Raw genomic sequence first — 282,123 nt, 5'->3', positions numbered from 1 at the left:
TCAGGATGTTCTCATGCTCGAGAAACTCTCCAACACACAACCGACGTTTCCGTTTGCTTCTTTTTCTCTGTGGCAGCCACCGGCTCAACCCAGTGAAGCCCAGCTCCAGATAAACCTGGTGTGTGTGGCATCATCTGGTTTATTTTGGCACAAATTTATGCAAGACATAACTGTGAAATGTTATTTTTCAGTGGACAGAAGGATGGAGAAGGGAAAGGGGAACACTCGAAGGCAGTGGCGGACTCAGGGTGTTTGAGGATCAGGGGAGATAAAGTACAAAGGGGCACCTTAGAGGGCAATTTATCCTGTTTAATCTCTATTTCTAACATGACTCCCTTTGTCCACAACTAAAGGCAGGGGTGCCTAAACTTTTTCCCCTTGGAGGGCTGAAACATAATAGTGGGCTTCATGTCAAAAACAGGCACATATTATGTCATAGTGTCATCTAGGCACTGGAATTTCTAACTTTGATACAATACCTTGAAAAATATAAATATTCAAATTGACAAAACACCTATAATTTTAGATTTTTACGAAAGGATAAAGAAAAAAAGGCTATAACTTTTCCTTTCCTGGTTAAAGGCTGAGAACAGAAAAAAGATTAAAATATCACACGTTTTTTCATATTGGGTCTCTGAAAATCTCTCGTTGACTGATTGAGAAAAGCGTCGCTGGAAAAAGAGATCTGAACCCATTCTATTCAGAATCGATATGTACTGATAGATAACCCTATTAAGAGGATCTGAAGTCCTCTTAATTGACCGACTTCTTGCACAAAGCATCACTCTGGTCAGAGAACTGATATATATTTGGATTTCCTGCACATTCAAGGAGTCTTTTTACCTCACAAAATAAAACAGCGTAGACATTATGATAATTCTTCATCCGTCATCTTTAACTTCTTTTGCCGTAAACATCTGGCGGGCCAAACTGAACCTTACAGTGGACCAACTTTGGCCTGCCATGACTGTGTTATGGAGTCAATGTTGTCTCCAACCTTCAGACTGAATCATCATGTACCTGTCTTCTTCTTATTTAGGCACAATTATGGTGAATCTTTGAACCTGGGCTTTCCAAACCAGGCCACCTTTCCATTCCTTAACCAGTTTCTTCCATACTATGAGACAGCTTGCCAACTGTGTCAAGACACTAAGACGCTAAGACACTTCCAATGTTCCGACCTTGTTTCTCATTCGTTGTTCCGTCGTGTCTCCTGAGGTTGCAGTGTGCTGGGCTCGCAGTGTTAGCTTGCATCACACTCTGCTGTTTCTCTCTCTGTCTCCGCCAACAGAAAAAGGCTTCCTCCTTCGAAAATGTGTATTAGCTGGCCTCTTGCAGCGCAAAGAGCTGAGGATCCGTGCCCGCGTTCATTGTCAGTCGTAGCAGTAATTAAACTAATAATGACAGAGTTTTATTGATTAATGTGTAAAAGTGTCAAATGATAACTCCTGGTGTGTGTTTGGGAAACCTCCCCGGTGTTTGCAGAGAAAGCGGAGCCCCAGCCCGAGAGAGAGAGAGCTGCTGCTGTAATGAAAGAGCAAAGCGGATCCGGCCAAACACTGTCCATTCCCCCCCCCCCCCCCCCCCCCCCCCCCCCCTCCCATCCTACTGACACTCACACACACATCCACGCAAACACACACCACCCAGCGACAGACGAGGGAGGGGGGGGGGCTTACCAATCGTGCTTTCATAAGCTGCCAAAGCGGCTTCATTGGCTTTAAATGGAGCCTCATTACCACTGTGCTTCAAAGCTCAACGACGGTATTTTCCAGCATGGGGTCTCTGCGTGTGTGTGTGTCTGTAGATCTGTTTCCTAAATCTTCTCTTTTCCCATAATGTACTTCTTTTTTTGACCGTTCGCCACATTCACAACTTTCCATTCTAATGATGACTTATTTCCCTTTTTTTTTTTCATTTCTTTTTTTTCCCCCCATCTCGTACCCCCTCAGAGACACTGAACGCATGTGTGAATATCTGAATGTATCTGCGAACACTCATACGCTTGTCTGTGAGCCTTTAGAGTGTGTGTGGGTCACCAAGTACCAAACCCCCCCCTCCCTCCCTCCCTCCACACTCCTGAAAACCGCAAAAAATGTGGCGAGAAATCTGTGTGGACCGAGATCATAAATATTCAGAGGTGAAGGTCTGATCTCTTTTTCTCTCCCTCCTCTCTCCGCTGCATGTCTTTTTCTCTCTGAGTGAAACCAGCTGTCGTCTGAGGAGACACCACTCCCTCTGGAGCTGACAACATGCGTGACAATGACCACACCTCCGCTCCCAACATCTGTCATCCTTCAATCTCTCCGCCGTTCCATCTTTCCAGTTTTCCATTGAACTTTAAAAAACAAAAAAAAACAAAACCTTGTTTCACCTCTCCAAAGGAAACGTCTTCTTCTCGGTTTGCTTCAACCTGTCAAACATTTAAAGCTGCACTATGTAGTTTTGGAGAAGGAATTCAAACTCATTGGTTCCATATTCTCAGTATTAACGGGGTAATGATACAAATTTGTTTCCATAAAAGAATTAACAAGCTGTTCTCAGAGAAAAACAAGGTCCCCAGAACAGTGTTTGAAGCTATGGAAGGTGGCAGGGTACGCCACATATAAACAAAGCAAAACAGTATTTAAGGCATGAAAACAAAGAGATTGTTTATTTATTTATTTTTTTAAATCAGTGAATGAATATCAATGAATATCTTTCTCATCAGATTAAAAAGGTCTTCCCCAAACCTACATAGCGCACCTTTAAGTCCCCAAACGGGGCCAATCACGTCCATGACACTCAATTTTCCGGACACAAACACACAGTGTCGAGGATTGTGGGGGACTGCTGTTGCACAAAACCTGGATTCAGTGTTCCTTTGTTGCCCTTTTTTATTGGAGAAACAAACTTTATTGGGCCAGTGAGTGATTGAAAACGAGCGAGGAATAAGGGGGTAATTTAACACCGGTGTGGTCCCTGATAGGAGCATTGTGCAGCACAAGCCGGCTCCTAATCCGCCCCTCAGCTTTGTGTTTGATTGGGTACTGTTGAAAATGGGGATGAGTCTGCCTCTTCAAAGCCTGTAACATAAGAGGAATGCGCGCAGCCGTGTGTGTGCGTGCGTGTGTGTGTGTGTGTGTGCGCCGCCCATGTCTTAAGGTGATCACAAAAAGCGGATTGTGTGCAGATGGACAAACAGAAATTACACCGATGCGTTTTGCGTAAGCCCTATGTGAGTTGTCTTTTAATAGCTTTGCGTCAAGAATTACAATCCTGGCTTTTTCTTCAGGCCGAGGAACCATTAAACTTTCACTTCAACGTAAGCGCAAACACTTTTAATGATGTATATAAAGGAGCACTTTGATTTTTGTTGCAGTGCTGGCGGAGGAACGCTACATCAGGAAGCCTGCGGCAGGCATTTGTAGTTTGGGGATAAAGGCTGGATGCAGGAATCTCGAGACATCTTGGCTTCAGGTGAAAGATAAGTCTTCTTGCAGTTGGACTGGATGATAGATGGAGAGGACTCTGCGCTGGCTGCTTAGATCCGGTGAAAAAGGGGGTCGATAAATCATCTCTACAGAACGCACAGTTCATCGAACCAGATTAACTGGAATATAATCATGAGAAAAAAACGCTCCCAGAACAGTGTTTGATGGGTCTCTACGTTTTACAGAATTGTATCCTGAATTATTAGATTTCCAAGAGCATTAGTCATTCATATTTTACAAGTGATGACAGACTGATTGCTGAAAATGTGCCATTTGAGGAGTATCCACCATGAACTGGCTTTAGGTTGCATCGGACGTCCAAGCCAGACATTTGATTATATATGCATTCAGTGGTGAACTAGGGGGCAAAAAATAAAAAATAAAAAATAAAAAATCTGACTCATTTCCTGGAATACATATGCACAGCTTCTTTATACATGGACATGGAGAAACATCTTCTGGAGCCAGGGAGGACTAGTGTCGACCACATATACATCTTAAAGACATTGAAACAAAATCTGCTTCTGCACAGAATTTAAAGGTTAACTGTGTAGTTTTTGGGAAGACAAGAGAAAATTGACTGATTTTGTTTTGACAATTTCATACTGTTTTACTTTGTTTATATGTGGCGGACCCTGCCACCTTTCTAGCTAGCAAACGGTGTTGTGGGGGCCTGATTTCCCTCTGAGAACAGCTTGTTTATTCAGTTATGGAAAAAAAAAAATATTTCTGACATAGTATTATTACCTCGTTATTATTGTAGTACTTGATTTTTTTATTTTTATATTCCATTTTTCTTTTTTTTTTTTTACTTGGAATTTCTTCTACAGAACTTTACTTGACCCTTTAATCTCAGCTAAAACACAATTTTCTTGCCTTTCTGGAGTTAAAACTATCTTAAAATCTGTCATCTTCTCTCGCTACATCTTTCCACGCTCTGGAGTCCAATAAAAAAATACTAGATTTAGGAAGAATGCTCCTCTTTCCTCTAGGCTCAGGCCGCTCTCTCAGCTCAACACCCTCGGGCTGTACTGTACCGTACTGCGTCAGGCTGGGCCGATCCACTTCAGGCCCCATCTGTTGGCATTTAGCACCAGCTTCCCCGCCTCTGCACTGATCTCCGGTCTACATTAACTGCCCTAATTTGTCTGCCAAAGCCCACTCTGATTGCTACCATGTGATGTTATGTGAAAGGTGAGGGATGCCTACTTATCTGTGAAGACGGACAGAGAGAAAGAGGCAAGGGAGGGGGATCAAAACAAGAGAGGGCAAGCAGGGTTAGAGGAGAGAGAGAAAAAAAAGAGGTTGAGGGAGGAAAGGAAAGTGATTAGAGAATGACATGAGGAATAGAGACCACATGACAGGATGGTGACGAGATGGGAAGAACGGGGCAGCAGTTGAGACGGCTCATGAAATGTGTAAAAAAGTTACCCATGTGGTTTTGATGGTTTCGTGAAGACAGGGGCCCTTCCCTCAAGAGATAACTAAGACAGTCCAGACTGAGTGTCATCAAGCTCCAGTGTCCATTAGGGGCTTTCTCAGTCATGCTCCAACGTCCACATCAACTTTTTCCTTTTAGAAGTTTTTAAATCCAATTTCCATTCTGAGACGTGTTCTCCTCCTCCGTCTCCGTGCCTCAGGGAAAACAACCCTGAGGCTTTTAATGCAAGTGAGAATTATGATCTTTGTGTTTGTGGCAGTTGGACAAGAGGAGTTTTTTTTTGTGCTAAGAAGAGCCAGTCATGTTGTTGTACTTGGTTGTTCACAGAAAGCGACTGAAGTAGTCCGGTGTCTACAGCCATGTACTCGGCCATGAGCGCCTGAGATCCACACCACTAGCATGGCTCAACAGATTTGAGCTGGTGGAAAAAGTTCAAATCCAGCAAATTTGAGCTGGTGGAGAAGTTCAAATCCTCCACAACTGGCTAGTTACTGTGTGAAAAAAAGTAATTTTTGTAGCTCAGAGAGTGATCAAGATTGTCAGATTCCTTCATCAGTGAGGTGCGAAGGGGCAACCAATGCTCACACCCAGTGCGTCGAATACAGCAGCCATGTTTGACGCTGTAGGTATCCCTTTAGCATCACTTCTTGAAGTATAATGATATAGAATAGTATAGTCTAGTATAGCATAAGGAGCAAGAAGAGGCCAAGTGAGGGGGTGGGCTGGGTGGGTCATTTGTAGGACTTTCCTCCTGGAGACCAGGTTTAGGTCCAGTCTGTGACCAAGAGTCAGAACTGTTTTGTTTTTAATTGATTTAAGCTGTATAAGTTAATGGACATGAATCACTGACATTAGTGTGTGAGTGTAAATTACGTTACTTACGTTACGGGACTGAATTTAGTTATTTTAACCAAAAGTATGATTCAAGTAGTTTTGGTGCGTGAACTGAACCAAACCTCAACTGTTTCATGATGCTAATAATAATCTAAAAGTCAAAATCTGTCTCACTATGTGAGCTGTTTGTCAGAAAGCTTTATTTGAAAAGTCTTACTGGATTTTGTATATTACGTGTTATCTTGTAACTTGACTGCAGAGCTTATACTTTGAAAGTATTTTGAAAGAGCTTCGAGACACTGTTCAAGAATCTGAAATAATGTATGCCAACACAGTATTTCTCCACGTGTTACATAGGCAACAGTTCACATCTGACCACGGATCGACATCAGCAGGTATGTGATGGACTCTCCCCCACCATCTCCAGCGCTGTAGGATGATACAAAGACACAGCCAAGCTCCCCACAGGCAGCAGCCTGCGCTCCGTTCCCCCCACGAAGCCTCAGCCCAGCTGTGGTAGGGCGCCTGGCTCTACTGGACCGCAGCTGCTCACCAGGACGCGGTTCTGCCAGGAGGACTCTCTACCCAGAGACCCATCACAGCTAATGAGCATTATTGGACCATTACTCCCTCAACCATGGATATTCAAACTTGAATCATGATGTAATTCGAAAAACAGTCAGAGAGCAAAGGACTTGATCCATGCTGCTTTTTCTGCTGCTTTCTGACAGCCTTGACATTCAATCACTCACTGGCCCAATAAAGTCCTGTCGTTTACAGACCTGGTAACTATTAAAAAACCAATGTCCAACTGCGCTGCATCTGACAGAATGAGCAGCATCAGAGTGTCGGTATCCATCCATTCAAAATAACACTTCTCGGTAACGTGAATCATGATCATTTACAGATACACAAACACAACCCCAAATGACCGATTCAGAGAGATAGGGTGGTGAGATTTGCGAGAGGAGAATGTGAACGGGAAGGTTTCCTCTGGGAGCGTACGGGCACCCTTCCTCCCCCTGTCTGCCAGAGGAAGTTCTCGACAACTGGGGCCTTGTGTCCGCCAGGGAAAGCAGGAATCAGGCTCTTGGTTCAACAACACAGGCACCTGTGAAAATATGGGCAGCGCACCACGTATCAAACCAAATAAACTCACCTTGGCGTGGAGCGAGGGCACGCTCTGATGACAGATGCCACTCGGCAGCCGCGCCCGCAGGCCAATAAAACACCTCGCTGGCGTGATGGTAGAGCTGTGGACTAGATCTGGTTTTCATGGCATGGAGGCTTCATTTGTGTAATATCGTCTGTGTTCAGATTCTGCGTGAGGCACAAATAGACGCCAAAAAACTGTTCTGGGCTCCGGACTGCCGCCTGTGACAGAAATAACAACCTCAGCAGATGCAAAACACCAAACTACACATACAATGAGCGATTGAGGCTTGCAATCAGTCATTTTTAATAAAAGCAAATTCCTATGAGTGTATGTCACAGTTCAGTGGCTAGCAGGACCCAAGGCCTGACATGGTGCTGTAAAACCAGAGGAAACCACACTTCCTGTCCTCTACTCCTGTTTCTTGAGCGGTAAAGGCTGAAGCCAATAAGCTATGGCCAGGGCTAACACAAGCAGCGGCTGCATGTAGTACAAGCAGGCCACAAAATAAGAAAGCCGTCACAATTTACTTTGGCACCCAAACCTCAGTCCGGCGTTACCACCGCCAACGGAGACCGCCAGTCTCACACGACATGCTAAGCGGGAATCCAGACACGGGCAAGAACCATCCTGGCACGATCCCTCCCCGTTTCCTTTTCCTCCTGACAGGCATAATGAAAGAGTCATGCTTGGCAAAATGTGGACGAGCTTTGGAGTGGTGCGGCGTGTTGGTAAATTGTTACTTTTCGAGTGCCCGTTGCAGAAGGGAAGAAAAGGTACCTCATTGTGCAAACATGAGTGACTGGAAAAACAATCCATACCAGCGCCATAGACCAGAAACTCATAACCACTGGCTTCCCTCTTTTAAATACAGGAGACTTCAGCCTTGTATCCGGGAAGCTTGACTGCAAGGCATTACACAAATTATTTCCATCATAATGTTCAGTGAACCTGTTTAAATCGCTTTTTACACCAACCCTGGCACTAAATGTAGTTAATGATTGTGCTTGCCTCATGGTTTTCCACTGTCTAAAGAATATCATATTTGGATAATTTTACTGTCGTGGGGAAGTTTAGCTTGGAATGTGATACCTTCGGCGTTTGGCCTCACTGGAGCAATTCATAAGAGACATGAAGATGCAATGAAAGTGTTCGCTTTGAAGTGACGGACCAAAGGGGCGAGCAAAATGCACTTCGCGCTGGGGAAGAAGATGAAATGCAGGTGTGCGAAGCTCACCTCACAATAAGAGAGCAATGATATTCTGAGATATGGGACTGTCAGTAAGGAGCAATAGAGAGGATCTTTGAGCAGTGCTCCACCTGAATGTGCACCTGTCCTGGCTATCCCAGAAACTCGAGACAGGGGTGGGGGGCAGGGAAAACCCCTTGGAAGTGATTGTGAAGGACCCAGATGTGCTATTTGGGCTGTTTTTACAAGAATTTCAACAGACTAAAGGAGACCATCTTATATGCTATTGGGGAAACACTTTATGTGCAGGTCCTTGTAATAAGAATCAGTTAAAAGGAAATGGGACTGCCATAGGTCCTTATTAAATATTATTAACATTGTTATACTGCATGTTGATAAGACTATCAGTCTAACAGTCAAGCCTGAAGTAAATTCAAAGCTGTTGTTGAATCATTTTAAGTACAGGCCTGGTTTAGCGCCCTTTTTTAAAGGTTATAAGGTGAATTTCCTTTCCCCATGCTTCTATTTCACCTGAATTTTCTTCAGCAGATGACCCATAATTGCCCCCTTAATCTGCAAAATTCAATGGGTCCACATCGTATAGTCTTGCATAGTGGTCCAAATTCATATTAGATTTACATTTACACATTTTTCTAAGGATATATTCGGGCAAAATATCCATGCTTGAGAGTAACAGGCCCAAAAACTCATTATAGTTCTTTATTTCCTTATTTACACTAACTGTGTGCATATGAAAGAGTCAAAAACCAAAGTGCTTATGTGGAAAAACATCCCATTCAAAGAGCATCAAAGCACATTGAAGTACATAAACTTGCAAAATGTCCAAGTTTAGAGCTTTAAAAACTGATATAAACTATATTTGGCTGGATTTTAAATCTCACTGGCTACATGATGCATCAGTCATCCAGAGAAAGGTGTGTAGGTGCCTCAATGGAGAGGAGAAAGAGTGCTGTTGTAGGCTATAGGGTGGGCATAGATGCTCCTTTGTACTCAAATGGGGTGTCAATGAAATGTCTGCCATCTCAGGATCTGGCTGGTGTGAAGGGATAATGGGAATGAGAAAGCATCCACAATCTCAGTTTGCTGCTGTTTCATCGCCACTGTATTGTGTTTGGGCATGAAAGAAAAGAGCTTTTGCTAGATTTTGATGCACTACTGAACCACCCAGACCCTCCATCGGTGAGTTGCCAAAACTTTCTCAGCGAGTGTGTTTGTTTTCCTCTAGATTGTACCTGCCTGTGTTGGTTTTGTGTTGAAAATTGTTTGCATGAACTGAATCAGGAAGAATCCAAGCTTTCTAACAATGTATGGCATGACTTTATGCATTAATCGAGGCGTTCACTTGGCTGCGGTTGTATCATGCGAACGAGCCAGACGGCTGGAGCTTGTTAAAGTTAAAGCGCATAATAAATTATTTATTAACCTTAATAAGGCATTTTTCTAGCTTTAGATTCAAGGACCTTAATATGAAACGTTACTGCTATAGGACATCAGTATTCCACATTTCCCTGCATCACTTTCTTGAAGATGCCTCTCTTAATGTTTGACAATCCTCCTGTCTCCCTGAACCTGCATGCACTCTCATGTGACCTAAGGGTTCTATATACATTTTCTCTCATGCCTTTGCTTTGAAAAGTCAACACTGATGTTCATATATGAAGGCTCGGGTGTTTACATAGCCCACATAGACACCAGCAGGCCATTTCGCAGAGAGATGAAGCAGCTTTGCCCATAATCAAAAACACGGCAGAACTGAACAAGGCATCATGAAGAAGCACTTAACTCCTGAATCCGTCTATATCCCCTCTGCTGCGGCGCAAGAAGCCTACAAATGACAGTCATCTTTGGGGTCCAAGCTCGCGGGCCTCCCCGGTCAGGGCTGTGTGTGCCAGCGTGCCATGACAAAGTTATGATTATTATTTCAAGGTTGAGGTGAGGAGAGGGTTATTGGGGGAAAGGGAGTGGGGGGCAGCCGCACTGGCCAAAAAGCATGCGTAATAACAACCAGGTGAAAGGGATTCATGAGCTCGCTGGAATGCAACAGACTACTGAAGCGTCCGTCTGATTACAAAAATAAGAATTTGAAATGAGAGAGAATAAGAATAAGGCTACACAGCCGAGCGTACAGGGACTTTTATTTATGTTCTCCTCATCTAAAACACCGTACTTGACCTTCACAAATTGTTAAGCTTGTAATCACAGTAGAGTTAAGTGCAGGCAGCGCGAGCCAAACTAGCTTTCATAATAAAAAATCTTGTTTGATTTATGCCAGAAACACCGTAACTGTCTGGCAGCTCTCGCCCCTTTTCCTCTTTTCCAACCAGAACTCCTCTTCCTTCCTTATTTATCTTTCATCGAATCTAACTGCTCAGTCAGCCGGTCAAGGCTGCGACATTCAAGTGGGAGTCAATTACAAGACACCTTTTGAAAAGTCCCCAAAGACCTGTTGGTTTGCGGTGTGAACAGCGGTATCGCGTTACACATCTTAAGTGAGCTGCAATAGGCTGGCGGTCATTAGAAGGTGTTGAGCTACAATATGGCTAACACCAGCCCTACAATAACCACTGTGGTTATGACTTTTCAGAGGCGGTGAGCACGGCCTACTGTGGAGTTTGATCCACTCAAGCGCTCCGGAGTGAATTAATGTTGACTTGTAGCCATTAGCGTTGCGCCCCAGAAATTCATGGACCTGGATATTTATTTGTGGGGAAGGCAATTTGAAGCAGGTTTGTGAAGTGTGTCACCGGACAAATTCTCTCTGACAGGGGTGTTGTTGCTGGAACAAGAGTTCAGTAAGAAGGCAAAAAATGTATGTTTGAGAATTGATATTGTTACTTTAATCATTCTTTTTCAGGCAAAATGTATTTATTTATTAAACCTTAGTGTGAAATAGTTCAATACTGAGAATAAATCAAATCTGAATTACCTTAAAGGTGCCCTACATAGTCTGGGGGAAAAGACATTGTAATGGCTGAGTAAACTGAAGAAACAAACAGACCTTTAAATTGAATTTTTTTGATATGTTAAACTTGTTTTAAACTTCTTCCTGCATTTTATTGGTCCCAGAATGCATCATCACATGCCATCACATAAGTGACAAACTTTATATTTCTGTGTGTAATACACGCATCCTTTCATTTTTTTCTCATTCTTTTTTTAACTGCCACCATCTGGTTTTAATTAAGGGGCCATCTGGATACCCCTCCTGCATACACCCCAACCCCACCTCCCACACCCCCCCTTAAAAAAAGATGGAAAGTTACACATGTGTGCGCCCCTCACTTTTATACCTGAGAGGTGAGCTCTTTCCAAAGAGAACAATGGCGAAACAGTAAAGCAGAGAGCTGTTACAGCTGAGAGGTGTGCAGTGGAAGGCGAGAGTCTGTAGTGGCTGAGGAGAAAATATAGATGATGCGGATCATTAATCAATTGGAATGTATAACACATATGGACTTGTGGAAAGTGATATGTAAGACAGTGTTGTTGAAGTAATTCAGGGTCAAGTTTTTATCCTTCACAGTGTTTGTATCATTCATGCCTGTTGACAGTAGATATGAGTTCTGACTCAATCATAGTGTTGAACCCAGATGCCATTCAGTGGGGGGAAAGCAACATTGAAATACGTCAATATATGGGACTGTCATTCACAAATCAGCAATTACAATGCTACGTTAGCTAGCAAACTAGCAGCTTGTTGTAAAGTACAGGCCCATTAATATATTAAAACGACAGGATATTCTAAAAACCCTCGGGTTGAGGCGTGTGTGCCTCTGAAAAACCTCTGCTTAGCCCGAACACTTCACCCTACCCCTTTATCCCAACAGGAATCGGGACACGTGCAAAATGGAGGGGAGTGTTATGGACAAATAAGTGATCAAGGTCCTGATGTGAACAGGGATTTCTCAAGATCTAGGTCACAGGTATTTAGAAGCTATTAGGTGCACCTGTGATGGTCTCCCTCAGCTGGCTGCAGTCAGTCAGCTGGGAGACTATATAAGGAGGCTGCAGTTATCCTGCTCAGCTGGTTGTGTGTCTTCAGGGTGTCGACACCTTCAGTTGGCTCTGTGCGTTTTCTGTTTGGATGAAAATCTGAGTTGAGTGTTTGAGATTTCTTTCTTTTGGCCAGTTTCGATACATTTTGTTTCCCCCCCGATCAGTGACTCCCACTTCACTTTTGCTTTTTGGGACCAATGTCCATCATTTTGATAGAATCAGTGTGTGGCTGTGGGTTTTATTATTCCCACCACCAAGGGACCAATTTGCTTTGACCCTTTTGTGATTTGTGCCGTGCTTTGTTAGTTTCCCAACATGCGACTCCTGTCCTTCAGGTTTTGTTTGCTAGAGAAATGTAACAAGAGGCAAAAAAGATCTGTTTATATCCATCACATGACAATGTGAAAACAATGTTATAATGTAAAAGATGTCCATTATTGTGGTAGATCTAAAAATAATAATTATTATAATTCTGTAGCTCCCGCGATGTTAGAGAACTTTTATAGTGAGTTCCAGCTGATTCTTCAGCTGTCCAGCCCACAACTATACTGTTCGGTTTCACTGCTTTAATTTCCAAATTCAACAATATGGAAGCACTTCCGTTACTGTTCACGCACCAAACTTGAGCCATTTAGGGCATTTCAACCAACAATGATGGTTCAGAGCCTGAAAAGTTGGTTCCCAAGATTTTACCCACCAGTAACCAACTTCACCACCTCACAGTTAAATTGTACATTTGTGAATTTCCCCTCCAGTCATCACTTGTGCAGATGACAGTTTTAGCGTTACTGTCAATGCCAAAAGTCTGTCATTAACTCCTCTGAGTGTAAGCAAATTCTTAACTCCAGTCTGCATCCCGACGGCAGCCTCCCCACCTCTATCCCCTCAGCCTCGGTCCAGCTACACAAGGATTCCCCTCACTCTCTCCCCGTGTCTATTTGTCTTAACATCTTTTACCACCCTGCTAGCCGCTCCGTGTCTATCCTTCGGCTTTTTCTCCCACGGTGGGGAGCGCAGTCGGGCTGCAGATGGCATGGACCTCCACCCATTCTGAGTATTCCACCTCACAGCCTCGCGCATACCTGTGGCCAAGCCCAGCTGCAGCCGTACAAACATACAGAGAGACTTACATTCCTATACACCCTGTGCCTGCTGCTGCTCAGTCTGCTTAGCATCAACCACTGACTGTTAAATTGCTACTATGCTGTTGTTGTGGCACTGTTAGAATAATGTTAGATGATGTTGAAGTGAAGAGTGCTAAGCAGCCGCGGGCGAGGCGGCAACCACCGTCATACATCATGCAGAGAGTCAGTTGATCGCTCGGTTACATACTCCTGATAATATTTTTTAATTTATTTTTTTTTTATGTTTTGTACTAATTGTAGGAAAAAGCTGCAATATGTTTCAGGGCAGAGAACCACTAAAGAGACCCTGTGGTGAGACTGTTTTGTTAGCCGTAAAGTTAGATTTTGTTGAAGGTTAGAAAAAGGTTTTTGTGATAGTTTGGCTTTCTATGCTTATAAAACTGCTACTGTTCAGTCCGCAGATTTATCTCATTTTAAAACAAAAAAATCATAAGTTTTTCTGTGCGGTTGACCCCTCAAACGGACTACAAACTAGCAAACTGATGTCCGTGTGTGTCACATCCTGCGCTGCCAGAGGTCATTTGCCAAACAAGTGAAACCGCACCCTTTCATTGTATGCCCAGCGACTGGCAACAACCCTGACTCCCACCATCAACACTACAGACACACAACAAATACTTTAGCATACATCTGTTCTACACTCACGTCAAATAGTCTGGATGATTTTAATTTATGTGACACATTCTAAAAATGTCAAAAAATGGAGGTAATTTGTCAGATTTAGCCAGAAATGTGGTTTAAAACATTAAACAATTGAACTGACATGTGAGTGTGAAGATACAACAGCGTAGAAGTTATGCCAGAGAATTATAGCCTACTGTGTTGCAGAGATATCTACTGGAGTTGGCATGCTAACTCCCAATACCACTCTGTACCGCAAGAGGTGATAGTCCAACAGCTTCCAAAGTTTTAGCTGGGAGATATTTGTAATCATTAAACAAAATGTCAAGAACGGTAATATCAAAGATTTCCATTTACAGGCCGACAGAAGGCAACAAAGGCCCCTAACTGTACATATTTGTCTTTTCAGAGCCGACTTTAATCAGTTCCAGCTGAGAGGCAGCTGTGATATTCACAATAGGCGCATCATTAACGCATGCAACGATGTCAATGAAACATATTAAGACCTCAAAGTTTTTGGTATACGAGTTGACTACTAAATACTACACTGAAGAGAAACTTCATTAGATACAAACTAACTCACTGCGCAACAAAGTAAAGACGTTTCTCTGAGCTTTTCTATCGGACCTTTTTCTCTGACTCAACCTGTAAACCGGGGTTCATTTAATTAAGCAGTAAGCGAATGTTGGATCCGTTTAACAAACAAAGCTCTGCGTGGCATTCCTAATTCGCTCAAATCGAAAACATCAGGGATGGACGCCATCCAGGTAAAATAAAACACGCTTGCTGTGGAAACGCTGCTCATGTTGAAGAGTGAACTCGTCGTTTTAATTTGCTATTGCAGAGATGTACAACCCTTTTATCAGTATCAATATTTATCATATCTGCACCTATGTCCTTCATACCGCTGTTATTGTGCTATCTCACCAATGATTAGGTTAATAAGTCAGGGTGTCAGGCTTGAACAGTGAATTAAGTACCGTATTTGCTTTTAGTTAAAATAGTTTGTTATTTCACGAAGCTTAGGCCCAGTTGTATAGTTATCTTGCATAGTTTCCATGTTTTGCAATGGCTGGATCATTAACAGCAGGTTTTCTACACAAGTGAGGAGCAAAATGTGCTAAAAGCATTTCAGCTTGAACACGTTAAATGTCCACACTCTAACAAAGATGGTTTCGGAGTCTTATTGACTAGACCTATCAGCGTGATTTTAAGTTAAAGACAATGTCATGAGATAGTTTTTAAAAACTGTGAAATACTTGCTTCCATTGTGAGAGTAACTAGAAGACGTGTATCTGTATCCTGAGTGGGGCTTAGTGGTCAGGGCTGAAACTGGATGAGGGCAGGGGACTAATCTGATGTTGCTCAGCCATATTTGTTACTTCAGGCCTCAGAAATGAGCTTCAGTTCAAAGTTTTTGATCACATAAGAAAGATAACTACTTTTTACAGAGCACGTTTTCCGTAAACTTGAATGAATAAACTTCAGTCGCCAGCCCGATGAGGATTTTCTCCTCCACGAGTACAGATATACACATTTTGCTCGGTTAAAATTTGAGTTCAAAAAGTACATTATCTGTGCTGGATATTGGTTTCAGCTGAGAACTTGTTTGGTCCTAACTGATACCATTCTCATGTCAGTATGTTTGCTCAGCACAAACACTGGAACATATTCAAGTTCGTCTCTGATTTCATTGTGCTAAAAGCAGCGGATTTAGAAAAGCATCTTATTCTAATGTTTGAATGATTCTAAGTTGCTAACAATATGTAGAATCGTAGGTTTTCATTCACAAAATGAGTAAATATGTGGTTGTGATGACTCGTCCGTGAATTTTGTCATTTGTTTTGACTTAATCAATTGTTTAGCTGCTCGAATTAAAAAAGGTTATTGTTTGGTATGTCTGTGCGTCTGCGTGAGTGTGCTGGTGCATATGTCGGACCCCGTCACACTCATTAAATGCATCCTCGAGCTTGTAAAGGCCCTTCGGAGAGGCACACCTGAGCCGGCTCGTAAAGCGTCCTGTGCAGCTGTCTGCCCGTCTTGCTCGCCGGATGGCTCCTACACGTCCATCACTTTTATCACACGGCCGTGTACACTCGCCCGTGTGCTTCCTACCTTCTTTACTTTTTAATCACCCACTACCGTCTTGCTTTCGATGTGTTCTGTTACCCGATGAACACGGTGAGTCAGTTTCCAGTTGTACGTTCGTTTCAGTACAACTACAGCCCCCCCGGTCACCTTTCACCACCACACACACCTGCACAGTCACTTAAATACCTGTTGTGGTTCACAACCCCTCATTCACTTTCCCCTCCGAGAGCTTTTCCTTCCATCCACACTGGATAAGTGCATGTTTGCCCACAGCTTAACATTCTGAACAACCTGTGCTCACATAAACACACATGCGAACACACAATTTACGCACATAGAAAACACACACACACTCACTTCCCTTCCTGTAGGTATGCATCCATATGAATATCGAGCTTATGGCCAGCAGGGTGGAAGGTGAGCTTTTCCCATTGGGAGCTCTGCCAGTTTTCTTTTCATTACTCTACCGGGGGGTTGGACCCCCACTATCAAAATAAGCTTTATTTTTATCGACATGTCCAGACGGAAGAGGCATTCCAGGGAATTAGGCTCAATTTAACTTGGCCTCCAGTGTTTTTAGGGAATACCGTGTTCCCACAATTGCACCCTCCTTCCCCACCATTTTTTTTTTTTTTTTTTTGCATATGGAACAAGCTTCTCTCTGAATATCATATCTCCACTGATATTGCATATTGTTATTCCAAAACTGTACGGATTAACTCAATTTGTTTTCACTGAGGCGGCCATTTTTCAGTCAATCGAAACACTCAGCCCGCCAACATCATCCTGGTTTCTATCTGAACCTGCCAAAAGGTACATGTCAGAGACTTCTTTATCAGATTATCAGCAAGACCTGCCTGGAAAATACGTCTCAGGTGTTGTCCAGTAACACAGTAAGACATCTCACGTGACAGCATGTACAGCAACTGCTAAGTGAAATGTCCTATCTATCATATTTTGCGTACCGACACATATTTGTCTTGTATTCCATGTTAGTATAAACTAGATCAGCGGTATTTTGAGGAATGGGAGCAGTTGTTGAGTTGAGCAGTCATCTGTAAATCAGCTTACAGAGACAAGAGAGATGCATTATCAATCACACTGTTAGTGTTTTATACAAATTCTGAGTACTGTTTATACATATTCATGTGTCAGATTGTACTGAATGCTGAGCTGAAACCAACATACAACATTCTGATGTAGCTGGTCTTACCGTCCAGGCCTGTGGAGACTGAGTGGAGGGCAGAAGATATGGCATCCTCTTAATGAAGTCCACTTCAGTTGAGCTGTAACGTTAGCTAGCTTTGTTAGCCTCTCGTCTACGAGTAGATTGTTATCGTGTGTAGAAAGAGAATTGTTACTCATTGAAACTGCTCACAGTAAGGGATTGATTGAATCTGGAAAGAGACATTGGTGTTGAGTTTTTCAAAAGTAGTTTTTCAGTGCTTTTTCTTTTAGGCTGATATCAACTCACATAAAAACTTGATGGATAAAAACTCAAATCTAAAAATGAATCTTGATGGATAAATAGCAGAGGGAGGGAAGAGGGAAAACTTTTGATTTTGGGATGAACTGTGAGATTAACTGTTAAGACAACCAGTGCTGGGCAGGTCTTCTCCACAGAAACGCCTCTTCCATGATGTCATTTACTCCATATATTTGGCCACAGGAACAGAGCAGAATAACAACTCAATAACCAGTTTATCCAGTGGTAACCCACACACAGAAAGCAGAGCCCCACCTACAGAAAGTAAAATTTGACACGACTCAAAATGATTCCCCAAAAGACATTTCTGAATGTCATCTATGACGGAGTATCAGTGACTAGCGTAGTGACCTTCTTTTCGTGTGGTAACATTGTGAAACGAGGCAATTATGCTACTTGGTTTGGTTTTGAAAAAGATCATGGTTTGTGTTTAAAGAAGTATGCTAATTTTAGTTACTTTATGTAACTGATATAATTAATGTAAGTACATTTTGCAATTTTTAAAATAAGTCAAAGTACATTTTTAGCATCACTAAGGTTACAGGCTGAAGTCTGGGTGTGTTGTAGCCGCTGTTCCACCCCATTGTGTGCATATGTGCACGTCATTACATCATCTGTTTTTCCTTATCCGCTCTGGTTGTTATTATTACTATATAGGCTGGAGACTGCTACCTGACAATATATGAGTCTTAATAAGCCGCTTGTGGTAATGTTTGGTGCAGACAAACTACATTTGCACTTTGGTAAATGTTACAACAGTTTAAATGCCTACACACACACACACACACACACACACACACACTAAAACAAAACAAGCTCTCTTTCACATTTCTGAACTGCTCAAAATCTAAAGTCAATAATTAAACTGGCCTGTATTCCTCATTTTGATCAACTTGGCCAAATAAACACACATTCCATATTAATTAGTTAAACAACGTAACCTTTTTCCCTTTAATTATCGGGCGACTGTGTTGTTTCATGCGGGATGGTTTGTAATTCTAGCCGTGACCATGTCAGCATGTCTGGTATGAGAGAGTGAAGGAGAAACACTACCATTAGTGGACGAGGTTAAACCACCGGCTGTGGAAACTGTATCTGCAGCTTCTGGGTCAAACCGCAAGCATCAAGTCATCAGTGAAGCCTTTTCATAACCCCAAATCCTGCAAAATAAATCAAACTGTTGAGTTCTGTCCAATCTACATCGCCTGTCCGGGTGCTCGGACTGAATCTGCACTTTGTTAAGATGATGTTTAATCAGAAACAGTTGGTGAAAACACTTAAAATCCACCTGTTAAGGCTTAGTTTCTACCACCATAGTAAGGAAATAAACTGCTGCCAATAGCATGTGTTAGCCTCAGCCTATTAGTGTTTTATCATCCATGCTTTGAGGTAGGGTGGTTTGGTTGACCTTGGGTAGTGGTGCCCCCCCCTCAGTCTGAGTCTGTACATAGAGCACCCCACCTGTAATTATCTGGGGATTACCCCTTTATATGAGCAAGCTTTATAGCGTCCGAAGGGACTTCCTGTCCCCCCCCGCCCCCCAAAAAAAACCTCCAATAAAGCGCCACCTCTGAAGCATCACAGCAGGGCACCAACCAATCAGAACACCATGTTCAGCAAATGGATTTTTAAAGGCCGTTCAGTTCAAGTGGACTCATGTTCATGTTAAAAGAAAATAAGAGAGAATCCATACACGTGTAGGGCCTGTCACATTACTCACACCAGTATTCATAGATGGTGGTGCAGTCCGTTTAAATGGAGCAGTTGGCGTGTTTCAACCACCTGCTCTCACGATATAGATGTTTTCACGAGCAGTGTGCCCACAGCTGGAACACATCTCATTTTTGAATCGCAAGGCTCATTTGCCAACAGGTTACTGGAACAATTTTGCTATTGGTCAATCTCTTCTTTTTTCAGTGTCGCTGTTCAGATCAATAGACGAGTCAGGATGCGGTCCAGCTCAAACCCTATAGGCCAAGGCACCCCTCCTAATCCACATTCTGTCGAAGGGAAAAAGGAAAAGGAAAGAACTGTAAAATCAGGCAGGAATTCTGTTTATGGGGCGCCAGAACACAGCTGCCTGGCGATGGAAGTCGGTGTCACAGGCGAAGCTGCGATCCGTTTGAGCTATAGTGGCATTTGCCAGATGGTTAAGTCTTTCAAGCACACATATGTACAATATATAGACTGACAGATTTAAAAACACTCTAGCTTAATACAGGTGCATCCACTGTCTCAGCAACGCAGTAAAATTACACACACAGATACACACCTCTGCATCGCACCAGCTACGTTATTGCTTCTGGACTGCGCCTTTACAGCCTGTTGCACCACTGTCGCACGCAATGTGCCGACTGAAAGCTCCCCAAGTCACAGAGAGAGGGGGGAAGCCAAAGTGGGAGGGAGAGACAGAGGGAGCATGCAAAGGATTTAGACATAAGGGCATGAGAGTATGAAAAAAGAAAAGTCCATTAAGTGACTCGCCTAGCTTTGCCAAACACAGTCACACCCAACTCGAAGGATCAACTAAGTTCCACCACTTGTTCACGGCCAACTGTGGACAATTAATTTCATGGATCAAAACTGAAATCTCCATTTAAGTGAGTGATTGGGGGAAATCCAAGTGCGTTCTCTTTTGGTCAGAAATCACTCGGCTTAGATTTCACAGAGCGAATGGATTTAAACAAAGCCAGTGTGCACAGGTGGCTTAGAGAGAGAAAATGCAATGAACACCCGTTTTTTTACAAGCCTCAAAAACCCCTAGGTGTATGTTGTGTGCCTCATTCTGGGTTGTGTTTGGACTGTTTTCCTAAGCCCGTAAAAACAGGCATATTTCAAGAAAAATGTGTGAAGCACAGGGCTTTTAAAGGCCCTGCAGTACTTTTGAGAAATTAAACTCCACGATGGTTTCCTCAATTTCAAGTGAGAACAACTTGGGTCGTCTTCTTTACGATGATCATTGTTGACCTTTTTAGTCAAATGAACAGTGACAGAATTGTAAGCACACGAGGAGTGAGTTCTGAGTTGAAGCTTAAACCTGCCGTTAATGATGTTTTTGGGGGGGCTACTCGGGGGGAGCAGAAACAAGCTGGGAGCACAAAACCAACGTGTTATGTTTTAAGTCACCTTCTTTGCTAACAGCTAGCAAGTAGCTGTTTATTTTCAAGTCCAGCAGATTTGGAGCGCCATTGGCATTCATTTGTAAGCTTTGTGTCCGCCTGCTGAAATAAAGTTCAACACTCACTCACCTATTAATTCTTATTTGGCTTCTACCCACCCCTGAAGAAAACGTGCGGCTGTTTAGTTGCTTAATTCTTGGTTCACCACCTGGTCGCTAACTTTATCTGTCTGCTGTCTGCTACGGCAGGTAGGGTTAGCATACAGGGAATTTTATTAGCTTTTAACAGCTGCCTGCTGCAGGTAAAGCTGTTTATGAGAGTGGTAAGAGTGAACCAACAATAGTTGAAAGCTGAAAACAAAAGAAGCTGAAAGAATCTATGATAGTCCTGTTTATCCTCAAACGGTACCGATGGCTTGCTTTCCAACCGTGTCGGAAATCAAAAGCGTTTGATTCTAATCCACAGGGTGAAAAGCCAACAACCATTAGGACTTTTCTCACCAGAATTAAGCAGAAAATACCACAGCGAGGGCTCGCCATTATATTGGCTTTGCTTTTACATGCTGAACCAAACAATGCCAGCATGATGCCGCCAAAGTGAGTGATTTTAGATAGCGTGCCATCATTGTGCAAGCAAAATAGACGTGTCAGTGTTGTTGTCTAGAGTGACGTGTGACGTACGATAGCGCCTGCGAGGGAAAGTAGCTCCCTGACTGTTTTCTGTTGTTCTTCATCTTTGAGTTAGCTGCTAAGTGCGGCACAGTTTGTCGCTGTGTCGTGGGATGAAATGATGATCCTGGAGCAACATTGATTACAGTGTTCCAGGAACAGGACCAACACAGGTCGCAAAGCCATGACAACAGACCAATGTGATTGGTCAGTTGCAGTGATGGTCCTGGAAAATGTTCATTATGATATTCTAGCGGTGTAAACAGACATCGATTCGACTCTGTCAGTAACTCTGCTGTTGGCTTGGGAGCAGAAATTGACAGAAAATTGTCCAAGCAACAAGTTTATGTGCTGTTTCTGATATTTTTGTGTCTTTAAATACTATATTTGACTCCAAAATATTGTTGCAATGATTGAACAAAGTGAATGATTGTAGCAGCTACAGTCCCCGTTCCCTTTTTCTGTGTCTGTACTTGGCAAGGTGCTTTCCCCAACAATTACAACCAGATGCAAAGTGGGGGTCAAGAGGGGTCAGTCCCTTTTTATTAAAGGGTTTTATTAAAAATAATACAGGGGGAGGAGTAAAATCGTACTTCATCATTCTTTTCGTGGCTATTTTTTCTTTGGCAGCACTCGCAGCCACGGCAGGTGCAGACATTCCTCCTCCACTTCTTCTCTCCGTTCCAACCCTCTCTCACTCTCTCCTCGCTTTATCCTCACTCCCTCTCTTCCCTCTTATTGTTCCCTTTTTAATTGCAGATATAAAAATGGCCAAATGCTGGCCTTTGATGGGACGGGACATTCCTGGCGTCTCTCAGATGTCTGCGCTGCTTTGCTGTAACCCAACCTCGGTTGAAAGCATTTTCCTGGGAAAAAGAGGCGGCTTGCGATCGACGGGGCACAGGGACACCTGCAGCTCCGGCGAAGCGGCGACTACAGATCAGCACTGGACGTGACTCAACACCGACCCGGGCGCACAAATGCGCACACACACCCCGACACTTGCATTCACAAGGAAAAAGTACTCCAGCCATCGCCTACGCTTCCCCACATTCCTCCCCGCGACTTCCCCCACCTTTCCGACTGCCTCTCCGGCTCGTTCGGTGATGTCCAGGCTGATGAGAGTAATACAGTGAAAATGAGGACAGCTGCTCCCATAAACCCTGTCATCAATTTGTCCCGGTCATTAAAATTGTCTGTAATTGGCCTAATTTTGGTCAATCATGCTTTCCAATGGTGCAGAAAAGTGTAGGGTATCCTCTTTCAAGTAGAGTGGATGATGTAGTCGGCGCGGGCCGCTCTGCTTCGGGACAATGATTGGTAAGTATGATCTTTGTCTAATCCTCACCGCAAATGGCCTGTTTGATCGAAAGGAGCACAGATGATGCATTAATGGCACACAGGTTGAAACGGTATGAGGCCATCTTTTTGAACGTCAGCAATTCCCTCTGATTCAATGTCTTATTTCTACTCTTTAATCCGCCTCTGTACCGCCGGGCTCTGTTTAAAGTCAACATATCATTTGATCAGTCGCGGCACCTCGCGACAGCGGCAGGATTACATTCTCAGACCTGCGCATGGCGAGGTCTGCCGAGACAAAACAGTTTCAGGTACCTGCGAAACTCGACTCCACCAGCGGGGCCGCCGACTGACACTCTCGGGCCTCGAGATGATTGACTCCCAGAATGCCTCTCTCTTCGAACATCGCATTTCTTATGCACACAAACACGGACACATCAAGCGTGAGGGGAATGTGACAGGCGGGCCCGTGAGTGACAGCTAAGCATGCTGGGAAGCTTGGCGGAGGGTGTGAGTTTCTAGGGGAGGTGTGCTGGGGCAGCTCAGGTCGGCCGGGACACATGGCTGCTCCAGGAGGAATTTGTATTAAATTCATCCCGCCCCCCTTTAAAATTGTTTCCAGCCCGAGGCCATCAAAAACGCTGTCAGATCACCGACGCTCTCAGTGTCTTCTCTCCCTCTTATTCTCCCATCTCACACACACACACACACACACACACACAAAACCCTTTCGTTCTCTCTCCACTTTGAGCTTTCACTTACACAAACAGTCAGAAGAAGAAAAAGGAGGGGCGCACGGGCAGTCTGGCTGTCTGAGCTCTGGTTCGTGTGTGTTCAAGCATGTGTGCCTCTGCCTGTATTGTTTATGTATGCATGAGCCATCAGGAAAGGCCTAACCGCTAAAACGCGGCGCTTGGAATAATTTAGGCGCAAATATGTCTCGTGATTTCATGCATGCTTGGCGGCGGTAATCAATCTCTTTTGAAGTGGTGGCCCGTCTCATTTGGAAACCAAATAAATGGCCAATTTCGCTGAGTTGTTTGACATCAGGTTAACTGATTGTGGAAAAATAGAAGCATGATTTTGAGTTTTGATGTCATATCACATCAAGTGGCTCTCCTTGTTTTCTGCGGTGTTATCTGAACTGTAAATGGGGAAGCCTTTCAGCACATTTCGACTACCACCAGTGGAAGCTCCGGTTCATGTTTGCCGCCACCGCTGCTGAGGCGCCTGACGTCACTCTGGAGGATGATTCCCTCGGAGTTCTGGGCCCAGGTCATGGTTCTGGGTCCCAGCTGTGAGCGGTTTGATGGTTGGCTGAGCTCAGACAGCAAAAACAACCTCTCTCCCTGCTTCTCAGGCCAAAGGTACAAGGCTGTGTGTGTGTGTGTGTGTGTGTGTGTGTGTGTGTGTGTGTGTGTGTGTGTGTTTCAGTGAAGGGAGAGGGAGCTCCTATTCACCGCTCCGGGATGTGGAGATGCTGCGTGGGGTTACTCGGGGCGACGGGCCACGCCTGACTGGGGGGCCCCTGTCAAGAGGGTGGAGGTCAATTAGAAGCAAATGTCCTCCATCATGATCTTTCCATTGTAGTACACAGCGGAGGACTTGATCTGACCCTGGCCATATCACTCTCACTCCATATCACTCTCAATAACCATCACATGTCCTGGATAAGCCCATAAAATTCAGAAAAACCTTTTAAAAAAGCGCCATAGCCCCTGTAACGCAATCCCATTGTTGATCCTGCGATACGGAGAGACGGGCTCCAGCGCAGCCCCCACCATTTTGCTTTTTAAAGATGGTTTGCGTTGGCTGTCAAAATTGAAAACACTTTCAGAAACTTTTTCATTGTTTCCCCTCCGGAGCCGTGGAAACATCCAGCATTACTGTAAACAGCAGCTCGAGACTCCAGCGGAGGGACGAAATAAGTTCCGTGAGGTGGACGGGTCAATAAAGACATCTCCTTTTCAGCCATCCCGCCTTTTATCATGCTAAAGCTCTCAGCACCAAGACACCACGTCTCCTTCACACTTGGACACAATTATGCTTATAAAACTGTCTCTTGGAAAGGCAATTTCTTGCCCCGTCGCCCACACACACACACACACACACACACACACACACACATACATGCACGCATGCCTTCAAAGCAAAGATCTACTCCAGATTTGAACTTTTTAAGCCCCCTGACAGTTATAAAAACATACAGTATGTTTCTCTGACCCCTGGTGGTTTAGGATACAACTCTTACCATCTACGTCCGCGGAGAGGGGAGATGTTTTTGGCATGACTCTCTCAAAGCAGTGGGGATGTGGGACGTAAGCAATACATCCTGCAGTGACACAGTTGCGATGCTCCTGTAGGAAAATATTTCAAAGATCCTACTCCTGAGTGGATGACAAGTACAGCGATATCTGATGTGCTCAGGGGAGACAAAAGGAAGAAAGGACTTCATCAAAAAGGTGAGACTGTATAGGAAAGATGTTGGCAGGGGACATGAAAAGGAAATGTGGATTGTGAGAGAAAGGAAGGCTGCTGTCAAAGGAGCAGGAATGGGGGCAAAGGCAGGGCTGATGGGATAGATGAGGAGACACGAGAGAAAGGGCTCGGGGTGAGACGGAGACGCAGATAGTGTAAAAGAGTCTGCCGTCCGCATATGGTGGATTAAAACCACATGTGTCTGCCTGAGGTGAGGACACGGCAACACCGCGCACACACGCGAGGAAGAATCACTCGGACCCGCCGGGGGCGCCGCACGCCTGTTTTCCAGAATTTTGTTTTTCTCCTGCCAACTTTCTGCTGCTCGCAAAAAAAATGTGTCGATTCCGCCGCGTCCTCCGTCACTTTCGCCTCGCAAAAACAGATAAATAAATACACTCTTTTGTTGCGAGGTCATCTTCCCTCTTACTCGGCCCGCTGGCAGAACAATACTTCGGAAAGCGTTGCCATGACAAGAAGCTCCCTGATGAAACCTATGCGGTCCGAGAAGTCATGGGAAGAGGGCAATGGGGGAAACCGGATGCCCGGGACGCACTGGAGGGCCTGGTAGTGCGAAGTATGCGTACCATGCTGTGAATGTCGCTTGCTCCGGATTTGTTTATGAATTTAGTCGTACGTACTTCATTTACCCGTCCCCTCCTGAAAATACATTTGTCAAAATTTGTCTTTCGAAGGACTGACTAATTCTTGGATCGAAGTAGTCCAGATTTTACATTTGAATACATTTAGCAACGCTTTAAATTTAATTAGCTACACATGTATTAACACGGACGTTCATAAATTATACCCCAAGATACCACGACTTTACACATATCATCTGCAGTAAGTGTGTATATAGGACAGTTGGAAGAGTGAAAGGGAGGGAGAGATGAGAGGGGTAGCTGGGAGAAAAGGGGGCGAGACGGCCATGCTATGGGAAAGTGTTTTGGGGAAACCAAATTAAGGGGAAGAAAGGCCGGACACAAAGGCCTTTGAAAGCAGCAGACAGTTCCCTTGACATGTGCCTTAAAAGAGATGCTGCCGGCGATGCCAAGACGGGGGGAAAGGACAGAGGAGAGGGAGAGAATGGAGAGAGAGCAAGGGAAAGATAGACCAAAAGTAAAAGGGCGACGGAAAGTGAGGGCAAGCAGCACAGAGGGGAGAGCGGAAGAAAGAGGTTGAGTTCATGATAGGTGTAATGAGTGAGAATAAAGGCATCAGTGCAGGCATAGCTGTAGATTTCGGGAGGGCGGGGTGGAGGGGACAGGTCCCCTTCAATATTTAAAGCACGTGCATTGTCTTCCTCAATAAAAGCATTAAAGAAGCAGACGACTTATATTCCCTCCTGCCTTACTGCGTTATTTTTCATTATGTTCTGAATCGTCACCTTGATTCTGTGTTTTTCCTTACATACATAAAGACAATTCCTCTCAAAAATGATGCAGCAAAGGCACAAATCTGTGTATTCAAAAATCACCAGAAAGAGAGAGAGAGAGAGAGACAGAGAGAGAGAGAGAACTTGATATCTTGGTAACATTTATCCAGGCCATGACTTCCTCTTCCCTATGCCAGTCATGATTTACAGTCCTATTAACAACTTAAGACACAGGGAGCAACATTTAGGCTAATCTCTTTAAAAAATAAGATATCTGCATATGAATGTAGACAAATTAAAATAAACCTAATAGAAAGATAAATCAACATCAGACAATAGCCGATGGTTTAATATCTGCCAATGTGTTCCACCTCTTTTGCTCTCCACACAGACTGGTATCATCCTCGGTGCCCTCATGTTTGAAAAAAAAAATGCAGCTAAAGTGCCCTCTTGGATGCCCTTTCAGTGCCCTTTCTCTGAGCGGGTGCCCTTTTTAATTCTTCTCGCCCTTGCCGCTCCAACATCCAGACTCCACCACTGGTTAACCTGCTTGCAACCAAAGCCTCAAACGGACACCGAAACTTTGTCCCGTGCCAACAGATTCTCCATTCATATGCAGATATCTGTCGATTATTCAAGGGTTAATAAAGATTTAAATCTAGATCAACTTCGGTTACATTTCATCGGCATGCATGGAAACACACGTATGAATTTTGGTTTAGTGTTCCACAAATCCCGTCTCGGAAACCGTCTGACACAGCGAGTGAGAATGATGGTTGTAATCTCATTGAAAATATACTTCAATGGACGTGTAGTTTAGGGAATCTGTGGAACAGAAATAATCAGCGAACAACAAACGACCCCTTTTTTTTGTGGCGCCGCCTGCTGCCGATGTCAACAGCGAAACGGCATCGTGCCTTTTTCTCATGCAGATCTGGCCTCTTTGATGCAGGTCAGCCCCTCTCTTCTTCTGCCTATCCTTCTCTGTCCTTTTGCCATTGTGTGCCCCTCAGAATTCACACTGGACTCTCTTCCTCACACACATACACACACACACACACACACACACACACACACACACACACATACATCCACAGACACACACACACACACACACACACACACACACACACACACACACACATATTATCCCTTCCTTGGGGCTGTGTCTGACTCCGGCATGAAATCAATTTCGGAGCCTGCACCCTCCCACCACCCTTCTCCAGCGCCCATTTTCTCTCACCATGAAGCGAGACCGTTGCTGTGCCAGCCTGAGAATTGAGTACACCCCCCCTCCTCTCGCCTTGATGCCCCCATCCCAGAATCCTTTAGTGCTGTTGCCCTCGTAGCGCCCGCCGTCGTCATCCAGTCTCCCTGCCTTCATTCCTCGCCGTCGCCCACTGTTCAAAGTGGCTCTAGGGCCCTCATCTGTCCACCATTTACCTCACACACGACTATATTTTACATTTTAACATAATAATGTAAGTCACACAGATAGCTGAGACCACACACTGTGAATCAGTAAAACTATGATTCATTTTCACCCTCAGCATGCTGTTTTACTACCAACTGTATGTGTTGAGTACCTGTATAAATCAAAGCCTTACTCAGCTATATAATAAAAAGCTTGCCTTTGATCATCAAAATGCACTAGCGGGACTAAATGGGAGCCCATTAAACTAGCTAGACATCAGAAAAGTATTGAAGCTTAACAACAGTTTGGCAGCGTGAACGCAGCATGAAAAGGTTCGGAATCCCAAAATTGGTATAAAGTGACAAAGAGTGAGTAGGTTGAAAGAGGGATGGACGTGCAGAGGTGCGGCGGCACGGCTTTTATCACCGTTGCTCCCTCCGCCGACGCACACCGCTCATTCCTAATCTGCACTGACAGAGTTTTCATCGTCTGAGGAGGTGGGGACGACGGAGGACTGGAGGGGATCGGGAGGAGGTGGGGGACTTTCCTCCGCTCTCTCCCCAGTGGCGTTGCGCCCCGAGCGGGCCGCAGCCGGGGCCACCAAGGCCCCCTTTGTGCCGGTTATCACCAAGTGGTGAGTGATGGCACCGCGGCCTCCCGCTCTCAAGAGAGGGAGCGGGTGGAAGGGAGGGGGGAGGGCAAGGAGGACAGGGGAGAGGAGGAGAGGGTGCACATGAGGAGCAGATTGGAATGTTCCCAGAAGAGACAGGGAGTGCGAACAAGAGGAAAAAGAAAGGAAAGAAAGAGGCTGCAGTTGTATCATCTGGGCTTGTCTCACAGGTGTGCCGCGGGAGGAATGTGCTTCGCTGTGATGACTCAATAGAGCTCGAACCATCAATGAAATAGTGAGGAACAAAAAAAAAAACTCCCAGCGGTGTGGGAATGGTCAGGACTTCACTCATTATCTTTCTAGTTCATCTCATAACCCTTGTTTTATTTGACAGGCTCCAATTTAACAGGCTGATGTCATCCGAGCGCTAACCAGACCCGCTGCGTGTTTCCTGCTATGATTTCATGTCTTGACTCAATTAAGCTTCGCCGAGACGCGGTTCGAGGGAGCAACGAGTGACGGACAAACGTCTAGACAAAGAGCAGACGCTGGGACACATCCGAGTCCGCTGCAGATGGATCTCGGGAGCTGCCCGGACGATGAAAAAGGGGTCAAAGGTCGGGTTATCCCCCCTCAACACTGCTCTTCTCTCCTTCCTCTTTTCCTGGCCTTCTCCCACACTCCCACCATCACCAACACACCTGTGTCCTCGCTCGCACCCAGGTCCCTCCCCCCCATCTCTGTCACACACACAGAAGCATGCATACACACAGATACCAGTGTCACATACATCTCCCTCCCTCTCTCTGTCGCTCTCTCTCTCTCACTCACACACACACACAAACACACATTCCTTGCCTTCCCAGCTGCCTGTGCACCTGGGCTGGCAGCTGTCATCGCCGTGGTAACTGGCATACAGCTGGCTGTGTCACTATCACCTGGCTCATCTGCTTCTGACAGAGAGAGTGAGAGAGAGAGAGAGAAGTGGGCAGAAATGGGGGAAAAGATTGAACAGGAGAGTGAAAATGGAGTGAGGGTGTTTGTGAGACAAAGGAGATGGGGAGGACAAATGGATTCTTACTCTGGACAGACAGCGAACAGGGAAACAGAGAGACACGGACACAGACAAACAAAAGTGAGAGATTATCTTAAAAGGCAAGAGAAAAACCGAAATTGACAACCGGGATACGTTGCTGCCGTCTACAGCCACTTTTACGTGCTCCTCTCTTCAGCCTCTCTGTCGTTTCTCCACCTGCCCACTAGCGGTCACTATTGAGTTTCACACCTCAACTCATCGCTTCAACCGGTCAACTGCTCACTCAGCTGCTCCGCGTTTGCTAAAAGCCACAAATGGACAGCTATCAATCACTTCCTGTCAGGTTGCCTGAGCTGGCTTCAGTTGTTATCTATCTTGTCCAACTGCCCTCTCTCACCTGACCTGAAAAATCTAAAAAGCATTGTTGCAGTAGTAGTTTTATACTAGACAATTCCCCGCCGGGAAATCGCGAGAGTGGGCTGTGCGCTTTGCCCCGTGACGAAAAAGCAAACATGGCATCAGCAAAGTTTCCTCACCATCAAGCGGGAAAGGCCTTAAGGAACACACACATCACATTTTGTGGTCCTAGCTTCAGAAATGTGGAAATGGCAGCGAGTTAAAAAAGGGTGCAGTTTTGAAATTTCTCCTCCCGATTTACATTGGAGTAAATGGAGCATTTGAGAGCTACTCTTGTCGGTTAGCGGTCGATAATTCAAAAACCGTAAATCCTACCGATAAAGTAGACACATTGGGAGAAAGAAGACAAGTGTGGCTAGAACTCTGGAAAACACTGTTTTTGAGCCTAATCTGTGGCCAGGATCGTCATGGAAAGAGAACATTTCTGAGCAAATTTTTGAATCCCTCTCACTCTGTCAGTTGGCCCTCTCCACTCTGCTGCACGAACATTCCGCCATACACAATCATTGAAAAGCCTGAATTTTTCCAAAATCACTCACCGTCATTCAAGGATCACGGTTCAAAAACTACACATCATAGGAAAAAAGTTCAAATACAACTTAAATACTCAGGACTTGTGCCTACATTTTAAAGCTGAAATGGTGTTTCTACGTGAACGTATGCCAGAGCAGGAGATGTTTGAAAAAAGTCGCAGATTTGCGACTTTTTTGACCTCGCCCCATTCATTCCTTATGGGAAATTTATCGCAGTTTTTCGCGACTTATGTCGCGAAAAATTAATATTTCGTAAAGCTGAATATTAGCAACCCGAGTCCGAATGAGCTGCACATTGAATGAGCAAAAAAATAATCATTAATGTAGTTTAAATGTTGGGAAATATACTGTGTGTGTGCGTTTGTGGGCATGTGAGTGCACGCTTAAGCATGGCTGTGTGTGTGTGTGTGTACATGTCTCTCTGTCTGTCTGTCTGTCTCATGTGTGTCTCCTGTCTGTCTGTCTGTCTGTCCGATGTGTGTCTCCTGTCTGTCTGACTGTCTGTCTGTCTGATGTATGTCTCCTGTCTGTATGTCTGTCACTCTCTCTCTTTGCCCAGCTGATTTCGGTTGCTAGGTGACAGTTGGCAGGGGCCGTAGCAACGGACTGTGAGGGAGTCAGTTGGCCCTCTCCACTCTGCTGCACGAACATTCCCCCATACACAATCATTGAAAACCCAGAATTTCTCCAAAATCACTCACCATCGTTCAAGGATCACAGTTCAAAAACTACACATCATAGGAAAAAAGTTCAAATACAACAAAAATACTCAAGACCTGTGCCTACATTTTAAAGCTGGAATGGTGTCTCCTGTGTGTCTGTGTGTCTGTCTGTCTGTCTGTCTGTCTGATGTGCGTTTCCTGTGTGTCTGTCTGTCTGTCTGTCTGTCTGATGTGTGTCTCCTGTGTGTCTGTCTGTCTGTCTGTCTGATGTGCGTCTCCTGTGTGTCTGTCTGTCTGTCTGTCTGTCTGATGTGTGTCTAGTGTCTGTCTGTCTGTCACTCTCTCTCTTGGCCCAGCTGTTTTTGGTTGCTAGGTGACCGTTGGCAAGGGCCGTAGCAACGGACTGTGAGGGAGCTGATTTGAGAGCAATTTCTGCCTCACATCTCGGACGTCAAACTAGTGCTATTTGGTCAAAATCATACATGATATCGACAATTTTTTTTCACGATCGAGCCAGAAAGGCCTTAAAGAACACACTCATTAAGTTTTGTGGTCCTAGCTTCAGAAATGTGGAAATGGCAGCAAGTTAAAAAAGAGTGCAGTTTTGGAAATCCTTCTCCCGATTTACATTGGAGTAAATGGAGCATTTGAGAGCTACTCTTGTCAGTTAGCGGTCGATAATTCAAAAACCGTGAATCCTACCGATAAAGTAGACACATTGGGAGAAAGAAGACAAGTGTGGCTACAACTCTGGAAAATATCACTGTTTTTTAGCCTAATTTGTGGCCAGGATCGTCATGGAAAGAGAAAATTCCTGAGTGAATATTTGAGTCTCTCTCACTCTGTCAGTTGGCCCTCTCCACTCTGCTGCACGAACATTCCGCCATACACAATCATTGAAAACCCTGAATTTTTCCAAAATCACTCACCGTAATTCAAGGGTCACAGTTCAAAAACTACACATCATAGGAAAAAAGTTCAAATACAACAAAAATACTCAGGAATTGTGCCTACATTTTAAAGCTGGGATGGTGTTTCTAGCTGAATGTATGCCAGAGCAGGAGATGTTTGAAAAACGTCGCAGATTTGCTACTTTTTTGACCTTGCCCCATTCATTGCTTATTGGAAATTTATCGCAGTTTTTCGCGACTTATGTCCGATCGAGCCGCACATTGAATGAGCGAAAAAATAATCATTTATGTAGTTTAAATGTTGGGAAATATACTGTGTGTGTGCGTTTGCATCTATGTGAGTGCAAGCTTAAGCATGGCTGTGTGTGTGTGTGTGTGTGTACATGTCTCTCTGTCTGTCTGTCTGTCTCATGTGTGTCTCCTGTCTGTCTGTCTGTCCGATGTGTGTCTCCTGTCTGTCTGTCTGTCTGTCTCATGTGTGTCTCCTGTCTGTCTGTCTGTCTGTCCAATGTGTGTCTCCTGTCTGTCTGTCTGTCTGTCTGATGTGTGTCTCCTGTCTGTATGTCTGTCACTCTCTCTCTTTGCCCAGCTGATTTCGGTTGCTAGGTGACAGTTGGCAGGGGCCGTAGCAACGGACTGTGAGGGAGTCAGTTGGCCCTCTCCACTCTGCTGCACGAACATTCCCCCATACACAATCATTGAAAACGAAGAATTTCTCCAAAATCACTCACCATCGTTCAAGGATCACAGTTCAAAAACTACACATCATAGGAAAAAAGTTCAAATACAACAAAAATACTCAAGACCTGTGCCTACATTTTAAAGCTGGAATAGTGTTTCTAGCTGAATGTATGCCAGAGCAGGAGATGTTTGAAAAACATCGCAGATTTGCGAGTTTTTTGACATCATCCCATTCATTCCTTATGGGAAGTGTCTCGCAGCTGTTCGCGTCTTACGACGCAAAAGATTAATATTCTAGAAAACTGAATTATAGCATACAGAGTCCGATCAAGCCGCACATTGAATGAGTGAAAAAATGATCGTTTAATGTAGTTTAAATGTTGGGAAAGATACTGTGTGTGTGCGTCTGTGTGTGTGCGTCTGTGTGCATGCGAGAGCACGCTTAAGCAGCTCTGTGTGTGTGTGTGTCTACATGTCGCTCTGTCTGTCTGTCCGTCTGTCTGTCTGATGTGTGTCTCCTGTCTGTCTTTCTGTCTGTCTGATGTGTGTCTCCTGTGTGTCTGTCTGTCTGTCTGTCTGTCTGATGTGTGTCTCCTGTGTGTCTGTCTGTCTGTCTGTCTGTCTGATGTGTGTCTCCTGTCTGTCTGTCTGTCTGATGTGTGTCTAGTGTCTGTCTGTCTGTCACTCTCTCTCTTGGCCCAGCTGTTTTTGGTTGCTAGGTGACCGTTGGCAAGGGCCGTAGCAACGGACTGTGAGGGAGCTGATTTGAGAGCAATTTCTGCCTCACATCTTGGACGTCAAACTAGTGCTATTTGGTCAAAATCATACATGATATCGACAATTTTTTTTCACGATCGAGCCAGAAAGGCCTTAAAGAACACACTCATTAAGTTTTGTGGTCCTAGCTTCAGAAATGTGGAAATGGCAGCGAGTTAAAAAGGGTTGCAGTTTTGGAAATCCTTCTCCCGATTTACATTGGAGTAAATGGAGCATTTGACAGCTACTCTTGTCGGTTAGCGGTCGATAATTCAAAAACCGTAAATCCTACCGATAAAGTGGACACATTGGGAGAAAGAAGACAAGTGTGGCTACAACTCTGGAAAATATCACTGTTTTTTAGCTTAATTTGTGGCCAGGATCGTCACGGAAAGAGAAAATTTCAGAGAGAATTTTTGAGTCTCTCTCACTCTGTCAGTTGGCCCTCTCCACGCTGCTGCACGAACATTCCGCCATACACAATCATTGAAAACCCTGAATTTTTCCAAAATCACTCACTGTCATTCAAGGATCACAGTTCAAAAACTACACATCATAGGAAAAACGTTCAAATACAACAAAAATACTCAGGACTTGTGCCTACATTTTAAAGCTGTAATGGTGTTTCTAGCTCAATGTATGCCAGAGCTGGAGATGTTTGAAAAACGTTGCAGATTTGCGATTTTTTTGACCGCGTCCCATTCATTCCTTATGGGAAATTTGTCGCAGTTTATCGCGAATCGCGTCGCGAAAAATTCATATTTTCCTGAGAAAAATAATAGCAGGACAAGTCCGCCCGAGCCGTACGTTTTGATATATTTTTTGTTTGTATGCGCTCAACGGTGCGGGGCGTGAAAACTGCCAAAATCGGAAGGAGGATGAATAATAACTAGACAATTCCCCGCCGGGAAATCGCGAGAGTGGGCTGTGCGCTTTGCCCCGTGACGAAAAAGCAAACATGGCATCAGCAAAGTTTCCTCACCATCAAGCGGGAAAGGCCTTAAGGAACACACACATCAAGTTTTGTGGTCCTAGCTTCAGAAATGTGGAAATGGCAGCGAGTTAAAAAAGGGTGCAGTTTTGAGATTCCTCCTCCCGATTTACATTGGAGTAAATGGAGCATTTGAGAGCTACTCTTGTTGGTTAGCGGTCGATAATTCAAAAACAGTAAATCCTACCGATAAAGTAGACACACTGGGAGAAAGAAGACAAGTGTGGCTACAACTCTGGAAAATATCACTGTTTTTGAGCCTAATTTGTGGCCAGGATCGTCACGGAAAGAGAAAATTTCTGAGCAAATGTTTTTGTCTCTCTCACTCTGTCAGTTTGCCCTCTCCACTCTGCTGCACGAACATTCCGCCATACACAATCATTGAAAACCCTGAATTTTTCCAAAATCACTCACTGTTATTCAAGGATCACAGTTCAAAAACTACACATCATAGGAAAAAAGTTCAAATACAACTTAAATACTCAGGACTTGTGCCTACATTTTAAAGCTGAAATGGTGTTTCTACGTGAACGTATGCCAGAGTAGGAGATGTTTGAAAACGTCGCAGATTTGCGAGTTTTTTGAACTCGCCCCATTCATTCCTTATGGGAAATTTATCGCAGTTTTTCGCGACTTATGTCGCGAAAGAGTAATATTTCGTAAAGCTGAATATTAGCAACCCGAGTCCGATCGAGCCGCACATTGAATGAGCGAAAAAATAATCATTAATGTAGTTTAAATGTTGGGAAATATACTGTGTGTGCGTTTGCATGTATGTGAGTGCAAGCTTAAGCATGGCTGTGTGTGTGTGTGTGTGTGTACATGTCTCTCTGTCTGTCTGTCTGTCTCATGTGTGTCTCCTGTCTGTCTGTCTGTCTGTCCGATGTGTGTCTCCTGTCTGTCTGTCTGTCTGTCTGATGTATGTCTGCCTGTCTGTATGTCTGTCATCTCTTCTTGCCCCAGCTGCTTTCGGTGCTCGGTGACGTTGGCAGGGGCGTAGCCCCGGCGTGTGCGGGAGTCTGTGGGCCCTCTCCCTCTGCTGCACGAACATTCCCCATACACAATCATTGAAAACCAGAATTTCTCCAAACTCCACGTAAGGACACTTCATACTCCTCTAGAGTTCATCACAGTTCCAAAAACTAAGGTGTCTCCGTTCGTGATCATATGGTTTCCGTGAATCAGCTGAGTCTCTGTCAGTCTCTCTTCTGGCCTTCTGCTCTTTCTGTTTTCTGTTGGTCTGCTCGTCTCCCAAGGCCGGTTCTAGTGACCGTGCAGCCGAGCACGACTTGAGGCAGCTTTTAACTTTCTGCCTCCATCTGGACGTCAAACTATGCTATTGTCAAAATCATACATGATATCACAATTTTTTTCACGATCGAGCCAGAAAGGCCTTAAGAACAAACTCATTAAGTTTTGTGGTCCTAGCTTCAGAATGTGGAAAATGGCAGCGAGTTAAAAAAGATGTGCAGTTTTGGAAATCCTTCTCCGATTACCTGGAGTAAATGGAGACATTTTCGAGAGCTACTCTTAGTCGGTATGAGCGGATCGATATTCAAAAAAACCTAAATCTACCGATAAAGTGGACACACTGGGAGAAAGAAGACAAGTGTGGCTACAACTCTGGAAAGTATCACTGTTTTTGAGCCTAATTGTGGCCAGGATCGTCACGGAAAGAGAAAATCTCTGAGCGAATTTTTGAGTCTCGCTCACTCTGTCAGTTGGTCCTCTCCACTGTGCTGCACGAACATTCCACCATACACACTCATTGAAAACCCTGAATTTCTCCAAAATCACTCACCGCCATTCAAGGGTCACAGTTCAAAAACTACATATCGTAGGAATAAAGTTCAAATACAACAAAAATACTCAGGACTTGTGCCTACATTTTAAAGCTGGGAATGGTGTTTCCACGTGAACGTATGCCCGAGCAGGAGATGTTTGAAAAAAGTCGCAGATTTGCGACTTTTTTGACCTCGTCCCATTCATTCCTTATGGGAAACTTTATCGCAGTTTTCGCGACTTATGTCGTGAAAAATTAACATTTCGTAAAGCTGAATAATAGCAACCTGAGTCCGATCGAGCCGCACATTGAATGAGCAAAAAAATAATCATTAAATGTAGTTTAAATGTTGGGAAATATACTGTGTGTGCGTTTGTGGGCATGTGAGTGCACGCTTAAGCATTGCTGTGTGTGTGTGTGTGTGTGTGTACATGTCTCTCTGTCTGTCTGTCTGTCTCATGTGTGTCTCCTGTCTGTCTGTCTGTCTGTCTGTCCGATGTGTGTCTCCTGTCTGTCTGTCTGTCTGTCTGATGTATGTCTCCTGTCTGTCTGTCGTCTGTCTGGCACTCTCTCTCTTTGCCCAGCTGATTTCGGTTGCTAGGTGACAGTTGGCAGGGGCCGTAGCAACGGACTGTGAGGGAGTCAGTTGGCCCTCTCCACTCTGCTGCACGAACATTCCCCCATACACAATCATTGAAAACCCAGAATTTCTCCAAAATCACTCACCATCGTTCAAGGATCACAGTTCAAAAACTACACATCATAGGAAAAAAGTTCAAATACAACAAAACTACTCAGACCTGTGCCTACATTTTAAAGCTGGAATGGTGTTTCTAGCTGAATGTATGCCAGAGCAGGAGATGTTTGAAAAACATTGCAGATTTGCGAGTTTTTTGACCTCATCCCATTCATTTCTTATGGGAAGTGTCTCGCAGCTGTTCGCGTCTTACGACACGAAAGATTAATATTCTAGAAAACTGAATTATTGCATACAGAGTCCGATCAAGCCGCACATTGAATGAGTGAAAAAATGATCGTTTAATGTAGTTTAAATGTTGGGAAATATACTGTGTGTGTGCTTCTGTGTGCATGTGAGAGCACGCTTAAGCAGCTCTGTTTGTGTGTGTCTACATGTCGCTCTGTCTGTCTGTCCGTCTGATGTGTGTCTCCTGTCTGTCTGTCTGTCTGTCTGATGTGTGTCTCCTGTCTGTCTGTCTGTCTGATGTGTGTCTCCTGTGTGTCTGTCTGTCTGTCTGATGTGCGTCTCCTGTGTGTCTGTCTGTCTGTCTGATGTGCGTCTCCTGTGTGTCTGTCTGTCTGTCTCTCTGTCTGTCTGATGTGTGTCTCCTGTGTGTCTGTCTGTCTGTCTGTCTGTCTGATGTGTGTCTCCTGTCTGTCTGTCTGTCTGTCTGTCTGATGTGTGTCTAGTGTCTGTCTGTCTGTCACTCTCTCTCTTGGCCCAGCTGTTTTTGGTTGCTAGGTGACCGTTGGCAAGGGCCGTAGCAACGGCCTGTGAGGGAGCTGATTTGAGAGCAATTTCTGCCTCACATCTAGGACGTCAAACTAGTGCTATTTGGTCAAAATCTTACATGATATCGACAATTTTTTTTCACGATCGAGCCAGAAAGGCCTTAAAGAACACACTCATTAAGTTTTGTGGTCCTAGCTTCAGAAATGTGGAAATGACAGCGAGTTAAAAAAGAGTGCAGTTTTGGAAATCCTTCTCCCGATTTACATTGGAGTAAATGGAGCATTTCAGAGCTACTCTTGTCGGTTAGCGGTCGATAATTCAAAAACCGTAAATCCTACCGATAAAGTGGACACATTGGGAGAAAGAAGACAAGTGTGGCTACAACTCTGGAAAGTATCACTGTTTTTGAGCCTAATTTGTGGCCAGGATCGTCACGGAAAGAGAAAATCTCTGAGCGAATTTTTGAATCTCGCTCACTGTGTCAGTTGGTCCTCTCCACTCTGCTGCACGAACATTCCGCCATACACACTCATTGAAAACCCTGAATTTCTCCAAAATCACTCACCGCCATTCAAGGGTCACAGTTCAAAAACTACACATCGTAGGAAAAAAGTTCAAATACAACAAAAATACTCAGGACTTGTGCCTACATTTTAAAGCTGGAATGGTGTTTCCACGTGAACGTATGCCCGAGCAGGAGATGTTTGAAAAACATCGCAGATTTGCGAGTTTTTTGACCTCATCCCATTCATTCCTTATGGGAAATTTGTCGCAGTTTTTCGCGACTCACGTCGCGAAAAATTCATATTTTCCTGAGAAAAATAATAGCATACCGAGTCCGCCCGAGCCGCACGTTTTGATGTATTTTTTGTTTGTATTCGCTCAACGGTGCGGGGCGTGAAAAGTGCCAAAAAAAGGACGGAAGAAGAAAAATAAAAAGAGGCGCGAGCAATAACAATAGTGGGCTGTGCTCTGCACAGCCCACTATGGACACCTATAGCTCTGCTATAGAGGTGTCCATAGTGGGCTGGCGAGCACAGCCCACTAAAAAGAGGCGCGAGCAATAACAATAGTGGGCTGTGCTCCGCACAGCCCACTATGGACACCTATAGCTCTGCTATAGAGGTGTCCATAGTGGGCTGGCGAGCACAGCCCACTAATAAAAAGAGGCGCGAGCAATAACAATAGTGGGCTGTGCTCCGCACAGCCCACTATGGACACCTATAGCTCTGCTATAGAGGTGTCCATAGTGGGCTGGCGAGCACAGCCCACTAACTAGACAATTCCCCGCCGGGAAATCGCGAGAGTGGGCTGTGCGCTTTGCCCCGTGACGAAAAAGCAAACATGGCATCAGCAAAGTTTCCTCACCATCAAGCGGGAAAGGCCTTAAGGACGCTTAAGCATGGATGTGTGTGTGTGTGTGTACATGTCTCTCTGTCTGTCTGTCTGTCTCATGTGTGTCTCCTGTCTGTCTGTCTGTCTGTCTGTCTGTCCGATGTGTGTCTCCTATCTGTCTGTCTGTCTGATGTATGTCTCCTGTCTGTCTGTCTGTCTGTCTGTCACTCTCTCTCTTTGCCCAGCTGATTTCGGTTGCTAGGTGACAGTTGGCAGGGGCCGTAGCAACGGACTGTGAGGGAGTCAGTTGGCCCTCTCCACTCTGCTGCACGAACATTCCCCCATACACGATCATTGAAAACCCTGAATTTCTCCAAAATCACTCACCATCGTTCAAGGATCACAGTTCAAAAACTACACATTATATGAAAAAAGTTCATATACAACAAAAATACTCAAGACCTGTGCCTACATTTTAAAGCTTGAATGGTGTTTCTAGCTGAATGTATGCCAGAGCAGGAGATGTTTGAAAAACTCGCAGCTCTGTGTGTGTGTGTCTACATGTCGCTCTGTCTGTCTGTCCGTCTGATGTGTGTCTCCTGTCTGTCTGTCTGTCTGTCTGATGTGTGTCTCCTGTCTGTCTGTCTGTCTGATGTGTGTCTCCTGTGTGTCTGTCTGTCTGTTTGTCTGATGTGCGTCTCATGTGTGTCTGTCTGTCTGTCTGTCTGTCTGTCTGATGCGTGTCTCCTGTGTGTCTGTCTGTCTGTCTGTCTGTCTGATGTGCGTCTCCTGTGTGTCTGTCTGTCTGTCTGTCTGTCTGATGTGTGTCTAGTGTCTGTCTGTCTGTCACTCTCTCTCTTGGCCCAGCTGTTTTTGGTTGCTAGGTGACCGTTGGCAAGGGCCGTAGCAACGGACTGCGAGGGAGCTGATTTGAGAGCATTTTCTGCCTCACATCTAGGACGTCAAACTAGTGCTATTTGGTCAAAATCATACATGATATCGACAATTTTTTTTCACGATCGAGCCAGAAAGGCCTTAAAGAACACACTCATTAAGTTTTGTGGTCCTAGCTTCAGAAATGTGGAAATGGCAGCGAGTTAAAAATGAGTGCAGTTTTGGAAATCCTTCTCCCGATTTACATTGGAGTAAATGGAGCATTTCAGAGCTACTCTTGTCGGTTAGCGGTCGATAATTCAAAAACCATAAATCCTACCGATAAAGTGGACACATTGGGAGAAAGAAGACAAGTGTGGCTACAACTCTGGAAAGTATCACTGTTTTTGAGCCTAATTTGTGGCCAGGATCGTCACGGAAAGAGAAAATCTCTGAGCGAATTTTTGAATCTCGCTCACTCTGTCAGTTGGTCCTCTCCACTGTGCTGCACGAACATTCCGCCATACACACTCATTGAAAACCCTGAATTTCTCCAAAATCACTCACCGCCATTCAAGGGTCACAGTTCAAAAACTACACATCATGGCAAAAAAGTTCAATTCAACTTAAATACTCAGGACTTGTGCCTACATTTTAAAGCTGAAATGGTGTTTCTACGTGAACGTTTGCCAGAGCAGGAGATGTTTGAAAAACGTCGCAGATTTGCGACTTTTTTGACCTCACCCCATTCATTCCTTATGGGACATTTATCGCAGTTTTTCGCGACTTATGTCGCGAAAAATTAATATTTCGTAAAGCTGAATAATTAGCAACCCGAGTCCGAATGAGCTGCACATTGAATGAGCGAAAAAATAATCATTAATGTAGTTTAAATGTTGGGAAATATACTGTGTGTGCGTTTGCATGTATGTGAGTGCAAGCTTAAGCATGGCTGTGTGTGTGTGTGTGTGTACATGTCTCTCTGTCTGTCTGTCTGTCTTATGTGTGTCTCCTGTCTGTCTGTCTGTCTGTCCGATGTGTGTCTCCTGTCTGTCTGTCTGACTGTCTGTCTGTCTGATGTATGTCTCCTGTCTGTATGTCTGTCACTCTCTCTCTTTGCCCAGCTGATTTCGGTTGCTAGGTGACAGTTGGCAGGGGCCGTAGCAACGGACTGTGAGGGAGTCAGTTGGCCCTCTCCACTCTGCTGCACGAACATTGCCCCATACACAATCATTGAAAACCCAGAATTTCTCCAAAATCACTCACCATCGTTCAAGGATCACAGTTCAAAAACTACACATCATAGGAAAAAAGTTCAAATGAAACAAAAATACTCAAGACCTGTGCCTACATTTTAAAGCTGGAATGGTGTTTCTACCTGAATGTATGCCAGAGCAGGAGATGTTTGAAAAACATCGCAGATTTGCGAGTTTTTTGACCTCATCCCATTCATTCCTTATGGGAAGTGTCTCGCAGCTGTTCGCGTCTTACGACGCAAAAGATTAATATTCTAGAGAACTGAATTATAGCATACAGAGTCCGATCAAGCCGCACATTGAATGAGTGAAAAAATGATCGTTTAATGTCGTTTAAATGCTGGGAAATATACTGTGTGTGTGTGTCTGTGTGCATGTGAGAGCACGCTTAAGCAGCTCTGTGTGTGTGTGTGTGTCTACATGTCGCTCTGTCTGTCTGTCCGTCTGTCTGTCTGATGTGTGTCTCCTGTCTGTCTTTCTGTCTGTCTGATGTGTGTCTCCTGTGTGTCTGTCTGTCTGTCTGTCTGATGTGTGTCTAGTGTCTGTCTGTCTGTCACTCTCTCTCTTGGCCCAGCTGTTTTTGGTTGCTAGGTGACCGTTGGCAAGGGCCGTAGCAACGGCCTGTGAGGGAGCTGATTTGAGAGCAATTTCTGCCTCACATCTAGGACGTCAAACTAGTGCTATTTGGTCAAAATCTTACATGATATCAACAATTTTTTTTCACGATCGAGCCAGAAAGGCCTTAAAGAACACACTCATTAAGTTTTGTGGTCCTAGCTTCAGAAATGTGGAAATGGCAGCGAGTTAAAAAAGCGTGCAGTTTTGGAAATCCTTCTCCCGATTTACATTGGAGTAAATGGAGCATTTCAGAGCTACTCTTGTCGGTTAGCGGTCGATAATTCAAAAACCGTAAATCCTACCGATAAAGTGGACACATTGGGAGAAAGAAGACAAGTGTGGCTACAACTCTGGAAAATATCACTGTTTTTCAGCTTAATTTGTGGCCAGGATCGTCACGGAAAGAGAAAATTTCAGAGAGAATTTTTGAGTCTCTCTCACTCTGTCAGTTGGCCCTCTCCACGCTGCTGCACGAACATTCCGCCATACACAATCATTGAAAACCCTGAATTTTTCCAAAATCACTCACTGTCATTCAAGGATCACAGTTCAAAAACTACACAACATAGGAAAAAAGTTCAAATACAACTTGAAAACTCAGGACTTGTGCCTACATTTTAAAGCTGGAATGGTGTTTCCACATGAACGTATGCCCGAGCAGGAGATGTTTGAAAAAAGTCGCAGATTTGCGACTTTTTTGACCTCGTCCCATTCATTCCTTATGGGAAATTTGTTGCAGTTTTTCGCGACTTACGTCGCGAAAAATTTATATTCTGGTGAGAAAAATAATAGCACACCCCATGCAATCAAGCCGCACGTTTTGATATATTTTTTGTTTGTGTGCGCTCAACAGTGCGGGGCGAGTTAGCGACAGAATAAATAATAAAAAGAGGCGCGAGCAATAATAATAGTGGGCTGTGCTCTGCACAGCCCACTATGGACACCTATAGCTCTGCTATAGAGGTGTCCATAGTGGGCTGGCGAGCACAGCCCACTAATAAGAAGAGACACGAGCAATAACAATAGTGAGCCCACTATGGACACCTATAGCTCTGCTATAGAGGTGTCCATAGTGGGCTGTGCTCGCCAGCCCACTAAAAATGGCGGAACTTTTTGAGGAAAGGCTATCAGTTGGTGAGAAGTTTTAAACATCTGCGTGATGTGACACAGAGACAAACAGCTACTATAAAATGTGAAGAGGACGGTGGTGAAGGAAAAGTGGTTGTTATACTTAACATCCGCACCAACGTTATCAGCTGAAATGGATGCATCTGTATTTGTACCTAAGTGGGGTGTGAAAGAGCCTTTAGGCGACACAGAGGCGGCAATGCCAACATTTGGCTAAATCCCAGGAAAAGACAGCTGCTCGCTTGTTTAGGCTGATATTGAAAGTTTGGCGGCTAAGCTAATTAAACGGCAATGTGGAAAATAAATGAGCTTGTTCTGTACAGTACAAACACTAGCCAAGCTGGTGCCCCTGCTGGCCTGGAGTGCAAATGCCTAGATATTACTTTAATCAATGAATTAAAACACCTATTGTCCTTGAATTTATGTTTTTATGACGTCCTGCCTCCTGCCTCTGCTTTTAAGATCTGTGATCTAGTGTTAACTGCAGTGTCAAAGTGAGAGATCAGATATCCATTGTTTCTGGAGTTGTTGTGTATTGTTACTGATGAATCTGGTCAGCGCCTGTCAAACACTTCATGGACATTCACTTTTAACATGAAAAAAACACATCACCACCCACAGTGCAACTCCAGCCTTTATCATTTTAACATATTCCACAGTGTTAGAAAAAAAATTGCCTCACCTGCTCCGTCTTTAAAAAGGTCAGGATCAGGGGGTGTTGCAAAACAAGACTTTTTAGAGACCCCCTGCATGGGCGGCTTTAATTACAGCTGAGGAAGTGGCGCAGCTTAACGCGAACCACCCTGCTTGGCTGTTACATCCCATGACTCTGAATGAAAGCAGGAAAGCAGTTTAATATATTTTAATGTGTGTGTGTGTGTGTGTGTTTGTGGGTGTGTGTGTGTGTTTCTGTGCGTGTGAGAGAGAGTCGCACGCCAGCAGTGTGTGGCAAAGGCACCGCGCAGCATATGGGCAGGCATGTCTGCACTGCCTGTTAACCGGAGGGGACATCAAAAGGTGGGTTTTAACACACACACACACACACACACACACACACACACACACACATTGCCACCCCTCACTATAAATCCCACCCCAAAAGGAGCCATTTATGGGACAATAAGAGCCTATTTATGGGCCCCCAGAAAATGAAGGCAATTCAGAGGTGTAGGATGAAAGATGACAAGGGCTTTCTCGGGGCTGGCTGGTAGCTCTGTGTTTCCTCACAGCTTTCTCCCGTGTAGCTTATGTGCTATGCAGGCTTTACTTCTAAAAATCAGGTCAGTTACTTAGGCACAAATGGAACCTGTAAGAAACCATGCGAGTATTTTGTACTGAAGCTTTTGCAGAATCTTTTTACGATTTTCTGAGATGATCACAGCTTCAGTAATCACATTTTACTCCCAATCTCGCATGACGTCACTCATTAGTTTTGGAGCGTCTGGTTTGGTGTTACGGCTGACGCCATCTTGGTGACTAAAGTTACTGATCTGATCCGATTGAGAACCCGAGAAAATGTGGTAGACACTTGTCAGTCACAAGGTAGCCATGCCCTTAAGCAAATTTACTAAATGAAAGTCATATTGTATTAAAGAAGGCTTGAAACTTTAAATTGAGACCTTAAATTCATCAGGAAACTGTTTACTTAAGTGAAAAAATCAAGGGAGAAGGATTGTCATTTTCTCATAGGCTTACATTCAATCTGACTTCTTTTTGAAACCAGTAGAGTTGCACCTTGTTCCCCAATAGAAGAAATGCAATTTTAATTTTAATTTTTGGCTTTACTTTTCAGACCTGGAAGCAGCATCCATATTTCAAACGTTCAGTAATTTTTATCTCGTGGCTGCCGCTGCTGGACGACCTCTCCTGTCCCCCCGGAGGTCACAAAACGCCTCCAGTTGAATACATACATAAAGACAATGGGATTAGCAGCAACCACACATGTGGAGGCACAGAGGAAGACACGGACACATCTGCCTCAGACTCACTCAGGTGTGGTGAGATTGCTGGGAAACTGACACGAGACGTTCGGGGGGGAAATAACGGAAAAAAAAGGCCCGTGCCATGCCCTGACTGCTCAAGCATATACAACCACTCTCTGGCCTGTAGTGTGTGTGTGTGTTGCTGATGGATGTAACAGCACATCAGGCGGAGCACCTCTGGCTATTTTATCTGTCTCTAGGCAGACACAAAAACACACTTTTTCACTCAACAAATAAAACCGACTTCCACATTGCTTTAAGGTTGCCCAACAATGAGTCAGCTACCTACATTACGTCTGGAAACAACTTCTTAAGGAATCACTGTTCGCTCCGCTCCCCCCCCCCCCCCCCCCCCCCCCCTCCCCTTCTCTCGCTCTCTCTCCTTTCCTCTTTTATTCATTTAGTTTAATAGTCTGTAATAGTTACCAAGTATCATTAAGGCCAACCTCTGTGGCTTCTAACAGCGCTGTAGGCAAGCCAAGTGTTTGTTGTCGGCACTTTATTGGCTTCCAGGGAGGAGGGTTGTTGTTGTTCAGTGTAATCTTGGCACGCCAATAACAGGTTTCAATAAAAGCAGCTGCTTTCTTATGGTAGTTAAGCCGCTGGCCTCCCTCCTCCCTTTGAGAAGAGCATTGGCTGGAATAAACGGAGAGCTACCTGTAGAGAATACTGGAAGTGTCTCCATTTGTCCTCACACATCTGCAGTACTTCCATTTCCCCTAATCCCTCTCTTGTCCGACATCCGAAAATCTCTTCTTTGGGGATATGTTTTATTTGGGCTGTGTTTTTTATCTCTGTTTCCTAAGCAGGTTGCTGAGGTTATATCTGGTATGCTGTGACTTCATTCAGTTTGACTTCAACTGGTTTAGCTTGACCACACTGCCCCCTTTAGGGAACTACCTGCTGTTGCAAGTCAACAAAGCCGGAGAGGCAAAGAGGCTGCTGAAGACAGGGTGATGCATAGGCCATACAACCTTTAAGTAAAGATGATTTGCCTTTTAGTTAGACCTGCCATTTTAAGAAATACATACGAAGGTGAGCTAATAAGTATGATGTAAAAAATGGAGGTTATCCAACAATATGCTGTAAGACAAACTAATACGTTTCTCACATTGGACAATGGCTGAAAGGAATTATTCACACCAAGACTATTTCTTCATCATGTTATCAATGTTTGAGTAATAAAAGAAAGATCAAGAGTGATACATCTTACACAATTTCATTCTGGATTACTACCAGGATAAGTTTAAATACTTTAATGTTCAAAAGATGTGTCTGTTTTCTCATGTCTGTCCAGTTCTGCAGCACTGTATTCCCCCTCTGTCTGGAACGCTCTGTTTTAGCTCTTGTCTCTTTAAGGCCCCACCGCCTGAAAACCCAGTCTCCTGTGGTTGGTCAGCTTCCACACGTCTGAGCCAGCACCGCTAACAACAACAGAGCAGCTTTGCTTAAATAATTCTTACCTGCCAAACTAGTTTCTTGGCATCGGTTATGCTAATTTTGAGGTTGTGTGATATCACAATGTCACAGAATTAAAGGCGTGACTGGGGATGAGGCATTTCAGGGGCAGAGTTCTCCGTGGGAGAGAGGAGATTCTGTTAGTGCTGGCTTTTGGGCTTTTAAACCTTAAGACCTTTTACATGCACACTGAAGGAAAGGAACAAAATGAAAATTGCATAATGGGTCTCCTTTAAGCCCAAGCTGTCTTGATCAGTGCCAGATCGTGTCAGCGTTGATTATAACGTGAGGACACGGCACGGATAAAGATGTAGTCAGAAAAGGGAGACGAGGGTGAGAGGAAAATGATGTGAAGAAAAGTGTTGCAGTAAGAAAAAAAGAAACAGGCAGCGGACCAAGTAAAACGAGGAAAAGAGGGGGCATTCGTTCAGTCTGAAGTGGTGTTTGACTGGACACGAGGAGAACATTGGAACACTTGAAGATCCAGTGTAAACAGTGTGATTGATAGTAAACACTCATGCAGATATAATACGGCAATAACCACAATTTTTGGTGATTGCAACATTTTCCAGTAACTCTCAGGAAGAAAAGGACGCGGGTGAATTATGTCTATAATATCCCTCTGATTATGTGACCTGAAGTTGATATAGGGGAATCATTTAGGAGTTAATGAAACTCTGTCCTGTTTATGCGTTTTGTCATCCTTTAGTCATTTATGTGAAATAACAATACCGTCTGAAAGAAACATAAATTGTTATCTCTACTCCTCTGCAGCGTGAGGCTTCTCTGAATACATTTTACCTGTCATATGAAACGACAGACCTGACATAGGTTGAAAGTTTGAATTTAAGTGAAACGCTCTCTGCATTGAGTTCGGCCATAAGATCTCTCATTTTTCTTGGCAGTGGAGTTTGATTTGCCACCGCATTCCACAGTTAAAAGCTATAGGAGTAAGAGTCCCTGTGTGGCTGAAAGAGTTCCTGTCTCTCACGTAAAATTAAAAAGCACTCAGACAAACATTATGGAACCTCTGCTGGAGCATGAACGTTCCATGATGTCTTGGCTGACCCCGACACAGGTTCACGTTTCCTCTCATGGTTTTCTCGGGGGTTTCTGTTTTTTTTCTCCTCCATCAATCATCCCTTATTTGCGAACCGTCCAATCGTTATTTCAATGCGCAGAGGTGGTATGGCGAGCGCGGCGTTCTGTATTTTTAGCCATGCTAGCAGCATGGCTCTATGGAGGGCGATGTCAGTCTGACGGTTGTCTATCACTTTTCTATCCCAGAGTGAAATATCTCTACAACAACTATAGGATCAAATCAAATCAAATCAAATCAACTTTATTTATATAGCACCTTTCATACATAAAAAAATGCAACCCAAAGTGCTTTACATTAAAAGAAAAGAAAATGAAACAAACCCCCGTAACATCCCCACTCCACGCACCCTCATTCATGTAACACATACACATGTACACACTCCCCATACACATGATACATACACCCCTCCACCCCGCCACCCCCCGCAAGATACAATGGAATATGGCTGAGCACTGATAGATCATGTGAGGAAACACAATCGTATGGGAGCCATCCCCACCGAGAGCCGTCCAAGCCCACGACCACAGGGGACACCGACAGAGACCGCCCCGACCCAGACAGATAGGGGCCAATACCACGGCCATAAAGCCGTGGGGCAAGACTCCCCAACCGTCTGGGCCGAGAGAAGCCCCAGGACGGTACCCCCGTAGGCAGGCCAGACAGAGCTCCGGGTGTTGATGGCCCCCATGAGGAGAACACTGGAGCTGGAAACTATGAAACAATAAATAAAATAAGTACTAAAAGAAATGAAAAACCTCCTAAGACAACATAAATGAGTGTTAATATAAATTACAAAGGGTAAAATATAACTTTTAGGCACTTAAAATTGTAAAAGCAGCCTTAAAATTAAATAAATAAATAAATAAATAAATACAAATAAATGAATGAATGAATAATAAAACCTTTAAGAGAAAATAAAAGGACAAAGGAAAAAATGACAGGACAGTATAAATGAGTGGAACTAGATGAGTAAAAGAGGACTCAGTTAAAAGCTAAATTAAAAAGGTGAGTCTTCAGCCTGCGTTTAAAAGCATCAACAGACTCAGTGGCCCTGAGGCCCTCCGGCAGGCTGTTCCACAGGCGAGGGCCGTAATGATAAAATGAGGCTTCACCAAAGGTTTTGGTTCTAACAGTGGGAACAGATAAAAGACCAGTACCGGAGGACCTCAGGGTCCTCGAGGGCCGATATGGTAAAAGCAGGTCAGACAGATAAGAAGGCCCAAGGCCGTTAAGACACTTAAAAACTAATAAAAGAACCTTAAAATCGATCCTGAAGCGCACAGGGAGCCAGTGCAGTGATTCCAAAACTGGTGTAATGTGAGCCCGCTTTCTGGTCTTCGTCAGCACCCGAGCAGCTGAGTTGAGATTACATTTAATACAAACACTGATGTCTTGCTTCACCAACAGGTCAACACAGACTCTAGTTTATGACTGAATTCCTGCATAACATATGTCATTCTTGTCAACTTTAGCTGTACTTCGCATTTTGTGCAACCTAGCATCTGTACGCATGCTAAAATGCTAGATTAAGAGGTTCAACACACTGCTAAAGGTCAGCATGTCGCCATGCTAACATTAGCTTTAGCCCAAAGCACAGTTGCTGCTAAGTACAGGCACACACAGATGATAGCAAAGTTATAAATCCTTTCTGTTAACCAAATTACAAGATGTTCATTAATATCTATCAAAGCAATAACTAGCTAGTTGATAAGACATTGCTACCTTTTCTAGGTGCTCCACTAGGAATCACCTATGACTAATTTATTAATGTGCTCTTTTATCTATCTATCTATCTATCTATCTATCTATCTATCTATCTATCTATCTATCTGTCTCACATTCTGTTCCATTCAGTATGATGTCATTGGTAATTGAGTGGAACATTAAAACCTTTGCCTGTCCACATTTACGCAGTGGCTCCGTATCCACTCCGTGCTGTTTTGGAAGCCTTAGTTTGAACCCTGTGCTATCAGCCCCCGGGGAGGTGCGTGACAGCTTTTATATGCCATAACACATGTAACTGATATGAATTACCAATGACTCATCCAGAAATGACACATCACTTTCCAAAAAATGTCAGCTTTCAGACACGTCCCTCTGCACTTTTATTTTCCTTTTATCCAAACAGCCTTTTGACATAAACACACGTTCATTTCCATTGTCTTTGGACCGCTCGGCTAATTTGACAGGGCCAAAGTGAATTCACCAGCATCCACCAAAAAGTCATCACGAAATGTTGTTTTCATGCACCGTTTCAGAGGCATTTACAAGTCAATCACGTTGTCAACCGGTCCTGTCGTCACAGCCCTGAGCGGCCAGATCCCTGAGTGACAATATGTTCTGGTGTATCCGGATGGAAAAAGGTCTCTAGTCCTGCCAGTTAACATTCACAAGTTTCCAGGAAAAGCCTCACATTGATCCAGTTCAAAGTAGAAGCTTGTTGCCATTGTTGGAGCCATCTTTGCTAACAGCTGCGCTTTGTAAGTCCAGCACCCCATCACTTACGACACTGATCGTGGGATGTAGTGTTTGGCCTTTAGGTGTAATCATTTGTTTCTTGCACAAGCTGTTTTGCAGGCAGGGATGATGGGATGAGCCTGTTTCACCAGTTGAGGCTTCTGAAAAGGAAAATTCAAGGCGTAAAAGCCTCTCGTGTGTGTGTCTCGTAGCTGGATCACTGTATTTAAAGCTTCCATGTTTGTTCATAAACATGTAAAATACACTTGGGGGGGAGGGGGGGCTCTAAGTATCTGTAGGTCAACAAGGCAGGCAAGGAATAATATTGAACTCAGGGTGAAATGAGTCATCTTTTTTTATCAAAATCATTTAAGATGTAATTTCCTCGTAAAATAACTCAAGAAAACATAATTAATCTTGCCTTCGGTGACTTTTTCCCACTCTAAATTACGCAAAATACGTGTTTGAAAGACAAACAATAGGGGTTTGACTGGGCTGGTGAGCTGAGGGGGGGTTTCCTAAGTCAAAGACGGTTGGGAACCAATGGTTTATATGACAGTATAATCATGGTCTTATGGCTGTGACCTCCCAAAGGCATCCAGAGGTTATCCATGATTCACTCAGATAATGAGCCTCATCACTTAGGCTGTCACGCGCTCTCCTCCGAGGCCTGGGCTAATATCTGAAGCCAGCAATGCATCGAGGGGGTTACATGAGCGGTAATCCCATGCAACGCTGACCAGTGTGATACATTACTGTGAGAGAATGAATGATTAGATACTTATTTAGCATAATATTGAAGTGCACTGTACTGTGTTCTGGAGCAAAGTGGAAGAAGTTGAACACCGAGGATTATATGGCTTAGGGGTGGTGCCGCTTCTCACTTATATTCATTTAAATACACCTTCTCCCTGAAGTGCATGTTTTTGCTTAAGGGATCAAGTAAAAGCTACAATAACAACAGCAACTTTACCCTGTTTTATGAGACAGCAGGCCTTGAATTCAACAGTTAAAGTACTTGTGAAACAACAATAATGAAGTTCTGGTTCCTGAGTAATAAAACAGTCTTATCGAAAACAACTGCACAAGACAAACCTAGCAAGTCGATCCAGACCGCCATATTTCACACGTTCCCTTTAAGTAAACACGGCGCAGCTACTCTATTGACTGATCCCTCAATAGTTGAATGTCCCCTTTAAGACGAACCCTTATCACTTTATGTGTTTGTGATGAATTAAAGCAATGTTATGCAACTTGTTTACCTTAAAATAAAAAATCTTCATGGTACACTGTCTTGTATCAGGGTGAATGTTGTGTAAGTAACTTCAGTGAGAGGGTAGGATCACAGCGTTACATACATGTTTACTTCAAGATTCAAGTTTTCAACACGTAACATTGTTTCAACATAACGATTCTTATTTGTCGTTAGCACCTACGTCATGTCTGACAAATTGTTACAGACCTGAGATTTTTATTACGATGCCGATGTTGCACTTGCACAGATTTAATGCAAGGAATGCTGACTGAAATTCTTCCCTGAGATTATTGGGGCACTAAAATCATTTTTGACTCATATCAATGTGCACATGATAATAAAATAGTGTAAATATTATTTCTCTCAAAGTTTGCTTAACATGGAGCCTAATATTCCAAATACGAACCCAAAGGAAAAAAAAATGCTCCTCAATCAGAACAATATTCACTTTTCACTGAATATGTACCTGTGTTCCTTCCTAAATCATCTTCCTGATGTAAATGGGTGGTGAAGTACGTTTCTCCAGTTACCAAAGACAATGGCTTCCAAGGTGAACTGGTCTACAAACTCTTGAAGAACTTACCATAATAGATGAAGGATGATCAAACACACGGCAGAAGAGACAACATCACTTTTGCATGTCACACAGCTATTCCCATGAAATTTGTTGCTGCACGTAAACACAAGACCCCATCAATTAATCCCATCCCATGTAAACAACTGACCCAAAACCTTCAGTTAGAATGAAGAAATACTGTCCATGTAAACATAGCTAGTGCGAGATCCACCAAAAGGACCACATGGATTTCAGTCACATTGGCAGGACAGTCTCTCTTTGGTCGAGATCAGTTCTATACTTGTACAGTATGCATTGCAGATTGGCTCTTTGGTGCTGTCTTCATCTTATTACCCTTTTCCCCTTCTCTTCTCTTCTCTTCTCCTCTCTTCTCTTTTTGCTATTTCCTGAGTTCTTTTGTGTTGTTTAGAGGCAGTCAGGGCAAAGTGCCACCTGACCTGGTAGGGGAGCTCTGCAGGGACACAGCCTGCGATGTGAAGGGTCGGAGCCGGCACAACTGAACAGCAGAGGCTCCTGCTGGAGGCCACAGTGTCGACCCCAAGGACTGTAGGAAGGGAACAGGTGGTTCACTTCCTGCTTCGTGCTGGAGCAGCCTATCCCAAGTCTAAAAAATGGGAAATGAAAGCACATTCATTTGTGTTTGACGGCGACCTACCTATGTCCAAAAAGTAGATGATTGCTGATTTCTCACCTGTTGAATGCAGCAGGATTGTTCAGGTGGGGAAACAGAGCGGGCTCACACACGTGGGAGGAGCGTCGACACACTTCTACACATGACTGACCCAGGGGACCCAGGTGCGCCCTTAGAGCACTTTCAGGTGGCCAAGTAGGGACGGATTTACTGCAGAAATTCTGGAGGGATTCAGGAAAAAGCGGAATGGAAAAGCCTTAAAGACGTCTGTCAGAAAATCTCCAGTTTTTTGGGTCTGACTACTGTGGACACATTAGCATCAAGGACTCCCAAAAACACAGTGCGACAGGTCTATCCTGCACGGCCTCGACTCTGTACCTGATGAGTGATATAAGCATGAACCCTCTCCAGCATTCCCTCACAGGTGAACTCTCGCGGAGTGAAAGGCTTCACCTGCAACAGCACACACACAGACTCTTATTTAGTGCTACTGTGACTGAAATCAGGCAATCACAATCATGATCACAAAAAGTTCATATGTACAACCTCTGTGTGCAGTATGGCTCTGACTGCCTCCCGTACATCAGTCTTGTTGTTTGCATCTACAGTCCACACATGGGGCTTGCCGATGAATGCCTCAGCGTACGGGTGTTGGGAGGAGATCTGTGATCCAAAGTCATTTATTACTACACTTGTGTTTAATTCAAGCTATCCTTTCTTTTCAGTTGAAGGAGTTGCCTACCTGTCTCGTGGTGGGCTTGCCCTTGTAGAAGTCGTTGTTGTCTGATGAGTGCGGTGGGTCAAATCGTGGCTGAAGGAACACACAGCCGAGAGCTATCGCCTCGATGGGAGCCGGACCCTCATAGGGAAACCCGAGGCCGACAAACACCTGAGAGGGAAGCAGCAGTGGGAAGACGTGTTGTTTTGCATCTTAATGAGGATCCATCATGGTTAAGCACATACAAAAGTTGCACCGGCCTGTATTCTTCACTCTGATATGAGCCCTTATCTGACCTTGGCCCGGCGGACAAGTCGTAGGAAGCGTTCCTGAGTCAGCAGGCCGTGGTTTGTGATGAAGCTGGGCAGGTTGGAGACGTGTCCTGGAGGCTGGTAGACTGTAGCGTGGGTCTCCAGCTCTTCACTGATCACCCCCACATACTCAGATTTACCCTGATACATATGTACACACACATACAGAAACACACACATGCAGGAACCAGAGTGTGCAGGCTTTAGTACAGCGAGAACAAAACCACAAGGCAATCTTGACTGACATGTAAAACGGTGCAGTGTCTGGTTTACTGATGCTTGACCGTGAGGGCCTTTTTACATGTGAACTCAAATGTTATCATGTGAAAAGAAAATAACGCCACGTTAAATGAACATTTGCACAGGTGACTGACTTTCTTTCACGTATGAATGGATGAAAATTTCAATCAAAACAACGGTTACATTTTCCACATCTGGAAACTAAACGTCACATGATATTCGCCTCACATGTAATTGGCTGTTTTTACATGTGCATCAAAATATTAACATATGTAAAACAAAGTGACACATGACTTTTTCCACATATGAAAAAAGATGCCTTCATATACTTATACATGTACATACATATCGGTCACTATACCTGCCACATGTAGTCCTGTTTGCCATAGACGACGGCTATCTTGTCTTTCTTGTAGGCGCCCGCCTCCAGCCCCTCCTCCCTTGCCTCCTCCCTCACTGCCTCCTCACTCACAAAGCCCAGGAAGGAGTTATCAGGAGTATGAGCTACAGATGACAGAACACAAAGCGATGATGTGTGAAGATTGCAGCACAGATATTGTTCTTAATGTGCATGGACCATTCTATTAGAAAGGTCAGGAGTCGGGGCTAGAAAGTCAATTTTATACAGAGTTTTGAGATGAATTGAATTGACTCTAAGCATGTGCATGTCCATGTTCAAGTTTTTGCGAAGCATAGAGTATATAGTATTATGAGAACATAAGCAAAAAATGTAACGGCTGAGATTAAGATTCCGTGCGAGGGGGAAAACACGCTATGTGGAATAAATCAGCAGTGAAAGGAAATGAGATGTAGAAGAGGTTAAACGTCTGGCTGTTTGGACAGGTAGCTGCCACCCTGGTGTCCACCGACACGCTGAGGAAAGTGTGAAAGACGAGTATTTACTTTGCAAGGAATGTGCCAGCAAAGGTGCGTGTGCAAGCATCTGCAACATTTGTGTGTGTGTGTGTGTGTGTGTGTGTGTGTCAATCTCCCCCATCTCGAGGTAGACAGACTTTTGCCAGATCTTCCCTCATGCATAGAATCTCCCAACGTGTCTCTTACACACTCATCTATCAGATGAGCAGCAGAGATATGCAACAGCACACTGATACGATCAAGAACGTGCAACATGCGGGGGTCGGATGAGAAGCTGTGAAGGAATGAAGTTTCTTGTTTGTTTGGGTGTCCCTCGCCGCCTGTTTACAGTTCGGCTTCGTCCAGTTGTCTGTTTAGTTCAGATCCTTCAATCGACTGTCTTCCTCCCCCCCAATTCAAAACAGAAGCATAAACAGCGGCCCTTCTCTCTTTCCGCTCTCCTTCCTGAGTCTTTGTTCCTCTTTTGCCATTTCATCCTCTTTTTTTCCCTTTTCTCCCCTGCCATCAGCTAACAGTCATTCCTCTCTCCCTCCTCCGCAGGACAAATAAACAGCTTTCCAGGCTGAGACATGAAGGGTGGCTCTCGGCCCAACGCGTCCAGCTTGTCTCCATCTCCCGGCAGGGTGGGAAAGATGACAGGGAGAGGTGTTGGAATGAAAGCGCTGTCTGGGCACTACGTTTATTTAACCTCGGACATTAATCCTCTCACCGGGAAGACACTCAGAGGGATGTACGTGAGGGATCAGTGTGTCGACAAGTACATTTCTGAATCAATCTACTGTAGTAAGTCAGCATTATCGACGTACACAGCTGTGTTCTCACATGTCACATGTTAACATGATTACAGATGTGCACAAACTTACGGAACATGGTCATGTACTGCAGGGGTTGCAGACCCCAGCTGCCCCACAGTGTTTTATATCCATGGCTGCGTGTGTAACTCCCCAAGTTAAAGGCCGGTTCTGTGCCAAAAGAGTCGAGGATTCTGAAGCAACACCTAGAATGATTCAAAGCAAAAAGGTATCTTACTATATAGTGTTGTATATAACAGACATGTGGCTCCAGACTGTCTCCTAGTGATATTGGGCTGTTCTAGTCCTCCCCTTTGCTTTACAACAAGCTCTCATGTTTGGTTTGATCATTGTAAAACGGGTCATTCTGAGAGAATGGAAGTCATTCTTCCCTCCCTGCTTTAAAAAATGGCTGAACGACATGGTTTCTTGTCCACACCTAGAGGAATTACGGTATACTCTGTCCAGCTCCCACACCAAGTTTATGAAGATCTGGGGCCCTTTCATTGAACATACTAAAAGGGAAAGGCCACAAGCCAGGAATTGATTGATTGTGCCTTTTTCCTATGTGGCTTTAGGGCATTGTACTGGTTTTGTTTTCCATCCATACCTGGGACACTGACATTCTTTTAACAGAGGGCCTGCCTCGGACCCCTTTGATCCCGCCCTCCTGGTCTTCAATCCTGACCCCTTCCTTTTTTAATTTTTGTATTTATTCTCTGCCTCTATGAGTGGACATTCTGGGGCATCTTGTTAAATGAAAGTGCTGGCTGTCTTTGTGTGTTTGTTTTTGCTTTGATTGTTTTTCTGTTTTGCCGTGCTTGTTTTGTTTGTTGTCTGGTATCTTCCTTTTTTTTTTTTACTAGTAACTGTTTGTTTTAACACTGTTGTATAAAAACTTCTATAAATAAAAATTAAAAAATAAAGAAAAAGAAAAAAAAGGTATCTTACAGTGACACACGTCGAACACAAAGAAAATATTTGTTTGGTCCTTGATAAGTTCACACAAAAATGAAAATTCAGTTACTTTACTCTACTTATCCCCGTGCCAATGAAAAGTAAGATGAAGTTTTGCCATCCACCAAACATTTCTGGAGCCTCAAATCAATTTGGGATCTGCTTGTGTTGCGGGCTGACTTATCTAATCTATCGGCATGGGGGTGAGTAGATAATGACAGGGTGAACTGTTCCTTAAAGTGTGCCCGCTAAATATCATGACAAAAGATATGAGAATTATATAAATATTTTGTTAAGTGGACATCTTTACTTTGGAAAAACGGAATCTTTCTTAATAGTGGTGGCTATTTTCTTGATAAGAATCTATGGTAAAAGTCAGGGGTGATACTGTTTAATCATTTAACATTGTACCTGATAAATTAAAGGTCTTAATCCCAGAGACAATGAAACACACTTGCATCTTTTACAAAACTGTGTAAATGTTACATAAAGATGTAATATAATTTAGAAAATAGATCATATGTAAATTGTGGCTTAACCGATAGTGCAAGAAAGCCAGTCCCATGGCGCCTTGAAGGTGAGCAAGGCCGTGGTAGTCAGTATAGATGAGGTCGAAGGTCAGGGGCCTCTGGATTGGACAACTGCCTTGGCCTGGAGCAGCGCCTATCAGGCTGGACCAATCACAATAAACACACATCACATGACTACTTTCTCAACGTGATTCAGCATTGATGTCTTGGTTCTCTGCAGCCACCCGTGAATACATCATATGTCAATTAAGTTCTACTCAATCAAATACAGTCGTACCTGTGAAGTTGGTGCTGTGAGGTGCTGAAGGTTAAGTTGTGGCCCAGAACTGTCAGACAGGCACTGAGGTCAGCCCACTGAACCAGCTCCCCTAGAGGACCCCCTCTCTTCAACATGGCTTCAAATCGCTGGCCGACGCTCCCAGCCAGGGCTCCGGGGTAAAGTAGCACCTGAAGGGTGGCAGATGGGGATGTTAAAAAGACCAACATTTTATATGAAACACTTAAACATGATCACACAGACAACATTTAACTTGAAATCTGAAAATTAACAAAATTGGGCTTGGCAGAGTTGACATGCTGGTTTTATACCTTCATCAGGGTCGGGACCGTCTTGTTGCTGCTCTGCCTCATCCTCAGACCGGCCTGTATCCACCGCTCAGACATCCTCTCCACTCTGGACCGGATGAAGTTCACGGCAGGACCGCTGCTGTTGCTGATGACCTCATACAGCGGCCTTAGAGTTGTACGGATCTCAGCCTGTGTGCAACAATTGTATGAAACAGGAAGGAAGTGCAAAGTGTGATAGGAATTATTGTTGGGTAGTGTTTTAGCAAAGTAGACTCAATCAGACAGTGGTATTTTGTAAACACATTTATTTTTACCTATTTTAATTTAAAAAATAGCTGTTAACGGTGCGATATGTACGAATTTTACATTAAAACATTAAAAATAAAATATCTACAGAATGTCAAGTAGTTATGACGTTACACGTTAAAGAGCCATTTATTAAAGTTGCAGCTAGCTAACCAGCTAATCTCAGCAGGCCACCCGTTCAAAGCTCCCACGTTAGCAGTGTAAGCATCAACACCCCTGTTGCTCCGGACCACAAGCTACACGGCTAACTAAGCTATCTAGCTAACGTCAGCTACAATAAGCAGCGGTTAGCGGTTTCTCTGGTGATATGCTGCCCCCTATTGACCAATTTTCTTACACATATTTAATTTAATTAACATTATTTAATTGATGAATCGCTTTATCACTGTTTGTGTGACACTTGTCCTCCGCTGGTGTGATCGTACCTTCTCAGTGTAAGCGTGAGGTTTCTGGTGCCACGGCGGAGAGGAGTGTTTTATTCCAGGACGAGGGGGACAAAAGTCCTCTATTTGGCTGAGATAGGTCAGTATGGAGCAGGTGGTGCCATCCACCCCGTAAAAGGCGTAACAGGGGTCGGACTGCCAGCGGGCCCGCAGGAACTGCCAGAGAGACAGATGTTATATCAAAATAACGATAAGTCAAAACAACAGCACATGTTTCTGGTTATGCACGGTAATTCCTCATGCAGATTAGCTTAGCCAGTCTATAATGGTCTTTTCATATCCAGCTCATATACTTGGAACTAAATATTACACTCTAAACTTTAAGTGGAGCCACACAGCTCATGCTACCACATACAGCATATTTCCACTTTCCCACCTCCACTTTCTCCGCACACACCGGATACACGGGATCTATTGGCACCTCACACTTCTCATTGGGCCCTGTGGGTGAGATATTAGCCGTCACACCATTTTTCTTGACGTGGACGTTTTGAATGCATCATTATCCCGCAGGCCTGGCCTTAGCAACAGAAAGAACATTGTGGAGTTAATGAAGAACAGTGGATAATAACTTTGATATACAACCTTCTCCGCTCACAATGAATAGCAGCCATCGGCGCGATGTATGGTGCGGCCATGCGTGTAAGAGGCATTAGTAGAGGCAGTGTGTTCTCGGAGGCCCCTTCCCGTAAGCCCCCCACCATCTCCAGCCAATGTCAATCAAGTGGAATGAACACACACGCTCACACACACCTGACCCACCTGCCTCCAACCAAACATACCCTTTTTTACAATGCTAGCCGTTGCCAAAATACACAGTGTTTAACTATGTAAAACAACCTAGTAAAAAGGAAAAGAGATGAAAAAAGATAAGAAAACCTGCAGCAGAAGTCGAGGTGTGAAAGCCAGAAAACAGTGATATGCTATAGGAGCGCGGCGAGAAAAAAAATATAAAGTGCTCCCTCTGCAAAAACAAGTGTACGAGTAGACAAGTTGGTGAAAGGACTCGTGGGTAATTCAGTCATATTTTATGGGTGTGAGGTAATGTGAGAGGAAGTGGGTGGGGGGGCGAACAGGCTAGCGATGGCGGTGTGTGTGTTTGCGTGCATGCGGGTGGCATGTGTGTGTGTGCATGTCGACAAGTGTGCCCCCCCTACATATGCACAGTGTGGTGTCTGTGTGGCCCGAGCTTTTTACAAATGTACTCTTTTTTCAGAAGGGGGGAGTTTAAGCATGTACCCACTCATCCCCACTGCCCCCACACACACACACACACACACACATACGTACAATCTCCTCGCGTGCCAACTGGGGTGCGTAACCCGACTTTCACCTGACACCTCTCGGGAGGGTCGTAGCGTAGACGTAAACTTTTTTTTTCCTCCCCACGGCCAGTTGACCGGTACTGGCTCTGTGGGACTTGTTAAACTTCTATTCAAGGACTTCATCCCCCATAACCACCTGCACCCACTGCCCTTTAACCCCCCCATTCACACCCTCCATTATCACAGCTTGTTAATTTCACTGTGTGGTTAACCTCTACTGAGGCTATGAACCGTGCGTTTGGCTCGGAGTATCGCACTACCACAGCAGTAAACCACAGAGAAGCTTGCAGTTGGCCAATTATTGAAGCTGGCAACATGGTGGGGGGAGGGAGCGTATTTATTTGGTGTAGCGAGAATGTAGAATCATATTATAACTGGAACAAATCCTAAAATCTCTGTTTTTGCTGCAGGACAATGGACTGCTTTGGCACAGTACACAGTAAAAATCAAATTTAAACCCAGCAGATCCTCCCCGTCTGCTTCAGTTACATTCTTCTGTTGGGTATGTGCAGCACTTGTACACGACAGGACATGACAAATCTAGTCTGAAGAGCCAAATAGAAGTTGTTTCCTTAAACTCAATCCAGAGAGAAGTGGGCGTGCAGACAGCAAATATTTTGCCTTTCTTATCTTTTCATTCATATCAAAGAGCACTAACGTCGGTACTCATGAGCAAGCTATGTACGCTTTCGGGAAATAATGTCATGTAGCACCAAATAATGTCAGTATCTACTGAAAAATGTAGCAAAAGTAATTGAAAATTGTGATTAAAAAATTTAATGTATGCCCAATTATGCAGTAAAATGTCTTGACCGATATTGTAATAACAATTTCACCAACAATGTAACAGCTTTCAGTTAGATCCTTTTTTCCCCAAAAACCTGATAATGTAATATTTCTGATGCTGATGCCTGCGGAAGAGGATGAGGGCCACATGTGAAATTTTTTTGTAGTTCTGACTTTAAAGTCAGAATTCTGAGATTAAAGTCAGAATTCTGAGAAGAAAGTCAGAATTCTGAGAAAAAAGTCAGAATTCTGAGAATAAAGTCAGAATTCTAAGAATAAAGTCAGAATTATGAGAAAAAAGTCAGAATTATGAGAATAAAGTCAGAATTCTGAGAAAAAAGTCAGAATTCTGACTTTAATCTCAGAATTCTGACTTTAAAGTCAGAACTACAAAAAAATTCACATGTGGCCCTAATCCTCTTCCATATTACGCTCACGTAAAGTGTGACGAAAAAGTAAAAACTGTGTAATACTCTTAGTCTCATGTTAGTCTCGTTTGCCTCTTATGAAATTCTTGCATTCAAAAAGGGGTTTTAAATCGTATTTCAAATCAGGAAAAAAGCAGATGTTAATACTTTTAATGAACAATAATGGAATTTACACCGCCGGGATTCTCTCTATCGAAACAAAATAAAAGGCACTTGCAGAGTGTTGTGTGGGGGGAGCCGCTGCTCAGCTGCTTAGAGCTTTTTTGAATGTGGTTGCAGAGCCAGATCACCGGGAGGAATAAACACCCGAGGTCCTGTCGGAGTCTTCTCTGATTAGTTTAGCGACTGGAGCTCGAACCGTTACCGGGACTGACTTGTGGATTCCTCTGGGTTTGTTAACTGTTGGAAGCCATTTGGGATAATGCAACAATTGAGACAGATTACATATGATATATAAGATAGGTATCTGCTGGGCTCTACCTGTGTGTAGTCTGAGTTCATCCTGCGGTGACGGTGTGTGAGACTGATGGTGATGGTGACGGCTGAGCTGGTCGAGCCTCTGAGACACTCTCTTCAGCTCCCTCTCTACCAGGTGGGCTAAGCCTTGCTGGTCCTGCCTGAAGCTGGAACAGAAATCTTCATGTAACGGCACTGAGTGACGAAATATAATAATAAGCTACATCTGTATTTTCATTATCTTCTGTTTGTATGTTAAGACTGTAGATGTTGCTGAATACCTCTGCAGTAACAGACTGAGATCTTCTCTGGTCAGCTGGGTGACGTCTCGCTCTCTGCTCAGCCTCTGCACCTGAGTATTCAAAGCCTCCAAGCGGAGAGCCAGCCTGCGAAAGCCCAGACCACGCTGACCTGTGATGTAAAGTGTAAACATTATGGCACAGTATGTCATGTATGTACAGTATCATATGCTACCGCCTATCATAATGTTTAAGTAGTAATCCTGAGTATTGCGTCATAGGAAATCTTGATCCGTCTCGTGAAATAGCAGGGTTATGTAATGCTATTTTCTTAACTTGATCTTCTGTAAATGAATCAGCGCTGATGACGGGGTGTTTTCCATATTCCATGCAGGGGGTAACGGCAACTAATAATTTTCACAGAGGAGACTTTCCCTGAATGACAATTTCATGACGGATAAAGATGGTGCTGAGTCACAATCTCTGACAGCCACATATTTCCTGGAGCTTTGCGGTCATCTCACATTACATTTTGTGGTTTCAGAGACAGCCCTCCCCACATACACTTGCATACACACCTATGAGGACACAGTGAATGCTAAGTTTTTGGGAATGTTTTCACACCTTTATGGTTAACGCATTGAGCTCAAATTGCTTACTTCATATGCTTTCAAGGTTATATTTCAGTATGTGCAATGACGTCAAGCTGTTCAGTGCATTGACATTTATTTTAGACAGGTGTTGTGCATCCATTAACCCAGCAGCTCTCAACGTTTTTGCGTTTTGACTCCGAGGTGTAAAATGTGACATTTCCCCATTTCAATGTCTAAAAACAACAAGACTTTGGGTTTATTATTTTGTTGAGTTGTACACTTACATTATCCTAAATTATTCCGAAAATGTCCAAACTTTGGGGAATATTATTCAAAGTAATCGTGCGTTTCATTTGGAGAGAGGTGAATTCACACCCCCTAGACAACCATCCTTATTTGACAAACAAATATCTATGATAAGAGAGAAACAATTTTTTGACCCCCATTTGAATTAAAATGGTTCAAGTATGACACTTTGAAAGTACATAATTAAAAAGACCACACATCCAACAGTTGTATAAGCGTTGTCTCACCAAAACCCATTACCAAACCCTTATAGACCCAGTCATGTATATTAGCTAGCTCACTAACCCGACTAACTTTTCTTTAGCGTGACTGCAGTTGTCAGTACAGCCAGACTCTTTGCCAATTTCCCCATTTTTTTCCAAGCCATGTTGGTGTTTGTGACATATATCGATCATTAATTATTTTATTCCCATTTAATAGAATATTAGGATTAATATTATATTGTTATACTGTGAACCTCTTGGACAGTTGAAAACAGCTCTCGGGAAAATCAACTCGCACTGTGTTTTCTCTATTCAGTGAGGCGGGGTGGCGTTGGTGGAGCTAGGGTTGAACTGAGGTAATAAGGATCTCCTTGGGAATTGAGATTTAACCTGCACAGTAAAATCCCGCAGACTGGTGATGTCACTTCATCTCTGTTTGCTCAGCTGACTGTCAGCGTATCACTACTAACTTACATCAACAGGGGCCCTTTGGGTATATGGGTGCAATGAAAGATGAATGACAGAGAAGAGGTGGGGCCCTGGAACAACTTAATGCCAGCTAGGTGAGATGACCATAGCCAAACAATTTCTAGACTCATAAAGGTGTGTGTGTGATGCTTAGAAAAGTGTGTGTGTGTGTGTGTGTGTGTGTGTGTGTGTGTGTGTTACAATATACTACAAGTTATGACATGGAACCTGAAAATGTGCCAAACAAAGCTCCTTATCCTGTGTTTTCAAAAGACAATAATGTGTTTTTATGTTAATGTATTAACACTAATATACATTCCTTCCTGTCAGTGCCAACATATTTATTTTTTCATTGACAATAAGGCACATTTGTAATTTTCTCATCACCCGCCACCCCGAGTGCTGGGAGGATTTTTAAATCAAAAATAACATAAACTGACTCGGTCAGACGGATGATTTTTCACAGAGATTGGTTGAAAACTGAGCATTTTTTTGTAATAAATTTGAGCTGTAATTAACTGTGTGAGCTGACCAACAGCTTCCCCCGTGTGGTGTATTTTCCAGCACAACCGTCGCCGGTTGGCTCTTTGTACACAAGTCGTGGTGGGTCCCTCAAAGCACATAGCATTTAGGGGTCTGTGGCCGAGATGCACCCGTGGGTTACACTGTCAGCTAAAAAACAATTTTCCTAGAATTTGAGAAGAAAAGGATCAGGATGTTTGGATAAAAAGTATTCCACCGGGATTACATTTTGAAACTGATGCAGTTGCCACACTGTCAACATCTTCCACAAAAATTGTTGAGAGTTTATTCTGTCTTAAATCACAGTTAAATCTGCGTATTATGATATTATATCCACGAAGCTATATTTACTGACAAAACATTCCTTTGAACTGAGAAAAACAATAAAACCCATCATGAATCACGGTCTGTGCTAGATTATCATTTTTCATTTGGGGTCTAGAGCAGAGCAAAATGTCATCAGCAGCTATTTAAAGGATTCAAACTTTCAATCACAATTCTAACAAAAGCAACAAACAACAAATGTGATGTTTATTTGAGACTTCCTGAACCCCTCAAAACACTGAGTGGAGTTTGTTGAGTCTATTTCCAAAATGCTAAGAATAACTGTCTGCGAGAGGCACAGCACCAGAATATTTCTTTTTTTTAATTTGGTGCTTTAGAAAAAATGCTGAATTTAGCAAAAACATACACTTTGGCGAAGATTGTTGACAACATTTGTTGCTTCCTTGAAACCACAAAGAAAGCTTTTGCCCGGACAAGCTTGTCTTAAATGCCTTGTTTAGCTACAGTTTAAAGAGTATTACATTGAACAGCAGTATCTATTTCCTTTCCCGCAAACCCACAACTATCGAACACACGGGAGGTCCCACTGCGATTGTGTACAAAGCTTTATCTAACATTGGTGTTGGTATACACTACCGTTGTCCTATTTCCCATTTAATGCCTACTAGGTTGCTTTTTGAAAGGGCGTCTGTTGTTCACCAAGGTCCTGTCCTAAGCTAAACCATGTGTCTAAGTTACCTTGTTCTTCAGGTGACCTTCCTGCAGGTTCATCATGGGTCATCTCAACTGGCACCCAGAGGCTCTGGAGCAGCAGGGTGAGCACAGACAGGCACAGGCAGAGCAGCAGGCAACCACTAGAGGGCACAATACACAGAGAAACCTCTCTCTTTGAAATGCTTTATGTCAAGCAGCATACAGAACATCAACTCAGGTAGTAGTGAGCTCAAGTAACCAATGACACCACCCGTCAAATGAGCCTGTTTGAACTGATAACTAGAGATGGGATTGATGGCTCTTTGAGGGGAGCCGGATCTTAGTGAGCTGTTCCTTTCAAAGAGCCGTTCAAAAAACTGGCTCATTTGACTGATTTTTATATTTATTAAGTTTTAAGAAGCCAGCCTGGTGGTAACTCATTTTATCTTGGAAATAATCACTGTGAGGTATGATGGGGTGAGATTTGGAACAAAATAATACAAAATTAGATATCTCACCAATATCTGAGTTTGAATTATTCTGAAATATTTATTATAACCTCATTTGACATGTGTGGACTAGATTTTAAAGTGTGATCTGGAGTCATTAAATATTCCACAAGGTTGCACCATATCACTCTGCTTTGACAGTGACATCACTATTTTGGATTTACCCTTTTTACAAATTGTTTGTATGTGTGTAAAGCTACCATGACTTGTTATTCATGCAACACCGTGACCTTAACACACAGTGATATAAACATTTTTTTTTAAAAAGAACAGTTCCCAGCTGCGACTCGGTTCCCATCGTTCATGTTAACGAGCCATTTGTTCGTGAACGTCACAACACTACTGATTACAAACTAGATGTTACACTATTTACAGGTGACTTTATATGTGGATCCGTGTAATTAAACTAACCTTTGGGTCAGTTTGGTCAACTTGCATTTTGTAGCCTACTTCTACCTGGTTTAGCATTTATCCATGAGGTTACTTTAGCTATTTTAAGGAATATCCATTACTTTTATGAGACTACTAGCTAACTGTTTCGTCATGCACCATCACTCATTTAGGAATTTATTTAAGGTGTTATCTATTATTATCTATCTGTTAACTATTTATCCATGTCATGGCTATTGTATTCCAATATGCATCCGTGTTTATAATACACATGTATACGTGTTTATAATACTGTTATAGTTTTATAATATACATTCCTTGCGTTATGTTTCAACTGTTTCATTATTAGAATTGTTCATCTATTCTGCTACTTTTAGCCATCTATTTAAACCTTTTTTCTTTTCTAGCTACTTCATTCATCCATTGATCACAGGGGCAGTTCTAGGGGGGGGCCAACAGGGGCCAGTGCCCCCGTAACTCTGAGTCTGGACCCCCCTGTGGCCCCCCCCGACAGGGAGTCTGCATCAATAATACAATGACAGATTTCTTGCAATGATTTTGTTTTGAGGGGAAAGGCAGATATAAAGTGTCTCAGCAGTTTACTACCCAATCAAAAATGCTGAAATTGTAAACACTGTTTTGTCAGAATGAGGGATTTATCTTTTTTTCCGGGTTGTATGTGCCCCCTAACAAAAAAGCCGGCCCCAACCTGGCCCCCCTATTAAAACTGGTCTAGAACTGCCACTCATTTATCAGTTTCTTTCAGCTTAGCCTTGCTAGGCTATCCAATTCAATCGTTTATTCATTTGAGCTATCTTTATACAAAACTCATAGTTATTTGTTTCAACTGTTTAACCATTAGCCTACCTTTAAGTCTATTTTTAAGTGATTAATTACTTACTTTTAGCTAGCTTTTTATATTCCTATTTCAGTCATTTGAGCTACTCCAAAATGTTTCATTACTTTTACCTAACTTGCCATTACCTGTTTCATTGAGGCTAGGCTACATGTTAGCCTACTTATAGCTATCTATTTTAACCATTTATGCATTAGCTATTAACCTGTTATCTAACCCATTTCAATACTTTTACTATACTATGTCAGCTGTTTATCATTACATTAAACATACCAAACTCTATATAGTCAACTGTTTGGCTTTAAGCTTCAGTCTTTTGTCCACCATTGTTGCTAACTAGCTTTAGGCTTTCCTGCTTGTTGGCTTCCTGACTTTCAGCACACTCTGTATTTCAGTTGTTAATTCTCAGTGCTGACTCAACATTTGGGAATCGCTTTATTCAAATCATTCTGTTTTCTCACTTGAGTTAACTTAGCTTGCCATGTTTCCACATAGAAACGCCCTCGCAATAGCACATGTTGCCCCCCGGAGAACCTGATGGAAGACCATGTCCAGTGCATCATACTTTTTCATGAGCGCAGGTTTATTGGCCACATATTGGACATGACATAAAAGGTCACTTTTAAATCATTTGTGTCATAACCAGCCAGTTATATCTCCTTTTAATTTAATAGATTTTATTCCAAGAGCTGATTTGAAGCAGTAAAAACATACCGCCTGACTTTGCCTTTCATCAAATACACTGAGAATGTGGAGAAATTGTTCCACGACTTCAAGCGAGAACCCTGGTGTGTCAAAACAAATATCTTGAGCATAATGTGCTATTATAGCGCGCCTCTGCTCAATGCTCTCATGGGCTCCCAGCTTCAGTTTAACTGGGGAAAAGAGAGCAATCACTTTGCTCTCACTTTCATCAGGCCAGTAAACCCACCACCCTTACCTGAAGAAACACGGCGTGGCCAAGCTCAAGTACATGCACAAACAGTTTCAAAGCTCTCATAATGCCTGTAAAGCTCCCCATTTAGATCCAGACAAAACTATGTCCATTTCATTCCATCAATCTGCATTTCATCGAGGTTGTCAGAGCACTCGTCACGACGTAGCATGTCTTCGGTTGAGGGCATTTACAGTATGGAAAAGTAGCACAACTATAAAACTGCACAGGAGGAATCATATTAAACCAGACCACGTTGTGATAGTTGGCCCGATATACTGTAGTGGACGTTACATGCAGGGGAGATCCAGCGCCACATAAAAGAAAGGCACGATTACAAAAATAATCAGTGACGTTATATTTATACGTTACATGCTTGGTCACAATGTGAGACCAGAGCTGTCAAAATGACAATGAGAATTGTAATTTATTGTAAAGTAAAGCCAAACATCACACTGCGGGGGAAAGACTGAGGTGAGGTGGATCAGTTACTTCTTACTATGCATTTACCTCCTGGCCACTAATTAGACACTAATCTAAAGATGCTGAGCCTTACCTGCGTGGCCGCAGTGCAACATGCATGGCCCTCTGTTCACAGGATGAATCTCACTGTCGAAACAAGGATTGCACACAATAGTAAGTGCAAAATGCTTATTAATTAATGCATAGTTACATGTTTGGCAGAGAAATACGTAATTGCACTGTTGTTACCCAATTACATTTTCCGTTCCCATATTCAGACTAAAGTCCATTTTTTTCTATAAATTGGAATTGATTGGTCACAATGTCCACATGAACTGCATCGATATAGCCTGTAGGCATAAATAAATTAAGTTCATGTGTGTTAAACATGTCCAATAAACTGTCCGAAACAGTGAACCTCCACCAGGCTGTTATGTATGAGACAGATACAGAGATGTCAGCAGTCAGCGTGCAAGACAAACCAGCAAATGCACAGCCACACACACACACACACACACACACACACACACACACACACACACACACACACACATCCTCACCTCCTCAGCTCTCCGTCCCAGCCCACTGGCAACCATCGGGCCTGTTTTCAAAACACACAAACTCAGAAAAAAAAGGGAAATAAAGTTGGGGCTGGGAAGTAGCTTGCCTCCTCTTTTTTTTTTGTCTCTTTTCGCTTTCTTTCCCTCCTTCTCTGGCCGTGCCTTTTCTCTGTCTAAGAGCCTATGGGTAGGCATCCTGCCGTTGCCAAGGTAACCTGACTCCCCTTTAAGGAAAACAATACCCAGAGTGCTGCTTAGGCCTTTCACGGGTACAATGGAGCCCACGCTATTGGGTGACACAGTTTCTTTCAGTCTCGCTGGCCAGAGTTAAGCCGTGGTTGTGAATTGATACTCAAGCAGGGAGCTCATTTAAATAGCTCAAATGGTGCAAACCTCTGGAGCTGAATGCACAATACAGACAAAAGACAGTACAAATTTAATGACGGTAACAATATAAAGCATAATAATGGACCCAAGAAAACACCCAGTTGAACCTTTTTAGATAACAATTAAAAGTTGTTAAGTTAAGTTGTAATTCTGACTTATTGTGCTGTAACATTATTGAATCCCATAACTTAATCAGACAAGAGTTAGCATTTATTTCCTTAGAGGTTTGATTTTGGTTCATGGCGCTAGAATGGGAATGGGTGAGAACGAAAACAGGCTATGTTCTTTCTAAAAGACATGTATGTTTCACCGAGCCTCAACAGTCCTTTATTTTAAGTCAAATCATTGGTAATCATGCATGACTGAAGTTTGCACTTGTGCACATGTGGACAAGACAATCTTCACAAACACGGTGATATATAACTCAAAATTACTAATAAAAGATTAACTGAAACCCACCGGAGTCCCTTATGTGATGTTAAAAAACAGAGCATTTTTAGGAACCTTGCCAATAATGTCCATATGAGGACATATTTGGCAAGGTTCCTAAAAATGCTCTGAAAGGATTAAAGTTTTGAGGTAAAACTTTAATCCTGTGTTTTTTTAAAATTGATATTTAGACAAGGTCAAGTGGATAATTCATAAGAAATTGAACCTGCAAGTTACACACGTAATCATCAAGAAACAAGTGGAGAAGCTACACAGATTGCAGGAGATGGGAGGCTCCCAGGTACCTGAAGAGGGCGCCACTATACCAAAATGTGCCAGTGCCAGAAGCTGAACCGGAATATGAAGAAGATCAGGAAACACAAATGTTTTGTCAAAGCACTGAGACAAAATGAAGAACCTGTGATGTTGGCTTAAAAGTTTAAACCTCTTATGTGAGTGAAAAGTGCATTAATTCCTGTCAGGAGGAGACAGACATCATTTTTGCAATTCTGGCATGATTCAAACCAGATTAACTCTACAAAAACTGAGGGGAAAGGATGGCGGAAACAATACTGGTATTGTGATCGCTTTGAATTTTGCCTCTGATCATGAGAACAAGCATGCAATAGTAATTAGGAGGACTTAGGATCACCCTGCCATTCAGCATGACAAAAGTGCCCACTCCACTTAACTAATTAACAACATCCCATTTAGACAGAAACAGACGGGAGACATACTCCTCAGTCAGCTGAAATATATACACATACAGTGATGCTACGAACAGGGAGCATAAGAAGTTCATACAGAGTGGGACGTGAACACTGCTGGCAGTCAACTTAAGGACCCAGATATCATACTCTCCTTCCAATAACAAGTGAGCAGTCACAACATCAAACCCTGATTGGCTGTCAGTTGTCAGTTGAGGTAAACCTCCGAAGGTTATCCAAACAGAACACCGGGTCAAACGCAATGCAGAAAATACCCCAATCAGAACATGTGTGATGCAGAGCGCTACAGGAAGTCATTGCTTGTAGTTGCAATTAGACCAGTTCACCTACCTTTTATGGAGACGGGACTTACAATAGAGATCCAACTAATGATTATTTTGATCATGTCATCTCTTGATAATGTTTTATAAATACACAAACCAATTTATTCAACATGTTTCACCATGTTTGTTCTCATTTCTTGCCTGTTTATATTCATTTTTCTGACCAACAGTATAGTTAGCATCCATTCAGTTTTTGTTGATAACCCCTTATTTATGCAGGACGCTGCACAACTTGAGCAGCTGCAGACTTAGTGCCATGTTCACTCTTCCTGCCCTTTAGGGTTGCAGCTATGTACCAGATTCAAGGCATACCATGGTATGAAAACTGACAGTTATCATACAATGCACATTTGTTTATCTGGAGTATTAGATTCTACCGTGTTAGCTTTTAAATTAAAACAAGAAAATATATACCCCAAAGGATACTAAAAGACGACACCCGCCCCAGCCACAATCTGTTCACCCTGCTGCATTATGGGAAAAGCTACATGAGCATCTGCTGCCGTACCCCCAGACTACAGAGCTGCTTCACTCCCCAGGCTCCTGAACTCATCCTCAACACCAACACTTAACATTCTCTTAAATAGATGTAGCAGGACTCATTTTTTAAAACGTAACCCTGCCCAAAACTTAAAGCACAAGTTGAGTCTGGTGTACACTGTATGTTTTAACAGTCTGGTTGAAGTTTTTTTCTCCAGGCGGTGGTGTGAAGTAAAACCATATCATAATACAATTACTCTCAACCAGGAGTACTTTTACTCTTTGTGAAATTGTAGATTACTTGCTCTGAACTTGCGTACATCCATTTCCATCTCCTTCCAACTTCTAATCCACTATATTATGTAGGAAAATACTTAAGTCCAAAAACATTTCAGGAGCTTCACAGCAAAACAGCATTGCAGCGTTTAGGGGTTATTGTAGCTGATAATAATAATTGTACAATGATGTAATACAGTTACATATCCCAGTCATAGCAATTTCCCAGAATTCGAGAGGGGGTTGTAGCTGTCTGTCCAGGGACCATGGTCTCTGGCACGGACCAGTGGTCACTACCACTAGGGGCGCTAGAAACACTGGTCGCGACCAGCTCCTCAGTGGTCGCGACCAGTTGCTCTGTGGCACAGACCAGTGGTCACTACCACTAGGGGCGCTAAAGATACTGGTCCTGACCAGCTCCTCAGTGATCTGCCCTGTGGTCCCTGTGGTCTGTGAAGCAGCTTTGGTATTTTCTCCTCTTTCCGGTCATTTGGCAGCACTGTTAGCTGGATAAATGTCAGAGATCTTAATCTTTTGTCTATAAAATACACTATATCAGAATTATTATGATTAATATTGTTATTATCATTGATTATGAAGATCTGTGTGGTCAGGACCAGCTGCTCTGTGGCAGGGACCAGTGGTCACTACCACTAGGGGCCCTAAAGATACTGGTCGTGACCAGCTCCTCAGTGATCGGCCCTGTGGTTTTTTGTGGTCTGTGAAGGGCTTTTATTATTTTCTCTTCTTTCCGGTCGTTTTGGCAGCACTGTTAGCTGGATAAATGTCAGAGATCATTATCCTTTGTCTATAAAATACACCATATCAGAGTTATTATGATTAATATTGTTATTATCATTGATTATGAAGATCTGTGTGGTCAGGACCAGCTGGTCTGTGGCAGGGACCAGTGGTCACTACCACTAGGGGCGCTAAAAACACTGGTCACGACCAGTCGCACAGTGGTCATGACCAGCTGCTCTGTGATCTATTCCGTTGTTTGGACCAGTTGAGTGATCTGTGGAGTGTTTGTTTGTTTGTATTTATTTTTAATACAACTTTTCCCTTTTCTCACTGTGTTAGCAGAATAGCCTAAATGTGAGAAGCCATAATCGTTTGTCTATCCAATGTTAATCTTAATTGTTTTACTGGGACTCAAAAACATATACTTATGCTAATATATATATACAGCTTCCCTCAAACTTTAAGTATGAATATGGCAGAATATAATAACCCTTTTGTGTATCTGTGGAAGGAACATTAGTATTCCTATTTAGGCTACATGCAGATAGATTTATAGATTTAATTATGTTGAATATTATTTTCTAAATTGGCTAAAATCTTTGTCCTGTGTTTTATTATTATCATAATCATGATCAACTAATTAAAGGCAAAAGTACAAAATCATTCAATGATCAGGAATTTTCAAGTGAAAAGTATCAGTATCAGTATCGGCAATACTGGCCCTGTAATTACTTGGATGATACCAAAATTAGCAGTATCACCCACCCCTACCTTTAAACCAATGAAATGAAGGAAACGGTTGGTGATTCAGTTCATGACAAATCAGGAGCAATTTCCAATTTTAAAGCCAGATGTGATCGTATTGATCATATACCTATGTTCATTCTAAATCCACAATTTCTCATCAACACTTGAGAATTCGCTCCCATGAGTCTTTGCGCCATCAGCGCTCACTGTCTGCAAACGGTACTCCTCTGGTCACTACACTTTTCGCTAGGATTCCCAGGCACATTCCGACAATCCGTCTTAATCTTTGCTTACGTTATTTTTTTTCCTACTAAAATGTTTTCTTTTATGCAGGCTACAATTGACATCCTGGTGAGATTAGGGTTTTTTCCAGATTTCATGCAGAGAAAATCCTTGGAACAATCATCGAGTGATCAGCTACATTTATTTGATATTAGTTTCTAGACCAAGATTTGATACAAAGGGTAATGTGACAAGCTTTTAAAATGCAACACATTGGTAAAGTTTAAACCAGTCAGGAAGACATGGACCTGCATAATCGATAGTTCTACTCATACAACTACAACTAATAATAATAATTTAATTATTGTTTCTCTGCTATCATAAAGAAGACTCCGAGTGCCAAAGTGCAAATCAAACAGACTGAAGTTATTGTTCATCCCAACTTCTATCAAGCTGTTGAACAACAGAACTAAAATTAAGCTGCCACATTGTCAGTGTTAAAATGTATAGTGTCTTCCATGTTTTGAGATGTTTTAATGTTGATTTTATAATTGTTTTTATGTCTGTCTGTTGTTGAGGTATGCTTGTTTCTGTGAAGCAACAAATTGTAGCACTGTGCACAAGGCAAATTTTCCTCAGGGAAAATAAAGCTATTTCTGTTCTATTCTATAATGATTTCCATTAATTGTAAAGATCAATAATATTTGACAGACAAAAGATAATTATTTGTATTTATTTATTTTTACATTTATTCAGCACAGTGTTGCCAACACAATGTGAAAAGGGAGAAGGTGTATTAAATGTACAATAACTACTCCAAAGACCACTCAGTAAGACAACAGGCAGATGACGAGGACCACAGGACAGACCAGTGTCTCTAGCGCCCCTAGTGGTAGTGACCACTGGTCTGTGCAAGAGACCATGGTCCCTGGACAGACCACGGAATCAGCTACAATGAAAGTACTACTCATACAACTACGACTAATAATAACAATTTAATCATTGTTATTATGATTATGAAATCCTATCTATTAATAGTGATCAATAACATTGGATAGACAAACGGCTTCTCACATTTAGGCTATTCTGCTAACACAGTGAGAAAAAGGGAAAAGTTGTGTTAAAAATAAATACAAACAAACAAACACTCCACAGATCACTCAACTGGTCCAAACAACGGAATAGATCACAGAGAAGCTGGTCATGACCATAGACATATGGTCATGACCACTGTGCCACTGGTCGTGACCAGTGTTTTTAGCGCCCCTAGTGGTAGTGACCACTGGTCCCTGCCGCAGACCAGCTGGTCCTGACCACACAGATCTTCATACTACTGATACCGATACAGATACAGATGCTTTTTACTTGAAAATTCCTGATCTTTGAATGATTTTGTACTTTTGCCTTTAATTAGTTGATCATGATTATGATAATAATAAAACACAGGACAAAGATTTTAGCCAATTTAGAAAATAATATTCAACATAATTAAATCTATAAATCTATCTGCATGTAGCCTAAATAGGAATACTAATGTTCCTTCCACAGATACACAAAAGGGTTATCATATTCTGCCATATTCATACTTAAGGTTTGAGGGAAGCTGTATATATATTAGCATAAGTATATGTTTTTGAGTTCCAGGAGGTTAACATTTGAGATTAAATGTGATAGACAATTAAATGTGATAGACAATTAAGATTAACATTGGATAGACAAACGATTATGGCTTCTCACATTTAGGCTATTCTGCTAACACAGTGAGAAAAGGGAAAAGTTGTATTAAAAATAAATACAAACAAACAAACACTCCACAGATCACTCAACTGGTCCAAACAACGGAATAGATCACAGAGCAGCTGGTCATGACCACTGTGCCACTGGTCGTGACCAGTGTGTCACTGGTCGTGACCAGTATTTTTAGCGCCCCAAGTGGTAGTGACCACTGGTCCGTGCCAGAGACCAGCTGGTCCTGACCACACAGATCTTCATAATCAATGATAATAACAATATTAATCATAATAATTCTGATATGGTGTATTTTATAGACAAAGGATAATGATCTCTGACATTTATCCAGCTAACAGTGCTGCCAAAACGACCGGAAAGAAGAGAAAATAATAAAAGCCCTTCACAGACCACAAAAAACCACAGAGCCGATCACTGAGGAGCTGGTCAGGACCAGTATCTTTAGCGCCCCTAGTGGTAGTGACCACTGGTCTGTGCCAGAGACCAGCTGGTCCTGACCCCACATATCTTCATAATCAATGATAATAACAATATTAATCATAATAATTCTGATATGGTGTATTTTACAGACAAAGGATTATGATCTCTGACATTTATCCAGCTAACAGTGCTGCCAAATGACCGGAAAGAGGAGAAAATACCAAAGCTGCTTTACAGACCACAGAAACCACAGGGCAGATCACTGAGGAGCTGGTCAGGACCAGTATCTTTAGCGCCCCTAGTGGTAGTGACCACTGGTCTGTGCCACAGAGCAGCTGATCATGACCACTGAGGAGCTGGTCATGACCACTGTGCCACTGGTCGTGACCAGTGTTTTTAGCGCCCCTAGTGGTAGTGACCACTGGTCCCTGCCACAGACCAGCTGGTCCTGACCACACAGATCTTCATAATCAATGATAATAACAATATTAATCATGATAATTCTGATATAGTGTATTTTATAGACAAAAGATTATGATCGTTGACATTTATCCAGCTAACAGTGCTGCCAAATGACCGGAAAGGGGAGAAAATACTAAAGCTGCTTCACAGACCACAGGGACCACAGGGCAGATTACTGAGGAGCTGGTCAGGACCAGTATCTTTAGCGCCCCTAGTGGTAGTGACCACTGGTCTGTGCCACAGAGCAGCTGGTCGCGACCACTGAGGAGCTGGTCGCGACCAGTGTTTCTAGCGCCCCTAGTGGTAGTGACCACTGGTCCGTGCCAGAGACCATGGTCCCTGGACAGACCACAGAATCAGCTACAACCTCTGCTGCAGAATTCTTTGATATCTCTTGGCTACAGAGGTGTATTTAATTCTGTTAATGTCACTGCACGTCTTCTCTGTTTACAGCCACCTCTCACAAGATGAACAGATCTCACAGTCGAGGTCTGATATGAAAGAACAGTTGTATGTAGAGTGTGTGTTCTTGCCCATGCATCTGTGCAGCAGTGTGTATGTGTGTGTGTGTATGTGAGACAGGAGGATGGGGTGGGGCTGGAGTGATGTCACGTCACGCAGTGTGTGGGAGTGAGGATTTGACGAGCATAAACCTGCATAAGCTAGGACCTAAAGGCTTACTGGCTTTGCACCCATCTCTCTCTCTCTCTCTCTCTCTCTCTCTCTCTCTCTCTCTCTCTCTCTCTCTCTCTCTCTCTCTCTCACTCACACACACACACACACACACGCTGACGACCATTCACACCCACATTTTTGGGTTGTTTTCCCCCTGTATCCTTAACAATCACACCTCGCCCACAGATACAGTACAACACTCACATGCCATCACATGCATGCAGACAAATGCACTCTTTGTCTCGGTTTGATCCAAATGTCGCAGGCTAAAATGAAATATTAAATCATCATAAAGATATGGAGTTCCCGCAGATTATACAGTGTATGATCTGCATACCTCTTGTGACACACTCAAAAGCCAAAGAGATCAGCACAAGCTAGTCAGAGGCTGCAGACGCCGCCTTGGCTATGAGGATGTTCCATATCTTCAAGAGCAAAAAAACACAATCAGTATCATTGAGAAACCTCATACTGCACAACGAGTGGTTGCTGAGATGTAGAAGGATTCATCATTTTAACTCAAGCTTCCACCCAAATGCTGCTAAATCCTTGGAATATACTCAAGGTTGCATTCTGTTGGATAAATGTACAGTAGTGGTTGAAAATCTGAACATTCAGACGTCTAAGTTTGCGACTTTCTTATAATACAGTCCTAAGAAGGTCAAGGCGACAGAGGCCATGAAAAACATCAGCCAGGAGGAATGAGACGAGGCCAAACAACATTTCACCCCGAGTTGTTGTACAAGGCAGTGATGGTTCCACAATTGAATTATCAGTAATAACTGTCATGTGTTGGCCAGTTGCTTTGAGTGCAGGACAAAGGCCGAGTTTGTTGCCCTTGTGAGGGTACTTCCTGTCCTGTCTCGTCCTGTCCTCCCCTAGTGTCATGGCTTATTTGACATAGCATGTCTGCAAATGAGCGAGACAAGCCAGATACTGTGATCTGTCATGCAACCCTCTGCACGGTCACAGAAAAGTGAAAGTTGGCTTCTGGACTTAAACCAAAAAGGAGTATGAAGATATCTGTGATGGGTTGCTATTCGATGCACAACAAGAAATTATGCTTATGATTGTTTTTCATATCTTCTGGCATTTCTATAGTCAATGGAAGTGCATGTCTATTTGAATGTGATTTAAGTGACTGATAATGGCATGTAGAGCACTATTGACTACATTATCTGATTAGCCAATAATTGAGTTGGTTTTCTTAATGTATCATTTAAATCCTCTAAGAGAAGCCCTGCCACTCCTGTGAACTGACCACATTGCACACAGAGGAGGCTGCAGCATGGAACCAGCCCACCTGAGCCCCTCTCATACGCACAGACGCGGACCGAGACGGATTGAAGGCACTGCGCATGCGCGAGGCAACTTAATGTGAATGCAGCCTCACGTCTCAAGACATCTCACATCCAGGTAAGGATAACGCCAGTTTTCTTGCTCTCAAGTCATGTATCATCTGCTTACCAGACTTCTGTCCTGTGCGGTGGAGCTGACTCTTCATCCCGTCGTCGCCTATGTGTTTTAAACGCATCGCTCTTCCACGAATTGAAGCCGAAATCTCCTCACATCAACAAACTCCAAGAAAGCCTGCGGGACCTAACGTTAATGAATTTGTGGTCGGTAACGTTCATGCTAGCTGCTGCAGCAACGTTAGCGAGCATACGTTGTTTTGTTGTCTGTCTCTATTTGCATGGCTTCGTATGTGCGTGTGCTGCGGGTTGTGTTTGTCAGGCTGCTATGGTCAGTTTTGTGTGAGTGTGTGGTTAAAGTCTCGTTAGCTGCTGACATGCACTGACAGGGGCAGCTCGCGGCTAGCTAACGTTAGCAATGCTAAGTTGGCAGCTGTGAATGGAAAAGGGTGTATCAGATTTACTCGGGCGGTAATGTTAAATACCCTGTGACCCGTGTGCCTGCTCTAACGTGTAAGCTACGTGTTATCGCCTCAGCTGGCTAGCTAACGTAAAATAGGTTATTCGGCTAAAAATACCACGCAGCTTTGCGTGCATTTGCAGCTGTCAGTCCAGTGTCTCTGTGCACACCTGTACTCGCAGATTCTGTAATGTAGCGTTCGCTATTCCTGTGGTCATGTCTTTGTTTGCTGAGCCGTCAAGATATAGATTGAAATCCCGGATCCCCCTGCAGCAACGTTACCTAACCCTGTCTGCTCAGGTTTGCAGAGGCACAGTTCAAGTCCTGGAAGCTTTCATTTTAGCTTCCCCTTTCTAGTCAGTGTCCAAAGTACTTAACTTTAATTTGCAAAAGATCAGTCATCGTACGACCTATGGCACTGGAATAATAATTCTGATGCATGAACACATGCTGATGCTGTCATCTCTCATATATATGTATTGGCTGCAAATGTTCAACATATGGCCTTATGGTTAAAGTGGCAATCATCAATCAAAGACAAGATTCTGTTAAGATATCCTTTGAAACATCTGTGTCCTTTGACAGGGCTTAATCCTTAGCCAGGAAACCGAACCTAGAAATACAATCATAAGTATGAAGATACAATTCTAAAATTGGACCAATGTAGGATTCCTATGAGAAAACATTTATAGTATGACCACAGGCCATGTCTGAGGCCTGGCTTTCATTTCTCATTTCTCTCTTCTCAAAATGTACTTTTTATCGGGCACATTTCCTTGTTTTTATCTGAGTAGCCCACTTATTTATATATTTCAAGTTGTTGTTTACTGTTGTAGATTTTTATTTTGTGCTTCTTGTATTTTATGATTTTTTTGGGGGGTATTCTATTCCATTTTATTTATGCAAACCACTTTGTATTTTGATCTGAATACTCCTTAAAAATAGAGAGTAGGCAGTAGCATACCTTTGGCCTATTCAGTTTCTGCACGCTACACTTTATGGTCAATGTATCAGTTAATTTGATAGATATTGTGATTAGTAGGGGTAATAATGTTTGCATCACAATCTTCATTTTCACAGAAAAAACTGTTAAAATCATGATGATTAGTCTGCACCATGTTCTCTATATGTATAAACATGTTTTCTTCACTCTCAAGAAAAAGGTTTTCAGGCAAGGCATCTCTGCAGTACACCATTACTGCCTGTGATTTGGATTTGCACTTGCATCTCTTTTATTATATTTTGAGTAATTTTGCAGACCTAGATTCAATTGTACCATTGACAAGTTACATCGTGTGTCAAAGATAAACTGGGAACATTGGGTGAACATCTCAGTAGGACAGTTAATCTTTCTACATACTCAGCATTGAATGCTTCCAGTTTAAATGCTGTAATGTACTGGTATGCACCTCCATGTGACTTGCTGGACGCCAGTGTGGAATGATCTGATGATTTCATGACTGTCATCTTTGGTATATTGCCAGTGATCTTTGGACGTGCGTCTACATGTGACTTGTCGAAAAGCAGTGTTAAATGCTTTGATGATTGTATAAAAACAGTTCTGAGTACACTGTATATTCCCAGTGATCTTTGGACATGCATCTCCATTCCTGTATCATGTGATTTTTTTATTCTTTTTTTTTGGCAGAAATTGCAAGTTTTTAAATGTTTTGCTATGATCTTTTTACAGTGTAAACAAACTATTTTCATTTCCCTCATCACCAGAGATACAGTACCGGTCTGGCTGATTAAATTTGACAAAAATACAGCTCTGCCTCATCTGAGGTTGTTTTGTGGCTGTCATGTAGTTTCACTATTGCTTAAAAAGCTTTAGTCTGCATTCCTTTCCAGCTATGGATTTACTTGATTTGTTTTCACTTCCAAGTGTGACATGCATTTGCATGCGTTTTTCCATCTGAAAAGCATTAATCATGTCGGTGAAATTGGCTAACGTTGTTTTCCGTACAGATTTATTATGCCTGGTTTATATGTGATATTTAGATAATCGGTTTGAGTAAACTTTATGAGAAAAATAATGTTAATTAATAATGTTAAATGAATATCTTTGGATTTTGGACAAATAAGACATTTGAAGACATTGTCATGGGATTTGAAAAACACTTATCAACCAAACAGCTAATGGATAAATTGAGGAAGTAACAGATAGATGACTCAATTGCAAAAACGTTGAGTTTGTTGCAGCACTTTAATGCATCACTCTTAAAGCATTGCAAATCAGATCTAATGGATTGACATAGCTATCTTAAGTTATCCATTATCCAAGAGTAATTTATATCATAGTGTTAGAGGTAGCCATTTCTATAAGAAGAGTGAGGCTTGTATGAATTCACCAAGGACTGGGCTTTGTACGTGTAAGAGATTTTGTTGTTTAGCTTTCTTAACTTGATGCTGCTCAGTATGAAACATGCCTAACTGTAGAAAATAGAAGTTATTTGATAATAACCTAACTGTCACCCACTTTAATCTCCTCTTTTTCTCATTTGTGTCTTCCAGTAACCATCATGGGCAGTTTAGAAAAATAGGCTAGTTATCTGCTGTGGGGAGGACAGAAGGTTAGTAACACCCCGGAGCGTCCCTTCTCTCTTCCCACGCGGGCAGTCCAGCAAGTTTCCAGCACCATGGCCGAAGAAGAATATGGCAGCTTTGTGGACTTGAACCAGATGGGCGATTTGGCCAACAGCAGCGGGCCCACCAAGGTAGACTGTAAAGACCTGAAAGAGTTCAAACAGATGGCTCGGCAGGGTTACTGGGCCAAAAACCACAAACTTCGGGCACAAGTCTACCAGCAGCTCATCAAAGCCATTCCCTGTCGTACAGTTACCCCAGATGCAGAAGTGTATCGTGACATTATGGGAAATGCAGGCAAAAAGAAGCCCTCCTCCCACATCCCACTTCCAGATTTTGTGGATGGAAGTCCTGTGCCTCGGTACTGCCTAAAGGCAGAGGCAGTAGCCTCGGCACATCAGATTATCAACTGTGTGGCTGGACAGTTTCCAGATATCTCCCACTGCCCATCGCTACCAGCTGTCACCTCATTGCTCCTGCACTTAAGCAAAGATGAAGCTCAGTGTTTCGAGCACATCAGCCGCATACTGGCCTGCAACGAGCCGGGCAAACGACTGCTAGACCAGACTTTCCTGGCCTATGAGTCTAGCTGCATGACCTTTGGTGACCTGGCCAACAAGTACTGCGCAGCCGCCCACAAATTGATTGTGGCCACAGCCCAAGATGTGCTTGAAGTCTACTCCGACTGGCAGCGCTGGGTGTTAGGTGACCTGCCTTTCAGCCACGTGGTCAGGGTCCTGGATGTCTACCTAGTGGAGGGCTACAAGGTTCTCTACCGTGTAGCTATAGCCTTGCTCAAGTTCTACCGCAAGAATAAAGTCCAGGGAGGCCAGGCCAGCCAGCAGCAACAAGATTCAGACAAAGTGAGGGCAGACATTCAAGCTTTTGTCAAGGGCATTGCCTCCACCGTCACACCGGACAAGTTACTAGAGAAGGCCTTCTCCATCCGCCTGTTTAGCCGCAAGGAGATCACCCTGCTACAGCTCACAAATGAGAAGTCCCTGCAGCAGAAAGGAATCACTGTCAAACAGAAGCGGTACAGTCAATATCATGATTTTTGTCTGGTAAATTGTGAGCATCTTTCTTTTGCCTTTTTATGTAGAAACTAGGTTGCTTCTTCTTGTGGCCTTACTTAAGAAATCTACTGCCTATCTAGGATCAGATGGGATGCATGATCCATCGCATGGATATCTTTCTGGTGTAAACATCTGTAATATTTGTAGGTTGTCAAGGGCGTTATCTCATTGTCTCATTTGAGAATTACTCAGCTCTCCTGGGTATTTCCTGGTTTTCCAGTAAAATTTGGGATAATTTTGATATCAAACTAAAATATTTTAGGATTGGACAGAGGCCTCGCAAGACTGACCATGAATTCCAAATAAAGCTGCTACTTTCTTCCTCTTCTTTTGTGTTTGGGTAATCTTATAATAATGTCAACCACAGCCTTGAGTTTTTTGCGAAGATGTTTGGTAGTTAAGCACTTGGATACAGTTTATTTACCGATTCGAGATGACAGGGGCACAGTATGAATACTTTAATGATTCAAAATTAAATTCAGTTCAGTCTACTCATGTCTGTTGCTATGGTTAAATGAAGACACAGTTTCTGGAGTTTGAATTAAATCACAGTGGTATGTGGAGAATAAGAGGAATGTGGTATTAAAATAGTACAGGACTATTTTAGACTTGAGACTTTAGAGTTTGTTGATACAATTTATCCCAAGTGCACACCAGAGAATATAAGATGGATTTCAATGAATGAAAGATGTAAATGGTTTTATTTGCGTCACTCGCTTGAATGTCTTTTTCATGCTTTATACTCTGCCATGCTCTTAGGAATGGTTTAAGTTGCTCTTGCATTCTTGTCTCACATTCTGTTATTTCCTTCTTGTTTGGTTTGTGCCACGCTTTTCCATCCACCATCTTCTGTCTCATCCTCACTCCACTCCTGTGTTTCCTACATTGGTTATTTCACAGTGCTAGGTGGGTTTTCTCCTCTGTGCTTCTCTCCAGATCTATATATATATTTTATATTTTATATATTTATATTAAAATATTTTCAGATGATGAGCATTTTTGCTCAGATTAAATTATTTTGAATACATTAACACTCCATCTGCTTCAAATGACAACCTTTGTGAACCACCTCACTTTCTGTGCCTTTCCGTCTCTCTGCGTTGTCTCCAGGCGAAATGTGCAGCTGGCTCTTAACCCCGACACCTTCTCCTCGGAGATTGTCAGTGCCAAGGAGATGCGAGACATCTGGTCATGGATCCCTGAGCGTTTTGCTCTGTGCCAACCACAACTCCTCTTCACCACCTCTAACCACGGTTGCAGCCTGAATAGGTACACTGTCCAGTGCTTACCTCAATATATTGATCAAGCTGTTGGCTGCTGCTCACAGTCAATATTTCAGGCCCTGTTTAGTATCGAGTCTTTGAATTTGATACGGCCAAAAGGCTGGAAAGAAATGCTAGAGCAAAAAAAAGGCAAGAAAAGGTTGTATACTTGGAACAAAAACTGCAAACAATAAAGAATTAGTGACTGCTCGCATTAAAGATTTTTAGTGTCCATTTATATAAGGCAGAAAACATGCAACCTGATAAAAGAAGAACAACATTTTAACTTTGCACACGGGCATTTCTTTTACCTATGTGCTTGTAGTATACAAAGATAAAAAGAAAAAAATATAGTCAACATTTTTTATTTTGTTTTCTGCGTATTTTGGCCGTATCGTGTTAGACACACACATTCTGTCTGCAGTAACTGGGAAGCCTGCCTTTATTTTCATGCAGTCATTATATCAAGAATTTCTTTCCGCCACCTGTTCATTTGTTCTATTTCTGTATGGAACAAATCTAATTAGTCTCTAATGAAGTAATTATGAAGCCACTTAGCTGTATTTAAACCAGCGCTTCACTTAAAGGGGCAGTATGGGGCAGATATGAACAAAATTTTGTTTTAAGATAAACTATGACCTAACATTATCAACAGCATGTGAAGTGTGTTGATGTTATCTCACAGGAGTCTATGTACTGTGTTGAAGAGGACGCACTTCATTCAAACTTGACATAATCTAAATAAAACCCAGGAAAACCATCTTGATTTGTCTTTACTCATCAAGATAAAAGCTCAATCCAGGGGGTGAGATGTGAAAATAATCCTGCTGTAAATCAGCTCTGTTCTGTATCTCCTGTCTTCAGACTAGCAAAGGTTGATCTCAGAGGCTGAGTTCAGTCTGGTCTCCAGCTGTGTTCACTGGGAGATGGCTGTGCCTGGGTGCCCACCGTGACTCCCACGTGACCTGAGGTCATGGTGCAGGCAAACTCCTGTCAGTTAATCGAACCACTTAGCTCCATGTCTAACAAAGCTACCTACTAATAGCAGGTCGTCATAACATACAAAGCTGTTATAGCTACCGCAAAAAGTATTGTAAACAGCAGTTATGCTGTCCCATTATATGTTTAATCTTAGATTCACTGGTGGGTGCTGGAATGAGTTAAACTTTCACATTTTCCTCCAGATTCTACTCGCATTGTGAAGGCTACGAACCTACTCTGCTCCTCATCCGGACCACAGATGGTGATGTAAGAAACACACACACAGAAAGCAAACTGTCTCATGAGGATGCTTATTAATATGTTTGAAAACACTTTGCATACTGTCGTACATTAATGTGTACATCTTAAACGCAATAGTGAATCACCATTATTACCATTAATAACAAATCGGTTTTTTATAAAGCATCATTCCACTTTTCATTATGTGATTTTTATTTGTACATAAAAAATAATATATAGCCAACTGGTATTTCAGGTACCGACCAGCAAAGGTAGCAACATTTAATCAACTAGTTGACTTAATTAACTTGGTTGATATGGTTTTGTACAGAATTACTTCGATATTTGGGCTACCAAGTGAGCTCAAGTGGAGTCAAAGCAGCATCACTCTCATAAACTACTTTCTGTTGACTCTTTGTTTATCAGTAAAATGCGGAACATGCATGTAGAAAACTTGCAATTGATCGTGGTGTGTGCTACAATCAGTTATCTACTGATTTACACAAAACTCCACAGTAATATTGTCCGCTTACAAATAAACTCAAGTTTTATACCAATCCTGAACTCTGAATTGGTGTCAGAGGGGATAATTGCAAGTTTTATTGCTGTTTGATCTCTTCGTTAACCCATAAACAAATCAAAGTCCGAACACTGGCAGCTTACAAATAGAAATCTTCCATGAGTATACATTTTTAAATGTTCTTTTGAAGAGATAAACCCGAAGCTCTTGTTTCATTTTGCCACAGGTATGCGGAGCCTTCCTGTCCACAGATTGGGAGGAGCGGAAGAGGGGAGGAAACAAACTGAGCTTCTTCGGTACAGGGGAGTGTTTTGTCTTCAGGGTGAGTTCAGTTTTAATGTTTTGATTTACTTCCTTTTTAAGCTAATAACAAAACAAATCTCATCTTCTTCTTCATTCAAAGCAGTACTACCACTATAACCACCAGAGGGCACCATCCACTCTTCTTGTTCTTGATTTCAGTATCACTGGTCCCGGTTCATCTGTCTGGCTCTCATTTGGAGAAGCCTGCCTAGTAGGTCACAACTGACCATTAGTACCATAACTTCCTCTGTAAAAACAACCACATCTCATGCTTTTCAGCCAAAAAAACCCCAACTTGGCTAGGAATAGAAATATCAAACCAGCTTGGCTTTCTAATGCCTTCTGTATAAATTATTTACTTTGTGTTTATGCACATCTGCTGGCTGTGGGAGCCTACACAGCAGAAAACAGTCATCTCACCCACTAATACTCAAGCACTAGCGGATCGGAAACTCCTGTAATCTGATCCAGTAGTATCTGTCCTGGTCTTTACCTGACACCTGACAGAAACGGAGGCAGTCTGCAATGACTGATGATGTCTATCAGTTGTTTGGTTTTTTTATGTTTTATTTAATCCTTTATTTAGACTGGTATTCTCATGGAGATCATGATATATTTTTCAAGACAGACCTGTATACATGGACATGCACACAGCATAGTATATGAAACCAGTTCCTCAAAGCTCAGTTTGAATTTGTGGTACAGTGACTTGACAGTAATTCATATTGTAAGTACTGTATTTATATGAGACCATAGACCAGAGGTAAGGACGCAGACTTTAAAGAAAAGCCTTATGACACATTTGCACTTGGTATTAAAATAGGAGAACTATTTGGACACATTATCCAGATAACAAACAATGTAATCTTGTAATGTGTTTGCCTTATATCCTCTTTGAGATCAGATCTGTGTTCTTTTAAAAAAAAAAATCAATTTTGGAATTGTTTAGTTAGGGGAAGTTTATAAATTTGGGAAATGCTGTCCTCAATAATTTCTTAATTATTTGTCCCCTCCTGTATATTCGACAAAAATGATACACTAAGTCATTATTTTCTTTATATTAGAAAATACTGTGTCAGTTTGTCCTGGTGTGTTGCAGAACCAGTGTAAAGAGTCGCTCTAACAGTTATTTGTTTGTCATTCATTGCCTGCCCCTATTGCCGTCCTTTGTCTCACAGTTCTGTTGAATAATGATGCTTTCATGGCAAGGAATAGACATATGATCAGTAATCGCTTGCTCACTGCATACATTTGAACAACAACCTATCATATATGTCAGTTAAAATCAGTTATTAGTTTAAAACAACTGTATGTTTGTTCTAATGCCAGCACATTGTATGAATTGTGTTTTAACCTTCCTAAGATAAAAACACAATGTGAGCCAGAACATGTTCAGATGTGGTCAGACAGATTGGATCACATTCTGATCATGACATAATTGAGGCTTGCATTATTAAGTGTGATTCTTTATCCTGATGACATGTCTGGGTACAGATTATTTTTGAATACCAGGTGTAAATGGGGTGTTTTGAGATAAATAACAGTACAATGCCACTCCCTTCCCTGTAATCATGTCACCACATGAAATGCCGATTAAGATTTAGGGGCATTGTTTGTATTATGAAAAATAGGTATTTCTTCATAAGTAAATAAATGTGCAGTACTGCTCTGTATGATGTGTAATACTAGGTTCTGTAACTGATGATGAATGCCTGTTTCTTTTGCCAGCTGAAGCCAGAGATGGAGCGCTATGAGTGGGTGGTGATCCGCCACCCTGAGTTAGCGTCCTCCATCAAGACTCAGGCCCAGGAGGACACAGCCTCCTCTGAGGGCCAAGATGCAGAGAACAACAGCTTACAGCAGCCAGAGAAGCCTGCTGGAGACCTGTCGCCCTTCCTGTCCGCCCGCCACTTCAACCTCAACTCCAAGAACACTTCCATGTTCATGGCTGGCAACTTTGACTCCATCATCATTGGTGAGTGGATTATTACTGTACAGTGCTCAGCGTAAATGAGTACATCCCCTTTGAAAAGTACCATTTTAAACAATATCTCAATGAATACAAAAACAATCTCCAAAATGTTGAATATATGTAAGTTTAATATAACATCTGTTAAACTTATAACATGAAAGTAAGGTCAATAACATAACTTAGATTACACATTTTTCAGTTTTACTCAAATAAGGGTGATGCAAAATTGAGTACACCCCACATCAAAAACTACTAAATCTAGTACTTTGTATGGCCTCCATGATTTTTAATGACAGCACCAAGTCTTCTAGGCATAGAATGAACAAGTTGGAAACATTTTGCTACATCAGTCTTTTTCCATTCTTCAAGAATTATCTCTTTTAGAGACTGGATGCTGGATGGAGAGTGATGCTCAACTTGTCTCTTCAGAATTCCCCATAGGTGTTCAATTGGGTTCAGATCAGGAGACATACTTGGCCACTGAATCATTTTCACCCTGTTCTTCTTCAGAAATCCAACAGTGGCCTTAGATGTGTGTTTAGGATCATTGTCATGTTGGAAAAGTGCATGACGACCAAGGGCAGGGAGTGATGGTAGCATCTTTTCTTTCAGTATAGAGCAGTACATCTGTGAATTCATGATGCCATCAATGAAACGCAGCTCCCCGACACCAGCAGCACTCATGCAACCCCACATAAAGACACTGCCACCACCATGTTTCACTGTAGGCACAATGCATTCTTTGTATTCCTCACCATTGCGACGCCATACAGTTTTGAAGCCATCAGTTCCAAAAACATTTATCTTGGTCTCATCACTCCAAAGTATAGAGTCCCAGTAGTCTTCATCTTTGTCAGCATGGGCCCTGGCAAACTCTAGGTGGGCTTTTTTGTACCTGGGCTTCAGGAGAGGCTTCCGTCGGGTACGGCACCAGTGCATGCCATTCCTCTGCAGTGTACACCGTATTGTGTCACGGGAAATAGTCACACCAGTGACTTTCTACTTCCTTGGATAACTGCAGTGAACTTGCATGCCGATTTTGTTTGACCCTTCTCATCAGAAGACGTGGACGAACTGGACGTCTCTATGAGATGGTTGCAGTTCCATCTTTTTTAAGTTTTTGTACCACTTTTGCTACAGTATTCTGACTGATAAGTAAAGCTTTGCTGATCTTCTTGTAGCCTTCACCTTTGCGGTGTAAAGAAATTATTTTCTTTCTCAGGTCTTGAGACATTTCTCTTCCATGTGGTGCCATTGCTAACAACATGAAATGGGAAGGGGTTTTCTACACCCTTTTTATAGTCAACTGTCTGCTGGACACCTGTGTAATGAATAATTAGACTCATCTGTGGTTGATTATTGTTAAATTAGACATTTGTAGTCTAAAATTTAGCCTTGCTCCAGAGACTTTCAGTGGGGTGTACTCATTTTTGCATCACCGTAATTTGAGTAAAAATGAAAATGTTGTTCTCCAAGTTATATTATTAACCTTACTTTCATGTTATAAGTTAAACAGATGTTATATAAAACTTAGTCTTGTCAACATTTTGGAAATTGTTTTTGTGTGCATTGAGATAGTTTAAAATATTACTTTTCGAAGGGGGTGTACTCATTTAAGCTGAGCACTGTATTTGGAAATTCTGGTCTCTTTTTATGTGGTCTTAGTCTCTTAGATCGATGATATTATATTACACTGCAGGTATAGTGGAGTGGAGTAATGTGGGAACACATAAAATATGGGATTTTAGTGTCAACCCTTCACCATATTTATTTCTACATTTTGACTGAACAGTATATAGCAAAACTCTGTGCTCTTGTGCTTGACCAGGTGGTGGTGAAGGCAACGCTCTCTACATTGACTCTGAGCTCAACCATGGGCGCAGCGGCAGGTGCGCCACCTTTGACAACCCGCCCCTGTGTGCTGAGACCTTCCAGGTTTCACTGTTAGAAACTTGGGGCTTCCAGGACGCCATGGCCTCATAATAATGTACACATACAAACATGCAGATCCAGACAGAGTGATTCATATTAATGCACACACTTTTTAACACTTAAACATGGGTGAGACGCTACAGGTGAAAGCATGTTTTTTCATGCTTGGTTCGATTTTGAGATTTGGGGCAATTATGTTTTCTTAACAGGTCTTGTTTTAGACTACTGAAAGAATGTATGCATAGTGCATTTTTGAATCAATAGCTTAATTAGATTAGCTGCACTTGCACATTCGAAATATTGGAAAACTTGCCCAGGTAGAAACTAAATTCTCTTCATGATCACCAACTGGAGAAATTACATGGTGATTTAACATATATAACATCACATTTTTTTACCTGTTTCATTCACCTGTAGTGTCTTCCCTTTTTAAGGTGCAATATGTAAGAATTGGCCACCTGTTAATATCTCGTTACACATCCAGAACTGTAGCTACTGTTAGCGTGTTAGCTGTGTTAGCTGTGAAGCTAGCCAGATTACCGGGGAAGTGTTGTTTTTACACTGCTAGCACAAGAGCTCTGGACCAGTACAAAGTAGACCCAGAGCTAGATAATTAGCATGCTAACTTCAGTAGATATCTCTGCAACACAATATATGTCTTTGACAAAACATCAAAACTGTTATTTCCTGACAATCTGTTAATAATTGTAGGAAATGTTTGAATGTTTTAAACTAAAGTTCTTACATATCGCACCTTTTAAAGCAGAAACTCTTGTTATAAAATGTCCAGCAAAGTGTTTAAGTTGAAAAAACACAAATATGCAAACAGAACAATATCCGTCCTGCAGATTCATATATGATTTTTTTTTATTTATTAATGCAGTTATTATAATTTCAACATGTGAACAAATATGTGGTATTTTTGTCTTTCTGTTTATTTTTGTATTTACAGATTATAATGGTGTACTAATTATGAAAAATTGTGTGACTGTTCAGGATCAACTCTAGGTTGAGCCAATTTAAGGTTCACTAAGAGGGGCTTTTATGTCGGCTTTGTTCATGTTAATGCTGAACTGAAACTGTTGAATTTCTGAGTGTAAATTCATTCTTAAATGTTCTGTGGTTTAGGTCAATCTGCCAAATTTACTGCACAGGCAGCTCTGCAGTCCTATAAAAACAAGAAAAGTTATGCACCGCTGTGTTGATAAAAGTGAGATTATGATCAAATCTGTGAGAACGAGAGTTGGTTCGGCGAGGCTTGTTTTAAATGTTTGAAAACTATGATTAAGAAGTAGCTTTGAGGCTGAGTAAGTTGTCCCAGTTTCACCAGATTTTTGCTCCTGTTCCATTTCCCCACGCTGATTTTTCTGTACACATATCAGAAAATCTACTAAATGAATTCATGTGGTAAATGTTTGTGAATGTCAGTGGTGAATTTGAGTGTTGCCATTTTGCACCATATCAGAAAGCTTTCTTTTGAATGAGTGGCAGTTTCCCCTTTGTATAGTGTATGGATATTCATGTGAACAACATTGCAAACTTTTTTTTAAAGAAAAAAAACTCAAGAGGTGTTTTTGGTTTACAAGTAATGGATATAAATGTAGTTTGTTCATCTTTCATTTCTTTCCAGTTACTTCCGTCCTTTCCAGTGTGAAGATGGTAACAAAAGAAGTCCAAAATTGTGCCCTGCTGGTGAAGTGTTGTTGGGGTTATACACCCTTCTTGTATCTGTATGATTAAACATGCTCCAGTGAAATTACAAATGTATCCTACATGTGAAAATACAGCAACATGATTTGAGTTTTTTGTTGTTTCAGCTACTTCTTTTTACCTTCCAAAACGTATCACATCTCTGTCCTCGCAAAGAGAGGGTTGCATTTCTTCAGACAGTCACAGAAGTGTGCCAGATGCCTTTTTAAAAGTCAGCTGACCATGAATCTAACTCCCTAATCCCCATCGTCTTGTGCTTCTCTCTACTCCTAGTACATGTAGTTACAACTAGTGTGCTTTTTTACAAAATTGAATTAAAAATCATTTCGAGTGAAAAACTGTAAAATGACAGTGTCGTAAGTTGCATATCGACAGGACTGGGTCTGAAAAACTGACTACAACATTACTCATGGTCTTCTCTATGTGCGCTGTCTATTTTTTGTTAGGACGTCGCTGCTTTGTGGAAGCTGACAATGAACTGCATGACTGGAAAATATTTAGCAGAGATGAGTCAGATGAGATTAAAAATATCTGTAAAAGCCTTCTCCTTTTAAGAATCAGTTTATTGAAGTCATTGTTAGATTTCAACCAAAACTAATAGAGAAATAGATCTTTATTTGCCCGAGCAGTGCAAATTTAGCTATAGATGCAGTGAATGTCGGGCATTTCATTAAACACGTAGGCATGAAAGCTCTTTCCAGGTCAATCGATATGTGCATTAAAGCTCCATTAAAATATTTGGACGATTCATTGTCAGAGGGCGTGGCACAGAATAATGCGTGTGGAGAAATGAAGCTTCTTGGACGGAAGAGTGGTGGAGTAATTCCTTCTTTACAGTGAGTGCCATTGACTCCCCGTCTTCCCTGTCTTGCCAGGGCTGTGCCGTTCATTCAGGATTCACACTCTGCTAATCGCACATGCACTTCTATATTTAGCTGCTCCTTTGGGTGTTGATCTGGCGCATCTCCTGAAAACCATGCTTTCCAGCCTCTAGAAGTAAGATGCTTAAGTGTTAAACCCAACACTGAGACGGGTCTCTCCTTGACCAGCCCCCGCCCCAGGGATAATGAGTGGCTGTGGACAGGGGATTACACACGGACTAAGGAGGTCCAGACAGATATTGTTTTGATTTACAGGCTGAATAAAGCAACATGGATATCTGGACAGAGAGACAGAGGTCTCTGCTTCCAAGAACTACCAAATGATTGGTTACTGATTACATGTCACAAATCTTCCTTAAGGACTGTGTTGTATCTTTTCAGTCTGATGTCATAAATGAAAGCAGAATTGTTATTAATGCAATGTTAAAGCCTTTCCACACCAACCCAGTGAGAATGAAAGAGAAAGCAACCCATATGGGAAGAATGCCAAACCTGAGAGTAGCTTGGCACAGTGACTTCCTTCACTAAGATGCAGGGCAAGTCTTACACAGAATTGAACTGTATCCTGGTCTGATTGTATATCAAAGTAACAGAAGCAAGCAAAGATGGAAGATCTAGAATTACATCAACACATTCGCCTGTATATCTCGGCCCCCCCTCCTGAAAAGCCCACTCTGTTCTGATTGGCCAGCCCACACACGCCTGAGCTAGCACTGCTTAGCATTTCTCCGGTAGGTGTTATGTTTTCAGCTTCCAGTTAGCTTCACTTCTACCATCAGTAATAGCTAGAAATTATGCAAATGTGTGACATGGTGACATAATATGATGTCATGAAGTCACTGAATTAAAGGCGGGACTACTGACAACAAGTTTTAGCCACTTCGGGAACAGTTATTTCCGTGGGAGAGAGGAGCTCCTGTTTCTAATTTTTAAGACCTTTTTACATGCACAAGAATCTATATAACAAACTGAAGGAAAGTAACAAACAAACAAAAAATGCATTGTAGGTGCAAATATTGGGAACAAATTTAGGGTGCATCTTCAGTAGTATCTCGATCAAATTGTGCCCTCATGATAACTTCTCACAGTTCCCTGTTTCCCTTTCTTAAACGGCACCTGAAAGACTAGCCATCACAATATGTCATGCGCGTATCCTTTACCTTTAACAACCCCATTGATCAGTGCTACGCAAGGACAAGAGCGTCCGCCTAATCCCTGAGTCCATCCACCCAAAGCAAACAGGAAACAATGTGTATGTACATGTGAGATCATATTACAGCATGTTGTCAAAGGAGTTTGTTGCAAATGTCTAAAGGCAGAAACATCATAATCCAACCCAAACAGAAACGCTACATTCCTATCCACCTAAAAGAATCGGTCACGGGTCAATAAGTGTTCTGTCAGTCAGCTGAGCAAGAGACAACAAACTGACAATCATCTCATTTATTGTGACCTTTCTGTTATCAGTGCATCACTGCACACACATCATCCCTGCCTCGAAATGATCTATTTTCCTTGCATAAAGCAACCTTGCGGTTTGGCGGCTGAAGTAAGAGGTTGTGCCAAGTGAAGGGTTTTGAAAGGAAGGAGGCCTGTGATGCTGGTGAAGAAATTGCATCACGAGTGAAGGGGCTTATGGGGGGAGGGGTCCCGCTCTGGTGCTGACTAGACTAGGCAATGCAGAGGGAGCAGGATGGAGGGATGGATGGAGGAAGAGGAGTAGGTGGCATGGGTAGCGCACAAGCTCGCTCTGACTCACACACACACACACACTCCTCTCCCATGGTGTCCTAGCTCCCTCGACCCCTCCTCTTTCTGGATCCGTGAGCCTGCTGCTTGTTGGGAGCTATACAGTGGAATGGGGATTCTCTGTGCCCTCCCCCCACCGCATACGCACTCAAACGTACACACTCAGCCTCAAATTCTCTCACTCTCACGCTCCACGTTGCTGCATATCACAGCTGACTGTAAAACCACCCTCTGCAGCATGGTAGAGTTGTGGTGCAAAATGCAGAAATGTGGATGAACATGTGCAACATTAGAGAATGTCAGTTTCTTGGAGAGGCCACTTAAATAAAATATGGGGTCCTCGTGGAGCCTGACATTCAAATAACAGTCTAATTCATAACATATTGTAATAAGCCATTTTAGGGGGGGGGGGGGGAATATTTTCTTGTTTTTCTTTCCTTGATGGAAACAATGTAAGAAAAAACATTTTTTGTTGAGATTGGCAGTGTCTCCACACCCTCTTGCACATCCCCATCACCCTCCTGCTTTTGAAGGGTGAATGCGTAGCTATCAAAGGGGAAGCCTGCAGCGGAGCACACCAAAGTGATGCCTGATAGGGGTGACCTTCAAAAATAAAGGAGAAAAATGTACAAGCATAAAATGGTTTCTTTTTACGGAATATGTTAAGTCATGATTTTAAAAACACATTTCTTGTTTCACGCATGGGCTGTGTGGCACGGTGTATCATTAACGAACTTTGTTTTAGTGCGCCCCCCACACCCAGTCGATGATAGGTTTTATCCGTACGGCCAGTCAGGTGATATTTTCCGCTTCGCCATTTTGTACTGCTGCGCCGGGTATTTATCAGAAGAGTCGTGACTATCCCGTTTACACTGCTAGTTAGGTAGTCAGACGGTTCCTGGTGTAGTCGCTTTTACATTTCAAGCCTGTGGCCTTTGATAGGTTTCGTGAAGTGCGATTTTTGAGTCGACATTAATATTTAATTTTGTATATTTAGTTTATTTTTATACTGTGTGAGAAAGAATGTCGGCCGAAGCCCCCGAATACTCTCCGTTCTTCGCAGTGATGGGTGCCTCTGCGGCGATGGTGTTCAGCGGTAATTATCACACAATTATCACCTTTCATATTTAAGCTGGGTCAGTTACATTAAGTCTCTGTGTGCATTTTTCTGCAAACCCCCTTTGCATTTACGTGATTCCCACAAGACTACTCTGAATAGTCAAGCATGGTTCGTCTCAGGAAGCTCACTTGTAAAGCCATCTGCTAGCCTTGCTAACATTAACGTCGCAATGCTAATCTTGAGCTGTCATTTATTCAGACTTGAAAGCAAGTAAGGGCAGTCACCGACTTGGCTTCATTTTAAACATGGCAATGGTTAGTTAGTTATAGTTGGTTAATACAGCTATCACTGCTAGCTCTTTTTGCTTCAGCTACAGATAGCAAAGACTGGTCAAGACTAGTTAGCCACGCTAGCTGATGACGACTACATAAGTTAGCTTTGACGATAGCTCAGTTTGGTTATCTTCGCTGTATACTTTATCTGGAAAAGGACAAAACGGGGAATCGTATAAACGATAAGATATGGTATCTGTCTTAATGAAGAGTTACCACTTGGGTAACAGCCAGTACAAAAGTGTGAAAATATATGCCGTTTGTTCCTACAGTTTCCTGTGTATTAGCTTGCAGTTAGCAGGAGGCATATACTTTTAGCTGATTATGTTACCATCATTTTTTACAAAATGCATCACTATTACATGCTGGGTTAAAGGGTTTTAAAAGCAATATGTGATGAGGGTTAGACGAAATTATTTATTGTAGCTTGGAAGTCGAGATCAGTAACCAATGACACTGAATAATTGAATTGACGTCGTCTTGCGTACACTGACGAAAATACCATTCTACAACAATTTGCCAGCTGTCAAATTGGTGAGGCCACATCGAATATAATGTAAGCTATCTCTAGTTGAGTAGCTTTTCCTTACTTCTCAAATGACCATTGGAAACATGGATCAGCTGGTTAACTTCCTTATTGCTCACAGGAATGACACAAGGTCACATGATTATCACATGATGAGACTTCTGACTTGGAATTGCCATCTTATCTTGCAATACCGTGCCTGTGAAATGTTAAACTAATTGCAAAGTTAATCAGTTATCAGTGAGTCTTTAAAACAATAGTGCCAATTTTTTGAGAAAAGATGAAGGGTGTGACACCACTGTTAATACAGTTTGCTGATAAAAGGTGTGATCTGAAGTGGCACAGTAAGTGAACTTTGAGACTGGCTTGTTTTATAATTGGTCATACTAGTTTTATTGATTCTTTCCTATTCTAAGCACTTCTCTTTCCTTAATCCATGACCAGAGCTACATCATATGCCAGAGGTTTGCTTATCACAGCAAAGGCCCCCATGTGACTTGGGTCACTGGTAATTGAACATGTTACAAAGGGCTTTGACCCACAGTTTTAGCAAAACTGGCTAATTGAATGGTGCATATAGGTTTGAGGTAAATCACACCAGTGAAATACAATGTTAAAACCTTGGAAAGTTAGTAGGTCTTTTTCTGACAGAATGGTGTCTTTGTATTATGCCCCACCTTTTTCTTTTGTCTTATCATAAACATTTGAATCCACGTGCTTATTACATTGTTAAAGATATGGAATGTTTAACACATCGCATAACAGATTTCACTGGGCTGCACGGTGATGAGAAATCTCAGGAAACATTTTGAGCTACATACTTCAAGTAATTTAGGAATTTCTCAGAAAATCCGGCCTAGTAACTGCTGCTTTAGAGTATTGCTGTTATAAAGGCCAGCCCTACACAGAAATGAGAAGCAGCTGGATGCTAAAGCCATCCCTGGTCTTGTCATAGCTCAGGTTTAATTTGTAATGATAGACAAGGGTAGCGAAGTGTTGGGGGGGCCCCTGAGGCTAGCAGTAGTACAAGTCTGTGGTGGTGAAGGAGTGACAGCTGGGGAATTAGCTAGCAGTGAGGGGATCATGCTGGCAGAAAGCAGGGATGTGGTAGTGGTGGGATGGACAGGGACACTTCATGATTCAGACTTCATCTTTAAATTATCTTTCAGCATGTTGTGGAGTCACTGTAGCTTGTGCTTCTGGGATGTTAGCCTGGGATGAGTCTGCAGGACTGTTATGCAGTCATTCTTAATTGTCATGTTCAATCAATCTGGCATTTTGGGTTAGGGTTAGGGTTTAATTCGGTTAGGGTTAATTCAAAAATAATTCTGTAACGTATCAAAAATGATGACAAATCCACAAGCCAAGTGGATAGATCAAAACTCCTCTTTCTGAATGACCGATAAAAACTTAAATGCAGTCTATTTGCATTAATTAGATGATGTCTGGAACAGGTTGTAAGCAGCTGTGATCTTCTGGTGTCACGTGATGTTGCATTGTTTTAGTGGTCTGTAGTGGGGACTTCCCTCAGTGATGCCTGGCTAAGAACAGGTGACACTCACAAGATGCCATTATTCATGACACAAGAACACTCCCACTGGTCTGTTTCCCCCACCCTTTTCATTAAATGTTAACAGTCTGTATCTCACATTTTTAAAGTATCACAGTGGTGAAATGATAAGTTTAAGGCCCATTTTTACCTTGATTAACTGACATGACTGATAAATCTGACAATAATGCAAGATAAATGTTTGCTTCACATTGGAAAAACTCTTGCTATGCATCATCTGCCTTTTCCAGTTTACTGTGCAGCACGGTTTGTATGTTTTGAGTAGGATAGCCAAGTAACAAGTAATTTTATTCATTAATCAATAGTGTTTTCATTGGCTTGACCTTTGTTTCACATCCCATAGTCTTCCTTGAGCACACACTCTTCAATAGAAAGGAGAAATAAATTGGGGGTGGCAGCTGTGTGCACTAGACATCCCTCAGCTTCTGATGCAATAGACTGGTCAGCGAGTCTCCATAATTTATTCCTGCTGTCTCATCTTTACACAGTGGAGGCTGCAGCCAGTGTGCAGTTGTGCAAGACCGGAAAACGTTTTTTACAACTACGACCTTCACGATTTTTCTCTTTCATTCCTGAAAACCAGTGCTTCTCCTTTCACACGCTGTTAGGAGCAGACCAATCTGCTGTCTATTGCGTGGGCATATTGCATGCAGGATCAACCATGGCTGGAGGCACCTCCTGCTCTGACATCACAAGACGTCACAAGGGCATCCCATACATAAAATATTCTGCAGGGAGGAGAAAAGAAAAGGGGGAAAAAAGCTCTCTACCTAAGCTGAGGGGATTAGGATTAAAACCCAGAGGTTGTGCCTGCACACCGCTGCAGACGCCATCCCGTCACACATCAAACCTTTAATCGTTGGGACAGAATAATGATGTTTGTGGACTACAGTGTTTCTCTACTAACCCTTACCTGTCACACCTCAGTGAGGCCAAGCTCAGCAAGTCTGAGTCGTAGGCTAACGTTACTGGCAGTAACATATTACGCTGGTTGTTTATGAATGGCTGAAAGAGACAGCTGCTCAGAGGACGGCTTAGGCGTTTCTAGAAAAATGGCCTGACAGTGTTTTGTATCGCTAAATCACAAGGTTTGTTCATCTTGGTCAGTTTTTATGTAGAACTGCTGAGGTATGTAGTCTTTTCTTCCTCATGCATGTGTAAGTCCACTTGTTTGATGGGACCAAATTGTTTGTGTTACATTTGAAGATTTAGTCCACCAGCAAAGCATTTGGCACTTGTGTGTTAACACACAATATTGTCCAGATATACTCAGACACATCTCTGTAGATATGCAGGAGTGATTTAACCTTGTATTGATAGCATCAGTCTAGTGATGGATCAATCTAAGTAGTTGGGGGACGTGGCTGGCTGCCATGTGCACATTTGAAGATTGGACCACGTCATCTTCTGTCTGTCTCCTTGATCTACTTGCCAGAAAGCCTTACAGCTAGTGTTGGAGTTAACCACAACCATCTTCAGGCTAGCTCAAACACATTGTCCCAAGAAAAGAAAAAACACAGGGCAGGGCACCTCGGGCTGTATGCACAAGGCTGTCTCCCAAGATGATATCTCAAGAGGCTTTTCACATTTAATCATTGTCAGTATGTTGGCTAGGAGGAGGCAAGAAAACTACCGTGCCAGGTCCTAGTTTTTATTCTAGTGCTTTGCAATATAGTTGATGTTTTGCCCCATTAGATATGTTGTATTGACTTAACTGTAATGTCTCCATTTAGACATCTGTTCACAAATAACATACAATCAGCTTTTATCTATGACATGTTTTGTCAATGCAGTGGAGAAGCCTTCGAAAACAATTTGCTATATTAAGCATCAAAGCAGCATCTATAAATCTGTGAAGAATTAAGAAGAATTAAATGCGTACAAAAGCGTGTTTAATACTGCTGAATAGAGGAAGAACCGCCACAGTATGTTCGAACCAATGCATCAGATAAAAGGCTATGGTTGGTGTTGTCTCTGAGCTTTCACTTTCCCTTGCTTTTGCTGCAGAAGAGGAAATAAACACGTTCACAAACAAACGTGCAAACACACCTGTGTGAGGACAACTTGCCAAACCAGCCTGTCTCTCATTTTTGCACACTGCCCTGCTCTGACAGGCTTTGTTGGATATTGCTAAATACTCCTTGTTAGTCTGTTCTGCAAATATGACATCTATTGCTAGTCTGTCCTTCCTGGAAAAGGATTCGCTCCTTTCTTGCTCTTCCTGTGATTTCTCCCATTTTCATTTCCTAGTTAGTTTCTTTGGGCGGGGGTTTATCCATATCCGATTTATCTCGTTGTGCAGAATTAAAATCTGTTCCTGATGAATGGTTTCTGTGCTGATAGATAAATTGTATTTTCATTGTCATTGTGATATGAACATGCAGAAAAATCACATCATAAAATACTTGCCTGAAACATGATGAATAAGAAAAGTAATTTTATTTACACACACCATGCATTCGAATTAAAAAGGCAAACATTTGACCTATCAGATGGCGCCCTGGATACATGGGCCATGCATTGCAGGGATAGACCGATTATAGAGGCATATATTCTGTGCTTTTCCAAAAATCAGTATCCATGTTTTTTTGTGTCCAATTTTAGATTAATAAACTAATTGTGCTACTTTGGCTCTGATGAAGCATCCTCTCTCTGTCTGTAGTCCCCACTATGTTGGCACCACTCATGTCCACATGCAACACTATGTGATTGGTTATATGTCATGAGTAATAGCCTATCAACATTGAATTATCTGAATATGCAAAATTATTAGATAATATATTTATCAAATATATTAGAGTAGTGGAAATATAAAGTAGCAGGAAATTGAAAACTGAGATTTTGTACTGAGATCATAATTTTTTCCCCACATTTTGACACTTAATGTTGTCATTTTAGCCAAATATGTATTGGGTCCCAATGTAAGTTAGCAGCCTCCTTGACTACCAATATTTGTTATCGTATCAGCCCTCGGGGAAAAAAACAAACATTTTTCAGTCCCCAATACATTTGGACCATAGATTTCTTCAAAACTTGTAGGCCTAGTTGCTGTTCTGTATTCGGTTAAATCTATTGTTCTAATTTTAGAACGGGGTGTGATCTTTGATTTTCTGTTTGACTCTCCTGCTGCAGTCAGACTTGATTTATGTGTGTGACGCAGGTAGCGCTGTGCTTTCTCCTCAGCGTCACAGCCCAACAGAGCTAACGTGCTGATGAAGCTTTTTGTTCTCCTCCTTCCCCGTCACATGTTAGCCAGAGACTAGTGTGGACTGGAGATGGCACACAGCAGATGTTGCATGAGTTTGGACTGCTAGTCCTCCTCCTGGTGCCCCTCCTGTACTGATGCTGTCTCCGGAGATGTGGTATCCTGCTTCTCTAATGATGTCAGCAGTTCCCTACGTGCTTTAGGCCTAATGAGGCTTTTTTTTTCATTCAGAGAGTGATCTAGAGCTCTGCAGCTGTCTGCCAGAGTCAATTCTGAAATTACTGGGACTGAAGCAGTTTGAGGAGATGAGAGAAATAGACACACAAAGCTGTTTTTTGGCCACACAGTCTGCGCCAAGAACTGATAAATTATTTCCCCTTGACACAAGCAAAATTCCCCAAGTGGAGCCATGTAGGATTTTTAAGGGGAACAGAAACTGTAACAGTTGTTGCATCTCTTATTTCACTTCTGCTTCATTATTCAGCTGTGGCCTTTGGTTTCTTTGTCAGTCTGAAAGCCTATTGTAACGTGCCTTGTAGTGTGTCTAATCTTTGCTGTCTATGTTTATTTCACTAACAAGGTTATCGTCTGTCTCTTCCCCACCAGCCTTGGGAGCAGCCTATGGCACAGCCAAGAGCGGTACGGGCATTGCTGCCATGTCTGTGATGAGGCCGGAGCTCATCATGAAGTCAATCATCCCCGTCGTCATGGCGGGTATTATAGCCATCTATGGCCTGGTAGTAGCAGTGCTGATTGCCAACAACATCTCAGAGAAGGTCCCCCTCTACAAGTGAGTTCAGTTAATCAGTCATCTTCAGACATTTGATTGTTTACATTTCTTGTTTTATTCTGTGGCCAAATTAAGTAGTAAGGCCTTTTTTAATCATCTCTTAAATATTAATGATATAGCCCTGGCATAAGCCTTAACATAACTGCACAGACACTGGTGATACTTTATTATCAACAAAGCCCCAGAGGAGACCAAAACATTCAATGGGTTCTTCCTACTAAGCCACCACCCTGATATTGCTTCACCATATCCATTAATCATTAACTATCAAAGCAGAGTCAAGGCATACTATTACACTGAAGGACATGTTACATATTTCTCCATTTTCTCCAAAGAAATCTGACTGCAGTTTTATTTTTATTACACCTCTGCACATACTCAGGACATAGTTCCCATGTTTACACTGGTCTGTGGTATAGACGACATTATAGGAATCTAAACAAGGAATTTGTCTCCCAATAAAGCCATGTGACTTGCAACACAATAACAGAGTTTAAAGGCACAGAGGCACAGTAAAGACACAGTAACAACAGCACTAAATCTTTTTAGTGATGAGTTCACTGTAACTCTTGCATACATTGTCATTTGTCAGGGGTTTGTTTGTTGGTCAGTTTAAAATCTTGAAGGGTAGGAAGTTTTTCCACAGTCCAGTTCTATGGAGAACTATCTGCTCAATGCATACAGACATGTACAGTTGCAAATGTGCTCAATCGCTTGAGTTGGTGACCCATATTACTCAGCTATCTAGTAATCGTCCCTTGTACTGACACTTGTCTCCGTGTTTTCAGGAGTTTCCTCTATCTGGGAGCTGGGCTGAGCGTGGGCCTCAGCGGGCTGGCAGCAGGCTTCGCAATCGGCATCGTAGGCGACGCAGGCGTGAGGGGCACAGCTCAACAGCCAAGGCTTTTTGTGGGCATGATCCTCATTTTGATTTTCGCTGAGGTCTTGGGTCTCTACGGGCTCATCGTTGCCCTCATCCTGTCCACGAAATAAACACCCAAAACATCTCCACTACAAGATCTGTCCTTTATGTTGCTGCTGGAGGAAAAAAGTGTAAAACGGGAAAAAATTGTAAAAATTTCTGCCACACAAGATGAAAGAAGTGAAGGCGGGGAAAAAATTAATTAAAATGGCCCCATGAATATGGTCTTATCTCAACAATATGTACAGTCGTCCCAATTTGATAGTCAACTTGTTAATGCGCAATGTAGTGATTTGTCTGTCTTGTGTGCGTGTGTGTGTGCGTGTGTTTCAAAACAGTTGTATGATGAAGATTCCTTTTTTCCCTCCACTTATTTCAGGCCTTGAGGCCAGCTGAGGCAGCCTGGCCTCTGGTCTTAGAGAGCTGACCAAAGGGCCGCACAGCTTCTTCTCCTCCCGTATCAACCTGGGAGTTGACACAATTTCTGCATTAATCTTGAGGATCTATTTGTAAAGAGAAATGTATATGGACTTACGATTTTTTTCCACTGATTTTATTTATAAGAAATTGTTCATTGAACTGTTTAATGCAGCAAAAGTCTTTAATTCCCCCAGGATATATTATACATATATATACAGACATATAAATATCTATATAGATCGATTTAATGCACTGTGGGGTAATTGTGATAAGTGGTTGGAATTCCTCTGGATGTAATTCTTGGTTTAATAATTAAGATTGCCTTTAGTATGTTGCTGGTGAAGTGGGAGTTTTGTGTGTGTAGCTGTATTCTAATCATTACGCAAACATTCTCAAAACTTCAGTGTTTTTCCTGTAGTACTGCTGTTTGCATTAAAGGTGTGTGTGCCCCGTGATGGGTCTCACAAGTGTAATTTCCAAATCTCATCTCCTCTCCATCTTATTCACCTCCCCCTCCTCCTCTCATCTGTGGCTGTACTTCATCTCTTCCACATTCCAGCCATTAAAATCCTGCATGGGTTTCAGTGTCTTGTTGCTGTTGGATATGAAGCTGAAGAGCAGGCTAGTTTCAGAAGATTTAATCCAGATCAAAAGCAACTTTAATGTTGTGTAGTTGTTCCAAAGAGAAGAAAGAGAGGGGGGGGGGGGGGGGGGGGGGAATAAAAAATCAAGTTTAAATGACACATGAAGACTTGATGTTACTGTTCGTAGCGTGCAGCAGGATGCTGGAGAGATTAGTGCTCAAGTTTGGCCTAGTTTCATACAAGGACGGGCCCAATTTGATCTGGAGTTTGTTTTCTGAAAATGGAACTGCTGCTGACGCATTTACTGAAGCGCCAATCTTACAATCCTGTATTACCACTGGTATTGAAGTTATCCTGATGTGTCGACGTGTGTGTCACAATCGAATTAAAGAAGATTCCAACTTAGATTTGACTGTCTTCCAAACACACAAGAAGTGGTGTTTTCAGTGCTGTTTATTCTACTGTGACACAATCCAGAACTTTTACAGGCAGCCTGACTTGTCATCTTTATAAATTACAAAGTAATTTGTTGTATTTTATCTGTAAAAAACGGATATGCCGAGTTGGTGATGACCGTATACTTCCTGTTTCGCTCTGCGCTAATCGTTAGACTGTGGTGCACACCCTCAAGAGCTGCAACTGCTGCACTGAAAAGATAACTGCAAACACAGCACTGCATTGTACTGTTGGCTGATTGGATCATTTTTGTGAAATAACGTATAAAACAAAATAATCAGGAAATAGTTTAATATAATGTTGTAACTGTACAGGAAAATAATGCAACAAAGAAACTGTTACATTTGCACAATGACTAACATTTCTGCATTATGTACATTTCACAGAGCCTGTATACTAAAATGTGAACAGAATTCAGAGCAAATAAATTCATGTCTCATGCGGTTTGGAGGCTTTCGAGCAGAGTCTGAGATATACTGCTGATGGCGCTGAAGGTGGCACTGTCAGGAAATGACTGTATGAAGTCCTTCCCCTCCTCTATACTGGTGCTGAGCAGAGGATCCAAGGGCACAGCGCCTGAAAGAGAGAGGAAATGGTCATGAGAATAGATCCAACCTGAACCAATTACCATCACACCTGATAAATGGTCCTCAGCTACCTTGTGCCAGGAAAAAAAACTCTAATCTCTAGAGCAAATGTGCAAATTAATTATAATTAATATTGAGAATCAAGTGGATGTTAAAGGGCATGTCTGATCAGATACGTGCTTGGCTAAAGCCATGCAGTGTTCTCACACACAGCTGCCGTCTCAGTGCCACGGGCTGAGCTGAATTAGCTGCATCATTACTCAAGAGATTGATCAGCACACAAAGCGGATAACTGCTGAGGGGAAAACGTTAAATGATCTGATCGTTTGAACCAAAAATTATTGATGATCATGTATCACGCTGTCACCGAGGTATTTTAAACCCGCTGCTGCCACTGAAAAACTGGATCGACCATTTTAGCAGCATGGCAGTGATGTAAAATGCCTCCTAAATCATGAATGGTAGCTGAGGAGCGATGTGCAATCACAGTGTGTTGTGACACCCTGTGGCTGGAAGCTAACATTACATGTAATTGTATCCCAATGATCTCACCCAGGAATATTGATCCCGTCAGCTTGGCCAACTCTTCACCGCCGCCTTTTGAGAATATATTGCTGCATTCCTGAAAAGGGAGAAGATTTGTTAAAATGGATACACTCTGACTACACTGAAAAAAAATACAAAATTAATGTGTTTTGGTGAAAATATAACTGACACTGCAGCAACTGAATGTAGATCCTTCAAAAACTGTCATACTTGGATGGACTTTAATGTTATTTATAGAAGATATTGTTATTTTACATCCGAGTTCATCCGAGAACAATTGTATGACAGGTTACGTACTGAGCAGTGTGGGCAAACAAAGCCGCTCATGTTCTCTACGATTCCCAGGATGCGGATGCCTGTCTTCTTGCAGAAGGTGATCTCTCTCCTCACATCCCCTGTGGATACTGCCTGTAGCCAACACATGAAAGCAGAAAACACATATTTGTTGAAAATGTTTGTCATAATTTTGGTAGCTTTCAAGGTATAAAGATGAGAGGAATGAGCAACTTTCTAGGAATAAAGGTGGCAAGAATGAGCAGCTCTCTAGGTATAAAGATGGCAGAAATAAGCAGCTCTCTAGGAATAAAGATGGCAGGAATGGGCATGTCTTTAGGTAAAAAGATGTCAGGAATGAGCAGCTCTCTAGGAATAAAGATGTCAGGAATGGGCATGTCTTTAGGTAAAAAGATGTCAGGTATGAGCAGCTCTCTAGGAATAAAGATGGCAGGAATGGGCATGTCTTTAGGTATAAAGATGGCAGGAATGAGCACTTAAACATGACAACATTATAGTAGTTGATTTATTCTGGTCTTGCTGTAAAACACACATGCAGGGCCCTTTTTATTATGTATGACTGAAAAGGTAAACATCCAAAGCTAAATTTAGTGGCTTATTTGTCAGTGTTAACCTTCCCCTATGATGTCATCCATATGATTGATGTAGTGTCCTTGCTCCTACTATGAACTGTAGGGTCTGCATTTTGGCAGGTACCTGCGGTGTGGTCACCAAAATGGCTCCATCCACTCGGCTGTGTTTCTTAAGGTTCTCCAGTACCGCCAAATGCTCATCAGACGTCCCCGGCGGCGTGTCCACCAACAGCACATCCAGCTCTCCCCATGCTACGTCTGACACGAACTGGCCAATCATAGCTACAGGACAGGAAAATCAGAGATGGCGAGGATAATGTGGAGAAGAAGGTGAGTTCAAGTGCAAAACATGCAGCACAGGGATCTGTATTGAGAGATAACTGTTAAAGCAGACAAACATGTCTCACAATGCTTGTTTATAATATGATGTTGGTATAAATCTTCAAAAAAACAACCATTACTGCCAAACCAGGACTCCAAAAGGGCAGTGCCCAAAAGAGAGGTCTAGCATGCCTGTTTTCTTGGGCCCCCTCCAAACCACTGCTTCATCAGGGTCCTCCAGCAGGAAGCCGATGGACATCAGGGCGAGGGTCTTCGCGGCGTCCGTGTAGACGGGCACCCATCCCGAGTCACACTGGTGCACATCAGGCCGGCCAATGCTCAGCATGCGGGGAATACTGGGTCCACACAGGTCAACGTCCAGGATGCCAATCTGATGAACACGTCAGCAACAGCACCATGTGGACGATTTAATACATAACATGCAAGTGCTGCACTTGTACAAGCATCATTACAATAAATAGTCTCTTGGACAGCTCCGCTGCGCTTTCTAAATAGAATAACAACATAGCAGCATGTCCTGATAGTCACCCTGTATGCTGATGCACAAACACACTGCTGGTCTTTGAACTCACCTTCTTCCCAGCGTGCCTGAGAGCCAGGGCTAACTCTGTGGTGATGGTGCTCTTGCCCACCCCTCCTTTCCCCGACAGGACCAGCACAACGTGCCGGACCTGGGACATGCTCCCGTCTCAAATTGAAAAGGAGAAAAAACTGGGTTATAGTGAGCAGCAGATACATGACATGGTCAAATGTCAGTTAATTACGATACTGCTGTAACGAGAGCTGATAAACTGAACTGTCAGGTAATCCGAAAAATGGGGTCAGAAAGAGATGTCGCAGTTAGATACTGGTGTCACATTTCATCACCCGAGTTCACAAGAGAGAGTTCCTTTGGAGTAATCTTTATCAGCATTATTTGTGTAATACCTATTTTTTCACATAGACAGCAACTCAATGTTAGCAGCTGACAGAGCTGAATATTTCAAACTTCAGCGTACATGTTATTAGCATCCGCTAGCCAGTTAGCAAAGATATAAATTGGTAACTATTATGAAATACGCATCAGTTTTTGACAACTGCCATCTCTAAAGAACTAAGACATAGTTCGTGTACTGCGAAAAAGCTACAAATGAGTACGTAATCTCATAATGAACTTCCATAGCCGAGAACATGTTCCTACCATTATTTGCTTCCATATTTTGGATGTGAGGATTAAACAATGCACACAGCACCGGGCTCTGCTACTTCCTTCTATCGTCACGCGCTACCTAGCCAATCACACAGCGCATGATATACTCAAGTCCCGCCTCTATTCTGACGCCGCCAATAGGCTGCCAGCTCGTACCGTGGTGCATTCAATTGCAACACGAAGGCTCAAAATTATGGCAAATATGGGATTTTCGTGTGCGATTTAGATGCTTCTTCGCTTGGAAAACTACGACCTGTGCGAAAGTTGAACACCTGGCTCCAGACAAGTCTATATATCAACACATGAAGCTATTTTACTGTATCTTGTTCTCCGTTTGTCCCAAAATGATGATAAAAACTCAATTAATTCACTTTTATAGAGATGCAAACACTGCTTCAACAACGAACAACACAAATACCAGCGCTATACACGATACGATGCCATTAAGAAACCTTCTGCCATAAAAAGAATAAATAAATAAATATAATTGTTTTTATGCCTGCTTTTAAATAGGCTACATGGTGGGCATTCCCCTCTTTTTATTATCAAATCAGCAGACCCCACATGAGATCTCCACATCATTTGCACCGTAGATACTCAGAGGTAAAGGTAACTACAAACATTTACATAAACCCCTCCCCCGAGCACGTCTCATCCAATGAGAACACGGCTTGGGCGTGGAGACGTAATGTTTACTTCCAGCTCGCAGAGAAGTGGGCCAGAGTGCAAACCGCACTAGATACACAGTTGGATATAGAGACGCACCAGCGTTCAAATGAGCCACTGCAAGACGGTGTATAGGAAGACCACAGTAAGGTAAGACCACCACTGCTGCTTAGATTCAGACATTCATGTTCATTCTGTGGCAGATTGTGTTTGAACTAAAAGATAAAACAAAATATGTGGTGTTACATTTGTTGAATATACATGCACTATCTGCTCAAGTTTAAACATTCAACTTCAGCTTCATGTTCTGGTGTATTTCAATAGAAGGTATGGGCAGGGCATGGACAGCAGTTTGATATGAATTGATTATGATTAATAATATTCATTGATGTCACTGTTACAGTCCTGCTGCATTGATATCTTATCGATCAGAGCACCGGTGCTGTAGTCTGTCTTGGCTGGGTTGTCCAGATGATGCCCGTACAGTATGTAGGGTAAGGACCAATTAAAGTGAGACTATGGCTCTAGACTAACTAATCTAAATCATTGGCAGTTATCTCCTGCACCTGCTTGCAAAGCAGTCACCAGCTGCTGTGTTAACTGAGACATGCTGTCAGGTTGAGGTACATATGCTATATGTTGTTTTTCTGTTTACTCTGTTAATTCTCAAACTAGCAATACATGTTGTTGACACTGAGGGTATTGATTGTAATGTTTACTGACTGTCAAAGTGGTAAACAGTTCAAAACAGCTATTTTTGTTTAAAGCAAACATTGTTCAGTTCTTTTTTTTCAGCAGTAGATCTGGAGCTTCCTGATTTAGGGTCATAAAGCACAGACCGGAGGTTGAAGTCACCAAAACTATCCCACTAAGAATTATGCTTGTTTAAACTTCCGACTGTGTGAATACAAAATGGATCAGAATTCCTATAATGATCTCGTCACTGGAGTTGCATCGACTTCACTGATTGGTTAGTCTTTATAGGGAACAGTCCCCATAGTGCACATGCAGTTTAAAATGTTCAATCTGTTATAATGTAATTGTTCCTCATGCTGCAATGGAGTAAACCTTGACTTAAATAACCCCAAAAGTTCCTTTAAAAGTGGTAACTTTCGAGTTACAAGGAGGAAGTTTAATTATTACAACAGTATCCACTTCCATTCCACAAGAATTACCTCCAAACTTGTCTCACGTAATTGATAAAAGTGTCAGATGATTATATAGGATGGCATGACAGTCAGTTATAGCAGGGGTGTAAACACACAGATGTTATAATCATAAATTTATGATTGGCACACATTGTATTGTGAGGTCAGCTGACCTTCGCCTGTGTCTATCTGCTGACAGACATGCTGCCACACTGGCAGAGCAGAGGGTCGGGTTAAAAAGATTAAACAAGTGCATGGAAACACCTCCAGCTGACAACTGTGGGGCATATGGGGCAGGTGGCAACAGGCAGAGAACGGTCTATAGGTGGATAGGTAGGTTTTCCTCTCAGCTACACACTATCATTAAAGGGGCACTGTGTTGTTTTGCAGAAGAAAATCGAACAATTTTAATGAGGTAATAACACAAACTCAGAAATATTGATCTTCTCCATAACTGAATAAAGAACACTGTTTGAAGTATTAACAATGTAAAACAATATGAAACTGTGTTGTCCTTTAAGATCACTTTGTTTATCCAGTCATAATTTAACGAGCATTTGTTTAATTCAGTTTGCCTATTCATCAAAAACTAGTCCGTCAAGATCTTTCCCATCTGATTCCTCCCCAAAGCTACGTAGTGCACCTTTAAAAGCAGTAGCCTTTAGAGCCTGCGACGTAGAAAGTTTAATTTTATCTAAGAATCCTTCAAATCTAGTTCCATCCCAGCAGAATAAAATCCAAACTCGCCTAACACAGTGACTGAAAGCGTCAGATAATTATGTAGGAAGGCGGGACAGTCAGTAATGGCGGGGGTGTGAACACGCGGATGTTAAAATCTTAAATTTTTGATTGGTACACTTTGTATTGTGTGGTTAGGTGACCTTACAATTCAATGGCAGACATGTTGCCACACTGGCAGAGCAGAGGGTCGGGTTAAAAAGGTTAAACAAGTGCATGGAAACACCTCCCGCTGCCAACTGTGGGCATATGGGGCAGGTGGCAACAGGCAGAGAACGGTCTATAGGAGGACAGAGTTGTTTCTTCACAGGAATGTTTGCAGATACACACTGACACTAAGAGCTGTAAGGCAGTGGTTCGTAAAGCCTGTACAGAATATTTGTCATTCATACTTTTGACTGACCTACTTTTAGTTGTCCAACCAAATTTATGACAAAGGCTGAGACGCCAACATAGCTCACATTTTTCTGATAAAGCCTCACAGTAAGTTGGAAATACAAGGATGTAGTCCATTTTAAGGAGAGAGAAAAAAACATTGCACCCTAAATGTCTTAGTTGTAAAAGCTAGCGTCTTCCATTAATGAAAGACATGGAAACAACACATTTATACATGATACTGATCTTTGCTTAAAGGTGCACTATGTAGTTTTGCGGTTAACCCTTTTTTCTGCCTAGACAAACTAAATAAATTATCTCAATTCGTTTTCATGACTGAATGAACTAAATAAACAAACTGACCTTAAAGGACAACAAAACTTCATACTGTTCTACTTTGTTCATATGTGGCGGACCCTGCCACCTTTCTAGCTTCGAACAGTTCTGGGATCTTATTTTGTTCTGGGAACAGTCATGGAGAAGATGCATATTTCTGTGTTTGTATTATTACCTCATTAATATTGTAACTATAAACAATCCTGAGTAGTGCCTCTTTAATATTTGTCATTTATTTAAGAAACCTGGGTTCAGCTGCATTGGTGTGCTGTTAATTCTCAGGAAAGCCCCCTTAAATCTGAAGCAGGTTAAATAGGACAACTTATTTCTGTGTCTCAATCCCCCAATATAGCCGGCTAGTTTTGGAAGAAGAGAAATGGGACACGGCATGAATGTTCAAAAAATAATCTGACCTGGATAGTAAAGTAAACAAGCCGTGAACCAGGACTCCAACACTGACCTTACTTGACACAAATACCAAGCACAAGACCGACTGCACGCAGGCCAGCTGGTCCTAAGGCGCTGGGTCTGCTGTCCACAGGGTTGCCATGCTGAGAAGAGGCAGGAACGGCCTGGTTCGGCATCTGGCCTGGAGCGAGACACGGCAGGAGACAGATGCCATGGCAGTGATCCAGACACCAGACAAGGAGGAATGGGAAGGCCAGACAGCGACGCAGGTGAGACACGGGGTTTTTTGGTTTTTTTTTGCAGGTAAGGACGAGAGAAAAGTGGAGCAAAGGACAGGGAGATTCAGATGGAGTGTATATTTAGTATGACTGGAGAAGGAAGTAGTGCAATCTAAAGAAAAAGGTATGGCCATGGGGATGCCTCTGTAGTTTTCCACTGGGACTGTCCCATGTCTGAAATGGCTGTGTGTAAGACATGGTCAGGTCTCCGGTGGGAAGAGGAGGAGGCTCAGTATTTTTGGAAGGGGGTCTAATTTTACCTGCTCACACACATGACCTCCCTTACCAATAGGAAACAGGGGCAAGCTTTTAGGGCAAAAGCTATCTGGTTTAACGTGTCAGATAGGTGATACGGCTCTCATTTGGCTCAGTGGACCACAGGAAGGTTGTGATTTTTTAGAACTGAGGAGCCACTGAACACAATCTTCTCCACTGGATCTAAATTTGACCCTAGACCATGGCCAAGTCTGTGGACTTACAAGATGCTGTCTGTGCCGTTTCTGTCCACCAGATGAGCGACCTGGAGTCCGAGGTGGATTACCTGCAGAGCTCTCAGGCCGTGTCGGAGGCAGTGGCCTTGCCCAACACGGTGCCGGTGATGGGGGAGTCTTTCTGCGAGTGTGGCCGAGAGGAGGAGCTCAGCCCGGGCTTCAGTGTCACCTCGGAGGACTGCCTCTGCGGGGAGGAGGATCAGGGTGAGCGAGAGCTGGCGAAGACAGTCGTGCAGCATGTGAACACAGCAGGTCACACTATAACTTGGCACATGCTCTGCAGACGAATACAAGGCCTTGGCAGTATTAGGAAATTATATCATGTATCATAATTGGCTTTTGTGAGCATAATTACATATTGAGCAATGTCTCTTTCAAAGTAAGTAAAGCAGATCAGAGAAATGACCAAAGCTTTACCGACATGACTAACTAAAAAGCAGGTTACAAATAAGAAAGCCTGTAATATAAACCATCCAGCTAATACAGCTGTTGGTGTGTTCATGTCCTCAGGTTTCGACTGGGAGTGGGACGATCGCTTCAAGTCCTCCGGAGCCTTCCTCAGCTGTGACAACAGGAAGGTAAGCTTTCACTCGGACTACAGCTGCGGCACAGCGGCCATCCGCGGCACCAAGGAGCTGGCAGACGGTCAGCACTTCTGGGAAGTCAAGATGACCTCGCCTGTCTACGGAACTGATATGGTGGGTGTCATATTAGCTGAACTAAAACACGCATAGAAATGTCTCTAAATATCTGTTTGGTACAATGGATGTAAAGATCGTTTGCAAACTCTCACTGGTTATTTGGTTTGATCTCGCTTCTGATGTTTCCCTGGTGCAGATGGTGGGAGTTGGAACTTCGGAGGTGAACCTGGAGAAGTTTAAATACAGCTTCGGCAGCCTGCTGGGCCACGACGAGGACAGCTGGGGGCTCTCATACACAGGTTAGAGAGTCAGAATATATACTTCTCAGAGGAATCTGTCAAACTGGACTTACTTCACTCGAGCATTTCCATTTTAGACAAATTTTCACTTCTACGCCACTAAATTTTATACGATGCACTTTTTTACATTACATTCATTAGACAGGTGAAGTTACAAACATGTAACTTTTACATAAACATCCATCATAACTTTGTTAAACTTATAATGGATGTTAAAGAATGTTAACAAAAATGAAAATTAACAATAAATATATACATTTAAACACAGGATTTAAAGGAGAGCTACTTTGCTTTTTCAGTTCCATTCTTGCCTTCAGGGTGTTATATATGTCCTTGTGCAAGTAAAAGGTCTTGAAAGTTAAAAAGGTCAAAGTACCCCCCCCCCCAATGGGAGCTCTTCTCTTCCACAGGAAACACTGCTCCAGGAACACCTCGTCAGTAGTCCCGCCTTTAATCCTGTGATTTTTGGACGTCATACTACGTCACCACGTCACACTTTCGCATAATGTATGCCTACATTCACAGTAGAAGTGAAGCTGATTACACGACAGCGCCGACCAGATTCACACGCTGGCTCGGGCGTGTGTGAGGGGACCATGAGAGCGGTGTTCAAGGCCTGAAAAGGCAAAATTATCAAACATATGTCCAAAAAATGAATTAGATATATATTAGATTTGTTTATTCCTCTTTCCCACCATAACAATCATCTCTTGATTGGTGTCATCTTGTGAGGAGGATTAATGGCCCAAACAACAGAACTGTGTATAAAACTATCCCCACTCCAACCAGTTACAACAGTAATGTGGGTTAGCTCAGTTTAAACAATCTAATCATGTAAAGTGTGGTCATTTGTCACCCACAGAGGTTAATTGTCATCAAAGAATACTTTTTCAGGAGAAGTAGTGGGATAAGTAGGAGTGCTTTTACAGAGTAGTGTTGGTACTTTTTCTACCACCGTGATGATCCTCGATTCAAGAAAATTAAATCTATCTATATCTGTTTAAAGGTCACTTCCAGCACAAAGGGGACAAAGTGAAGTTCTCCTCGCGGTTCGGCCAAGGCTCCATCATTGGAGTGCACCTGGACACCTGGCACGGCACCCTGACCTTCTACAAGAATCGCCACTGCATAGGTGCGTGTCTCTCCGTAATTCGAGCAGGTTTTGTTAGCTACATGAAACAGAATTCACTCATGTCGCTGTTGTCCTGTTGCAACAGGTGTTGCCGCTACGAGGCTGCAAAACAAGAAGTTCTACCCCATGGTGAGCTCCACAGCAGCCAAAAGCAGTATGAAGGTGATCCGTGCCTGCTACACACCCACCTCCCTGAAGTACCTTTGCTGTGCCCGGCTCCGACAGATGTTGCCCAGCTGCCCAGACGTGCTGAACACTGTAGAGCTGCCGCCAGGCCTGCGCAACCTCCTCCAGATACAGCTAGGCTGGGTCTTCACCCTCAGCAGCAGCAGCAGCAGCAGCAGCAGCAGGCCTGAAGCCTCAGAGCAGCACAGGGACCCGCCTGAGGACTTCCCGGAGGAGATGAGCCTGCCCTTGAGCCGCAGCCCCAGCCCCATCCCGAGCCTGGTGTCCACCCTGAGTGCCTGCGCTTCCCCGAGCCCCTGCACCAGTCCACTTCCTGACACTGTCTCGTACCAGTGCTCTTGTCAAATGTCACCATGCGCTTGCCACTGCCCTCCGACTCCCCCCAGCAGCGACTACGACAGCTGCTGCTCCGAGCCAGAGGACCACCAATGCAAAAGATGCCGCTGGACATGACTCCGCAGTCAGAATGTATTTGTGAGTGTTTGGCACACAGATATTCTACCGCTGCCATCCAAATCTCCCGCCGGAGACAAGAGCAATCTCATCATGTAGCCAATATTTCTCAATCAACATTTTTAGTGGGTTGCTTCTTTTTTTATTTACAAAAAATGTATTATATTTAAAACTACAGAGGAGGGTTCAGCCACTGACAAAAACGAATAAAAAATTAGGTCTGACTTTCTTTTTCAGGATTCTGATTCAAATTTTAGAAAAGTCACAGAAGTCAGAATTCTGAGGGAAAAAAGGCAGAACACCTTTTTTTTTTTACAGTGGCCCTAGTTTTTCATATGCATCAGTTTTGTCTGTGAATGAGAGAAGAGAGTGAGTGTTAAGTTAGTGAAATTTTTAATAAAGTCGTGGGTTTGGTGACATCGGTCATTTATTCTCATTTTAGCCAACTTCCATTATGCGGCTAACAAGAGCCGTTTGTACTGCTCTGCTTTTTCTGTTTCTTTGTTCTTTTTTTTTTTCTTTTTTTAAATATGCAAGTCACTGTCTAAGGAAGGCCTAATGTGTGCCAGATTTTGGCTTTGACAGAAAACAAACCAAAAAAAAAAACTGGAAATCTTGTGTATACGTGTTGTTCTCAGGGACTGACTCCGGGGGGACAGGAGTTGCTTTTTTAATCTGTGGTATTGACTTTTTTGTACAGTAAAATGTGTGTTTTGTAATCAGAATTTTGGCTTGAATATCAACAACGGTTGTCTTCTTGCTTACAAGAGGATTTGTCTTTTCTATTAAGAGTTCTTACTCTGGGAATTCTCTAAAATAAAAAGTAAAACATGAAAAGTTCTGCTGCAGCACATTTTTTTATATACAGAAAGCAGTCCTTCTTACAGCACATGTTGCATTTGTGCATAAACACAATATATCATATAATTAGTATATTCTATTGGCTGTAGTTCACACGAGTCCTAATAGTGCTTTCCTGGGAGGTGAACTTGATATCTAAGGCCTATTCTTAGCTTGTAAACATCAACATTTATACATTAGCAGCCAAGTGGTCACAAGTGTAATTAGAAACCAGATTTATCTGCGCTGACGTCCGTCCTTATCGTCTCTCAAGTGGACAAATTAGTCCAGGACCAGCTGGCCATTCTGGGCAGTGAGGCAGCGGTAAACTCTGGCTGATATCTCCGGTCCTATTCGCCTCTCTTTACCTCCACTTTTCACCACGAGACCAGCCAGGAGACCCTTTCTCTCATCCTCTGACCCCAAGCTCTGGTACGCCTAAAAAACATAAAGTCACAAAGTCAAAAAACATGTTTAAAGATGCGTTTTCAAATCACTGATAAGCAGCAGTTGCAAACAGTGGGTGGTCACAGTGGGGGATCCAGGCCACCACCTCTGCTGGCGTCGGTGTACCTGCAGCAGCAGCTGAGGAGACGGGTAGGCAGCGGTCACAGCAGAGGCCACGGCGGGGCTGACTCTGTTCAGCTGCTGGATCTGCCTGCTCCAGACCTGGATCAGCCCCGAGCCGTCCCTCTCCACCCGAGCCCCGCTGGCCCACGAACCATCCACGCAGAAGGGCAGCTCTGCTCGCTCTGTCAGCAGTCTGTAAAAACATGGAAGGACATATGTATATGTGACAATGTGTTTACTGTGTATATAATCCATATATTTATACATATATTTTTATCTTGCTGCGTATTTATTTTCTTGCTGCTTCTGACTTGAGCTGCTATAACAAGTGAATTTCTCCAGTGTGGGATCAATAAAGCTTTATCTCATCATATTCTGTAAGCAAGGGAAGATTAGTCAGATATTAATGTGATGGTATTAATGAGCTTATACAAGTTATCACCATTTCTCTGACTGCTCTAAGAAAGTTTTTTAATTAGTGAACTATATTCACTTTAGTATACAACAGACAGTTAACAGCTGATGGTTCTTTTACTGGGGATTGAAGTGGCGGCTCACTTGAACGGGCGCTTCGATAAGGCCTTCGTGACAGCGCACACGTGGTCGGTGACCTCCTGCCAGCCGTCCAGGAGGAACAGTGAGATGTTCTTGCAGAGCTGTAGGTGCACGAGAACCTGGAGGGGAGAGGAGACGAAGAAAGGACGCCTCATCATCTGGACTTGAAAAGTTAAAACTGTCATCATTCATCATAAAGTGTACAAGAACGTGTTGTTGTCGAGGATTTGCAATGTTTGAGAACATTTTTAATAATCTGACCTCCTCGATGTCCAGATGCTCCATGCCCAGTTTGGACCCCGGTGTTCTATATAGTAAATGCACACCATGCACATCGGTCCTGTTGGAAAGTAAACTAATATGTCACCTCAGCCATCATAGAATTAGAGTTTTAGCTCACTTGAGATTAATCAAGCAACCAGGCTATTCAGTGTATAACAATCAGAAGCCACAGACACACACACATACCTGTAATCAGGCTGAGAGTCGGTCACTAAGAGTGTGACCGCCTTCTTTGCATCCCGGTTGAGACACTCTAACAGAGGACTGAGGAAGGACCCGACCCCTCTCTCTTCCTCTTCACTGTGTAGCATCTGTAGCAACAGAATAACAACAACGTGACCATCAATTCGGCTGCCATCTTACCATTTTTTCCTTTTTTCTTTCACAATGTAATGCCTACTTTCTTCACGGAGACCACCAGATCCATAAGGTCAGTCAGATCCAGCACCAGAACCACTTGCTCCTCCTCCACAGAGCTCTTTCCGTCATCTCCATGCTACATGCAAAACAGTAAAGAAAACATGCAGATGCCGATTACAAGCTGTGCACCCACCAGATGTGCTGCAGATGTAGGAGCAAGTCTCCAACCTGAGGTAAGTCTCTGGTCCAGGTGATGCTGCGCGGGAGCTGCTGGCTCTGAATGCTTAGCCTCCACTCAAAGTCAGCCAGGGTGTCCAGCAAGATGTCTGAGCCATCCTGTTGGAGAAGAGCTGGAGAAATACACATATGGGCTTATAGTCATTTCAGACTATTGTCCTCGTTGTGGAGGTCATAACGTGGCCAGATGATGCCTTTCAGTGGTCCTTTTAAACACAAAAGGCTACACGTGCATGCTTTTATTTAGAGGGGCAAAATGAAAGTTGTCTTTTAATTGTTTTTGTTGTGACAGAGTAGTAACTTTAAACATGTGACTAAGGTTGAACTTGATGTATTAGCCAGTAACCATGTACATTAAGTATTGCCTAGCATCAGTGTCAAATTTGGAAGGCAAATTTCCGACGGCCCGTGAAGGCAGCACCTGGGTCTAAGCAGATGGTCAGACTCTTGAGGCAGTTCTCTGGCCGGAGGCTCTTGAGGTTCTCCGCAGCCTCTCTCCTCCTCTGCTGCTCCCCTCTCCTCTCCTCTTTCTCCCGGGCCCTGGCGGCTCTCTGTCTCTCCCTCTCCTCCTTCCTCTCCCTGGCTGTCTGTCGGTCCGCCTCGATCTCCTCCTTGGTGCGGCGTTTTCGTGCATGGCTCGGTGTGCCACGTCCAGCTGGCCTCGGAGGAGACAAAGCATGAGTTTGACCAGACTCCCTCTTTGTGGCAGACGATGGGGCGGTTCTGCACTTGTCCTCTGAGCTCAGGTCCTCTGTTAAATCTGTGCTGACTGTTGCTATCGGACTGCTCCTGGGTTTGGTCTCACCGTCGCTTTCCTCAGATTCAGATACTTCCCATGTTTGAGCTCTGCGCAGCACGGACATTTCATAATTTTAAGACATAAACAAAACTTCTTGAACACAACACGTGGCCTTAACAAACATTCAGAAAGCTCAGTGTCATCTCTCTGAGAGAGCTGTGCTTGCACAACAGCGATGGTGTCCACCGAGGGACAAAAAATGCAAAGCGCGCTACATATAGTCTAGCTTTGTCCCCTACAATGAAAACAGACTTTTTTACGAATAAACACGACTAAAGAGTAAATAAGATGTCTTTATTTTTTTAACTGGGTCATTTTACTGAAGTACTTAATTTACCAAATATTACGTGAGCTCACATTTCTGGGGTATTTGTAGTTTATTTCCATGTCATGCGACTTACACATGAATGCAACACTAATTCTAAAACAATGATACAATTTAACAACAAAGTTATTTATCATTATTTTAATTATTACCATGGAATTAACCCTTCTTCATAATGAGTATTTTGGTACTTTTCTGATGCAAAGTATTTTAACTTAGGTAAGACTTTAAACGCAGGGCTTTTACTTGTAATTGGGTATGTGTGCACTGTGTTATTGCTACCTTCCTAAGAAAGAGTATCTGTGAGAACTTCTTCCGCTGTTAATTAGATCAGCAGAAGGTAGAGTAAGTCGCGACAGCTGTCACCGGGTGGACTATGGACATCACAGTCTGTGGCCGACACATGACTTGGTTTTGTGGGATTAAATCTGAGGACACACTGATAAAACACTCAATGAGTGGGATGTATTAAAAAAAACAAAAAAACAACTAAAGATGCTGCTGTGCTTTGTGTCATTGGGAGCGTATTAGAAACGCATTTAAAGACTGCTACTTAAAAGAAAATAAAATATTTTAATCTGAAAAAATGTGAACACGCATATATTCAATTAACCAATGCAGCGTCCTATAAAAGCCACTGTGAGGATTTTGGTTGATGCTCCATTTTTTCTCTTGGAGGGTTTCAATAGACTGAGACCCCTTTCAAATGTAATGTAGTTTAAAGATGCCAGTCAGACAAATTAATTAAAGCAATACATAACATACTTGCATAATTTAAATCTATATGTATATATTTTATATATGCCTTATACATGTTAAATTGAATATTTAAAAAGTTTATTCCTGTTTTTTTTTTTTAAAGAGCAATTAAATAAAAATGTTTCTCTCTTTAAAATAACATAAAACAAAAAACAAAATAGCGTCACGGTAACATTCTCGTTTTACTTTTTCTTTAATTTTTATAATATAAAATAATACATTAAAGATTCAGAATTGTTCCTCAATAAAGTTTTCGGATTTAAAAAACAGTAGTCGGGGGCGGCTGCAGTGACGCTCGATCCGCAAATTTCCAAACCATCCGTCACGTCATCACGCAGCACTCGATAGATCCATGTAGTTTAAAGATCTGCACTGCGCGCGCGGACAGCAGCAACAGCAGCAGAGTTGTAGCGGACTTCAACACAGCCTGCTAGCTCTACTTCACTAGCCTTTACATGTAAACAACACTGAAGGATGTGATTTAGAAGCTGTCTTTTATAGCCACTGTCTTTTTCGCTCACTATGACGCAGCCGGCGGAGAAAGGTACGTCTGAATATGGTTGTATTTCCCAAAAATTAGTCCAAATTTAGCTTTAGCTAGCCAGACCTGTGTCTCGATGTTGGTCTCAAAACTCTCCCCGCTAGGAAAAAAAACAAAAACTGGGTCACTGAACTGAACAACTCAGCGTTTTAAACTTGAAGTGTCGTTAAGAGCTCATGTGACCGAACGGGAAGTGGCAAAAATGTTGAGATTAGCAGTAATAGTTTGCTATCTCATGATTATATTATGAAATAATACCTCATTCGCTAAATCTTTTACCACCCCTGAGTTAATTCTGCCTCACAACAGTCTGTTTTCCCAGTGAGGTAGACATGAAGCACCTACTCACAGATAAAAGAGGTGTCATGGGGCACAGAGTTCATTGAAGTCCCCTTCAGCTACATTTATTTGACAACAGTTGTTTCTAGTTATTTTGCAGATCCGGATTAAATTAAAAAAGTATTAATCAACTGATGAATTATGACGTATTATATTGGAGCTACTCAGCATTATGTAAAACGATAGAAGTTAGCCCCACTTTACCAGCTGCAAGTGTGTTTGTTGCTCACACTTAAATGAATCACTTGCGATAAGTGTTGTCTGGAAATGGGTACTTTTACCTTGGGTACTTCAAGTATACTTTTACTATTAATTAATGCAGGACTTGTACTGCTGGTAATGATGTGTTTTTTCTCGCCTGTAGTATAACTAATTTTCCGTAAATGAAAGATCTGAGTTCCACTGTTTTTTCTTGTTATCACTTCAAGTAAATATCTGACCTTCACTGTGCTGCACCTGAATGCAAATGAACTTTTTATTGTTTATAAATCATTTGAGAAAATACTTGATTACTATGATTTAAAGCATGTCTGGATCTTTAAAACTCTATTGTTAGATGATCTTTTCAAAAGCACTGCATTAAAGCTGATGTTAAATAGGAGAGATGAATGAATTTAAGGTTTTCCATCAGAGTACCTGCTTTTTTTATGGTTGGAACATGTTTCCCTAGATATTAAATGAAAGTCACTTTAACTGTGAACCAATGCTGCTATTGCTGTCAAACGCTGAAGTCTTCAGCGGTTTTGGTATCTCTTCCTGTCCATGTTTCAGACTCACTTTCATAGTAAATTTAGGAAGCTCATGATCCATTCTTATTTTTACAGCGTATTACCGCTTCCTGGTGCTCTTCTTCAACTGCCTGCTGACGTTCGGCTCCTACTTCTGCTTCGACATCCCCAGTGTTTTGCAGGATCAGTTCCAAGGGGTGAGTAAGAGGGAGCAGGAGAGCAGACTCTAGCTTAAATATGTTATCCGTATTGAATGACTCCTCCGTATTACCTTAGTATGATCATTGTAGTGTGATGTCACAGTTCTAATGTTTGTGGCCCCGCCCTCCTCATCTAACAGAACCTGACATGTCCCAATGCGACCGTGATCAATGGGACAGTGGACTGTGTCGAGGGACTGGGGATGAGCCCTCAGCAGTACAATCTTCTTTATGCCATCTATGCTTGGACGTAAGAACACACACACACACACACACACACACACAGTGACTCTACTGTAATATACTGACATACGTCTTCATCAGAAAACAGCTACAGTTGGTGCTCTTTTCTCAACAGGAATGCGGTGGTGGTGATCATGGCTGGCTTCCTGATTGACAAATTAGGAAACCGCTGTAAGTGTATCTTATCTGCAAATGTGCTAAACCAAACAGCTAACTTGTGGGAGCTCATGGTAAATTGATTTTCTCTCTGCAGTTGGAGTGTTTCTCTTCTCCTTCCTGTGTGTTTTGGGCTCGTCGATGTTCGCGCTGGGCTCCCACTTCAGAGGGACTCCCTATCTGCTGCCACTGATGCTCACAGGCCGACTCCTGTTTGGATCAGGCAATGGATCTCTGACCAGTAAGGCCACCTAAAGTCATACGCATAAAGTCTTTGCAGAGTGAACCCAGAGGGATGTTCCTGAGCTGCTCTCTCTTTTGCGTCCTTATTAGTTGTTCAGAACCGCATCACAGCCTTCTGGTTCAAAGGGAAGGAGCTGGCCTTGGCTTTCGGTCTGACCCTGGCTTTCTCTCGCCTGGGTTCAGTCCTGAACTTCTTCCTCACCCAGAAGTTTGAGGAAAGATTTGGCATGCAGTGGACACTTTGGGGTGGTAGGTTTATGTCATGCCTGAATAATGAAATGTTCTCAAAAGAAAAGTTTAAAGGGGGGTTTCAGTAGTAGTGGAAGAGCAACATAGCAAAACAAAAGGAAAAAACAAGCATTTTGGGTTGACTAGTAAAAGTTGTTTAAATATGCAAAACATAGGGCCTGGGTTTAAAACTGTATTAAAGAGTGCCTTTATGGCACATGATGCTTTGTTTTCTAGGTGCACTATTATGCGTGTTGGGCTTTGCATCCGCCATTATAGTCAGCAGTCTGGACAAGGTTGGGATGAGGCAGCTGGGGCTTGATGGTGCCATCCAAGAGGAGTCCCGCAAAGTGGTACGAACAGTATCTGACCTCAGTTTTTTCTGTGAAATGGTCAATACCTTCTTTGTTTGGCAGTGATTGTGTGGACTAAATGATTGTGTTCTCACTCTCTCGGTGCCTATAGAGGATTCAGGATGTGAAGCTCCTGTCGCTAAGATACTGGCTGCTGGTTCTCACCATTATGTTCTTCTACAATGGCATCTTCCCGTTCATTGCCGATGCCAGGTACAGCTGACAACACCCAGAACATGCATAAAACAATGTCATAAAACAACTGTGTTGATATGAGCGTAGTGCATATACACTTAAAATAATCACTTATTTCTTACATGTTTCTGTATTTTTCCTGTCCAGTAAGTTCATTCAGGATAAGTACAGCGGCTACAGTCAGAAGGAGGCAGCCTATATCGCCGGGGCGGTTTATGACAGCTCGCTGGTCCTCTCAGCCAGTGTGGGCATTCTCATCGTGAGTATCTGTGACCTAAATCTCTTTCTGAACCTGCTGTATGAATCAAAATGAAATAAGCAGGTAAGATTGTGTAACACGTGATGTCTCTTGTGTTCATTTCAGGATTACGTGGGCCTGCGGGGCATTTTCGCAGTGGCCTGTGCCGTCCTCACGCTGCCTGTGTTTGGACTCCTGGCCTTCACTTTTGTCCCCCCTCTCGTCTCCACCATATGGCTCGGGGTCACCTACTCTTTTGCTGCTGTGAGTTTAGATCAATTTTCTAAACTTAAGCAGATGCAAGTAAATCTGTTTGTGCCTCATATATAGGAAAAGCATGCATCTTAATTTGAACACTCTGTGCTGTCTTCCAGTCGAGCATGTGGCCGTCTATCCCCCTCGTCGTACCTCAGGCAACTCTTGGAACAGCCATGGGTCTTGCAACCTCCATACAGATGGTGGGAATCGGGGTGTCCAATCTGGTTGTTGGACAGATTTTGGGCACCAATTCTAGGTAGGAAATACTTCAGATCAGGGACTGTATGCAGATGCTACAAGCTGTAAGATAGATCTTGACTGATCGTTAATGTTTTCTCCATTTCCTGTTCAGTGAAACTAAGATTCCGTTGTGGCGTTGGCAGAGGATGATGATCTTCATGTTGGCCAACACCATCAGCTGCATCGTCACCTCGGTGATGCTCAACGTTGTCGACCACAGACAGGTCAGACAACCCACGCACAGCTTGTGCACTGTTTTATATATATTTGTGCTGCGCCTACAGGATGTTGACTTAATGTTTATTTTTCTGTAGGGCGGGACCCTGAACAAGATGACCAAGAGGTCAGAGCAGGCAGAGAGAGACTCGGACAGAGAGCCACTCAACCAGGGAGAGGAAGAGCAGGATGAGGATGGCGAGGAAGAGGCGGTCAGATCTCGTTCTATCAACTCCTAAGTTTTGTTTCCTCCAATCTCAACACTTCTGTACATCTAATGTCTTTTAAAAATAAATGTTTTATATGCACCAATTTTTAAAACTGAACTATGTCCATTGCAAACCTCATTGAAACCGCATTTGTCTGCAGTCACTGCAGCAGATAACTGAGCAGTTTAATGAACAAGGCTACATCTTGTTTAAACAGTATTTACACTCATATAGTATAAATATATTGTGAACCAGGTATTACAGATTTTTCAGTAAAAATTCAGAAAAAAGAAAATCCATAAAAAGACAAAACAAAAACTCTAACTGTTTTATAGGTTTTAGCACATTTAATCAATCGTTTCATCACTCAGATATTGACCGACTGTGTGAAGCTTACTGAGGTCACTAAATAATTTTGATTACATGTTAAAATACATGTCAGGAAAACATATTGTCTGTTTTTAGTATGATCTTTTTTTTTTATGAAGCCTGAAATATTTGTACCTCTTATCTGTATGTTGGTTAGAGATTTCATTCTGTACTTGAAGAAGGGAATTTTCTCTGTTTTTAAAAATGCCAAAATGGCAAAAGTCAAATGTTTTAAACTTTTTTGATGGTATGATCTTTGCTACATGAAAATAAACAAGATACATGTTTGCTTGGAACCATTCTGCAAAGCCTGGTTTAGTTAAATGGATAAGACATATGGAGTGATTGATTATGATTTTGATTACTATTGATCATTAATACATCCTACAGTACCAGTGGTGTCCCACTTACATTTGACACAGTCTGCCATCCAAACGGGGTATTATTTTTTATAGTGTAGTCTATTATTAGTCTATTATTAATACTTCTTTAATAAAACTGCATCAAATGACAATGAAACAAAGGGGTCACTCAGTGATGAACCTACAGAATTATCATAACCTGATCTGCAGCTTCACACAACTTTATAGCTGTTTTCAGCTGTTGTTTAGCACTCCGGCCTTCAACCTTAGTGGTCTTGGTCCCTCTCAGCGTTCTTGTAGTTTTTATTTTCAGCAACAAAAGTCACAAAGACTCACTTTATAATCCCCTCAGCACCAAAGACAGACACAGTGAGTGAGTCGTTGGTGAATGTAGTGGAGCATTAAGCAGCTAAAGGGCCAGGTATTTCACTCAGAAGTTGATGGAGTCCAAAATCTTAGCTGGAAGAGAGACGATATTGGATAAACACGACTCTTGCTCTGCAAGGACAGAATGTGTAAATAAATACTCAAAGAAAGAAAGAAAGAAAGAAAGAAAGGTCATTTCCTTATTAGTCAGCACAGACTTTTTTTCACATTGCAGCCAGTAGGTGGAGCTCATTACACATGTGTTTTCAAAGGATACACTTCAGCCTGTTCAGTTAGCACTGGGGTGTGAAGACTCCACTACTGTGTGAGTGACTCAAAAGCTTTTAGCTCGTCCAGAGTCAACCTTCCATTTTTAGTAACTTGAATTTTTAGTAACTAGATTCTTACAAATCAGAAACCTTTTTGTAAGTGTGTGTGTGCACCTGTGCGTGTGTGTGTGTATTTTGGGTGAGGTGATAACAGTACTTCAAATCACATCCATCATGTTGTCAACAACTGGACGGTTGTAGTCTACATTTAAATAGCTACCACCGACAAATGTGGCAGCAACACACACGAGTGTAACACATTAAACATGTGCACCAATTGAACTTTTATACATTTAAAGGTGCAAAATGTAAGGATTTTAGTTTTTAAAACATCAATAGATTAAATATGTATTTATGTCTCTGTATTGCGTTGAGGAGATCGACTCCCAGCCGCCTAAAGCTCCTGTGCTAGCAGTTTAAACACCAACACTCCTCTGGTTGTTCGCCTAGCCGCACAGCTAACTGAGCTAACAAGCTAACATAAGCTACAGAGGTGGATGCAAAGGAAGAGTACAAATAGTAGCAGTAAACAATTATTCTGGTGACTCTATGAATTCTTACATATTGCACCTTTACATTTTTACTTGTCACTCTTTGTACTTGTCACGGTTTATAGGATAGGCGTTTTTATTTCCCAGAGAGATGTTTCCTGGTAGCTCTTTGAGCCCATTATCACATTTAATCAACAAACATCTAATTAGTTGTCGGCACTGGATTCCAACAAAAAGCTAATTGGAGAGCGTCTGAACGGATGTACAGTGACTTGTCTGACCTTGAATAATGCTGCAGTCCTAAAATACTTTCAGGATCCAGGTCCAGGTAGCCGACCTCTTGTCCCTGACTCTTTGCCAGGTGAAGCTAAGCATCCAGAAGACTGCTGTCCCTGCTGGAGAACACCAGGGATTACAATATTTGCAATCATAATGTTATGAGAGGATTCTGAAAAATCAATTCTGTGCTCATCCGGACCTTGTATTTAGTCATAATCCAACAACAGATCAGACAGAATATTGCTTATACAGACATTTGCTGGGGATTTAAATACAATATAACTGCATATAAAACTGGATGATACAATAGCTCGCAATCTTCTTAAAAGAGCATCCCAATCACTAGATCACTCGAAGGCTGGAACTCATGTGCATGTGGCTGGAATGGAGGGAAGAAGGTTACCTGTTTCGGACTTCCTTGAACTCAGATCCTCTGTTTACCTTGAAGATAAACCCTAAAAATATACCTTACTTAATCTTCTTAAGGGGCGTGTGGCAGGAGTAAGTCTTTGACTGCCTGATTGACAACACACACACACACACACACACACATACACACGCTGAGTCAGTCCCACAGTCTTAGAGAGCAACTTATTACCCGGCATCCACCGGTAGGCTTTTACATCTTGAGGGTTTGCTTTATGGTTTCTCGTCTGGGGTCAGTCTGCAGCCTCAACTGTTTGGCTGAAAGCCTTGACAGCAAGAGCATGTCGGGCCCTTTCAAACTCAGCAGCCTGGGCAGGATCTGCGGCAGCACGCACAGCAATGAAATGGTGGTCTTGGACCGGGTCAAGAGGAAGAACTCTGTCAGGCGTATGTCGATTATTGAGGACGGGGAACTTGCGGAGGTCCTGTACCTTATTCCCAAACAGTCCATGATGGATCAGCTGCCCTTCCTCAACCCCAACGACTACATTCTGTGCGAGAAGTTGGCCAGTGTACCTGCAGAGATGTCAGGTAATGGAGAGTACACCTGTGTACGTGGTTGTTATTTGAATGTCTGGTCACTCACTTTCTGTAATGTGGCCGTAAAATCTCCTTTGGATGTAGCATGTTTTCACAGATAAAGTCTTTTTCTTGCATTTCTCAAAGAGACAACCTGCAAATCTTTTGTTGTGTATTTCAGTGAAGAAAAGACTGTGAATGCGGAGGTTTACCAAACAAATTCTGTCTTTAATGAAGCAAAAATAGACAGACAAGTATAATACTGCACACACCAACCAGACAAGCTAATTCATTTGTCATTGTCTCAACTTACTCTGCTGCCTCTACACAAACATGTATACTTTGCGTTTGCATCCAAAACACAAATTCAAAGGGTCATTATTGTGCTCCATTTAGAATGTTAAAAGGGTAAGTTCACCCAAAAGAATTCAGGTGACGTTTGACAGACCACGAAACATCTCTGGAGCTTCACAGCAAAACAGCGTTGCAGCATTCTCCTTAACAACTTAAGAAGATGGGGACTTGTTTTGAAACGTAGAAGTAAGCCTAAAGAAATATAAAATGTTCTGTACAGCTTGACCTGTGAAATCCAAGTTCTCATCTCAAAAAGGAGCTTGACCGAGGGTGTGACCAACATCTTTTCATACATCTATTTGAGATCCTGGGCCCTCTGAATTGAATTGAATTCTTTATTGTCATTGTAACAAGTACAACGAAATTAAGTGCAGTCATTTTAGTGCAAATAGAGCTTGATAAAACCTGGCAGACAATCTGTAAGAAGCCATATGATTTATTTTCAGTCTTTTTTTTTTACATTTCAAAACAAGTCCCCATCTACTTCAGTGGTTCAGGAGGATTCTGCCATGCTGTTTTGCTGTGAAGCTTCAGAAATGCATAAACTACGAAACTTCACTTGACCTTTCTATTAGAGTGAGGGTGAGCAGATAATTCCTGAATTTTCATTATTGGGTGAACTTATCCTTTAATGCTACCAAAGCTTATTGAAATCTGATATCACTTATGTATACCATATAATGTTACATATAGGAGACGACACACACGTATATTCACTTTGCTAGTTTAAGAATAAAGCGGAGTCACCACATGCTCGAAAACAGTGAGGTTTAAAAGCCAGAAAGATCAGCAGCAGGTAATGTAATCACTGAGTCATCTGTACTGGACAACAGTCCCACTGTGGAAACACAAATATCACGGTTATTCTCCCTGAAGGAACACAATCAGACACAAATCTGTATGCAGTGTAAAATCACTGAACTGTTTATTCTAGGTGAGTGAGGGAGGGAATTTGAAACTGATGAAACTCGACAAGTTTGTGTGATTTACCTGAAAAAAAAAAACCTGAATAATTTAAAACTATATCAGCATCACAAAGCACCAGTTGATGTCCAGAATGCAGCTATTCTCTTGTTCAGTGTGGTTGACATCATGGTTCAGAATCACAAGAACACTTAATGCCACTCCTGCTGTCCTCTTTGTTTTAGAACGCACGCACGCACACACACACACACACACACACACACACACACACACACACACACACACACACACACACACACTCCTGCCCTCTGTGTTTTTCGGACCACCCCCTTTTCCCTGGGACCAGCAGTCCTGTTAGTTCCTCTCCTCACTCTGTGATCGGCTGCAGTGAGCGCTCCCACAGACGTGTGGAAACCAGCTGTCATGAAAGAGAAAGGTAGACATTTTTAAGACTGTGTGTGAAGTGTGTGTGTGTGTGTGTGTGTGTGTGTGTGTGTGTGTGTGTGTGTGTGTGTGTGTGAGTGTGTGTGTGTGAGTGTGTGTGAAGTGTGTACAGTTGTGTACATTGTTTTATGTCTTTCTATGCATACATGATTTTTTGGCAGCTTGTTATTAAGTTAGTCTGAGCTTCATCCAAAGTTACTATCTGTCAATGTGGCACATTATTGTGTTTAATTTACCACTTCACACATTTGTATAGTTTAAATGATTAACTGTGTTTGTGCTACAGTCTCGTTGGTTTTCTCTGTGAGGTTGCATTTGATTGTTTTAAACATCAAAACAAATATTGCATAAGACTTTGTCTTCGCTTCTCCTGCAAGTACATATGATATTATCTTGTTTGATCTTATTATCTTATGATCTTGTTATTTGTAATTTGGTATCCCATTTAGCTGAGTGAAAGCTCTGGTAGGTGAAATCTGACAAGAAAATGACATTTATTTATATTGTACTTTCATTTATTTTAAGATGTTAGATTCTCAAACCCTTCCCCAAATGTAAAAAGTGGGGTTGTAAGCTAAAAATTGCAGAGGCCAAGTGGGGAAAAGTGGAAGCACAGCTGTTACCGCTAATCGCAGAGCATCATGGTTAGGTAACACCAGCATGTGATTTCTGGAATACCTCTGAATGGGGCAGTGTTTCCGCCGTGATTATTCTGTTTCGCAGCCACAAGGAGGAGATTTAGGCTATTGTGAGTGATCTGAAGCTCTCCGCTCAGTGTAGGGTGGTGGGAAAAATACTTTCACTCATTTCACTAAACCAGCGGAAGATAAAGGGGAGGTAAGATAAAAGACTCCTGACGCTTTCCATTCAGATATTGTAGCTCGATGTCCTGAAGAAACTCCAGAAAACTGGTCCACTCATACTGAACGGAAGGATGGCTTATTTGAGGATTTATCTAAAATGACACAGGACAAGAAAATATGAGTATAAATGTCAAAAAATGTAAATATATGGATATGTATACAATGTGTGGAAGCCCATTTCCACCAGTTAAGGATGAAGAAAGTTGAAGAAAACTGACATACAATAGGAAAAATATTCCCATTGTATGTCACAACAAAAAGAAGTAATGATTATGAAATTATGTAATAATTATGGAATGACACAGAGTCTTGGATTTCACATGATAAAAGCTGGAATTTGCCCAGGATAGTTCCCCAATATAAATCCCTCACTTTTTAGGGAATGAATAAAAAATATTTCCACAGAGTTCAGTGTTCCTGCTGGTGAAATTCTGAAACTGTGCTTTAATAAATGTTGTACTCCAAAAGATGTGATACCGGAGGCTCTAAATCTGCAAACTCTCATTCTTTGCCATCTTCTCCTTTTACCATGACAGGTGCTTGAGAATTATCACGCTATTTATTGATACATTACCAACAATGACACCATCCAGTGTAAAGGAAACACTTCTAAAAAAGAGTATTATCACACAGCACGGCCAAACACAGCTTGTAGCCCATACGACCTTGTTGTACTATCATATGGTTAAATTTAAAGTCTTGTTGCTTTGTACTTCAACAAAAATAGAACCAGTTGTACTTATACATAAAACATTCATGGTACCTAATATAGACACTCCCTCACTCCTCAACCACACACACACACACACACACACACAGATGCAGTTTATCATAGCTGAAGATACTGGCTTGTGTGATTAGCCGTCCGTCTCAGGTTTCTCTCCATTTGCTGTCTTTCTAAATCCATCATTTGCTAATACTCGACACCCTATCAGCTTCACATTCTGGGAGAGATCAAGAAAGAGGGGACGACATTTCGGACTGACGGATGCCCACATCGGTCGCGCCGTTCAGACAAGAGCACAGACTAAACAAAAAGCAGGATGATACCACGCACATACTGGAACACTATATTGTATTACAATGCGATATACACGCCCGTCCCACTGAAACAAAACTCTCTGAAGCTGGAGCTGTAATTCTGTGCATGCCACCATGAAAAACTGCTTGCCTGTATTTGTGTTGGCATCACCGCAGCTCTGTCATTAACAAATATCTGAGGCGTTCTAGGACAAAGGCCAGCTTGGCTGGGTTTTCAGTCATTGTTTGGCGAGCCACCGCCAAAAGAACGAGTCGCATTCCCGCTTGGATTTTGTTTGGCAGAAATAACACTTACTTACATCTTGATTTTTTTAAGCAATCAGAATCACACAGTATCCTCTGGTGTTCCTCTAATTTGCAAAGGATGCTGCAATCAAAGCCTTTTTGTCTCAGTAGGCTCGAAAACTCTTTATCTCTTATGACAACTTGTATCGTTTGTTGCGTGCAACAGCCCTGTTTGAAAGCTTGGTTGTTGTTTGCATGCTAACTGGATTTCTTCCGAGCTAGATGTAATTAGATTTTTCTCCGTGATGCTGAGTGGTGGCTTACTCCAAAACTGCACAATCAGTTACATTGAACTTGACTTTTTGGAGGGGGGCATGGTCTCTTAATCTAATTTGTTATCACATACTTGTTACCATGTGACAAACCTCTCCTGTTGTGGGGCAGAGTTGGGGCCACATACCAATGCTCCTAGATGCTTTTCTCGATCTTCACAAACCGAGTTAGGGAGTCTGAACAGTTAAGGAAACATCATGTACATACGGAAATGTTTCTGTTTGGTCACATAAATTAACTGAGGTATGACTTCCAGCGCCGCTGATATTTGGCTCATTTGTGACTGTGTATAAACCGTACATGGAAATAAGAAAAGATAGAGCTCATGTGTCCGTTTATCTATTTGTATGCTGTGGTGTCCACACACCGGGAGACGGAGCGCTCTCGACGTGCCACATTCTTTCCCCTCTCTCCTCAGTTAATCACATTCAAGACCTTTCGAGTGGGCTGTGATTAGATTGTACAGGCATCCGCTGCTCCTGCCGCCATTTAAACATGAAAGAGAGGGAATAAGAAGGAAGGAGGCTCAGCTTTCTTTCTGAAGTATGAGACAGGGTTTGGCAAACGAGCACCAACACTCATGTAGCACAAACAATATTTCTTCATGAGCCCTTTGTGAGGTAATCTAGAGATTACTTGTGTGTGTCTGTGCCGAAACTAAGTGCGTCCATACATTGTGTTCAGTTATGCAACCACTAACGGGACGACTCTGAGGTAATATTGGATTGTGATGAACCGCTCAGACAGACAGGGATTAACTTACTGTGGGGATGAGAGAGATTTTTACTGGGAGGACTGTGTCACTGATGTTGGATTTACATTCAAGCTGCTTGTACATTTACCAACTGACAGACAAATGTTTTGGCATGAACATAGTTTAGCAGCGTCAAGTCAGTCCACCACCCTGAAATAGAAAATATCTGAAGTTTGGCATTACAAGCGTTATTAAAGTTACATTTGCCATGTTTGCATGGTTAGCATTACACCTGTTAAACAGCAGCATATTAGCATTGCCAATTAGAGCACGCCAGAAGGCTGATGTTAGCATTTAGCATAAAGTCGAAGCACCGTGGTCACGTTCACGGAGCTGCTAGCATGGCGCCAAAGTGCAAAACATGACACGATGTTCCTTTTTGGCTCTGCTGACCTGTGTGTTTATTTCTAATTAAGAAGAACACACCCAGCTAAGTTTACAATGTTAAGTCATGTTTGAGTAATGTTAACCATGTTTAACACAGTAAATGTTACATTTGCCAAACAGCAGTACGTTAGCATTGCATGTGCGAGCGGACTGATGTTAGCATTTAGCATTAAGTCAAAAGAGTACACAGTCTATTTCTACATTTAATACTGCTATGCTGAATCAACCAGACTTTAAACTTTCCAGATTTCCTCGCATGATTAAACATTTAAACCTGCAGGTATGCTGAATACACGCAGACTTGCAATTTAATAAAAGGGATTCTACAAGATGCATAAAGATAGTAAACTAAGCTGCTTAACTTAACATTTTACATGACATGCTTATAGCAAACAATGATAGCTGATAACCGACTAAATGACTAATTCATTTTCTCTCTCCCGTAGTGCTACACACTTCAGATGGCCACCACGCCAGCCCCTCAGCGGGGAGGCGGAGCATCCCGTGCTTCAGATGTGGGGAGCCCTGCAAGGGAGAGGTGCTGCGAGTCCAGGCCAACCACTTCCACATAAAGTGCTTCACCTGCAAGGGTCAGTAGTACCATCAGTATGTTTCTGTGAGTTAGCAAATGCAGGTTCACCTAAGAAGCGTCCCGCAGTCACACCTCAGTCAGAACAGAACTTTTTTGTAAACTTGACAGCGTTCTAGTGAAGAGAATTCCTCATGTGCAGTGAATAGGAATGAATCCTGAACATGTTACGATCAGAGGCCTGACAATGCTTTCATCTACAGGCAGTTAAATATCTGAATAAAATAAACCATATTTTCCAGTTGCTGCAGTAACACAAGTGACATTTGACCCTTGAGGATGTATTTAAAAAAACAACACATTTCCTTTGGGTTAGTCTTGAATTAAGCAGAATCTGCCGGTCAGTCATTAGTCATTTAGTCCCTGTGGTGCCATCAAGATTAATTTAACACAAAACATCTACAGCGGGCTGTTGTGAGAACCTCTGAGGTTGTCAGACAGTCACTCACCAGAGTTATTCAGTTTCGTGGAAAACATATTTCCTGAACATGCTTTTGTCCCCACTAATCAAAACTGACAAGCTTCTCGTGTTATTGCCGTTTCATCCCATTGTGGTGGTGTTTACGGGGGCCGAGGAAACAAAGACACTCTCAGAGCTGAGATGGATGCAGAATTTTTAACAGTGGGAGGACCCGGGGATTGAAGGGGGTCTGTGGGCTTCACAGAATCAGAATTTGCCTCAAAGTTTCTCAGTTGGAACGTGAATAAATCTGAATATAAATAAGCAAAGAACAGATTTTTTTGTTTTGTTTTAGTGATACTTAAACGTTTTATGAAGCAATCTGTTGGATCAGAGGAATGTAGCCACATGTTTGTGTTGGTTTTATTCAGACTTCAAAATTGTTATTTTTAAAACAAAACCCATCTTTTATTTTGAGTGACTTGGCGTCAGACAGGAATAGAGCGGCATAAATCTGTCCTTGGCATCTCAGCGCATTGTGTTGCAGCAGGACTGTGGCAGGTATCGAATGACTCCAAACAAGCTGAGAGAAAAAAACACCGCCTTCCTGTCGGTCACTCGTCACCGGACTGATCAGCAAACGCACGCGCAATCACAGATGCACACAAACACATAAACACTTCACAAACTCTGGCAGGCTCACAAGGTCAGACAACCCAAATAGCATTTATCTCATCGCTTTGATGGATTAAGTAGCTGCTGTCAATTCACCACTACGACAACAGCCTGAGGAAAAGGTGACAATTTGAACTTGACATCCATTCAAAGCAAAAAAAAAATACTAATTTGAGTGATACACATGCGAAAAGTTACAAATGTTTGGTCCCAAAGGTCAAGCAATTAAAAAAATACACACAATTGTCAGGAAAATGGCAACATAAGCAAACCAATACACATAAAAGCAAATAAAAAAAAAAAAAAAAGAGTTCTGGCTATAACAAAATATTACCCAGTACAAAAGCAGAGCTTTTTAATGAGGCAGGAAAGCAGCAGTGTGATGCCCTGGTTAATTGTGCTGGTTGCTTTTCCTTAAGCGCCATTGATTGTCTGGAGGGAACAGGCAGCCATTCAGCTGGTAAAGACACGACACACACAACAGCATCCACTCAATGACCTGCTCCCACAGACAAAAGCAGAAATACACTTTCTCATTTTCCTTAACATTGGGAGATGGGGCATTTTTCCTCATTTTCTTACATTTGGATGTTAATTAATATGATTAGGGATATTTCGGGTGGCTGGTGCGTATGAGTGAGTACACAACGGGACTGTCAGGCCTTGGCGGAGGTGTGCACTCTTGTGTCCTGCTGTTTTATAGCATTTTAACATGTACGCAGTCTCATGTGCAGCTGTTTGAGTTCAGTTGTATTTGTAAATGTGCATGTATGAGTGTGAATGTATGGCTGCAAACTGTGTGTATATAAATATTTGTATAGTGTTGTATTTCCATGATGTATAGAGATATTTTTATAGATATTTTTTAAGATCCTGCTTCCGCTCGGTTGTTAACCGTGACTATGAAAGCTAATATACCTCAACTCAAACACACTTGATGAGGAACAACACACGCGTCACCTTGTAAAGTCAGGACACACAGGTTTAACCACATGTGGTTTAGTTTCGGCTGACTTCACAGAAAACGAGACCAGGTCTAAACCTGGTGTATTCTCAGTCTGCTCATTGAGGACCACTAATTTCGAAAAAGAGAGACAGCTAGTGGGAAAACTCCAAAACTTGATCTACCAATGGCAAAACTTAATCGCTCTGATTGGGATGTTGAATAAAATTATGGAATTCTTTGTTTTATTGGTGTAAATCCTTGTTCTGCATGCTGGTTAGAGCACACCAGCAGGCAAAGGGTGGTTATCACAAGCCACATCCTTTATATTACACACGATATGATAGACAAATATTGACTGTTGGAGCTTTAATGGTTAATGCCATCTCTGTGTGTGTGTGTGTGTGTGTGTGTGTGTGTGTGTGTGTGTGTGTGTGTGTGTGTGTGTGTGTGTGTGTGTGTGTGTGTGTGTGTTGGTGTGCAGTGTGCGGCTGTGACTTGGCCCAGAGTGGCTTCTTCATGAAGAACGGGGACTTCCTCTGCCCGCTGGACTTCCAGAGGCTTCACGGCACGCTCTGCAACAACTGCAGGGAGTTTGTGGAGGGCGAGGTGGTCACGGTCCTGGGGAAGACCTACCACCCAGCCTGCTTTGTGTGCACCGTTTGCAGGTAAGGTTAACACGCCCGGAGGAAGAATGACTTCTCTTTTTGTTTTTTTGAAAGATTGTGTGCCATCCCTCTGTCTCTCTCTGTGTGTTTCTCAGACGTGCCTTTCCTGCAGGGGAGTGTGTCACCTTCAGTGGAAAAGACTGCCTCTGTCAGCGCTGCATTCGACCCGTCTCTCCTGCTCCCAACGACGTCAGCTATCCGAGTAGTAAGAGCAGAAATAACTCTCTGAGCAAAGGGACAATTAATCCTGTGCTCTTATCAAAAGAAATTATTAATAAAGTTTTAAAAAAGGCTTTGATCAGGTGCAGACTCGGGATGAATAAAATATATAGGCTGGCATAGGATGATCATCACATCCTATGCCAGCCTGTATATTTTATTCATCCCGAGTCGCTCAAGGTCAGAGCCACCCCTGTCCGCCGCCTTCATCACAGGAAGATAAACTCTTACGCACTTCTGCAGGTGACACAAGTGGTTATATGCGTGTATTTAAGGATGCAAGGATGCTGGAAGCAGGCCGAACAGTGTCCTTAAGTGGTTGCTCGCCTCCTCCTCCTTTACACATTACCTCACAAATTCTGTCATCCTCCTGGGATGCCTCCTGGTCAGTGACTCGGAGAGACGGCAGAAGTCAACTCAAAGTGAACCTATCCGGCTAAGAACTATAGATAGACGAGGGATCCAGACTCACAAAGCCTCTGGATTAAGAGGATCTCTCTGCAGGACTGTGCAGAAGATCAGAAAACACACACACAGCTCCTAGGATGGATCTGCAATGTTCAGTATCAACATGTTTATACAGAGACTATTAAGAAGAACTGAGTAATTGAATTAGATATAGCGAGTTAATGAAAACGTGTGTGTGTGTGTGTGTGTGTGTGTGTTTCAGACTGCTCTGGCTGCGGTAGAGACATCAAAAATGGCCAGGCTCTGTTAGCTCTGGGCGGCCAGTGGCACCTCGGCTGCTTCAAGTGTAAAGCGTGCCGTAAAGTTCTGAGCGGGGAATACATCACCAAGTAAATACAAGTCTCTTGTTCATGACAGAATGACATTAAATAGAGTCCATCACAGCTAACACACAGATAAAAAGAAACACGTGTTTGTTTTGACTTGTGCTTTTCAGGGATGGCGTTCCCTATTGCGAGCGAGACTACCAGATACAGTTTGGGATACAGTGTGAAGCATGTCACAAGTTCATAACTGGGAAAGTCCTCGAGGTGAGACATTCTGAGTGAAGAGGAAGCTCCTGGTCTGTATTTGCATCACTTTCTTTCTTTCTTTCTTTCTTTCTTTCTTTCTTTCTTTCTTTCTTTCTTTCTTTCTTCCTTTCTTTCTTTTCACATTTTCAGTGGCCACAGTAGGGGAGCACGATACCAGGGCTTTTCAGTACACCACCCCGCACATACAATAGGAATTGACTCAGTGAATTAGGAGACATCTTGTGCCCAACACATTTGAATGTCCATAGATCCTGGATTTTTTTCAGGATATGGAAGTCAGACGATCAGGCCTACTGGTTCTTGGTATAATGGCCTAATAATACTAACAACTGTGATGCTTACATCTCTTTCTCGTTATCTGCTACAGGCAGGGGACAAACACTATCACCCCACCTGTGCAAGATGCAGCCGGTGTGACAAAATGTTCATAGAAGGCGACGAAATGTATCTGCACGGTAAGTTGGATTCAGCCGATATATACGCACTTACACTCACTTAAAAGTGTACGTTGAAGGTTGCTGTAATTCTTTTTGCTGTAATGCCTGCAGTAAGTGACTGTCCCTGCTGTCTTCACAGGATCAACAGTTTGGCACCCGCACTGCAGAGACAGCAGCAGAGCTGAGGACAATTACAGGGTAAGACCATCGATTAGAGTCAAGCCATGACATGACACAATGTTCACATAGCTGCAAAAGTATTTTTGGGGGAAAATACTCTTCAAAACCTTACTAAAGTAAAAGTTGATAAGAATTATTTGCTAAATTTACTTAACGCAAGTACTGTATTATATATGTTGCTGCTACTTTGCTGCTGTAGATGTTTATGGTTGAGCAAATATTTTGCACTTTATAGATTATACACTCTCTACTAAGTGTGAATAAATGTAAGCTAACTCATAACTAATGCTGTCAGACAAATTTCAGTGGAGTAAAAAGCATGATATTTATCTGTGTGTAGTGGAGTGTAAGCACATAACTAAGTAGAAGTACAATTTTGAGTTACTTCTACTTTATTTGAATGTTTCCATATTACCTTACTACCTTATACTTCCACTCCACTACATTACGTAAATATTATACTTTCCGTTGGTTACATTTATTTGATGAAACTTTTGAGACTATTGCCAGAAAATCACTTTTGAAAATAAACTGCATTTAATATCAAATACTTTCACTCAAGTGCTATTCGTATGATTGCCTTTCAGTTTTGCCAAGGTAGTATTCAAATATATTATCTTTACTCTTACATACAATACACGTATCTCAAATGTGTACTTGAGTTCATGTCCTTTGTTACATTAAGCCACTGGATATCATGCATATAACTCCTCCATGTAAGAAGTTGTTATCCATAGCTGGTGTCATTGCTGCTACGCAGAGGATGTGAGTGTGACATCTGTGTAAATGTCTGTCATTTCCCAGGTCAGCAGACCAAAAACACCATGTCTCGATTTTTTTTACCCCCCACACGAACTGAAGGTCAATACTGTGAGCGTGCCTGCCGATTGCACTGTCGGCTTTCTCTAGAATGAGCAGGCTGTAATCTCACGTCTTGAGATTAACCGCACACGCTTGTTTCACATGCAACACGAACACTTTGCTCGGCAGGCCGGCCAACTGAGCCTGGCGTGCGAATGCAAAAGAAGAGAAAATGAAGTTCACCTTTGGTACACATTAAGATTCCTTCTCATGACTTTTGCATCGAAGAATGATGACGAGAAGCTTTTTATTTGTAGAGCACATGTACAATATGGATAATGTGTGTTAATCACTACGTTTCATACCAAGCCTTTCAATCAGTTAGCTGTAGTATATGATGTGTTACTGCTGACCGTGCTGCATGCTTGGCTGTTTCCTGTCATCTACAAGTAGATAGTTTGTTCATTCACCATTAAAGGAACAGTTCACCCAGTCATTATCTTCTCACCCCCATAAGGTGGAAAGTGAGAGGAAGTCTTAAAACGTGAAAAATAAAGACGTTTGTTTTGTGGACAATGAAACTTCACCCGACTTTCCTTGGGCATGGGGTTGAGTGGATAATGTCTTTACCTGAACTGTTCCTTTAAGTACTGATCCAATCTGATGTATGCTAAACAGGTCTGGCTGATTTAATTGTTTAGCACAAATACAAATGGAGATCTTGAGCCAATTACAGTACAGAACAATGCACATAAACTGCATGATGCCAGGCTGTACACTGCTGCATTATGATAGAGATGGCTTGTACCTTCTTTAGTAACAGGACACTATGATGATGATCCACTTGTGTGTGTTTATAAGAGATGCTGAGCGATAACAATTGAGGCTGCCTACTGGCGCCTGAGCTGAAGCAAACTCCATCATTCTTAGCATCCCATGACAAAGGTGTGTTTTTTGTTCCTCTTCAGCCTGGTAGATCTTCATCTGAAAGCTCCTGCTCCAGGCCGGGTTCATGCACTCCAGGGAGTCCTGGTCGCACTATCTGTGTAAGTCCCGGTGACAACATCTGCTCAGCATCCTCCGTGGTGAACAATTCACCATGGGTTGATTTTCATGTCATCTATCCCTTTATTTGTACAGGAGAGTCGCATGGGCCAAGTGTCTCTGTTGCAAGATGTTTCTTTTTGACAGTGAATGCAGACAGACATTTAGGAAAATAGCCAATGTGTAAGTCTTAATGGGACAGTACACCTCAAAATGAAAAATACATATGTTTCCTCTTACGTGTTGCGCTATTTATCTGGCTAGATTGTTTTGGTGTGAGGTGCAGAGTAATGACCAGAGTGATGTCTGCCTTCTCTCAAATATGATGGAGGTAAATGGTGCTCAAGCTAACTAAAGTAATTCGGCTAGCTATCAGCTGAGCAGGATTCCATTAGTGTTTACATGCCACGCTGTACCAAGCATGAGCTTGTTCGGTAGAGAGAAAATAGTTCCTACATGAAACTGCTCGCAACAAGGTGTGTGGATTATTTTGAGAAACTCGGTCATGATTAGAGTACCGCTAAGGTACGGATAACGGTACCTGGAATTCAGTAGCAGCACACAACGTTAACATTTTCCGGCACTTTCCTCTCTTTAATAACAAAAATGTAATGTGTAAAATATGAGATGCCAAATCAGGTGTGACACCAGCATTTCTTCAAAGGAGGAGGCTGCTCAAAGACCTGAAACCTGGATATATACACAGTTTACTGTATACAGTATATCAGGATATATTCATCGATTATACCGGACGAGCTAGATGGATAAATAGTATTTACTACAGGTAAGAGAAAAATATCTATTTTTTGTTTTAGGTTGAACTGTCCCTTTAACAAACTATAACTATATAAAATATAAATATAATTTTTATATAAATTAATCAACTTCACCTTGACTGATCGGAACTAGTTTTTAACTTGTTTGTGTGAGAGAAATGGGATTTCAATTGTGGTTGAATGATGAAGAGCGTGCAAAAAAAGATCTTAAATGTAAACACTGACATAGTGACACAACTCAACCACATATTGAACAGGAGTTTAGATTGATTTTGGTTCATCAATTTGAATGCATTGGCAATTCAGATTGCAACTGATTGTAAAAGTGCTGTCAGTGTCCTTTTGTTTCCTCTGTACCCTGGTGGTTTATAGTGTGTGGAATAAACTTTACCCCCATGAAATAATACACCTTAAAACATGATTGAACACAATTAGCCTTTTTATAATCATTAGCCTGATAAGTAATGTAGTGAAACAGAAAAGGGACACAGATTATCACATTCATCTCTCCACTTCATGTGCCAAAGTCATAGTGGTGTTGTGGGATTAAAGTTTCATTCTTTCGGTGCTGTGATGTTATTAGCAACATTTGACCTTTGACCTGACCTTACCCATACTGTCTGCTCTTTCTACCTCCCGTCCCCTGTGTCCTTCTCCTCACCCACATCATCCTCCTCTCTCCTCCCTGTCCTGGTCCCAGGCAAAAGTAGACAATGAGGTCATTGATTACCGAGACTTAGCAGCAATTCCCAGAGTCAAGGCTATATATGATATAGAGCATCCTGATATGATATCTTATAAATCTGTGAGCGACAGCCCCTCTACTATGGACAACAAAGGCAGCAGACAGGACAGGCAGAGCCCTGCAGAGGTAACTGCATCCCACGCTTTGTGTGTCTTGGTTTGGTTTATGAGTCAAACCAAGTGAGGTCTTGTTTTGTTGTTCTGACATTTGAGTGTTTTTTTGCCCAAAATGCAAAGACATTTATTGTGACAGATGTGTCTTTGAGAGTGTTTTGGAGTAGTAGTGGTTTTACATTAACAAAATGTTATTTAAGTCATTATCTAGGCAGGTACAGGGTATTTACTCTCTTACATATTTATTTTTATAAAATACAGAGCAAATTACAATTAGAGAATGTTTGCTTACTTATTACTGAGTTGACTGATAACATACTTAGTTGTTTTTTGTTGTGCTGTTGACCATTTATCAATAATATGTGTCAGGTCACCTGATACTAACTTACAATAATTAGCTGATAGATCCTCTTTAGTCGAATCCTTTAGTTTTGTTCCTTCGATGTCTCTCTTTATGAGAAAACCTCTCAACTCCAAGTTTGGTGGATTGCAGAGTTAAAGGATAAGTCCACGTATTACATATTAAAGTGTGTTAACAGGTCTTGGGTTTTACTACTGTACATGTGAAAAAGTAGTATAAAGTCTGTTGTGGATCAAGAGGAAGTTTGTGTAGTCTGATAAATTCCCCCCAGTGATGTCACTCAGTGGCTAAGTTGCATTGTGGGTAATGTAGTAACCACAATTTGAAAAGAAAGAAAAGTGTGAGAAATAGAAAAAGGTGATATTTCTGGTTGTGCAGTATCAGTTTTGGTTATTTGTTTTTAAACTGTCTGTAATATGAGTGGACTGCTGCCTACATTACCCACAATGCAATTTAGCCTCTGAGTGAAATGTGAAAACCAGAGGCAATTTATCAGTTTACATGCAGCTTCCTCTGGAGCAACAAAAGGCTTTACACTACTTTTTTCTACATGTCCAGTAGTACCCCCCCAAGACCTTGATGTGTAAAATTGGAGTTACCCTTTAAGCATATTGTACACATCTTCCTAGTAGAAAACATTCATTAAAAAGATGCATAAATTAGGCTTGGTCAAGGTCATTTTTAGGGAGTTTGTAGATAAGAGGTTTTCACCCGAAGTGACTGCTGTGTATGTTGTGTTTCTGTCGGGTTAATGTTTCTTCTTCTCCTGTCCTTCCAATTCAGTCACCAGGAAACGTATCTGACAGCACAGAGGTAAATATTGACTCAGTTAAAGTAGAAATACTGTGACAACGGGTCACATACAGTTTGGATTTGTTGCGGTGTTTTACACTCGTTTGTGTCTTTCTTCTTTCAAGGAGAGTTTTGAAGTGATTAAGCGCATACCAAAATCTACAAGTAACGGCTGTTTTGGAGTTCACGCAATGTACAATCGGCATAGCTACACTCCGACTCCGTCCAGATCACCGCAGCACTTCCACCGACCAGGTGAGAAGCTCGCTCGGAAGTTCAAACATCTCAAGCTTTTTTTTTTGCAAATATATTAACCCACACTCTTCTCACCTTTTCTCTGTTTTACCACCTTTCCTCTACCTCCACGACTCCTCCTCCTCCTCCTCTTTCCACTTCTTTCATTATACTACAAAGGGCTGATGCTTTCTCCCTCTTTATTCTCTGGCAACAATGACTCCTGCCCCACTTCCCCTTTATGCCATCACTTTCTTCCCCCCACCAAAGGTAGGAAGCCCCGCTCCTCTGCCACACTTTTCTGCACTCCTTCTCCACTCCTTTCCTTTTGTTATCTTTTTAAAATTTTTTATGAAAAAAATGTAGACCTACACCTTATTATGTTTAACTACCAGGCACAGGGATGAATCCAACGGCAGAGTAAAAAAGCAAACTGGTTGAAGGTTAAACGGTCATGGCTGGAATAGAAAAGGATGGCGCAGAGATGTGACTCCCTTTATTCTTAGAAGCACTGAGCCATCTAGTGGTCAGAGTTCAGACAATGTCAGTCGCCCACACCGGCTCAGGAGACAGGAAAAACCTAGTTGCTTCCTCCAGATATTTCACTAGTCTTTTTCGCCTTTTCTCATGTTGCATATTTTACCTTTATCTTTTCCCATCGTTCTGCCACCTCACCCACAGATCGAAATACACTCCTTTCAATAAATCTACATCAAAGTAGGTATTTATAAAAAAATAAATAAAAAAACTGGTTTGATTGATTAAATAAGTAAATATTCCTGTGCCTGTTCCCCAACTTCACATGCACATTCCTCTGCAGATGGGTCTATTTATAGCAGTGCCGTGTTTTAGTGTGTGTGTGTGTGTGTGTTAGTGTATGAGATGTGACAGGCTTTGACCAGTAATCGCTGGCATGTTTTGTTGGGAACTGAAAATCAGTAAGAAATCTAACAACCAGCAGGGCCTTGGTTTGTGTATGCAGCAGTGAGCACTGCTTCACAGCATTTAGTCTCAAAAGAAACAGTCGATTTGAAACACTGGAATCTGAAAAGGATCCTGATGATCAACTCCACGATTACATGAATTTAAACTGTATTTAAGAAACTGCTGTTGTAAATGTAAATGTGGTGTTATCTCAACATAGCATCACTTTGTATAGTTATATAGCCTGTTTTGTTTAGACAGTACGGTACTATTTGACGTAAAGGGTCCCCACAACTATTGTACATGTGTTGAACCTTTACTGAACTTTGTACTGAAAGACCTTTTAACACTCTTGTGAGTATGTAAATGATGTGCACAGAGACTTTATTGAACTACAAATTGAGTCTGATCCCAGTCTTTTTTGTGCAGCAGTTTGAGAAGAAGTTATTCCACATAAATAAAAAAAAATTTAAATTATAAAGGGGTGAAGGGAATGACTTGGCGCCTTGCTGCTACAGGGACACCACAGTAGATTTTTACTAACAACGTGTCGTTTTGTTTGTGCCATGTAAAATAACATGACGCTGCATTCTTTCCTATCTGCAGACGAAGGCTTCAACATGTACAGGAGGCCTCCGATTTATAAACAGCAAGGTACAATAACACCTTATCATCATTTCACGTTTTAAAAGGTTCATGTGAATGCTGCTTGGTTTGTTGTCATTGTTTTTATCCTAAACAATGGCTGCTTAAACGGCACACATGGTTTATGTGAAATGGGAGTACACAAATAGAGTACTGTGAAGTCACTTTTTCAGAAGAATTAGCGGAGGGCTAATTAGAGAACACCAGAAGGTATATTTTGCTCAGTAAGTCTGATCTGATACGGGCTAAGAGCCGAGTCTGGCTGTAAGTCGTCTCACCACAAGCTAATCTGTCTGCCGTTTCACTTTCACATAGATCCAAATTCCTTCACATCCCCAACATCCTCTTTGCCTGGATACGGGCGCAATGGCCTCAATCCGGTAAGAGCAACGCTACTGATGCCTAAATCTCTCTTTAGTGTTATTCTATATTACTGTTACTGTAATAAGTGATTTTCATTTTATGCAGTCGGCTGAATAAACGCAAATAAACATAATTTTTGACTAGCTTCCTGGACTGCTTATGCTTCACTTCGTGTTTAAATTACGACACAAAATAGTGACACATGCTTTTTGTTGCTTTCTGTTTTTGTATTGGGAAACAAACAAACAGAATCTATATGAGTTTGTCCAACTTAATGGATAGAATTAATGACCCTGAATATGTCTGAGATGCTATAATAATGTTTTAATGTGTTTTCTCCTCATTAAGCCACGGTCAGCTGATTTCTCTCGTCACAGCGGTTACAGATTCGGAGGTAATTTGTAGACATTTTTAATGTCATTCATCTATAATGTAAAAAAAACTAAATATCAATTCAATGGATAATGAAATAGATATTAAGTCTTTCTTGTGCTTTGCCTTTTCTCTTTCAGACTTTAAGGTATGTGAGAAGAGCTAAACGGAGCTTTGTATCATGGCCATGCTTCCTTTCCCTGTTTGGTTTACTGCATTTCCAAAGGACTGTCTGCATGTTATATGAAGTATACAATCAAATCCATTTCAGTGCAAAGCCGGATTTGCAGATCTCTTCATTAATATATGTGTATTGCACGGATGACATAACTCTTTAACCACACATTTCATGCATAGACTTTACTTGCTTTGGCTCTTAGCTCCAAGTGACTAATCCTGCCAGGACGTTTTTTCCCATTGCATGTGTTTGCTTCATTCTGTAGCTCATCCATGACGGTCTGCATCCATTAGCAGGAATGGAGAGAGGAGTGTCTATGCCTAATTTGTTGGAACCAAAAGCAAGTATTTGTTTGCATATTTGTGCATTTGCTACCATTGGATGTTCTGCCAATGTGTTTACTAGAGGAGAGTTTTTGCTAAAAAAGATATACAGTACAAAAAAGAGAAAAGACAAAGAAATCTCAAGGACAAAATTGCTAGTCATTTAATAGCTCTTTGGAGCTGAGGTAACACACTTTATAACTAAACAGTATGTTTAAAAGCAGGATCTTTCTCCCTGAAGTCTGAAGCACTGGCATTACATCTATCCATATTTGTATAGTACATATGGTACCTATGTCTGGTATCTCAATAGCTGGAAGCCTTTCATGTACAGAAGATTGTGTTTTAGGTGAAGCATGTGTGGTGGTAAAGCATTCTCAACCAGTCTTTGTTGTGTCAAGGTCTACCCATATGAGATGCTCATGGTTGCTAACAGGGGACGAGCGAAGCTTCCCAGGGATGTTGACAGAACAAGACTCGAGGTACAGTAACATGAGAGAGAAGCAGTATTACAGTGTGACACTCCAAACAGACGGCACACTGAAGCTCGGGCACAAATTCAAATCCAAAATATTTTTCATTTCATTTTTCAATTAAAAGCTCGACCTTGACTAAAGAGCAGGATAAATTCCTCGACAGTGGCAACATCTGTCGCCGCTCAAATGCTTTTCTTAAAATCAAGATGAGGATTTATTTAATTTGAGTCAGACCCACAATATGAGAAATGCACCAAACAGATGAACTGTGCAGTTTACCCTGACTTCAATCTTTCATTATTTTCTGCTTTCCTGCTGCAGCGTCACCTATCCCCGGATTCCTTCTTTGAGATCTTTGGCATGGAGATTCAAGAGTTTGACAGACTCCCACTGTGGAAACGGAACGACATCAAGAGGAGGGCAAATCTCTTCTAAACGCTGCCTGATGCATGTTTGAGCTCATTGTTAATATGCAGTACAAGTTAAGTTCTGATTACCCCTTGTGCTTATTTCTTTGCAGACTTTGTCTCCTCAGCAGCACAATATGTTGTTTCCCCGTTTGTTTCTGTAGGCTATAGTAGTGAATAATGCTTAAATTATATTACCTCAAGGCATATATGAACATGAGAACTCAGTTTATCTATAGTCAATAATATATATATTTTTTTGTCTTTCCCAGCCCTGTCTCCCCGCATATTACGTTCATATTGGACGATTCAACTGAGACAATTCATGCCCACTCATCGTAATGCAGCAGGCAGTGTGGCATTTTTTATAGCATGTTGAAAAGTAAAAAACTATATATATAAAGTGACTTGATCACCTTTGACCAGGCTTTGCTGTTTCAAAACATGTATCTTTTAGGGAATGATGGTGCAAAACCTTGGGTGATAATCAGCACCAACATTACTGAGAATAACTAATGCTTAAGGTTGAATTACAAGATTGTATCAACATAGTAGTTTAAAGGTGCAATATGTAAGAGTTGGCCACCTGTTGCCATTAGCTAGTCAGCTTAGTTAGCCGTGCAGCTAGCAGTCCAGACTCGGAGCTCGAGGCACCAGAAAAGTGTTTATAGCTAGCAGAGGATATTTGGACCAGGATTAGCCAGGGCTAGCTGGTTAGCATGCTAAACATCCTTTGAAACACAAAACATAGATGTTGTAAGAGTCAAAATTGAGTTTCAGGTTTTAAGTTTTGTATGTTTACAATCAAACTTCTTACACATTGCACCTTTAATGTATGGGAGGATGTTAGGCCAGCTACTTGAAATGTACATAACCTGTTATCATCATGCAATTCTGATAGCAGAGAGTTAGTGATTTCTTTGAGAGCTGCATGCATTGCCCCCATGTTGTCACAGCTACTCCCACAAGATATTATATTTTTGTTACTCACATTGTCGCCTGCTGGTTAGACAAATGTTTAAGCACAAAACTGAAGACAGAAGATTTTTTGTGAGCAGTATTTTTATGTCACTGAATAATCACTGAAATGTGCTTTATCGGACTGTTAAAGGAATATTTAAGATGATTGTCATAACTTAGTTGCGTAAATATGACTGTATGTGTTACCCTGATAATGCTGTACCAGCACACCACCTCAAGCGCCCTAAATAAAGTCTTGCACTTCTTACAAGTTTAGTAAATGATTGTCTTTTTATTGACAGAATGGATCACGATGTGTATGTACAATGAGTTTTGAGGCAATATTTTTCTTCCAGGAGAATCCTTCAGTTTCGATCAACTTGGAAAAAACCCCCCCCCCCCAAAAAAACATCACTTAAGAGAACCTGCCCATGGCAACAGACGTTACTGATCTGGTTTTCTATGCATGCAAATTTCAGTCAGAATCAGTCCGTACTATCAAGTAGCCGAAATCTTAATTAATCCCTGACTTTCCTGTCTTCCTGTTAAAATCAAGAGACAGATGGCCCAGACTGCAATAAACTACTTTATGAGAGACAAGCAGAGAACACATTTTCAAGACACCTTGCCAAATGTGTCTGTGTTTGTACAGTGCAATTAGATAAACTACCTACAATGTCATAAAATAAATGTAGTATTAAGATTTTATAATGTTACACACTGAGTTAAGACAACAGGCGCTGTGCCAGCACACTGCAAAGCATTTTTGAAACATCACAACGTTGAGCAACACATCATAAAAACAGCCACATGGTGGAAGAGTTGCAAAACTCCCCGACTGAATTTCACCTGCTATCCATAACTCATACATACCCACTGGATTGGGCCCTGACGTATTTTTACAATGTGTTTTCTTTTCTGTTTTTTTCCGTTTCTTAACCTGACCCAACTACGGGCCATTGGAAATGTAAGACCAACAGATGGTGCTGTGGAGCCTGGAATTAAAACATCACTATTTGGTTGTTTAAATTTCACATTTAACAGACTTGGTTCAAGCTTGAAATTTGAACAATATAGTTGAGTTCTTTTTCTTTACTGGTTTTTATCAAAATGCCATGCAGTAGTAATGGTGGTATGAAAATAACAGCCCCAAGCAAGATAGATTGGGTAATGTGTGCAAATGAAATCATCATAATTTAGCAAATGTATACATTCTTTTGAAGGAGCACTATGTATTTTGGGGGATTACATTTTAATCAGAAGAGAAAGATCTTTATTGACCGATTTACCTACATACATTAAATAAACATACTTGCTTTAATTTCAACACTGAACAGACAACACAGTTTCATACTGTTTTCTTTGTTTATATTTGGCGGACCCTGCCACCTTCTTAGCTTCAAACTGTGTTCTGGGAACCTTATTTCCTTTGTACCCCAACCTAATATTATTTGTATATTTACCTAACATTGTATATATTAGAAATTCTGAGTTTGTATTTCTTCCTCAAAATTGCATAGTGCCCCTTTAAAGCACAATAATATGATGTCCCTGTGTATAAGATAACATTGCTGGTTATTTGCACTTTAATAGTAGCTTAGGGGATTGTAGGACTTGCCTGTGTCAAATAATCAGTGTGCCATCTTACTCATTATGGTATGATTCAGTTCAATTCAGATGGCTTTACTGGCCTGATGTAACCTCATTCATATTGCCAAAGCAAGCACTTAGATATGCAAAAGCTAAATAGTAATTAGAAAACACACCACAGCAAATAAACATACTTTAGCAAATGAACATACAGTTATCTTCACAAAAAGGCCTCAATTAGCTTGCATATTTTTTATTTTAGGTGACAGTTTTGCTGTTAAACAGCTATCTTTTTTTTTTTTTTTTAAGGGGCGGGGGAATTAGAAATGTTTTGACAGATTCTAACCTTTCTTTTCTTCTTTGCTCCCCTGTCCTGTTGCTGTGGATTTAAAATATTAGCACACCACATAAAACAAACAAATATATCAGGTAAAGGAATAACCTGAATAAATGTAGGCCCGCAGTCTGTCTTTTCAGCCTGAAATGCAAAAATATTAGCTCAGGCTCATATCAATAACATAACAGTTTCACGTAGCAGACAATTATTTTTTTTTAGTTGTCATGGGCTCTTTAAAGCCCACCTAGCATGAGGGAAAGTATCGGAGCTCTTTGTGGCTTTCTATTGGTCGCTGGCGAGGGTGTGGGCGTGCCGACGAGTGCGATTGGTCGAAGCTCGCCGTCGCTCACCACTCCACTCGCTCTCTGAGCACCCCCCCATCTGCCCACCGGACTGACTGTGCGGGCCAGGCGAGGATTTTCACGAAAACATCCACCGCAGACTGCGCATAGAGGCGAGCGGGACCTGACGCTGTGGATTCAGCGGCGTGACAGCCGAGTCTATGGCGTGTTTAAAGTTGGACAACGGTGTCTGGCCTTGAACGGAGACGGTAAAAGCGTAAAAAAGGTTTAACGGCGATGAGCGCGGTGTCAGTTGTTAGATAGAAAGACCGACAGAGAGAGGCAGAAAGGGGGCAAAGTGGACTCCCTCCCTCCGTAGAGCTCGTTCTCGCCCGATGGAGGATGACGGGACCCTTGCAGTGAGCTCGAGGCCCGGAATGTCACCTGTGCGACGTCGAACCCTCGCCGGAGGACGCAATTAGAGAAAAGACCGCGCACACCTGTCCGCCCCCCTCGACGACTCTTCTGACAACTTCTCAGTCAGCTTTGTGTTGAAAAACAAAACAAAAAAAAAGTTAGCAGGTCAACGTTAGCTGCGCGAGGCGACCCCTCGCGCAAGATGACTATCATAGACACCACTTAACGAGAGGTTATCCACCGCCTCAGGTGAGCCAAAGGGAACAGGACAGGTGAACAAACGCGCTGTCGCCTTCTTGATGGGCTCCTTTCTTCTCACGGGTTCGTTCTAGGAAAAAAAAGTTGTCCTGTTGTATTTCGCCAGCAGCAGGTCTACTCCAGCTCATTTGTCTGAGAGAATTTGTCAAACCAGCACTCCTTGGACATTTTTTCCCCTTCCTCCTCATCTAGCGTCACCTATTCCCTCTAGCAACCATGTCATTTAAAGACAACCCGTGTCGGAAGTTTCAAGCCAACATTTTCAACAAAAGTAAATGCCAGAACTGTTTCAAGCCCAGGGAATCTCACCTGCTGAACGACGAAGACTTAAACCAGGTAAACAAATGCCTTTAAGTTTCATGCTTTTTAACCTTCTCATGAAAGTGAAATTGAAAGCTGTCTTTTTATTTTGATCTTCACGTTTCAAACGGGTCGACGTGTGTCAGCAGAGCATGAAGCTCAAAGGTTGGGTTAATTGGACACAGTTATTTTCTCGCCTGAGGGCTCATATTGACCTTAATTCATGCAGATACAGGCCTCCATCCAGCTCCATGCCTTCCAGCACAGTAGCCTGCTACCAACTGCTGTTGTTGAATCATTTAGGTTGCAGCTATCTCTTCAAAATCCTTCAAAAATTGTGTTGTAATATCTCATCCTTTAGCATTTTTGCCTTGATCTTTGCCTGTTGTCTCATTGATGCCCAAATTAGCATACAAGTCGACTTCTTAGGCACGGAGGATGTGTAAGTCACGAATAAAGATGCTCCACCGACAGTCCCTGCTGAACTGTGTTGTTGTTATTGACCTGAATAGTGGCACCAGGTCACACTGAGCTCTGTTGGGCTATATTGTGATCATTCTTTTAGGTAAGCTGTTTAATGGGATAAGTTAAGTTAAGAGTCACCTGTAACCAGGTAGGCACCTCCTATGAGTGACTGCGTATCTTCGTAGTGGCTGCATGAGGACTAACATTTGGCTAGCACTGTGCACATTTTCCTCCTCAATGAGTAATAGCTTCTGTGTTGGAATGGAAACAGTCTTGAGGTTATTTCTCAGTGGAATTTCTCTCACATTGGCTGTCAGACTTTTCCTATTGCAAATAAAAGGTTATCATCTGATGTCAGCGGCTCAACACCCTGGACATGCTAGCCATGTTGTTCAATGTGTCTGTAAGTCCTGTGAATCCAATTCTGTTCATTTTTACTTCCAGAACTTTTTTTAATCCCTTTAACCGAGTCACTGCTCAGAGGCCAGCAATCATTGCAGTATCACTTAGTTGTTTACGATGGGTTGGAGGCATGAACACACACAGATACACTCAAATGACTTCGTTTAACCACTGGAGGGTAAAAAATGACCTAGATTCATTTAGTCTATTCCTCCCTCCCAGGAGAGCTCGCCATCCGGGCTGCTGTCAGGTCATGTGAGGAGCGATGGGATATTTTTCTAAACTATGCATAGTCTTGATGTTCCTCGTTGGGCTTTAGATGTCTTTTTCCACATGCAAGGAGGAGGCTAGTGTCTCAGCATTAGTGTGATTCCCTCTCAACCACTCTTTTCCACAGTCCCATTATCAAATAACTCATCTGCAAGGTGCTTTTCCTGTGTGCAGTCGCCTCTCGGGTTGCCTCTCAGAAATTGGATGTTTCTTGTGCAAGTCTGCACAAACTCTTGCCCGTCCAAGGTTACATTTACAGGCTTATGTCTGAAAATTCCTGTTGTGTTATTTTGTTCACAGAGTCACTCAGCTGAGAAATGTGCTGCACCTCCTGTAATCAAAGTGAAAGAGGATTTTATGCTGGATTATACTCGGCTTTACATGGGATGAAGTTATGACTGTAATCAAAACCACTGATAGAGGGACATGGAGGTGCCAGGCAGCTGTAAATGTCAGAGCTTTTCCTACTTGAGTGGTAGGCCACTGTTCCATAGTCTTGGTAGTGCAGCTGAATTACGTAAGGTGCTTAATTTGTTAAGCACTTTAGGTGTAGGTGAGATTTGAGTGTAAATGTATTCAGTCAAATTTGCGCTCCTGTGAACACAACCCTGCAGTGGTTATGCACAACTTTGGCTCAGCAAACAAATGCTGACTACTAGTATGGCTACAGTTCAAATTTGAACCAGAACTATTTAAGAAAGACTGCCAGGCCAACTTGCATTTCTCAAGTTTGAATTGCAAATCTCTGTAGCCACAGAAGCTCTCAGGCTCTGCGCTCTCTCCTGTTTCTCATCCACTGTTTTTCTTGCTAACTTTTGCCTCTCGCTGCCCCCTCCACCCACTGGTACACCCACTTAGAGGATCAGAGGGAAAATCATGTGTTAGCCTTTCCTTTTTTTTTCCAGGACAGCATGGTGCTCTGGGACACAGCCAGCTGGAGAATGTAGCCCGCAGTCAACTCAAGGCAGCTAGTGACTAATACACACTTCTGGTGTTAATCTAACATGTGTGTGTCAGTGCCACATACTGTCTGATATTGGGCCACCATTTGTAGCCTAAACTAGGGACTAGCCTCCAGTTATATCTGCAGTGAATTAAATGTGCATAATTGAGCTGCTGATCAATACGTTAGTGTGCCTGTTTTAGTGTGTGCTTTCAACGCTTTAATTGTGTTTTTATCCTCACCAGGCAAAACCTATATATGGAGGATGGTTGCTGCTGGCACCAGAGGGAACAAATTTTGACAATCCCCTGCACAGATCCCGGGTAAGTGGTTCCTTTGCTGGACATGATTACGTTCAGAATGGGGAGTTGTTTTGTCATTTTTTGGCTTCCTTTTAATAAAGGAACTTGTGTTTGAGCTTCATGAAAACAAAATCATAACCTCTTAACCGCTTGGCAATACGTTCATGTAAAATTGTGTTATTTTAAGTGTAAGCATATAAATGTTTTAGTTGTATAAATATCCAAGGATAATTAGAGTAGACCATCCGAAATGCATTTCCTAGATGCCATCAGTTATCTTATATAAAGAGGCAGGATACAGAAACCAATATAATCACTCAAATATATTACCTAGAATCAAGCTAATAAATAGCCCTGTAGATTTGGATGTATTTTAATAAGCTGTCTGTGTTTTTATTGTTCATCAAATTGCTCTGAAATTGATCCCAAAGGTATTCAGTGTTTCCCACAGAATGGCTGTGTAGTAGTAGACAAGAGGAGGAGAATGTGGGCAGACTGTTACCTAGTTAATCAATCATAGATGGCTTTATTCTCTCAAAGAAATCAAGCATCAAATGCTTAAATGGGTCGACAGATGTTCTTGGTTGGCCTACCCAAGTAATCTGTATGGGAGCGAAACATTGGTATTGTTCGCCTAGGGCATTTTCATTATAGTTGTGGTGTGGACTCCGCCATTCAGTTTAAACTATTTTTGAAAATATATGTTTGTAATTATCGTTGGTTATTGTTCTTGGGGTGGGCGTCACTTAAACATATGTAGTGTTGTAACAGTAATTAACCTTGTTGGTGTCTCAAAAGATGCCATGTTGGGAACTGAGGGAACTGGGCCTGAAAAGTCCCCGAAAAGTTGATGTTTAAGAAGGTGCTGGAGCACTGTTGGAAAAAGGAAATTGGCTTACATAGCCCTTCCTTTTGATTTTATTATCCATTCTGGCACTCATCTGACATCTGACAAACAGGAGGTCTGGTTGTTGTGGCTCCGGCCTCTGTGTCATGGATTCAGCAGCTTCCTGTGGGAGGCTTGGCCTTCTATCAGAAGAAGCCTCTTTCTTAGGCAATAATGAGCCTAATATTGACTTTTATTTCACGAATCCTGCTCCCCTAAGCATCATGTAACGGGAGCCTCGCTCTGTTACACCGCTTCCTTTATCAGCTCCCACATTATACTGTGGTGGTGCATCCCAAGAAGGAGTCGAGAGAATGTGGGGGAGGAGAAGGAAAAGTCCCAGTTCTCACAGCCACACTGATGGCTTCCATATGGGGTTTTTGGGGAAAAGCACCTCTGGATCCTTCAACTCCAACTACTGTCAACAGTCTGCTGCTGCTTTAACATAATCACTGATGTGCTCTGCCTATTCTTACAATCTTTTTTCACTGAAGGGGTATAATTGGTGGCCTGTACGTAGTGCTGAGGCGAGCAGGTTGGTCAGGTTTGGACTGACCAACAAGCAAATGATAGAGAATAAGAGCTGACACGTTGGATGAGTCCTGTTTTAGGACCACTTTAGTCTTACAGGTTTTGGTTCAACTCTATCCATCAAAAACAATGTAGAATTGATCTTTAGAAGCCCCCTCCATCACCTTTTAATGGATATGACTGTATTGTCCTTTTTAGCATAACCTGTGTGGCCTGTCAGTGCCTCTATTGATGGCCTTCAGATGGCTTTTACGTTACAAAGCACTCCTCAATATTTCATGGATTGGGCCCAGTTGGAAACTGAGACCAGGATATTTAACACTGAGACAAAACGGTGCATTAAGATAAGAGGGGGCAGTGGAGAGGATATCAAGCCAATAGAGAAATTGAGGGAGAAGGATGGAAGGAGATAAATGGAGTCTGCTAACATATCATTGTCACAAATATTGGCAGAAATGCCTTTCTAACCAAGAGATAAAATGGAATAAAATTCTATTTGAGCTTGTTGTTTCAGAAATATCAGTACGCTGGGGTCTATGATATTGATAATTACCAGCTTCTCCTGGCTGATACTGATAAGACAACCGCTAATTTCACATTTTTGTATATTAAAAGAGAACTCCGAGTCCTACCCTGTAGTTTCTGTATACCTGAGGGCAAGAAACGCTGTATCTCACAAGCATAGTAAGCAATGACAGATGATTTAATATTCCATAGCCCTAATTTTTTTGTTAAAAGAAGACTTTTTTTCCACTCCTCTTGAAACCCTTGCAGAACATGTATTGTTAATTTCTCTTTTGTTGTCTTTCTCTGAAACCGACGGCAACATTTTCCTCTTCTTCTTCTTCTTCTTCTTCTTCTTCTGCTACTTATCCTTCTTGTCCTTCTCCTCACTCTTTTTCATCCTCAATTTTCTCTTCCTTGGTCTTCTTCTCCATGGTCATCTTTGTGTTCTCTATATATATTGGCAGATGGCAAACCAACTTCAGTCAGTGAAAGCAGTTTAATGTCATATTTTTGGGTCTTTGTATCTGCACAGAAGTGGGCCTGTGAAAGGGTCACCTACGTAGTTGATGTTCTAATACCTGCATTCAGCTAGGACATAATAAAAGGGGGTTTCCTGTTCTGTTATCTCATACCAAACTGAAAACCTGATGACAATTTTTTCCACTGAAGCATGACAAAAAATGTATTCTAACTAACTTGTGTGCCAAGAAATGTGTTGGCACTGCGTGACAATTGATTCTCAGAGACTTGCTCGTCCTTGTGTATTTACTGTTTTTCCTGTATGTGTGTGTTTTTTTTTTCTTTATACAGAAATGGCAAAGGAGGTTCTTCATCCTTTATGAGCACGGCTTACTTCGCTATGCCCTGGATGAAATGGTGAGTGAAAGCTTTGCTGTGTATTGATTTCCTGTATAAGAAATCCCATGTCAGTCATTGTCTTGTTAAGTACTTTTGACTCTTAAAATGAGTTGTTCTCAGTTAGAGCTTTTCATATGAGGATGTTTGCATAAAATAAAAGGAGAAGACCTTAAACATTGGATGTGTTTTAATAGTTCAAGTTGAATTGTAGTTCAACCTAGGATTTTTAGTAGCATTTTGGTTCGTCTGAAGAGTAGATGGAGGGTGTGATGGGTTCATCGCCACAGTGTTAACACCAGGTCCCTCTTACTTACAACAGAGTAGTTTGTTTGTGTTAGTGTTAAACACTAAGCTAACCAGCACGATTGTGACTAAAGGGATGAAGTGACACCACATGGTGTTGATCCTAAAAGTCATGTGCTTAACTGTGTGTTTGTTTTAGTGGCTAACACACTCATTATGCAAGAGCCCCGTGGTTACTTCCTGTTCTGAGAGACAAACTGGAAAAACAACTGAACATCAGGAAGATGAATTTCTTTTGTGATTTTAATTGGTGCCAATATTTGAATACTCATAAACCTATAATTAGACTGTCTCTCATGTTGTTATAGCTCACTCTTTAAAATACTAGGCTATATAGTTTGTCTCTACTGTTATACTGCAGTACAAGGCCGTGCTGAATATTGATTGACCCAAAGCAGTGCTCAACAGTTTTTCTAAACGTGGGATGTGCTTTGAAATGAGGTGAAAGCAGAAGTAGTTGAAACAGCACTTGCTTTGTTGCTTTTGACCCTTTCATACTGTATGTGGCATTCTCTGACAGAGGAGAGGGATGCTGAGAGGTTTTATGTAATAGAAGCTGCAGGACCTCTGATGCTGTGTAGCTTTATTTTCTTTGCTGTGCCCTTTGGGGTCATTTCATTCCCCCTATAGAAATGTGTTACATAGCAAGGCAGAGAGGGTTTTTTCTTTTTAAACTAAGAATTTTATTTGGCAAAACAAGTATAGAAATACTGTACAAGTCTTGGAAGGACTGATGATGTGTTTACTGGAAGAGACAATGGAAAGAGGCGGATGTCCTCCATCCATTCATCGGCCTCTCTGGATGTCACTCTTCATCTTTTCATCTCCTCTCTGAATGGAGGATCAAACGAAGAGAGGGGGTAGCAAGGGTCTGGAGCTGGAAATATCAAGTGACACTAAATATAGAACCTACTTGTCACACTGAGCACATTAGAATAATTGTTTTGTGTTGAATAAGCAGCTGTAGAAACTTGTGAGTGAGTGAGGAACGGAGTGCTTAGAAAAACAAAGCGCACACAATATTGATTCAGTATTCGTCCGACCCGAGAAGACGTTTGTGGACTAAATACTTGGCATACGTGTAAGATGACAATGGTTAGGCTGACACTTGCGTTGTGTGCTCTCGGGCTCGTTATGATACGAAGCCGTCACCATCGTCACTTCCGCCCCTCCCACACACCGCGCTGATTCGCTAGCACACTGCCAATCAGAGAATCCAATGGCTCAGACGTCCGACAGCCAACCTCCTCAGACTTCGCATGCTGAATCGGAGCCGACAACGTTCGTGCTGCTCCGAAAGCTTCCGACGCAGCTGAACACACGAAACATATTTGTTCCCGACCTCGTCCGAGTCTCTCCAAATGCTTCAGACGTCCAACGGTTGGTCCGGTGTGTTCCTGCCTTTAGTGACATCATCTCGCTAAGCGATCACCAGAACCTGTTACTTAAACATTTTAGAGTTGTTCTTATAGATTACCTTACTCACTAAACTGACAAGCTGAGGTTGTCAGAATGGGCAGATTCATTGTGATTTTAATCACCATTTACCTTTTCTATGCTGCATTGGTGGCCATGTTAGTGTTGGTGACATGTTGAGTGAGTTTAACACAAAGCTTGATGGGCTTTTTGATACACAAATATCATATGGGTAGTTCATGGCAAGACTCAAACGGGTTCAAAAATTTATTTGTTTCTTCCCATTAGAGACTGTACAAACTTTTTCCAAAATTAATACCCTTGAGGTCCACTGGCAGGGGCGTGATTTTGCAATCTATTAGCGATCAAAACCAAGTGGTTGGTTTAATTTAATTTAAGTGGCTTCGAAATGATTACAACATTTGTGTGGTGATGACAAATTTATAATCTAAACCTTATTGCACCAGTTATGTGTTGTCAGTTTATCACCCATACTGATTGATATTGTTTTGAAATTTGATACCCATCTGTGTATGGTATGCATTTAAAATGTTCAATGAAAAATGCTCTAGATGGCTGCAATGAACATTAAATTCATGAAAGACACTAACATTAAGATCAATTTGAATGCTGTATTTTGAACGACATCAGGTCAAAACTAAAGACTGCCAGCTTTCGCCAGTATATCATTGCTCCAGACCACATCAGAGCCCCCATCTGAGAGCACTGGCTGGGGTTGTAGATGAGGAGGTGCCCCTCTGTTTTCCTCTCGCCCTAGTTTTATGGCTCTTGTGTCTTTGGCTTTAACCAAACCCAGATGGGCTGTGGTCCCAATCTTCAGGATGTGGCACGGCTCTGGGGGAAAGGAATGGTTTAGCAAAGGCTTGGGAGAGCCATCGATTTGGGGTTGCCCACCTACGGTGAACACCCAACACTGCTCACCACCACCATCATTTTATGCTAGGAGCGGCGGTGGCTTTGACAAGCCATTATGTGCAAGAGACAAGTGGTAAAAAGAAGAAAATGTAGCTGCAGGAAGAGCAAGATAAAGAGAAAATGTGTTCTGACTGGAAGGATGGAGAGGATGAATAGCTGAAAATGTTGGCCTGCATAGAAAATGTGCTGCCATGCAAGGCTAATGTGTGAGTGCCATTTTCGTGGATAGTTCTTGGCATAGATCTCCAAAGAAGGGACTTGAAATGTGTTGTGTCTAAGCTAGTTCACTGCATTTTACATTTTACTGGCTGTTAACATGGAAATAAGATAAATCTTCTCACAAAGTCCTCTGTCAATTCAGTCTCCAGTACAAGCGAGATTTTCCCAGAGCAGCCCAACGCAGTTATTTCAGTGGAGCGTTACCAAGGCAACATGTTTTGTCCCATTGTCCATGGTATGTGAAACATGGGACAGTTATTCTGTTTTGTGGAGAGCTCTTGCTGTCTCTGTCCTGACTGTATGGACACTGGACAGAACACTCTGGAATCAAAGCACGAGTGTGTGGGCTGAAGCTGTCTCTAGGCTCAGTCATATGGTGAGCAAGCCTTTCTGCAGTAGCTGTAGAAAAAACGCCAGACACAGCATTGAAACGAATGTGCAAGGCTGGATTGGACAGAGTTGTAGTTTCTGCTGAGCTGCACGTTTCTGTGTATGTGAGTGAATGCACCTGGGGCCGAGGGTGCTTGACTGCTGAGGCTATGTCAGGAACAGGTGTTGCAAGGTTCAAGAAACCTCAGATTTAAACTGACTTCGGCTTGAGCTAACGCTATTCAGATAGGTCTTATAATCGGTTAGTGGCAAAGAGGCTACATGAATAACATGATCAGTGGCTACTCATACACAGTAGTGTGATAAAGTTGTTTAAGTTGTTTAAGTGATGTGAGAAACACGCATACAAAAAAGTCCATTAACACCTCGTGGTGAGGGCAGGTATGTGGGTGTACAGGACTCTCATGCTGCATAAAGCCACTTTAATGACGTCAGTGTGAGTTAAAATGATCAGCACCCACACTATAATAACTGCTTCGCTATACGGTCCTAAATACCACACATAGCACCTAACTTCTGTTGACCTGTCTTTGAACTGTTTGTAACCTATTCTTACTGACACACACACACACACACACACACACACCTCATCATATGATCTAGATTGTTTTTCCTTGCAGTGTCTCAATCTCTGATGTGGTCTCAGAGCTCACACTGACTCACAGCCTGAATTTTGTTTTACATCCTTGGATTAAGAAGGCTTTTTACTGAAGCTCTTTAATTGCTGTTGGTGGAGGATTGCGTGCAATATTATCTCACTTTATTTGGAGGACATACAGAAAGAGATGGGACAATGTGTTCTCATGCTTGTCTGCTAATGTTTTTGAGTGCAAACTGAACATAGACAGAATACCTGTAAATAAAATGAGGCAGCCTCTTGGGTTGCATTACACAGAAGGCCTGTTGAGACACTTGAATTGCTTTTGCTTTTAGACTGTCTTGCCTGCAGCCGACTGTCTGTATCCCTTGTTAATCACAGCAGAACATGATGTTCTCATGACATTTTAGTTGTTGAAGTCATTCTCATTTCATTTAGTGCAATTAATTTCTTGTCTGTTTACTGGAATTCAAATAGTGGACTCCTGCCTTGTAGCGGTGTCCAAGAAGTGAGAGCATTTTGACAAACTTCCTTCCATTTCCCACACATTTGTGCATTCTTGTAACTTGAGGCACACCATTCGACTGCTTCTCTCCCGAATCTTCCAGACAGGACCATACACAACCTCAGCCCAAGTGTTTGCCCTCAGACTCATAAGACCTTTTGACATGCTGAAACATGCATTAACGCTCTCCCTTTTCTAACCCTGTGAAACATGAAATTGCAGGCTATTTTTAACCATTTTTTAGAAGCTTTTGTGTCGTGTTGGTTTGGGAGTGAGGAGAGCTTTCTAGGGGATGGGTGAGTGGGCAGGGCCTCTGAGTTGTGTTGTTGCCTCCGGGCACTCTATGCGAGGAATAAGTGGAGGCTGACCACCCCACCCCATCAAATTAAGGATACTTATAGAGTGAGCTCCAGTCTTCCACTCACAGCAAGCCATGAGAAACGGAGGGGAAGTGAAGACTGCCTGGAGAAGACGAGTTTGTGTTACAGTACGAGATGGAGAGATGGAAAGGTAAAAAAATTTGAGAGAGGCAGATTTTGGAAAGAAGCGGATGATTTAGATGGTGGTTGCAGCTGATATTGAAAAGACTGTAAGTCTTCCATTTTGGATCATTATGGACTGTTTACTAAGTGTGGGTCCTGGGTGAGGCGTGTGTTGGTTTTGTAGAGATACAGTGCGTGAGAGTCTTCTTTAACCCCTGCCCTTCCTTCCCTATGTTTCCAGTAGGAACTGATCTGCTGGAATGTAAACAGCCATGGATTACAGTAGGGTCACTGTTCCCATTGCACAAAGCCACAAAACCATGGGAACAGCCATTCATACAGCTTGTAATCATCAGGGTCTACAACACTGTAACTGCCACTCACACTAATGGCAACCTCATATCCTAAAGCTGACGCCCACTGTAGTATATTTATAAAGAGCATTCCCTTGTTTTTGTTTTCATCCACCGAACTGGGGATTTTTCGTGGATTTTTTGTCCCAGTTTGGAATTCCCAATTCCCTTGGCACTGACTTGTCACTGCCATGTGTGCTGTTGGAAGGGGGAAGCTGACCGCACTGAACTAAAGTGCAAGGGTGCAATGGGCAGGGTGCTTATCATCTCCAGTTTTAGCAACCAGCCAGTAGAGCCCCTTTCATACATGAACTCCTACCTTGAAATGGTCTGGACATTATATGGAGGAGCTATATGTGCGATGGAAATGTCCAAATCAGTAGGTTCAGACACTAAATGGACCCTACCTCTGCAGCTCCCGAATACAAAGTCAGTGTTTCATTGATATTCAAGGATTCAAAGGCTTTATTAGGATATGCAGGAATAAACAAGTTATTAACCAATTAAATTCTTAGACCACTGTATAATATTGCAGCAGATACACACAAATACATAAAGTATTATTTATTTGTCAATGCAAAAAACCGTCATCATTACAGATGAGTCCTCCTGTGCGCTCTACCCAGTCACTACACCAAGCCTAAACAAACGAAGAGGTGAGAACATGTCTGACAGGGACAATCTCCTAATTTGTGCTGAATGTGTGAAATGGCAACTGACAACATCTGTATAATCAGGTCCAGATATTTATCTGAGTTCATGTGTGGAAACGATTAGGAGTCAGAAGTGCACTGACAAATATGACAACTTTTTTACACATGAGGTAATGAGGTCGCATGAACAAACTGCATGTTGCTGCCGACGGCTGGCTACCAAGTTGGCAGCATACACCCTCCCTGGGCTGTCAAACTATTCAACAGCACTGCAGTACATAAGGAATAAAATGATTGGTAATGCATTTTAGACAGTTCCCTTGGCTGGTGCTCTGTACAATGACGCATTAGGCCACCTCATGAGCACAAGATCCAGTGTGAACATGTCATTTTGTGGGAGCACAGGTCTTAAAAACATTGTACCACACCCACTGCTTTCCTGTAAAGTTTAATCAGGACTGTAATGTAGAGGTGTCATCATAAAAAAAATTGTCTTATTATGTCTAGTTTTGTAACGTAAGACAGTTTCAGTTTGAAGCCATGACAAAACATCTACCTGACACACCACACAACAAACCTCTAAGCCTAGCTAATCAAGGGTCTTGCTGTCCTCCAGTGACCCAGTATGCATGTCCACTTTCCAATGAGACTTGAGTTGACTATAAGAAGGAGAGTATTATTAAGCTGACTACATACACTGTAGGAAGGGCAAGGTTGCATTTTAATTTGATAAATGACCAGTCTGACTGTCCTCTGGCCTTTTGATCTGACCTCCCAGTGTCTTCTTATCTGTGCTCTTTAGTTTTCGCCTTGGCTTTAGTCACCACATCGTCCCGGATGTGGCTATGATAATAATCTTATCTCGTCCACTTGTTCACTATCAGAATTCTTCCATCTCTTTAGTCAGAAGTACAGTAACCCTGTTTGGCTCAGGGCCAACTTTAAGCTTGTCCTGAGTGTGAGCCGCTGATCCACATGGAACTTCTTTGGTCACTTTTACTGTCTTTAAAATGTATAATTTAAAGCATTTTGGTTTCATTAGTCTACAGACACACACAGCGACCTGCCAGGAAACATCCCAGGTGATTTGAAACTAAACTTAAGTGGTGTTTTGTGCTTGTCCTAAACTCTCAAGGATCAAATGTGAAGGACAGGGAGATATTTTCATGCGTTCTCACTAAATCACCCCCTCACCCACTCCTATTCACCATTTATTGTGTGTGTGTGTCAGTGGGTGTGTGTGTTCCATCACCAAAAGGCTTAATGAGGCTAAAAATAATGGCTGTCAAATTACACTTATTAAATTCAAATTACAGTCAATAAAACAACATTGTTCTCCAGCATGCCCACTCAGTACACACAGAAGAGACGACTAAGCTGTTCCTATTTGATTGGATGAGCAGAAAGTGCTCCTATTGACATGTATTGACCTGGAAATGCACAGACAAATTGCTTCAAGTCAGACCAAAATCCAAGGCACTCTGGAAAACCTCTCACCTCAATAAGTAGGCCTTTGTCTTCTCTTTGAATCTCAAAAAATGAAAACTTTTCACAACATTGAACCTGTGGTTATAGGGCTCTACTTAGACCTCAAGTAATGTAAGCTGTAAGCAAGTGGGAGACAGTCCTTCGGGTCGACCCGCCGTTCTATTATTATATTAGTGCTCACTCTTGCGTGAGCCTGTGGACAGGAGCTTTTAACACAGGGCACTAGATCTATCATCACCTTGAGGAAAATAGTACTATTTCGCTCCTAGAAAATGGTTTCTCATAAGGTATCAGTTTTCTGCTGATGTGGGATTCCAGTTTATTGTGAACTTGGACTCTTTTGATTTTTTTTCTTGGTAAAAATGATTGCCACGTTGGGTTAAGCCAAAGGCTTGATGGAGGTCCACTGTTGCGCCATGGTTAGTCCTTAAAAGGCTCTTTTTTTTCAGCGTGTCTTTTTACCATCCTTCCCTTTGTACCCTCCTTCATTTTCTTGTTCTTTTTAATGATTTCCAGCTATTCATTATTCAGAGAAAGGCCGGCTTCAGGAGGCTTTGGCTAAACCAATGTCCACTCTCGCTTGCATGGCCCTCACTTTTACTTTCCCATTACTCAATCCGATTCACTTTCCCTTCCTTCTACCTCCTCGTTTTCTCTTATTCTGCCACTCTGTCGTATCTCTGCCTTTCATTCCAGTTCTCACTGGCCAATAAATCATTTGTGTTGGAGAGAGCAGCCAGCAGTATTGTGTAACTTCTCTCCCCCCAAACCCTCCCTTGTCTATAAAGCCAAACATTGCCTGACAGACTATTCGCTCAGTTTGTTCTAAACACTAGACCAGGACACTCACAAAAGGTTTCATTTAAAGCATCGGGGTGAGGGGTTGGCCAGCCCTGAGACAGGCACTAATAAAAAAGTGGGGTAGGTGGGTAGGTGTCTGCATGTGCGATGGTGGGGGGTGAAGTGACACTGAGAGACATTTCCAGTTTAGTTTCTATAATATTTGTCACTTAAATGAAGATTTTCCTACATGCTTCCTGTTCTTAAGCTATGTCTCAGTGGTTTTAAGCTTGTGGGGACGGATGGCAGAGTTGATTAGTTACATCACTCAGTGCGTTTACATGCACAGCTAAGTCGGATTACAGCCATAGTTCGACTATGCTACCCAATCGGACAACTGCAATTGTCCGAGTATACATGTCGGTAAGAAAATCAGTTTATTGGCTGGGACATGTCATACCCCGGTACGATAGGTGGCGCTGCACCCATTTCAATCAGTGGTAATAGAGCCACCTCCGGCTGACCTCTTTACGTCACCAGCAACAACAAACTGCCTCGGCATTCGAGAAAGATGGCGTACGAAGAGCGAGACGAAGCTACATCTATGTGCATTTCATATATGGTGTACATGATAATTACACAAACTAGATGCACAATGGCACTCTTTCTTGTGGTGATTTCGGAGGAAAGACGCTGCCGTCGCCGTCCTTCTACTTCCGGCTCACAGCCCCGGGTAAGAAATCTTGCGCCTGCGCAGAACGCAAAATCCAAGCCGATCTGATAGAACGTATACATGCAGGAGTAACGCCACTATCAATCGAATAATCTAGGTGTTTTAATTCGACTATGAGAAATCCGATCTGGTCCGATTTTAGTCAGACTAAGGTGTATACATGCATCTTAAAAATCCGATCATAGTCGGACTAACCCAGTAATTCGGTTTTCTTGAGTGTCATGTAAACGCACTGACTGCAGTAAGCCGTCTCAGTTGGATGAAGTCCAGCTGTAAGCTGGCCTGAGACTGGGTGTCTAATGGATTGCTGCCTTGTGATGGCCGCAGTAGTCACAGCTGCAGTTGAACGTCTTTCAGAGTTGCAACAGGTGCAGGTGTATTGGATGGCCTTTAACCTTTCACTTTAGCTTGGCGACCTGCCAATCCAGCCACCTGTTTAGGTCATGGTTCTGCAGCCAAGATATTTATAGAAGGAAAGAAAGAAAGTGAAGCCTTTGAATTGAGTCTGGTGATGCCTTACATTAGGACAATAACAAGTGTGAAACATGAATGCCATGTTAGACATATTTAGTGAAGAATATTTGATATGCAGGTGAAAAAAATATCCTACTTAAAGCTTTAACAACCATTTTTGGGCCTTATTTCATCTGTATAGGTCTTGCTTGTAAAATCCACATAACCTGCAACTTAAGTATGTTGGCTTGTTGCTAATTGTTGTTGGGTGAGCCACTCGCTCTTTAATAACCCACTCCAGCTTCCTCAGGACCTGGCCCAAAATTCTCATTTCAAGCAGCAATGGACTGGCCTACATCCAGCCTCAGCACCTAATCAGCTTAGTGCTCTCTACTCAGTGCTTTTTCTTGGTTTTAACGAGAAAGCAACAAAAAATGCCCTCTCCACTTAAATATGCTGAAGTCCTTTTGAAATGGTAAATGGTCTTGCAAGGTGCCACCCTGCTCCTCAGGAGCGACAGCATATCCTACCCACACATATCTACAGCGTCCGATGATATTTCAATGCTGAACTACTCACATACACGCAAACTTTCAATAAATATATATTTTTTTGGCCTTTTTATCAGCTTTATTGACAGAACAGCTGAAGATATGATAGGAAACAGGATGAGAGAGGGGAGTGACATGCGGCAAAGGGCGCCCAGGCCGGGACTCGCACCAGGGGCCACCGCAGTGAGGACAAAGCCTCTGCACATGGGACGCCCGCTCTACCAACTGAGCTAAACAGCGCCCCACATACACACAGACTTATAGAACAGTTCAGTAGCTTCACCAAGGATACTTCAATGTGCAGCTGGGGGATATAGGAGTCGAACCACTTACATCATGAATAAGCACAGAAATCATGAGAGGGGCAATAAACTTTTCTCAGTATCAGCAGAAGAGTTACAACTTGAAAAACAAGAGTACCATCTTTCTTGTTTTCACTAACTTCAAGCTCTTCTTGCATACAGCGACATAATCGTTTTCGGGTAACTATTACACATCTTTGACTAGATGATTATCTAAAAAATGTGTTAAAGTATTTTTTGTGTATTAGCACAGAAACCTGGGTATTACATTGGTACTAGTCTCAATGTTAGCCTGTCCTTCACCACATAAAGAAATCTGCAAATGAATTTGGGTTCTTTTTACTCGATGAATCGTCTCTAAGCCTCTAAAGTTATCTGCCTTCAACACTGTTTGGTCAGGTTCACTGTTAAACCCGCAGACCTGGGCGTGTAGGAAGCTATTCCTCTGCCCTATGGAAAAATAGCTAGCTCCAAAACTGAGGTATTAGCTGAATTCCTAAAGGAGCATTTTCCTATCCCTCCCCCATTTTCCCTTCCCCTCTGCCTGATGGGCTCATTTGCATTGACTTAGCAAAGCTTTGGCAGATTTTCAGTCATTATCAAAGAGTTAGTGGAAGCCTGACTGCAGGTCTTAGATAGTTTCTTCATAGTGCAGACTGAGTTGCAGAAAATGTGTTAATGGAGTGAATGATATTTATATACTGCTGGTATTCTGATTTGAAATGGTTTGTATTAGGACCCTGTAACTTCACAATTGCCACAGCATATAATGGGTGTCTATTCACCTTGGCCTACTTCCCAAAGTGCTGTGTCAGAGCACTGTATGGGACGCTGCAGCAATCCAGACACTGCCGTTTTGAAACACATTGTCATCTTAAAGCAACTGCTTTTTGCAGTAGAGACTAAAAGTTGATCCAAGAGCTGCAACTCTAGGATTCTGTGCTCTAGAATAAAATGACCAAGTGGCACTAAATTTGAGAACGTTAAGCAAGTTCATAAACAACACTGGTTAGAAGAAGTGTTGTAAATCAAAACCTGTCCAGTGTGCAGGTCATCCAGTGGTAATCATTACTGGAAAAGGAGCAGCTGCAATGAGCTTATTTTTGAGTTTTAGTTAGGACATAAAGCTGCATTTACAGCAAGCAGACAAGTTCAGTTAACTTTGTCAAATGTTATTTTTACTTTTCCATTGGGGAAAGTTGTGGACCATCAGAACCACTCTGTTCCTTTTATCCATTACCACTCAAAAGTATGGGTACTTTTTCAGAGCACATTTATCTGGGACTTGAAGGTTGATCTAGAAAGACTGCAGTCAACTGAATCCTAACCTTTGCACAAGACTACAGACTACACTCAAGCTTGTTATATTTTGTCCTGAAAATGTTGGTGTGCAACTCTGTTAGGTTTCTTGTTCTATCAGTATGACATGCATTTGTGTATTTAATACTAATGCACCCCGAGATTTAGATAAGCCAAACTTTCATGCCTCTGTTGTTCACTACCCTGAGATGCGTAAAATTTAGCCAATGGCAACAAACACGCTCACTATTATGTGTGATCATTAGCCAAACAATAACATATATACTTCTTTCAAGATTAGGGACAATTCATGATTATAATGGAGTATAGCAAGTGAAACATGATGAAGCTCCATTTTAAACAAAGTTGCAAAAAATATAAAATACCTGTAGGACTGTCATTCTCACACATATTGGAAAATGTATTCCTATACAGCCACAGACTGGTAGTTCTAACCAATAGAGCACTGACATCTATTTTCAAACTCACTTTTGGAACTGACAGAGAGGAAAAAAATTCATGTTCCTCTGCTGTTTGCAGATATCAGGCTTATGTCTTGTTAAAATGCAGACAGTTGGCTAGCTAACGTTAGCTTACACAACTTCAGGGGCATACTGAACAAAACAGAATCAGCACACTGTTCGATCGATTCTCTGTTTACCAGAGGTAATGCCATGTCAACAAACACCTCTTAGAGTTTTCGAAAATTCAGTAAACTTGCAAAGTAGGAAGTAAAACTCCCATAGTTCCTTTTCTCGCATAGACAATGTAACATGACTTACAGTTGAAGCTCTTCTTCAACTTTGATCAGCATATAGCTATTCAGTTAAATCAACTGCAATCAGAAAAAAGATGTAGGCACAAAAAAATGTGAAGTACCAGTCAATGCCGACTCCAGAGGTTTCAGCAAGAAACCTTTAAAATGTTGTGTTATGTGCCACTAACAGCAAGTTAAAGCTATTACTTTGTTAAGAAAACTGATTTTAGTGTCACCAACTTACATATGATAATGTGCACTGTTCTGTTAACAAACTCAACATCAAACTGAATTTGTTAAGCTCTGATTCACACCTCTGGGCAGCTGGGCTGATGTGGCTCATTTGGTAGAGTGGTTGTCCTGTAGTCAGAAGGTCAGCGGTTTGATCCCCAGCCTCTGCACACTCTGTGTTGGAGTGTCCTTGAGCAAGACACTGGACTCCAAATTGCTTCCTGTAGTGGTAGCCTCAGCCACCAGTGTATGAATGTGAATGGGTGAGACTAGAAAAGGGCTAAATCAATGCAGTCACTTTTTCCTTCTACTTTGACTTGCTCCTTCTCCATGGCTACAGTGGAAAAGTCTGATAGATATTGTGGTAATTTTTGTTCTTCTCCATGCCAAAATGATTTTAACTTGATTTCACAGAAACTAAATTTTAATTAAAAACAGTAGCCAGACATAAACTTATAGGTATGGGAGAGTCCATTGTTTAGATGTTTGGTATCACTCAGCCCTGTTTAGCAATGGCTATACAGTCTGTAAGGAGTGGAGGGTAATAAACTGAACTAATAAGCAGGAGCAGGCAGACATAATGGAGGTATAGTAGAGAGACAGTAACATGGAAAGAATCAGCTTTGATGAATATTAAAGGGTGTTGAATAGCAAAGAAAGGAAAAAGTTACAAGTCTGGGAAACCACACACACTCACAACAATTCTCCTTAGACAATCTGAAGAGCCAAGGAAACATGACACAACTCGATCGCAGCACCTGTTTCACCAGCCGGCCCATCTACCCTGTCACCACCCAGACAGAGACTGTCTGATTTCTCACACTCTGTCTGTCTGTAGTGCAGTTATTCATTTATTATTGTTATATACATAACATAAACACAACATTACTTATAGTACTACAAACTACTAGAAAGCTCATCTATTATCATTTATTCATTGTTTATTTATTCTAAACTGGAGCGGGAAAGATTTGGCCCATGTAGCTTGAGTATGGTTGCATCTGATTGACCGATAGCACAATATGAGCTTCCATTTCAAATGAATCTTGCTGTACTAGCAGAGAGAACTACTCTTCATCCTCCAACTCTCCCTCATCTTCCTCCTCCTCTGCATTTGTCGACTGCTGGCCTCCTAACACAGCATTCAGCCACCCACATCCTCTCACCATTCTCCGAAAGAAGCAGCACTGCTACCACCCACAGTCCTCTTTGTAATACCTGGTACAGTTATGTGTGAAATGTGTTGATTTCATATTTTAATTGCTCATTCTTCTCAGAATATTGTGCAGAGACAGTGCTCTCGCTATCTTCACTGCAGTACTGTTGCTGTGTTACCAGGCTCAGAGCTGATGCCTTTATTGTAGCATTCATCTGAACGTCTTGAATGCATACCAGTGGAGTGAGGTGTATCTGAGAGTGCCTGGAGGACTTTACTTGGCCCTGCAACAGAGATGTCATATATCCACCATATGGCTTTTTATAGAGCTATATGTTTTTCTAAAGTACAGGCAGGGATTAGGGTTAGTATTATAGCTGAGGCAAAGGTAAATATTGTGTGATTGCTTTGGCTTAACATAGTCTCAATATTGTGATAAAGTTAAAGGGCCGTGGGGGACAGTAATGATTGTAATCTTGTCTATGACCAATCTTGTCAGCTCTGGTTCCTAGACCAATTGCTATGTATATCTCTGTTTGTATGATTATTGTGGACTTAAAGGAAAGAGAGAGAGACAGTTTGATATTCTTTTGTAGCAGGAAGAGAGGTGACTCCATCTGTCTGGCACCTGAGGACATTTCCCCGCAGCTGGTTGCTGGCATGCTCACTGGTATCAAAAATGTGTGTTTACCTCTGTTGTCCTAAGTTGCTAAGGAAAGATTTATTGCATAATTGCTGTTATCGGTTATGAGCAGACTGGATGTTGGACCCCGAAGAGACCTGATTCTAGGCCGCGTTCGTGAGTCAGGATGAAGCGGTGCCAGTTCATCAGCTTTCCTCTTGGCTCCCATGTCTTAAATGATCAAAGTCATCTGGCTCTGGATGCAGAGTGAAGAAGTTGGAAACAGTGTGGGGATCCTGCTGTTACATGTCTGAAGAAGCGTAATGTAACGAGTGAAGCTGTAACTTTTCGATTTGTCACCACCAAAGTTGGCAGACAAACTGGCACCTAATACTGAATACCAGATGTTGCCGATCAACTTACAGGTGTTCTTGACTAACTTAGTCATTGAGCAATATTTTAGGTGTATTCATTTGAAAAATGGATGAGAAATTAGGTGTTTATGTGTAATAAAACCAAAGATGTTGCAATATGTGACTCAAGCACATAGTTAAATGCCAGTTCATTCCCTCATGCTCTTCTGACTTGGGTTTAACAGCATTCTTGCTTTCCATGACCAGAACTGAGTCCATCAAACCCAAAAATGTTGATGGCAGAGGAAGAGAATTTGCTTCACAACCAAAAATGAAAGTTAGACAGCCAGCTGCCAAAAGAAGCAAATATTTCTCTGGCTGTGTCATAAGGGAGAATGGGATGTTTTGCTAAGCTGCAGAATGGCCAAGAGAGAGGGAAGCCAAGGGTGCAAAGGCATGCATGCGTGCATGGAGCTAACTAATTACCATTTTCTCTAAACAGAGAGTTTCTAATGAACACTGTTGTAATGCTACATAACATCTGGACAGGGATCACAAGACATATGAATATTATATGTAAAGTAGATAATTTTGTTTTTTGATGCAATGTTGAACTTGAGAAGAAGCATTGATTTGGAAGCATTCTGGCTACAATGTTGATGAGCTTTTTAGTTTCAGTTGTATTTCCTGTTTCTTCCCTGATTGGGTAAACTGAGAATAGTGCCTCCATATTCTCCTCTTGCACAGCATAATATAGTGATAGAAATAATACTTCATGGAACTGTCTTGTAGTTTTAAAGTTACCTGTTTGTTTGTTTGTTTGTTTGTTTGTTTGTTTGTTTGTTAAAAAGGCCTAACAGTATAAAATGCTAAAGCAAGTCAAATGTACTTGGGTGGCCTTGAGTTAAGTCTATGTGTTGAAAGCAATGTGAAAGAATTGAACAAAACTTTTTTTTTTATACCCTTTTGACTAAAACTATCAATGTCGATGGTTTTGGTTAACCACTGAGAATATTTTCGCCTTGTCACACATGTTGGTCAAGTCAATTTGCATACACACACACACTCCACTGATGGCTTCACTAATAAGCCATCAGAGATTAGAAAATAAAATAAGGAAATTGTGAAGCTTAATTTATATAAAAGTAATTAAGTTAAATGTAAATTGTGTGATGCTATTTGTCAGTTTAGCACTAGCACTATGCTGCACCTAATTACCAGCTGCCATGTCCTAGGATGGCTCGCAGCCCAAGATTATGGCTGCAAGGAGGGGGTGAGAAAGTGTGACACGTGCCAGTCTAAGGCCATCACCCACAAATATTTCGTCCAGTATGGTAGAGATTCAAATCAGCATGTCATCAAGGGCTACTACTCACCATATTGAAAAGCAATTTCAGTAGAAAGGAGGATAAGTGATAAGTCAAGTTAGACTGGGCAGACCACTGACTTGCTCTCACGAACGAACGGAATCTACATCACATCCACCTGTCACTTCGTCAGTTCTACATGGGAGATTCACTTCAGTGTGCTTCTTAGTCAGTCTGTCCATATGGCACATGAGTCAACCTTGCTGAGAAGCTCATTTAGTTAAAAGTATGCTAGGATAAAGGGAAAGTGCCTCTTGTTCTTATACACATCATTTTGTGTTTTTTTCTTAGCAGTTAACCAGTTGGTTACTGTTTAATGGGTGTTAAGCTATCATAAGCAGAATCAACCAAAACTGCCAGCCTTAGGAAGAACCAATTGATAAAAATGTTAGTTACAGTTGTATGACAGCTAAATGCCAATGAATATTTGATATAATAGTTGCTGATACCAGTGATAAAGTATTTGATCACTGTGATACAGACATCACAGGCTGGCCTAGAGAAACCAAATCTTTATCTGATTTGTCCTCGTCTCCCCTTGAGACTCTGCTCAATGACTCCCATTGAGACAGTATTCATATTACTATCTGAACAACTTGCGAGACTAGAATAAGTTTATGCTGTCTTCATAATTTCCATGCTCCGATCACAAAAGGACACTTGTTTAGGCCTCTTGTCTCTCAGTCATTTCCTTGTTGAGGGTTAAGGGGAGGAGTGGCTCTGTGGACTGTGGCGGCTGACAATCCCACATTGTGTGAACCGGTGCTGCTTCACAAAGGGCTCATTGTAGAGAGCGGTGGCCCGGGGAGAGGGGACTGGGTCTAGGCTAGGTGACAGAGAGGTGTGGGTTCGAGGGGCCTGGGTCTGGGGGCTAGAGCCTTGATGGCTGTCCCAAAGCAGGGGCGTGTACTGGCGCTCAGCTGACACAGTGCTGCCGGTGCAGGGAGGGCGCACACGTGTGAGGAATGAAAATGGATTGCCACACAGCTTCAGTGCAAAACGTATACTGTACTTGCACATGAGCACCACCTACTTCATATAAGCACTCAAATCTCTCTCTGAGGTGAGCAGCTTTATGAAAATAGGTTTTTAATCAGAGCTGTTGTCAGTCTGATTTATATTCCGTGTCTGAGAGAATCCGATGCTGTGATTATACAACTGGGGGGCTTAAGCTGCTTGTACAACTGTTCCCAGAATTTGAAATATTTTGCCGTTTATCCTCCTCTGACTCCAGCTCAAGGACAAGCCCACATGTGTGGCGTACTCTAGATTTGTTTACTCAGACAGATGGCCTAGCAGTCCAAAGTCATAGTCCCCCCCCCCCCCCCCCCCACCCCCTTTCCCCTGCTGCACTGCTGTTCTCCTTGACCACCAGCTTGAGACTTAATCTCCCTTTTCTCACCCCATACTATTCCCACTCTCCATCCCCAAACCTCCTTCTTCTTCCATGTCTGAGAGTGACAGGGCTCTCAGGTCAAGCTGACGCCAGTCTCTCTGTCCAGTCTGAAGCAGGCCTAGGCCCTCGCCCAGCTGTCCCAAGGTCTGTTTGTACGTCTGTCTGTCAAGCCCGGCTGTTGCCCCGGCCTCTCACCTCAGTGTCAAGAGCCCTTTGGTTGTGGAGCATTTTAAAGCCAAAGGCTTAAGAAGTTGGACCAAAAAATAATGTCTAACTGACTGCTTCTGTAGCACTCTTGTTTTACCTGGACCTCAGATCCTTCTCACTCTTGGCCTATTAAGACCATCCTTCTGTTCTCTTCATTTAAATCTGCTGTACCAAATGTGACTCTATGTGTTACCATATTGACAGCTGTGAAAGAGTCGAGAATGAAAGTGACAAACAGTGTCCAAGTGAACAGGGCCTCTCATCTGCCCTCTGGGTGGGATTACCACAAACTGTTGACTATTGACTTCTGTGTCCACATTAGAGAGGACTTCCATAGGCTTCAATTCCTCTGTTGCTGACAGGCTATGGTTATGTGACACAAATTGCGTCATTGAGTTAGATCTATTTGGTCACTAGCGCACATGAACGTGATACCTTTTAATTTTGTTTCCAGTGCCATTTCCTAATATATTCCTCGATTTGCTGAAGGCTGTAATTTATCATTTGTGGCTACCTGGTATTTAAAGCGTGGAACCACTGTGGTATTTTGGTGTCTATAATTCTGCCTGTGTCTTTGGTGCAGTGAAAGTAAGGCCTAGAAGCTACCCATACCCAGTGTGCTTAGTTATGCAGTACTATGCAGTATTAACTGCATTGAACAAATATAAATCCCTCAGTCAACATAAGCTTATCAAGGCTTTTCCCATTGTTGGGGGAAGTCAACTGGAGGTCAGACTTAGCAAAAGTCAGCTTTCTGAAATTGTAATAATTGTGGGTCTGGCCTTCTTGAAAGTATTGTCCAACAAGTATTTTATTGACCAGTGCAAACTAATTCTAGCACATCTCATTCACTTAGAGCAATGCAGTTCAGTGGACTATAACTAGATCACCTTATCTGTTCCAAGTTGAGCTTGCATGTCTCCATTCATTGCATAAATGAGCCGTGCCCGCATACAAAGCCACTGTGTGCTTACATAAACCTGCATGTGGAACCTCAAGTCATTGAATACATAGTAGTATTATTGTGGTCACATTATTTGTGGTTGACAGATGGCGACCATGTCAGTGGAAGAATTGGGTTTACACCTCACAGCTAGACATCAGACACAGCTAGACAGATTAAACTCACAACTGCTCAGTGAACCTATGAACTTGCACTGTTTATGAATGAAGCAGACCATTTCACAGGTGAGCCTTTCAGGCACTTTCGGGTGATACCATATGGCTGTGTAGATTGGGGTTTAGCAACCAATATTGTGATCTGCAAAGACCATATTCACATTGAAATATGCAATGTGAGCAATTTTTATTTTAAACAGTCTAGTTCATTTGATGAATAACACAAACATTTGAATGATTTAATGTCTTTTTGTATGCTCGTGATTGTAGATTCCACCCTATTCTTTAACAGCTTAAAGTGCGTCATTATTACTGCGTTGATTATGGATTTTAGCCTGAATAGAGGGGCGACTATAAAGCCAGTACAATGATGTCATGCTGAGTCCATTAAGGTATGAACAATTACCTAATTTCCTTGTCGAAAAGCACCCTAATTATTGCTATAGTGATACTTTCTTGTACAAATAAAGTAAAAGAAGTAAAACGCTGCACATATGATGCAGTTATGTGATAACTGAAATGAAATGCTCCAGTACATGGCACAAGAAACAAAAATATCACAGAGAGTCCTAACAGGAACATTTGGCTGTGCAGACTGTGTCAGTGTGTGGCATGCCAAGCTTGGCATGAAAATTGATGCTGGGGTGGATAGTGTGAGAAGACGGAATCATGTGGACGGATACGTGGTGCGGGCACGTCTGTTAACACTTTATCTATCTGTGTCTTCTGTTGTGTCCTGCAGCCCAGCACTCTGCCACAGGGTACAATCAATATGAACCAGTGCTCTGACGTCATCGATGGAGAGTCCAGGACAGGTCAGAAGAATTCGCTGTGCATCCTGACACCTGAGAAAGAGCACTTCATACGGGCTGAGTGTAAAGAAATTATCAACGGGTAAGACATGATTACCAGGAATTTGATCTGTTTAAGTCTTTATATATGTGATGTATCATAACCAAGGCCTCAGTATGGGCAGTGTGGTTTGTGTTGCTCTCTCTTTTGGTTTAAGTGGATAGAGATGACAGAGAGTTGGACAGGGAGAATAGTTGTGCGCAACTGCCTCTGCTGCCAAAACTGCTCTGCCCCCTGCTGTCTCCTTTGAGCTGTGCTTCTCAGAGACTTGTAATCCACACTGCAGTGACACTGCACATTCTTGAACTGTTTCCTCTCCCTGCCTCTCTCGCCCCTCTCCCTGTGTTCACAAACCCCCCATATGCCTGGTCACAGATCATAATACACAAGCCTTAAGCCCCCTAATTACTCCTGTGCATCTCCTCCAGTGCTGCACCTTCAAAAGACTGTCTCTGCACCACACTCTCCCTCCCTGACTGTAGCATACATATTATGGCTATTCTTAGGGAACTGTGACTCACAACACCCACTCTCTGTTATGCTACCTGCTCCATCACTGTACGCTTCCCACTCTCTATCATCTGGCTCCCATGTGTTGGTTTTGGGCCATCGTACATCATATTAGCCTTGCAAAGTTGCCATTAACGACAGCCAGGATTTTAAAAATATATACTGTTGTTAAGCTCTTTACAAATATCTTTTGTCTCATTATGAAGACAGTGCTGCGTGGGGACTCATGTAATTATAAGTACGTCACATGTTTGTATACAGTGTTAAAGTTCATAGTGTGACTTTCCACTCTTTACACAGTGGGTGGAGTACGAAAAGGATTTGATAATGTATGAGTGTCCATAGTCATTTAATGGATTATTCTAATCCAGGGGTTTCTGTATTGTGCTATATATTACAGTTATTTGAGGATTATTGTTAATATTGACAGATATTTTTTTTATATACAAGTTAATCCTGAGATCCTTTTGTCCATTTGAGGTTAAATTATGTTTTTTCCACGTTATTATGCTTTTTCGTTTGTTTTTCATCGACTATACCCATGAACATTTTAGATAAGTTTTAGTCAACAAAAAGATTTGTTTATTTTGGTCATCTGTAGATCTGTCACTGTGTAGATGTTAAAGATGCTAGCAAAACAACATAAAATAAGCACAGAAGAAACGATTTTACTATCTGAAATCAACCATCAGTTGTCTACCCAGAAGTGACTATTGCTGTTAGTGTTAAGTCACAGTGATTCTTTTACTTTTTTTGTAGCTATAAGTGTTGTAGCTGTAAGTGTTCGAGCATAACATGTGCTGTATATTCTAACTCCCCACAATGAGTAAAAAGGCAAACATGAATAATAAATGAATTAGAATAAAATGTTACCACAGTGTACAGAGCTCAATTCGCATTATGTTGCCACCTAGGGGATTAAACACTTAGAAAAGGTTGTTTTACAGTTTAGGGAGTAGAGGATGTTTAATCTTTTGTTGTATAGTTCAGTGTTTTTCTATCTGTAAGTAGTATTAGTTGATGCACAGACTTCTCCGTGCAAGTATAATGGTTTGTATTTTGCAAAGAACTTTGTCCCAGTCATGTATTGATCCACATGGGTGCTAGGTTTGTGTGGAGTGTGTGCCAAGAACAACAACAGCTTGACAGTTGAACTTTTCGCAGGTGGCAGGAGGCTCTGACTGTGTACCCCAGGACCAACAAACAGAACCAGAAGAAAAAACGCAAGGTCGATCCACCCACTCACCAGGTAATGTGCCTATTCTCACACTCCATTGAGAAGGAGAGAGTAGTTACCGACTATATTCAGATGAAGGTCATGTTTTTGATCATATTTTTGTGTTGTGTATGGATGGGCTCTTGAATGCTACATAATAACATGCACAAACTAGACTCGAGGACTTCTGTGCATCGATGCAGAGCAGAGAATAAGGAGAGGATGATGTAACAACTTCAGTGAGAATACAGATGAACCATATTTTGAGATGAGGTTTTGGTGATTGAATATATATAAGATATCAAAGAATTATGCCATTGCTGTAAAAAATAAGAACGTAGATATAAATTCAAATGTAATGACAACATTTGCTTTGGCAGTATGGCGGCTTTACATTCCACTCAAACCACACAAGCGGTTGTTGCCTCAGAAAGAGAGATGTTTTGTTATTTTCTGCCAGCAACACAATCAACAGTTTATGCTGTCCATATTTGCATTCTTCAGTCACACAGTGTGTCTGTCTCCTAATAGATGAATACACTCCATGCCAAATCTAATTTAATTCAGGTGGTCTCTGGTAAACATAAGTTAAATAATTAACAGTGTTAACTTTTGAGTAATTCCAACATTGTAATTCTGGTTGTAGAGATGTAGATCAGACCAAAAGCTTTCAAAATATTTGTGTGCAAACAGTCAGCTGTAATGATGACAGCTGCCTGCTAAAATAACATTCAGCAGCAACTTTCAGCAATGTGGCCATGATCCTCTCGCTTATGAATTTGCTGGTGCTCTCTGTTTTATTGTGACAACCAGCAGCTGCTGTCTCACCTGCCAGGCATTTGCCCTTTGTCGTGCCCGTTCATTTAATAACTTTCTTTGCCTGGTCAAAACAACCTTTTTCCCCCCCCCAAGAAATCATCAGTTGTGTGTCCTGTTGAAGTGTGTGGGTGTACGACTGTGCAATGTCTCAAAGTGTTTAATAAGGGATGGGACAATGCTTTGTGAAATCACATGTTAGCTGAAATAGAGGCTTTCTGTTGAAAATGTGCAAAATAAATCAACAATCATCACACCATCATTTTTTTTCCTTCAGATTTAAGACGTCCTCATGTCACCCTGTTTCTAACAATACAAAACAATCTCCAACAAATGTTATACTATACACATATACACTATACACCAATCCACCTCTTTGCATTCAGTAGTCTGAGAGCAAGATGAGCAGCATCATGTGACATCCATTAGAAACACATATCTTTTCATGTCAGTGCCGTCATATTTCTACTTGGTAGGTAAAATAAATTGAGAGGATTAGGTAAAGCTTTATTACCGGTATAATGGTTTCAAGATGAAATATATGCATATAATATGATGTTGTACAGACCACCCACCATGGGATACAGTTTCCCCCCTTCCCTACCTCCTTTTTGATGCATGGCCAAATTTGTGGTGAGTGCACAAAAAACTCTGTCTAAAGATCATTGTCTCGTTCCTCTAATGACGGTGCCCTAAATCGCTGTGTGACCTTTCTTGGCTTACACAAACAGGCTCATTTGCAGAGGGACCGTAGTGACACAGTAATGACCTTAACTGTGTCCCACGTGACCTCCGTCATTTATGCCTCTTTGTTGTTGTGTCGATCAGCAACAGAAAAAAATGACAACCACTGCTCTGTTAATGTGTTTAACAACGGGAATTTAAAGGAGACATATTATGCTTTTAGTTTTTTTGTAAAATGTCTTGAAAATTAAAAAGGTTAAACTCTGCACCAACGGAAGCTCCTCTCTCCCACAGAAAAATCTGCTCCTGAAATGCCTCGTCAATATTCCCCTTTTAAATGTGTGATTTTGTGACATCACACTATGTCACCATGTCAAGTATTTGCATAATTTATGCCTAGCGGCTAGTTTGGCCGATATGAAGTAATTAAGCACAGCTGCTCTGTTGTTGTTGTTGTTGTTAGTGGTGCTGGCTCAGGCTTGTGTGAGCTGACCAATCAGAGAAGACTGTGTATTCAGGAGGGGGGCCTTAAAGAGACAGGAGCTAAAATAGAGCATAATATATAGTCTAAAAACACTTTCTGATTGCACAAAACTCATTGTGTTTTAGTACATGAGCTGTCTCATGAGCTGTTCAGTTGTTCTAAGATGTATATTTTATATAGATTTTCTACATCACACTTTTCCATCTGTAAGCTCTCCTCCCGCTCATCCTGTAGTTACTGGAGAGACGTGATCTAATACTACTGCAAATACTTGGGCACAGTCACATGTTTGTCTTCTGGGTGGTGCCCCTAAAAAAAAAAAAAAGGCACCTGACCTTCACTATAAAGGAGTTGATATGACTGGCAACTTCTGTGTGTCTCACATTTTTAACTGAAAGGAGTTTTTAATTTCAGATTCTTGTGCTGGCTCATAAACAACAAAACTTCTAACAACTTGTTTAAGTGCTGTATTTTATACACTTGTATGTATTTGGCCCAAATGAGAATTGAACTTAATGGCATAGTCCAAATAAAACAGACGATTAAATAATTTTGACAGATGTTTGGGTCTACCTGTATTACTTATAATACGCACTACATAGCAAGTATTAACATCAAAGGCTTTTTGTGATTGGCAGGGTGGAGTAACTCCAAGCCAGTGTTTTTCCACTGAAGACATGAATGGACACCCAGTGAGTTCAGCTCAGCCCAACTTTTTATCCTGCTTCACCCTCTGGCTTTCAAATCACAGCCTTAATAGATTGATATATACTGATCAATCCGGGTGAAGGGTGAATAAAAAGGACATGATTTAAATCCTCTCTGTCTAATACTGAAAGAGTTAATTTTAGCATTGCGGCATGCTTGTGGCGGCCTGGCTGAGAAGATGATGTTTGAGGGGTCACTTTGCTTTGGAAATCTTGCTTTCTTCTCTTATGATTCCAATGTGTACAGGGGACGTCAAACTCTGAACAAATCAGCAATTAATGTTTAATTTTGTTTTCTCTTTGTATTATTTAATCAAATGAAAATTATCCTTGTGATTTTTATCCTACAAATTATATTCCATCATATTTCACCTCTGCAGATCATTGCTTCTCTTTATCCTTTAGTAATACAGGTGGTTTGCCTTGAATGAACTCTTTGTTCTTTGTCGAGCTGTCAATCTTGTACTACTTTCCATGTATCCTCCTCCTCTCTTCTTAGAATTAATTTTACCAATGATGAAAGCAGTTCTCTTTTGCTTTGTCACTGCCATTTACCTGACATGTGTACATAAAAGGAAACAGAATTTATGGACCAGTTACTGACGTACCAGCTAAATTTCACCAACTAGTCCAGCGTCAACCACACAGGAAGCAACTAACATAGAGAGAGCGGTCCTGGCATAGAGTTGTATTGTTATTGGCACATGATTGGACACAGTTGAAAGCAGGCATAAAATGATTCACATGTACATCAAGAAGTCTGGATTGAAAAAACATCCATTATTTGGGATATCACAATTCCCTTTTCTGTATTTAATTCCTTCCTTTAATCTCTTCCTCCATGATTCCTTTTCATAGTCTCACTGTGACCTTACCTCCCCTTATATCCTTTCCTCTTCCTATCCAACCCTTCCAACCCCCATTCAGGAGCCTGGCCCTGCCAAGGTGACAGTGACCAGCAGTGGAGGAAGCATCCCCTGCCTACCCAGCAGTATCGCCAGTGCTGAGCGAGTCCCGATGAGCCGTGCCACCCTATGGCAGGAGGAGAACCGCTGGAGCAGGGCCACCATCCCCTGCAGCCGCAGTGCCTCCTGTATCAGCCAGCTGGGCCAGAGTCAACCCGAATCCAGTATAACTACTCAGGATGGTGAGTCAAGGCCTTGAAATAATGTTGATGAAGTTTCTCAGTCATGCAGTTCATGGCAATTCTAAGTGCTCTCATAGGCAACTGGACGTATTTCAGTTTCTTAAAGAGGTTTCACCTCTCATCCAAGACGCGTCTTCAGTTCTAACTAACCGGAGGGGAGTTGCAGGCATTTAAGCTCTGTGTGGGAGCGGCCTTATAGAGCCATTAAGGACATGTATGAGCTCTAAAATAATATTTTTATATTTTTAGGCTGTATTGCGATTACCAATATACCTGTATATTTTCTCAAAAGTACTTCATAAATGTAACAGCTGGGTGACAAAATACCTCAATATTGATAATGTAACTAGGCCACTTTTCGAAGCAGTTGCTATCACTACACATGGTTAACGTTATGACTCCAACTTGACCATCACACTTAACTGTTAGTGGGAACTGTGACTTTTCTTGATGAGACACTGTTTTGTGTTTGATATCAGTGTTACTATGTCCTTGTTTCAGACGCCAGCACAATGAGCACTGGGCGCAAGGTGCGAGTGGAAAGTGGTTACTTTTCTCTGGAGAAGACCAAGTCGGAGCCCGCTCCACAGTCTACACAGCATCCTCAGCCACCCCAGCATCTGCCCCTGTCCTCGTCAGCATCCTCCTCCTCATTAGGAGCTCTCAGTCCCAGGTACAGCTCTGAGTCAGAACCCCAAATTTCCCCTTTTCAACCCTCCCAAGATCCTCTCCCTTCTCCAGGTGCGCTAGTTTCCCCCAGCTACTCCACCATCAGTTCCTCCCAGAGCTCGCTGGACTCTGATCCCAGCGTCACCACACCGACCTGGGAGGGACACAGCGGTGGTGGAGGAAGCACTGGCAGTGCCAGTGGTGGAGGAGGCAGAGTGGGCCGGTCTGGCAGGGAATATGCAATGCTGTCTGATGTGCCAAGGGCTCGCAGACTGAGCTACCGCGAAGCCTTCCGCTCAGAGAAAAAACGCCAAGAGCTGAGGGCACGGACACGGAGTCCTGGCAGAGAGGAGGTGGCTCGGCTGTTTGGGCAGGAGCGCAGGTAAGAGGTCATAAGTGTCATGCTCGGGACACTGCGAAAAGAAGACTCTGAATACATGTCACATAGCTGAAACATACATGCAGATTCACTGGTGATAATATAATGAGAGTTCGACATGATAAAAAAATCGTTAATGAGCCACTGGCATAGCGATATAAACATATAGACAACATGTCAATTGATCTATTATGTAAAGCTCATGCATTCCTTCAAGCATTAAGCATTTTTTAGCACCACCCTGTGGCTGCTGTCATTAAGAACATCTACGTACCCGAGCTTACCAGTGGTTTGCCATTAATGATTTGGGGAAAATAATTGCATGCGATACTTGCTTTTCTATGAATCTCTTACCTTTTTGCTCTGGCTATTTTGCTAGTTTGTTTTGTTGTTTCAATCTTTTCCAGGGGCTTCTGAACAGAGCTTCTCAGATCTAATGCTCAACCAACCCCTCCACCCCTGTCCCAATGCTGTTCCCTGCTGGTCACCGCTGATTCCTGCTTTCTATCATTTCATCTCTGCACTGCCTGGGAGCACACACATACACTCTTTCATACATGCTTGATTTATTTTATATACTGAGCATAATGGTACTGATGATGGGTTTTACATACAGTTCGATCTCCTCCTCATTTTTCATGCACACACACTCAATACATACACATTAACAAGTGCAGTGTTTTAAGGTAACACCGACTGTGTCACCATTGCTGCTCCCTCTGCAATTTGTTTAATCCACCATTCAAGTCATTTTCTTTTTTCTCTAAAGTTTAATCTCTCATCATATAACAAACTCTTTATTCTTTGTATTGCTTTCTATGGGATAGTGTTTCTACCATGTGCCTAAGTCAAACTACCTAGGTATTGTATGTAAATGCCCAAAACAAACTGAAGGAGCTTGGAATCATTATAGACATTAATTTTGGCTCAAATTTGCTTTCATATCATTCTTTGGTATTGTTTTTATGCTGAATCTGCCACCATCTTAGTATGATATGCTGCCTCAATATTTTTGTAAGAACAGCCAATTTTTTTTTACCGTTGTGTTTTTAGTATTCTGCTAAATGTCATTTTCTAAGCATGATTGAGATATTGAATTCAAGAATTTAATGTGAACTGTTTGTGCTGTGTGTTGAGTACATCTTTGTAAGGAAACGCGCTCTGTGTCTCTTAGGCGTTCTCAAATCATCGGCCGATTCGAGGAGGGTCAGCATGTAGAGCGCATGGACACGAGCAGCTCCACTGAGCCCTCCGCCAACACCACGCTAATCCAGAGACAAGGCCGCAGCGAGAGACGCTATCTGGCTAACAAACATGTATGCTATTTTCTTTGTTAATCCTCAACAGTTTAATCAAAACAAAGGTGTAATATACCAATCACATTACAATGCAATGCTCTGCTTGGGAAAATTGGATCCTGGCATTCATGTGGATATCAATTTGGCACGCACCACCCACCCAACAACGGGCAGAGCAAGAACACCTCTCATGACATTGGCGCGAGGAACATAACAAGAGCTCAAGGATAAGTCCTGGCCTCCAAATTCTCGAGATCCCAATCTGATCGAGCCTCCATGGGACATGCTGTTCCATGTCCAATCCATGGCTCTGAACTGCCAAGGCGTGAAAGCCATCGGTAAGAACTGTCGCCATGGTAAGGTGTACTTTGGGTGAGTGGGTGGCATGTGTAAAGTGGCATCTACATGGCATACACAGGAATGCCAGGACCCAAGGTTTCCCAGCAGAACATTGCATTCTAACAACATGATCGATGTTCGTCACTTCACCTGTTAGTCCTTTTAAAATTGATCTCCCTCTAAATCACCTCTAATTTCTGATACTAATTTGATATTTGTAGGAGATGTCACTGGATGCAGGAAAAGATCGTTCAGTCCCCGATGTGTCCAGCTCCACTTTTGCTAATTTAAGAAGAGCCAAGTCACTGGACCGCAGAGTCACAGAGTCTTCAATGACGGTGAGTATTTCTACAGTGCAGTACCAGTAGACTATAAAATCATGTCAAGGTCCCATAAAATGGTTTTGAGATTCAAGATTGGCTCGGTTAAGCTCTCTATGTAGATGTAAAATTATCTTTCTAAGGTGACCAAAAAATATTGATTCTTAGATTTTTATCAATGATGATATAATATTACATTTGTTATATATATTATAATTACAAATAATATGTATCAAATCCCCCTAAATCCTACTCGCTGGATCTTCAACAACTATTTTCTTTAATTGTTATGTTTATGAGTATGTAGTCATAGTTGGACTCACTGATCTACTCTTAAGTTGACTCATACTCTTGACTCATTTGTTCAAGCATCTATGAGTTACCTTATTGCAATGTGCACTAGTCATTCATAAAATCAGCATACATCATTTAACTTCAATTACTCCTGAACCCAAACAACTTTACAACTCCACATATGTACAACATTACATCATTGCTTATTTTCTTCAGTTCTCACAAGTGAGATTAAAGTATCCCTTCAAGTTGCTTCAGGTTGCACTGGTGTCTTCCTGGAGGTCTGACTCCCACCACTCTGACAAACTGATCTGAGGTCTGTTCAGAGAGTGCTGCAGGGGTGATCCATTCATTGTGTGGTTGGTCTCACTGGCCAAGTTGCAGCTGCCAAGCACCCCCACCCACTCAAACACACACACATTCATGTACACACCACTGCCGCCACCGCTGATGATTATAAATAGCCAGCACAGAAGCCGCCGCAGTCGCGCGTATGTCCCCGGGATAGACGGACAGAAACTGATTGTCAACATAAGAAGTGAAGGCAGTTAGCCATCAGAATGACTCTCTGCCAGACGGTGACACCACACCTGATGAAGCTCAACAAAAGCAAGGTATAGTTGAGGAAGTAGAAGGCAGCTTTGGGACAAATGGTTTACTTTAGAGTCTATAAACAGACTTGAGCTTGGTTGCAGCAGTTTGTGTTTCACAGGGAAAGTCCAGCTCCCGCCAGTCAGTCTTGTTAGCTGGAGCCACATAACAGCACTTATACTTCTGTAACTGAAGCAGGGACCTAAATGTAAACAAATGCACATAAATGCAATAGTGTTTAGGGAAATGTCAGTTATATATTCTAATCACATCAGTGATGAACACTGACTTAATGACAACTGCTTGTATAGGGATATTGTGAATTTCAACAGAATAGAATTGGTTTTGGACTTTTTTTCTACTAATGTGGTTTATGTTTATTTGAAAGTAAGATCTAAGCGGAAATTCCTTCTTAAATATTTTTAATTAGTTCATCCAGACGCATCCAATCATATCACATCTCTCCGATCTGTCTTAATTGCAGCCAGATCTGCTGAACTTCAAAAAAGGATGGATGACAAAGCTGTATGAAGATGGAATGGTAATTATTTTTTTCATTGGTCAGATTAAATGACCATCTGTTTCTTTTCCCTCCTGAATAAGATTGTATTACACTCACTGAGGGCTGGTGATATGCAATTTATGGTGTCTTTGTGTCTTTAGTGGAAGAAACACTGGTTTGTCCTGACAGATCAAAGTTTGAGGTACTACAAGGACTCAATAGCCGAGGAGGTAAAGCTTCAAGAGCCTTCAGTATTTATTCTTATTTTCCCATGAATAATTAAGACAATTAAAAAGGATTTTATTCATTGTTGTTTTTAACTGTTTTAACTGTTTTTTTGTCTGTTTACCTGTTTTCCTCAGGCTTCAGAACTGGATGGTGAGATTGACCTCTCCACATGTTATGATGTCAAAGAGTTCCCGGTCCAGAGGAATTACGGATTCCAAATCATGGTGAGTGTTGATTCTTCATGTCATCAATTGTCCCGTGTCGTTAATCACGAGTGAAGAAGAGAGTTATTGTCTCCACACTTGAGCTCCTCTGTCTCCTGCCAGTCTATAAACAGCCTTAGACCACAGGGGGTGCAACTTTAGGTATCATGTTTTGCCATTTCTCTTTCTGAAACAGTTCTTTGTCTGTCATGACGGATGTCACTTGACTTGTCATCTCCCTGAGAGAGGCTGACATCATAGTGGTCTAAATCTGCTGCAGCCGTTGCCAGCCCTGCTCGTTTCTCTGATCCCCATGTGCCCTTCATCCTGCACAATATGTTTATCTTGCATTCAAAGGCCTCATCCTGTCCTTGTCCACTTTTGTTTAATAACACTAATTTTTCAAAAACATGTTTGTTTAAGGTAGTGTTACTCTGAACTATAATTGCATAACACTTGTGCAATTATGTGTATCCTGCTGTGAACCGATGACAGAATACTTTCGTCATATAATCCTTCAACCATTAAACATTTTTAGCACTTGTTGCTGGCAAAATACTTACTGGACACTTATAGTTTCAATGCAGTGCTTTCATTATCCATTTAATGTCAGTGAGGATTCATGTTCTGCCACATATAAACTTAGATTTGCCATACTAATCCTATATGAGGAGCATACTGTAGCTGCAAGGTCATTTCTTTTGTTTACATTTGCTCAAAGCGACACCCCCCGCTATTTTGTAGAGGAAGTCAGAAATAGAGAAGTGGAGGGGATCGTTGTCTCTCTGGCTGAGAACAACATGGGTTTGGTGTCGAGAAATTAATAACTCCAGTATTTATGTCTGCTCTCTCTGCTCCGTGGTCAGACTGGAGGGGGCTGTTCTGTTATTGCAGCTAAAGCAGTGTAGAGTTAAACAGAAGTCCTGATATCTGGAAAATTTCAGAGGAACTGATGACTTGTAGAAATAACATAACCCCCACTAGAGGTCACTGTTTATAAAGTTGAATTATACTCTTTGTACAAACAGTGAATCTGAGTTAGAACCCCATTGGGTTTGGGATGCATCTGTTTCAAGGGAGATTTCTACAACAGATCACTTATGTAAAACTTTGATATATTTCGCAATCTGGAAAGACATGTTTCAACTAAATGTAAATAACTAAAAGTTGTACATAAATCTTTCAAAATATGATGTTTGAGTTGATAGATTGATCCAAAAGTCAGAAGTAAAATTGATAGTATTATGATAGACTCTTGGTAAATGCATAGTATATTCAGTTTATATGCCTTTCAACTGAACATAGACTTTTTGACATAGCAATGTATGTTGAACTACATATGTTGGTAATAAAGCAATGGCCCTGAAGGGTCTAGTGCATTGAGTCTCCAGGACAACAATGGCAACATATTGCTTTCTACATAGAATAAAGGCTTAACATCAGATTGGATTGTTGTAAATGGTTTCCTCTGTTGGACTTTCACAACAATAAAATCAAGCATGTCACAGCCAGCAAAGTGGTATGTAGATTTGATTTCACAGTAAAGTTGTATGTATTGCACAGTAAACAAAAGCGTCCTCTGCTACTTGTTTCAATAGCTAAGATGGTGTGAAAATTGTGGGTGTAATGATGGGCCAAAAATACTTCCTTATCCTTAGCTCCGTGTCCGTGTGATGCTTTTGGTGTTAAAACAAGCTTCCAAAGACTGAACTCAGTGTAGTTTAACAACATAACAAAGTAGAGCAAAGGATATTAAAGACCAAGGATGTTTTGTCTCATTTCACTGAATTACTTTACTACAGATAAAACAACATTTTGAGTAGGATGTGGCCATCATCATCTATTGTAATGTAGTAGATAGGGCTGTACTGAATAGTTCAAATATTTTTTCATGAGGGCCGGTACTTGAATTCTAAGTCGTCAATACTACTGTATACTGAAGCCTTTTTTATGTGCATATCTGTTCACTCTGTTTAAACCCAGAATATCTGCACATTTGCAGGCTACACTTATATTATCAGTGTTGTACTATTTGTTGAATTAGATTCCAGCAGTAGCTGGTTATGATTGTGTCTGTATTATCTGATGCAAATATTTCTAATTACTCCGGAGTAATGTCAAGTTGAAAAAAAGAGAGACGTAATAGTTTCCAAAATTCCAAAAATTCATAAAGCTGTTCGCTCTCCCACTTACCACGCACAAAGGAATTAACAGGGTGGTCCTGCACTACAAATTACATTCATGAAGCCACAATGACAAAACACTGTTTCAGCTCTAAAACTATAAAAATGTAGGGATTTGTTTATTTATTTATATGTTCTTGATGCCAGAAAATAGGATAGCAGACATTTAAAACTTTAATCGAAAACCCCAGCTTCCAATGTTAAAAACAAAGTCATTTGGTATAACAGTAGTAGCAGTAGTAGGTTTTAAAGGGTTTGTACAAAAACATGTACTAAGATGTTTGTGTCAAAAAAGATATTTTTACCAACATGTTGTCTCATCCCTGTCAATCATTTGAATGAGATGCCTTTCTGCTTTCAGTGTAAAGAGGGAGCATGCACCCTGTCGGCCATGACCTCTGGAATCCGTCGCAACTGGATTCAGGCCATAATGAAGAATGTGCGACCCACAATCGCCCCTGATGTCACCCGGTAATACGCAAAGAGGATTAACACTGTCACCACTGGCAGATATAACAACTGCTTTTCTCACTTGTTTTTCTTAACCCCTCTCTCCTCCTCCTCCTCACCCTCTCTTTCCTCCTCTCTCTTCCTCCCTCAACCGGTATTTTCAACCTGCTTCCAGGAAAAACATCTCTCTGAAACTATCCGTTCTGAAGCCCAGGTTGGAGTGCTTGTGTGTTGATCTCACCCTCCCTCTAACAGTGATGTTATTGCTCAGCAATGTCAGCACTCTGGCGTGTTTGTCGTCCCACCCTATGTCATGTGATTGTTGAGTAATGTCTCCCTGTCAGTTGTGCCACTGCAGAGACACACACTGCAATCACATCAACATACTAGAAATAATCTACCCGAGACTTATTTTAGTGATCATTGTAATGTGACTGTCCACTGAGAAATGGTAACAGAACAACAACAAAACCACAGCCGAAGGAGAAAAGAGCAAATGGAGAGAAAAGTTGGTATATAACGGTTTCTGGAACAGTTCACCTGAGGATTTTTTAAGTACATAAACATTAATTTTCGTCTTTTTTTAAAGCTGAGTGTTACCTTTCACATGGTTCATCATACGGATACTGTATACACGCTCTGACCCGCAACTACTGAGTCACACTCCTTCTTCTGCCAGCTCTCTCTAAGGGGGGAATGTATGATATTTTTGGTATTTCTGCATAGACGCCTCACAGACACCTCTTTCTCATTCTTGAGCTCTGTCCCTTCTCATTTTACCCCTGACCAACACCTCATGATACCTCCACTCAAGGTGATGAAAATAGATTATTATATCAGGTCACCTTTTAAAAGATGCTCTGCCCGTTAACACTAGCACCAATCAGTGTGCCATTTACTGCAAACACATTCTTCACATTGAGATGTTATACAAATTACGTTGCCATAGAATCTAAAGGGGGGCATCAGGCTTACCTCAGATCATGACTGTTAACACTAAAGCTGCTTTCGGCCTAATGCAGTGTGCCATATAAGTGTCTTGATGTGGATGTTTTTTCACTGTTTTTTATCATGCTTTGTGCACAATTAGACGAGTCTGCTCTGCCAGGAATGTATGCATTGTTGTTTGTCCAGCAAAGTTTTATGTAAATGTGAAGCTTGAGCTGATATAAGTGTAAAAATAAATACTTGTGTTCTGTCAAAGCTGCCTTAGAGATCTCTTTAAATGTTTTATTTTTTATTTAGATCCCTCCCTGAGGAGAAGATGAAAGGGATGTTGGAGCCATGTCCACAGACCACCACCGAGCCAAGCCCCAGTCCTGAGGCCCCCAGGTCTGACGTCCACAGACAGCCAGCTGGCACTAATGCCCCTTGCTCTGAGCCCCGTAAAAGCCGCGTTCGTGAGCGCAGACGAGAGGGTCGCTCCAAGACTTATGACTGGTCTGAGTTCAAAATGGAACAAACAGGAAAGCCGCTGAAGGAACGAGCAGAAACAGTCGACCTCAGCTCATCATTCTCAACAACCTCCTCATACTGTTCTCCCTCCTCTTCTCCTTCCTCATTAGCGTCCTCTCCCGTCTCTACCTCCTCCCTCTTAACCTCTTCTTTGTCAGGTGCTCACCCACCATCTATGACAGAAGATGCAGAAAAGGAGAATGTCAGGAGGGGAAGCACTTCACATAGGGCAACCAGTGCAAACCACATGCCAAATACAGTTACTGTCACCGTGACCTCCACGCTCAACACTACATCACCAGTACAGCCATCGACACCTGAATGCCAAGATCAAGGAAAGATGGAAGTAGATCACCCTGCAGCCACGCATCCTGGTAGTGGAGATAGAAAGGATAGCAGAACCTCAGACGTCCAAGAAGAAATTGAGCAGCGTTGGCATCAGGTTGAGACAACACCATTAAGAGAAGAGAAGCAAGTGCCCATCAATACTGCTTTAGCAAACTCTGAAAACTCTGACAGACTGCCTCCAAATGAGCTTGCTGCGCTGTTAGACAAAGAGGTGTGTTTCCTCAATGTGATTATATACATAATAATGGTGTCACAGCATCATATGTCATTCTTTAAAAATGTCTTGTCCATCTTTCTTTGTTCAGTTGGGACAGAAGCAGAAGGAGCTGGACCGTCTACAGAAGCAAAACAACCTTTTAAAAGAGCAGTTGGAAAACGCTCTAGGGAGAGAACAAAGTGCCAGGGAGGGCTACGTACTGCAGGTACTGCATTTAACATCCATCATGCAGGATAACTATGTTTTTGAAACCCTATACAAATAGCAGTGCAACATGAATTTTCACAAATAAACCTTGAAAATGTCAATGTCCAGAATGGTATTAAGGTTTACAAGATAAGATCTACTAGGCAAACATGCAGTGCAGTAAATGGTATTGAACAGTCTACTGGCAGCTGTTACTTCTATAATATTCTACTAACAGGTGTGGGTGCTTATTTTCTGAAACCTATATGCATGGTTGTGGCATTCTTAGCATGAGTTTTCACTAACTGTTTTTACGGAGTTTCACATCTCCTGGGAAAATGAGTGATTTGCTCTGATGTGCTTAAGGTAAGAAACTTGATCAAGGAACCTTGCGCTGTGCTTTTTCTCTCTGTTCATTCATGCTTTCTCTGTGTGTCCTTTCCAAGCTTGATCTCTGCATGCTTTTTGGTGTTCAGAGTTTGTATACTAGAACTAATTGCTTTTTTCACGTTGTGCAGTTCCAAGTTATTCATTGAAGTCATCACGGAACCAGACTTTCATTCTGTTGAATCACATCATTAGTAGTTCTGCTTTTGTTTTTTTTTTGTTCTTTTATTTGTTTTGGGGTTTTTTTTTAAATCACCATATCAGCCACCCACAAAGTTTTTCATGTTGGTACGTTAGGGAAATGTGGGGGTTGATATCCATTTAAACCTTTCACTTTCTACATCACCTCTGAAAAAGCACAGTGGAAGCTTGAAAAAAAAAAAAGCACCAAGCAAAATCCAGATTGATATCAAGAAGGGATCAAACTTATTTTCCTCATAACCCTGGAGATGTGGTTCTCCGTTTATGGTAAGTGACGTAAAGTGATGTCATTAATGAAACTGTCTCGTCAATCTTTTTCAAGAGTGCAACGCCCCCTTCCTCTTCGCCACACAAAGTGCCATATCAACGATTGCACACACTTACTCAAGATTTGCAGAGCGAGTTGGAGACCCAAAAGCGCAAGCAGGATCTCGCTCAACATCAGATTCGGACACTAAAGAGAAGCTACACAGAAGCACAGGATGCTGTAAACCGCCATGAGACTGATATTCAGGCTCTGCAGACTAAACTAGCATCTGCAATGGCTGAAATCTTGGCTAGTGAAGAGGCTGTGGCCAGAATGCGCAATGAGCTCAAGCTAGAGCAAGAGCGTTCAAAGGAACAAGAAGAGGAACATGGCCGTAGTGAGACCACCCTGCGAGCCCAGCTAAAGGACAGTGAGGATCGACTCCGTGAAGTAGAAGCCAGTCTCTTAGAGCGAAATCAGGCCCTTAGGCACCTGGAGCGCCAGCAGGCCCTGCAACGAGACCACATGAGAGAGATACAGCGACTGCACGAGAGGCTGCAAGAGGTGACTGCTCGACTAAATGCAACTGAAGAAGGTCAGGCGCTGAAGGAGGAGCGCTTGAGGAAGGAGCAGAACGGCTTGCAAGAGAGTCACGAGAGGGAAAGGCAGAATCTGTGTAGAAGATTAGCTGAGGCTGAAGCTGCACAGAAAGAGATGGAGAACAGAGTACTGGAGGCTGAGCAGCAGGTGGAGGCCCTGTTAAGAGGGAGACGGGCCTTGGGAGGGAAAGAATGCAGGGAGGAAATGCTGAAGTTGCAAGAAGAGCTTGCCCAGAAGACTGACATGGTTGAGTCACTAAGGGAGAGTGTGCGTAGGCTAGAAGAAGAGAAAGGCCATCTCACCTGCCGCTGCCAAGAGCTTCTTAACCAGATCGCAGAAGCAGACCGTGAGGTGAATAAGCTCCGCAATCGTCTGGAAACGGAAGAGGCTGATTACAACACCCTGGAGCACTCATATGAGAGGGCTACCCAAGAGTTTCAGAAAATGAGCCAGTTCCTGAGAGAAAAAGAGGAAGAGATCCGGCAAACTAAAGAGATGTATGAGAGGCTGATGGAACGCAAGGAAGCTGACTTGAAAGAGGCTCTTGTTAAAATGACTGCACTTGGCAATAGCTTGGAGGAAACTGAACAGAAATTGCAAGCTAAGGAGGAGCTTCTTTGTCAAATGAGTCAAACCCTTTTAGATAAGGTAGAGCCCTGTAGTGCTGAAAAGGATCTGAAGGCCAAGCTTGTGGTTGCAGAGGACCGCATAGCAGAGCTCGAGCAGCATCTCAATGCTCTGCAGCTGGGCTATGCAGACCTACGCATGGAAAGGCAGCAAATCCCTGAACAGAGCAAGAGAGGAAGGCTTAAAGCATCGGTCTCCTTCTCACCAAACACAGAGCTCCAACTTTCCTTTGACAAGACATCCAAGACCGAGAACTCCCCAGATAAGGAGTCTCAAGCTAAGAGACCAAGGATACGTTTTAGCAGTATTCAGTGCCAAAAATACATGAATCTAGAGGGCATGGACACTAGTACCTTTGCAGACACAAGTCAAAAAGTTAATCAGGACTTAAATGAAGACAACCATCCAGCAGATGGAAATTCTGATACCACATTCCCTCACAGCAGTGACCCAGAGAAGTTTATCTCTATCATACATGCCCTTGAGACTAAACTGCTAGCCACTGAAGATAAACTAAGAAACCTCACACAGAATCTAGAAGAGCAACGATCCATCCAAGCAGAACACATCTCCAAGATTGATCTAAAGATGACAGGAACAAAGGCTAACCCTGATAAAGAATTGGGTTGTGGAAGTGAGATACAGATTAGTGCCAGTAAGCATTATGCCAAGGCCCTGGTGTGTGTAGAAAGCAGTCGAGAGAAAGTCAGGACTATTCTCAGTGGCTCTCAGGAAAGCACTGATTCACAGCTGCTCTCATTGTCAGAGATAGAGAAAGAGTTGTTCAATGCATCACTGTACATCAGACAAGGACAGAAGACGTTGGAAGAGCACTCACCAGTTGTCCCTCAAACTCAAACCCCAGAGACTGTAGATAAAGATTCCCTGCATCTCTTTGCCAAAACTCTGTCTTTTGAGGCAGTAGTGTTAAACAAGATGGCTTTGTTAATACAAACTTCAAAGTCTGACCTCCTACAAGCTCTTGCAGAGATTTGGGAGGACATAGAGAATATTAAAAAGAGTGACAAAGACTGCTTAGCTGTAGTTTACGCTGATGTCTTGACAAGGAAGTTGATGTTGGAGAGTGCATTCTGGAAAGAACTGGAGAAAACTGAGATAGATGTTGCTAAATCCAAAGAGGGCAGTGTTTCAGCTGATGTAGATGTTGATAGTACCGTTATCTTTAACACATTTATTAAAGCAGAACTAGCCTACTCTGTCCAAAACCTTAAACATTGCTATGAAGAGAAATTCAAAATACTAAAAAGGGAGTTGACTGAAGCCCGAAAAAACCTACATCAAAGGGAAATGGCCCTGAAAGCAATTATTGAAGCTTCCAAAAGGCCAGATTTGAAAAGTGTAATAAAAGAAGTCAAAAACAACTTTGGGTTTAGTAAACAGAAGTTAGCTGACATTCACCCGCCTGAACTTGCTCCCTACATGGAGCAGATTGAAATGGAAGAGTCTAAAGATTTGGCTGAGGAAATCGTAGACAGACACTTGGCTGGAGAAATGCCCTCCTGTGGTGTTGACTCAGTTGAATCACTGCGAAATGCTCACGAAACCCTGGCTAATGAGCTCCAGAGACAGGCAGCAATCCTCCATAAGTATGCTCAAGAGATAGAAAGTGGTGGAAACCATCCTGGACTGGCAAAAATGATCCACGCTCTTCTAGGGCACCAGACATCACACAGTTTCACAAGTACCTCTCTTTGTATGCGCGAAGCCCTAATCCAGTCTCAAGTGGCTTATGTGGCATGCCGGTTACGGGCCATGCATGAACAAGAATTAGGCTGGTGTAAACAGACCGGTCAGAACATGGATGCTCTTGTCCAGCAGCATGTCCGCAATGTCAGTGTAATCCAAGAGAAATATGAAGCATCCTTACAGGAGGAGCGCCTGAACTTTACACAAACTGTCGGCTCACTCCAGAAGGAGAACCAAACTCTAAAGAGTGAGATCAGCAAACGTGTTGGCCAGCTTTCCCAGCAGCAGGAGCAACTGGCTGTCCTGGAGGAGCGATTCAAGAAGGAGACTGAAGAGCTGAAGCAGAGGCACAAACAAGAGCTAAGCCAAGCGGAGAAAGGTTGCACCTCAACAGAGCTGGCCCTCATGGAGACCACAGCTGACAGTCAACGAAAGCTTGAGGTGCTGCTGGTGGACATGGACACCATGGAGGAGCGACACGAGAGTTATGTGAGGAAACTGGAAGAGCAGTTTGAACAGAGGATCTGTGAGCTCCAGCAGCTCCACAAAGAGGAGCTGGAAAAGTTACATTCCCAGTACATGGCAAACATTCAACGTGTCCAAGAATACAAACAGGACAAAGATGATCATGATGGTTCTCATTCTGATGAGGCCGCTACACCAATGGAAGAGGAGGAGCAGGGGAAGGGAGAGAACGTACAGGAAATGTCAGAGGGGGACACCATGGTGGTTCTGAAGGATCGGATTCAGGAGCTGGAGACTCAGATGAACACCATGAGAGACGAACTGGAGATCAAGCACCTGGAAGGAGATGTGGCCAGCCTGAGAGAGAAATACCAGAGAGACTTTGAAAGTCTTAAGGTTTTTGCTCTTTCATTTTACCTTAGTGCATTCTTTTATATGATAAATGAGGCAGTAGTAGATATCTAGTTAAACAGTTCATCAGTCTACTAATCTGCACAAATATTGCACAGATTTTGAGTTGGGAAATGGTGTGATTAATGATTATTTTTAGATTCATGAAACCTGTAACCAGAATTGCATCAGTTTGCTGATTGTGATATTCTTTTAATTTGAGCTTTCAGGGATGTCCCAATCTTTCTTTTTTTCATTTTCACAATACAAGCTCTTTAATGCAGACTTTAATGCAGTAACTTGCATCCTAGTTTGAGGGATCTGTTATATCTGTATTGTGTGTCACATCTTTGTCTTTAGTATGAACAACATACTAAAGTTCAAGTTTTCCAACTAACAGCAGCTCTTCAGCAAAATGATGCACCTGAAAAACAGACAATCCAGTAGTTTTTTTGTTATCACTCAGCTCTGTTTGCATCACATGCTGGTCCCCATTGAAATAATTACCAGAAACTGCAGACTGCTCTGCACTCTGGTTCATGAATTTTGGTACTGAAAGAAAAATACGATTAACATGCTGAGCCTGTCGGGTTGGGATATCCCTCGTAGTTGTTAAATAATGAAGCAAAGCAATATGTTGCAGGTTGTCACTACTTAAAAATGTAAAATGTCTCTCTTGCCTCCAACATTGGTTCTTTATTTGACCATCAATAGACACACCATTCCCCACATTGAATAACAAAAGGAAGTGCAGTCTAATGACAAAAATGCAGCTGCAATGTTACTGAATCTCACTTTTTTAACATGCTCTCTTACAGTACTAACATAGCTGGACTTTCAATCTTAAAAAGCTTGCATGGCTTCTATCGCTGATTTTGCATGACACACAATGTAGCCTAGTGAACCATTAATAGATACTGCACTGAATCTATAGTCACAAAATAAAATGTAGGTGATGAGTGCAAAATGAATCTTGTGATGACAGATCGTTGATCCTTTCTTTCCTGTAGGCCACATGTGAACGTGGCTTTGCAGCAATGGAAGAAACCCACCAGAAGGTAATTCAAGACATCCAGAGGCAGCATCAGAGGGAGATTTCCAAACTAATGGAAGAGCGAGAGAGACTGTTGGCTGAGGAGACCGCTGCCACAATCGCTGGTAAAGTAATGAATTGTATTGCCACACACAGTTGCTTACGTTTAAACAAGACCGACATACAGAAGTTAAATATGTCTCGTTTGTCTTTATAGCTATTGAAGCTATGAAGAATGCACACAAGGAGGAAATGGAGAAGACACATCGCTCCCAACTGAGTGGAGTGAACTCTGACATTGATGAACTACGCTTACAATACGAGTATGTTTTAATGAAAACTGTTGCATTTTAAATGAGAAAAACAAAATTTCCTGCATTTGGTAAACCTCAAATAAGAATTCCAGTTGATATTATGATGATCTGACTGTGTAGGGAGGAGCTGCAGTCCATCCAGCGAGAACTGGAGGTGTTGTCAGAGCAGTACTCCCAGAAATGTCTGGAGAACGCTCACCTGGCCCAGGCATTGGAAGCTGAGAGGCAGGCCCTCAGGCAGTGTCAGAGAGAGAACCAGGAACTAAATGCTCACAACCAGGTCTGAATACACACACATGCACATGTACATTCAAAAACAGCTCAGTCCACTGTTTACAACACCGCTTTATTCTGTCCAACAGGAGTTGAATAACCGTCTCACTACAGAGATCACTCGGATGCGCTCCTGTTTCAGCGGTGAAACAGCGCTGTCACCACTCACACAGGGCAAAGATGTGTATGAACTGGAGGCAAGTAAATACAGCATACAGATACACACACATACACACACAATCATGCTTGCTCTTCAATCAAATGACTTTCTTTCCTTCTTGTAGGTGTTGCTAAGAATTAAGGAGTCAGAGATCCAGTATCTTAAACAGGAAATCCACTCTTTGAAAGATGAGCTGCAGTCTGCTTTAAGGGTAAGCAGAGCCAATGTTTATATATTGCAAACAATTTTTTGAATGTATGAACCTGTATTTCATGTCTTATAAGTCTTATAAGTAACCAACAGTACTATTTATTTTGAACAGGACAAGAAATATGCCACAGACAAATATAAGGACATCTATACAGAGCTCAGCATTGTGAAAGCAAAGGCTGACTGTGACATCAGCAAACTTAAGGAGAAGCTGCTCATTGCCACAGAAGCTTTAGGCGAGAGGAATGTCGATGGAACAGTCACAACTGGATACGGTAAGTAGAAAAAAGCTCATTGAGTCATTATTTACCTGCTATTGAATTGACCTGAAATATCTTAAAAAATGTCTCAAACATTTTTTAAGCAGTAAAGCCAATCAGAAGTCATTAATTGTAATGTCAGCCAGATTTGTCACTCTTTTTTAGTGTGGGAAAGTAGTTTTTGAAAATGTAAACAACTGTTTTGTTGTACAGAATTGATTGTCAAACCTGATTTTTATGTTTATAGCTTTTTGTCATAAGGACCAAGTGTTTATTTATAAAACAGAGCCTAAATCGTGCTGTTTAAATTTAGCATTTAAACAATAAAATAAATGGTTGTTTTCAAACATTCCTACATACCTAGGGTCTTGGCACTTATCGTATCAGGCAGATTAAGCTGTATATGAGTTATAATCATTTGTAGATTTATTTAAAAAAATATATATATAATAATCTTTATTCATAATCATCTCTTAATGTGGCCCATTTTCTTATGTTATAACTACTATCACTTCTCATACTGACTCCTGCCATGATTCTGCACCATCATATTATTGTGGCAGTAAGCTTATATAGACAAAGGTTTTCATTATTGTGTCGAGTTAGATCTAGACAACAGTGCCCTCATGTGGCCACACAGGGAAACACTATAATACCCGTTACCATTCACCACCAGCAATAAAAAATCTAAAGACTCTAGGAGGCGGGTGTGTAATTTAATTTTATGAAATGAGTGACTATGAACTAAAGTCCTGGTACGCTAATGACACTTGAGGTTTCATCAGTTCAAGGCTGTTGTATCCTGTCACACTTCTTGAGGTGAATAACAATGACATGTCTTCATTGTGTTTTTTTTTTTTTAGATATCATGAAATCAAAAAGTAATCCAGATTTCCTGAAAAGGCAATCCAAGCAATCAAGAGGTGTAAGGTCAAAGGTGAGTGTCAAGTTTAATTCTATCATTTCTAGAGTATGATTACACAGTTTCTTCTCTCCTGATTACATACATTTAATCTCAAATTAAACAGTCACTGTATAGCTCCCATCTCAGTTTGCTGTGTTGCTGAAGCTTTTGTCATGGAGACTTTATCACTGTTAACCATTCAGTCATCACGTGTTGTAGAAATGTGCTGCACAGTCGGTCAGTCGGGACGTTTTTTAATCTTGTCCTGTAAGTTTGCCATCTGTCTGTTTTGTCCGTCAGTCTGTCACTGAACAGGTCTCATGGGACAGCTGACACTCCCATTGTGGGATGATTCCCCCCAACCCCCGTCCCAAGATGTGCTGTAGGTATAGCATGATGTAGAGCAAAGCATGCGCTTTCCACCCTTGCATGATCATCCCTCTCCCCAAACCCTTCCTTTTTTGGCCCAACCTGCACCACCAAAGCCGATTGCAGTGTCCACCCCTCAGTTAAATATCACAAGTTGCAGAACCCAAATTCTTCCTTGTTACAGTCTACTGCTGTACATTTTGGGAAATACTTATTTTTTGTAAGAAAATTGACACCAGTTGTACACATGTTGGGTAAACATGAAGCTACAGTACAGCAGCAGCCTAATAGCGCAGCACAGTGCAGCGCAAGAGGGCTATAGCTAGGCTGGGTTAAACAAATATTATGTATAGTTTTACAGATGACAAATTGTGTTTTCAATCAAACGAGATATAACATGTTAATTAGTGTTGCTCAAAGCTGCAGGTAAGTGGCTTTTCTTTGGATAGAGCCAGAAATACACTGAACAGAAATTTAAATGCAACACTTTTGTTTTCAGTCCTATTTTTCATGAGCTGAATTCAAAGATCTAAAACATCTATATACACAAAAGAACCATTTCTCTCAAATGTTGGTCAAAATCTGTCTAAATCTGTTAGTGAGCACTTCTTCTTTGCTGAGATAATCCATCCCACCTCACAGGTGTGGCATATCAAGATGCTGATTAGACATCATGATTACTGCACAGGTGTGCCTTAGGCTGGCCACAATAAAAGGCCACTCTGAAATGTGCAGTTTTGCTTTATTGGGGGGTCTGTGGGGGTCAAAAAACCAGTCAGTATCTGGTGTGACCACCATTTGCCTCACATCCCCTTTCGCATAGAGTTGATCAGGTTGTTGATTGTTGGCTGTGGAATGTTGGTCCACTCCTCTTCAATGGCTGTGCGAAGTTGCTGGATATTGGCAGGAACTGGAACGCGCTGTCGTAAGCGCCGATCAGAGCATCCCAAACATGCTCAATGGGTGACATGTCCGGTGAGTATGCTGGCCATGCAAGAACTGGGATGTTTTCAGCTTCCAGGAACTGTGTACAGATCCTTGGAACATAGGGCCGTGCATTATCATGCTGCAACATGAGGTGATGGTCGTGGATGAATGGCACAACAATGGGCCTCAGGATCTTGCACGGTATCTCTGTGCATTCAAAATGCCATCAATAAAAGGGTTAGGGTTACGGTTACGCCTGCCCATACCATAACCCCACCGCCACCATGGGCCACTCGATCCACAACATTGACATCAGCAAACCGCTCACCCAAATGACGCCACACATGCTGCCCTGAACAGTGAAAACCGGGATTCATCCGTGAAGAGAACACCTCTCCAACGTGCCAGACGCCATCGAATGTGAGCATTTGCCCACCTGCAGTCAGGTCAAGACCCCGATGAGGACGACGAGCATGCAGATGAGCTTCCCTGAGCCGGTTTCTGACAGTTTGTGCAGAAATTCTTTGGTTATGCAAACCGATTGTTGCAGCAGCTGTCCGGGTGGCTGGTCTCAGACAATCTTGGAGGTGAACATGCTGGATGTGGAGGTCCTGGGCTGGTGTGGTTACACATGGTCTGCAGTTGTGAGGCCGGTTGTATGTACTGCCAAATTGTCTGAAACGCCTTTTGAGACAGCTTATGGTAGATAAATGAACATTCAATTCATGGGCAACAGCTCTGATGGACATTCCTGCAGTCAGCATGCCAATTTCATGTTCCCTCAAAACTTGCAGCATCTGTGGCTGTGATGTGTGATAAAACTGAACGTTTCAGAGTGGCCTTTTATTGTGGCCAGCCTATGCTGTGCAAAAATCATGCTGTCTTATCAGCATCTTGATATGGCACACCTGTGAGGTGGGATGGATTATCTCAGCAAAGGAGAAGTGCTCACTAACAGATTGAGTCCAGCTAATGAAAAATGGGAGCCAAAACAAAAGTGTTGCGTTTATATTTTTGTTCAGTGTACAACCCACAAATTTAAATTAAGCTGACAGGCAGAGGTCTGTTATAGATTGTGAACACCAGTGGACTAATGAACTAGGACATATGAAAGAACTCTTTGGTTCAGTTGTACCATTGTTTTTCTCTGTCAATATAAAAACTCTGTAATTGTTGTCTTTTGTTTAGGTGTTTAATTTTGTGTATTGTGTAATTACACCTGCGTGGCATGATCATATTCCTGCATAACCACTTTATCCTGTACTTCTTATATTGAGATTTAAAGGGACAGTTCACCCAAAAATTAAGAATACATTTTTTACCTATGACCTGTAGTGGTATTTATCCGTCTAGTTTTTTTTTGGTGTGAGCTGTAGAGGTTGAAGATACCATCGTTTGGAGATGTCTTCCTTCTTTTGCATATACTGCAAGCTAGATGGCACTCATCTTGTGGTGCTCAAAGCCCGTGAGAAAATACATATAAAAACTTGATCCATATCCCAAATTATGACCCATTTATTCAAGATAATCCACAGACCTTGTTGTGAGTAGAAGGAAGCATACATCTACACATGGCAAGAAGCTAGCCAACGAAGCTAACTCACCTAGCTAACATTACAGCTTAGCCATAGAGGACACCATTACAAAAAAAAGTGGTTCCTACTTGGAGAACTGACAATTCTCTTGAGTAACTGGGTCATGACTTCTGGAAAGAGACATTGCTGTTGAGATCTGGAGGCTGATATCTCCAAAAGTCAGCAATTTATAACAAATAATTTAGATGGGTAAAAAGCAGTACTGGTAGGATTTTGCGGTGAACTGTCCCTTGAAGTATGTCATCCAGAGCAAGACCTATGCCAAGGATTGACAGCTAACTAGCAGAAAAAATAACAATTTTCGATGTGTTTTTTTGTTTTTAATCCTCTCCACATTCACCTTTATCATCTATTTACAATAAATGACATTCTCTCTCTCTCTCTCTCATCTTCACCAGAGCCTGAAAGAGGGGCTGACTGTGCAGGAGCGGATGAAGCTTTTTGAGGCGAAAGATTCCAAAAAGATTTGAATATCAAGAATCTGACGTTTCCTTTCTCTTCCCTGACCTCAGTTTGTGGTCAGAATGCTACGGCCATGCCAGCATCAGCTGAAACTCTTATAGGAATATGGAAAAAATCAATCAAGGTCAATTCTCAATGTGGACCTGCTGCTTCCATGCATCTGATAAGTTGTCATATTTTTTTTTATTAATGGAAAACAGTTTTATTGAATCAGTCCTGTGTACGGCTTCTTTTAAAATAAATACATAGATGTATAATCTGTCCATGTTGGAGTTGTGTCAAATAAGCTGTGAGAGGGATATACGACAGCATTTTTATTGATCCTCCAGAATGCCAAAACAGACAGCAATACACAGTATGAATAATATATATTTCCCAGTATGAATAATTAAGTATCTGCTGTATTTTATTATTGTTACAGTTTCTATATCTAATTAATAATTTTTAAATGTGTTTAATGTTGCACCGGTTCTGTTGTACATAACTACTGGATATATGTCAGAGTATGGTTTGCTATTGATTGTTGGGGCATCTGCTGTACTATAACTATGGTTTGATTGATAGTGGAAATCAATGTGATGCTTAACTTGCTTATGTATGAGAGTTTTATAAAATGGAGTGTCTGTGTGTGAAGCAGGAAAGAGGGGTGGGATTGCACTTATCACTTGACTACTTGAGGAATCTTTTTTTTTTTTCGTCTCAATTTGGTGTAGTGACTTCGATCAGTTATTGCAGTGCAACCAAACATCCTGACTTCTGTTAAATTTAGTAAACAGCCGTGACTTGTTAGTTATACTGGATTTTTTTTAAAAACCTGAATTTGTGTTTGCTCCATTTTGACTTTTGGTGTGACAATATCATCTCAGAAAACTTTAAACTATTTAGGACTTTGCATGACTGTACAGTATCTTTTGAATTGCAGAATGATCACGTTGCCTCATTTTCCTACTTTATGCTTTAGTGTGGAACTCTTAACACTAATAAGCTTTGCTTTGCAAGTCCTACTGTTAGGTGTTGAGATTGAACTGTTTTACTGTACGCCGCAGTCTTGAAGTACTTGGCCAAGTCCCTGACCTCTCACTGAAATCTAGTCGTGCCTCAACTGAGTGAAGAATATTAAACATCCATGAAACCTGTGCAGCTATGGATACACACTGTATAGTATTCAAACCACGCCTTGTATATATGCCACACGGAAGACTTCTGTGTTTTGTTTTAAACTTGTACCTTGCTCACTAGCTCTATATGAAATATATATGAATATTTTTTATTTTCATTTGAATGTATAACGTCAAATAAATGAAGTGTTTGGAAAATCCTTGGGTAATGTTTTTTTATGTTTATTGTTGCTGAGTTAGCCATGGATGTATACTCTGTATTTATAGCCTTGGCTAACTGAAATAAGACTAAATAATGGTGTTTTTTTCTTTCTACTGGAGTCACAGAAAAAGTACTTGAGTGCAGAAAACTGTCTGCCAGGTGATGTTTATTAAAGTCATTCATCAAACCAACCAGGTGAAGTAAGTAAAGAGAGCTTACGTAGAAGATACTTTTAGATTCTCTCTTCTTACAGTACTTTTTCAACAGTGCAGTAATGTAAAAGGAGCAAGCGGGTTGATTAAGTAATTCACACTTATAGCTTTATATCATAGCATACCTATCTAAGACACCATTTAAAAAATAAAGTCACAAAAACAACTTTGTTAATATTGTATTTTAAACCTATTAACTACTTAGGTGTACAAATTTGACTGTAATCTGAGAACGTATTATATTAGTTTCTAGGGTCCTAATTAAAAATGTGAATCTAAAACAACTGAGTGCACTGCGAATCACATCATGAGCCTGAAACTTTAGAAGCCATATACACAAAACTTGAAAAACCAAAGAAAAAGGTAATTTATAAGTGAAATTATAATATCTGCCAACTTCATTGCTCTCCTGTCTAGAACACCCACATATACTGTATCACAGAGACAATGCATCACCCAGCTGTACTGTGGGAACACATTTTATTTGAAAAACAATGAAGTGTGAAGAGGAATTTATTGAGAGCTGTCTGGTACAAATCCTTCACTCCAGACTCTATGACTCAAACCATGCAAAGAAAAAAGAATATACCACAATTTGCATACTGTGTTGAGCAAAATGTATCCAATCTGTTTTTAAAACTGTTACCACATCTTCTGGCAGCACATCCCAGGCTCTTACAGCACTAAGGATGACATTTTCAAAGAAACACAGGAATCCTCTCTTAACTCATATCTATTTTGTGGATGACAAGCTCAGGAGCGATGGCATATATTTAACGAACAACCATGTGACCTCAATCCTGTGTCCTTGATGTCTCCGTTGACTAAAGTAAAGGTACACAACATTGTAACAGTGGTGACACCAAGGGGTGGCCAGGGGGGCCCAGAACCACCTCCATACAATTGTCGGTCCTGTATGATATGCAAAACTGGCCTCCTTGAAGAGTATTCATTGTTCTTAATGTATTACATTATACATTATGTATAAACATTGTGCAGGATTGTGTTGGGACTGTGCTGGCATTAATCTATGCACATCAGATAATTGCAACATTAACCATAAAATAAGAATCAAATGTGTATCAGAATAGGAATCCATCACTCTCATATTCACATATTTTTCGACTAGTTTTTATACGAGAACAGAAAAAAATAGAATTCCCGAAATGCAGTTTTGGTCTTTGTAAGATTTTCAGTGGTCTAGCCAATTAGCCGTGCCAGTTCATCATCTCCTCCTCTCTCTCCCTCCTCCTCGTCTTTCAGAGCATCTACCAGTCGGACCCAGAAAGCGTCCTGCTCTTGTGGCTCCTCAGGCCATAGAAGGTAGGTCTTCTTCCGTACAATCTTCCGTAAGCGTGTGTAGGGAGACAGACAGTGTTCGGGTATCTCCTCCAGGAACACCAGCAGCAGGACATCACTGCCATCACATAAGAGCCTCAGACTGGCCAGCTGATACTCCACGGAGCACCACTCACTTCTCAGGAAGTTACGCGTCACGACACATATGGTGTGGCGAGAGCTGTAGATGGCCGCCTCTATGTTCTCCAGCACTGCGACGCCCAGGCGGAAGTCTCTGTGGTGGAGGCACAGTCGGAACCTCGGTGCACCGGCGACTGGCCTTTCTAGATTCGGCACCAGCTGCTCCATCACCCAGGCCTCATCCGGAGAGCTGTAGGAAATGAATGCATCATACTGGAATCTGCCCCCTGCTGCCCCCTTACGTCCTCGGAGTTTGGCCCTGAGGATGAGCAGCAGGTAGCGCAAAGTAGGACCCTGTTTGTTCCAGGCCAGACACACACATACAAACAACATGTCCAATACAGAGAGGGTGATGAACAGAATGAAGGACACCTCATCGTAGGAGCAGGCCTTGTCGTCAAACTGCCACAGGTAGGAAGAGAATCTTTCGTTGTCACAGTGCAGGTCATACAGGTAGGACACCTGGAGGGGAAACAACATAATTTGAGCTGTTAAAGTAAGCCATGTAGTTTCAGTTGATACTGTCTGCAGCTTCCATTACCTGTGTGTCATTGTTGTAGATGGCCCAGGTCTTGAACCAGGCGTTGTCACAGGTACAGGTAAGCGGGTTTTCTCTAAAGTCCAAAGTACGCAATCTGAAAACACACAAACGTTTGATCAAATTTAAATATGTGCCAGCTCAGGTCAAGCCCCAGCAACTGCAGTCAACAACAGCAAGGAAATTTGGCTATGTTGCTGAGCTGCTGTTGCTCACTCGCGTCGCGCATACACTGTAAAACACGGATCTGCCTGTTTGTCACTGTTAACAGAGGCTCCAGTTGGCAGTGTAGTTCACATATTCATGCATTGTCTTAGAGTGGTGCTATAACCTCAGAACCCTTACAGTACCTCCTTCAGTCTTTTTGTTTTTCATGAGATACAAGTAGATATCTTTTTAACCAAACTATACTTGAAACTTAACTATGAGAAAGAAAAACTAGAAGCAGTGTTTGTTGCAAAGATGTCGCTGCCACATAAGGTTTTAAGGAAATGTGACCTTTTTTTTTGACACATTCCGTGTAAAAATCACTTTTTAGTTTTAGCTTTAATATAGACACGCTCACAACTCTGCTAAAACTCCTCGTCGCCTGAGGCCATGGTAAACTTAGCTTCAAGTGTGTGTTACACTTACACCACAGATGTACCGGTTGATAACGCTCAACAGACGGCATGCTCTGAGATCCTCTTTTTAACCAGTGAACACAATGTACTATATGTCTGACCATCATACTAGGAGATTCATGTCGGAGCTAAAGTAAATTCATCATGTTTTCGTGGACTATTCTCTGTTTAATCCAATTTTGGAAGTGCAGTAGCGGAACAACATTTTCAAAACAGAAGGCGCAGAACAACAGGGTCAGGGTAGGATAATAAGATCGAGTCAGCTCTCATGTCTGTATGGTGAATATAAAGCCATCGCAAGTCTCGTAGCTTAGCTTAGCATTAAACTGGATATGGCAAAATCATAATTTTTAACAAAGCTTACTTACATATCTTGTTTGCTTAATCTTAACAACACCCAAAGTTAAAAAGTTGTAGTGGTTAGGTTCCAAACTATATCTGTACAGTGACTTCTTGGCATCTGCTAGATCTTCTCATCTAACTCTCTACAAGAAAGCGAAAACACTTTCTGCTTTCTTGACGTTTAACTAGCTCTTCTACCTTGGCAGAGCATCCAGCATCGTTTTGTCCACTGTGTGGAGGTGATTTGCCCGAAGTTGGAGAGTTTCTAGTGTATTATCTGGGGGCAGCAGGTTAGCAGGAAGAGTATCGAGGTCTGCCCTGTAAATGGTCAGCCTCTTAAGGTTCTTCAGAGGGGACAACGTTGCACTCAGGTTGGTCGTTTTCATAACCACTCCAGCTATGTACAGTTGTTGCAAATGGACCAGAGGAACAAAGGCGTCAGGATGGAAGTCGACCATGATGCTGTGCCCGATGGCAAGCTGGCTAAGTCTACGTGGACCCTGGAAGAAATGCTGTCCAATGGTGCCAATGCCTCCACCTCCAGGACCCTGGTACTCCATCTGCAAATACTTCAAATTAGACATGGCAGACAGTCAAGTTAACAGATTAGATGTTAGACAGTGCATCACTCATCTCAGTTCCTGACTCGAGCAAAACACATACCTCCAGGGAAGTAAGGTTGATGAAAGGAGTTTCATAGGATTTAAAATGAAGGCGGTTGTTGTACAGAACTAATATCTTCAAATTCACCAGACCAGACAGAATTGGTGGTGTCAGCCTCTTGATGCGGTTCCCACTTAAGTCCACGTAACTAAATGACAGATAACGTGTTAAATAAATGGACAGTGAGCATAGTTAACGAGAGATGAACCTGCAAGCAAAGAACACTCAATACCTCAGCCTTGTCAGGTCCTCAAAGGAGCCTTCTTCAATGAAATCAATGATGTTCAAACTGAGGTTGAGCTTTGTGAGCCTGCGCAGCTTACTGAAGGGCTTCTTGGTGATGTATTTCAGCAGGTTAAATTGCAGGAAGAGCTGCTCGAGCTGAGTAAGGGCACTGAATACCTTTGGTGGCAACTCTGTGATTTCATTTTTCAGGAGAGATAGGCGGGTTAGATTCTTCAGAGGGACGAACCAGTTGGGGTCGATGTCACGAAGTTTGTTCTTGTCGAAACTTAAGAAGGTGAGTTGGGTCAGACCTTTGAATGTGTCCGGCTGAATGACGAGCTTGTTTTGATTCAGCTGCAGTGTTTTCAGCCTTGGGTAGCCATCAAATGTCGTACTAGATATCTGTCTCAAACCACAGTTGTTGAGATAAAGTTTGCTGGTATTCCCTCGCCCAATAGAGAACTGAGCAACATCCCCGAGGTTGGCATCGTTTATAGCGACCATAGGTGGAGTAGCACAGTCCAGCAGGCTGGTGTTGGTCTGACGTAACACGGATCCTTTCAAGTCAACCTGTATCGGATTAAATGCACATGATATTCATCTTAGATTTTGCATAAGCAATTAGATGCTGTATCTCCACAAGTGGACGTACCTCTACTCTCCCAAGCCGGTCCATTCCTTGTAGCAATCTGCAGATAGTCAAAGGAGATTTCTCCGCAAACAGAGAAAATGCCACCCAAGAGAGATTCTTCTTTGTCTGTGCCGAGATTCCCAGGAGCTCTTTTGCTTTAACTCTCTGACAAAGAAGACACTTCAGCCTAGGGTTGGAGGCAAAAGTATCCGGCTGCAACTCTAGCTTTGAGTTGTTAGACAGCCGGATGTACTCGAGGGCCGGAAAACAGCTCACATTAACCTTCTGGATGAAGTTTGCGTAAAGATGGAGCCGCTGAAGAGTGGAGGATCCACCGGACTCTCCGCAGCTGAAGGCCTTGAGCCTGTTCAGAGACAGGTCGACCTCTCGAATCGCTGGGAGGGATTTAAAGATCGTTGGAGAGATTGTTGCAAGTGTGTTGTGGATCAGAAGCAGGGTTTGCAGCCTGGGGAGTCCGTCGAAGGCATTGGAGGTAATGTGTGAGATGCTGTTGCAGGTGAGGTTGAGAAATTCGAGGATATCCAGACCCCTGAATTCTCCTCCTTTGAGAGAGACCAGCAGGTTTTGGCTCATGTCCAGCCGTTTGAGGCCAGGCGCCTTACTGAAAGAACCAGGTGGGATGACTTGGATTTTGTTCTTGGACAGGTTGATTGTTGTTATGTTATCTGGGATCATGCTAATGACTTCAGAGAGGTTAGCGATGTTCCGGTTGTAGCACCACATGACGTGGGTCGCGGGGAAGTTCCGAGCGCAGCCTTTAAAGCCGTAACCGCAGCAGGCCGAGGTGTTGAGCAGAAGCAGGAACAGGATGGTGAGCGTCATCCTGACTTCTCAGCGTCTCTTGACTGCAATGAGGCCCAGGAATCTAAAAAAAGCTTAAGATTGAAAAGCCAATGCATTATGAGGAAGTTAGAAAGTAATCTTACCAGGTAGCTGCCCTGACTTTTTACACATTTCCGCTATTAACGTTGATCAGATAGCAAACAGTTCCTTATTTATGTATGTAGAAACTCTGTATTGGGTTTCTAACAACTACTAAGGGAAGCATCCAGTTCTTAAGCTGCCCACTGCTTCACTATGTTCGAAAGAGCTTTTACGTGGAAACAGCTGCCTGCAAAAATGCTTGGGGAGGAAAGCTGGACCAGGAGAGTTCATCTCAAGGAGGGGCCCCTCTCACCTCATCACATTGTTTTAACACTGTCAAATAATACTGTGTCATAAAAATATTCATTAAAGCTGCTTCAGTGTTGAAGGGTTTCTCTACTGTAAAACACAGTGCCTTCTTTAATGAACTCCTCTGTAATTTCAATGCTTGAACCATCTTTTAAGTTCTAAATTCTAAACATTCATTCTACATAAAAACAACGTCACTGAGAAATATGAGGAGTCGCAGTCGCAGTGAATGTTCAGAGTCAAAGGAAATCTGGCTTTTGGTTTTGTCGAAAATCTTTTACCTCTATGCCCTTCATGAGTAAAAGGTTCAAAATCAATTGTTACAATATCGAATCAATGCGATTTCATCTACAGAGCTAATTATAAAAGACCTGTTTTCTTATTATACTTTTTACGGGTTCTTCTTCTATAGTATTGCTTTACTTATTCCATCCTGACTCTGTTGCATTAAATATTCAATTAAGATATTTAAGTTATCGTTCTTTAATATGAGAACTTACCCTTTTACGCTCCTCTTGTGCTGCTTCACTTTGGACAAACACGCTCCCTTTTCTAACCGGCCTCAGTAATCGAAGTGTGTTCTCTTTTTGAGGAAGGATCAGTATATATAGTCTCAGTAAAAAACACACTGATGTGATTGAATGTGTTGGTGTCAGGTGACTGAGACAATGTAGTGCAAAGATCATTGCTGTGGGTTTTAAATTATTTTATTTGCTTTGCTTTGCTCTGCTTTGTAATTCTTGTTGGTGATCTTTAAGTGCTGACCAAATGCTGTTAAATGCCCTCAATGTAAATGTAAATGTAAATGTGACTGTCCTATGCTGTCCATCGGGCTCTAAATCATTTGTCCACATGAGGGAGCTATCTACTTGGATCCTGACTTCAGTGAATACAACGGAGATTTAATGTTGGCATTTAGCAAAAACTCTGAAACAAGCCAGAGACGTTGTTTCAGTATTAAGATTCATTTTTCTTTTGCCAACAGTTGATATGAAACTCTTCTGTTGTTTTGTTTACACACAACTATTGTACAATTTTAGCATTTTTTCAGCTCTGCTTTAATGAGAAATTTGCAAAACACAGGCATCGGGGGGGTATTTGCTTTAGTGGTCTGATGTTTCTGTTTCATAATGAGGTTATACTGAGGAGATGGACGGATAGATGTTAATCCTACATCTATATTTTAAGATTAAAAAAAGACATTTATTTTACTTGCAGCTTATAAAATGTTCATATTTTCTGGTTTCCTTAGGCGTCTTGAAAAAAGACATTTGAGGAGATCGCCTTGGGCTTTGGGAAACGTCGATTGACATTTTTCATAATTTTCTGACATTTTCTATGAAATTATTCTTACAACCAATTTATTAATCAAGAAATAATCAACAATTGTGATGATTAATTCACAGTAAGTTGCAGCCTTTATTAGATAACATATATGAATATTATACATAACCCTAAAATTCAGATTTGCAAATATTTGCTTGAATTAAAAGCCTTTTTTTATGGAACACAAGAAGTCAAATAACAAATGTGATTTTTGTGATAACTCAATTCAGACTTTCAGCAAATATCAAATCTAAATTGACAAAGTTAAAAAGATCACATGGGCGTTTTGACCTCTTCAGGCTGAACGTCCACAGTGGCCTCTCCTGTTGGAGGCAGCTGACCTTTGCAGCCGTGTCTTGAGTGTGAGGATGGTGAATGTGTGTGGGGCAGCCCAGCACTATGTGACCATCCTGGGGGCGACAGGTAGTCTGCGTGGAGCTCAGTCCTGGAGCCCTGACCTTTGAATGGGGCGTCTTGGATCCACGAGCAGAGGCACAGGTGACCCTACTGATGGGGATTTGGCTCAAGGAGCTGCTTCACCTTTAGTGCAGCCACCCAGCTCTGTCAGGACAGATAGAGGAGGGTCAGGTGGTGCTGCCACTGCAAATCTGTTAGTCGCTTATTTAGACTCTAAATGATTGTGATGATGGCATTTAGCCTCGTGGGCTTTCCAACGGGTGAGTGCAGCCGACTGATGAACGCAACTGATTTAAACAATTTGATCAAATTCTTTCATTATGTTGGTTTTCTGTTTAATTATTCCGCATTCAGAAAAAGAATAAAACTCTTAGTTTTTTACTCAGTTTATTCAAAGAAATACAACGTGTATAATACAATTTATCGTCATCAAGTGAAATGATGCAGTCCAACATGACATCATCCATATAAAACCATTTACCCTTTAAAACATTTTACTTACATTTACTTTATTTACAACATGTACAAATCCATTCAGAGGATTGTCCCTCCTCATGGTTTTAATAGACTTAACTGTTCGAATGATCTGTTGGAAATTATAATAAGTGCTGATGTTACTTTTTTAGAGGAATCTTATTGTAACAATCAATGTCCGTAGTGCATTGTAAGACTTTTCTTTTGAATATTTTCATTCATTCTCTATATATAAGGTGCAAAACGTTTGAGGTTTGTGTGAAGTTAAACTAAGAAAAACAGTGACAGTCCTCACCCGGTCAGTGAAAATCAAAGACATGCCAGTAATAATGAAGAAAACTGCATTTGAATAATTGTATGAAGAACAGAAGTTTAATTGTCAGTGGCAGTCAGAGGGCTCAAAGGACACTGGGCTTCTAGTCGCTGTATAGATGGGGGTCTCTTTGGGGTTTTGACTGAGGATGGGATGTCGGTGAACACCACAGATCGGCCGTCAGGGCACAGCAGGACGCTGGAGTCCGCCTCACACTTGGTGGTCCTGCTCGGCCACAGGGCCTCAGCAGAGCTGGGCCTCATGCCAAGACCACCAGGAGAGAGCACCTCCGCGTTCACCACCGACGCCTGACTCATCTTGATCAGCATGTCCAACGACTGCTTCCGACTCTCCAAAGAAGCCTTTATCGCCTTCCTCTCGTTCTCCTCCTCCTCCTTTTTATCCTCCATTTCCTCCTCCTCCTCCTCTGTCTCTGTCGTGTTGTCTTTAAAGCCGCCGTCCTCCCCCGTGCCGTGGTCACCGACCGAATCTGACGAGCCCCTCTTCACTGACAGGTCAAGAGGCCCTTCGCTCTGTCGGGCCGTTCGCTCTAACGCCAGGTGGATGTGGGAGAGCTCCCTGCGGATTTTGCTGAGGTGTTCCCAAAGGTGGCGCTGGGCGGGAAGGTCCTCCTTCTCCAGGTGGGTGATCTTGTGCTCAGCCTCCTGGTATTCCTGCAAAGCCTTGGAGAGGTCACTGAGGAGGGTAGCCACTGACTCTGAGGCTCCCTCCCCTGTTGTCCGGGCTGCAGAGGATTCCTGGGAATTGGCTCCTCCAGAGGAAGGTAGAGAAGATGTTTCACTGGTGGGACTGCTGAGGGGATCATTGTACCAGAGTTCAGTGGGCCGGGACTGAAGCTGAGCATCCTGTAAACTGAGAAGAGGAGAAATTCAGGACTCTTCCATTTATAAGCCCTGACCCTTACTTATAACATCCCTGTGGGTAATTACATGATAAAAATGTGTTTGTCAGAAACCTTCTAGAAATCCTTACCTGCCATGGAAGAGAAGTTTGTCCGCTGCCATATTAAGAGTCGATGCGGTCTGAATGTTTTTCAGGAGGTCCAAAGTGAAACCCATGGCTGGCTTCTTCTCCGTAGGAGTGTCATGGTTCCCCAGTGGGGCCCCTGTCCTCTTGAGGCCCCAGCTCGCTTTACCTTCCCTGGCTGTACTCTGAAGTTTCTCCCCCAGCCGGTAGCCCTGATCGGGGGAATCTCTTTGAGGTGACACCCAGCCAGCAGGGGAGACTGCGGTGGTCCCAGGCCGCAGAGCAGGCACTTTCCACAGATTCACTTTTGGCTGGAAGCCAGACAGGGAGCTCGCTTCCAGACTGTTCGGGGACGTCTTGAGCACTTTACCAGCGTCACTCTGACTGGAGGCTGGTCCGAATGTGTGCTCACACAGGAAGGGGTAGTAGAGACGAGGGGGGATAAGAGCTCTGTCCGTGATGGTGCTGGAGGCCGGGTGCATCAGCTGAGCAGCCGACGCCAGGAAGGGGAGCTGGGCGAGCTGTGCGTGGGTCTGGGCGGCGACACCTGTTGCAGCAGTGGGAATGGCAGAGTTCATGTAGGAGAAGAGGCTGGGGCTGATGGGGTAGCCAACCCCGAGCATTGACAGGTTGAGTCCAGTGGGATCCTGGTAATCCACCAGGTTCGGTGGAGGAGGGTAACAGGGGATTGAACCGCTCACTCTGGACTGAGCACCTTCAGCTTTGGCCTTAGTGTGGCTCGATGACAAGAGCCGCCACTGCTCCGACAGCAGGCCGGGTGCTGTTAGACACGTCTTGGACAGCTTATAGTGTTTGAGCTGGGCCTCTACCTCGACTGATCGCGCTCGTAGAAGCTGATCTTCCAGGGAGAGCATGTCAGCCATGAGAAGCTCCGACTCTGGCTGTTTGGGTTTCTTGGCAGGGATCTCTGCGGCGTCTCCTCTGCTGTTACTCAAGCTCTCCCTCGTGACCTCTACTCCCTCTCCTCTTCCTCCTTCTTCCTCATCTTCCACTCCCTGGCTTTCCCTGTCCTCCCCTTCCTCCTCCATCGCTCTTTGCGTCCTCTGTCTCTCCTCGGTCCCCATCACCTGCTCTAGCTGATCTTTCCCGGCAGCTTGAAGGCCGTGCGCCTGCTGAAAGGGTCGCAGCTGCTCCGGGTGCAGGATGTTGCCCTTTTTATACGGCCAGTCCGACTCTATGAGCAGGGAGAGGGAGTTCTTGCACAGGCTGTACTTCATATGGTTGTACAGGTGGGACTTCTCCATGCAGGTGAAGGGGCACTGGAAGCATTTGTAGTTGTAGGGTTTGCCCCATGGCCGGGGAATGTAGTGAGGCTTCTTGGGCTTGCGCTCCTTGTGTTTGCTGCCGTTTGCTGACGTCACCTTACAAGCGTCGTCCTTGGACATGATTGAGTCTTGATATATATATAAAGATCGTTTTAAAAGGAAAAGGAATTCAAGATAGATTGTTAGGTGCTCTCTCTTTTGTGCCGGGGTGCATTTCACAGGAGTCTTTCCTCAGTTTGGTCGATGAAGACGAGCATTTCTTGAACCTGAGAAGACACAAGACAGTTTTGTGTGAATGAAGGTGATCACACATTTTTAGTAATATCCTTCAGATTTCATCCACCATATTTGTTCTGAAAGATTGCTCGGTAAGAAAACTAAATATCCCAGATGAAGTTGCTTGTGCACTGACGAGTGCTATATATTATTATGCACATATGTGTATATTACTAGAGCACATTTGTTGTCCTCCTTAGCTGAGGGTTGCCCTTAACCTAACTGCAGGGAGGCCCATGCTGCTCTGTTCTCACTGTACCTGCCATTACTCATTAGTTCCACTGCAGTACCAGTGGCTAGCAGGGTCCAGGGCTGGGGGGCAAAAATGAGCCCGTCACAGGGGGCTCTGCACCTGTGCAAGGGGCCCCTCACAACACTCCTGCTTGAGTTTAGGGCTGGACCCTCGGAGGGCGGCTAAAGGCGCAACGCAGCCAGGCTGAGGGTAACATGGAGGCGGGTGTGGAAGGGAGAGAGGAGTAGGGGGTTTGAGGCCTGGTTCCTAATGAGAGCCTGGCGTCATGCCTATAGGGCATCATTAGTGCCAGGTCTGAGATCTGGGTCAGGACATGGTACATAAGTTCAACTACTCTCCTACGCTCTTGTCTCATCTTTCTACCTCTGCTGTTATAGAGTTGGGTCAAACTTTATTACTCACTTAGCAATAATAACATAATTACATTATTATAAAGTGTTAGGGTTTATGAATTTTAAACACTGAAAGGGGCACTATGTAGTTTAGCAAAAGAAATTCAGAAAGGTAAATATGTACAGTAAGGACAGGATGATAATAAAAACCCAGGAATATTTATTTTGTACACGACTGAATAAACAAGCTGTCCCCAGAACAGTGTTGGAAGCTAGAGAGGGGGCAGGGTCCGTAGTAAAACCGGATGAGACTGTGTTGTCCTTTAAGGTCAGTTTGTTCAGTCATGAAAACTCAGAGGGTTTGTTTATTTGAGTGTGTTTAAGCATCACAGATTTTTCACTACTGTTTAAAATTTCAGCCCCAAAACTACATTGTGCCCCTTTTAGTGGTAATGGATGATAAAATCTGTTGTAACTTTGTGAGTAACGTTTGTTTTTATTGTTGATTACTTTCCTTGATTAATCAATTAGTTGTTTGATATATAAAATGTTAGACAATGGTTAAAAAAACCTGTCAGTGTTTCTCTGAAACCCGTGTTTTGTTTTACTTTCACAAAGGAGTAAAGAAGCAAGAAAATATGAAATATATAGAATTAAATTTTTTCTCTCTAAAAAATCACTCAAGCCAATTTATCGGTTATCGGAAATAGTTGGGAATTAATTTAATCGTTGACAACTAATCAAATAATCATATTCTTAACATTGTTTTTATTATTAACATAATTTTAGTTCACCTGCATTTAAACTGATCTATTTACTCAAGTAAAACTGATCACTGTCTCTCTTTTTATTTCCCTCCCTCTTATCATTCCACAGCATTAGTTGAATTCATTTCTCTCTCTTCTTTAATCACCGAAAATAACTGTAAGTACACAACGATAAATGCCTTTTTTCATCTGTGAAATTACAGAAACTTTTTTGATCTTTTTCGACTTCAAGCCAGGCCGTCGGGTGAACCCTGCGGTGGAAGAAGATGTGAGGAGGCGTGCGCTCCTCAATTTTAAAACACTCTGCTTTGAGGCTTTTATTTAGGTTTGTTTTTTTTTTTCCCCCTCGGGTCATCCACAGATGAAAGTCTATGTGATGTTCAGGGTCCAAAACTGAAGTAAAACTGAAGACTGCTCATGACAAAAGTTTTGAAATAAGGGCCAGTGAAGCAAACACAGGTGATGGATGGCCCGTTATGTTGAGAGACAGCAGACAACCTCATCTATAAAACCCTCGGCATGATGGCTGGTGATGAAAGACACAGTGAGTCTAACACAGGATGGCAGGCTGTTGCCAACCCTTCTCCCACTTGGACCCCAGAATTGGCTCGTTTAGCGGCCGACCATCTGATTGGCTCACTTGTCCGCCCCGAGGCTCTGACCTGGGTTTTGAGCTCATAATGGGGCCTAACAGCTGCTGCTGCCATCCAATCAATAAAAATCATTTTTACAGTAGTTTTTTTTTTTCTCTTCTGGCCACTGCTATCCGCTCTCCTCTCCACACTGACTGTGCACTTTGGCCCCCCGCTGCCCCGTATCCAAACCCTGCGGTCTTGTTTTAAGCTTTTAGGGCTGATGATCAAACATGCCTGTAACCGCTTGAACATCTATTGTTGCAATTAAGGAGGTTCACCACACTAAAAGCTTTAACAAGTTACATGCAACAGCAACCACACCACTGACAGCCAGCGGGACGGGCTGTTTGTACAGTATGCACACAAGGACATTAACTTAAATGGTGCTTTTTAAGCTTTAATTTAAGCACTTTACCTAAGATGGTTGTCGGAATGATGAGCTGGTTGTCTGGAAGAGAAGAAACAGATCATACATTTATTGTTTAATGTATAATTAATACTTCATTTTTAGTATAACATGGCATAAACACATTTGTTTGTATCTCAATTTGATATTGCAACCAAACTACTCTATAAAATACATTTTTTTTAGTAAAGTAAAACCATAAATGTATTATATGTCTGACTAGAAAAAATATTCAATGGTATTTGAATTTGACAGCAAACATCAGACGATTCTGCTGAAAAATGACTGCAATTTTATAACACTATGACATTCTTCGATACAGGAAATGCATTAAAATCACATCTTATTATTGCATTTGTAAAACTAGTGGAAATTCAGTTTGTGCATTTTAACTTAAAAAGTGTTGATATTTAAATAAAGACAGCTATATCTTTTATATAGTGTCCACAAAAAAAGGGCAACCTCATTTTTTTTTTCTTTTTTAAAAACTACAAAATAAAAGCACCAAAAGCAATCTTCTCACTGCACGCAGACGCACCGCAGCAGGCCTCTCCTTAACTTCTTTTATCAAATATCACTTAATTATGGCAAACTGAGCTGCCTGCATGCCACCAGCTACCTGAGTGGAGTGGAGAAGAAATGTATCCATGCGTACCTGGAGAGGGAGAGAGCGCGTCCCGGTGAGGCTGGCTGTCACTCCTCTGCAGCGGCACTGAGAGGGCAGCGCGTCCCGCTCAAATAGGAGCGCAGGAGCGACTGTGGAGATATATATTGACTGGGAGCATTGCCCGCAGGCGCTACAATACAGCGGCTCCCCCCTCTCCTCCCCATCCCCTCCTCTCCTCTCCTCCCTCTCTCCCCCCTCTTGGATTGTCAAACGCGGTCTCTACCTTGCAGCCAGGATGCAATGGAACAACTTCCACAGCATTGGCAAAGGTTTAGGTTGGTGGTGGTTTCTCTTCATGACGGAGGCTGGAGATGGCATGTGTGTGTGTGTGTGTGTGTGTGTGTGTGTTCTTCTCATTTGTTTTCAAGGTAGCTGCGTGTGTTTTTATTGTTTTCTAAATAACATGGAACCGGAAGCTGAGACAATTAAGGGTTTAATTAAGCCTCTTTTTATTCTCGTAAATTGTCCGATTATAGGAGCATCCGGGTGAGAGATAGAAGTAACCGACTGGACTTCAGCTGTTCTTTATGTTGCATGTAGCTACGTGCGGATTGTGAAATCAAGGTTTGTTTTTTTAACCATTTTAAAAGACATTTAAAAAAAAAAGAACACCACAGATAAGAGCTGATATCTTGAATAGGTTCCCCTCTTAAAGAAACAAACAGACAAAGCAAAGAATCACTTTGACTGTCAATAAAAGTTAAAAATATAAATGAATAAATCCTGAAAAGCTTGTTTTCAATCAGCTTTCCCTTGGAAAGGTACATATTTTATAAAGAGAATGACATTAATAGGAAAAAAAAGATTTTTACAAAACAGAGCTCTGTTGAGATTGATTGTTTGCTTATGAATAAATAATATAATAGTAATAAAATAATTTCGATCGTGGTCCTTTGTTAAAGTTGAATCTATCTATCTATCTATCTATCTATCTATCTATCTATCTATCTATCTATCTATCTATCTGTCTGTCTGTCTGTCTGTCTGTCTTTACTGGCCTGAATGTTAAACTTACATTATTGCCATCTGAATGACACATTATTGAATGATTCCTTTTTACACAAGAAATCTAAATAGATGATCACTCGGTCACAAATATCTTTTTAGTGTCTCGCTTGTTTCCTGAAGTTTATGATAATAGTTTGACCATATTTTGCAGCTACTACTGCATACTGACATTTCTTCCCTTTTCTGAGTAGCTGGAGAAACTCACGATGAATATTATTATTATTATTATTGTTATTATTATTATTTCAAAGAAAAAAAATCTTTAATCCTTGTATTTCTCAGTATAGTAAGAAGTAAGATTATCTAAACCTTTCTTTGATGGCAAGGTGAAAAATATCTCTCCATCGTGGGAAAAAAATAAATTATTTTGAATAATTTTAGGTATCTTTACATGTAAGAAAGCTTCAAATTCTCTGTTCTGCTGATCTACACAGGAAAACATTTGAGTACAGACTGCTGTCCCCTAGTTTCATCTATTCATGGCCACAATATTTGTCTTTGTCATCTGCAATGCATTATATTTAAAATTATTTTTAAAGAAGCCGTTCTTACAGTCACAATGGGAGGCCATCAGTCTATATGTGTGTAGGCTATATCTGTCATCACATGTCTCCATCTGTGTCTGCTGCACCTGTGTTTGCGAGCCTCTCTAACACCGTCTAACACGGTGAGCAGGAATGTTAAAGTCAGCCAGTGGAGGTAGGAGTGTGTTTTGTGTGTGTCTGGGAGCTCTTCACTCCGCCTGCATCACAAACAACATGCAGGCAGCCGGGTGTAGAGAGGGTGTAGAGGGGTGAGGAGGGGTGAGGAGGGTGTATGGAGGTAGGTCTTTGGATCAGCCTCTCTCTGAAGGATGTGGTGCAGTGGTTCAGAGCGCTGGGCGGGTTGCTGACACAAGCTGTAGGATCACATCCACAGACGATGACTGACGTGTGTCTCCTGTCAGCTCTGACTTCTCTTTGTCCTCTCCCACTTCACCTGCCCTTCGCATTTACCCCCTTTGACTCCCCCTTCCTCTTTCTTTTTCTCTTCTCTTTCGCCTCAACCTCTCAATCTCCACTTCCTCTTCCTCCCTCCTTCCCCCCCCCCCCCCGTCCCGGTTCTCTTAGCCCGTGGCGGGCTTTGGGTCAACTCCAGGTTCTTCATTTCCCTCCTCTGGCTGGGTGGGGATGAGCGCATTGCGATCCCCCTTTGAGAAATGTCAGTGTCCGTGTGCTGGGAAAGTCGGGGGGCCTTCACGAGCCATCAGACCCGCTGTCGCATCGACGCGGGCAAATGGAGAGTGACAGGCCGCTCCATAGAGCCTAACCATCTGTACCAAATGTGACAGCAGGGGAAAGAGGATGTCTGGTAAATCAGGAGGAACGACAGGAGCGCTCTATGACACGGAGGAAGGAAGTGGAAGCAAGAGAGAGAGAGAGATCCTCTGCTTCTTAAGGCGCGGGGGCACATGGGAGATAATGTCAGTTATTCTCCCTGTTTCTCTACAACTACAGAGACACTTGGGAGACAGTGTCAGCTTCTCCTGTTTAGTGTTGGTGTGTGAGGTGACGACTGACTCCTTCAGCCCTTTTTGTTATCCGTCTAAACAAAGTAGGACAGTAGATCGCTCTCCCCAAAACTACATACTGCACCTTTAACGTTGATCTAGTTTACATTCTTGGCGTTATAGTTTGGATGTAGTGGATTTTGGACACATCAGTGAAACAACGCTTTCTCTTAGATTGAAAAGGTTGTTACTCCTGTGTTATTTAATCTCATCTTGTCTCTAAATTCAACATCACAGTCTTTATTGTCAGTGTGTAAAACAACACAACGGTGAAGCGTCTCCCTGAGCTGTGTAGGAATACGACAGAATAGAATAAAATAGCTGATAAAGAATGTAGTAGTTTCTGAGAATAGAAAGGCATTTTAAAAGATTGCCATCACGTCCTCTGCAAGATAGAATGAAATGTGAAATGGTTATCCAATAAAATCATTCAGATGTAGTCAGTGCATTTTATCTTATCTAATTTCACAAATAAAAATATTACTGCATTTCTTACATTACAGTCAGGGCACATGGACACTAATCAATGGGCACTGATCTAAAATAAAAAGTCAGTTCGTTTATCTACTCAGTTGCCCATTCATCTGTCGCCAACCAGGTGTAACGGCGCCTTGTAGTTAAAATGCATGATGTTGGTTTTGTGGTTTATGGAGTGTTTTGTGCCAAACAAGCATGCAGCTTGATAACTGCTAACTAACTGTAAATGATGGGACTTAAGTAATAATGGTAGAGACACACGATAGTAAAATCTTGATTGGTTGGTTCATATTCCCGCTGCTGATGCACAGTGCTGTCTATTATTTTTGCATATCAGAATATTACAAACAAAATATTTTCAAACTATTGGTGCTACGACCAAAGCTAACACTGAAATGTGGCTGTTGTTCTTCCATTTTCATGGTATTTATGCGGAGGGCTGAAAAGACTGTTCACTGGTTACCGGCTGAACTATAAGCTTTTAACTTTGGTCATGTATAAAGGATTGTTTTATTTATTTACTGACTGTGGAAGGACAGGAATAGCTTAAGCCTGTGTTTAATGATGAAATTAAATTATTATTTTGTGGCAAATAATTCATGTTGTCAGTGAGTAGCTGTGTATGAAGCAGGATTCTGCACCGAGCTTCGAGTTCGGCTGTATTTTCAATTTTTGTATCTGCTTGTAGATCATCTCTCACTTAAGAGACACACTTCACCCTCCAAGAATAGAAGTACAGCCCAAGTCCAAAATTCAGTATGCAGGGTTCGACCTCAGCAGGAGAAGTAGGAGTACGGAGAATGCCGAGACTTGCATTGTGAGCGCAGAACTCTCCTGGCGAGTTAAGAGAGTTGAGGGTCCTTATGGAGCGGCATCTGGGGAGGCTGACAGGAGCACTCTATTACCACTCAGAGAAAGGAACCTGAGGGCTGCAACAACACCGCTACCAGGCGGATCCAGCTGTGCACATGCCTCCGAACACACACACATACACACACAACCCAGCCCATGCAAATTAAGTCCTCAACGCACACGTGCATCCCCCCCATCCGACGAGACGGACTATACGGTGCGATGGAAAGATATCCAGATAGGACGCTGGACGACCAAACGGCGACCTCTAACCTCGGCGAGTCTCCAGCTCTTTCTACCGCCTGAGTTTTAGGCCTGAGGTAGAATAGCTAACAGCTCCTCTCTTAGCCTGTGCTGCTGGGCACATTAACTAAACTCATATCGCTCTCAGCCACTATCAATTATTCAGCAACCCACCTCCCCTCCCCTCTCTCTCCCTTTTCCCCTCTTTCCCCTCGTTTTCAAAGGAGAACAACTCCAACAGCCATCCCCGGCTTTATGCAGACAGCCACGGCGACAAAACAAACCTCGCGCCCCTGGTGACTTCCTTTTGGTTTCCCTTCAGTGTGTTTTATGACTTCAAATTATCATTATAACCTTGATAATATTCTTTAACGTGCTAATAACTGTCTTACATCATTGTTGCAATAATACGGTTAATGTACACTGCAGCTGCTCTATGCATAATTGAGCTAATTCTTCACATTTCTAGTGTTTTTTGGGGCTTTTTGCTTTTTCCTTCCAGGCACTTCAGCAGTTCCCTGAGTGGAGCTTCAGCAGGATGGAAGCTCACCATACGACCTCCAGCTGAACGAACTCTCTCGATATGCAAAAGCCACTCTACGGCCTAAATCACGATGGCCTCGATTGTTGATCAAGTTGCAGATAGCTGTAGTGTATAAAATGAACGTGTTTTTTGCTGTGACTGGACCGAAGTCCCTGTTTTCTTTCTCCTTTGTACGATGGATCTACTCCACGCATGGTAAGGTTGTAATGAAGAAGTAGGCAAACTTTTTTCAAGGAATAGTTCAAGATTTTGGAAAAGGTGCTTACGGGTATTTGCTTACTTATTGAGGGTTGCATGTTGATTCTATCATACCCCACTGGTAGCATTTTTGTAAGTGTTAATTTCATATTTTTTTTCTTTCCTTTTTTGCAATTCTCCCATGGATGAACAGTCTTCATCGTAAAAGTTTTTCTTTTTTTGTGCTTATTGCTATTATTTCTGACTTTGTTGCGCTGTAGATCCCAAGTCAACACAGGTTGTCTAGTTATAAAAATTGGCTTGCTTTTTGCCGTTCCTTTTTATGCTTCCCTTTCGCTGCCTATGTAGGAAGCTGTGCAGTGCATCCTGGTAGCGGCGGAGCTGTTTGTTCGTGTCTTGAGAGACACTGCATTGCGTTGCAAATCAGGGGCATCGGGCACAATACGACGCCTCTGGAAACTCCTGAAACACTGTAAAAATGAACCATCATCAAACTAAAATGAAGACGCACTCTGCACCTGCATGGCTTATTTCCCACCTTGAATGTCTTCATAATCAAATTTCGCTGAGCTATTTTTGTCAGAGAAAGTGTCCAAACGAGTCGCCATGTTGGTCATGTTTTTCCAATCAGGTGCAGCTAGCAAGTTTTATGCGTGGGTGCCAGAGGTTGCACACTGCTTTGGTCAAGCTTGCAAAGCTGGGATCTCGGGTCCTTGCGGCAAACTGAACCCCTGTGGACACACACCATTCGGCCATGTTCTCCGCGGAGCAGAGGGGCTGACCCTCCTCAAACCACAAGCATTGTTTAGAAGTACTGTGATCAGGTCCCGCAGCCGTGTCATTGCAAAAAAAGCGACACAGTAATGCCTGGTGAAATGTGGGGGTTAGATGCTACATGTCCACTAATTACAAAGGAGCAGTCTGCAGGTAGCTAGCTTAGGATAATGACTAGAAACAGCTAGCCTGGCTCTGTCCAGTGGTAAAAAACAAACAAATCTGCTAACCAGCAAAACTCATTAATTAACATTACATCTTATTTGTGTATTTGAGTGTAAAAATGACAAATTATTGGTCTACTGGGGTCATGTGCAGGACTATTTTTGGCCAGGAGCTGGAGAATCTGCTTGTTGCCCGCCAACCTAATGGTGATGACATGGCTACAGGAAGTCACTACTCCTGGATGGAAACCCCTGACATAACTTCAATTTATTTGTGAAGTTAAAAGTGTTTGAGGTGCTGGTCGTCAACACTGAAAACAGCCAGATTAGCCGTTTCCTTCCATTTCCAGTCTTTATGCTCAGCTAAGTTTGGCATCTGCTGACTGTATCTTTATGTTTACTGGACAGACACCAGATTGGTATCGATCTTCTCATCTAACTCCTGGCAAGCAAGGGCACAAGCATCTTTCTCAGAACTAAATCTGTCAAAGGTCATCAATGCCTCATCCCAAAGTCCCGACGAAATAGACAAGTGTCCTTTTCGGAGGTGAACTGCCCCAACAGTATGTCAGGGAACAGCGCTGGAGGCACACACAATGAGACATTTTCAGCTTCACACTTAAATGAACACACACAATTATACAGAAGAGGGCTGGACGAACGCTGGCCATTTTCCAAAGTGAAAACACAGCCTTGAATGTGAGCCGGGTTGATATCTGAAAAGGGCAGATGTGAAGGTTCAGTCATGACTGGACACATGACTCGGTGGATTTTTCTCTGCAGAGATCTACGCCCTTCTCTGAGTCTCGGATAAGGATGCGACTCTGCGGCAGAATCAGAAGGTGAGAGGGGGCTTGTTACTATCTGTCCGTCAGAGGCATTCATTTGGAATGAGATGCAGCTGATGCCTGACATTCACTCTTTATCATTCTCGTATCTGCGAGTGTGTGAGCGGAGGTGAAGTTCACACCGACGCCTGTGACTGTGGGTCACTGACAGGAAGCAGCTGGTGCCTCGTTCGCCCTCTTCTTTCGCTCATTGTCTCACTCTCTGCCCTCCCGTTTTCCACCAGCTGCCCCCAGACGCACCCGCAGGAGGCGGGGTCCCTCTCGCCGAGGCACCTGTGGGTGTCACCTGATGGGGGAAAAGCAAGTGGAAATGAAAGGAAGCAGCCGAGTCTGTCAGAGCGCATCAGGACTGCTGTCCATCACGACGCTGACCTTCAGGGTGTGTGCAGACGTGTGCATGTGAAAGTCTATCAACAACTGACCCAGTGTGTGTGTGTGTGTATGTGCATATTAAGTCACTGACCCACGGGGAGTGTATGCGAGTGTGTGCATATGTTTGTTCATCAATGCAGGGTGTGTGAGACCATGTGTGTACATTAGCGCCTTGATCCCAGCGAGTGAGTGTGTCCGTAAACACATAGACCTTGAGGGTGTGTGTATGAGTGTGTGCGCAACTGTCTATCTCAGTGCAGTGATCTGTGTAAGATAGCTGCAGTAGCTGGCAGGTCATTGACAGCCCTCTGATTCTGAAACCGAAGCTCCTGACCTCACCTCACCCGCCATCCTCACTTTGAATTTTGACAAATTCCCAGAGATGAGAGTATCCGTGTCCAAAATCTGAACACTTAATGCTCAGCAAATGTCCATATGTGTTGGGACCACAGTGCCAGCATGTCCTCTTGCGAGGACCAGGGCTTTTATTCCCTCAGCAACAGGACTCAGCGAAGCACCGCACTCTGGGGACCAGGACAAGAGGATGGTGTCAGCCAGTTTCCCAGCTGCAGCCAGGCCCTTCCCATATATACCCCAAAGCCAATGGCCCCTCACCTCCTCCTCCTCCTCTCTCCCTCCTCACCATCTCTGGGTTTGACTGAGGATGGGTGTGGGGTCGCGGGCAGCAGCAGGGAGAGGGAGCAAGAGGCTGCACTGCGCTGCTAACTCCTGGAGGACGGCTGTTCAGCTCTGGCTGTCCAAGCGGGAGGAATCGAGGGAGACAGGGACCAAAGCCCGTCAGCTTCATCCCTTAGGGTGCCTCGGCCTCCCAACTACAAGTCCATGTTTTAGCAAACCATATGTTCACCCTCTCCCCCACCCAGTTAGCAAATAAACAAGTCAGGAAGCCATAGCTAGAGGGGAGTCTTGTTTCCCACTCACTGGCTGTCGTTCTCATGTATTCTCACTGCTGCTTACAGACTCTCTCCTCGCACGTCCAACAATTTGGGGTTGTGGTGCCCAGTAGATGGGTGATGGTGAATGTTTGATATATTGTTCATTTTTTTTTAATCATCGTTTTTTTCTTTCTATGTATTTTTGCATTTTTGATTTAGAAACTTTTAACTTTTGTCAGGTTTCATATTTGGAAAAATGACATTTTTAGCTCAAATTGGACAGTTCTGCACCACATGATGTACATCAAATGTTAATGCAGGAAGTAGAGTATGTAGCAAGGCAAAAAGTAAGAGTGTGGAGGTATGACAGTGTTGTAACTTCTGTCTCGGACCTGCACTTCTAGGAGCAATATGTAAGAACTGGCCACCTTGATTACATCCAAAATTAGGGCAGCGTATCACCAGAGTCCCTGGAAATTGCTGCTAACTCTATTCTTCTTACACAGCCATGACTCTAGCTACTTTTAGCTTGTTAGCCCAATTAGCCGTGCATCTAGCCTGACTAATGGGGGAGAGTTGGTGTATCTTTTAACACCAAGTCTATGAATAATACATGTCCATAATAAACAAGAAAAGCCATGCTAACTGATCGGTGAGCCTGAAAATGCTAATTTAAGCGTGCTAACATGCTCACAAGGGCAAATTAATAAACAGCAGGTATAATGTACACCATCATCAGCATTTTGGTTTAAAGTTTTATGTTCCTAAGCTAACGTTAGCCACTGTTGCTCTCTGTCGGTGGAGCGGAGAGGGCTACTGTGACGAGGCACTCGAGAACTAGACTGTGGTTGGAAATGCAGCCCAAATCCAAAGAAACCCACAGTCCAGCAGCAATAAATGACTTAAGCAAATCATCCAAGACAGACCTCACTTGTCTCAAAGAGCAATCCACCAATACAAAAATGATGTAAATTGCACCATCTGATATAGTTAATCTATCTATATCTAATATAGATAATGTATCTGTCTCATAACTGTTGAAGTTTCAGTTTTGACCAAAATGTAGAGCAACTAGCCAACAGTGCCATGCTGCTGTAGTGGCATGCACTCTCAAATAAGACGTTTTTAGAGGATTTTGAAGGAACCATTGCTCTTTCCGGCAACATTAAACATAAAGGACTCACTAATTTTATATAATTTCAATGAAAAATTAACCAAGTTGTCTGCTTCAGTTTTCCAGGGGGTGAATGTAAGGCCGTCCCAAACAGATGGGCAGCTTGTGTACGAGGTCCGGCGAGCCAGCCAGTCCTCCCTTTGGGCAGCGAAATTGTCCAGAGATGGACAGCTGTGCCCAGGGCAGGGCATATAGGAAGTGAAATCACACACAGTATTTATGGCTCCCTCGGGGTCTGGCGACTCACTGACCTGGCCATCCAGCAGCAGCAGACAGACATGCAGACAGTCGGCTGTCCAAAAGTTTTTCACAAGGTCAGCCACCATCCAGCATCCGCCACACTTTTAGGTTACAAGAGGAGACTACTGGCTTTGTTTTGCTTACCGCGACTGCACCCCTCACTTCTCACTTCCTTCTAAGCATACAGTGATGGAAGTCAGGATTTCTCTTTGTTTTTTTCAGCGTATTTTACGTGAATAGTTTGTTTGTTTTTTGGGATGCATTTTTGCCCTGATTGATTAGAGATACAGACAGGAAACACAGGGGAAGCAGGATGAGACATCGCTGCAACAAAGGGCAACCAGGGATGTTTTAGCCAAGCCAAAAGCAACTGAAAGGAAGGAGAAGAAAGATGAGCACAAGCACAAAGAACAGCCGAGAAGTCCAAAAGAATATGGAATAAACTGTAATATTGGTTGCAATGGCACTTTGATCTGCGCACATTCACTGCAGCGGCCTGTCTTTAAGTAAAGTTGCACACAATCAATGCGATCACCCGATCTGATGATGCGGTAATTCGAGATTGACGTTGACTCAGGACGAGCCTGGGCGAGCGTGTGGAATCTCTGACATCCTGATCACATCTTTATAGATTTTGTCCTCATTGATTTTGTTAGAGGCTTGCTAACTCCGTTGCACACACACACACACACACACACACACACACACACACACAAACACGAACACACACACAAAGTGACATGACAGCCTGCCTCACTGACTGGTCCATTGAGTCATCAGTGACCTTCCGTGGGATTGGACTTGCCAGGCCAATTGACCAAATCACTGATCTTTAAAAGCAGCTCTGCGGGCAGGAGGGGAGTTGAGTTAGCATACACACACACACACACACACACACTCAGTCCATCCACCTCACTCTCTAATCAAGGAGCAGGCAGGCAGGCAGGACTCTGGGTCGCCGCAGCGACACTAACAAGAGGCGACAGCTCCTCAGCGCTCGGGGCAACGACCAGCTCGGCTGTCGAGACCGCGGAGAGAGTCCGCCAGGCACGCACTGAGGCAAGGTTTGCTGTTTTGGGAGGAGGAGGAGGAGGAGGAGGAGGAGGAGAGATGGAGGAGGGGAGGGGGGGAGAAGGAGAGCGAGCTGGTGGTGTGGTTTGCGTGGGGAGTTAATGAGAAAGCATGAATCTAAGAAACGATACACTTCTTCTTTTGATGCAGTCACTCACTCTTCTGTCTCCAAGTGCACATTTAAACATTTCTACATTTAAGATAAAGATAAAAAACAAACACAAACACAAGCAGGAGCACACAAGCACGCAATCTGAACTGACGCGCACCCTCACCAAGCCATCCAGCCCTGGGGCCTACTTGCAGAGTGCAGTCGCCCCCTTCCCCACCTCCCCGAGTCCACCCCCTCCCTCCCCACCCCTCACCCCTCATCCCCCATCTCCTCTGGAACACAGTTTAACTTCTGTCATTAAGATGAAGCAAGTGAGTCAGTCTCGGAGTGGCGAGAGGATGTGACAGGCTGGTAATGGACAGGACAAAGAGGAGATTTATGAAGTATTAGTAAACCTTAATAATTCACTAAACGAAAGACCCCGGGAGTACCCCCCACAGACCCCCTGTCTCTGGCTCTCGTCCCAGCACTGACGTCCCCTGGTTCTCTCTGTCTCTCTATCACAGCGCCTGGTAACAGTCAAAATCAAAGGCAGGAAGAAACGAGAATGACTTAACCGACTGACGATATCAGTCAGGACATTTTTTCCCGTCATCTGTTGTCCTCGCTATTGACAGCAACCACCAGGAAGTCTTAAATAATAAATACTCCTAAAAACTGACATTTAAAATGTCATTACAGCAATCATATCGTTCTAATGTGTATTGAATTGAACATCTCAATGAAGATTTCATCCTGAGTGAGTCTCACTACAAAGTGCATTAAGGAGCTGTCTGGAGCTATTTTCATGATCTTCATCTGCAGAGAATTCGCCCAGTTATTATGGATTTGTAGATATTCAAATGTTTATTCTTTTGCACGATTTGTTTTAATTGATGTGATGTCTGTCCATGAATATTGTGACGTGCTCATCCTGCTGCAGTAACCACCGACTGACAGCATTACAATAATGATAAAAAGAGGCATAGATCAAGTGTTGGATTGCATTATATTGTATTGAATGGCTAAAATGCAAAATTGTATTAAGATCCCAAATTCGACTTCAAGTTTTACTCTGCCCAGCTGGCATAATTATTCTCTAAACACAAATGTTAACTTCACGGTGGAGTTAAAGGAGGGGATTTAAAAAACACGAGGCTTCATCTTCAGGGGACCATGAATGTCTTAATCGGATTTCTTGGCAGTTCATCTGATAGTTGTTGAGATATTTGACTCAGAACTAAATTCAATGTCAACCTAATGGTGGTAAAAGTGAAACCTTACGGGGTCCTCAATGTCAGTGGGGTTCATCCTCTGGGCACCAAGAATGTCTGTTCAAATATTGATGGCAAATAGTTGTTTACATATAAGATGAGATATTTTACCAAAAACTTAAAATGTTTATAAGATGGTGGTACTGGGGGAGACATCAGGAAGGTCATAGACATCAGTAGCGTTCATCCTGAACCAAAATGTCGAACCATGGCTGTCATGTGTTCGACTCCCCCCCTCACCTGTCTCATGAGCAAACAAAAGAAGAACAAAGACCACCATCTCAAATTTGGGATACCGCCCTCCACCTCCACCAGCCACCAATTAACTATGATCAGAGTTTAGCAGGTCACAATCAGACAGACAGGCGGGCCTAAAGGAAAACACACACACGGAGAAGCCTCCTGCGTCCCAGCTGCTCCACCACGGGTCCATCATCAAACAAACAGCGTGGAGTTAATTCCCTCTCTCAGCAGCCATCTCTGTGACGACTGCAGTCATGGCTGTGAGTGGCAGGCGCAGTCATTAGATCTCTAGATACCCCCACTGGCTGCTCTTTTTACCCTCTTCATGTGTGTGTGCTGAGTGGTGGTGGTGGTGGTGGTGGGTTGTTGGGTGGGTCGGGGGGGGGTTACAGAGGAGCAGTGACGGGTGTCAGCGCTGAGGCTTGGTCCAGTCTGCCGTGGCCTTGTGTGACAGCACCGCTGCCTGACCACCCCACCCCTGACCCCCTCTCTCCTGCCTGCATCGCCCCGAGAGACGTGGAGGGTGATGGGGACTGGCACCGCAGGGGCCTCCCTGGCTGGTGCCTTTGCTGGTGGTCTCCGTGGCCTATTAGTGTCTTGCTATGGGCCTGTCAGACTGACAAAACAGGGGCCTGTCAAATTAAGTAGGGGCTGAATATCGGAGATATGTATTCAAACGCACCAAGGGGAGATGGTGGCAGGGAGGGCTGAAGAGAACCAGGATGAGGAAACCACCGGTGCTAATGCCGACGCTAAGTGAGAGTGACAGGTTGAGAGTTGATCGGAGGGAGCGGACAGAGAGAGAGGAACAGTAGCGGGAGTTGATAATGGTGGCTCGGTTGTCCTGAGGAGACTTGTTAAGGGCCAGTCCAGACAGAGCCAGACAGCCACCATTCCCAAGGATCTGAACGCAGGTAAACTGCTCCAAGTTTGGCCCAAACAGCTTGGAGATACAGCACTTTCACTTAATGAGATCAGACCGATGAGCCCTGTGTGCAGATGTGTGTGTGTGCGTGCAGGTGTGTGTGTGCTCCAACGAAGCATCCCAAACCACAGAAGTATTTATTGGAATAATAACTATTTCCTCTTTTTTTTTTCCAGCGCACGTACCCAAGGCTCTGCTGAGTTTTCGTGTAAGACATGCACGTGAAATAAACAAGCATTTATCCGGACACCGAAGGCATCTTGCACAATCTTTTCTTGTCATTGCGTCGTAACTTCAACTTTTTCTGTCTTCGCTGTTTGTCTTACCTCACCTCTGGAGACACGCCGGTTACTTGTGCTTCGGGCCAGGCCATTATGAAGCCGCACACAGTGCACCTGCAACTAAATCTCAATAATATTGAGTGTCACCGTGCATGGAGTTAGGGTTAAAAAAAACTTCTCTGAGTCGCTCTGAGACTCGTCATGTGTTCGGCTCCCTGAAAAAGACACTGAAACACAGGGGCAGGTGAAAGATCAGCAGCCGGATTAAGTGTGAGGGCCGTCGTGTGACAAAGCCCCTGTACGAGCGCACATGTGTGTACATTGCGGTGGCTGTGTGTTTGGGAGAAAAGGGCTGCGACTCTCCCTCTCATGTCGCTGCGCGTTGCTGAGACTGAGAGGCTGATGCACAGTGGCAGCTCCCCCCTCGCAGCCACAGGCCTGCCCAGAGCCACTGCAGATGATAGTTTTAATTGCTTTCAATCTTTCAGGCTAGTCCCTGCCCAGTGGCGCAGAGTGCTTGTGTGTGTGTGTGTGTGTGTGTGTGTGTGTGTGTGTGTGTGTGTGTGTGTGTGTGTGTTTGCTTGTGTGTGTGTGTGTGTGTGTGTAAGATGGTGTTTTTCTGTCGAGCAGTCATTGTCTGTGCATGCTGTACACATATGTGGTGTGTGTTTGATGGATGTGTTTGTCCATTATGAGCAGAAAATGAAGAGAGAATCGAGGCCTCGCAGTGATACATCTGACGCACACTTCTGCAGAGGAAGATGAAGAAGAAGAGAAGAAAACATATGTTTATCAGACTGACGCCACTCTCGGGCCCACGATGCTCGACGCAGGTGAAATAACAGAGCGGGCGATTAAATAGATCTCCCCCCCACACACACACTCCTCCTTTTCCATAAAGGTTACGCGTGTTTATAAATAATAAAGTTCAGGGTTTTCATGCAAAGACCTCAAAACACGCACTCACATCCTTAAAAGCATTTTGAACGCGGTGAAGTACAAAACCAAGCGATCAATAATTCAGGGCGGGACGTCGAGATGGCATAACAGAACACAGAGAAACAGCCTGCAATTAAAAATGACAGTCATTTATTCCACATGTGTGAAAGGAGTCGTTCCTGCACTACGGCTGACAGCTACAGTCAAACAGGATCTGAGGCGAGCGGAGGTCGCCTGAAACCAGGCAGCTGGAACAACAACAGCAATCTTTTATTTGAATATAACTGAGAAGAATATAAGAAGAAGATTATTACATTATTATTAGATTATTACATTATTACACATTACATTATTATATTGCATACAGAACATATAGTGTTAGTCTTGTTGCTGATGGCGCCGGACAGAAACAGGTTTTTTGTGGGTTTCATCCCACTGAAGACAACCTGTTATATATGTATATATATATATGCATTGTTTGTCTTATCATCTAAACTGCTAAAAGGCTTTGTGACAAAAGAACCCAGCATTTAGTTCACTTTTCTGACGTGTGTGTGGTTTTAAGAGCTAGACTGAAAATTGTTGGAAAAAGTAAAAAAAAAACAAAAAAAACACAAGGTTTGCTGTGACCCACCAGATGTTTCTACTAAAGAATATAATAACACTAGTATAAAAAGGTATAATATGAATCTCTGTCTATGTTGTTTTATTTTTTCTGGGGAATGTAGGATCCCTAATTATGGATCATTATTTTTCATGACCCAAGCACAGCGGTCGACACTTTGTGCAGGAAGTCAACCAATTAAAGGAACTTTGGATCTCAGTCCTCTGGAGGCCCCCAAGAGGGAGTCGGAAAAAATAACAAGGGAATTAAGAAAGATTGCCTTGACATTTTTAAAGTAGTATTAACACGGGAGAGAAAACAATTGAGATGAGACTTCTCTCTTCTTCTCACTTGCCTGTCAGGGCTTCTTATGATATGTCATTTCCATCTTAACAATAAAATATATACAGTGGATTTCAGCTTTGGTTGTCCCTGGTCTGTAGTATGTAGTTTATACAGACATGTAACTTTCACTTTACATGACTTGAATGAACCTTTTTGTTAAACTATATTCTTATTGAGCAATAGATTAACATTTAATTTGATTTCTCTATATTTTGTTTGATTTAACATTATTTCTATCATTTTACATTTTATGATATGTTTTTTTTTCTTTACCAGTTATTCACATTTGTATTTATCTGTAAAAACATTTCACTGTCAATTACTCATATTTCTCATCTAAGTTTTAAACGCTAGTGAATATATGTCAATGAAGTGCATGAATTACACCTTGTTAGTATGCAGGATTCAAGCCAACACTAATTAATAAATGCTCAATAGGTTTCTGTAAAGATACTAAAGAAAACAACACAAATACTTCTGATTAAAAAATGTAAGTGGAGATTCTGGGTTTTTTTTGAAAGGGGGTGAAAGTAACTAAGTTCATCTGCACAAAGTCTTTCTACGTCATCTCCATGTCAGACATAGATATTGCACTTTTTAACGTCATTAATTTGACATGTATCCTCCAAGAACATTTCATCATTCTGCTCCCGTTCTATCTAAAGCACATGGGTGAAAACCCTGCGGCTGACCTGTGATGAACGTTAGACAGTTTTTAGTAGCAGGACCGGCTCACACCTCAGAGCCGCTGCAGAACATTCACCCCATGAAACCGCAGAACATCCTCCTCTGACCTACTCCTGAAAAACATGCCATCCATTGACAGTGGGGCCCGTGTACGACAACCCCTTCCCTCCCTGCTTTCCCTTTCACATCAACACAACCACACACACTCTCTTCATACACACACACAGACACACACATACACACATCTGGCCGGGGGGCAAATTAAGCCCTAACATTCCCACAGAGGCTAATCTACATCCATTTAGAGGGCTGTAATATTTAATCAGGAGGCCCTGGACCGTCTCTCAGCGCCACACGCTGTGGCACGGTTCATATGTTCACAGGAGAGGCCAGCCCAGAGGCGACGGACGGGAATTCACTGCTAAAAGCCACAAAGCATTCAACCACAGAGCCTCTCGCCCTCCACTGCTCTCCACGTTCCTCAGGGGTGGAGGAGGCAGGAAAGCGCAGAGATGGATCGTGAAGTTTCGGCTGGACGTCTGCAGTGTTTTAGCTGAATATACTGTAGTTCTTATAGGACATACTGTCAGTAGGAGATATTAATTTATTTATTATTCCCTGTTTCTTTAGAAGAGCAAACCCAGCAATGTTATCATGCAGAGCCAAGCCACTAATTACTGTGTTACTGTCCTATGAATATAACATGAACATGTTGGGTTTTTTTTTTAAATAAATTAATTAAATCTACATCATACTGGATCAGATCCAAACCAAGAGGTTCCTGCAGGGGATGGACAAAGTAACATAAATAATTTCCAGTGTAATCAGGCTAATGATTATATTATACTTGTTGATATTGATTATGTTTTAAATGTGACCTAAACCGTTCCATGATATAAATCTAAAAAAAGAAGCAAATATTCAGATTTTAGAGTCTGACCTGTATGCTGAAGTTTTAAATTAAAACCTTACTTCTTGATTCTGTAGTCCACTCTCATAAAGTTCCTGGACTCTAAGAGACTGGATTTCCAAAAATCTGTACTGCAGACTCAGAGACATTCTGACTTTTAGTCCCCCAAACCCTAAAACCACCTGATCCTACACTTCCCATAATGCAGTTCATCTTTCTCTCGCTGCCATGTAAACATGTCTGACAAACCACAGAAAAGCTGTTTTCCGATTAAACATTTAAAGTCAGGAATCCACAAACTCAAGGCTTCCCAAACGAATGTCTAATGTAACTGAGTACATTTTTGTGCTTGAGTCCAATTTTGTGTTGCTTGAGTCTCGTCTTTTCATGCCACCTTCTACATCTACTCCTTTATATTTTCAAACATATTGTACTTTTCATTGACCAAAAATGATCAACATGTTAAATTAATGTTAACTTTGCAAACAAAACATGCAGAACTTATAAAAATATGATGTGTCATTATAAATACAAAAATATAAAAAAAGTACAGCTGAAATGATTAGTTGACTGACAGGAAGTCAATCTGCAACTTTTTAGATGATCATCTGAGCTATTTTTCTTGCAGAAATATTTCATCTGTCCAGACGCTTTTCCTTTTATTCATTTGTATCCGTTCAACAAAACAATCAATATAATCATTTGTTCTCGTTTTATACAAAATGGTAAAATGAGCTCCATATCAGCTAACTGCAACAATAAAATCCTGCTTTTACATTGAGTGCTGGATAAACAATGATCTCTTGATATAAGGAGTTACACAGTGATCTGCATTGAATACTTTTACTTTTAAGCACATTTTCCTGATTTTACTTACATACTTTTGCTCAAGTGTCATTTTTCAGTCTGGCCTTTTATTATAAAAGAGTGTCTCTACAGTGTGATATTGGCCTTTTACCAAAGTCAAGGACCTGAGATCAGCATATTACATTTTCTCACTCTCTTCCTTTCTTCTTTGTATAAATTTGAGTCCGAGCCAAGAGTCTCAAAATGTTGAAATGCCCTCCAGAACCACAGAAAACATTACAAAACAAGTTTCTCAACAGAGCAGTACTCCTCATGAGGCGGTAAACTGATTTTGTTTGTAAAGTTTGTGTATTGGCCCTTTTTTTTGCTGTCAAATAAGAAAATTATGCAACTTTCTAATCATTTAAGCACTAGATGTTATGCAATAAAACCACAATTGATGGCTTTTAAAATGAGCGCGCAGAAGAACAAAACCTAAAGGTTATGCGTTATTGTTTTGTCAGGTGTTCCTGTTATTCTGTCCGGTCCCTGCACACCTTCAGCATGAAGAGTAGTATGCTCAGAGGTAGACGGTACAGTGTTCGCCGTCCTGCCCGGAGGTCTCACACTCTCACACTCTCACACTCTCACACAGTAAAGGTCAGCACTCCCACCATCAGCGTGAAAAGCCCGCACTGAAAAGGGTAAAGTCCATCCGTGTTTAACTGTTCGGGACGGCTCATTGTTCTGTGTGTACAGTACATACAGTTCTGACCTGACCTGCAGCAAAAAAAGAAAAAAAAAAAAAAAAAAAAGTTGGCAACCGCTGTGATTTTGTCTTTTCCGTAAACATAACATTTACGTTGCTAAGCGTCGATTGATAAAAAAAAAGAAAAAAAAAAAAGGAAAACGTGTTGTGTGTGTGGCCATTGCAACGCCTGCCGCCTGATTCAGACTGACTCTAATGGGAAGGCCTGGTGAATTTTTCATACAGCCCAGAGGGGCAGGACGAGCGACCATACTGGCAGATTACAACCTCTGAGAGAGAGAGAGAGAGAGAGAGAGAGAGAGAGAGCAGGAGAGTGACATTCAGGTCGCAGATCCAGCCTCCATCAGGCTTTTGGTGAACACTGCCTCAGAAGAGATGACAGTTTTTGTCTGTATTTTTACACTTTTAAATTGTAAATCTTTCACCTTTGCTGTTTCTTTAACAGTATCACTCTGTAAAGCAACGTGAATTGTATAAAATGAGCCATACAAAAAAAGCTGTATTGTCTTGAATCAAACTTGAATAGAAGCCAGTCAATCGTCAGCAAAACAATGAGACAAATATTTGAATTAGCTCTGATGTGTCCAGAAACAATCATGAGAGAGCCAACACACAAAGCAAACTATGATCTGGTTGACACATTGACTATTAGGACTGAATTCATGCCTTTTTAGCAGCTCAGAAGAGTCTCTGTGGTGACAGAAGTGTTTGCAGGAACTATGGTGTGACTCGGTTTGAAGAAAGGGGACGCAGCCTTCCCCTCCCTCTGCTGTATGTTCCCGTCTTGGCTCTGTTAACGCATGAATTCACAGAGGTTGATTGAAGCGTGTGGGCTGTCTGTAATATCTTTGATCCATCGACACACATCAGACAACATCGTGTCAGAGAGCAAGACATTTCATCCATCTGATCAAAAAGAGCAACTTGATCCTGACGTGAAGAAGAAAAGGCAGGCTGAATGATGCCCGAGATCTCAATTTAATGGGCTGAAATTTCTGCAAGAAAGCTCTAAAAAAATTACCCATCTGTTCAGTGCACACATGCCACGGCTCACTCAGATAGCTCGTAGCACTGTCTTGCGTATGCAAATATGTTTTGCCTGGAAATCTATTTGGAGTTGCTCGAAGGAATCCAGAACGGCCCTCCTTCTGTCTCCCCCTCGCCCGGCTCACGCGCGGCTCCCTCTTGCCGTCTATCTCCTCTCGCGTGGAAAACATTTTCACCAGCTCCGCATGCACGGACATACAGTCAGTGGCACCGCCTCTCCTCACACAGCTTAAACCACCATGGGCCAATATGCAGATCTCACAGGCCCGCACTGGCGGCCCTGTCTGCGAGCAGGACAAGGAGCCCTGAGACTGTTTGCTCAGTTGGATAATACATGCAATACAGGGACACAGAGGGAATAATTATCCACTCTGTGAAGAGCCCCGGACACTGATTCTGCCCTTCTGTTACACAATTTAATCCTCCTTTGGTGCAGAAACAGAGGAATATGTGTGTGTGTGTGTGTGTGTGTGTGTGTGTGTGTGTGTGTGTGTGTGTGTGTGTGTGTGTGTGGCCCCAGTAGATGAACCTGTCTGTGGATGAAGAGGTAAAACGGTTGTGTTAATTAAAGGGAAAGAAATCTTTTTTTCCAATGTTTTCTATGCCAGAGGGATGTTTAAAAATGATTCTGTGTGATTCAAATTTGGAGTTGAAAAACTGATAGAAAATTAAAGTGATTGAACTATCAAAGGCTCTCGACGAAGCTAAACCTTTCTAAGTGGGAATTTTCGCATGTGTATGTATGTACGGGGGATTAGTACCCCTCTTGGGCAGAGATGCAAAAAGAAGGAAATAACAGACCTTGTGTGTGTGTGTGTGTGTGTGTGTGTGTGTGTGTGTGTGTGTGTGTGTGTGTGTGTGTGTGTGTGTGTGTGCGTACCAGAGGGAAGCCAGGCTTGGGCAGATGGTCCACAAAGGTGTTACCGCACAGTGAGTGGGCACTGCGATTGATGCATTGCAACATCCAAGAAGGTGGAACATTTGGCTGCTGACCCGCAGTCAGAACTCATTGGCCCTGCCTTCTCCTTATTTAGCTGCTGCGAGAGAGCCGATGGGTGATTTGGTCGGAATAAACACACACACACACACACACACACAACACACACATACACACACTCGGAACGCAGCACTTTCCCACCCTCAAGGGAGCCTGGCTGCATGGGCTGCGCGCTGGAAAACTTCTCCCTCGCCTCTGCAAGGAGGTCACGATGGTGGTGCAGGGCAGGGAGGGCGAGTGCACGGAGCCATGTAGGCGAACAGAGACGGCACAGTGGAGCTCAGGGTTACTGTGTTACACTCGGATGGAGAAGATCTGACCTTGAGCTTGTTCTGCGGGGGGCTTGTCGGTGGAGCAACTCCATATGACTTGATTTCTGCAAGTAACATTTAAGTTCAAGTCAATTTTATTCATATAGGCCAATATCACAAATCTGCTTGAGGTGGATTCACAATCTGCATACATGACATCCTCCATTCTAAGAGCCTCGACATGGAGAAGGAAAAACTCCCCAAAATGGCTCTCACGCGGTGGGAAAAACTGTGGTGACCACGAGGGTCAAAACACAACAGCATTTCAGAGCATACAACAATATATCAGGCCAAACAACACACAACAACATTTCAGAGAGCTTGATAAAAAAAAAATCCCAAAACACAACGTCATTGCGCGAACCCTCTCGTTTCACAAAACACAATGACGCTAAACAAAAAAAAAGACATTTCAGAGAGCACAATAACTTTCGAGAAAACGTCAAAACATTTCAGGGAACAAAATGACATTTCAGGAAAGATGACATTCTGGGGGAACCCGAGCATTTGAGAAAAACAAAGATGTTCCACAAAACAACAAAACATTTTCGTAATTTTTTTTTTTAATTTAGAAAACACTTAACACTTAGAAAACCTTAACATTTTGGGAAACGAAACCAAATTTCGGAAAATGCAGCATTTCACAAAGCACAACAACATTTCATGAACACAAAGACATTTCAGATTACAGAGGGAGGTGGTACAATACTCGTCTTTTGTGATTGGATGGACACAGAGCCGGTCCTGGGCATAGGCCGTATAGGCAAATGCTAAGGGCGCCGTCATCCACGTGGGGTGCCGAAAACGGGGGAGAATAAATAAATAAATAAATAGAAATGTAAAAAATATATATATATTTTTTTTTTTTACCAGTGCCATTACTACTATTATTTCGAAATATTATATAACCCCACAGCAATATAACGTCATGCCAAGGACTATTAGCCTAAATAACGCAGAGGCCTTTTTTCTGGGTTCTGGCTCGTTGCACTGTACCTGTCCTCTGTGAGGGGGGCGGGTCGAGGGGCCAGCTGCCTGAATCTGACCTGACCGAGACCCCAAGACCAAGAGAGAGATTTACTGATACTGTAGCAGAACCACAAGGTCCAAAAGACTGAAACCATCTGGCGCCCAGTGAAGGAAAAGACGGAAAGAAGAGGAAGAAAAACGTGAAGAAGATGCAGGTACAGTGACGTCAATGTGATGAAGTGAATGAAATTAATAGTTTAATGATCGTTGCTGGAGCTTGCTAGCTTATTTCGGATAATAATCAGTAAATAGCTGAGTCGACGTGTGTTAATGTTTCTCCACTTAAATTCATCAGCGACGTTTGGAAAGTTAACGTTAGACCTGTTCAGGTGTTTTTTTCCTGCTTGTATGTCAGTTAAATGCTATTAGTTTTTGTATCCCCTTTGTAATAGGGTAGATATAAGCCTTTGGCTTACTGTGTCACAGTTTATGTTTGTTAAAGTTTACATCAGTGTTAAAGTGCAGTTAAAGTAATACTCCACACCTTGGCTTTCCCATATCATTCATAGGCAAAATATATACACTGCACTTGCACTCTGGTTACACTATATTGCTTTTCAATGACAATAAAGTTGAATGAACCTCATCACATTTTCATTATTAGTCTATATTAGTCTTATGTATGGCACACACCAATCTGTTTTTTTTATTATTATTATTATCAAAATGTAACATGCAGTGGTCACATATACTTCTCTTCTCTCTTCAGATGCACTCTTAACATATTTCACCAGCAGCCCAGTGACACAGCATCAGGTGCTCCTGTCCCTCTACCTCAGCACAGCAGAGTGACACAGCATCAGGACTAAAGGCTGACTGGCCATCTCTTCTGACTGAGTAAATGAGATGAGAGCTAGTTCACAGAGGACCATTTCAAATAAAAAAGCAGTTACACATTTCCCAAAAACAAAGATGGGAAAGTGTCAATGTGACTTTTGGAACAGAGTCTTAGTCAATGCTGAAAAAATCAAAAGAAGCTGGCTGATGCACTCAAACAAAAATGATAGCTTGGACTGCTTCTGCTGCTAAATGTTTTCTCCAAAAGAATACAGACCTAATAAGGAAGGACTAAAGGACTGGAACAATGCAAGCCACTTGTTGAAGGTTCATGAGGATAGCCGGGAGCACATTACCCACATGGCAACATGGAAGGAGTTGAAGGTCGTTTTGCAAAGCAACTGACAATAGATAAGAGAGAGATGGCACTCTGAGGCTGAGAGATATGTTTGCACAATGCCTTATTTATATTGTATTTTTACCACTTGTTTCTTTCTTCAGTTTTTATTTGGTGTGATATTTTTTTAATTAAAAGAAATAAAAACTTGAATACATACATGCAGTTTCTGTGTGAGTATATGAAAATTGATTGTGAAATTCACTGCGATGCAAGGGGGGCGCTGGCTAAGACCTAGGGCACCAAATTACTCAGGACCGGCACTGATTGGACAGAACCAAAGTGTCCGGCCACAGTTAAATGTCATTTCATGTTTGTACTGTGCACTGTAAGGAACCTCAGGAGGAGCAAAAGAGGAGTGATCCCTCAACATAGAGAGATTACAGCATTGGACAATACTGGTATACAGAATAATAGATTGTGATCACATGAGAAGAACGTGGATGTAGAGCGACTTCCAGGTGACGTCCTCTCCGCCATGAAACAACTGGAAAGATGACAGACGACACAAACACACAGGAGGCAGAGCTCAAGCACACCATTCACACAGAGGGAGAGAGAGAGACAGGAAGACTTATTATGTCTTTTAAACGTGGTTTACTGAGGAAAACTGGAGAAAAAAGACAAAAATATAAACATAAATTTCTTTCATTAAGGAGCTAAAACAAATGGTCTCAGTGTACACATCCAACAAACAGGATGACTGATGGAAAAATGGGTGACCGCATTTCTCTATCTGTGTAGAACCTTAGTGTCTGTTTGTCCTCCAGCCAAACAAGTGAAATCCATTTTTGAAAGATTCTTCTATTAATTCCTAAATCAACATAAATTACATTTAATAAACCCCCCTGTTGGAATTATGTACACAAGTGATTAGTCCTTTCAAATCTGTCCAGAAGGAGAAGAGAGACGACGAAGAAAAAGGAGGCCGAAAGAGTTCAAAGATGAAATATTCTCTTTAATTACAAACATTATTAGTCATGCGCATGGCAAGATTTCTTATTTCAGACCCAAAAGCGTTCTTACATCAGTTGAAAACATGGAAAATTCATGAGTGAGTATGTTAACCGAGGGCAACATTATGGCGACGGATTTTTAAACACGATAATTGCCGTTTGTCTCCAAGTGCAGTTAAATCACCGAGTAGAAACAACACATCTGCCAGTTTGATGTTTTAATAACCTTCACATTTTTATCATCGGTCTCACCGGACAAGCTGATGTGCACCAACTGCATGTGTGTTATTGCATTCGTTGCAGTATGTTAAAGTCTGACCAAATAAAGAAGATAGTTTGGAATCACCTTTAGTCTGTAATTCTAATTTAAAATGCCTAATATTATTAAAGGCTGTTGAAAATTTCAAGATAAAGTAACCTGATGTCTTGTGGTAAATACATGTAAATAATAAGTAAATAAATATAAACTGATCAGGAATGTAGCAACTTTTTAAAATATTTTTCTTAACATTCATCAGTTATTGGTGGCCTTGATAATAATCTGTCAAATCACATTAGCAGATGCGGGCTTGGTTGTGCTTCAGTTTAAGGAGCGTCTGTTTGATGTGAACTAGTAGAGAGCGCCACCTCATGGATACACGTGGCACAACAACATTTTCACACGTACTTAAATAGTGAACTAAAGTGCAAGTTAGAGCCTAAATGTACACTCTTTCGCTGTGCAACATCTCAGAGGAAAACATTGTACTTTCTACTCCATTGTACTTGTCTGACAGCGAGTTGCTTTACAGATTACAGTTCTTTATAGCCCTTCTGCCCAGTGAAAAGCATCTATCCCCATGTGTGGTGTTGGTGAATTGGTTGTGAAGGGTTCCTTTGTGGGCTGAGAAAATTGTCCTACGTTTAAAGGGGCACTATGTAGTTTTAGTAGGGAAATTATTATTTAGACAGGTAAAATTAACAATATTATTTAGGTAATAATATAAATTAATTAATATTTATTTATCTCCATGACTGAAGAGACAAGCCGTCCTCAGAGAAGAATAAGCTTGGATAAGTTTAAAGCTGAGAGCTGGCAGGGTCCGCCAAACATAAACAAAGCAGAGCAGTATGAAAGCGTGTTGTCCTTTAGGGTCAGTTTGTTTATTCAGTTTATTCGGTGGTAAAAATCACTCATTGAAGATACGATTTTTATTTTCTGATTTGAATTTCTTTCCCAAAACTACATAGTGCACCTTTATGATAAACTAACTCCTACTTAAAAACCTTCCTGGATTAGTTGGAATATGTCATTTTTGTGGTTCTCACAGGACAGTGAGGAGCCGTCATACATCTGATCATCTTATCGAACTTGATTCATGGCTGTAGATTAAACGAGCCAACCGTTTATATAGCAGTTAAGTCAGTTCAACCTTTAACATCTAAAGCAGTAAAATGCAACATACACATTAATGCATGTCTCTTTAAAGCCCCTTCCTCCAAAAAATATCCAGTCTATCTCTGATTGGTCAGCGGTCACACGCCTGAGCCAGCACTGTTAGCAACAACAGAGCAGCTGTGCTTCTGTGCCACTAGGCATAAAATATGTCAACGACTGATGAGATGTTTGGGTAGCATAGTTTTCTGTAGGAGAGGGGAGCTTCTGTTGGTGCGGACTTTGACCTTTTTAACTTTCAAGATCTTTTACATGCACAAGAACTTTTAAAAATCACTGAAGGAAAGCAAAAAAACTGAAAAACCCTATTAGGTCTCCTTTAAGTAAGGTTACGAAGGCAGGACTTTCACTTGTAATGGAGTATGTTCACAGTGTGGTATTAGTACTTTTACTTCAGTAAAGGATCAGAATACTTTGTACATCACAGCTCACAACAATTAAAGAATGAGGCTTTGAGATACAAAGGAGTTACTGATGTAAAACAACTGACTTCTGTGTTCCACAAACTGTTGGCTTTTGTTGCGAGCGCATTTTGCTGCTGTAAATAGTTACAGGTTATAAATGGGAGGATATTCAACCAAGCCCAAAAATACTGCCCTGTTCTACTCTTTCTCAGATCATCACAGGGTTTCTCATGCAATATTCAAACTGAGATTTGTGTACTTTCATGGGCCCTAAAATGAAGCAACAGTGAATCTAAGAAAGACAACCACACATATCAGTATCAGTCCGTCACACATCTCTAAAGCCTCGTCTCTCTCTGCAATCCACTCCACAGGGAGTCAGTCATCATCCACCACCATCACGTTCCCGTTCAGTTCATACTCCAGGGTGCCCCAGTCGAAGATGTTGCCCTTGGGGACCTTGTGCCCATAGTGCCAGGCCTGGATCATGCTCCTGGAGAGCACAAAGTCCCACATATTCAGATCGGTCACCTCTCCCACGAAGCTCTGCACAGCCTCCAAACCCCCCAGGTGTTTGTCCGGGTCCTGCCCCAGGAGGACGGTGCCTTCTGGACGGATGGTGTGCCCCGGCTTGTAGACCTGGTAAGTGCTGCGTTTTCCCTCCACCCAGAAGGCAGCCAGGCCGGTGCGAGACTCCCAGGTGAGGCAGATGCTGGTGCGGAAGGTGGTGATGGGTGGCAGGTGGAAGAAGATGCCGTCACCGCTCATGTAGAAGGAGACGCGTCCGTCCTTCTCACGCCACACGTTGAGCTCGTCGTAGTCAGCGGTGCGGTAAGCAAACAGGATGATCTGGCGCTCCTCCGGGAGTTCAGTGGCCACACGCATGCAGAGAGTGAAGGCCCTCAGCCCCATCTCCTTCTGTGGGATCAGGGCCACGAAGCTGAAGTCCGTCTCATAAGGGAAGACCAGGACTTTGTCTGTCAGACCCACTGGAACAACATAAAAACAGAGGACAATACTGTTCAAACTGAATATTGTCCACATCTAAAGGGCACATCTGTGCATAAATACAAGTTAAATTACCATCTTTCTAAATTAAATCTATTTTTTTTAACTCATACCTTGGGTGGCTGAGGAGAACCCAAAGACACTAAGTACAGCCACAGCAAGCCTCACAGCGATGACACTCTGTGAACACACACAAGACATCCATTTTAACCTCAGAATATGAAGTCCCATCAGTCTCTGGACAAACAAAATACACCAGAGGCCGAAATATGTGAAAAGTTACAATAGGAAACAGCTTTTCTCACCATTTTGATGCTGTTTTGTCGTCCCTCGATGTTGCTAACTCAGTCCCACTTGCTCATGTCCCGTGCCCAGTCCTCTTCCCTCCTAGCACAGGCCATGACGTCAGCTCTTCAGCCGATCCTCTGACAATAGGCCCGGTGTGTGAGGGCTGTGACACTGGGCTTTTCGTGTGACTGATGCGAACAGACACAACTTCACCTACTAGTACGTGTGTGTGTGTGTGTGTGTCCATGTCACATGATAGACAGTGTTCATCACTAGGGAGAACAATCTTTTGAAGCCACATGTGAGAGATTGGTGAAGTTTAGTACTTAGAAGGCTCTACCATGAGTCGAATTGTGACATCACTCTGCATTTGAATGAGTAACCATGGGTGTTTGTATTAAAGGTGCAATATGTCATCATTTTAGTTGAAAACATTCAGAAATTACCTACATTTATTAATAAACTGTGAAGAAAGAACGTCGAGGAGACATAGGTTTTATGCTTTGCCCGACTTTTTCTGGATTTTTAACGGTCAGTACTAACAACATTGATATTTATTTTTAAATTCTGATGATATATTAGCTGATATATAACATAAATTACATTCCACATATGTATACACGCATTACATTAAGAAAAACACTTGCTTTTTTAAGAACTACTATTGAATATGAGCTATTTTCTTGTTAGCAACCTACTTTACATGATGTGACACTTTTTCACTTATTCGTTAAAAATTAAAGGCTTCAACAAACAAGCATTTAAGTAGGGCGCGTGTTATTCATTGCACTACAAAGCTGTTGCCTTGCTTTGTAGTATAGCTGCAAATAAATATTTGGTCGGACACCATTTGATTCCTGTGAACAGATTTCTATTGAGCAGCGGTACATTCGTCATCACACTTTAATGGCGATTCTGCGTCAAACACACAACCACAAGCAAACTCAAAGTTCACGGTTTTAATGGGGACAAATGAAAACTGAACCAAGCATTTTATGTTATCAACATATCTACATTTAATACAGTTTCTCAAGCTCTAGGATATCTCAAGAATAAAAGAAACCCTAACTTTGTCAAGAAATAAAATCTGAGATACACAAGCAAAATTATTTACACTGCCTGCACTCCGACACGCACCACCGACAGGCCCAGTTCATCACAGACACACATTCGGCTGAGAAAAAACCTGTAAACTAAATAGCGCTGAACTGAAAATGTGTTTTTTTGCAGAGCATGCGAGCGAAACCAGCACGCCAAAACTTGGACTGAGGTATGGATGAGATAAGATGGTCGTAACTCTTCCAGCATATCTAACAGAGGATTCTGGTACAGTGATGCTAGCCATCCCTGCAAGACACAACTTTGACTTTCACGCTGATAGTCTGTTAAAATAAGCTGCTGCGACCATGTTCTTCATTACTGTGACACTGTGAGGAGAAGGTGCATTCAAATTAACAGCATCAAGGTGAGGCAAAAAAAGATAGCCATCTTCTTGCCTTTGAAAAAAACGAAAAAAAAAAAGAAAGTTCACTTCATGCTTGATGTGAGCGTCCACAGTCATTCCAGGCGAGCAGCACGAGCCAAACACGACGTCCAAGCACATTTTTGTTTTTATGATTGACACAGACGGCACGGACCATTCTTCAAAAGCAGATTTAAGCTTCAACCCACACACCTGGTGTCATCTATCAACACTCAAACATTTTCAATTAATATCCAGCAAGGTGAAAAGGTTTTTTTTTTTATTTTCTATACGCAGCGCTCATTTCTGTTCATTTTCTGAATCCAGTTCAAGGCCGCTTTTCATGAAAACTGTGTAATTGTACTGATAAAAAACATTTTGAATTACTGTAGGTCAAGCCTAAACCTAAAGAGTACACTATGCATACATTCAAATTATTTAAATTGTCTGTTATGGGGTGTGATTGATATGCAAAGAGGGGAGAAAAACAGCTATGATCTACTTAAATTCTTACAGTATGTTGACATGTGGTGGGTGTGTTTGGAACGCCACTCAGAGGTGAAGAAGGGACCCTCCAACTGTGTTCCGACCATCGTCATGTAAAACTTTGCGTACAAACCTCGTTGAGTACAGGTTTTTGGCATTTTGGGTCCCACTTCAGCAAAATGTACATTAAGAATTGGGCTCCAACGTTTTGATGAAAAAAAAAATGCCTATGAATACTGGAGTAAATGCCAAACAAAAGGCCAATGTCTTAATGATTTGAACCACTGTGTGTAATCTTTTTATATTGGTGGCTTCTGTGAAACACTGGAGTGCAATGCTGATGCTTTCCAAGGATTGTGGCACTCAGAGAAAGAGAGAGATAGAGTAGAGGGGGGGAGCAAGAGAGACCTGAGAACGTGGCCCCTTATTTTGAGTAAAGAAAGGAGTCTGGCTTGAAAGGAACAGCATGACAGAGAGGAAGAGAGGAAGGATAGAAAGAGCAGGATGAAGGAGGATTTAAAGGGAGCTGCGGGCCATGAACAACGAGCCTCGGGAGTTTGGAGCGGGAAAGTTTTACAGCAAAGATAAAATGTGGGGGGGGGGAAGAGGCAGACCGAGATACGTGGCTCCCGTTTTGGTAGTCCATAGTGTGGCTTTTCCCGCTTGTGTAAAGTACATATCCAGGCAAGGGGTGATCTGCTCTCCATAGTCTCGTGTTGTCCAGGCTTGGTGTTGAGTATCGGGGTATGATGGAGACATGGGAGGCAGGGGGTCCCTTCAGTAGTCCTCCACCCAGCCGTTCTCCTGGATAAAGGCATCGATCACCTCCTTCATGGCCAGGTTCGGGATCAGCTGGTCCTGGGTCAGGGGACTCCTGGTGACTGGGTCGAAGTGGCCCACTCGCTGCAAAGAGAGAAGGTCGTGTTAGCATCCGAGGGCAAGGCAAAATATTATGCAAATAAGCCACCTGTACAAACATTTTCATCATTGTTATAAGATTCAAGGTCTCATCCCTCTAAGCCCTTTGTGAAAACAACTGTAACAGAAGAGAAGAGCGATGTATTGATTTGGTTGGAAGCACACCTTCCATTAATATAGGAACAATATATTTTCCTTAGTTTGTTTCCTTTACTGAGGCTGTAGAGATTGTGGAGACCAGCAAAAAGCAAACAACATTTTTAAAGTCTCCAACTAAAAAACTGTCCACCCCCTCCATTCACACCATCCTTTCAAAATACATGAACGCACACTGTCTGACAACACAGACACAGACTGGCCTGTAGCTCCCACCGGCCAGCTGGGAGATGAGTGTGAGCTGCTAGTTTGCTACTTTCATCACGCTCTCTTTGCTTTCTTTTAGTCTAATACATGCAGAAATTAACAATTCTTGTAAATGCCAGAATCATATGAACCAAAGCAGAACGGCTGTCAGGAATTTATCTCCGGTAGTCCGAAAGAGCTACCCGGCTGGAGGTGTGAGCTGACGAGGCTCATACCTGTAGGTGCTCTTCGATGTCCTTCCGATCATAAGTGATTCCACTGGGTGTGATGCACGGTTCCCTCATCAGCTCAAAACTGATCTTCCCACACAGATAATCTGGAATCTCCCGCTTCTGAAACAGACGACAGAACACAGCAATACTCACACCGATGTAATGCAAGAGATACATGGATGCGATATAAAAATTGCCACTGTAACGCTGTGACATGGCTTAAATCTTTTTTTTCTAGTCTTACAGGCTTCGTTACAACTGAATGACGAACTCCTGGTTGGCAATACTGCTTATTTTTTTCTTTAAAACCACACGATCCGATCGAAATATTATTTAAATATTCTCTCAAAGCATTTATGCTAATCTCAAATGTTCTAATTGTTGAAATCAAGGTACTATATATAAAAAAAAGCATATTTTGTTCATCAGGATTTCCCAGTGCCACACTGAACCCTTCACACGTTCTAACACATACAGAGTGCTAACACCCTGTTGTCAGCCGGCGCGGTGTTATTACATGACAATTACCTCCACTCTGTCAACGACTATCTATGTACCAGTTACCATAGAAATAGCCTGGGATGGAAATAGCACCTGTCTGTCTACAGAGTAGTTGAAGTTCTCACATAGTGCAGTCCTTTATGGTTGCAGATAGGACGAACACAAAACACAGGAGCAGTGGAGACAGATCGTTCGCGAAATAAACAGACACATCTGAAATGGACCATCATAACTGCACACTCAATAACTGTGCTCCCGTCTGTTTCTCCTGTTGCTATGACCACGATAATAAAAAAAGAAGATGGTGTGAAGTAGGTGTGCACTGTTAGCAAAGATGCATCTGTGTCCTGTAATGGATGACCTATCAGGGATGCTTCCCCTGCTTTCTGTACAGTGCTTATGCTGGGATAAACTCCAGTCCAGTCTTCCCATACTAGAAATAAGTGGGTATGGGATGAGTGAATACAATTAAATGCTACAACAAGTTAAATTGATCGTAATGATATTAAGTACATTTTGTATACTCACTTTTCTTTTCTCATCCACTTGAGAGAAAAGCTCATCCATGTCCATTAGATACTTATCCTAAGTACAGTCAGGAATAATCAGTTAGAATATATAAAATATTATCTCTGTTCAATAAAAAATCATGACAATCAATTCCAAGAAATGTGAAACACATACATGTTTTGATGATATCTTGGCAGCATCGCCTCCATTTTGATTGTCATCCTGTTTCTCTTTGTATTCCTCTAGCTCTCTGCATAAGTACAAAGTTATGAGAAATGATCCCTCCATCGGGAACAAAATAAAAATGACAGACTCATTCATCAAAAGATCATTACCACACACGCATGCTGGATACGCGACTGCCACACAACGGCCACCTCACCTTTCCTTCTCGGCCAGTATGAGTTTGGTCAGATAGGCGTGTAGCTCGTTCTCCTGGTTGATGCGCTTCTCCTCGATGCTATTCCAACGTTTTTTCTTGGCAATGCGCAAAGCGCTGGGGATGTCATCTCCAAAATTCAACCTCTGTTCTTTTGCCAGGTTATAAGCTGCAGAAGAAAAAACATTGGTGGTTTACCAACACGACGTGTTTCCTACAGTTTTCTTTCCGTCTGACATCCCTGGACATCCCAACAATCTAAATGTATAACACTTCTCATACTTTTCACTATAGAATATTATTATCCCAAATTTTTCAACCCTGACAAAGCATACTGTAATGCATCCCTGGGAACATATCCTGTGCCTCAGAGCGGAAGTGCCAAAACACACATTAATTATCACGATCAACATTTTGAAAAGGTTACGGCTGATTCTGGGACCAGAACTTTAACTCTGAGACCACTGACAGCAGAATGGGAGAATGACAGAAGTTTAAATGAAAGAGATGGGTGAACTTCAAATGAGGAAATACATGACCAATATTGTGCAACATATGAGCAAGCTTCTTCTACACACTACAGCCAAACACTGCAAAATGTGGCCATGTTTTAGGATCCTGCTCTCACCTTTCTGCAGGTTGCCGATGGCCTCGTCGTAGTTCTCCAGCTCCAGGTGACACTGGCCCAGGAAGAAGTGGGCCTTCACTGACTGGCTGTCCAGCTCCAGCGCGTGCTTACAATCTGCCAGAGCCTTGTCATGCTGCTGCAGCTTCACATGGCAGAGAGCCCTGTTGGTGTAGTACACTGCCACAGATGGGTTACGGTTCTGGGAGACAGGACAGACCAGACAGTACACATGTACAGTAACGTTATGGCACTGTAGACATTCAGAGGGAAATCCATCCTTTCCATTTTCACTATGGAGGGCAACATTATGTTGTAAAGTGTTTTGTTTAAGATATTGGGCATTTCTTTTACAATGACTGCTACTCACAATAGCTTTACTGTAGCATGTAGCAGCCTCCTGGTACTTGCGGCAGAGGAACAGCCGGTTCCCCTGCTCCTTCAGCTCCTGCGCGGTGGAACTCTTCTCCGGGCTGCCGGCCATCTTCTCCACCGGCTCCGCGGGGCCCGCCTCGCCCTGCTTCCCTATCCTGTTCCCCGTCTCTTCGGCTGGCTAGCTGACAGGTTCAAGAATGCCCTGTCCCTCCTGGATCACACACACCAGACCGGGGAGACAGTTAACTCAACATTCACGGCGTTCATTCACTGCAATGCGCCTGCAATGCGCGTCTTGGGACGAATTAGATACAGTCCTCGTATGCCACCCAGAAAAGGCATTCGTGTTAATTCGCTGAGTGTGCAGCCAGCTCTGAAATTCAGCGAGGTGGCTAGACTGCCGGCGAATTAACTATTCATGTGACGGACACCGGTGGTGACTAAATGAGAGGCAGAGCTAGCAAGCCATCCGTGAGGACACATCACACACTCGAGGTCCATATCGTTAGCGCAAGCCTGATAAACTGTAACATTACACCGCTGGCATACAATGGTAGCTAAAGGTTGTAAACAAGTACCGTTAATATGACCATTCGTTTGCCAATCAAGCATTTGAGATGTGGCTGATGCTTCAGCGAGAATGCAGACAACGTGACAATGTCGTTAACTTTATTGACAGGAGAAACAGGAGATCGGTGCTCAAATGTTAGCTAGTTAGCTGAGCTAGCATAGTAAGCTATGTTGTCGATGTTAACCCGGTGGTTGGCTAGAAAGAGCACAATGACTTAACAGTAGTCACAAAATTACAAATTTAATTAGCAGGCGATTGAGAAGTCAGGACTATATGGCTGTAATAGGCCCGAGAAAGTCGTGTTGGCATTTATCTCAACATTTACCTGAAAGCCGCTCGGCAACCTCAGAAAACACAGATGAGCTAATGCTAGGTTAGCTTGTTTGCTACACAACCCTCTGCCTTAAATTGTCTCTACTTCCGTGCACATTAGGTTTTGATTCTGGGATCAGCGTCCTCACCGTATAGAAGGAATCTTACATCCAGGTGAAACAGGTTTTATATGATTTCATATCAAATCTTAATCGATAATTTTCGCCCCATCCGAGCTGTCTTGACAGGTTGTTGTTATGCTGACGTCAAACGCTTACGCGACGCCGACGGAAGCCGAAAGGACGTTGTCTGTTTTTGTTTTTTTGTTCTGACAGAAAATACATGAAGTGAGCGAAATCAGAGGCCTTGATGGAGCAAATGTGTAAAACGTTCTTTGTTCATACAAATTTCAATCAATCAGCGGTGATAATGCGAAATGAAGTGACAAAACTCAAATAAATATATATATAAATAAATAAAATACTATATTAAACTTGTGTTAAAGTCATGCGCCTTCAATTTCAGACAGCTACAAAGCGCCAGAACAAAAAGTGACCACCAGCAGATGGCGCTCTGTAATCAAATATTTAGACAACCTTCAAAACGCTCCATTATTTTTGCTGAGTAGAAAAGATACTGGGGCTGTCTTAATATAATTATTTCGAGGAATGAGAAACGTTGACTATCACCAATAAGTGTCAGACTGATAAAAGAAACCCTGAAATATTGGGATTATATTTTCCTAAATTCACACTTTATCTGTGACTGACTGATACTGTGACACCTGGTATATGAGGATGATTAAAGCAGCATACACCAAAATGTTTCAAATACTTTATATCACAGATAACATTTTTGGGCCTGCAAACTCTCACACTTCATGGCAATTACCCGTCCATTTGTGGGAGGTATGCTCAGAGAAAAGGTCAGATTATGATCAAGAACTCAGTATATATTATCAGGGACATCCCACCCACAGAGAGACCGAGCCACACACAGACAGATACATAGATGACCTTTATAGGCCTTTACAAAGACAAAAACATTCAAGTTTAGCCGTGGAGGAATTAGCGAGGTTGTGCCTGTGGACAGGGTCACTTTCATCCCAGCCTGTTGGGCCTCGCAGCGTGTGAAGATTAGGGCACATCCCCTGAGCAAACACACTGATAAATGTGTGAAGGGGAGCCGTTGAGCCGCAGACCCACTAGCGCAGTGTGTCCCCAGCTGTGTTTACCCATCTCCGCCAGTCTGGTCCCCTGATCCCCCAGAACACCCACCCACCCAATCAGCCCCCAGTCCCATCTCTGAGGACAGACATAGTAAAGTAAACTGTAATAAGTTACTATCAACTTCTCAATTATAACTGAAAAGGCGACCAGATGAAATCATAAACACAAGATGCACAGGGCCAAACATCTTCGTTGGATTATTCAGATGATGTTATCACAGACGTATTATTTACATAATATCACTATTTCATTTGTTTTACATCAAGGTTGTCATGACTGTCGTGATTTCCGACAGCCCTTATTTGCATGTTTGCTAATTAGCACATACTACATGCTCAACAAAAACCCCTGTCACTCATTTTCACTCAAGTTCCTGCTCTGTGTGCTCCAGAACCTATGGACACTTGACCGTTTGCTTGTATGGAATTTCCTATCATACATCACAATTGAGACACAGTTGTTACCAACAAGCAGTGATGGTATAGGACGACTTTTAGTTGTTTTAACTAATACAAATCTACAACCCACATATAAATAAAGGTGTTGTTTAATAAAACATTTTGTATTATTGTAGATATGAGCAAAGTAGTGAAGTTTGTCCAATTTATGCCCAAATCTTCTACTTTAGCCAGCGTCTCTTGCTCACATTCTTTAGTGGTGCTTCTTAAGTATTTCAAAGTATTTACTCATCTCTAAAGATAAATGCAATTTTCTAAAGATAATGTTCCTAAGAAAAAAAGACATGAAAATCTAACTTCGATATAAAATCAGTGCATTTCCTTGCAATAAATAATGCTTAAAGATACAAGTTTTTACAAAGAAATATTCTGTCATCAAACTGTGAGAAGCTGTGAGTAACTGAAGCAGTTGGGTGACTGTTTGTGAAGCATCATAAAGAGAATAGACGCTCCACACTGCGATGGTTCAGTGAAGGCTGTTTGAAGCACTCGCTGCTTACATTCAAACTGCATCACCCTCACCCACCAACTCTCTCTTCTCCTGCCCAACATCCCAACCGTCATCCTCCGCCCTCCCCCCATCAGACCCAACTGCTGCCCGCTGCACCACGTTGGCTGAGCTTCCAGTCACCTTGGCAACAAGACCAGGAAGTTGCCCGGCTCCTCTGGCACAGCTGAAAAGCTGCCACTTCCTGATTGATTCTGCTCTTTCTTTCTGTCCGTGTAGTCGTTTTCCCATTTGGCAGTGTGCGCGGCTTTTCAGCACCAAAGCGTCTGAAAGGAGAAAAAGGCTGAACACACTCTCCTTAGCGTTAAGGGAAACCTCAGGTTCAAATGGGTGAAACAAAAGCGGTATTTATCCACAATGGTGGCCCTTTGTTCGGTGGGTTTGCTCATTTTGAGGAGGGGAAAGGCTCATAGACTTATTGCAGTTTGTTCAAGTGGGTCTGAATGCAACATGCGCACAAAGGTAAAAGAATAGTTCCACTGTCCCGAGTGAAAGAAGATGGAAATGCAGGAAGTTATTGTTTGAATTTACCTCTCGACTGATTAAACAACTTCTTTTAATGTCACAAAAGGAAGGTTGCCGGTGCGTTTTGATTATTGGAGTCGGGCGTGTGCTTATATTGTCATACTGTCAGTTTAAATCTCTTATGCCACTGTTTATGAGACGGGGAAAAAAAAAAACAGCTCTCACTATTCACACACAAACCTGCCTTCACACTCTTTAATTAACCATCACACTGTGACACCACAGAAAAGTGCTTATTCAGACACACACATGCACGCACATGCCAGGCTGTCAATCACAGTTTCCCCCCTTTACATTCACATGCTCACGCCTATTATTATTATCTAGTCTTGTGCCAAGACACAGACACCAACTGAAACTTTGTGTGTCCAGTATTTAAAGCTGCTCTCTGTACTCGCACAGGGTGGATCTGCATCGGCAAAGTAACTTTAAACTGAGAATGTTTTCCTGACTTAACTTCCACTGCTCAGAGAGCTCTACCTGACCTGAGCAGAGACACATGTTTACCAGTTTTCAGTAATACAACCACCACAGACAGTTTTGTTCCACTAACATGTAGGGGTCATTGCTTAAAAATGTTAAATCTCAAACTAGGATGACACTCAGTAGAACACATACCTCCACCAAGGCCCAACAGTCCCTTTGATTCGATGAAGCCCTAATCCACTCCCTAATCCTCACTTTTAAAGCTGCTTAACCATAATTTAAGATCAACCAATCAATCTGCATAAAATTATACTCACTCATAGATACCAGCCACCCAAGTACTCTGATTTTTTTTCCCATCAAGATTCATGCATTATTCCCTGAGTTAAGATGTTGAAAGACCCATCCTCAATCCAAGCGGTAGATTTTCATTTTCTCCTGCTGACAAACCAACCAACCCATGGACACAGGTGAAAACATAATCTCCAATTTTATTTTAATAACACTTCTGAGTTTTATTGTCTTTCCAGAAATAATTTTGCCACCTTCTGACAAAGTGGAGACACGCTCATCTCCTCTTTGTCCTGTATGAACACTTGTCTGGACATGTCCAACTCTGTTCTGAAAAGTGGAATAAAAGGTCAGCAACGTCCACATCAGATGGTAGAAGGAGATTTATTTTATTCAGGGGTATTTTATTTTATGTAAACATGTACTTGCAAGTTAAAAGTTAGGAATGATTGACTTTACATGCGCCCCAAATTACATTTTAGAGTGTTGACCTTTTGACATGTAAGTTGTGAGGCATTTAGCAAAAGAGTGTTTATAAAAGATTTATAAGAGACACTTCCATAACCAAATTCACTATTCAACTGTTGTGTTAACCGGTGTTAATATCAGTGAGCTAGTCTTTTAAAAAGCAATATATAAAATTTGGGTGTAAATCATGTTAATAGGCCAATGCAGATTAAATGTGTACATTAATGAACAATAGTAATAAGTTCAAAAGACTGTATTTCTACTACTGACTGTCAACGGATGCAACTTTAAATCCTTTGTTATAACACGTGTGAATGTTATCCTAATTTCTTCATAATGAGCTATTCTCAGTGGTAATATGGAAACAATAAAATGAAGCGCACTGAGTTGGTTTACTTTACTTTAGTCTTCTAACTGATTATATATTGTGAATCACCCTGCAGCTTTCCATTTTGTAATGCTAACTTACAAGAAATACACTCGTACACTAGAAGTTATTTCAACTCCAGTGAAGTACTCTTCATTATAAAAAAAAACAACTTCTTAAATATACTGCATCTGTACTCGTAGATGTAGGTGTCATGAGTGCATTAGCTGCTGATGGAAGCTGCAGTTGCTCTACATGCAACACACGTTACAGGTTGTATCACAGTGTTCAGCAGAATAGTTTTTTCTGGTACCTTCCTCCAGTCCGTTAACGAACAACTGGCTGTGTAAATGAGCCTTTATGTCTGCATGCCTTAACTCTAAACCAGCGGTTGCCAAAGTCGACTCCTTGGGTTAAGAGTTAAATGAGGGATGTCCTGATGTGGACCTAAAGGAGAGTAAAAGAAAGGGCAGAGATACCCCGAGGGTCAGAGGTCGGCCACACACCTCTGCAGCTCCGATTAAGCTTCCTGACAAAAGGGAGGGGGTGGAATAACTCAGCTTAAGTCTAAAAAGAGATAGATCCATCTCCTTCATTCAGCACTCAGCATCTAAGATCACAGTCCAGACTGAAAAGTAAAAAAAAATTGAATGTAAAAATGTAAATAAACAAAATCTTGTGCAAAGGATCGCAGAACTTGAGAAGATGTCACGATAAGCAACAAGTAAAGTTGCACATGTGGATTATGCAACTTCATACAGCCGATCAATTAAATTTTTTTCTCAGTCTGTCTGGAAACTACTAAAAACATCTTCTGTGCTTTTTTTCTGGTTTGGGGCCTTTAAAAAAAAGCTTGAGTAAACTGAAATCAAAGAGTTTGTTTAGGAAACCTGCAGTGTTAGTCCAAAAATCTTTTACACCCTGGGGGGTTAACAGCACACTGGCAGAGACACCCCCACTACACACCCACCGTGGATTGATGTGTGACGGCTGGGGGTGGAGGCGGCCGCTGTGTAGCTTGTATAAGTGGCGGGGGAGAAGTTTTTTTTTACAATGGAGTTTTTGGAGGGAAATCAAAACTCTTGTGCCTGAACGATTCAGGGATGTGGAGGGAAAAATCGTCCTCTCCTCCTCCGCTGCTGGATTTATATTAAAGAATCAGGTTAACCATTAATGTGACGGACAACTGCCTCCAGATGGAAACAGCATTTGTTTACTGATTATTATTAATTGCAGGCCGCAAAAGACAAGATTGGGTGTTTCTTCAAATTCTAATGAGATTTGTTTTAGTTGTAGGCCCACCTCATCACATTATCAACTCAAAGGCAATTGTTCTGGTGAAGCTCGTGCACTCTGGTGACTAATCAGTGGGTTTTTCACTAAAAAAATCAATGGGGAGCTTCACAGGAGTGAACGCCACCAGCAGAGGCTCCAAGAAGTTACTTTCCCTCCCTGCAGCTCCGTGTCCCAACCCCCCTGTCCTCCCCGAATGTCCCCTGAGGTCATGCTCTCCAGGGTCACCAAACCACACCCCGCCCCGACCACCCCGCACCATCCCCCAACACTATCCAAAAGAGCTAAAGCAGACATAATGAGCAATGGGCTAATTGTGTGTGTGTGTGTGTGTGTGTGTGTGTGTGTGTGCGCGCGCGTTGGCCAGACAGAGGTTTGTTTTGGGGGTGGTGTGTGTGTAACAGTCCCTCAGGGGGGATCAGGAAGAGGGCTTGTGTTATATGTGACTGACAGCCCTTCACAGAGGATAGTCAGACCAGTCGGACATGTGAGGAGGCAACAGTGGGACACACACACAATATAAGACACACATACATTATGAGACACATACACACATTGTGAGACCGCTGCTTTTCCAGATTTAATTTACATGTCGCTCAGAGTCAGACACCGCGAATACATACAATAGGTAGCTACAGACCTATAAAATATATTCTTCCCCATAAACATGTATTGGTATTTGTGACATTTTTAAGTCCAAGTGTTGATTACAGTTTGCTTCAGCAAGTATTCGACACTAAATGCCAGTCATACTTTTAGCGTCCTTTGAATCACCACTTAATTTTTCGCATCAAGTTCAACTTTGATGAACTTTGACACTTGAATTCTATTATTTTACCAACAGCAAGCCGCCTTGATAGTGCTGACCTGTGAAGGACCAGAGTCAGAGAGATCACTGTGCATCACAGAGCTACCTAACTTTCTCGCATGTAACCCTTTTCACTGATTAAAATGACATATAACACTCAGTACAAAACATTGGGTTGAAAGCAACAATATGTAACTTTCTGGAGAAAGATGGTTAAGTCTCAGTAAACTGTCGATTGGAGAGAGACTGGCTAGAACCTGCTTGTTCCTGGCTAGCCGTTTGCTGCTAGCTCCATTTGGGATGACTGAACATGCGTTTGTGGATGGCATTCCAGTCAGTCCTATCCAGTCTTTATTTTTTAAATAACCTTAACAGTTGGTTTTGCATGGGAACATTAAGAGCAAAAATTGAGCACATAAACGGCACAAATCAAAATATAAAAAATAGGCTAAAAAACAAAACAGTTAGTGGCGGTCTTCAATAAGTTCAAGGTCCCTTGCCAACTGTAGTTTGCATTTTTCCTTTCCAAGTTCACAACAACCAAAGAAGATCACATAAAACGAGGAATCTTGTTTTATGAGTGAAAATAAATCCTGCAGAACAGAGTTCTTTAAAAAGGAATTGTAATTTACTTTAAGTATCATCATTTGAACCATTTCCACTGTTGTTTATGTTGAAGTTTAAGGCCTGCACATCAAAAGCAAGACATTGCACTGCATTGCATTTGTTTTCAGTAAACCTATTCTACATGGTGCAGACGCAACATTCTTTCTTGGGTTGTGGGATTTTCTGAAGGCGCCGACTGAGTACATTTAGTCTCGAAAATCAAATAAAATGGCAGTAATTCAGTCTGTTCTTTTGAAAACAGCCTCAGCAACTGTGCTGGTTTGGACTAATATAAATACTGACATACTTGAAGGATCCAAACAGATCATTTTCCTGTGTCTGGATGCTGGTAATCATTACATTTAGATGGGATCAATGTGAGGCATCATGAGGATGATTCATCTGATCGTTCACTGTTTTACATCATCTTCATCAGACAAAGACTGTGCGGCCATTAGTGGAAACCGAGGTTGTCGTCTATCTAAAGTTTTGCCATCTCTCTTGTCTGGATGGAACAAATACTCGTCCCTTTACTCTTCCCGCAACAATCCGGCCATTTGTTGTCATGTAAAGTTGCTGAAAGCAGCTTTTCTTGATCCCAGAAGTGTGTAGTCGGCAGATCCCAAATTGGACGGTAATCAGATCAGTGCGAGGGGTTTGACAAATGACCAGTGACAAGCACTGGACCCTGGAGGATGGGCGGGGTTAGCAGGGGTCAATGCTGGGGGTCAGAGGTTGGCTTTTCAGAACCGCTCAATCGAAGGGCCATTAAATCCCATCTTTGTGTCATTTCTCAGTGAGGCGCGGCGGTTCCATCGGATGCCCTCTGACTATGCACTACATGCCCAGTTAAAGCTACAGGTTTTGGGCTCCAGCGGTGAAGGTGTGACTGCTCGGTCATTCCCTCCGGAGCCGAGGAGGACTTTAGCAATCATGTGCAATCAGTGGAATGGTTTGCTTGTCACCAGTTGATGCAGTCCAGGGAACAGAGTGAAATTCATTGTTAGCGGCTACTTGGAGAGAAAGTTTGAGAAAAAGACAAATAAGAAAGTCTTGCATCTTTCAATCGCCTGCAATTCTTCTCTTCAGCTCGTGCATTGGGCCGTCCAGATTCCTTCTCTGCCCTCAGAATTAAACCTACAGACAAAATCCTTTTTTCAGTCCAACTATTCTCCCATAATTTCGTGAAAGTGCCTGCAGCGAAGCTCTTTATCAGTGATATGAATGAGACAGCCTTTGTGATGCTATTTTCAGATTTCTTTTTCGCAACTCCTCAATGTGTGTTATCTCATGTGTAAAGTATGTCGTCTCTGGGGCGTCCTGTCCCTAGCTTTGTTTTCCTACGCCTGCCGTCCAAATTTCCATCACAAACATCTCGCCCTGAGTGACCCTTTGCTTTCTGTCTCTGAAGAGGCCCTGATTAGCCTGCATACATGTGCAGATAGGCCCAAAATCCTTAAGTCGGGGCCGTGTATGAATGCGTGTTTTCGTCTGCAAGAAGTATGAGCGGGTGCAGGCGCTCATGCATATGTGTGCATGCATGAATGTGTCGAGCAATTCAGGACTATCCTCCATGCTCTAATTATTCTGCGAGTTCCCTTTTTGCTCTTTTTCCCCCTCGCTCGTCCGCAGTCCTCCGCAGGACGACACAGTTCACTGCAGAAAGAGAGAAACCACCTCTGTTGAAGAGTCAGTCAGTCAGAGCGCAGACTTGGTTTTGTCTCTCCTCCGTCAGCTTCCTCTGTTCATGAGTCGTGGGTCAGATGAGGCAAATAAAGCCAAATAACCACATGGAGCTGCGATGTAAATATTTATTGTCTCTGGTATGCTTTGCAGAATCCCTAATATCCTCAAAAACAGAAAAAACCAGGAGCTGATGGCTACTTCAGTACCACCAACAGTTTGTTTGAAATGCGAACAATTAAAACATTAATGCAGCTGAATGCTTTATCCTTTAAAAGTGAGAAACCAGATTAACAACATTATCTGACGTTAAAGTGTGAATACTTTCTCGGGCAAAGTGAGGCCTAAACATTTTAAACAAACCGTACTAAACACAGGCAAACAAAAGTTAAATTACTGCAAAAAGGACGCTACTGACCAAACACAACTGACCATGCAACTTAAATCCTGTGTTTCTTTAACAAGAGGCAAAAGCTGACCTTAAGCTGCTAACATAGCATAGGTGTCTATCGCTGTCTAGCTTGTTAGCTAAAATGGCTACCTTTAGGGTTGCCAACTCCCTGAAAAATAAATAAGGGACACCCCATGTGTAGTATATCAACTGCCTGTGCAGTACAAATTATGCACATCACATCTATCTATGGACTGTTTGAACTGACATGTGTAAGGTTGTATATATGTATGTATATAGTATAGTGTGTATTCTTTATCTATTATTCATCTATGTATTACTTTTATGTATTATTTATCTATTTTATGTATTCATCTATCAATTGTATGTGTTCATTACACTAAACATTTTTTTTGGCCACAAAATACTGACATTTATTGGACTTAAAAAACATTCTTATTTTTTCTACATACCATATCTGCCTCTGGTGTTGCCAGGTGGACAACAAACCAGTCAAGGGTCCACCTGGTTGTCCCTCACCTGTAGACCACTAGATGCATGCTGTTTCACGTCAAACAGTTCACCATGGGCTACAGAAAAAGTGCGCCAGCAGACATTATCTACACTATTTCCAGCCACTTTTTCTTTTTCTCATTCGAGTCTGTATTTTTGCAGCCTTTTCTTTTTTTATCGGGGGAGTAAAGTTGCTGCGCATGGTGGAAGGCGTCTGCAGTGTCCTGTGAACCTGTGTCGTTGTGAGCCATGCTGGATTGTTTTGCCAGTTGCCTCAGTCTCTTGTCTTCCGGTATCTTCTTGCAAGCAACAGTACCTCAGCCAATGAGAAGAGCCGGATTCTGCATTGTAATTCTCGTGTGTGAGTGTGCTGTCAGCTCATCGGTCACAGAGCAGGAGAGGGCTGGCAGTAAGATTACCATATATTTTCATATAAAACGCCCTGTCATTCATTGATTCCATTGACATTTTAAAGACCATTTTGATTCTCACGGAAATACAGGACAAAGTGTGTCCCTTTTCAGCTCAATACGGGACGCGTAACTTTGTTTTTCAAGGGACGGTTGGCAACCCTAGCTACCTTGGTGAACAAATATGGAGCGAATAAATGTTACTGTCTTAACCTGATGTTGTACAATGGAGTCAATGTTGAACTTAGCGTGTTCTGACATGCTATTTCTCAATTCTGGTAGTTTTCAAACACATTTAAAGTTGTAGCCACTAAATATGGCGTTGCATCTCCCTCATTACATTGCATCCATGTTACAACACTTCAGTCGAATCATCTGCCCCCCTAAGTGGTTGCCAGTTTGGCATAGCTAACATTGCTATGCTAGCTAGCTAACACTATACTCACAGACGTTTACATCGCTGCAATAGCTAAAGCTAACATTGGTAATGCTTGCTAGCATATGTCAGGGCAGGACAGCCCAGAGGAAAAATTTTACTGCTCAAAGCTTGCTCCTTTAGAGCTATGGAGCTCTAAAGGAGCTCAATGAGAGTTCTCATTTCAGTCTCATTGTAGTCTTTTTTGGTCTCAAACATTTTTTCATTTGTTTCTCCTAAAATTCCTTAGGAGCATTAGGTGAGACTAAAGACTTAACCGCTTAATCCTTGCTCCTTTCCAGCACTGAGGAGACATTCTGAAACTTCATTGAGAGCTTGATGAGATCTCCTTTGAAACTTACAGGGAGCCCAAGTTGAGATTTTCTGCACCTGTTTCTCAGGAGAAACAATTGAGAAACAGGAGAAATCAGCCACAGCCTCACTTTGGTCTCACATAGATCTCATAGTTGTCTAGGAGAAATGAATGAGACACTACTGAGATCTCTTTTCCAATTTTCGTTTCGTCTGGGAGTATGCGGGGTGCATCCTGTAGAAATGTTCCATTTTTTTTTTTTCCAAGTTTTTTTTGTTGTTGTTTTTCACAAACTGGCTACTACAAAGATTACTGATGCTGACGAAACATGGATATCATGTCCAACGCTGCCTTACTATCAGCTGACAAACCTTGTTAGAGGCTGGAACCAAAACCATCACATAAACAAAACAGTCATTTTGGACCTGACAAACTTTAGAAAAAAAATGTTAATTTAATCACAACCATAATAATGTTTAAGGAAAAGATTCTGCACATTTCTACAAGTTCTGTAGATCATACTGTCTACACAAAAATGTTATCAATATGCCCTGATGTGTGGGATAAAAACACAACTTTAGCATTGCTTCATTAAAATAAACCGTCACAGAAAACGATGGTAAACCGTCACAGATTCATCCCACCTGTTGTATACATTCAAATACACCTGTTATCATGGGGACATATACCCCGAGGGATAGGTGATACGATACCCCTGAAGTAAGAGGTGTGTGGGGGTTGGGTTTTACTCAATGATGGAGCCAGGGCGACTCCAAATTTTGGCGGTCCCCTCGAGGGTTTCCCCCAACAATGGCTACCTCATTTGCAACAGATGTATACGTTTTTTAAAAGCAGGTTCCATAGATGAGCCGGAGGACACTGAAGTGCAGGTGCCAAGAGAGCAAAGGGGAGGTCAGCTCGTGTGCGATGGCATTTTTTTAAAAAATGAGATGAAAAGGGCGCTCGGGGACGAGGCTGCAGGTCACAGAGGAACCTGAATGGCGCTGATGAAAGATGGTGGGACATAAAAGACGATTCACAGCGCAATTATGGTCCCTATTCAGAGATTTTAATTGTCATCTGGAGGCTGTAATGTGAAGGTTCTCGGATTACTGCTAAGAAGTGCTAAAACTGCAAGAAGAGTAATTGTTAAATTACTTCTTAATCTTGTGCATTTAAGAGCCTTAATCCTGTTATTCTTAGCCTCACACTGGACCACTCTTTTATCCTTTGGTGTCTGCATTTTTTCCAAGTTTAAGATCATGGACTCGTTATCCAGGAAAAGGAAAAAAGCATTGACCTCAGATGATTATTTTCGGTGTTGTATGAAGCTAAAGCTCAGCCTCGTCTCTGGTTACAAACTTCACACCATCCAGCTTTGAAACTATAACTCATTATTAACTTTATCACCTGAAACCCAATACACTGAGGCGACGTCGAGCGTGATTCCGATCACCCGCCAGATTTCGAATCTACACAGGAACAGCTGAGATTCAGCACCTGTTAAGCACATTATTAATTCTGTGATATGATGTGAAACGTGATACGTTGCAATGTAATCTTATCAGTGAGCAGGACGGAGCGCAGGGTTCGAGGATGAACAAGGAGCTTCTTGTGCATGGGGAGGTAGCCGAGGGGGTCATAGTATTGGCATGTGTCTATTGTCTGAGCAGGCTATTGTATAGGGGGGGTTTAAAGTTTAAAGTCTATGTGTGTGCGTGTGTGTGTGTGTAGGCGGCTAATTATATTCTGCACAGCCAAGGATGACCTAGCCTGGCCAAACTCAATTCACAGAGCAGGATGCAGTGCAGAGGAGGAGGAGGAGGAGGAGGAGGAGGAGGAGGAGGAAATAGAGTTCAGTCAGGCAGTTAATGGAAAAAAAAACTGACCATCCATTCTTTTTGTTTCTTCAGTTTGTAGCATTTGAAAGTTTCTAAAAGAATATCTAAGTGATATCAGCAAGTTATATTGAGTTAAATTTATATTATTAATATTTGTTTTGAGTTTTAAACAAGTGGAAACTCAAGCCAATAAAAATGTTTTCAATATGCCAATATATAGGAGATACGTATCTACAGTGGACACCATCAACTGTATAAAAAGTGATTCAAAACTGTTATATTCTTTTATTCTCACAAACCATGACAGATTAAAAAAAACATATTTCAACTGAATGAGATGATGGAAATACTTACATCCATTCTTTCAAGTGGAATTTGTGCATCAAAGGGTCAATTCTGTGTATTTGGCCTATATTTAGATGAAATCTGAAGATTAAAGAAAATTATATCATAATTTAAAATCAAACATACAAAATTAAGAACAAACTGAATAGAAGCCCAGTAGGCAGAATATATATTTAAATATAGATATTGATTTTTTTGTCTGTATCTACTGAGAAGATCACTATTCTGAGAAGATGTCTATTCTGAGTTATAAAAGAAACAATTCAACATTTTGGAAAATAAGCTTATTTGCTTTGCTATCTTGCCAAGAGTTACATAAGATGATCAGTACCACTTTCATTTCTGACCTTAAATGTTTCAAATTAAGATGGCGCCAGCAGCTGATTATCTTGGATTAGCATTAAGCTTGAAACCAGTTTACTGAGCGATAGATGATGTTTCAATTTACCATCCACATGTGCACAGGTGTCATTTACACTGGGGACATGTCCCCACCACTTTTAGAAAGCATAGTTTGTTAAAATGTTATGAAAAAACAGCTTGCACCATCCCAATTTAACTTAATGGATATGTTCACAAATAAAACGTTTGTTTCAGAACTGAATGCAGAGAGAACGTTAGCCTTATTAAATGACAAAGTTAAGCAATTTTCTAAACTAGTCATCACAGTTGCACATTTTCAGGATCAAAATGACTTTTAGTTCCCCTGTTGACAGGAAACCATCTTGTTTTGACTGTAACTGATGTTGACATATGTAGAAAACTGAGTAATATCCAGTGACTCACATCAAAATCATATGAAGAATTGTTTTGGGTTATTTTAAAGCCATGCATTCCACAGCATCTAAATTCAATCGAAGGTCTATCGCAATCCGTCTTGGCCGCCAAAATTATCCATCTGCCTTGACCGCCAAAACACATCTCCTTTGTATTCCCTCTCATTGTATCCAAATAAGGGTATTCAAATGTGGATGTGGTCGAGAGCGACAACATCTGTCTCTCCTGTGGACATATGTAAAGCACTATACCTATTGTGAATTTTGGAGGGATCCTGCTTCTTGTTAAGTTTCCCTCCAAATTGATTCAGCCAATTAGAAGAAGTGTGGGGGGTGGGAGAGGCGCAAATAAGACGGACGGTGGAGAACCCCAGTCCGACCCCCAGCTGGGCTCCAACAACACCGCCTATCAAACCCACCAGGGCCTGAGGGATAACCATCACACCGCTGGGCCGCTGATAACAATACTCTCATCTGGATTTCAAACAGTGGGATTAAGAGATGCTCTGTTAATTGCAGCTAATGAGAGTCATAAATGTGGAGTGAAAGGGCCTGGAGACGACGTCTTCTAAAGGCCAACGACTAAAGTGTGTTTCCCTCCAAAAACAAGACAGGAAAAACCATTCACAGACCTGATTTTGCAAACAAATGCCTGGCAAATCATGACAAGCTCACCCACACACGACCACACTCTAATGAGGGGATGCAGCGTCTATAAAGGGGTTCACAACACATGTTTGTTGCAGTCTGGCTGCAATCTAAAGCTGCGGTGCTGACTGTAGATACTTTGTAGTCTAAATTTACCCCCCAAACCTCGGGTACCGCAGGAAGCTTCCTGTGCAGTCTGCGGTGTTTTCATTTGACTGTTTTTCATCCCCGGCCTGCTCGCAATGAAGCACACTGACAGTGAGATGTAAAATCCTCTGTGTTAGCTCTGGCAACACTGCGTGAAGGACCACTTAAAAAGAGTCTGGCCTGTTTGCCCTCCGGCTAAACTATTCCCTTGTGTGCTTTTGAACACTGAGGAATGTGAGAGTCAACGCAAGGGGACATCAAGGTTGGCTTCGGTATTGACGCTGTTGCTGTTTAAAGTCAGACACCATCATTATCTGCTTACACTGAGATAAGAGACTGGATCCAGCTTCTTTGTAGGGATTCAATCGGTTTCAGGTTTTGAGCGTGATAAAAAAACGTATTGAGGTAACTGCGGTTTAAGAGGAAAACAATTTAGAGGAGTGGTGAGGTTCAGAAGTAAACGTGTTTTTTTTTTACACTACCATAAAACGAGTTAATGTAAATGTTTTAGGGAATAAATGATATGCTGACATTTTGACACAAATGAAAGCTTTAGGTAAATGTACATGCATCTTAAAGGGGCACTACGTAACATTTTAAGACCAGTATTGTTGACTGACAGGACTTCTCGACGGGCAATGTGGGGGTCATTTCAAATACTTTACATACTGCAACAATGCAGTGCAATTACATCTACTACATTAATGATGATTAACTTATGATTAATGATGATTTAATGCATGAACTAACACAGGATGTACCATCAGTTCCTGTTGCTCACATTAAAGCTGCTGTAAGTGTTATTTTTCTTATTACAATGGGTGTTAAGTAGCTCTATATTCCGACAGCAATCACTGTTCTAGAGTGTTTGGGCAGTAACACACCTCTCCTTCCCCCGCTCGTGCATTAAAAGGGAGAAGGACTTTTCTGGTATCCCAGCCCCCTTTGCCCAGTCATGAGTCCACAAACATGCTGGTACTCCGTCAATGGCGGAACAGGGAAAGCTACCGATTCCAGCGCTCCAGGTGACGGCTTAAATACTTGAAGAAAAATAAGAAGCAAAGAGAGATGACTCAAAACACAAACAAGAAAGGAGTCGCGCAAGTGTGGTGACTTAGAGAGGAGGGAGGGAATTGTTAACTGCAAAATGGACAGGAAGTTAGCTAAAGTTATATTGAACTAATAATGAACAAATCACATGATTCATAATAATAATAACTCTATCATTTGTTAACTGTCATTTGTTCACTTATTGTAACCTGTAACCAAACTTTCCTAATCTGGATAGTAACTAATACATGTAGCTGAGAGCATACAATGGCAATAGTAAAGTACAAGCACTTGCATAAATGTTCCACTGAAGACAAAAAGTGTTGATATTCCACAGTCAGTATTGATAATCGTATCTTGGTAAATGTCAGTTTGACACGGTGAATTACACACACAAAAATGGTTGAGAAAAAACCAGACAACCCCAAAACACACTGGTTTGAGAACTTCCTGAATTTAGGCACAATGGACAGAGAAGTCCATTTTAGACACCTGCAGCCTCTTCCCTCCATTTTGCTAATGAATAGTCCCTAGGGCACCCAGCTGTGACCTCTGACCCCAGACTCTATAATTAGCTTATATTTGGAGCTGCTGAATGCAAAAAGTGGATTTGAAATGTGTTGACGCTTTAAAGCTGATTTAAAGGAACTTCCTCAGAGGAAAATTGAAAAAAATTATACAATATTATAATAATACGATAGGACAATAAACTAAAACAAGACCATGTGTGCAAGGGAGAGAGGCAGCGGGAGGAGAGAGATGTGTGAGAGATCACTGCAGAAACTGTGTAAACTGAGACTTGATCCCAGCTGACACAAACAAGTCTCCGGTGATTTGTGTCACTCCGGCTGAATCATGAGATAATCTGTGTGAATATAGCAACGCGCGGGCCGAACCCTCATGCAAAAGCTATGTGAGATCCCGACGGGGGAAGATTAAAGCACACATGAGACTAGTGTGACGGTGCAGCTAAGTGATCTATTACATGTTTAGAAAGGCATTAGAGCGCATTCTCAGGGCGTCTCTGCGCGTTTCCAGCTGCGTTTGCCATCAAGCCCTCTCCGACACTGTTTATCTGCTATAGGGCCCTGTTGTATTCGGTTTCCCGCTGGGCTTTACGCTAGCGCGGACACACAAACCGAGATGAGAGGCTCAAAGAGACATCTACTGTCATACAAACAAACACATACACAATCGGGACCCTGAGAAAGTGCAATGAGAGAGCAGGTGTCGGTTTTCACATGCGGCTCTCATGGGGGCTCGGAGGGGGAGCATCAGCTTGTCCGACCTCCTCGCACTGGCGCTTCTCACAGCGGCAGAGCGGGAGCCCGTTCACCTGCATGGAGAGGTGGGAAAACGCCAACGTCACTGCTCTCACTGACTCATCACAACACAAAACATCCCACATCTACCAACAGTGTCACTGTTAAAACGCACTCACAGCTTACTGATTATCTAAAACTTCGGCCATTATTCCAGTGGATACAGATTACATTTGTACCATGTGAGAGTGGATCATGTGAAAATAAAAGGGATGGTGACAAAATCCACACACCTTCAGTACATGTTGTACACTTACTCAGACTCAGTGATGGAATGTAACTGAGTACATTTACCCCTGGTGCAATTTTGAGGTACTTCCATTCTCTCCTATTTTATTCTTCCACTACACCACATTTTGGAGGCATAAATGGTATGTTCTACTCCTGGGCAGTAATTTAGAGACATTAGTTACTTTGCAGATTGCTTGCTGCATCTGAGTTAAATTGGTGGTTTCTAAATTAATCAGTTGATTTGGCTACATAAAAATGTTATCAAGGGGCACAATATAGTTTTGGAGAAGAAATTCAAATCGTTTATGCAAGCACTATTCATGAGGGTGACTTTGACTTTCAACAAAGGTTATATTCCAAATTCTTATACAAGCATGACCTACTTATACCTTTTACACTCAACTCAGAATCCCACAGAAATAATCCAAGTGTTTTTTTTCTTTTTTTGCACTGTTTTTCATCTTTATAGCTTCATTTTAATACAGTCATCCGGAAAATTTATGTGAACGCCTGTCCCTCTCTTCATTATTCATTTGTTCTTTTGTTCAAAAAAATATCTTTTGATGAATTTGAACAAGTAAACACAATACACACAGGAAACGTGTAGGGTGCACCACAGACACGAGCAGTGCACAGAGCTCATTGTGTAATCACCACTGGGCCAATCGACAAGCCGAAACTCAGAAATAAATGAAAGGGAGCTTTGTCCCTGGAGCCCTAAAGGAAGGTGCCGGATATATATTTAGAAAGGAAAGAAAGAAAAACAAATGAATAAATGGGGGGGCGGACTCATTTTCTCATTTAACCCTAAAATAGAAAAACAATTGCAAAAGCCGCTGGGCCACTTCAACATTATTTCTCATGACAAAACCGACCAGGCAAAACACAGGACAAAGCACAATCCCGTGGCTGCAAGGGCATATTTTCCGCCACCCTGAGCGTAGGCTGATTATCAGAGTATTCCGACAAGGTCTTAGATCTCATTACCAGCAGATAGATGACTCTGTGCAGGAAAACAAACAGCGGCGATGTCAGATCAACTGGATTAGCACTGAGGTGCCATGGGAAGCTGCTGAAAGTTCTGGGAACGGGGACATCTCAACTCCTCAACGCTGACCAGGTCGTCCTCTGGTGTTTCAGCTGGGACACCAAACTTTTTTGAATAGTGCACAACCTGCAGACCCCATGGGCCTTCTCTCTGGTACGGAATATGACAAGTAACCACTCACATTCATTACCAGAGGATTTGGTGCTGCAACAGGATTAGGTTTTCAGGTCTCAGACATGTTGGACCTTTGATTTAAGAGACAAAAGTGTGATATTCTAAGGATTTTGCAGTCACTTTCAGAGAAGCCTTACAAGCTTCTTGTAATAAAATATTTGTAGAGTCTTTTTGTGTCTGAGACAGCGAGAACAGACAGCGAGGGAAAAGTACACAATGTCAAGGTCCCGTAAATGCCAGTAACACCACACTGTCGCTACATCCTCCCTATGTTTGCACACACACACACACACACACACACACACACACACACACACACACACACACACACACACGGACGAGTACAGTACACCAGGTAAATAGACACAGCACTGACACATGCACACAAAATCTTGTATGCGTACAGCAGCAGTGTTTGAAGACGCCCTCATTGGCAGGCCGGCGGGAATAGCATGGAGCCAGAACTCTACGGGAATCTGCAGGTTCAGTGGTCAAAGTATGAGGACAAGCAGACAGTGTTTCATTAGAGTGAAAGATGCCATTGTTCTGGGTGCAGGATGGAAACATCCAGGTCTGATGGTTCACACACTCACAGTGACCTTTAAAAGTAACTAATTAATAGTCTAGAAGCTGTCTGATTGTAGCTCTGCACTCAAATGTATCATTTGTGAAGGAAAACACAACGTTACTGTGACACCGACGTTTCAAGGACGAAGGATTCCAGTAATGCAACATAAATGTTTATTGCAGTTTGGTAAATTGATGAAATACTGATGAAAAAAAATTCTAGTCAAGGTCTAACCTTGGGCCGGTTTTTTCGACGTTGTTCACTTGGATGACAAAGATACTTGCAATGCTTTATTTCTAATTCTCCATCCAATATTCTAGTGATGAAAATCCCCAGTAACTGAGAGTCATGCTGTTATAATAAAGTTGATAGCCACATCAAATGAGTTTCATCTCAGTATGTTTGAACTGTAAGATCAGTCCATTATACATCCACATGAAAGCACTGAATATGATCCTGTCTGGATGAGACTGTGGTTCAGGTCATCCCAAGGTCACAAAGCATGTGTGTGTGTGTGCCATTGTTTTAATGGACGCGTGTATGAATACATGCGTGCTGATGTGTGTAAATCTGACTGTCTAGGTCTGAACGCTGTGCACACGTGGATGCTATGACATATCTGCGAAGTCCATAACTGAGTTTAGGCACTAATGTATTCATGTGTCTTTGACTGGGTCACCCCCCTGTCGCTCGGCACTTTAAACTCTGCTGCTTTGAGCTGCCCTGTGGAAAACAAAGCTCCGTCCCATCGCAGACAATAAAGCAGCTGGATTTCTGCACATGTGCCTTTGTGTTGGTCTGAGGGCTTGTCATAACTCCATCGGAGGGGCCTAGACTTTCATCACACACACACACACACGTACACTGAAAAGTCACTGGCTCGGGTAGATGGATGGCAGCATTAACACAAAAGAATATTTGATTTGGTTATAAATACCACAACATGAAAGAGAAGCTCAGCGGGGTAAAGGCCAGAGGGCATGACAACCAGAGGAGTCAAAATCTTCATCATCATCATCACCATCATATATGGTGCGTCTGAAAATCGGGTTAGCATTATAGAACTGTGACCACTGCTTTATGTCTCCTCTTTTGCCTTTTTGGTTTGATTTAGTCTTTGTTTACTTCAAGTCTCATGAATATATCAGATATTCTAACATTTCAGAAGACTTTGAAATGGTTTGAGTTGTTACAAAACTAAATGTTGCGGAATGAAGCACATTAAAAGGCTACTGATTAAATCCACACATGAAAAAGCTTTATTGTACGCAACTTTGGTGGATTTTCAATGTTAAAAATAACTATTTGGTCCTTTTTTGACATCCTAACAACCATGACTTCAAAAGAAAGCAGGAATGTAAGAAAAGTTATTAAATAAGTTGAAAACCAGCATTTCTCTGCTATAAAACCCGGCATCACAAAGTATTTTTATGGTGTATTTAAAGTCCCCCTCCACTCAAAAATGTGTTCCACTTATTGTTCCTCACTTGAATGTTTGACCTTCACGAGAAAGATTTCGGCAATAAACGTTATTTTTTCAGCTTCATCTGTTGAAGAAAGTTTTTGTTTGTCCAACTTAAACCTGAGTTCAACATGTTTGTGCACCAGGAAGACTTTGTGACATCACAAGTCAGTTAGAAGCCAATCATGGTGTAGTATGCAACTTAAATGAGGATAAAGATAAAGCTTAATGCCTCCAGTGCAGAGACTGAGAATGGACTTTAGAGGGACGTATGATAGATAGTTTCCACGGGAGATTTAGGTATCCAGTAGCCTCTACGACACGTGCAAAACAGCAATATACATAAGAATGTAAGAAAAAGACAATGATACAAAAAGGGAAAAAAATAATAAAATCAAGAATATAAATAACAACCCACTGCCATGAAGTTATGGTCTATAACCACTGAGCTGAACTGCTTCGGAGAGCTGTCATTATAATGGCGGTAGGGCAACAGTGTGCTGTACTTAAACTTTTAAATGAAAAATATCTGTTTTAAGGAGATAAAGGAGAATTCTTTTATCAGTAAATTAAACCATATGAGGGGTAAACTATTATTGTATGAAGGTTATTATTTTCAAGTAGTGTTACAAAAAGTACCCAGAAGTCATACTTGAGTAAAAGATATTGTGTTAAAATAAAACTTTTGTTAAACTTAAAGCTAAAACTCATAATGGTACTTAAATAAAAGTCTTACATGCGCTTTGTATCAAAAGAGATTTTCCTGCAATAAATGTAATCAGAGGTAGCGAAAATACACACATTCTTCACTCAAGTAAAAGTAAGATAGTACAGGCTCATAAAAACAAAAGAAAAAGGATCCCTCTTAAGGACATTTCTACCAACCATTTCTGCATAAAGCTAACTGGACATGACCTGAAATTAATATAATTACCGGCCTGGCAACTGAAAATCTGTCACTTCTCTAATGCAGATGCGAGTCAGTCAAAACACCAAGTTTGACACAATATTTATTTTCTATAAGTTCTTTATTGAGTCACTCAACAGCAGCGCATAGACGATGACTGAAGAGAGGCAGTCTCTCCTCATCTTTTATAATAACCCAAAACAATACTGTAAATGTTGCATAGGCACAAGATTGCACATTGCTTCACTCAAAGCACCACTCCAATTGTCCCAACGTCCGCCTCATGATACACATAAAACTTCTTATACACGTCCGCCATTGTTACGTGTCACACATTAACCTATATTCAGAACACATACACACAGAGGAGGCCTCACAAACCCCTTCAGGATGAGCTCCTTAACTAAATTACTTATGTTAATTTTCACAACATATCATACTATGAATACATCTATTCATACCCTGCAGCCACATGACCGTCACAAGATTTCACCCCACATACATATTAATGTTGCATCTATATTTGTTTGGTTTCATATGCAAGAACAACATATCAAAATAAAATAAGGGACATTAAAGAATTCCCCTCACACCGATTACTCGATACAATACTCTGATACTGATAATCGCAATCAGTGCAGATTAAATAAATACATCTAAAAAATCACTCAGTGGCTCTGATGCAGCATGCAATCTGCAAAGTGACTACAGTAACTGAATGGAAATATAAAGTATCCATCATTGATTTTTTTTTTAGTCTAAGAGTAACTTTCAAATAACAAACTATCTCACACAAGGCAGCAAATCACAATCAATAGACAGTGTGATCAGATTCAGTAATAACACTTTTAAAATGAAAAGAATAAAAATGAAAAAGAGCCTGAACAGAAATAATAAAATAAATTACGTGTCTTCAAACTCATTTCTCATCAAGTCCATCAGTATTTTCTACGCAGACATGTCAGACAATAGTGAATGGAAACTTGGTTTGTCGTTGCATACTGTTACTGAGTCTGCAGGTCAGACGTCCCTCCCCCTCCGCTCGTGGTGAGTGGTTTAAAGTTTCACTCCTCGGCCTCTGATTGGCCCGTCAAGTTTTTCAGAGGGGGGATAAGTTCAGACTCTGCGTCCCTTGACGCACAGCAGTCCGGAGAAGTTCAGAGAGCAGAGGAGAGAGTGTAGCGGTATTCTCTTATCTTACGCGCCGGGGTAAGAGGATACACAAGAGATATGGAGAGATAGACTCGCATTTGTTTTATAGAGGAGGTTTAGCGCCACGGAGCTTTGGAATTATCTATTTCTGTTTTCTTCTTTTTTTTAAATTGCATCACGAAATAGTCGAAAAAATGTCTGCGTCTGGACTTTGGATTAACGCAATGTGGATTTTACTTTTTGCCATTTTTGACGCGGCTTTTTCAAACTACTCTGAAGACCAGTGCAGCTGGAGAGGAAGGCAAGTGTTCATTCATGTCATCGTGTGTCGCCTGTGCTCTTCGTGCATGCTGCACAATGAGAAGAGACGCTTCACTAAATAATGCCGCTCAGAGATGCTACAGGTGGCTCGTTGTTGTTTTAGAGCCGTTGTCCGGTCAGTAAAGGGCAGCGCTTGTTTGGGCTGCAACATGTTGAGACTTGCACTCAGGGACGCAATTAAAATGTTTCTCCTTCCCTTCTGCGATTGTCCCTGCGGGCTGTCTGCAGGAGGCATGGGGGGTCCAGACAGGCAGGAGACTGGAGGATTAAGTGTGAAACCCGGAGGAAAAACATACAGTGCATGCATGCAGATAGTGAAGGATCGTTTCTTTTAGAATAACCTGTTAAAAAACCTGCAGAGGACTTTTTATATATATATATATATATATATATATATATAAGTTTGGCCCTAAAGATGCAATGATTGGCCCCTGCCTCTGCAAAAAGCTGCCAGTAGGCGGCGCCTTCTCTGAGTGTGCTGATCTGCTAAAGTTTTACTAAAGTTGGATTTTTAATTCACTTTATTACATTTTTTGTTCTGTACTAATCTTTTACCCCATATTTTTTGTTAAATGTTCCCATCAGAAGGGCTCACATTGGGTTCATCCATCCTGTTGATGTTTTAAGGCACACACCGGATTTTGAGCCCAAATTCTTGGCTGAAAAAATATTAATATGAACCTTTAAGTAACCTTGTCTTCCTCCCTTGTATTTCCTCCTCACAGTGGTTTGTCCCAGCAGCAGGGCAGCGTTGAGCAGATCTCCCTCCACTGCTCTGAGGGGACCCTGGACTGGCTGTATCCCAAAGGGGCCCTGCGCCTCAGCTTGTCACCCCGCCTGCCCTCCATGGCGGTGGGGCCGGGCGGCAGCAGCTCGGGCCTCATCACGGCCTGCGTCAAGCCCTCAGAGCAGTTCCACGGGGCCCAGCTGTACCTGGAGAGGGACGGGGTCCTGGAGCTCCTGGTGGGGGACCGCCTGGAGTCCTCCCCACCGCCGAGGGTTCGCTGCTTCAGCCGTCTACCTGGGGAGAGGGTGGCTCTCTTCCTGCAGGCGACACCTCATCAGGACATCAGCAGGAGGATCGCATCCTTCCGCTATGAGCTGAGAGGAGACTGGACCGCTCGGCTGTCGCTGGACTCTAACCCCATTAGCAGTGAAGGTGAGTCATTGAGAGGATGGAGGCGGCCATGTTGGTTTGAGTGTTGGAGTCTTTTACTTGAATTTGACATTTTTTAGTAGCCAGTTTTAAAACTTAAAGGTGCACTGTGTAATCAGAAGCAAAAGAAAAGACCAGCTTGTTTATTCACTTATGGAAAATTAAGTACTTCTGAGTTTGTATTATAACCTCATCAATATTGTAAATGTCATAATTTGGATTTGGAATTTCTTCTCCAAAATTACGTAGTGCCCCTTTAATTCTCAGCTCACTCTGTTTCCATCGTGATACAACAGTGTGTATCTATTGCTCGTTTTTCGGTCACAAGGACTCTTTAATAAAAACCACTAAACTGTGGTCGGACTTCTTTTTTCCCCCTCCTGAAAAGTTTGGGAAATGCAAGTTTCAACCCACCACTGATGATATTATACACCGTAAAATCCTCCCTGTGGATGATTCATAATTCACACCAGGCCTCTGTGGGCTGCTTGGACTTTCCACAGCCCATGCAGAGTGCAGAGAGGAGGAAGTGGCCAAACTTTCCCCAGAGGCGTGCTGGTTAGGAGGAGGAGAGGGGGAGCCCAAGAGTAGGGAGGACGAGGACGAGGAGGAGGGGGGGGGGGGCACAAAAGCACAGTATGTGGGGCTTTCTCCAGAGTCCAGAGCCCTTTGAATGGGTGCCGCATGAGTATTCTGGGATTACTGCCGTCGCCTAGGCGACAGGGAGGCCTCTGCCCAGCTGAGATGCTCTTCTCTTTTGTTGAGCTGCCTCTCTGTGGGGAGACTTGTCTGTAGGAGTATACACCCCCCTCCCTCCTACATCTCTCTCTCTCCCACACATACACACACACACACACACACACACACACACTGATTAGGTTTGGAAGGGGGTTTGCTGTGGACTAGAGAGGAAGGAATCTCATTTATCAAGAGGTTTTCACTAAAGAGGAGAATGTGTGGGGTGGGCAAGGGGCCTCCAAAGAACCACAAGGAGAACTTTAAAAAATGCCAGGAGCTTTTCATTCTCTTTTTTTTTAACTACCCACAGTTAAGTTAATGCAGATGAACTGGGCTTTGCTGGTTTGGTTTAAAATCCTGATACAAGTTTTAGAAAGTCATTTAATGTTTTGCAGTTCTTTAGGAAAATTTGTCAAGCCTTAGCCGAAAGAAAGAAAGAAAAAAAGGGGAGTATTTTCTAAGAAGTGGGATTATGGTCCTTTAAAGCAAAATCTTTGAAGTCCACCCCCTTTCCCTGTCCTTGGCCCCTGTCTAGCAGGCTTTTGATGAGGTGTGACTGTAGACACCCTGAAAGGCTTTAAGGGGGGAAGTTTCATTCGGCCTTTAAATCGTCTGGGGTGGAAGAGCCTCGCACCTTTAAGCTCCACCGGTTCCCCTCCGTCAACTGTAAAAGTAGCAGCTGTCTGTTAGAACGCAGTGGTTGGTCTCTCCTTTTGTTGCCCGTCTTTGCACCGAGTTTTAGGTCCGGATTCACATCTCACATTCCTGTGCATGTGATCTGGAAATGAGGTCTTTGATTTCCAGAGGCTCAGTTAAAGTATTAGCATATAGGTGTTTTTCGAACACTTTTAGAGAGTTACACAAGGTCACCAACTGACTCTGACTCTCTTTTCTTCCCATTTCCTCCCCTTGTTGTCTCTCCAGAAGCCTGCAGACCCTGCAACAACACTGAGATTCTGATGGCTGTTTGCACCAGTGACTTTGGTAAGTTTCATTAAATAACAAGTTGCAGATAAAACCTCTGAAAAAAAAAAATAATAATAATTCAACCAAGAGTAAGACATTACGCCAAACCAACAAATAGCCAGAAGTACTAGAATGTAATGACTTCTTGTACAAATCGGTTGTGTCAAATTAATTTAAAGTCAGAGCACCTCGGTGCCCCCAAATCCCCTCCTCTTTAAAAGTGCAAAGGTTAAAGGTGAAACAGCAAATCTCTGCACCCCCAGCTCCACACATAGGAATCCCTAATGGAGGCACTGTAGTGGACTAATCCAAACACCACCCCCCTCAAGAATAGGCAGTGGACTAATCTGCAGACCCCTGATTGAGCTGTAATGGCACTGAGGAAAGTTCAGATGGCAACAAAAGTTAGAGGGATTAGTGAGCGGGCCAGAGGCCTTGTATGGATTTTAGAATAACTTGGTAGCCCCGTACTGAGTTGCACCTCTAGCTACAATAGGACGACATACAGCAAAACATTTTAAGGTGCAATATGTAAGAATTCTAGTTAAAACATTCAAAATTTAGCAAAAATTATTATCAGAATGTAAAGAAATATTGTGTTATGGAGATATCTACCGACATACTAACCAATAAGCAACACAGTGCTCCAAGCTAACTGAACTGACCACTAGCTGAACAGCTAAATGAGCTATATATTGCACCTTTAAGATAACAAAATTCAAGTGAATAATTGTAAAATAATCTCAGAAATTAATCTGAATGTCCTGTTTATCCACAGTCGTTCGAGGTAACATCCGATCAGTGGTGGAAGACGACAACCTCCGCGCAGCGGTGATCAAGGTCAGTGCCACGCGGGTGTTTCGTCAGAAGTACGCCTTGTTCACCGGCAACAGTCGCGTGGCCAGTCGTGGTGAGGTCAGAACTCTGCTGCAGTGTGGCGTCAAACCGGGGCCCGGCAGCTTCCTTTTCACCGGCCGGGTCCACTTCGGAGAGGCCTGGTTGGGCTGTGCTCCCCGCTACAAGGACTTCCAGCGGGCGTACACTATAGCCAAAGCAGCCCAGCAGATACCCTGCGAACTGCCTGTAGACTGAGCTAAAAACTCTGCAGCAGCTTGTCTACCGCTCAGAGTCGAGTCCGCACTGAAAGCCAGACTTAGCCCATGTTTCGGAAGAAGCCACCGTGTGCAACCGTTGGCCGATGTAGCCAGGGTGCCATCGATGGATATCGTCTTCCCAAAGGACTGAGGAGTGAAATGGAATTCTCCCAACTCCATTTCAGTGCAATATGCAGTCACCGAGTCAGAAAGAACCAGGTGGAGTTCTGACACGAGGGGCATGGCCGAAATGTTAATAAGCATTTGGCATTGGACGGGTTATACAAACGGTGATGCCATTATGCTGGTTAAGAGAAAATCTATTGAAAAGCTTTCCATTTGGGATAAATAAAGTGAAGCCATTAATTCAGGCCTATTGAGAGTCACTGCGAGGAAACTCAGGAAAATTTATGAAAAGTTCTATAGAAAGCTTACTGCCTATTAGTGGAATCCCACTGAGGATACACTTAAGGCACCTTTTGGCCACAGGAAAGTGATGTTTCGCTGGCTGTACAGGGGTCATCCTCAGTGTTACTATTATTAAGGAGATTATTAATAAAAAAAAAAAGTCCTCGCAAAAGGAAACATTAAAAAATATATATATATTTGCACTGATAAAGGAAAGGGAATGATCTAGAAAGTGTGATGCTGCAAGCACTGAAAACCAAATAAAAGCAACTATATGTAGCATAGTGGAGCGAATTTAATATATGTACAGATAATGTGAGCACGTACAGTAGAAACACAAATCTGAGGTTACCTGAGCAGGTTTCACAGCTCAAAGTAGTGCTGAGAGCACTTTCACATTTTTAGCCAACTCTGAGATTTGTTTTGCTTCTGTAAGGAGATGCAGGCTTTTAGGCATTTTTTCTAAGGTGTACGATGCAAAATTGTAATTTGAATTGGACTTTAAAGATAATTATTTAAAAGATTGTGTTGGGGTGGATCGCCAAAGCAGTTCTAAGTTTAGTTGTTGTCGTATTATTATCACGCATAAGAAGATCAAACCAAGAAGCTACTTTATGATGTGTTATACAAGATATTCACCTGTATATACTCAGCAATGTTTATAAAACTGGTGACAACAGCCACTCAGAACTGAAGTCCAGTGTTATTACATGATATAAAGTCTTCTAACCAGCTTTTGGTGGAGAAACAAGCTATCAAACTGGACTTGGCTAGCTCAAGAGCAACACAAAATATGCATTTAATGTGTAATGATTCTGTTCTGATGTGCACTATATCAACAAGCGGAGGGGGTTTATACCAAATTGCCGTGATGTGCTGAAGCGGTATGTCTTAAATGCTTACACTGCCATTTTGCTGTTTGTCATTTTTTTTTGTATGTGAAATCATGTCAGCGTCAATGTGAATGTAAATATGTTAATAAGAAATTTTAGAAAGAGGGAAAAAAAAGTCTGTGGAAAAAACAACATTGTGTCAGTATTGTGAATTATTTTTATGTTTGTCTATGTTATTAAAAGATAAGCTGTAAGAAAAACACCCCTTGATGTTTTTGAATGTATTTATTTTCCCATGTTCTCACTCTGAACCCATTCTCTGGTCATTTTATGCCCCACAAACATAAAGCGGTTGCGTCAATGATTTATTAGCACTCTCACCGTTTAACCAATCTTATAGCATTCGGGTCCAAAGGTTTCTAGCATGGTAAACTTTTTCTCAGACATAAGTCACTTCAAGTGCCCATGAATCAGATCCCTGAAAGCTCTGAACAAATGGCAGGCCTGAGTGAGCAAGGGGCCTAAAAGGCGGAGAGATTTAGGGAGTGTTTAGGACCCTGAGGTTGTTTGGACGGGGAGAGTAGGTAGAAAACAGAGGTTGGAATTCTGTTGTCCTCGGCCTCCCATTTTCAGGATTCAGGAAGCAATAAATTGCTATTAAGGGAGCGGCGTGGCAGACTCGGCTGAGCTGAGGTGCCACACAGTCGCTCCCTTCATCCTGAGCACGAGGACACAATCAAAGCAAGCCTCGTTCCCTCTTAGACCTTCAACCTAGAGCCAGGGTTCGTTTTTCTAACTCTACTTAGATTTGATCTACAGCAGCACAGAGCATATCTGTTACCTGGCAAGGCTGATGGCAGTAAATTTTGTAGGAGCTGCATGGTCGATAACACAGAATCACCCCTATTACTGAACCTCTATGATAAATTTGCCACCTGTTTCTCCTCTTGGCAAAATTCTGCAGAAACACGCACTGCACACACCTCAGTAAAAATCTCAGATTTACTGCACGCAATAAATCCGGTTGAAAAACAGCAGCTGGGGGAATTAACATGGTGTTTATGTCGAATGGAAGAAAAAAAAAATTCACAAAAGCTCGACATGCCTCCCGTGTCTGGCCAGCTATCTCCCATAGAAACACTGGTTGGCCACTGCATCAGTAGTTCATGTGAGTGAACCTCCAGCCTCCCCAGCTATTTACTGCCTCAGTGCACCTTTAAAACATCCCGTAGCTGGGGGCCCCGAGCTGCACGGCCCCACACACACACACACACACACACACACACACACATACACACACACACACAAACTCCCCCACCACCTCCCCTCCAGTCCATCTGAGGTTACTGCTGCAGGCCTGATAAGCCAAAACAAAGAGCACTCAAATTAAACTCCCTCAACTAATACATCATGTGACATTCTGACAAAGCTCAACTTCCTGCATTGTTGTCACTTCTCTGTGACCCCAGCTTGAGCCCCCCAAAACTGCAGTATTCATGTCCAGTGTTGTAAAAAGTACCCAAGTAATAAAAGACATACTTGTGTTAAAATATTACTTTGGTAAACGTGAAATTCACCGTACGAATGGTACTTGAATCAAAGTCTTAAAGTATCTGATATGACATGAACTTCAGAAAAAAAAATGATCTAAAGTAAAAGTAAATTAATCATACGTTAACTTGTGGTGTCTAAACAGTATACATGCTGATATTCATCCTTTTTTATCTAATTGATGGTAAAATAAATGAATTTTAAATAATCAGTAATATAAGTAATCTAATATATGTAGAAGAATAAAAAGTACAACATTTGCCTCCAAATGTAGTTCAGTGGTTGTAAGAAGTGGCAGAAAATTTAAATACTCAAGTAAAAATACCTCTAAGTTGTATTTAAGTGCAGTACCTGAGTAAATGTACTTAGTTACATTCCATCAATGTTCATGTCAGTGTAGCCAGAATGACAGAGTCGAACAGTGTAGTTTTGTACTTGCTAAATACAAGATTTTGCCCATGGTAGAAGGCGTATTCACATCCTCAACTCAAGTAAAAGTATCACTACCACGCTATGAAAATACTCCACTAAAAGCCCTGCATTCAAAAAGAGTAAAAAAAAAAAAAGTACTTTAAAGTCTCACCGGTCCGATTGTTTTCATCTAACTTATGATTATATTGTGCACACACTCCTTTGATGCTGAGGGATTTCCATTTTTTTTTGCAGAATGCTGCAGACACACAATAACCCCCCCCTCCCCCCCCCCCCCCCCACACACCTCCTCCTCTCTTTATTCTGTCCTGTTGTGCAGCTTGCTGAGGTGAGGTACAGACACGCCAGGGCGGGAAGTACTTAGGAAAGGGGAGTCCAAAGCAATGGGAGAGAGTTGTTGGGTGTGGACTTCCGTCGGCCCCTGGGGGAATCTGAGGAAAGTGGCCGGAGACAAAGCTCCAAAGATGAGAGCAAAGACGAGGGCAAAGTGCTCCTGGACACTCCCTTACAGTCGAGCACAACAACACCCCACCCAGCACACAAGTCCTGTGTTTCCAGAAGAAAGTCACCCTGTTATCCAGCTATATAAAAGTCAGCCAAGGAAATTCTAATCCCAGATATAGTACTTATCAACATGTTTTCATTGTGGTTTTCCTGATGGGTTGAAGTTTTTTTCCTAAACATTGGAAGTACATCCTTATCCTTAGAAACAGCCTTTGACACAGTCTCATCACAAGGTCGGATACAGTAGCAGAGCTTTTAATCATGACACAAGAAATTCCTCAGTGAATGGCACTTGCAAAGATATCACAGAATTGAGGACATACCAATTTTTAACTCTCCGAGGTCAATAATCTCCAGACAAGAAAGATGCAGTAAATTGGGGTGTTTCTCCATCTCCTTAATTAAATTGGCTCATATGAATACATTTCACTTTGGAAGACAATGTAATATACCGTCTGCAGAATTGCAAAAACTTCACTCTATCTGCTCGACTTTATAGAATCATTTGCCACCAACAACAGCTGGTTCAATAATTCTGTTTATTAGAACCAATGTAAACTCACCATAATATCAACCATTGGATTGTGGACTACAGTTCTGAAGCCTTGTTTGGCAAAACAGCTGTTACCATTTTGGTTCCTCAGGGCTCATACACACTAAACCAACATCTAAAGAACTAGCCAAAAAAATGCAGTATAACACACCACAAAGAATACACCCGACTGCCAAAATTCATTCAAAAAGGATGACCGAATGACTTTGGACTGTAGATTATTGATACCACTCTCGCTAATATAGCCACTGCTTATCAATCACATGTTCGATAAAAAGTAACAAATGTCAGTGGTTTAAGTGGAGCTGGGAGGATATCCTGATTGGACGTGACTGAAAATACGAGAACACACCACAGTGGTAACTTGTAAATCCAAAGGTAGCCACGCCCTTAACACTGCCCTGCCTTATCATCCATTTTACTCTAAATTGGAACATTATTTCCAAACTGAATGGCATGTTATATTGAAGAATACATGAAACTAACAATACACTTATTAGAAAACAGTTTACTAAGGTGATAAATCAAGTCAGAGGAAGTGTCATTTTTCTCATAAGTTTCACAATCCTACCCCTTTTTGAAACCAGTGTTGTTGTCCCCTGCTGGCCATTAGAAATAATGCAAGTTAAAGACAGCTCTGCATTGGCTCCGTCTATATTTCATACAGGAAATCACAGTCAAATAAGACATACATGCAACACAAAGGTTACTGTTGCTAACAGTCACATCTGAATCCATCTTCCCTCACCATTCTGTTGTGTAACAGCAGGAACACCAGTTAGCTATCTTCAGTGTCATAAAAAGCTACTGATACTTGGTAGCAGAGGCAATCTATTCATTCCCTTTTCATCCTGGTCTCTAGCCTGATCTCTCTCAGTACATAACAGTTTCTCACGCTTTCTCCTTCACCTGCGTCTCTCTTTCTGCTGCAACTGTCTTTTGCATCGGTACATCGTCTAATCTTTCCCACAGTTTGGTGCACAGCTGCTGGCTGCTGTGTTGTTGTGGACCCAAAACAGTGGTTGCGATGCTCTGACACGCACTTGATACAATCTGTCTCCTTGTGCCAAAAGACACTTGAGGTTTCTAAATGACTAAATCTCTGTAGCCCTCTGCTGCTTTTCTTTTCCAGTGATTCACTCTTGTTCATCAGTGGCTGTTGGGGCAGAGAATAGTGTTCAGTATTTCAACTGCCCCTCAAATTCTTCTACAGGAGACACAACAATCCTTCAGGGCATGTTTCCAATCGAGCATGAGATTGTAACCGTATGGCTGTATACTCAGAACAGATTTGTGTATATCTACATGTATATTATATTCTTGTCTCATCGTTTTAAGCTTGGTGTTGGTAAGAGACCAACATCTTTATCCAAGGTGTGTCTTAACTTCAGGGCTTTCTGACAGAAAGTCATGTGATGTAGTATAAAGACCGACAAGGTCTAAGTTGTGAGGAGGTTGCAGATGTATGAGTGAGTCAGGAACAGAACAATCACCCACTAGACCGGGGTTTATGTCCTATGTGAGTCAATGGTCACTTATTATCTATAGACCTATTATTCCAGTCTGGTTAATAGACAATAGACCCATCATTCCCACTATATTGAAGGTCGCAATACAGCACAAAGGAAGCATCTGCCATTGCACAACCAAAGCAGGAAGAGGCTTTGTTGTCTCCGGTCAATAACCTCAGGTAATGATGGAACAACTGGAATAGCTGTGGGTCCTACACTGCAAAACAGAGAAAAAAAAGCGAAGAGGAAGAGTGATAGAAACTGAGGTAAAACAAGTGAAGTGGACGGGCATTCACTTAACGGACAGCGATGTGTTCCCTGTTACTAGCTGGATTCAAGACAGTTTAAAACCAACATTCTATCTGCTAGATCGGTAAGTAACAAAGTATACTGTAGTGTTTTTCTCTGCCTATCATAGCATTGAGATCAGGACTTCCAGGTCAACTGGGCTTCTACAGGTTGGTGTTTGTTTTGCTTTGGGCTGCTAGCAGTTGCCATGTTGCTAACCCTGTGTATGCGACAGTTGTGCCCACAATAATGGTCACAACTTTCGATTTGGAAATACCTATGAACCTTCCCAATTGGACACAACCAAATAATGGTCATTAAACATCTCGGTGTTTGCTGGGAAGTGATTAACAACAGCTGTGGATTTCACCAAGCTGTATTTTCCACATAAACTAATTATGTTGGCATACTGGTAATCCAACCCATCGCAACCAGACATCAAGCCAAGTGGTCTGTCCGCCTCCCCCTTGTGACTCAGTGGCTGTGCATCCTGCTGCCTCTCTGTCAGCTCAGCACCAGCTGACAGTGAGCCTGCAGTCCATGACCACACTTTGGCATCCCAGATTCCCAGCTGACAACTTCCGGTTCCCATAACACCCTTGCACAGCTGGGAACAATGA

At 42.3% G+C, this 282,123-nt stretch overlaps 14 protein-coding genes across 27 annotated transcripts; 7 read left to right on the top strand and 7 right to left on the bottom strand.

Moving 5' to 3' along the window:
• Positions 1–50,241: 50,241 nt before the first annotated feature.
• On the bottom strand, positions 50,242–77,447 carry LOC115571239 (alpha-1,6-mannosylglycoprotein 6-beta-N-acetylglucosaminyltransferase B-like). Of its 3 annotated transcripts, XM_030400491.1 has the most exons (19): positions 77,187–77,262; positions 68,078–68,118; positions 67,612–67,664; positions 64,412–64,527; positions 61,339–61,468; positions 61,082–61,224; positions 58,439–58,503; positions 58,045–58,218; positions 57,335–57,502; positions 57,024–57,193; positions 56,756–56,887; positions 55,332–55,465; positions 53,954–54,096; positions 53,338–53,493; positions 53,066–53,212; positions 52,870–52,986; positions 52,702–52,776; positions 52,384–52,544; positions 50,242–52,296 (listed from the first exon to the last, which is right to left on the bottom strand). In XM_030400491.1, exons 3-19 carry the CDS (start codon positions 67,635–67,637, stop codon positions 52,098–52,100), a joined length of 2,256 nt encoding a protein of 751 aa, XP_030256351.1. In that variant the 5' UTR covers positions 67,638–67,664; positions 68,078–68,118; positions 77,187–77,262; the 3' UTR covers positions 50,242–52,097. The 3 variants fall into 3 exon arrangements, with proteins under 3 accessions (XP_030256351.1, XP_030256352.1, XP_030256353.1); XM_030400492.1 differs by lacking the exon at positions 68,078–68,118 and having other exon boundaries at positions 77,187–77,447; XM_030400493.1 differs by lacking the exons at positions 67,612–67,664; positions 68,078–68,118 and having other exon boundaries at positions 77,187–77,278.
• tbc1d24 (TBC1 domain family, member 24) lies at positions 77,002–90,263 on the top strand. Of its 2 annotated transcripts, none has more exons than XM_030400494.1 (7): positions 77,002–77,135; positions 80,106–81,213; positions 82,364–82,522; positions 83,700–83,763; positions 84,483–84,578; positions 86,288–86,534; positions 88,360–90,263. In XM_030400494.1, the coding sequence occupies exons 2-7, from the start codon at positions 80,231–80,233 to the stop codon at positions 88,512–88,514; spliced, it is 1,704 nt and encodes a 567-aa protein (XP_030256354.1). In that variant the 5' UTR covers positions 77,002–77,135; positions 80,106–80,230; the 3' UTR covers positions 88,515–90,263. The 2 variants fall into 2 exon arrangements, with proteins under 2 accessions (XP_030256354.1, XP_030256355.1); XM_030400495.1 differs by lacking the exon at positions 77,002–77,135 and adding an exon at positions 77,199–77,338.
• Positions 90,264–93,577: 3,314 nt separating this feature from the next.
• On the top strand, positions 93,578–102,619 carry atp6v0cb (ATPase H+ transporting V0 subunit cb). The gene is made up of 3 exons (XM_030399574.1): positions 93,578–93,899; positions 100,103–100,286; positions 101,075–102,619. The coding sequence occupies exons 1-3, from the start codon at positions 93,827–93,829 to the stop codon at positions 101,277–101,279; spliced, it is 462 nt and encodes a 153-aa protein (XP_030255434.1). The 5' UTR covers positions 93,578–93,826; the 3' UTR covers positions 101,280–102,619.
• A 323-nt stretch (positions 102,620–102,942) lies between these two features.
• Positions 102,943–106,284, bottom strand: nubp2 (nucleotide binding protein 2 (MinD homolog, E. coli)). Its single transcript, XM_030399572.1, has 7 exons — positions 106,190–106,284; positions 105,582–105,697; positions 105,181–105,379; positions 104,792–104,949; positions 104,099–104,209; positions 103,808–103,877; positions 102,943–103,244 (listed from the first exon to the last, which is right to left on the bottom strand). The coding sequence occupies exons 1-7, from the start codon at positions 106,203–106,205 to the stop codon at positions 103,105–103,107; spliced, it is 810 nt and encodes a 269-aa protein (XP_030255432.1). The 5' UTR covers positions 106,206–106,284; the 3' UTR covers positions 102,943–103,104.
• Positions 106,285–106,354: 70 nt separating this feature from the next.
• Positions 106,355–114,186, top strand: spsb3b (splA/ryanodine receptor domain and SOCS box containing 3b). 2 transcript variants are annotated; one of them, XM_030399570.1, is made up of 8 exons: positions 106,355–107,014; positions 107,268–107,358; positions 110,003–110,138; positions 110,659–110,842; positions 111,149–111,336; positions 111,476–111,578; positions 112,585–112,710; positions 112,796–114,186. In XM_030399570.1, exons 2-8 carry the CDS (start codon positions 107,336–107,338, stop codon positions 113,347–113,349), a joined length of 1,314 nt encoding a protein of 437 aa, XP_030255430.1. In that variant the 5' UTR covers positions 106,355–107,014; positions 107,268–107,335; the 3' UTR covers positions 113,350–114,186. The 2 variants fall into 2 exon arrangements, with proteins under 2 accessions (XP_030255430.1, XP_030255429.1); XM_030399569.1 differs by lacking the exon at positions 107,268–107,358.
• Position 114,187: 1 nt separating this feature from the next.
• On the bottom strand, positions 114,188–117,239 carry eme2 (essential meiotic structure-specific endonuclease subunit 2). Its single transcript, XM_030399571.1, has 8 exons — positions 116,615–117,239; positions 116,185–116,306; positions 115,997–116,092; positions 115,783–115,907; positions 115,576–115,654; positions 115,318–115,433; positions 114,763–114,952; positions 114,188–114,627 (listed from the first exon to the last, which is right to left on the bottom strand). Exons 1-8 carry the CDS (start codon positions 117,054–117,056, stop codon positions 114,472–114,474), a joined length of 1,326 nt encoding a protein of 441 aa, XP_030255431.1. The 5' UTR covers positions 117,057–117,239; the 3' UTR covers positions 114,188–114,471.
• Positions 117,240–118,440: 1,201 nt separating this feature from the next.
• On the top strand, positions 118,441–123,128 carry mfsd1l (major facilitator superfamily domain containing 1-like). Its single transcript, XM_030400985.1, has 13 exons — positions 118,441–118,620; positions 119,781–119,881; positions 120,025–120,134; positions 120,243–120,298; positions 120,381–120,524; positions 120,617–120,775; positions 120,992–121,107; positions 121,220–121,320; positions 121,450–121,561; positions 121,667–121,804; positions 121,915–122,054; positions 122,151–122,262; positions 122,353–123,128. The coding sequence occupies exons 1-13, from the start codon at positions 118,599–118,601 to the stop codon at positions 122,491–122,493; spliced, it is 1,452 nt and encodes a 483-aa protein (XP_030256845.1). The 5' UTR covers positions 118,441–118,598; the 3' UTR covers positions 122,494–123,128.
• A 2,103-nt stretch (positions 123,129–125,231) lies between these two features.
• LOC115571536 (actin-binding LIM protein 1-like) lies at positions 125,232–145,831 on the top strand. 4 transcript variants are annotated; one of them, XM_030400981.1, is made up of 21 exons: positions 125,232–125,616; positions 131,376–131,519; positions 134,021–134,204; positions 134,300–134,409; positions 135,094–135,220; positions 135,328–135,421; positions 135,792–135,879; positions 136,001–136,059; positions 137,811–137,888; positions 139,363–139,533; positions 140,665–140,694; positions 140,799–140,928; positions 141,088–141,177; positions 141,589–141,624; positions 142,438–142,485; positions 142,792–142,856; positions 143,188–143,233; positions 143,352–143,359; positions 143,655–143,729; positions 144,114–144,194; positions 144,510–145,831. In XM_030400981.1, exons 1-21 carry the CDS (start codon positions 125,301–125,303, stop codon positions 144,621–144,623), a joined length of 2,094 nt encoding a protein of 697 aa, XP_030256841.1. In that variant the 5' UTR covers positions 125,232–125,300; the 3' UTR covers positions 144,624–145,831. The 4 variants fall into 4 exon arrangements, with proteins under 4 accessions (XP_030256841.1, XP_030256842.1, XP_030256844.1 ...); XM_030400982.1 differs by lacking the exons at positions 141,088–141,177; positions 141,589–141,624 and adding an exon at positions 136,846–136,902; XM_030400983.1 differs by lacking the exons at positions 125,232–125,616; positions 141,589–141,624 and adding an exon at positions 127,207–127,318.
• A 2,019-nt stretch (positions 145,832–147,850) lies between these two features.
• Positions 147,851–201,098, top strand: mprip (myosin phosphatase Rho interacting protein). Of its 6 annotated transcripts, XM_030400741.1 has the most exons (26): positions 147,851–148,774; positions 151,064–151,141; positions 153,855–153,920; positions 173,314–173,465; positions 175,098–175,182; positions 178,699–178,987; positions 179,489–180,038; positions 181,210–181,351; positions 181,894–182,010; positions 183,362–183,418; positions 183,541–183,609; positions 183,742–183,831; positions 186,355–186,464; positions 186,619–186,657; positions 187,689–188,457; positions 188,552–188,668; positions 189,560–193,279; positions 194,284–194,431; positions 194,524–194,629; positions 194,741–194,900; positions 194,983–195,090; positions 195,178–195,264; positions 195,376–195,538; positions 196,387–196,460; positions 196,728–196,809; positions 199,717–201,098. In XM_030400741.1, exons 1-25 carry the CDS (start codon positions 148,655–148,657, stop codon positions 196,758–196,760), a joined length of 7,449 nt encoding a protein of 2,482 aa, XP_030256601.1. In that variant the 5' UTR covers positions 147,851–148,654; the 3' UTR covers positions 196,761–196,809; positions 199,717–201,098. The 6 variants fall into 6 exon arrangements, with proteins under 6 accessions (XP_030256601.1, XP_030256600.1, XP_030256602.1 ...); XM_030400740.1 differs by lacking the exon at positions 196,728–196,809; XM_030400743.1 differs by lacking the exon at positions 196,728–196,809 and having other exon boundaries at positions 147,852–148,774; positions 178,768–178,987.
• Positions 201,099–201,234: 136 nt separating this feature from the next.
• LOC115571367 (toll-like receptor 13) lies at positions 201,235–207,573 on the bottom strand. Of its 2 annotated transcripts, none has more exons than XM_030400746.1 (7): positions 207,508–207,573; positions 205,835–206,709; positions 205,190–205,752; positions 204,958–205,105; positions 204,493–204,863; positions 203,333–203,426; positions 201,235–203,253 (listed from the first exon to the last, which is right to left on the bottom strand). In XM_030400746.1, the coding sequence occupies exons 2-7, from the start codon at positions 206,654–206,656 to the stop codon at positions 202,513–202,515; spliced, it is 2,739 nt and encodes a 912-aa protein (XP_030256606.1). In that variant the 5' UTR covers positions 206,657–206,709; positions 207,508–207,573; the 3' UTR covers positions 201,235–202,512. The 2 variants fall into 2 exon arrangements, with proteins under 2 accessions (XP_030256606.1, XP_030256607.1); XM_030400747.1 differs by having other exon boundaries at positions 204,493–204,854.
• Positions 207,574–208,406: 833 nt separating this feature from the next.
• On the bottom strand, positions 208,407–215,268 carry prr35 (proline rich 35). The gene is made up of 4 exons (XM_030400749.1): positions 215,135–215,268; positions 214,489–214,521; positions 210,531–212,076; positions 208,407–210,410 (listed from the first exon to the last, which is right to left on the bottom strand). Exons 3-4 carry the CDS (start codon positions 211,928–211,930, stop codon positions 209,597–209,599), a joined length of 2,214 nt encoding a protein of 737 aa, XP_030256609.1. The 5' UTR covers positions 211,931–212,076; positions 214,489–214,521; positions 215,135–215,268; the 3' UTR covers positions 208,407–209,596.
• Positions 215,269–238,905: 23,637 nt separating this feature from the next.
• LOC115571705 (pentraxin fusion protein-like) lies at positions 238,906–242,223 on the bottom strand. Its single transcript, XM_030401247.1, has 3 exons — positions 242,077–242,223; positions 241,885–241,951; positions 238,906–241,752 (listed from the first exon to the last, which is right to left on the bottom strand). The coding sequence occupies exons 1-3, from the start codon at positions 242,077–242,079 to the stop codon at positions 241,142–241,144; spliced, it is 681 nt and encodes a 226-aa protein (XP_030257107.1). The 5' UTR covers positions 242,080–242,223; the 3' UTR covers positions 238,906–241,141.
• A 780-nt stretch (positions 242,224–243,003) lies between these two features.
• Positions 243,004–249,056, bottom strand: stub1 (STIP1 homology and U-Box containing protein 1). Its single transcript, XM_030401015.1, has 8 exons — positions 248,923–249,056; positions 247,886–248,101; positions 247,519–247,717; positions 246,894–247,059; positions 246,686–246,761; positions 246,530–246,586; positions 245,504–245,620; positions 243,004–244,910 (listed from the first exon to the last, which is right to left on the bottom strand). Exons 2-8 carry the CDS (start codon positions 247,997–247,999, stop codon positions 244,785–244,787), a joined length of 855 nt encoding a protein of 284 aa, XP_030256875.1. The 5' UTR covers positions 248,000–248,101; positions 248,923–249,056; the 3' UTR covers positions 243,004–244,784.
• A 22,066-nt stretch (positions 249,057–271,122) lies between these two features.
• On the top strand, positions 271,123–276,926 carry metrn (meteorin, glial cell differentiation regulator). The gene is made up of 4 exons (XM_030401329.1): positions 271,123–271,449; positions 272,195–272,628; positions 274,288–274,347; positions 275,108–276,926. The coding sequence occupies exons 1-4, from the start codon at positions 271,343–271,345 to the stop codon at positions 275,419–275,421; spliced, it is 915 nt and encodes a 304-aa protein (XP_030257189.1). The 5' UTR covers positions 271,123–271,342; the 3' UTR covers positions 275,422–276,926.
• Positions 276,927–282,123: the final 5,197 nt, after the last annotated feature.

This window comes from Sparus aurata, chromosome 20 (genome assembly GCF_900880675.1).
Source record: "Sparus aurata chromosome 20, fSpaAur1.1, whole genome shotgun sequence".
Taxonomy (NCBI): domain Eukaryota; kingdom Metazoa; phylum Chordata; class Actinopteri; order Spariformes; family Sparidae; genus Sparus; species Sparus aurata.
The sequence above is the reverse complement of the archived record's forward strand: the minus strand, read 5'-3'. Positions and strand labels throughout refer to the sequence as shown.

Excerpts from the sequence above, each read along its gene's own strand:
- LOC115571239 (XM_030400492.1), bottom strand. The coding sequence starts at position 67,637 with ATGCATGTTGCACTGCGGCCACGCAG. Across the intron at positions 54,097-55,331 it reads GCAGTACATGACCATGTTCC|CTCATACTCCTGATAACTCC; the intron begins GTAAGTTTGTGC and ends TGTCATCTGTAG. Across the intron at positions 52,777-52,869 it reads GAGCCATACTGCACACAGAG|GTGAAGCCTTTCACTCCGCG; the intron begins GTTGTACATATG and ends GTGCTGTTGCAG.
- tbc1d24 (XM_030400494.1), top strand. The coding sequence starts at position 80,231 with ATGGCCGAAGAAGAATATGGCAGCTTTGTGGACTTGAACCAGATGGGC. Across the intron at positions 83,764-84,482 it reads TCCGGACCACAGATGGTGAT|GTATGCGGAGCCTTCCTGTC; the intron begins GTAAGAAACACA and ends ATTTTGCCACAG. Across the intron at positions 84,579-86,287 it reads GGGAGTGTTTTGTCTTCAGG|CTGAAGCCAGAGATGGAGCG; the intron begins GTGAGTTCAGTT and ends TTCTTTTGCCAG.
- atp6v0cb (XM_030399574.1), top strand. The coding sequence starts at position 93,827 with ATGTCGGCCGAAGCCCCCGAATACTCTCCGTTCTTCGCAGTGATGGGT. Across the intron at positions 93,900-100,102 it reads TGCGGCGATGGTGTTCAGCG|CCTTGGGAGCAGCCTATGGC; the intron begins GTAATTATCACA and ends CTTCCCCACCAG. Across the intron at positions 100,287-101,074 it reads GAGAAGGTCCCCCTCTACAA|GAGTTTCCTCTATCTGGGAG; the intron begins GTGAGTTCAGTT and ends CCGTGTTTTCAG.
- nubp2 (XM_030399572.1), bottom strand. Across the intron at positions 105,380-105,581 it reads TCAGGCACGCTGGGAAGAAG|ATTGGCATCCTGGACGTTGA; the intron begins GTGAGTTCAAAG and ends CGTGTTCATCAG. Across the intron at positions 103,878-104,098 it reads TTGTTTGCCCACACTGCTCA|GAATGCAGCAATATATTCTC; the intron begins GTACGTAACCTG and ends CTCCCTTTTCAG.
- spsb3b (XM_030399569.1), top strand. The coding sequence starts at position 106,974 with ATGAGCCACTGCAAGACGGTGTATAGGAAGACCACAGTAAG. Across the intron at positions 110,843-111,148 it reads CTGCGGGGAGGAGGATCAGG|GTTTCGACTGGGAGTGGGAC; the intron begins GTGAGCGAGAGC and ends TCATGTCCTCAG. Across the intron at positions 111,337-111,475 it reads CTGTCTACGGAACTGATATG|ATGGTGGGAGTTGGAACTTC; the intron begins GTGGGTGTCATA and ends TCCCTGGTGCAG.
- eme2 (XM_030399571.1), bottom strand. The coding sequence starts at position 117,056 with ATGTCCGTGCTGCGCAGAGCTCAAACATGGGAAGTATCTGAATCTGAG. Across the intron at positions 116,307-116,614 it reads GACCATCTGCTTAGACCCAG|CTCTTCTCCAACAGGATGGC; the intron begins GTGCTGCCTTCA and ends GTATTTCTCCAG. Across the intron at positions 116,093-116,184 it reads GGACCAGAGACTTACCTCAG|CATGGAGATGACGGAAAGAG; the intron begins GTTGGAGACTTG and ends TTTTGCATGTAG.
- mfsd1l (XM_030400985.1), top strand. The coding sequence starts at position 118,599 with ATGACGCAGCCGGCGGAGAAAG. Across the intron at positions 120,135-120,242 it reads TATGCCATCTATGCTTGGAC|GAATGCGGTGGTGGTGATCA; the intron begins GTAAGAACACAC and ends TTTTCTCAACAG. Across the intron at positions 121,805-121,914 it reads TCACCTACTCTTTTGCTGCT|TCGAGCATGTGGCCGTCTAT; the intron begins GTGAGTTTAGAT and ends GCTGTCTTCCAG.
- LOC115571536 (XM_030400981.1), top strand. The coding sequence starts at position 125,301 with ATGGTTTCTCGTCTGGGGTCAGTCTGCAGCCTCAACTGTTTGGCTGAA. Across the intron at positions 125,617-131,375 it reads TGTACCTGCAGAGATGTCAG|TGCTACACACTTCAGATGGC; the intron begins GTAATGGAGAGT and ends TCTCTCCCGTAG. Across the intron at positions 134,410-135,093 it reads CGACGTCAGCTATCCGAGTA|ACTGCTCTGGCTGCGGTAGA; the intron begins GTAAGAGCAGAA and ends TGTGTGTTTCAG.
- mprip (XM_030400740.1), top strand. The coding sequence starts at position 148,655 with ATGTCATTTAAAGACAACCCGTGTCGGAAGTTTCAAGCCAACATTTTC. Across the intron at positions 151,142-153,854 it reads ATCCCCTGCACAGATCCCGG|AAATGGCAAAGGAGGTTCTT; the intron begins GTAAGTGGTTCC and ends TTCTTTATACAG. Across the intron at positions 153,921-173,313 it reads GCTATGCCCTGGATGAAATG|CCCAGCACTCTGCCACAGGG; the intron begins GTGAGTGAAAGC and ends TGTGTCCTGCAG.
- LOC115571367 (XM_030400746.1), bottom strand. The coding sequence starts at position 206,656 with ATGACGCTCACCATCCTGTTCCTGCTTCTGCTCAACACCTCGGCCTGC. Across the intron at positions 205,106-205,189 it reads GAGGACCTGACAAGGCTGAG|TTACGTGGACTTAAGTGGGA; the intron begins GTATTGAGTGTT and ends TCTGTCATTTAG. Across the intron at positions 203,427-204,492 it reads ATGCTGGATGCTCTGCCAAG|ATTGCGTACTTTGGACTTTA; the intron begins GTAGAAGAGCTA and ends GTGTGTTTTCAG.
- prr35 (XM_030400749.1), bottom strand. The coding sequence starts at position 211,930 with ATGTCCAAGGACGACGCTTGTAAGGTGACGTCAGCAAACGGCAGCAAA. Across the intron at positions 210,411-210,530 it reads AAACTTCTCTTCCATGGCAG|TTTACAGGATGCTCAGCTTC; the intron begins GTAAGGATTTCT and ends TCCTCTTCTCAG.
- LOC115571705 (XM_030401247.1), bottom strand. Across the intron at positions 241,753-241,884 it reads GTTCTCCTCAGCCACCCAAG|TGGGTCTGACAGACAAAGTC; the intron begins GTATGAGTTAAA and ends ATGTTGTTCCAG.
- stub1 (XM_030401015.1), bottom strand. The coding sequence starts at position 247,999 with ATGGCCGGCAGCCCGGAGAAGAGTTCCACCGCGCAGGAGCTGAAGGAG. Across the intron at positions 247,060-247,518 it reads CATCGGCAACCTGCAGAAAG|CTTATAACCTGGCAAAAGAA; the intron begins GTGAGAGCAGGA and ends TTTCTTCTGCAG. Across the intron at positions 246,587-246,685 it reads CCAAGATATCATCAAAACAT|GATAAGTATCTAATGGACAT; the intron begins GTATGTGTTTCA and ends GACTGTACTTAG.
- metrn (XM_030401329.1), top strand. The coding sequence starts at position 271,343 with ATGTCTGCGTCTGGACTTTGGATTAACGCAATGTGGATTTTACTTTTT. Across the intron at positions 271,450-272,194 it reads CAGTGCAGCTGGAGAGGAAG|TGGTTTGTCCCAGCAGCAGG; the intron begins GCAAGTGTTCAT and ends TCCTCCTCACAG. Across the intron at positions 274,348-275,107 it reads TGTTTGCACCAGTGACTTTG|TCGTTCGAGGTAACATCCGA; the intron begins GTAAGTTTCATT and ends GTTTATCCACAG.